This window comes from Elephas maximus, chromosome 1, assembly GCF_024166365.1.
Source record: "Elephas maximus indicus isolate mEleMax1 chromosome 1, mEleMax1 primary haplotype, whole genome shotgun sequence".
Lineage (NCBI taxonomy): Eukaryota > Metazoa > Chordata > Mammalia > Proboscidea > Elephantidae > Elephas > Elephas maximus.
Window position 1 is genome coordinate 220,925,433 of NC_064819.1, and position 217,064 is coordinate 221,142,496.

Sequence of the window (217,064 nt, forward strand, 5' to 3'; positions counted from 1 at the left end):
AATTAAATTCCTAGCATTAAATCATCCCAGTAATTTAATATTTATATAAAAGCAATTCAGGAAAAAAAAATCTTCCTTCCACAAATAATTATTGAGCAACTATTTGCCAGGGCACTGTGTTAGGCACTGAGTATTCAGTGGGGGACAAAATGCACACGGTGAACATGCAGTGAAACCTGTGAAAGCCGGAATTCAACGGGACTGCCTTGTTTTTCTAGGTCTCCCAAGTTTTCCACCTTTGAGAGGGTGTAATCTTACTACTTTTCTATCACTTGTTGGAGTGGAATATGTGTTTTCCTTCTCTGACAGGTTTCCACCTTACACAGGTTCTGGCTTTCGTAGGTTTTACTGTCACTGAATTGTACTTGTAAAAATATTCAAATGCAAATGTTTATATATATCTATATATACATACTTACCATAATTTTTTAAAAAAGAATGTTTTATGGAGCTTAAAGTCTCAAGATTATCAGTAAAGTAGAAAATAGTTTTGCTATGATATGAACTCTATTATAATGGAGCACAAGAAACTATAGAGATCACAAAACCAATTGAAGAAATAGTTACCCACCCTAATTAGGCTGAATTCAGCCTTCACCTTTTATATGAATGCCAAGATATGCTAACTTATTAAGCCAATTAATAAATTTTTCTCAAAATGACTACATATTACATGATCCCCTTTATGTGCTACAACAGGCAAAACTGATCTATATTAACAGCCTCAGGTTGGATTGATGACTTGGGAAGGGGCTGTTAACTGCAAAGAAGTATGAGGAAGTTTTCTGAGGTGAAGGAAATGTTCTATACCTTGACTGGGGTAGTGGCTTCATAGGTGTATCCATTTATTAAAACTCATTAGAGTACAAATAAAATACATGCATTTTATTGTTCATAAATTATACCTCAGTAACATTTTTTAAAGTAAAAAAAGTCTTGAGAGAATGGTTTACATTCACTACTTCCAATTCTTCACTAGCTGTATTAGTCAGAGAAGACTAAGCTATGGTGTATAATTCCTAAGTCACAGAAGGTTTAAATAGCAGGATTTTTTTTTCACTGCATTAGTTTGCTAAGGCTGCCCTAACAAGTACCACAAACTTGGTAGCTTAAAACAACAGAAATTCATTTTCTCACAGCTCTGCAGGCTAAAAGTTTGAAAACAAGTTGTCAGCAGGGCCATGCTCTCAAGTCTCTAGGGGAGGATTGTTCCTTGCCCTTTCCTGGCTTCTGGTGTTTGCCGGTAATCTTTGGCATTCTTTGGTGTCTTAATTATCTAGTACTGCTATAACAGAAATACCACAAGTGGATGGCTTTAACAAAGAAATTTATTCTCTTACGGGAGGCTAGAAGTCTGAATTCAGTGTACCAACTCCAGGAGAAAGCATTCTCTCTCTATCAGTTCTGGGGGAAGGTCCTTGTTGTCAATCTTCCCCTGGTCTAGGAGCATCTCAGTGCAGGGACTCTGAGACCAAAGGATGCACTCCGTTCCCAGCTCTGCTTTTTTGTTGGTAGGAGTTCCCCCTCTCTCTGCTTGCTTCTCTCTTTTATAGCTCAAAAGAGACTGACTCAAGATAAAACCTAATCTTGTATACAGAGTCCGCCTCATTAACATAACTGCCTCATTAACATCATAGTGGTAGGATTTACAACACATAGGAAAATCACATCAGATGACAAAATGGTGGACTTTCACAGGATACTGGGAATCATGGCCTAACCAAGTTAACACACATTTTTGAGGGACACAATTCAATCCATAACACTTGGCTTGTAGTTCCATCACTCCAATTTCAACCTCCATATTTACATGGCTGGCATTCTATCTGTACATGTCTCTGTCTCATTTCTTCTTATAAAGACACCAGTCATATTGGATTTAGGGCCCCCTCTAATCCAATATGACCTCGTCTTAACTGATTATATCTACAAAGACCTTATTTCCAAATAAGGTCACATTCCAAGGTTCTGGGTGGACATGAAGTGTTGGGGGACACTACTGAATTCTGTATTCACTCTACATGTTGCCAGCAGAGTGGATGCAGGAAATGGAACCCCTGGCAGTGGAAAAAACAAAATGAGACAAACTGCAGAGATTCTGCCTGAATATGATAATGCTACTTCTGCTCTTATTTCAATGGCCAAAGCAAGTAATATGGCCAAGCATGACTCAACAGAATGAAAAACATAACCCCACAGATCCTAGAAGCTCAATAAATCACAAACACAAGAATCATCAAGAAAACTACATCAAAACACATCATAATTAACTTGCTTGGTACCAGTGATAGAAAAACCTTAAATGCAACCAGGGGGGTAGGGGGGAAGAATACATAAGAACAAAGAAAAGAGCGACAGTAGACTTCATTGGAAATGATGCTACACAGATGATAGTGCAGCAACATCTTTAAAATCCTGAAAGAGAAAACCTTTATTACTAAAGTAAATGAAAATGTATTTCAAAAACAACATTTAACTTAAGAAAATCAACTCTAACACTACACTAGTGAAAAAAAAGGACACATGATCATCTCAGTTGATGCAGAAAAGGCATTTGACAAAACCTAACACCTTTATCATGATTCAAAAGAAAAAACTTCAGGCAGGAAATTCATCAACATGATAAAGGGCATTTATGAAAAACCCACAGTGAACATCATACTGAATGGTGAAAGTCTAAAAGCTTTCCCCGCTAAGATCAGAAACAAGACAAGGATGCTTAATGGGTTAAGAATTTAGGGGATGATCTGACAGGGTGAACGTCTTTTTTCATATGGGAAGGATATGAATTTTAGGAGGCTAAAGGGTTGAATTGTGTCCCCCCTCCAAAAAAATGTGTTAAAATCCTAATCCCTACACCTGTGGAGGAAACCGTGGTGGCGCAGTGGTTAAGAGCTATATGGCTGTTAACCAAGGGGTCCACAGTTCGAATCCACCAGGCATTCCTTGGAAACTCTATGGGGCAGTTCTACTCTGTCCTACGGGGTCGCTATGAGTTGGAATCGACTTAATGGCAACGGGTTTATACCTGTGAATATAACCCCATTTAGGAATAGGATTTCTCTGGTACGTTAATGAGACCAAATCAAGAAAGTAACCTGTGACTTTGTCCTTCTGACATTTATCCCCAGAAGAAGGGTGTAATGTTATAAATTGTCTCCTCCCCCAAAACAGTGTTGAAATCCTGACCCTTGTACCTGTAATGTGTTTGGAAATAGAGGTTTTTCTTTTGTTACGTTAAGGAGGTTGTGCCAGTATAGGGTGGATCTCAAACCTAATCACTTCTGAGTTATAAAAAGACCAGAATAGGCACAGAGACACACGCACAGGGGGAAGACAGATTTCATATGAGGACTGTCTACAAGCCAAGGAATGCCAAGGAACACCCTTGGCTACTGACAAGGAGGGAATCAACATGGCTGAGACCCTAATTTGGACTTTTAGCCTCCAGAACTGTGAGAAAATAATTGCTGTTCTAATTATAGGGATTTCTGTTATGGCAGCACTAAATAACTAAGGCAGTAAACATGTATTTGATAAGCATTTAATGTACACAATATATAAAGAGCTCCTACAATTCAACAACAAAACAACTAATGCAATTAAATAATGGGCAAAAGACTTGAATAGATATTTCTCCAAAGAAGATATACAGATGGTAAATAAGCACATGAGAAGATGCACATCATTAGTCATTAAAACCCACTGCCATCAAGTTGATTCCAACTCATAGCAACCCTACAGGACACAGTAGATCTGCCCCATAGGGTTTCCAGGGAGTGGCTGGTGGATTCAAACTGCCGACCTTTTGGTTAGCAGCCAAGCTCTTAACCACTACCCCACCAGGGCTCCTTAGGGAAATGTAAATCAAAACCACAATGAGATACCACTTCATACCCACTAGTAAGGCTATTATCCAAAAACCAGAAAATAACAAACATTGGTAAGAATGTGGATAAATTAGAAACCCTGATCCATTGCTGGTGAAAATGTAAAATACTGCAGCTACTGTGTTAAACGTTTTTGTGGTTCCTTCAAAAGTTAAACAGAGGGCGGAGCCAAGATTCCAGAATAGACAGATGCTTCCAGCGAGCCCTCTTTACAACAAAGACCAAAAAAAAAAAAACAAGTGAAACGAGTATATTTATGACAAGCTACGAGCCCTGAGCATCAACGGCAACCTTAGAAAACAAACTGAGGAGCAGCCGAAGGAAGAGACCGTTCAGAAGCAGAGAGGAGTTACCGGACCTGAGCGGGTGTGGCAGGCTGATACTAGCATTCAGCCGCAGCTTCTACAGGGAGAAGCAGCCAGCCACACAGCCTACTCACACCTCCAGAACCAGAGAAGAGGCTAAGTACATGCGAATATTTTACCGCGCCCACCCAACCCCCAAGCCAGCTTCAGCTGCTGAATTCCCTGGGCCTCAGATAGGCACTGTTACGTGCCCAGAGCCATCCTCCCAGCCTTGGAGAAGGAAAAAATTTGCATTTGGGGGAAAAGATAATTTGCCACCTACACTAACCAGGGGAGCTCAGGACAGAAGCGGCTCCTGTTCAGGCATAAAAGGTCTGTGGACTTTAAGTACCTTTCCCCTCTGCATGGACCTGTGTGGGCCTATTTCAGCAGAATAGTCCCTTGTTGGCAGACTCCAACCCTTTTCAGCTATGTGGCAGAGAGGTGGGTGTTTGATGTTTGACATTGCTTTGCCTATTAAACAGGGTCCTCACCTACCCACATCAGGGGCCTAAGGACTGGTAGCTCCACTCAGGTCACCCAGCCACCTACAACAGGGGTCCAAGGATAACTGGTACCTCCCAGTCCTTACAACCAAAAACATTAGGTACCCATGGTCCGTCTGCGGAACCCACCCACCTGCACGCTCTAGGGAACAGGGACACGCTTTCCTCAGAGACACTTGGGGGGTGGTTCTCAACCCCCTGCCTTGTTCAAAGCATGACCCCCTGCTCCAGCCAGATACTGGTACCTACACCAATCACCCCTACCCCTCTAAGACTGTAGGACAGAGCCTGTACCACATACTTGATCAGCTACCTGGACACATGAGCTGAATTCATACAAGAAAACTGAATGGACTCCTAGACTGATATACCTGATGATAGCTCTAGCCATCTGGGGAGAGTATGTCAGAGCTCCAAAGGCAAAAATAATCAAGCTAGCTCACTCAAGCAACCCATTTGGGCATATTAAAACAAAACAAAGCAAGAAGCTACGACACAGTAAGCAAACATAAACTAATACAATAACTTATAGATGGCTTGGAGACAACAGTCAATATCAAGTCACATAAAGAAACAGACCATGATCACCTCAACAAGCTCTCAAAACAAAGAATCCAGGGATCTTCTAGATGAAAGTGCATTCCTGAATTACCAGAGCCAGAATACAAAAGTTTAATATACAGAACCCTTCAAGACATCAGGAAGGAAATGAGGTGATACACAGAACAAGCCAAGGAACACACAGATAAAGCAACTGAAGAAATTAGAAAGATTATTCAGGAACATAATAAAAAATTTTAATAAACTGGAAAAATCCATAGACAGCAATCAGAAATTCAGAAGCTGAACAATAAAATTACAGAAGTAGACAACTCAATAGAAAGTCAGAGGAGAATTGAGCAAGTAGAAACCAGAATTTCTGAACTTGAAGATAAATCACTTGGCACTAATATATTTGAAGAAAAATCATATAAAAGAATTAAAAAAAATGAAGAAACCTTAAGAATCATGTGGGACTCTATCAAGAGAAATAACCTACAAGTGATTGGAGTACCAGAACACGGAGGGATAACAGAAAACACAGAATTGTTGAAGATCTCTTGGCAGAAAGCTTCCCTGATATCATGAAAGATGAGAAGGTATCTATCCAAGATGCTCGTCGAACTCCACATAAGGTAGAAGTTAAAAGAAAGTCACCAACACATATTGTAATCAAACTTGCCAAAACCAAAGATAAAAAATTTTAAGAGCAGCTAGGGATAAACAAAAAGTCACCTAAAAAGGAGAGTCAATAAGAATAAGCTTGGACTACTTGGCAGAAACCATGCAGGCAAGAAGGCAATGGGATGGCTTATTTAAAAAATTGAAGGAAAAAAATTGCCTGCCAGAAATCATATATCCAGCAAAACTGTCTCTTTAATATGAAGGTGAAATTAACATTTCCAGATAAATAGAAGTTTAGGGAATTCGTAAAAACCAAAACAGAATTACAAGAAATACTAAAGGGAGTTCTTTGCTTAGAAAATTCATAATACCAGGTATCAACCCAAGACTACAACAATGGGCAGAGCAGTCAGAAGTCAACCCAGACAGGGAAATAAAAAAAAAAAACAAAGCAAGATTTAAAAAAAAAAAAGCTCAAACAGGGTAACAACGATGTTATTATACAAAAGAAGACAACATTAAAACCATAAAGAAGGACTAAGAAATGTAATCATAGACCTTCCATATGGAGAGGAAGATACGGCCATACAAAGAAATAAAAATTAGGTTTAAATTTAGAAAAATAGGGGTAAATAGTAAGGTAACCACAAAGGAGACAAACTATCCTACTCATCAAAATAAAATACAAGAAAAAAATAGAGACTCAGCAGAAACAGAATCAACAAAAACAAATATGAGAAAAGAACAATATATAATCTACTCAGCACATAAAATTAAGTGGGGAAAAAAAAACTGTCAACATGATACAAAAAAAAGGTATCAAAATGATAGCACTAAATTCATATCTATCCGTACTTATGCTGAATATAAATGGACTAAATGCACCCATAAAGATACAGAAAGTGGCAGAATAGATTAAAAAACACGATCCGTCTATATACTGCCTACAAGAGACACAACTTAGACTTAGAGACACAAACCAAAAGGATGGAAAAACAAAATATATCAAGCAAACAACGATCAAAAAAGAGCAGAAAAAAAGGAGGAGTGGCAATATTAATTTCTGACAAAACAGACTTTAAAGTTAAATCTATCATAAAGGATAAGGAAGGACACTATATAATGATTAAAGGGACAATACACCAAGACGATATAGCCATATTAAATATTTATGCACCCAATGACAGGGCTGTAAGATACATAAAACAAACTTTATCAGCATTGAAAAGTAAGATAGACAGATCCACAATAATAGTAGGAGACTTCAACACACCATGTTTGGTGAAGGACAGCACATCCAGAAAGAAGGTCAATAAAGACAGGGAAGATCTAAATGCCACAATCAACGAACTTGACCTCATACACATATACAGAACACTCCACCCAATACTTTCTTTTCTGGTGCACATGGAACATTCTCTAGAAGAGACCACATATTAGGTCATAAAGCAAGCCTTAGCAGAATCCAAAACACTGAAATATTACAAAGCATCTTCTCTGAGCATAAGGCCGTAAAAGTGGAAATCAATAATAGAAAAATCAGGGAAAAGAAATTAAACACTTGGAAACTGAATAATACCCTACTCAAAAAAGACTGGATTATAGAAGACATTAAGGATGGAATAAAGAAATTCAGAGAATCCAATGAGAATGAAAACACTTCCTATCAGAACCTTTGGGACACAGCGAAACCAGTGCTCAGAGGTCAATTTATATCAATAAATGCACACATACAAAAAGATAAAAGGGCCAAAATCAAAGAATTATCCCTACAACTTGAACAAATAGAAAAAGAGCAACAAAAGAAACCCACAGGCACCAGAAGAAAACAAATAATAAAAATTATAGCAGAACTAAATGAAATAGGAAACGGAAAAACAATTGCAAGAATTAACAAGACCAAAAGCTGGTTCTTTGAAAAAACAACAAAATTGATAAACCATTGCCAAACTAACAAAAGAAAAACAGGAGCGGGAGCAAATAACCCAAATAAGAAATGAGATGGGTGATATTACAACAGACCCAAGACAAATTAAAAGAATCATATCAGATTATTATGAAAAATTGCACTCTAACAAATTTGAAAACCTAGAAGAAATGGATGAATTCCTAGAAACACACTACCTACCTAAACTAACACAAACAGAGGTAGAACAACTAAATAGACCCATCACAAAAGAAGAAATTGAAAAGGTAATCAAAAAAATCCCAAGAAAAAAAAAAGCCCAGGCCTGGACAGCTTCACTGCAGAGTTCTACCAAACTTTCGGAGAGGAGTCAACACCACTACTACTAAAGGTATTTCAGAGCATAGAAAAGGGCAGAATACTCCCAAACTCATTCTATAAAACCAGGATATCCCTGATACAAAACCAGGTAAAGACACCACAAAAAAGAAAATTACAGTCCTGTATCCCTCATGAACTTAGATGCAAAAATCCTCAACAAAATTGTAGCCAGTTGAATTCAACAACATATCAAAAAAATAATTCACCATGACCAAGTGGGATTCATTACCAGGTATGCAGGGATGGTTCAACATTAGAAAAACCATGTAATCCACCACATAAATAAAAGACAAGAATCACATGATTTTATCAATTGATGCAGAAAAGGCATTTGACAAAGTTCAACACCCATTCATAATAAAAACTCTCAGCAAAATAGAAATAGAAGGAAAATTCCTCAACATAATAAAGGGCATTTATACAAAGCCAACAGCCAACATCATCCTAGATGGAGAGACCCTGAAAGCATTCCCCTTGAGAACAGGAACCAGACAAGGATGCCCTTTATCACCGCTCTTATTCAACATTGTGCTGGACATCCTAGCCAGGGCAATTAGGCTAGACAAAGAAATAAAGGGCATCCAGATTGGCAAGGAAGAAGTAAAATTATCTCTGTTTCCAGACGAGATGATCTTATACACAGAAAACCCTAAGGAATCCTCAAGAAAACTACTGAAACTAATAGAAGAGTTCAGCAGAGTATTGGGATATAAAATAAACACAAAAATCAGTTGGATTCCTCTACACCAACAAAAAGAACATGGAAGAGGAAATCACCAAATCAATACCATTTACAGTAGCCCCCAAGAAGATAAAATACTTAAGAATAAATCTTTACCAGAGATGGAAAAGACTTATACAAAGAGAACTACAATACACTTCTGCAAGAGACCTACGTAAGTGGAAAAATATACCTTGCTCATGGATAGGACGACTTAACATTATAAAAATGGCTAGTCTACCGAAAGCGATCTATACCTTTAATGGAATTCTGATCCAAATCCCAACAACATTCTTTAATGAGATGGAGAAACAAATCACCAACTTCATATGGAAGGGAAAGAGGCCACGGATAAGTAAAGCATTACTGAAAAAGAAGAACAAAGTGAGAGGCCTTACTCTACCTGATTTTAGAGCTTATTATACCGCCACAGTAGTCAAAACAGCCTGGTACTGGTACAACTGATACATAGAGCAATGGAATAGAATTGAGAATGCTGACATAAATCCATCCACATATGAGCAGTTGATATTTGACAAAGGCCCCAAAACAGTTAAATGGGAAAAAGACAGTCTTTTTAACAAATGGTGCTGGCATAACTGGATATCCCTCTGCAAAAAAATGAAACAAGACCCATACCTCGCTCCATGAACAAAAACGAGCTCAAAATGGATCAAAGACCTACATATAAAATCTAAAATGAAAAAGATCATGGCAGAAAAAATAGGGAGAACGTTAGGAGCCCTAATATATGGCATAAACAGTATACAAAACATTACTAACAATGCAGAAGAAAAACTAGGTAACTGGGAGCTCCTAAAAATCAAACACGTATGCTCATCCAAAGACTTCACCAAAAGAGTAAAAGACTACCTACAGACTGGGAAAAAGTTTTTAGCTATGACATTTCCGATCAGCACCTGATCTCTAAAATCTACATGATACTGCAAAAAGACAAATAACCCAATTAAAAAATAGGCAAATGTTATGAACAGACACTTCACTAAAGAAGACATTCAGGTAGCTAACTGATACATAAGGAAATGCTCACGATCATTAGCCATTAGAGAAGTGCAAATCACAACTACAATGAGATTCCATCTCACTCCAACAAGGCTGGCATGAATCCAAAAAACAAAACAACAAATGTTGGAGAGGCTGTAGAGAGATTCGAACACTGCTGGTGGGAATGTAAAATGGTACAACCACTTTGGAAATCGATTTTTTTAAAAAGCTAGAAATAGAACTACCATACAATCCAGCAATCCCACTCCTTGGAATATATCCTAGAGAAATAAGAGCCTTTACACGAACAGATATATGCACACCCATGTTCACTGCAGCACTGTTTACAATCGCAAAAAAGATGTAAGCAACCAAGGTGCCCATCAGTGGATGAATGGATAAATAAATGGTATTTTCACACAATGGAATACAATGCATCGATAAAGAACAGTGAGGAATCTGTGAAACATTTCATAACATGGAGGGATCTGGAAGGCATTATGCTGAGTGAAATTATTTGCAAAAGGACAAATATTGTATAAGACCACTATTATAAGAACTGGAGAAACAGTTTTAACAGAGAAGTAAATATTCTTTGATGGTTATGAGAGAGGGGAGGAAAGGAGGGTGGGAGAGGGGTATTCACTAGTTAGATAGTAGATAAGAACTACTTTAGGTGACGAGAAAGACAACACACAATACAGGCGAGGTCAGCACAACTGGACTAAACGAAAAGCAAAGAAGTTTCCTGAATAAACTGAATGCTTTGAAGGCCAGAGTAGCATGGGCGGGAGTTTGGGGACCATGGTTTCAGGGGACATCTAGGTCAATTGGCGTAATAAAATCTGTTAAGAAAACCTTCTGCATCCCACCTTGGAAAGAGGCATCTGGGGTCTTGAATGCTAGCATGCGGCCATCTAAGATGCATCAATTGGTCTCAACCCACCTGAATCTTAGGTGAATGAAGAACACTAAGGACAGAAGGTAATTACGAGTCCAAGAGACAGATAGGGCCACATAAACCAGAGACTACATCAGCCTGAGACCAGAAGAGGTAGATGGTGCCCAGCTACAACCAATGACTGCCCTGACAGGGAAGACAAGAGAGAACCCCTGAGGGAGCAGGAGAGCAGTGGGCCGCAGATCCCAAATTCTCATAAAAAGACCAGACTTAATGGTCTGACTGATACTAGAAGGACCCCGGTGGTCATGGCCCCCAGATCTTCTGGTGGCCCAGGACAGGAACCATTCTCAAAGCCACCTCTTCAGACAGGGATTGGACTGGACAGTGGGTTGGGGAGGGATGCCGGTCAGGAGTGAGCTTCTTGGATCAGGTGGACACTTGAGACTATGTTGGCATCTTCTGCCTGGAGGGGAGAGGAGAGGGTAGAGTGGGTTAGAAGCTGGTGAAATGGACATGAAAAGAGAGAGTGGAGGGAGGGAGCGGGTTGTCCCATTAAGGGGAGAGCAACTGGGAATATGTAGCAGGGTGTATATAAGTTTTTGTGTGAGAGACTGACTTGATTTGTAAACTTTCACTTAAAGCACAATAAAAAAAAAGTTAAATATAGAATTACTATGTTGTTGTTGTGTACCATTGAGTTGATTCTGACTCATAGTGACATAATAGGATAGAGTAGAGCTGCTCCATAGGGTTTCTATAGGCTGTAGGACGCATCAAACTCCCAGCCTTTCAGTTAAGCAGCTCAGTCCTTAGCCATTCCATCACCAGGGCTCCTTAGAATTAACCATACCACCCAGCAATACCTCTCCTAGGTGTATACCCAAATGAACTGAAAGTGACTCAGACACATGTATACCAATGTTCATTGCAGCATTATTCACCATAGCCAAAAAGTGAAAACCACCAAAGTGACCATGAAGAGATGAATGGATAAACAAAAAAACGTGATACACCCATACAATGGAGTTACCTGCAGCTGCAAGCCAAGGAACGTTTGGGGCTACCAGAAGCTGGGAAAGACAAGAAAGGATCTTCCCTTAGAGCTTTGGAGAGAGCATGACCCTGCCGGCACCCTGAATTTGGACTTCTAGCCTCCAAGACTGTGAGACAATAAATACCTGTCGTTTTAATCCACCCACTTTGTGGTACTTTGTTACAGCTACTCTAGGAAACTAATAGTATACGTTACTGCTAGGCATTTCATGTGATAAAGGATTGTGAAAAAGAAAAAGACTGACAACTTCACATTAAAAAAATTATAAACTGGATTCAAATGACACTAATGTGGGTTTTAATAATTACAAGGGTTTAAACCTGTGTTGTTCAGAAGGAAGCCTAAGAACATATTTATAATACTTAATATATTGGACAAAACCAAACATTTTACTGAGTTACACTAAGTCTATTCATTTTGCCGTGACCTAAGTAGGGACTACAAGGAGCCCTGGTGGTGCAGTGATAAGTGCTCAGGTACGAACTGAAAGGTTGGCAGTTCAAATCCACCAGTCGCTCTGTGGGAGAAAGATGTGGCATTCCGCTTCCGTAAAGATTACAGCCTGGGAAACTCTATGGAGCAGCTCTACTCTGTCCTACAGGGTTGCTATGAGTCAGAATTGACCCGACAATTTTTTTTTTTTTTTAAACTAGTGATTATCATTCATTATATATGTTGTGGAAACCCTGGTGGCACAGTGGTTAAGAGCTACAGCTGCTAACCAAAAGGTCGGCGGTTCAAATCCATCGGGCGCTCCTTGGAAACTCTATGGGCAGTTCTACTCTGTCCTATAGGATTGCTGTGAGTTGGAATCGACTCGACAGCAACAGGTTTGGTTTTGGTATATATTATAATTCAAAAGCATCAAATTTATCATCATAAATTTTCTATGAGAATAAAGGGATTAAAAGAAACGCATTTTTAGAATTTAAAATACCAACACGCTTAAGTAGCTTAAAAGTTAGCTTTCCGCCCACAACTGAAAGATTTGAATTTTGCTTTTTTATTATCCCAGGAAATGTTACACTAGAGAAAATGATTTGGAAAATACAAATAGATTCATTAAAAACGCAGGCTGATTACTGATATCTACTACATTCATTAAGTATGCAAAACAATTTAGTTATATTGCAAAGCTGTACTTCCTTTTCCTAACCAAGCCTTATTTTATAAAACTGTAGTTTTTTTTTTTTTGTAGTGTAGTCATTGATTCAATTTTAATACAAAATACTTATATACACAATACGATATAAAAGTAAACTGGTATACTGCCTTCCACAGAGAGATATATTAAGGCGCTTTACAAATATACCAATACGTTGACCCAAATTACTTTCTGCTTTAGGTTAAAGCAAACAGGCTAAATGTTTCACTTTAAATACCAATTTTTTTTTTGTTTTTGTTTATTAAAATTTTTTTCCTAAAGGTACCTTGGGTAACAGCAGCAGCAATGTCTAAAAATCCTCCTACTGCATTCTCTAATTTCTAACATATTAAGTCAGAATAAAACGTTTCCACTCACAGTTTTGCACTTTGCAACAGCAGAAGGTAACAACTTTTTAAAAAAGTCAATCTCAAAGTGACTTCTTAGTCATACATTCTAGAGTTTCTATTACAAAGACATAAGTAGAAAAGATACAGCAACAGGGCCTGCCTTGGGATATCACTGGACAGTACATAATAGTATCTACAATTACATAATTATAGAGCACATTTTATAAATAGTTGATATGCATAAAAAGGGGTAAGTTTTATGAGAAAGACAGTACATTTTTTAAGGAGTGGGAAAATTATTTTTAAATGAAAACATGTATAACCAATGTTTTCACTATTTCAGTTCAGAGCCATCTATATTTTTGATGTTGTAGTTCTCGTTTTTTGGTCAGGAAGCACCAGATTTTATTATAGAAGAACCAGATATAATTTAGGAATAAGACAGCTAATAAGTGTATCTAAACTATTAAATTGCAGATACCAAAGACTTGTATACTGCTTCAGATAAACACAAAAAGCTTATACTGTCAGAGAAAATTTTAAGAGTAAAAATTTGTAGTGTCCATTACATTTAAGGAGTAAGGGCATACAGATGAGGGATATGGGGTAGGAAGAAGCAGACAGCACCTCAGTTTTCCTACAATGCAAGTGTAACAAAGTCAGTTTAGTACTGTTGTTGCTCCATTGTCCAGAAGTAAAACAACTAAATGGAAATTTAAATAAATCACACTGAAAAAAATCTTAAGCAAAAGTAATATCTTTAAAACGTGAGTACTGATCTCAAAATTCTTGAACTAGTTTGTCTTGCATAGGATTTTATGGGACTGATCAAGTGTGCCACCAAGACTGCCATAACATTATAGTGCATGTTTAGAATTCTCTCATTAGAAGTCCTGCAGAAACACTATAACGAATCTGTAACAAGCTAAATGTATGTATTTCAGTGCCCTCAAAACGGTGTGTTTAAAAACATCTTAGTGCTGTGCCTGCAAGAGAGAGGCATTCATAGGGCCATCTTCTCACGTGCTACACAGATCTTTTCCATCACATATTATCAGCATTTCTACAAAGATGTGCTAATCTGAGTACTGAATAAATTAAAAACGAAATTCTTAGTTTAATAAATCAAGCTTATTATAAGACAAGAGGGCCTAACCTAGAGTCTAGGTTTCAACGTGTCCAAAATGCCGAAACTGTATGCAACATTAATGTGTATGTGTTGATAAGTATTTTTCTGGGGAAGAGAGTCCACAGCTTTTATCAGATTCTCAAAAGGACCAGTGACCTCAAAAGACCCACCGTTACATGGCAGTGATTTTAAAGCTGGCCTCTGAGAATGCCACCTGAGGAAAGATGGGAAGTGTGAGCTAAATAAATGTTATTTGCCCTCTCCCTAGTTCAACTGCAACAATTTTGCCTTTAATTTTACTTAAATATACGGTTTCCATTAGCTTTTAAATGAAGCTGAGTTTCAGAATTATTAGAATTATGCCTCTATCCACAAATTGTTTTGATACAACAATTCCTTATCAGTGGAGCTTAAGAAAGGAAATAAAATATAAAATTTACTAATGTCAGAATAGAGCCCTTTTCCCCTTCCTAAAAGACAAGCTAAACGTGTTTTGTTATGAAACCACGAGTCCTTAAAACCCAAGCATATATAATAAAAAAAAAAGAAAATTTTTTATATTAATAGGGATGTTGAAAAACATTATTTAACCTTAAATAAGTTAGGAGATTTGAATTTTCTATTAAGACCACTATGTAACTTTTCCTAATTGCTACTGGCCATCTCAACTGACTTAATTATTATTTTCTTCATCAATTAATCTGCCCTCAGCTAAAACACTGCCAAAGAGCCAGATTTTCTTTGCCAATCACAATGTGAAAGAGGAAACCTCTAACATTACTAATGACACAACCAAAAGCAGCACTGTACAGAAGAGGCACTTTCCCAGTGAGCACCCACCAATAATTACTAATCCGAGTTTCATATGAAACAGAAGAAGCTCTTAGGATGGCTGAAAAAATGTTTTTAAATCTTGAAATAAAAACATCAAAGAACTTAGCTTTTAATAGACCAGAACTTTGATTTATGGCAGCTTTGTTTCCTTTTAGAATGGAAGTAGTATTAAAAATATCAATATGGAAAGAAAAATGGTAGCGCTTTGGCTTCTTTTAAAGCCAGTAATTCTTGAGAACTACATGCTAGATTACATATTACACAGGGGGGGAAAGCTGCATTATTTTTCCTTCTGATGACCGTATGACTGTTGTCTCAGCCTTGTATTTCCCAGTCCAAGGATGTGGGTTATACAGATTACCCTTAGCCCAGGAACACGTACCAACGTGATGGCTTAATTTCTCTAGCTTATTTTGTATCAAAAACAAAGTTACAGAGAGAGAGAAAAAAAAAAAAGAACTCTGTAAATATGGGGTATGTTTCATATTTGGTTAAAGCAAGATGAAACTAAAACTGTCTTTCAAAAAATTTCAAAAATTCTTTAAAAAAATTATTTAGCATATGTACAAATAGATACCAGGCTTTTCCTTTTAAACAAAGCACTATTTTTTTTTTTTTTAAGTACTTAAAGTACCAGGAACTGACTATAATATTGAGTTCATAATTTACTTATAACAATTTTTTTCTAAATTACTGATTTAAAAGGTGGGAATAAATTAACATTTTACAGAGTTCCCATAATTTAGGAAAATAAAATATTGTACACAGAGCGCACATACATAGCTCTGTAACATTTGCATATTTTTACTCTCAGAACCTCAAAAAACCCTGCATTTGAGGCCTTTCTGCAAATCTTCATTACAGAACCAGGTTCAGCCATCTCCCAGCATGTTAAACATACACCAGGTCACGGGTTTTGATCTCTGAGCCTGGGAGCCGAGCATCCTCATCTGGCTGCTGCCCTGAGCCTTGTGGGGTAAGGTACTCATATTCTATAGGCTTTGGGTAATTGTACGGGTAACCATTGTCATCGAAAAACCTCCGAAAGGTAAATTCATAGAAAGCGTGTTCAGGGTGCTTTCCATTTTTATACCATCCATTCAGAGTGTCGTTTACATTTTCTTCCTCATCACCGTCGCTCCATAACTTATCAGGATCAACTGGATCGAAATTTGATGTGTCTGTTGGGTGTGTGATTTTAGGAATGTACGAAGCCGACTGCTGTCTCAGGTCACTGGAGAAATCAACCGTTTTAAAAAACGAATGAGCTTTTATTTCATCAGCACCATTCTTGCCTAAGCGGTCTTCTGGTCCTCGACACAGTTTAATGATAAGGTCAGAGGCTTCAGGACTCAGTTTAGCTTGTGGTGGAATGTGAAGAGACGTTTGCCAGTTGATAACCTTTAACAAAGATTTGTAAAAATTAGGAGGGAAGAGATAAAAAAGAAAAATAAAAATTTCCTCTAATTTTTATACACACACAAAAAAAAACCTTACAGGTCAATCTGTGGTTTTTCTTTTTAAATGAATTGCCATGGTATTTCCCCCTCTATTCCTTTATTAATGCATCATGCCTGGAATATAACTTCTTCTCCTACACCCTCCCCTCCCAGCAATTTACACTCACCCTACAAGACTCAAAATTTTATCTTCCCTGTTAATAAGCCTTCCTACCTCTGATAGAATGACTCCTTCCACTGTGCCTCCGGCACCAGATACTTACTTCCATCACAGTACCCCTAATACCTGGTGGTATCTGATCTATGTCTGTGTCCTTCTACTGGAGTGTAAAATTCCATAAGGCGGGGGAGCATGTTTTATTTGTCCTTGTTATTTCTCAGTGCTTGCAAACTGCCTGGCATATAATAGATGCTCAATAAATCTTTGTGCCAGTTTTGAATAAATTGGAGTAAGGAAGAAAGGCAGGAATGCTGAGTGAAACCAGACTATCTAGTTTCTGTCCCTTGAACCATTGCTGGCAGGGGAAGTGGTGTAAGAATCTGAGTACAACATTAAATGCATTCTGGGTACAAGTTAATCCTGATAAATGGTAGAATGCATTGTTATTTAACCTAAATAAGACATCTTCAACTTGTCCCATGGCAGGTAGTCAATAAATATTTGTTAAATAAATCAATGAGCCCCATTTTTCCTTATTCACAGGAACTTACCAGCCACTGTAGAGGAAGAAAAATATATTCTCTCTTCTAGCATGTTTATCTTAAAGTCTTGTCCAGGTTAGAAAAAGGAGATACCTCAACTAAAAACAGAATATTTCTTTGAATTCTTTTTGGAAAAAAAATCAAGATATAGTGGCATCTATTTATGCCTGATACTTGGGTTAGTTTCCCAAGCTCCTCTCTTTCTGTGATGCCTCTGGTACTTTCCAATTCCTTGAGGCTCCTCTTTTTGGTTTTCTGACCAGAAAGTGAGGGCTTTATTTGCCCACTCTGCCACACATGTCTTGTGACTGTGCTTTTTAAACCCAGTTACTTTTGGGCAAGGTGGCAAGAGGACAGAGAAAAAAAAGGCAACATGGATTTGTCCCATCCAATTGGGATCACATGCTGTATGATTCCATTTCCAATTGGAGAGTAATGGTCCCCTCTCTCAGAGTTTTAGGTGCCTACAGGCCCTTACTGGCACCTCTGCTACTGACAAGGAACCCCTTCCCCACACCTTAATCCTAAACTAGAGGGCTTCTCCTGGAGCACTCTCTGTGCTGATGTCCACTTCTGGGTGTCGGGCTACCATTAAGTCCAGGCTGGGGATACCAGTGGGAAAAAAACGGTCAACTCACCACTAGGTTCAGTGGTACTTTGAATTCTCATATTCTTCCTCAGTCTGCCTGTTCTTACTCACTTTTCAGGGTCTTCAGACAGCTGTTTCAAGCATTTTGTCCAGGTTTTAAAGTTACATTCAGTGGAGATGTCAGGGTGGAGTGTACCTATTACAACTTAGAACTGGAACCTCTCTCTCGCTGCTTTTGAAGTTTTTTTCTCTCATTAATTTTCAGCAGTTTGACCATGATGTTGCTATATGTAGTTCTGTCTTTATACACATCCTAATTTTCATCATTTGGTAGCTACTTTAGTTATTAAATTTTCTCTACTACTATAAATAACCACACTGTCTACAATGCAGACATTTTTCTTCTTATGAATTATTTTCTTGAAGTAAGTTCCAAGAAGCTACATTATTAATTGGGCTCAAACATTAGTGAACGTTTTCATGGTTCTTGTTATACCTGCAGTTGTATTTTTGAGGGTTGAGATGGTTAAGAGTCCCACTTCCAAGTGAGGGAGTTACTGCTATACAGTCTATACCTTACCTTCACTTGTGTTTCTAATGGTGTCTGTGCCAAGAAAGGAGGTTGTCCCACCAACATTTCAAAAAGAATTACACCAACACTCCACCAATCACATAACTGTGTATATCCTAAAATAAGATAGCAAAATTACAGTTATTCATAAGCACTTTCTTAAGAATACTCAGGATTAGGAAAATCAAAATTAACGTTAAATTACCAGTTTATTCTGTAAAATTAATATTTTTATTATAAACCTGAAAAATAACATATATTCTAGTGTAAGTTTTGGCTAGTCTAAAGGTATATCAAGATTATTTATGAAACAAATTCTTTACCTGTCCGTAGCAACACTTCAGGCGCAATATAATTGGGAGTCCCAACCAAAGAATGTGCTAGACAGCGCTGGTGCTGGCGTGCAGCTCTCCGCTCTAGTGGCTTCAGTCTATCTCCACATCGACAGTTAGATGGGTCACCCCATTCATTACTGAAATCCATGCTATCCTGGCGTGGATGGTCACCTATATGGTAAAAAAAGAAATAAAAGCAACAAGGACAAGAGTAAACCTAAACTCTGTTTAATTTTAAACATCATGGTTTAGCACGGTTAGCAACATTCTCCCCTGTGACAAGCTAAGACACAGTGTACACCAAATCACTGATGGTGTTTATTACCAACTGGAGCCTGCTTTCTGAGATACCAGTAGGATAATCTTACAACTAGGAAAACTCAGCCTAAGACTCAATAATTTACTCATTGTTAAATGATGACAATGTAAGTCATGAACAGAGAGGGTTAAGAATTATTCACATTGTGCCCCATTACTACTCTGACAAAGGTTCAAACAAATTAGATCAGTGTTTCATTCAACTAATATTTAAATTAAAAAAAAAATACAATGGTAAATAAGAAAGACAAGGTTCTTCTCTCAGGCTGTTTATATTACAGGAGGGGAAAGAACACAACAAATACTTACGTAAGAAACAGTGCTTTGTCCCAAGCAGGGAATTAAAATGGGGTAATGTGATAAATATGACTAGACACCTACATCAAACTGGGTGGTTTGGGAAGAACTACTAGAAGGTGACTAAGCCAAGACGTAAAAAAGAAAACAACAACAAAAACAAGGGGGACCCAATCATTTGAAAATAAGGCAAGGCATCCCACACAGAAATGGTAGCAACAGAGAGAGGACCAGTATGGCTGGAGACTAGGTAAAAGCGAGAATGGAAAGCAGTGGAGCAGGAGCCAGTGCAAGTCGGTTTTGTATGCAGGAAGAAATGATCTGCATTTTACTCCAGGTATCAAACCAAAGAAAACCAAACCCCTTGCTGTTCAGTCGATTCCAAGTCACAGAAACCCCCTGTGGTACAGAGTAGAACTGCTCTATACAGTTTTCTTGGCTGTAATCTTTATGGAAGCAGTTCACCAAGCCTTTCTTCTGTGGATCCCCTGGGTGGGTTTGAACCACTAACCTTTATGTTAGCAGCTGATTTCAAACCACTTGTGCCACCCAGGGACTCCAAGTATAGGAGGAAGCTAGTGGAGAGTTTGAAGCAAGAGAATGACAATATCTTAAAAAAAAAACACCAGAAACTCCAGCTGCAGATTATAGAGGACACAAAGGGTGAAAACAGCAGATGGAAGACTATGTTACAGGGGAGCTTGGACTAGGAAGGCAATAGTGGAGATGGAGAGAAGTGGACTGATTTGCAATACATTTTAGAGGTAAACAGGACTTGATGTGGAAGGCATGGGGAAAAAAGAACCATGGATAATGAGGTGGGTGGTGGAGGTACAGTTACTAAAGGGGGAAAGGCTGGAGGAGGAAGAGATGAAAAGTGCGGAATTAAAGAGTTCTTTTTTGGCAACGTTAAATATGAAAGGCCTATTGAAATCCATGTGAAAAAAATAAACAAAACAAAAAAACCCATGTAAAGATCTCTAATAAGTAGCTGGATACAGATATCTGGAATTTCAGGGAGAGGTCAGATCTAAAGAGAACAATTTGGGAGTCAGTGACGTATGGGAAAAAAATCAAACCTGCTGCCGTCGAGTTGAGTGCCAACTCAGAGTGACCTTATAGGACAGTGCAGAACTAACCCCACAAGGTTTCCAAGGAGCGGCTGGTGGATTTGAACTGCCAACTTTTTGGTCAGCAGCCATAGCTCTTAACCACTGCACCACGAGTATAAAAGTATAGAGAAAAATAAGGAACTGATTACAAAGTTCTGAAATAATGGTTACGTCTGTGGCAAAAGAAGAGGAAATGATTATTTAGCATGAGTTGGAACTGACTCACCAGCAACTGGTTTGTTTTTTGGTTCTAAGGTATTAATGATCTATCTAGTTCTTAAGCTGACTGGTGGTTATGGAGTTTTATAATTATTTTAAAAATGTTTTTATGGCATGTCGAAATAACAAAATGCAAAGGGGTTAACTTAAAAATGTTAGCTATTTAGAAATAATCAAACTTTACACACTCTTTCCTTTTATAGGTCTAAGTGTTTAAAGGATTCACCCAAGTTCATCCAAGAGTCAACATGTGACCCAAGTCTTCTGGCTCCCTATCCACTGATAATACCATCTTACATTTTATTGCATTAATAGACCACATTAACATGTACAAACTAAAATAAATGTTGACTTTACTCACCACTCTGATAGTACTTAGAATCATGTGTCCATCTGAAGCCAGTGCAGAGGCCAAAGTCAGTCAATTTAATATGACCATCACGATCAATCAAAATGTTATCCGGTTTAATATCTCTATGAATAAAACCCATTTTATGAACACTTTCAACTGCACAGGTAAGTTCTGCTATGTAGAATCGTGCCAGATTTTCTGGAAAGATGCCCAATCTAATTAAGAGACTCATCATATCACCCCCAGGAATGTAGTCCATTACGAAGTATAAATTGTCCTTATCTTGAAATGAATAATACAGACGAACTACCCATTCGTTGTCTGCTTCAGCCAGGATATCTCTCTCAGCTTTAACATGAGCAACTTGATTTCGAAGCAGGACATCTTTCTTTCGAAGAGTTTTTGTTGCATACAAAGCCTTAGTATCTACTTTTCTTGCTAGACAGACTTCACCAAAGGCTCCTATTCCTAGTGTTTTTATCTTCACAAACATAGACTTGTCCATTTTAGCCCTTTTAAGACGGATGTAATTAGACTCTTTTTGGCAAAGCATCTTTCTCATTTGATCCTGGGCATCTTGAGATAATCCAACCTAGGCAAATAAACTAAATATTAAATGAGGAATTATCTTCTTTCTATATTGAATATTAAGAAATATCTTGAAAAATTCAGGCACATAGGTTAAATGTGTAATTTTTAATAAAGCAGGTTAGAAATCTAGAATATATTTCAGAGAAAACTAATTATCAAAAGTGCAGTTTAAGGAACAGTTAACAAGATATACAAGGTGAGGAGACAGACTGGGCTATTGGGAGCGAGAAAAGGATACCAATGGTCAGCTTTCTACTCCTCTCTAATGGACTCAAAGAAGTTCCCCGTGTGCAATAAGCAAATATTTGTTAACATGCATCCTCATCTATCTCTCTATGCATAAAAAAAAAAAAAAACCCGTTACCATTGACTCAATTCCTACTCATAGCGACCCTATAGGACAGAGTAGAACTGCCCCATAGGGTTTCCAAGGAGCTGGTGGATTTGAACTGCTGAACTTTTGGTCAGCAGCCAAATGCTTAACCACTGCATCACCAGGGTCTTCACGCATTCATCCCTAATTATATGATTAGATTGCCTTCGTTATATGCCTCTCTTTGTGGAATGCCTAGGCCTCAAATATTCTTCCACTCTAGGTTCATTTATTCTCAAAAATGGATACTTTTAAGAACAACAAAACCAATGCCTTCTCTACCATAATCACTGTTTCCCCATTCTTAATAAATAGACAATAGTCATTAATCATTAATACCAAACCAAAAACCCATTTCTGTCAATTCCAACTCACAGCGACCCTATGAAACAGAGTAGAACTGCCCCATAGGGTTTCCACGGAGCGGCTGGTGGATTCAAACCGCCTATCTTTTGGTTAGCAGCTAAATGCTTAACCACCACACCACCAGGGCCCCTTGTATAGTCATTAATAGTTTTACATCTTTCTCAGGGTATTAGGGTAAGAGTGGGAGTCAGAGCCTACCACTAAAGCAAAACACAAAGAGTGTCTCCTACCTTATTTAAAAAGGATAATTTGTATGGTTACTAAAGCATCTTTTAGATAGTTTGGAACATTTCAAAGAATAGTTACTGTGATTTACTAAGATTTCAGATTAAAAACAATACTAACTTTTAAGAGCTACCTGGACTTAGAAGGCAGAACAGTTTATTTTTGACTAATTAATAAAAAACCAATAAAAGGGTTTAAATAGAAAAGGAATTCAACTGGAAAAGTCAGTCTAATTCTAGAAATGCGAGACTAATCGAAATGTAGCAACCTCATGCTTCTGTTAGGATGCGCATTTGCATGCAAAAAATCTGTATGAAGGGTGGCATGCCAGTCTTAGTACAGAACTGTTTCTCTTAAAATCTTACTTGCCTACACAGTAATGGAGGCTACAGAAGTCAGCAAAGCTTCCAACACCATAAAAGTTTAAATCAGCTATTAGTGAAAGTGAAGAGGAAAAAGGAAAAATAAACTAAGAGAATACATACAGACAGACTTTAGTAAGAAATCCTAAGAGCAAAAATACGTATAAGTCATACAGATTGTCCTGGTATTTCTCATCTAATAAAATTCAATTTATAGCAGGGATAACAACACTGTGAAATCAGATTTAGAAAAATCATTTTAAAAGAATGGCTCTCTCAAATATGTGAGGAATTTCAATCACAAATTTAAGACTCTTGGATTATGAGTGATAGATACAAGATCAGGAGTCAACCTTTGAACTCTAATGATATGATAAAAACAATAATGATAGTACCATGATAATATCTCATGACAACTAGTGAAGAGATCTATGTAGAATCATAACAGATTAATCTAAAATGGGTGTTTACTTATTCTGATTTCTTTTTAAGTATGAGTTGATATTTTCAGCACATTTTTCTCTAGTACATTATGAAAAAGAAATTAGAAGGGGAAATAACCCAAGGGAGATGCCTCTGACAGACTTTCAGATAAGACCTATGTGATGAATAAATCCACAAGCCCAAAAACTTACTGCAAGGAAAAAGAATTGTTTCTTAAGTGTATCAAGAGCTGGGACCTAGAAATTTCTAGCTTATTTCTCAATGTTGTAAGATAATGTGCAAAACCTAGAAGGTAACCCCAACTTCCATATAAAGAAGTTATGTACATCTAAACTGTATACTATAAATAATATTTTTCTTAATTTACACGAGTTTATTAAAGGAAATTCTGAGAAAATCTTGAAATACTAAAATAAGATGCCATAATCAAAAGTAATGTTTACTCATTTTCTAAAAATTGACAGTATTTTTGAGCTATAACAAAAAAAAAATACTGGACCACAATATTTTAAAATAAACACCAAATAGATGATCAAGTATAAAAATGAACATTTTAAAAGGTTTTACCCGCATCATTTCATTCTCTAATTGTTTTTTACGATGTAGACGTTGCTGGTGAGATTTGAGTACATTTTCCACATGTTGCTCCATAAAGAACTTAAATGCCTGAGGAGAGTAACTTTGAATACGAGATTCCCTTCGCTCTTCATCTTTCTTGTTTTTCCTAACTGTAATAGGTGAAGTTGTAATCTGTTTCTTTTCTTTATCACCACTATCAACATTTTCATAACTTTTTTCACCTTCCTCTTCCTTGGGCAAGCCAGGCTGATCCTCTTTGCTAGATTTATGTATTGATTCATATGGAGGAACAGATGGGTTCTGGTGTAGCAGATGTTTTGGATAAGGTGGTGGTGGACCTTGATAGTTTGGAGCTTCAGCAACAGGTGGCATAACAGTCATATTTGAAGTGGTACCCTCAGAAAAAGGACAGGGCTGAACAGTTTGAATTGGCTGTGGTAGCCAAGAAGGGTGTGTTGGTGCTAAAGCAGTCTGTAGCTCTGGTTTTAATACACGAATGCTTTTCACAGGCTGCTGAATAGGAGCTGGTGTAATAGCAGTTACTGTTGTAGCTGAAGGCTGAGAATTAGTAGAGTGACTTGTTCTATTTCCTAATGGGTTATTAAAAGAATTTGACCTCACTGGTATGTTCGGTTGCCATGTAGGGATTTCATGTCCACTGTTTGGGGATGACTGAGCTGGAGCAGAAGATGACTGAGGCCAAGTTGTCTGTAGTCCAGGTACATTAATGTTATAAAGTTCCATGTTATGACTATTTCGGTTTGGCACCATCATAGACTGAGGAATATTTCCATTTGTATATGATGAAGGAGCAGCGGACCCCCCTGTTTGTAAAGTCGAGGGGCTTTGTCCATTAGTTGGGGTCAGAGGATATGGAGGGGGTGGCTGCCGATTCACGGTGCCAGCAGGGACAACAGTTTGGTGTATCATAAAGTCAGACTGACCACTACCATTCTGAATTCCAGGCCTCCCTGGTGGAAAGTTATATTTGTTAGAACTCTGCATGATGATTGGCTGTCTGCCAACAGGAACCGAACTCATGCCTCTCTGTCCCTGATTAGGCGGATTCATTGGGGAAGTGTTAAGAGGTGGTGGAGGATAGCCCTCCTGCCATGTCCCGGGTGGAACAGGAGGAGAGATTCGAGAGATTACATATTCTATGTTCCCAGAATAGCGCTTTGTTTGAGAGTTTGGTTCCCACGAAGGTGGAGGTGGAGTTGTACCTCTTGGAGGGGGAGTCTGGCCTCTTGGAGGTGGTGGTGGAGTGACACTCCTTACTTGAGGTGGTGGCGGGGGATTCACTCTCTGTCCATTGCTAGGGTGAGCCTGAGCAAATGCTGCTATGCCAGATCCTGACAAAGGTCTTCCTACATCTGTCTGCGAGTTGGGACTTTCAGAGCGATAAGCCACACTTTCTCCTAGTGGTGGGACATGTCTCTGAGGAACTAAGGATTCTTTAGAACCTTTCCAGCTTTGTTTACGGCTAATTGATTGTTGTACATTCCCTGTGGTGACAAAAGAGACAGAGAAAAGAAAAAAAACATGTTTTTAACCTCTTATTTTTGAAAACTTTAGCTTGGGATTTTGACATTTAACGATACTCAATTCCCTTTCAAGATTTATAAAAAATCAAATTTCAGCATGTGGTTTCATTTTTACCTTTTAAAAATTTTGACTTGGTAATACATTCTCACAGTTCAAAATTCAAGAACTACAAAAGGATACCCACCTCTGTCCTTCAGTCCACCAGTCTCCTTCTTTGAAGGTAACAAATATCAATAAAACATTTTAGATAAGATTAGTGTTTTAAAAAACCAGCTGCAGTGGATGAGAATGGGGATATGGGTAGATCTGATAGGCGATACAGCAGTTCATGAAGGCAATGAGGTAATATGGACTACGGAGATGACAGTGGAGAAAAGTGAATGAATTAAGAGAGATGAGAAGGTAAAACTGACAATTCCGTTACAGATTCCATATGAGAGACGATGATGGAGAGGAATGACTCTTGGGCTTTCAGCTTAGGAAAACCGGTGAACATTAATTAATACTGGGGTGGAGAAGGTCTTCCCAATGTGACAAAGGTAGAAAACATACAGTATATAAGACTGACAAACATAAATACACAAAACACTTGTCACCATGAAAAACAAAACAAAAAAGAAACCCACACAAAACTGAAAGGTCAGCATTATCATGGGAGAAAATATATTCAATCACACATACAAAAAAAGAGTAGTAAACGTACATCTTTCTCTATGCTGGGCAATATTTGGTGTCTGTGACTTCAGGGAAAAGTCATCACTCTGTGCAAAACAGACAAGTCCTCTAGCCACCAGGCTCAGCCTCACCTTCCTCGGATAGTCAGCGAGGCTAAATCCACCATATCACTCACCCAGCTCTGATCAGTAAAAACAGAAGTCTCTTCAATCCAAGAGTACACGGCCATCCCTGCTGTTTTGCACCTCCCATAAAGCTCTCCAAGTTTTGACCACCTTCCACCCTCCTATGCACTATGCCCTCTAGACCTGCTGTTCCATAACCAAAAAATGCCCCGATCACTAATCCCTTCTCCAACATTTCCCGCAATCTCTTTAAAGCTGGTTACCACCTGTTGACACTACTTTCCTTGTACCCCTTTGAAATCAAGGTTTTCTTTAAAAATAAACTGGGCCAAAAAGTGAAGTTGTATCTTCTTTGCTCTTCATTTATGCTTCCAGGCCATTATTGCTCCTTCCAAATTTTTTTTAAAAAGCCTACTCTTAGTCATTTTTGTCTTTGTTATCTTCCTTTGGTGATCTAGTTCATGCATATGACTCAAACGTGTCTCTCCAACTCATACCTACATAGCCAGATCCCTACTTGACATCACCACTTGGATAACTAAGTGACCCTAACTCACCCTTATATCTAAAACGAGGCTTAAGATCTTTCCCCACCAAATCCTGTTTTCTTTTAGCATTTCCTTTCTCAGTGTAGGCTATCACCATCCATCCATTTTTCTAAGCCAAAAGACCGAGTCATTCCTTTTCATCACCATCCCCCCTATGTAATCTATCACCAAGTCCATATCAATTTTATCCCTTCCATTCCTCTTAATTCATTCACTTTTCTCCACTGTAATCTCCCTGGTACAAATTACCTTATTAGTTCCATGAACTACTTTATCTCCTACCAAATCTTTGCCTATCTCTCCTCCCTTGCTCCTCTCCAATCCACTCTCCTCTACTGCAGCCATCTTTCTGAAACACAAATCCAAATCATGTCCTTACCCTGCTTGAAACACTTCAATAACTTTCTGCTGCTCTTAGGATAAAAACAAAATCAATGAAACGGTCTTGCACAGTCAGGCCCCTACGTACTTCTGCAGCCATAGCTCATACTCTTGTTTTCAGTGCTCCAGCCACATTGACCTTCTTGCAAGACCCTGCGCCAAAGGGGCCATACATAGGATGGGCCTCCTCATTAATCCCACCCCCAGTAACCCTTGTCTTTCTTCAGATCATCGGCTCTATTATCAGTTTTTCAGGAAGGTTTTCTCTGATCTCCTTGGTTAGGTCTAAAAATCCCTCTATTATATGAGTCCATAGTGCCATGTAACTCTCTCCTTCATCCACACTCATCCAGTTGTAATGCTACACGTATGTGTGTGATTACTGGATCTCCCTTAGTAAAATGTAAGGTCCACAAAAGGGCAAGAACTTTATATCCAAAGCAAAGCAAAGGGTCTGAAATACTGGCTGATCAATAAAAATGTACTGAATGAAAAGTAAACTAAATAAACAAATAAATAATAAAGACTTTTTATAAATCAAAAAAAGACAAACTCAAGATTAACAAAAAACATAAAATGCTACCTTAAAAATAATGAATAAAAAAATGTTCAACGTCACCAGTAATTAAAGAAATATAAATGTAAAATGAGACAGCATTTGCTCGGTCATTAAACAGGCAAAAACGGTAACACACAGGGTTTAGAAATATATGTATTTGCATATTAAAAACATAAGAATATAAATTGATACTACCTTTCTGGACAGTAATATCTATCAAAATCCTTTAAATTTTCCAAGCCTTAAAATTTACTTTTACAAAACCACCAGGAATGAGAAAGACTTGGCCACAAGGTTATTTACTACACTGCTCTATGTAACGTTAAAAAAAAAAATAGAAACACGGCAAATGTCCAAAAATAGGGGATTGGTTAAGTAAAGCATGTGGTATGTTTATTTTAACGTGGCTATTAAGAAAAAAAAAATTTTTTTTTTATTAAGAGTATTCTGTAGGATATTTATTAATATGGAAAACTATGCATGGTATACTAAGTGACTAAAGTAGATCTCAGTATGACCCCATTTTCTGCTTAAATTAACAAGAATGAAAATATACACATAGAAACCCATTCACATAGGAAACAAGACTGGGAAACAAAACATATCAAAATTGTGTGGGTATTAACACAGTGGTGTTTTCTTTTTGCTTATTTACTTTCTAAATATGATGAGCATGTTTTACTCTTCTAATAAGCAGTTACAAGAAGAAAAAAGAGAGTAGTTTGAATGATGATATTTGTGAAAAAAAAAAAAAAAAGAGATATTTCAGTTGTGGCATAACCAGTGAGGAAGTTCTCAACCTTGACTGCTGCTTATCAGAATTATCTACAGAACTTTTAAATGTGAAGACCCCATGCTCAAATTCACATTGGTATGATATCATACCAATATTAGAACTTTCACTTACTGGGAAGCTTTTAATTTCTAAGACTAAAGATTTGATATACTTAAGTATTTTAAAACTATACTATGAGACTAGGGAAAACGTTTGATTCATCACCTGGTTTCACGTTGGCATTAAGAGGTCTGGCAGCTGCTGCAGCCATCTGCTCCCGTCGAGGATCCTGGTAACTCATTTTACTAATGAATTCAATTGCTGCTTCTATGCTTCTGTTATTAGTTTTCTGAAGAGCTTGTATAACCATATCCTGATAGGAAGTTTAAAAAAGACAAAAATATATTAAATCCTATACATAGTAAGAGGAAAACAGCACTATGAGTTCCATTAGAGAAATTCTAAATTATGAACAGGCCCCAAAGCATAATATCAATGTTCTGTTTGTAACTGTTATAAAAATCCATACAATCTCAAATTACTAAGAAAACAAAATAAATCTATCTTTATGTAACTTATTACTGTTTCTTTCTAGGAAAACAACCTCTTCCTGAGACAATCATAACAATATCATTGTGATTATTTCTCATTCTTATACAGAGACTATTAGATTTTTAAAGTAGGTATCAATCAAAATACTGCAATCTAGATTTTTTGTATTGTTAAAGCATTTGATTAAGCACTTCCACCACGATGTACGCTACTAAAAGAACTATGTAGTTCCGGTTCCTGTTCTCTTAACCCAGTGCCGTCGAGTCAATTCTGACTCATAGCGACCCTACAGGACAGAGTAGAACTGCCCCATAGAGTTTCCAAGGAGCGCCTGGTGGATCTGAACTGCCGACCTTTTCAGAGAATTGTATTTACACGGACACAAATATAGGCCAAATGGTAGCACAAAAGATACTTAGACAATACACGATTATGTGGTGAAGAATTCAGGGCTCTAGTGGAGCGACAGAAAAAGCAGAGGATGTGGAGTCTGACCGATCTGGATTTGAATTTCAGCTCCTCCACTTTAACGCTGTAAGGCCTTTGACAAGTTATTTACCGTTTCAGAGCCTCAGTTTCTTGATCGGTAATAAGCTCACAGGGTTGACGTGCAGATTAAATGAGAAAACATGTAAAGCACACAAGCACAGTGTTTGGAGATCACTGCTTGTCCTGCTGTCCCACTCCCTGTCCTTTATGTCATATGGAGACATACATTATAAACTGTCATGGGGAAAGTATATTGACATGTATTTTACAAGAATATATACACTCCCATAAAGATTACAGCCTAGGAAACCCTATGGGGTAGTTCTACTCTGTCATATGGGGCCATTATGAGTCAGAATTGTATCAATGGTACACGACGACAATGACAACAGTGATTTAGCTATCATACCTAACTAGCATATATATTCATATATATAATAAAGCGCATAGGGTGCACAGTTATGGAAACTTCCTAGACATATCCAAACACCTCGTGGAACTGGTTTACTGGGTTAAAAGGCTTGGGACCGTAGTCTCGTGGGACAACTCAGTCGACTGGCATAACATCGTTCATAAAGATAATGTTCTATATCCTAGTTTGGTGAGTAGTATCTGTGGTCTTAAAAGCTTGCAAGTAGCCATCTAAGATACAACTATTTGTTTCTACTCATTTGAAACCAAAGAGAATGAAGGAAACCAAAGACTCAAAGACACTAGTCCACAGGACTAACAGCCCACACGACCCCATGGCTTCATCTAACCCGAGACCAGAACTAGATGGTGCCGGCTACCACTACAGATTGTTACGATAAGGGACACAATAGGTCCCATATAGAATGGTAGAAAAATGTAGAACAAAAATTTCTTAAAAAAGGCCAAACTTACGATAGAGGCTAGATGAACCCCTGAAACTATTGCCCTAAGATCCCCTTTGCTTAAAATTGAAGCCACTCTTGAAGGTCACCTTTCATCCAAATAATAGACTGGCTTTTTATCACCTATGAGAACCATGCTTCCTTAAGTAATCAACTAGATGAGACCAGAGAGTCAATATTTACCCTAAAGCAAAGAAGAGAAGGTAAAGGAGGGGCAAGGAAGTTAGATTAATGGAAACAGAACAAACAGAACAGAAATAATGAGAATGCTGATACATGTGAAAAATGTAATCGAAGTCACAAAACAATTGACATAGAGATTGTTAAATGAAAACCTAATTTGCTGTGTAAACTTTCATGGAAAGTACAACCAAAACCAGAGCTGGTGTCACTGAGTCAATTCTGACTCAGTGCAACCCTACAGGACAGAGTAGAATTGCCCCCACAGGGTTTCCAAGAAGCAGCTGGTAGATTCGAACTGCCAACCTTTTAGTTAGCAGCCTAAGCTCTTAACCACTGTGCTGCCAGAGCTCCAAAACACAATAAAATATTATTAAAAAAGACAGAGGCAGCTATGTACTTGCCCTAGAGGGTTTAGCATTTCAAACATTTTTTTTAAATGAGAAATAGCAAGACAAGCAACCCAATTAAAAAATGGGCAAAGGACTGGAATAGATATTTTTCCAAGAAATATATATGAACATCCAATAAGCACAAGAAAAGATGCTCATTAGACACTGTTGTCGTTGTCGTGTGCTATCAAATCAATTCCGACTCATACTGGCCCTACAGGACAGAGTAGAACTGCCCCATAGGGTTTCCTAGGGTGTAATCTTTACGGGAACAGATTGGCAGGTCTTTTCTCCCACAGAGCCACTGGTAGGTTTTAACTGCTGACCTTTGAGTTAGCAGTCAGGTCAGCAGCCAAGTGTTTAACCATTGTACCACCAAGACTTCTTCATTAGTTATTAGGGAAATGCAAATCAAAATCATGGAATACACCACTTCACCCCCACTAGGATGACTATTTTCAGAAAAATGAGTGTTGGGGATGCGAAAAAACTGGAACCCTCCTGCACTGCTGATGGGAATGTAAAATGATGCCACCCTATGGACAACAGTTTGGCAGTTCCTCAGAAAGTTAAACACAGAGTTACCATAAACCAAAAACCAAACCCGTTGCCAAAGAGTCAATTCCCACTCACAGCGACCGCAGGTGACAAGCAGAACTGCCCCATACGGTTTCCAGTGAGCAGCTGGTGGATTCGAACTGCGGAGCTTCTGGTTAGCAACCTGAGCTCTTAACCCCTGTACCACTAGAGCTCCAGAATTACCATAGGACTCAGCAGTCTCACTCCTAGGTATACATCCAAAGAACTGAAAGCAGGGATTCAAACAGATACTTGTACACCAACATTCATTACAGCAATATTCACAAGAGCCAAAAGGTGGAAACAATCCAAGTTTCCATTAACAGATGAATACATAAACAAAACATGTTATTATTCAGCCATAAAGGGAAAAGAAGTCCTGATAGATGCTACAACATGATCAGCCCAGAAAACACTATGCTGAGTGACATAAGTCTGACACACCCACACAAAGTACCTAGAACAGGCAAATACAGAGACAAAAGTTTATTACTGGTTACCAGGAGGTGGGGGAGGTGAATGGGGCTTATTGCTTAAACCAAATTGTGGTTTGGGATGACGAAAAACTCTTGAAAACACAGCAGTGATGGCTGCACAACACGGTGAACGTTAATTTACATGACTGAGTTGTACACTTAAAAATGGTTAAAATGACAAAATTTTTGTTATATCTTACCACAATAAAATAATTAGAAAAAAAAAAAAGAGAAATAGCTTTTAAGAATAATGGCTGAACAGACAGATGATTTACCTTTGTGAAATGACCATGTATGAGACCAACCAAATAAAGGTTGTGGCAGACTTGTTATCTACCTACAATTCACTGTCCCTTTCTTGGAAAAAAGTTTACTGATTTTGTTGGAAGCGGTATTCTTTATAGCTATAGCGATCACATGATAGTTCTGACTAATGAGACACAAAGCAAGGGTTCCTGAAAGAATTTTGCTATCCTTGATTTAAGTACTGCTTCTTCCTATTTCCTGTTTCCTATATAACAGATATGATACCTGTGCTACTTCACCTTGCTACCAAGAAAAATTCAAGAAAATCTTAAAGAGTCAGAGGCTCTGGCATCTTTAAGAAGCTAAACAATGCGAGCTATATAAACTGAACCACTATCTTATTTAAAGCATTATTCTTTATATTTTTGTTTAAAACAACCAAACTCAATCCCTAACTTAGACAAGTTAGTGTAGTCACATTTTATGGCAACCAAATTTTGCAAATTTAAAATAGTGAAATACAATAAAAAAGTCTTATATACAAATTTTAAAATACAAATCTCTCAAAATTAAAACTCACTGGGGAGTGCTTAATTTTAAAACTGATGCAGTTAAGTGAACTATAACTGCCTCTATGCTATTACCACATGACAGTGCCACCTCAGTTGGTGTCATGGATTAAATTGTGTCCCCCCAAAATATGCCAACTTGGTTAGGCCATGATTCCCAGTATTGTGTGGTTGTCCTCCATTTTGTGATTTTCCTATGTGTTATAAATCATAATCTCTGCCTGTGGTTTAAAAGAATTAGGGTGGAATGGAACACCTTTGCTCAGGTCACATGCCTGATCCAATGTAAAGGGAGATTCCCGGAGTGTGGCCTGCACCACTTTTTTCATACAAGAGATAAAAGGGAAGCCCGTAGAGATTGGGGGACCTCATACACCAAGAAAGCAGCACCGGGAGCAGAGGGTACCCTTTGGACCCAGGGTTCCTGTGCAGAGAAGCTCCTAGTTCAGGGGAAGATTGACAAAAAGGACCTTCCGCCAGAGCTGACGGAGAACGAAAGCAATCCCCTGGAGCTGATGTCCTGAATTGGGACTTCTAGCCTACTAGATTGTGGGAAAATAAACTTCTCTTTGTTAAAGCCATCCGCTTGTGCTATTTCTGTTATAGCAGCATCAGATGACTAACACAATAAGATAGCTGGCACTCAGGATGTATTTTTTTCATATTATGGGAACCGTTTATTCTTATTAAATGCACTAGAATTTCAACCAGTAATTTTGGTGATTCTTACACAGGTTTTTCTTTCTTAATATTCACTGCTATTATATTTTAAAATACTTTTTATATCTGTAACAATGTTACCCAAGTGTTCATTAAAGGGTGTGTTAGTGCCAGTGTGAATAAAGAGCACCCTTAAATCAGTAATTTTAGAAGTCTTACGTGATAAGAATACATTATGTCCACATTAGGCTTTTATCATGCTTATAAGCAAAAATACACTCCAGTGACTGAAATTTACGTGCCCAAAGAATGCACCAGTCCTATTTAACATTTATTTCTATGGTAAAATAATCTTGAGCTACACAAGCTTTGAATTTTAGAGTAAAAAGAAAAATTTCTCAAACAAATGACCGCCTTATACTTGAACAGGACAGGGCTGATGAAATGATAAAAAGAATAAAGTGAAACTGGATAAGAATTCTGAAGTACCAGTTTGTTGTTGCTGTTGTTAGGTGCCATCGAGTCAGCTCCGACTCATAGCGACCCTATGTACAACAGAATGGAACACTGCCCGGTCCTGAGCCATCCTTACAATCGTTGTTATGCTTGAGCTCATTGTTGCAGCCACTGTGTCAATCTACCTCATTGAGGGTCTTCCTCTTTTCCGCTGACCCTGTACTCTGCCAAGCATGATGTCCTTCTCCAGGGACTGATCCCTCCTGACAACATGTCCAAAGTATGTGAGATGCAGTCTCGCCACTCTTGCTTCTAAGGAGCATTCTGGTTGTACCAACTTAGGACCTTGAAAAATCTGCAATAAAATGGGAATCTACCAAGGAGGTAGTAGAAGCAAACTGCCATACTGTATCACCATGAGGATAAATAACTGTTGTTATTGTTAGGTGTCATCAAGTCGGCTCCAACTCACAGTGACCCTATGCACAACAGAACAACACATTGCCTGGTCCTGCACCACCTTCACAATTGTTGCTATGCTTAAGCCCGCTGTTGCAGCCACTGTGTCAATCCATCTCGAGTGTCTTCCTCTTTTTTGCTGACCCTCTACCTTACCAAGCATGATGTCCACCTCCAGGACTGGTCTCTCTGGATAACATGTCCAAAGTATGTGAGATGAAGTCTTGCCATCCTCACTTCAAGATGCATCCTGGCTGTACTTCTTCCAAGACAGACTTGATCGTTCTGGTAGTCCATCATATATTCAATATGCTTCACCAACACCATAATTCAAAGGCGTCAATTCTTCTTTGGTCTTCCTTATTCATTGAACAACTTTCCCATGCATATGAGGTGACTGAAAATATCATAGCTTGGGTCAGGCGCACCTTAGTCCTCAAAGTAACATCTTTGCTTTTCAACACTTTAGAGGTCTTTTACAGCAGATTTGCCCAATGCAATACATCGTTTGATGTCTCAACTGCTGCTTCCATATAGGTGTTGATTGTGGATCCAAGTAAAATGAAATCCTTGACAATTTCAATATTTTCTCCGTTTATTATGATGTTGCTTACTGGTCCAGTTGTGAGGATTTTTTTAAATGTAAATAATACCATTCCTTTAATATTTGTATAGATAAGAATCAATAAACGTCTAAATGCTTGTAGTAAAGCAACCTTGCTTAATCAAAAACCAAACCCACTGCCATCAAGCTTATTGTGACTCATAGTGACCCTACAGGACAGAGCAGAACTGCCCCATATGGTTTCCAAGGCTGTTGATCTTCAAGGAAGCCAACTGCCACATCTTTCTCCCATAGCACACCTGGTAGGTTCGAACCAACAGCCTTTTGATTAGCAGCTGAGCGCTTAACCACTGCACCACCAGAGCACCTGATCTTGCTTAAGGAGTTATTAAATGTTATAAAGTAAAAATTTGGAAATGTGTGACTGTAACAAAGCTGACATATTTTTGTTATGTAAAGCAATTACTGTTGTTATTGCCGAGAGACAAATAATAGGGCACTGACCAATGCCTTAGAGTTCTTAAAAATATTTATGTTAGAAATAATCTTTAAGTTCTTCAAAGGTAGGAACCATGTCTGGTATGACTCACTATCCTCCTTGATGGGTTCACTTACACTAAGAGCTCCATATCTACTAATGTACTAAGGTGACTTATGTGACATAACACGTTACCACTTTAGGGCCTTCAGAGCCATGTGGCTTTTTTTCTTTTTTATAAATTTTATTTTGTTGTTGTTGAGAATACACATAGCAAAACATACACCAATTCAACCATTTCTACACGTAGAATGCAGTGACACTGATTACATTCTCGTGCAACCACTCTCACCCCCTTTTCTGAGTTGTCCTTCCTTCATTAACATAAACTCAATGCCCCCTAAGGCTCCTAAATAATCTTTTGAGATGCTGCTGTCACTTTGATCCCATACAGTTCTTAAAAGAGTATAATGCTCAAAGCGGACATTTTTCACTAGTTATCTAAAATACTGTTTGGTATTCAGAAGACTTGAGGGTTATTTTTGGTTTAAGTTTTAAAGATTATCTCAGGGCAATAGTTTCAGGGGTTCACCCAATCCCCTTGGCTCTAGAAAGTCTGAAGACGATGAGAATTTCAAATTCTGTTCTACATTTACCCCTTTTGATCACGATTCTTCGACTGAATCTTTGATTAAAATGTTCATTAATGGAAGATGGGCACCACCCAGTTCTTCCGGTTTCATGGCAAAGGAGGAGTTTTGTTCACGGAGGCAATTAGCCATGAGCCCTGGTGGTGCTGTAGTTAAGTGATACAGCTGTTAACCAAAAGGTCAGCAGTTCAAAACCACCAACTGTTCCTTAGAAACCCTTTAGGGCAGTTCTACTCTGTCCTCTAGGGTCGCTGTAGGTCGGAATTGATGATGGCAATGGGTTTGGTTTTCATTTATCCATATCCTCATCCTATTCCTGACACTCCTTCCTCTAATGCCCCAGAGGAAGAGACCAACTGTCCTGCCTTGGATGGCCTCTTGCAAGCTTTTAACACCCCAAGAACTAGGAGGTAGAACTAAAGGCACTAAACACATTATTAGGCCAATTAACTGGGATGTCCCATGAAACCTCTAAACCAAGAAACCAAATCCCTTGAGGTGTTTGGTTGTACTTAATTAAGTAGCCTCAGCAGCTACTATCTCTATCTCTCTCTCTTTTTTTAATCACTACTGTAAACGTATCTATCAGTTTTTGCCAGTTCAACTTTTTAAAGGTGTACAACTTACTGACAGCAATTACAACAACTGGATGTGCAACACTATCCTTAATGAATGCAACTCTTCCATCACCATTAATCCCTGCTTTTCCCCCTCCCTCCCACCCGGGGTAACCAGTAATAAACTTTGGTCTCCATATATTTGCCCTTTCTTGTCATTTTATAAAAGTGAAATCATACAATATTTGTCCTTCTGTGACTGACTGATTTCACTCAGCATAATGTCTTCAAGCTCCATTCATACCGTAGCATTATCAAGACTTATATATATAAAAAAAAAAAAAAAACCCAGTGCCATCGAGTCGATTCCGATTCACAGCAACCCTGTAGGATAGAGCAGAACTGCCCCATAGAGTTTCCAAGGAGCACCTGGGGGATTCAAACTGCTGACCCTTTGGTTAGCATCCATAGCACTTAACCCCTACGCCACCAGGGTTTCCATCAAGAGTTATAGCCATGTGATTTTAATAAACTCTCTTTCCCTGGAAATATATAAAAGAGAAACAACAATGACTTAGCTATTTATTTTTTCCTTTTGGTTAAGGGGTTAGGAAGAGAGTGCTCTGGAGAAGCTCCATTGACAACCCTTCCTCCTCCCCCTGCCACTGTTATTTTCTGATGCAAATTCAGTATTTTTAGAGGATGAAAATATAAGAAAACATTTCAAGATCTATCCTGAAGTACAATTCTGTCAGTGATAGGATAATATTCATACACCTACAAGGAAGACCAGTTAATATGACCATTATTCAAATTTACAAACCAAGCACTGAGGCCAGAGATGAAGAAATTGAAGATTTTTACCAACTTCTGCAGTCTGAAATTGCTCAAACATGCAATCAAGATGCATTGATAATTACTGGTGATTGAAATGCAAAAGTTGGAAACAAATAAAAAAGATCGGTAGTTAGAAAATATGCCCTTGATGACAGAAACGATGCTGGAGATCACATGGTAGAATTTTGCAAGGCCGATGACCTGTTCATTCAAAATACCTTTTTTTAACAACATAAATGGTGACTATACACATATTTATGCCCACTTCCAAGAAAGGTGATCCAACCAAATGCAGCAAATATTGAACAATATCATTAATATCACACGCAAGTAAAATTTTGCTGAAGATCATTTAAAAGTGACTGCAGCAGTATATCAACAGGCGACTGGTGGAAATTCAAGCCAGGTTCAGAAGAGGGTGTGGAACCAAGGACATCATTGCTGATGTCAGATGGATCCTGGCTGAAAGTAGAGGATACCAGAAAGATGCTTACTTGTGTTTTACTTACTATACAAAGGCATTTGACTACATGGATCACAACAAATTACAGATAACACTGCGGAGAAAGGGAATTCCAGAACACTTAATTATGCTCGTGAGGAATCTTCTGTACATGGATCAAGAGGCAGTCGCTTGAACAGAACAAGGAGATACTGCATGGTTTAAAATCAGGAAAGGTGTCAGGGTTGTATCCTTCACCATATCTACTCAATTTGTGTGCTGCACAGATAATCCGAGAAGCTGGACTCTATGAAGACCGGGGCATTATGACTGAAGGAGAATGCATTAACAAACTGCATTAGGCAGATGACACAACCTTGCCTGCTGAAAGTGAAAAGGATTTAAAGCACTTACTGATGAAGACCAAAGACTACAGCCTTCAGTATGGATTACACTTCAACATATAGGAAACAAAAATCCTCACGAATGGACCAATAAACATCATGATAAACAGAGAAAAGACTGAAGTTGTCAAGGATTTCATTTTACTTGGATCCACAATCAACACCCATGGAAGCAGCAGTCAAGAGATCAAAAGATGCATTGTATTGGACAAATTTGCTGCAAAAGACCTCTTTAAAGTGTTGAAAAGCAAAGATGTCACCTTGAAGAGTAAGGTGCGCCTGACCCAAGCCACGGTGTTTTCAGTTGCCTAATATGCATGCAAAAGCTGGACAATGAATAAGGAAGACCAAAGAAGAACTGACACCTTTGAAATGTGGTGTTGGTGAAGAATATCGAATATACCATGGACTGAGAAAAGAACAAATAAATCTGTCTTGGAAGAAGGACAATCAGAATGCTCCTTAGAAGCAGGGATAGCGAGGCTACGTCTCACATACTTTGGACATGTTATCAAGAAGGATCAGTCCCTGGAGAAGGATGTCATGCTCGATAAAGCAGAGGGTCAGCAAAAATGAGGGAGACCCTTAACGAAATGAACTGATACGGTGGCTGCAACAATGGGCTCAAGCATAACAATGCTTGTGATGATGGCGGAGGACCGGGTAGTGTTTCGTTCTGTTGTACATAGGGTCCCTATGAGTCAGAACCAACTTGACAGTACCTAATAGCAACATACACATGGACCTTGCCAGACGGAATACAAAGGAATCAAATTAGATACAATGCTGAAAATGGAGATGACTACATCAGATCACAAAATAGAGGATGACTTCATCGTTATATAACAGCCGAATTACATCAATATGTAATTACCAAACCACTGAGAATCATGGCCTGGACAAGCTGACATAACCTTAACCATCACAGCCAGCCTTACTCTTGTTCCCACTTCACCATTCATTACTGCTGTACTATTTTGTACATTGTTAATGCACAAAGTAGTCAAAGAGCAGATTTTTTACTATTGTCCTAAGTGTGAAATGTTGGATAACGCGATAGTGAGGAGTAGGCATCACCTAGTGCTGCAGTGCTAGTCACTTAGTTACCTGGTGCTGCTGAAACAGAAATACCACGAGTGGATGGCTTTAACAAAGAGATATTTATTCTCTCACAGTCTAGTAGGCTACAAAGCCAAATTCAGGGCATCAGCTTCAGGGGAAGGCTTTCTCTCTGTCAGCTCTGAAGGGAGGTCCTTGTCATCAATCTTCCCCTGGATTAGGAGTTTCTCTGCATGGGAACCCCAGGTCTAAAGGACACGCTCTGCTCCCGACACTGTTTTCTTAGTGCTATGAGGTTCCCATGTCTCTCTACTCACTTCTCTCTTTTATATCTCAAAAGAGATTGGCTTAAGACACTATCTAATCTTGTAGATCTCATCAATATGACTGCCACCTATCCATCTCATTACATCATTGCGATAGGATTTCCAACACAAAGGGAGATCACATCAGATGACAAAATGGTAGACAAGCATACAATACTGGAAATCACGACCGAGCTAAGTTGACAGGTATATTGGGGGGACACAATTCAATCCATGACAGCGTACATCTGTGGAAAAAGACGATGGAGAAGTATCATTGATCAGAACAAGGCCAAAGGCCAACTATGGAACAGATTATCAACTGCTCATGTACAAGTTCATGTTGAAGCCAAAGAAAATTAAAACAAGTCTACGTGAACTAAAATACAACCTTGAGTATATCTCACCTGAATTTTGAGACCATCTCAAGAACAGATTTGACACACTGAACAATAATGAGAGAAGAAGACCAGACGAGTTGGGGGATGACATCAAGGACATCATAGATAAAGAAAGCAAAAGGTCATTAAAAGCAAAGGAAAGAGATGAATTCTGGCAAGACTGCAGCGTAAACAGACCATCATTTCAACCCTCCCCCACAAATACAATAAGAAATACAAGGAAATGGCACTCAGCTTTGAGGGACTCTGAACTAGGGAGCAGAGGAAAGCAGCGTGGAACTGCAGACAGGCAAGAATCGAGTCATATACAGTATGAAAATTGCTTCTCTCACCATCCCTCTCCCCCCTGCAGCCACACAGGGTACCAGTTGCTGTGAAGTGGGGCAGTGGTCCCAGAAATAGAGCCTGTTTCCCTGACCTCTACACTTCCTGCCTATATGAAGAGACAGGCCCCAAGCTTCTGCTCTAAAAATCAATAAGACAGACCTTCCTGGGGGTCCTATGAGAGTGTGCCAGCACCTTTCCCACACAAACACTTTATTGCTGCAGAAGGCCCCCAGCAGTGGAGCCTTCTCTCATAGTCAACACTCCACCTGTGTCCCTACATACCCCAAAGTCAGGCCTTTGAAACCAACAGGACAGATCTCCTGGGGCGTCAGTTTGGGGATGCCTCCTCCCTTATCCAATCAGCGGTAAGGACTGCTGACTGAGGCTGCTGTGTACTAGGAAGCAGGCATCTTGAGCAGAGACTATACCTACAGCTAACAAACTATGGCGGGGGGGGGGGGGCGCTCTGACAGCTACATGACAGACTTCCCTGGAGGTCCATTTGAAGCATACAACCCCTCCCCGACCCAGACGCTGTCACCTACAAGCCTGCAGTAAACTGCTACAGAAGGCCCCTGGAGTGTAGTCTGCTCTGACAGTCAGCACTCTAGTAGCCTCGCTGTGCACCCCATGGCCCAGGCCTCCGAAATCAAAAGGACAGACCTCCTTGGGGATCAACTTGGGTCTGTCTGCTTCTCCTTCCTGTTGGCGCTGAGGACTGCTGACTAAGCCTTCTGTGCGCTAGGACGCAGGCACCTTGAGTGGGTGGGCTCTGATAACAACAAGGCCAGCCTCAGTGGAGGTCTGTTCAGAGCGTAACTGCTTCTCCCCCAACCAGTGACTGTTAGCTGCTGGGCTGATGTGACCTTTTATAGAAGGTTCCTATCATAGATTGAATTATGGCCCTCCCAAAATGTGTGTATTAAATTGGTTAGGCCATGATTCCCAGCATTCTGCAGTTGTCCTTCATTTTGTGATTGTAATTTTAGGTTAAAGAGGATTAGGGTGGGATTGTAACACCCTTACCAGGTCATATCCCTGATCCAATGTAAAGGGAGTTTCCCTGGGGTGTGGCCTGCACCACCTTTTATCTCTTGAGAGGTAAAAGGAAAGAGAAGCTAGCAGAGAGTGGGAACCTCATACCACCAAGAAATCAGGGCAAGGAGCAGAGCGCCTCCTTTGGACCTGACGTTCCTGTACTGAGATGTACCCAAAACCAAGGGAAGCCTGATGACAAGGACCTTCCTCCAGAGCTGACAGAGAGAAAAAGCCTTCTCCTGGAGCTGACATCCTGACCTGAATTTGGACTTGTAGCCTACTAGACAGTGAGAGAATAAATTTCTCTTTGCTAAGGCCATCCACTTGTGGTGTTTCTGTTATAGCAGCACTAGATGACTAGGACAGTTCCCTACACTGGAGTCAGGAAGTGGGTAACCTAAGTGAAGATTGCTCCCCCAACCAGAATAGGGCTACTCAGAGGTCCTTCTGGGGAATGCCAGCCCCTCCTCCTCCTGAAAAGGAGGAAAGTTGGCCCGTGCTTCCCCTGAATTCCAGGTCATATATAAGCAGGCCCCACAGAGCAGGTAAGGAAATTTCGAGCAAAACAGAAGGGCAACATCCCACCCTGCAGGGGGCTTGCTGAGTAAGGATTTTCCGACTAAAAATGTGATTGCAGAAACACAAAGGGGAAGGGAGTAATATCCAGAGAGCAGGGACTGAGCCCTCTGGTGGACAGATTGATTAGTACACAATATCTCACCTGAGCAGTCATTCACGCTGGAGGACTGACCACAGTGTGTTCTCTGATGTGTCTGAGAGAGATTGGAAGCTGAAAATCAAGATCTGGAATTATCAAATTCCGATTAAACCAGGGATGGAGAAGAAGCTATCACAGAGAGGGAGAGGAAACAGTAAGCAAAGACTGAAAGGTCTGCCTACCTAAGAGTTTCTTGCAGCACGTAAAGTGGGGGAAAAAAACACAATATTGGGGAAAATTGAGAAAGTACACCCTTAAAAATCTGATATTCCAACAAAAAAATCACAAGACACACAAAAACAATGGTCCACCCAAATTAACACGACAAAGGGAATGGAAGCACACGCAGAGATGTTCAAATAATGAAAAAATATACATATAATAATACAACAACATTAAACATAATTAAAGAACTAAGAGAAAATACAAACAGCTAAAATTAAATAAGGAAAACAAAGGAAGAACAAAACGAGGATCTAAAAAAAAAACATTGTAACTGAAAGGGACAATAACTGAAATGTGAAATACAATGCAAGACTTACCAACAGATTTAATCAAGCAGAAGAAAGGATTAGCAAATTAGAGGATAAAATAGTTAAAATTACAGATGCTGAAGAGCAATGAGAATGGAGAGTCAAGAAAGCTGGGCACGTCTTAATGGAATTACGGGACAACCAAAACCAAACCAAACCCACTGCCGTCGAGTCGATTCTGACTCATAGCGACCCTATAGGACAGAGTAGAACTGCCCTATAGAGCTTCCAAGGAGCGCCTGGTGGATTCAAACTGCTGACCCTTTGGTTAGCAGCCGTAGCACTTAACCACTAAGCCACCAGGGTTTCCTATGGGACAACCCCCGCCCCCCACAAAAAAAAACCCACTGCTGTTAAGTCGATTCCAATTCATAGCGACCCTATAGGACAGAGTAGGACGTTTCCAAGGCTGTGTATCTTTACAGAAGCAAACTGCCACATCTTTTTCCTGTGCAGTTGCTGGTAGGTTTGAACTGAAGACCTTTCGTTTAGCAGCTGAGTGCTTTAACCACCATGCCACCAGAGCTCCTTTGAGACAAGAGAACTAATATACACACGGTAGGAATTCCAGAAGATGAGAGAGAGAGAGATAGGGACAGACCAGCCATACAAAAAAATACTAATGGGAGTTCTGTAGATGGAAGGGAAAAGACACTAGAAAGTAATCTGAAGCTACAGATAAAAAGAAAGATCCCTAATAAAAGGAACTGCGTGGACAAGTGTAAGGGCTAGTAATGAGGTAGTCATGCTTCATAATTCTAAATGTTTTGTCCTCCATGTTTTTTAATAATAAATATATAAAAGGCAAACAAAATTATGTTACAGGGCACATCAAATACAAAGATGTAATTAGTGACAACAACAAAAGAGGGGGAGAGGAATGGTATAGACCTAGAAATTCTTGTATGTTACTGAAGTTAAGTTGGTACCAACTTACCCTAGAATGTTATAAATACAAGCTTTAAGTGTAATATTCATGGTAACCACTAAGAAAGTATATAAACAACATACACAAAAGGAGAGGAAAAGGGAACCAAAAGGTCTCACTACCATAAACCAAGAAAAAAAAAACAAAACACAAAAGCAAGCAGTACTAAAAGACAAAGAAGGCTTAAGACACAAAAAACAAGTAACAAATGGCAGAAGTAAGTCATTTCTTTTCAGTAATTCCACGGAATATAAATGCACTAAATGCTCCAGTCAAAAGGCGGAGGGTTGCAAAATAAAAACCAAAACCAGACCCAGTGCCGTCGAGTCGATTCCGACTCATAGTGACCCTACAGGACAGAGTAGAACTGCCCCATAGAGTTTTCAAGGAGCGCCTGGCAGATTCGAACTGCCGACCCTTTGGTTAGCAGCCATAGCACTTAACCAGTACACCACCAGGATTTCCAAAATGGATTAAAAAAAAAAAAGACGATCCAACTATATGCTGTTTACAAGAGCCACACCTTAATTAAACTCAGGGAAACAAACAGGTTGAAAGTGAAAGGATGGAAAAAAATATTCCATGCAAACAACAACCAAATGAAAGCTGGGGTGACAGTCCTAATATCAGACAAAGTAGATACAAAGACAAAATCTGTCAGGAGGGATAAAGACGGACATTATATAGTGATAAAAGGGTCAATTTATCAAGAAGATTTAACGATCATAAATATATATCCACCCAACATCAGGGCACCTAATTATATAAAGAAACACGGATAACTGAAGGGAGAAATAGATAGTTGGAGAATTCAGTATGCCAATTTCAATACTGGCCAGAACATCTAGAAAGATGAGGGAGGCAGGGCCAAGATGGTGGAGTAGTCCCTCTTAAAACAAAGACCCCAAAAAACAAGTGAATTGATTATATATGACAATCCAGAAGCCCTGGACATCAAAGACAAAGTTGGGGAGTCAAACTAAGCAGTGGGGGGTGGGAGGGTGGGGAGAAACAGTTCAGAAGCAGCAAGGATTTGCCAGACCTGACCTGGCTGGCAAGCTGAAGCCTGGATCAGCTGGTGTGCAGGAGCTGAGGCAAGTAGTAGTGCTTAGGATGCATTTTCACACTGGAAGAAACCAAGCGGCAGAGAGCCTGCTCAAGACTCTGGAACTAGGGAGAAGTGGTGCTGAATATGCAACAGTTAAGTCCAAGTGTCTAACCTCTGGGAAGTACCCCTCTCCCATTTACACGCCCCCTCCACACTCTCCTCCAGTCCCCGTCCGGCTTCAGCGATTGCAGCACACCCTGGGCTGGCAGTGGGATCGATCGCTCCCTGAGCCATTCTCCCAGCTTTGGAGAGGGAACTAATTAACAAACAAGAAAAAATAATCTGCCAGCTCCCCTAAACTGGGAGCTTAGGGCAGGCACAGCCCCATTGCCTTGGCACAGGCCAAACAGGTCCACAGACTTGGAAAGTCTTTCACCCATGCCTAGACCTCTGTGGGCCCATTTCAACATCGTAGGCCCTCACTAGCACAGTACAACAGGGTATATACCTGAAGCCTATTTTCCACTGCAACAGCTAAGGGGAGTAGCAGATTCATATTTGACACTGCCCTGGCCATTAAAGCAGGGTCCTCACCTACCCATATCAGGGGCTGGAGGACTGCTGGCTCTACTCACTCCATCTAGCCACACACGACAGGGATCTGAGTGTAATGGTGCCTCTCAATTTTTACAACCAACATCGCTGGGTGCCCTAAGTCCATCTGCAAAACCCACCTACCTACATGCTCTAGGAAACAGAGATGTACCTTCCACCCAGGCACTCTGGGGCAGCTAGCAACCCCCTACCTTGCTCAGCACATGTCCCCTACTGCAGCCAGATACCTGTGCCTACTCCAATCACCCCTATGCAGCCCTGCTCATCCGGAACTGTGGGTGAGAACCTGCACTACACACTCGGTGACCAACAACCTGGACCAAACGAAAACCCAGACCCGCTGCCAATTCCAACTCATGGCAACCCTATCGGATGGAGCAGAACTACCCCATAGAACTTCCAAGGAGTGCCTGGTGGATCTGAACTGCCAATCTTTTCGTTAGCAGCCGAAGCTCTTAACCTCTAAGCCACCAGGGTTTCCACAATGTGGACACCTGAGCTGAAGCCACACAAGAAAAGTAAATAGACTCCTGGGCTCACATACCTAGTAACAGCTCTAACTACCTGCTGACAGGAAGTGAGAGCTTCAAAGGAACCAATAATCAAAGCAGCTCATGTGACCAGCCTATTTGGGCATATCAAAACAAAACAAGAAGCTAGGACACAGTAAGCAAACATAAAATAAATATAATAACTTATCGATGGCTGCAACGGTCAATATCAAATCACATAAAGAGGCAGACCATGACAGCTTCAAAAAGTGACCAAAACAAAGAAACAGGAAACCTCCCGGAGGAAGAGAAGTTCTTGGAGTTACGGGAGGAAGAATTCGAAAGATTAATATACACAGCTCTCTAAGATATCAGGAAGGAGATTGGGCAAAACATAGAACAAGCCAAGGAACACACACACAAAGCAATGGCAGAACTTAAGAAAAGTTATACAAGAGCGCAATGACAAATTTAACAGGCTACAAGAATTCATAGATAGACAGCCAACAGAAACCAAAAGATTAACTATAAAATTTCAGAATTAGACAACTCAACAGGAATTCATATGAGCAGAGCTGAGGCAATGGAAGTCAGAATTAGTGAGACTGAAGATGAAGCACTTGACACCAATTTATTTGAGGGAAAATCAGATAAAAGAATTAAAAAAAATGATGAAATCCTAAAAACTATGTGGGACTCTTATCAAGAGGAATATCCTACAAGTGACCAGACTGGGGCGGGGCGGGGGGGGGGGGTGCGGGGACAACAGAAAATACAGAGAGAATTGTTGAAGATCTGTTGGCAGAAAACCTCCTCGATATCGAGAGAGACGAGAAGGTATCTATCCAAGAAGCTAATTGAACCCCACACGGGGTGGATCCCTAAAGAAAGTCACCAAGACATATTATAATCAAACTAGCCAAAACCAGAGATAAAGAATTTCAAGAGCAGCTAAGGATAAACGAAAAGTCATATACAAACAAAAGAGTCAATAAGGATAAGTTCTGACTACTCAGCAGAAACAACGCAGGCAAGAAGGCAATGGGATGACATAAATAAATGCTTGAAAGAAAAAAACTGCCAGCCAAGAATTATATATCCAGTAAAATTGTCTCTCAAATATGATGGCGAAATTAGGGCATTTCCAGAGAAACAGAAGTTTAGGAAATTTGTAAAAACCACACCAAAATTATAAGAAATACTAAAGGGAGTCCTCCAGTTGGAAAATAAATAACACTGCATAACAACCAAAGACTAGAACACAGGACAGAGCAACCAGATATAAGCCCAGATAGGGAAGTCACAAAAATAAATCAAAGCTAAAACCCTGAAAATAGAGACATCAATATGTAAAAGATGACAACATTAAAACAAAAAAAGAGGGACTTAAAAATACAGTCATAAATATTTCATATGAAGTCAAGACGATATCAAGAAATAAAAGATTGGTTTAAACTTAGAAAAATAGGGGTAAATATGAAGGAAACCACAAAGGAAACTAACAATCCTACAAATCAAAATAAAAAACAAAGACTCAGCAAACACAAAATCAACAATGAAAAAGATGAAAAAAGCATACATAAAGAAAAACGACTCAGCACAGAAAATTAAGTAGAACAAAGAAACTGTCAACAACACACAAAAAAAGACATCAAAATGACAGCACTAAACTCATACCTATCAATAATTATGCAGAATGTAAATGAACTAAATGCACTAATAAAGAGAGAGTGGCAGAATGGATTAAAAAACATGATCCGTCTATATGCTACCTACAAGAGACACATGTTAGGCTTAAAGACACAAACTGAAACTCAAAGGATGGAAAAAAAATATCAAGCAAACAACAATCAAAAAGGAGCAGGAGTGGCAATACTAATCTCTGACTAAAGAGACTTTAATGTAAAATCTACCACAAAGAATAAGGCAGGACACTATACAGTGATTAAAGAGTCAATACACCAGAAGGACATAACCATAATAAATATTTAGGCACCCAAGGACATGACTCCAAAATACATAATACAAACCCAAACAGCACTGAAAAGAGAGACAGCGCCACAAAAATAGTAGGAAACTTTAACGCACCACTTTCAGTGAAGGACAGAATATCCAGAAAGAAACTCAACAAAGACACAGAAGATCTAAACGCCATAATCAACCAACTTGATCTCACAGACATATACAGAACCCTCCGTCCAACAGTGGCTAAGTATACTTTCCTTTCCAAGGCACATGAACATTCTCCAGAACAGACCACATATTAGGCCATAAAGCAAGCCTTAATAGAATCCAAAGCATCGAAATAATACAAAGCATGTTTTCTGACCTTAAAGCCATAGAAGTAGAAATCCGAAACAGAAAAGGCAAGGGAAAAAAAAAAAATCAAATAAATGGAACCTGAACAACACCTTGCTCAAAAACTACTGGATTATAGAAGAAATCAAGGGTGAAATAAAGAAATTCATAGAATCAAATGAGAATGAAAACACATCGTACCAGAACCTTTGGGACACAGCAAAAGCAGTGCTCAGAGGTCAAATTATAGCAATAAATGCACACATCCAAAGAAGAAAGGGCCAAAATCAAAACATTAACCCTACAACTCGAAGAAATAGAAAGAGAGCCGCAAAAGAAGCCCTCGGGCACCAGAAGAAAGCTAACAAAAAACTTTAGAACAGAATTAAATGAAAGAGAAACAGAAAAACAACTGAAAGAGTTATCAAGACCAAAAGCTGGTTCCTTGAAAAGATCAACAAAATCGATAAACCATAGCCCAAATTGACAAAAGAAAAACAGAAGAGGAGGCGAATAACCTGAGTAAGAAATGAGATGGGCGATATCACAACAGATCGAACTGAAATTTAAAAAAATCCTCACAGAATACTAAAAAAAACTGTACTCCAATGACAAATTTGAAAACCTAGAGGAAACGGACAAATTTCTAGAAACACACTACCTACCTAAACTAACAGAGAGGTAGAAAACTAAATAAACCTATAACAAAAGAAGAGATTGAAAAGGTAATTAAAAAACTTTCAACAAAAAAAAAAGCCTTGGCCCTGACAGCTTCACTGGAGAATTCTACCAAACATTCAGAGAAGAGTTAACACCACTACTCCTAAAGGTATTCCAGAGCATAGAAAAGAATGGAATACTCTCAAACTGATTCTATGAAGCCAGCATAACCCTGATACCAAAACCAGGAAAAGACACTACAAAAAAAGAAAATTACAGACCAGTATCCCAAATTGCTAAGCAAGAAGTAAACGTATCCCTATTTGCAGATGACATACGATCTTATATACAGAAAATTCCAAAAAATCCATAAGAAAACTACTGGGACTAATAGAAGATTTCAGCAAAGTATTAGGATACAAGATAAACATACACAAAATCAGTTGGATTCCTCTACACCAACAAAAAGAACATCAAATCAATTCTGTTTACTATAGCCCCCAAAAGATAAAATACTTGGGAATAAATCTAACCACGGACGTAAAAGACCTATACAAAGAAAACAAGACACTACTGCAAGAAACCAAAAGAGACCAATGTAAGTGGACAAACATACCTTGATCATGGATAGGAAGACTCAATATTGTGAAAATGTCAATTCTGGCCAAAGCAATCTACAAACACAATGCAATCCTGACCCAAATTCCAAAGACATTTTTTTAATGAGATGGAGAAACAAATCACCAACTTCATGTGAAAAGGGAAGAGGCCCCAGATAAGTAATGCAAACTAAAAAGGAGGAGCAAAGTTGGAGGCCTCACACTATTTGATTTTAGAGCCCATTACACTGCCAGGGTAATCAAACAGCCTGGTACTGGTATAACAACAGATACATACAGCAATGGAAAGGAACTGAGAATCCAGATATAAATTATTCCATGTATGAGCAGCTGATATGTGACAAGGCCTGAAGTCAGTTAAATGGGGAAAAGACAGTCTCTTTAACAAATGGTGCTGGCATAACTGGACATCCATCTGCATGAAAGATCAAACAAGACCAAGACCCATACCTGATACCATTCACAAAAACTAACTCAAGGAAGCAACCAAGGTGCCCATCAACAGATGAATGGATAAATAAATTATGGTATATTCACACAATGGAATACTACTCATCAATAAAGAACAGTGATGAATCTGTGAAACATTTCATAACATGGAGGAATCTAGAAGGCATTATGCTGAGTGAAATCAGTCAGCTGCAAAAGGACAAATATTGTATAAGACCACTATTATAAGAACTTGAGAAACAGTTTAAACAGAGAAGAAAATACTCTTTGATGGTTATGAGAGGGGGAAGGGAGGGAGGGTGGGAAAGGGGTATTCACTAATTAGATAGTAGATAAGAACTACTTTAGGTGACGAGAAAGACAACACACAATACAGGGGAGGTCAGCACAATTGGACTAAATGAAAAACAAAAAAGTTTCCTGAATTAACTGAATGCTTCGAAGGACAGCGTAGCAGGGGTGGGGGTTTGGGAGCCATGGTTTTAGGGGACACCTAAGTCAATTGGCATAATAAAATCTATTAAGAAAACATTCTGCATCCCACTTTGGAGAGTGGTGTCTGAGGTCTTAAACATTAGCAAGCAGCCATCTAACCATCTAAGATGCATCAATTGGTCTCAACCCACCTGGATCAAAGGAGAATGGAGAACACCAAGGACACAAGGTAATTACAAGCCCAACAGACAGACACTACATCATCCTGAGACCAGAAGAACTAGATGGTACCCGGCTACAACCGATGACTGCCCTGACAGGGAACACAACAGAGAACCCCTGAGGGAACAGAACAGCAGTGGGATGCAGACCCCAAATTTTCGTAAAAAGACCAGACTTAATGATCTGACTGAGACTAGAAGGACCCCGGTGGTCACGGCCCTTCTGTTGGCTGAGGACAGGAATCACTCCCAAAGCCAACTCTTCAGACAGGGATTAGACTGTACAATGGGATGGAGAGGGATGCTGGTGAGGAGTGAGCTTCTTGGATCAGGTGGACACTTGAGACTATGTTGGGATTTTCTCCAGGGAGGGGGCATGAGAGGGTAGAGGTGGTTAGAAGCTGGTGAAATGGACATGAAAAGAGAACGTGGAGGAGGGAACTGGTTGTCTCATTAGGGGGAGAGCAATTGAGAGTATGTAGCAAGGTGTATATAAGTTTTTGTGTGAGACTGACCTGATTTGTAAACTTTCACTTAAAGCACAATAAAAATTAAAAAAAAAAAAAAAAAAAAAACTAACTCAAAATGGATCAAAGACCTAAATATAAAACCAAAAATGATAAAAATCATGGAAGGAAAAATGGGGACAACACTAAGAGCCCTAACACATGCATGAACAGAATACTAAACATACCTAACAACGCACAAACATCAGAAGAGAAACTAGATAACTGGGAGTTTCTAAAAATCAAACACTTATGCTCAGCAAAAAAAAAAAAGTTTCACCAAAAGAGTAAAAAGACAACCTACAGGCTGGGAAAAATTTTTTGGCTTCAACATATCTGATCAGGGTCTAATCTCTAAAACCTACAAGATACTGGAAAACTTCAACCCCCAAAATACAAACAACCCAATTAAAAAATGGGTAAAAGATATGAACAGTCACTTCACCAAAGAAGACATTCAGGTGGCTAGCAGATACACGAGGAAATGTTCACGATCATTAGCCATTAGAGAAATGCAAAGCAAAACTACAATGAGATACAATCTCACCCCAACAACACTGGTGGTAGCCAGGGACCATCCAGTTCTTTTGGTGTTAGGCTGATGGAGTCTCTGGTTTACGTGACTCCTTTTGTCTCTTGGGCTAATATTTTCCTAGTGTCTTTGGTGTTCTTGACATTCATTCCCCAAAAGGCTAGCATTAATCCAAAAAACACAAAATAATAAATGTTGGAGAGGTTGTGGAGAGACTAGAACACTTATACACTGCTGATGGGAATGTAAATGGTACAACCACTTTGGAAATTGATTTGGTGCTTTCTTAAAAAGCTAGAAATAGAAGTACTGTATGATCCAGCAATCCTGCTCCTTGGAATATATCCTAGAGAAATAAAAGCCATCACATGAATAGATACACACACACCTATGTTCACCACAGCACTGTTCACAACTGCAAAAAGATGGAAACAACCTAGGTACCCATCAATGGATTAATGGATAAACAAATTATGGTATACTCACACAATGGAATACTATGCAACGATAAAGAACAACGATGAATTGGCAAAATATCTCATAACATGGATGAACCTGGAAGGCATTACGCTAAGTGAAATTAGTCAGTTGCAAAAAGGACAAATATTATATGAGACCACTATTTCAAGAACTCAGGAAAAGGTTTAAAGACAGAAGAAAACATTCTTTGACGGTTACGAGTATGGGGTGGGAGGGAGAGGAGAATTCACTAACTGGACAGTAAATAAGAAGTATCTTAGGTAAAGGGAAGGAGAACACACAATACAGGGGAAGTCGGCACCACTGAACTAAATCAAAAGCTAAAAGGTTTCTTGAACACAACCAAACACTTCGAAGGAGAGTGTAGCAGGGACAGGTGTCTGGGGTCCACGGTTTCAGGGGACATCTAGGTCAGCTGATGTAACGAAGTTTATTAAGAAAATGTTCTGCATCCCACTTTGGTGAGTGGCATCTGGGCTCTTAAAAGCTAATGAGCGACCAAAAAAAAAAAAAAAAAAATGAGCGACCATCTAGGATATATCAATTGGTCACAACCCACTTGGAGCAAAGGAGAATGAAGAACACTAAAGACACAGGAAAATATCAGCCCAAGAGACAAAAGGGGCAACATAAACCCGAACCTGGCTACCACCAAAGACCATCCGGACAGGGAACACAACAGAGTCCCTGAAGGAGCAGGAGAAAATTGGGGTGCAGAACTCAAATCCTAGTAAGAAGACCAGACTTAATGGTCTCACTGAGACTGGAGGAACACCAGAAGACATGGCCCCCGGGCTCTCTCTTAACCCAGAACTAAAACCATTCCCAAAGCCAACTTTTCAGACAAAGAACAGACTGGACTATATGACATAAAATGATACTTGTGAGAAGTGTGCTTCTTAGTTCAAGCAGATACATGAGACTAAATGGGCACCTCCTGTCTGGAGGCAAGATGAGAAGGCAGAAAGGGATAGGAGCTGGTTGCATGGACACTGGAAATCTGGAGTAGAAAGGAAGAATGTGTGGTCACACTAAAGGGATGGCAACTAGGGTTACATAACAACGTGTGTATAAATTTTTGTATGAAAATTTAACTTGAGATGTAAACTTTCAGCTAAAGCACAATTGAAAAAAAACAAAAAAACCTTATTTATGGAAATAGAAAAACCAATCCTCAACTTTATAAGGAATGGCAAGAGGTCCTGAAGAGCTAAAAGAATGCTGAAAGAGAAGAACAAAATAGGAGGACTCATACATCCTGATTTTAAAATACACTATACTACTACAGTAATCAAAACAACCTGGTGCTGGTATAACAACAGACACACAGACCAATGGAATAGAACTGAGAGTCCAAAAATAATCCCACACAACTATAGTCTATGGATCTTTGACAAGGATGCTAAGTCCATTTAACAGGGAAAGAAGAGTCTCTTCAATAAATAGGGCTGGCATGAGACTATGTGGGCAGCTCCTGTCTGGAGGGGAGATGAGAGGGCAGAGGAGGTCAGAAGCTGACTGAATGGACATGAAAACAGAGAGTGGAGGGAAGGAGTGTCCTGTCTCCTTAGGGGGAGAGTAACTAGGAGTATACAGCAAGGTGAATATAAATTTTTATATGAGAGACTGACTTGATTTGTAACCTTGCACTTAAAGCACAATAAAATTTTTTTTTTTGAAAAGTGAAAAAGGGTGCTGGGAGAATTGGATTTCAACATACAGAAAAACAAAACAAAATCCATGCCTCATACTATACACAGGAACAAATCCAAAATGGATGAAGGACCTAAATGTCCAAAGTAAAACCATAAAATTCCTAGAATGCTCTCAGGCCTAGCCTTCAACAATGGATTATCTAATATAATAACAAAAACACAAACAGCAAAAGACAAAATATACATGGGACATCATAAAAATTAAAATTTTTGTTCATCAAAAGGTTTTACCAAAACAAATGAAAAGGCAAGCTACTGACTGGGAAGATGTCTTCAGAAACTGTATATCCAAAGAACCTAATAACCAAAATTTATATAAAACTTCGGTAACAACAAAAAGACAACCCAATCAAAATGTGCAAAGGACCTGAACAGACACTTCACCGAAGAGGACATTCAAATGGCCACCAAACACACAAAAAGACGCTCAGCGTCATTAGCCATCAGAAAGATGCATATCAAATCCATAGTGACATACTATTTTACTCCCATAGTTAGCATGGCTAAGGGAAAAAAAAACAGAAAATAACAAATGCAGGCGAGGATATGGGGAAATTGGAACCCTTAACCACTGCTGGTGGGAATGCAAAATGGTACAGCCATTGTGGAAAACACTGTGGCAAGTCCTCAAAAAACTAAAACAGAACTACCATATGACCTAGCAATCCCACTCCTAGGTAAATACCCGAAAGATCTGAAAGCAAAGACTCAAGAAAGAGACTTGTACACCAATGTTCATTGGAGCACTATTCATAATAGGCAAAAGGTGGAAATAACCTACACGCCCATCCACAGATGAATGGATAAACAAAATGTGGTACTTACACACAATGGAATACTACTCAGCCAGCAGGACAAACGAAGTCTTGACACATGCTATAGTATGGGTGGACCTTCAAGACGTTATACTGAGTGAAATAAGCCAATTACGAAAGGACAAACTTTGTATGATCTCACTAATATAAAAAGATAAGAACAGGCAAACGTATAGAGATCAAACTGTATTAGTGGTTACGGGGTGGGGGAAGGTTATGGAGTACTACGTTTTGGTTTACAGTGATGGAAAAATTGCACTGATTAAAGGTAGGGTTGCACAGCCAATTAATGTAACTGCTGTCAGTAAGTTGTATATGTGTAAAAAAGTTGAACTGGCAATAGTGTAGCAGATATATTTACAACAAGAATAAAACAGTAGCTTGGAGCCCTGGTGGTGTAGTGGTTAAGAGCTTGGCTGCTAACCAAAAAGCTGGCATTTCAAATTCATTAGCCACTCCTTGGAAACCCTGTGGGGCAGTTCTATTCTGTCCTATAAGGTTGCTTTGAGTTGCAATCAACTAGACGGCAACAGGTTTTTTGTTTTTGGTTTAAGGCTGCTTAAGTACAACCAAACATCTCACAGGATTTGGTTCCTTGGTTTGGAGGTTTAGGGTCATGGTTTCATGGGACATCCTAGTTAATTGGCCTAATACGTCCAGTGATTCTGTTCTACCTCCTAGTTCACTGCGTAATGCCTGGGGTCTTAAAACTTTGTAAGCAGACATCCAAGGCACAACAACTGATCTCTATTCACCTAGAGTAACAGAGGATGAGGGAGAGTCAGCAATAGGAGGAGGATATGGAATGTGTGGCTAATAACCTCCAGTAACAACTGCCTCCTTTGCCATGACCAGCTACCATTACTGAACATTTTGATCAAAGATTCCATTGAAGAACCCTGATCAAAAGGGGGACAATGCAGAATAGATTTCAAATTCTCATGGACTCCAGAAATTCTGGGGCCATGAAGGGTGGATGAATCCCTGACACTATTGCCCTGATATAATCTTTAAAACTTAAACCAAAAATATCCCCGAAATCTTTTTAAAACCAAACGATAGTTTAGCTTAGTTAGTAAAAAAGGTCTGCCTTGAGCATTATGTTCTTTTAAAAACTATCTATATGGAATCAAAGTGACAACAGCAACTGGAAAGGTTACACAGGAATCTCAAGGGGCAGTGAGTTTATATTAATGAGGAAGGAACAACTCAGAAAAGGAGGGCGAAAATCGCTGCACAACTCAAAGAATGTAATCAATGTCACTAAATTGTACATGTAGAAACAGTTGCATTGGTATGTTTTGCTGGGTATATTCTCAACAACCACAAAATAAATTAAATTCAGAGGGGAAAAAACAGGAAAGAAAGAAAAAACCAAAAGAAAGAAACTCAGAAACTTGCCCTTGAACATAGAGTAGCTAAACCAAATGCAAGAAATGATAAAGTAAAAGAGGTGAAAAGAAGATTTCAAAAGGCAGCTTGGGAAGACAAAGTAAAGTCTTATAATGAAATGTGTAAAGGCTTGGAGTTAGAAACCCAAAGGGAAGAACACATTTGGCAATTGTGTTGAAAGAACTGAAGAAAAAATCCAAGCCCTGAGTTGCAGTACTGAAGGAATTTATGGGCAAAATGTTGAGCGATGAAAAGAAGCATCAAGAGAAGATGGAAGAACACACAGAGACGCTGTACCGAAAAGAACTGGTCAACTTTCGACCATTTCAGGAGGTAGTGTATGATCAAGAACTGATGGTACTGAAGGACAAAATCCAAGCTGCACTGAAGACACTGGCAAAATACAAGGCCCCAGAATTTATGTAATACCAATGGAGAAGTTTCAACAAATAGATGCAGTGCAGGAAACACTAACTCGTTTATGCTAAGAAATCTAGAAGGCAGTTACCTGGCCAACTGATTGGAAGAGATCCATATTTGTGCCCATTCCAAAGAAAGGTGATCCAAGAGAATGTGGAAACTACTGAACGATATCATTAGTATCACATGCAAGTAAAATCATGCTGAAGATCATTCAAACATGGTTACCGCATTGAATCAACAGGGAACTGCCAGAAATTAAAGCCAGATTCAGAAGAGGATGTGGAATGAGAGATATCATTACTAATGTCAGATGGATCTTGGCTGAAAGCAGAGAATACCAGAAAGATGTTTACTTGTGTTTTACTGACTATGCAAAGGCATTCAGCTGTGTGGATCATAACAAATTATGGATAACATTGCCAAAATTGGGAATTCCAGAACACTTGTGATCATGCAGAAACTGTACACAGACCAAGAGGCAGTCGTTCAAACAGAACAAGTGGACACCGTGTGGTCTAAAATCAGGAAAGATGTACGCCAAGGTTGCATCCTTTCACCATACTTATTCAATCTGTATGCTGAGCAAATAATCCAAGAAGCTGGACTGCATGAAGAAAGCAGCATCAGGACTGGAGGAAGGCTCATTAACAACCTGTGATATGCAGATGACACATCTTGCCTGCTGAAAGTGAAGGGGATTTGAACCACTTATTAATGAAGATCAAAGACTACTGATTTCGGTACGGATTAAACCTCAACATAAAGAAAACAAAAATCCTCACGAGTGGACCAATAAGCAGCATTGTGATAAACAGAGAAAAGATTGAAGTTGTCAAGGATTTCATTTTACTTGGATCCACAATTAATACTCATGGCAGCAGCAGTCAAGTGATCAAATGATCTGCACCAGGCAGATCTGCTGCAGCAGACATCTTTAGAGAGTTAAAAAACAAAGATACCACTTTGAGGACTCAGGCGCACCTGACTCAAGCCAAGGTATTTTCAATTGCCTCATATGCATGCAAAAGCTGGAAATGAATAAGGGAGACAGCAGAAGAATTGATGCATTTGAACTACAGTGCTGGTGAAGAACATCGAATATACTAGGGACTGCCAGAAGAATAAATAAATCTGTCTTCGAAGAAGTACAGCCAAAATCCTCCTTAGGAGGGAGTACAGTGAGACTTCATCTTACGTAGGCATACTTTGGACATGTTATCAGGAGGGACAAGTCCCTGGAGCAGGACATCATGCTTGGTAAAGGAGAGGGTCAGTGAAAAAGAGGAAGACCTTCAAAGAGATGGACTGACACAGTGGTTACAACAATGGGCTGAAACATAGCAATGATTGTGAGGATGGTGCAGGACAAGGCAGTGTTTTGTTCTGGTGTACACAGGGTCACTATGAGTTGAAACCAAGTCGACAGCACCTAACAACAAAGTAGAAAAATGATAGAAAATAAAACTGATCCAAGAAACAGAACGGGCCAGAAAGAATACTCTTTTTTGCCTAGTTTAGTTTTAAATGTGTCTTTTCAAACCATTTACTATAATTAATACTTGGATTATTATTATAATTAAACACAGAGATATCTAGAAATTTGGTCACCAAAATATTAACAATGATGAAGAGATTTTAAGTTATCTTTGTGTAGTGGGTTAAAGATAATTTTCAGTTTCTTTGTACTTTTTACTTTTTAACAGGGAACAAGTATTATTTTATAATCAGGAAAAAAGTTACTATAATTTTGAGAAATGATTCATATTTAATTACATTTTACATAACCAATTTTCATCTATATGTCCTATGAAAGAATTATGAGTTCCTAAGGCAAACACTAAAGACTTGACAGAGTTAACATGAACTGAAATTTCCTTAAAATAAAACTTTGCAATTCTTGGGGATTTACCAACATGGAAGTTTTTAGTTTTTGTGAATTTAAGATTTGGGCCTAAGAGTGATGCGAACGTAACTGCTTTCTTCGATGGTTAACTGAATCCATGATTACATGATTCCTCTCTCTATATTATCAAGTTAAACTTCAGACCTTTGGAGCTACCATCTCTGCAGTAGTCACTGAGCTTACCACACTTCATATTCCACACAGTCAGGTGTCCTCTCTCCTATCCTCACCTCACCTGTGGCTTTCTTCAACTAAACTTGGACTTTATCTTCATGACCTGACCTTTTAAATCCCAGAAGCTCCAGAATTTAGCGATAGGTTACTATGTAGGTGTTGTTCTTGTGTGCCATTAGTTTATCTTGACTCATAGCAATCCTGTAACACAGAGAAGAACTGCCCCATAGGGTTTCCTAGGCTGTAATCTTTACTGGAATAGATTGCCAGGTCTTTTCTCCTATGGAGCTGTTGGTGGGTTTGAACCACTAACCTTTCGATTAGCAGTCGAGTGCTTTAACCGTTGCACCACTAGGGCTCCTTAAAGGTATCATAAAAAACCAAAGACACTAATTGTTTTGATAATTAATGGCATTATAAACACAATATTCTTTGATAGAAGATACATTTGTATACACTAAAACACATTAACTATTCAATGAAGTTAAAGCTATCTTCTCTATCATGGAGTTGTTACATTCTCTAAAGCAAACAGTCAGGCATGACTTCACCTGGAAGTGTTACGTAGTACAGTATAAGAAAAATCCTTTCTTTTGTCTTTAAAAGCTCTTACCTCATCAAATCCAGCAGCCTGTAGATCCTGAAACATTTGTGGATTAACTTCTGAAGTACTCCGAGAGGAAGAACTTGTTTCATTTGCAAATGGTAGTAGAGAGTTTCGAATTTCCTGCAAGGCTTTATGATACGTCCCAAATTTAGGTGGATTTCTGACTTGTCGGGGATCTTCTGCTGACATTTTACTCATATTATGCTCAGCCTTAGCAGTGTCAGATGGCTTGGATAAATTCCTAAGAGATTCCCGAATTTCTTGCAACATTTGCCGGCTGCTGCCAGTATAGTTACTGGCAGGAAAGGTCTTAGGCCTCATTTGTCTATATCCTTCTGGCTTTTCACTCCTCTTCATGAAAACATCTATATATATAACCCGCACAAAGGGTTTCTGTTTAAGGGCTACTTCGTAGATTCAGAGCTTTCTCTGGAGCAAAAGTGAAAATGATCCTTTAGTCCCCAGGAATGTTAAAATCCTTCACAATCTAATTAACCCTAGAAAAGAAAAAATATAAATAAACAAAAGCTATAAGCCAATTAACTGATAAAAATATACCATGTTATCAGGAAAAAACAAAAATACTTACGAGTTAAGAGACCTGGTTATAGTTCCGGCTCCGCTAAGGATTACTACATGATCAGGAGAAGTTACTTAACCTCTCTGTGCCTATTTCTAAACTATAAAATCAATTTACCTTATTTACCTCAAAGAGTGGTTATGATGATTAAAAAAAAAACCTTTTTAAGAGTGCTTTAGTAAGCATATAAAGTATATATAAATGAAAGGGATTAACAATAATGCAATAGTCAACTTCTCACATTATGAACATCAGCTAGAGGCTCCAATTTTCGATTTTACAAATTAGACTTAGCTACAGATTTATTTGAGGAGTCCTGGTGGCACAGTGGTTAAAGCCCTCAGCTGCTAACCAAAAGCCAGCAGTTCAAACCCACCAGCTGCTCCATGGGAGAAAGATGTGGCAGTCTCCTTCCATAAAGACTTACAGCCTTGGAAATCCTACGGGGCTGTTCTACTACGCCCTATACAGTTGCCATGAGTGGGGTCTGGTTTGGTTTTTGGTTCCGTTGGAAGATTTAAAAGAAAGGGTACTGTTGGCTTAAAAAAAGGTTTTTAACCCATTAGTCCAGATACTTGGGTTTATTTCCCAAACTGTGGACTGGGACTGTAGAGATAGTTAAGCTAATTATTAACAAGGGGTGAGAAGACCTTTGAGGTCTAGTTATCTTATTCCTCATTTAATGCATGAATCTCTTGTACAACACACTGGATAGTCATCCAAAGTCTACTTAAATGTCTCCACTGATTGGAAAATCACTAACTCAATAAAGCCATTCCATTTGTGATCTCTAGTTAATTGTTTGAGATGTTTTCTTTATGTGGAGCATCATGAAATCTGACTTAGTGCCTACTGAAGAGCCTGCTAGATGATTGTGCAAAACCTCCCAACAGCTCTGTGAGGTAGGCTCACTAACTCTACTTTGCACATCAGAAAACTGAGTTTAGAGAGTTTGGGTAAAGTAATTTCTAAGGTACAGCTGGGACCTGAAACATGGCTAATTATCATCTACTGGGAAGTCAATTTCTATTCTACTTAACGTAATCACCATTCATGTTACATAAAGATGTCCACAGGCAGAAAGACATAGAGATCTCCTTGTCATTTAGGTCTTGGCCTTACTTTACCTTCTCAAAGAGTCTTTCCCTGGTCACCTTAATCACCTGTTTTGTTTTCTTGATAGCACTCATCACTACTTAAAATTACCTTATTTGCTTACTTGTTAATTGTCCATCTCCCCCTCAGTGAAATAAAAGCTCCATTAAAGCAGAGGATCTTGGTTGTCTTGTAACTGCCTGTCCAATGCCTAGAGCCATTACTACAGCCTGCCTAGCATAGAGTGGGTACTCAATAAATATATATATGCGTTGAACAAATAAATGAATATGTGCCTTCTAAACAGTCTCGGTTCCTTTAACTGTTTCCTAATTCTAATCATGTTCTTCTGGATACAATGTAGTTCATCAAAATCCTACAGGTTCTAGAAAAGCACAGCACTTACAGTGGAAAAACAAAAAAATAAGATTTAAATACCTGTTAATTATTAGCAAAGTGAACTTGGGAATTTAATTCTCTGAAACTGTCTCCTGAGCCATAAAATCATCGGAGTAACACCTAATTATGGATTGAACAGGACTAAAAGGAACAATGCATTGCAGCTAACAAAAATACAAGAAACATTCATACAAGCTCGGGAAGACACAGGATGTTCCTCGTAACACTGTAATAACAGCAAAAAAGGACGGTAATTTAGATGATCAGCAATGGAGAACTGTTTAAGTAACTCATAAAAAAAACCAAACTCGTTGCCATCGAGTTGATTTCAACTCATAGTGACCCTTTAGGACAGAGCAGACCTGTCCCATAGGGTTTCCAAAGAGCAGCTGGTAGATTTGAACTGCTAACCTTTCGGTTAACAGCTGAGCTCTTAACCACTGTGCCACCAGCGCTCCAAACTTCCTTGTTTTGCTTAACAATACATTATGGGTATCTGTTCCTGTCAGTACATTTCAACAGAACTGCACCATTCTTTTTAATATCTGCTTAGTCATGTATTTTACATATGTGTTTATGTGTATATATACGTGTATGTGTGTACACATACACACATACGCATACACACACACGTATATATACATATACGTATGTATGGAAACCCTGGTGGCGTAGTGGTTAAGTGCTAGGGCTGCTAACACAAAGGTTGGCAGTTCAAATCCACCAGGCGCTCCTTGGAAACCCTGTGGGGCAGTTCTACTGTCCTACAGGGTTGCTATGAGTCGGAATTGACTCTAGGGCAATGGGATGGGTTTTAAATATATGTATACACACAAAGGAAACCCTAGTGGCATAGTGGTTAAGTGCTCTGGCTGCTAACCAAAAGGTTGGCAGTTCGAATCCACCAGGCGATCCTTGGAAACTCTGTCCTATAAGGTCGCTATGAGTCAGAATCGACTTGATGGCACTGGGTTTGGTTATACGCACAAACACACAAGAGCCCTGGGGGCTCAGTGGTTAAGAGCTTGGCTGCTAACCAAAACGCTGGCAGTTCAAATCCACCAGCTGCTCCCTGGAAACCCTATGAGGCAGTTCTACACTTTCCTATAAGGTCGCTATGAGTCGGAATCGACTCAACAGCAATCGGTTTGATTTTGTTGGTATGTATACTAAAAACCACTGAACTGTACACTTTCAACGGGTAAACTTCATGGAATATATAATTATATCTTAACGGAGCTTTAAAAAAAACATTTAAAAATTATTCATATGCAAATTACACATACATATACACACATATCTATAGCAGACTTGACACAGGATGAAGCAGACTATGAGAAGCACTATTTCTTGATTAGTTCACCTCATTCATTAGTACTTTCATGGAAATATTGCTAAATTAGCTATAAAACAATCAAGCTTTATCTCACAAGCAGCCCACATTTGTTTTGTCAAAAAAAAAAAATTAGCTTTGTCATTGTCTTGCTGAAAACTACACATTCTTGTCTACAATACAACCCAGTTTACTGACAATTATTTCATAAACAAAATTAGGTAAATATGACAAACCTTGTGCTTTTTATGAAGAAAGCTGGCCCTAATGATAGTCATTTTTTTTCAAAGTCTTCCCCCAATATTAATTTAATAGCTCACCACTGAATTTTTCTAGGTTTAATGTTTGCTCACCAGTCTAAAGTTTGCAGAATTCACCTTCTTATCTTTTCTGAAAGTGAAGATATTTTCCATTTCTGGTCTTCCGGAACCTACCATTTCTCCAAGTTCAAGGTTTAACAACAGTGGTTGTGAAATCTCACATGCTAGTTCTTTCCATAGCTGGGTTAGAATTCATTTATAGCATCGAGGCCTTCTCTTAAAATCTCATGTATTTTAGGTTTCAACTCCAAGTTGGCCATCATTTTATTATTATTTTTCCATTTCTAAGAGCATCCTCCTTAACTGAGGGAAAAAAAAAACAAAATAAGCATAGTTTTGCTCTGTCAAGATTCAGCTTTTGCCTCATACCCCTAACATAGGACCTGGCCAATACAAGGCAGTTTAGAAATATGTGTTGATCGAATAAATTCAGGTGATTCAGCCCTTCTTTTCACTCTTAAAGATATATAATTTGTAATTATAAAAAGATACATTCTTACTGAAAAATTAAATATATCAAGTAGAAGTCTATCATAACTCACCTCCCTCCTCAATAGAGTTACTGTAGCAGGCTGAATAATGGTCTCCCCCAAGAAGGGATCCACCAATTAATCCCTGGAGCCTGTAAATGTTAATGCATTTGGAAAAAGGGACTTTGCAGATGTGATTAAGGCTCTTGAGACAGCAGATGAGCCTGGATTATTCAAGCAAGTCCTAAATGCAATCTTAAGTCTCCTTATAATAGACAGAGAAAAATTTGATTCATGCAGAGGAGGAGGCAATGTGACCATGAGACAGAGAGACAGGAGTGATGCGACCACAAGGCAAAGAATGCCGGCACCCACCAGAAGCTGAAAGAGGCAAAGAGCAGCTTAATAACTTTGAAGAAACTGTTTTATTAAAAAACAAAGTATGAGCAGTAAGCTAGTTGAAAAAGATCTGCGCCTTCCAAAGAGTGAATATCCTCCCCCAATGCTCACATGTAACATGTGGCCAAGGATGATAACAGAAAAAGAACACCCCAGAACGGTCTTGGAAGGCCACAGGATAACTGACCATGGGTCATAAAGAACAATGGATGAAGGAGTTCCTCCCAGGCAACTGAATCGTCCCTAACTCTAGGTCTGGCTGCTTCCATTAGATCTGCCAGGGAGACTTCAGAATTATTAAAGATCAGCAATCACTGTTTATCTCTATTCTTCCTCTTTTCTAACAGGAGTGTTTATTATGGCCCTCCTGTACTTGTCCACCATTGTATACTGTGGAGAGTGAGAGACAGAGAGAATGGATGTCTATAACGTAAGGTAGATACCATCACAGGTGTCTGGACCAGGCCTGATGGAGAGACCACTTGGCATGAAAAACACAGCACCTATGACTCTAGCTACTACCATTGGTTAGGGACCAATATGCTAAAAAAGATAAGACAGTACTATGAACATCTTCCACGACAAGATATTTCCTTTTTTGTTGAGATGCTTCCCCTTTTCCACATTTTAACACGTTTGAAATTAAGTATCTTAAAGTCAATATTAAAAGAAATTCGCCAGCACCCAAGAGAGAAGTTCTGGAAAAGCAGACACTGCACATGCCTAACTTAACCATAAGTTACTGCTGTTAGTTGCCACTGACACAACTTTGACTCACAGCAGCCCTGGTTATAACAGAATGAAACGCTGCCTGGTCCTGTGCCATCTCCATGATTGCTCGTATATTTGAGTCCACTGTTGCAGCTATGGTGTCAATTCATCTCACTGAGTTTCCCTCCCCTCAACTGGCCCTCCACTTTACCAGACATGATGTCCTTCTCCAGCAATCAGCCCCTTCTGAACGATGTGTCTAAAGTAAGCAAGTCAAAGTCTCGGATGATATTCTGTGATCCATAGGGTTTTCAAGTGCTCATTTTTGGAAGCAGATCACGAGGCCTTTCTTCCTTGTTTTAGTCTGGAAGCTCTGCTGAAACCTGAATACCATGGGTGACCCTGCTGGTTTTTGAAATACCAGTGGTAAGCTTCCGGCATCACAGGAATGTGTAAGCCACCAGGACAAACAGGCAGATGGGTGGTAGTAACCATTAGTAAGAACTATCTTCTCATCTCCTTGTTACCTGGATTGTATTCTTTCCACTGGTAGCATCACATATGGCTAAATCTGGATCCCTGATTCAAAATGTCTTCAAAAAGATTTCTGCTATGATGTAGCATTGTGTTCTCAGAACTGTCACCCAAAAGGCAAGGCAATTACAGGCATGAACAAGTGCCAAACTGAGGAGAGATCACAGAATTTTCAAGGGTAAGAGTGACTCTTAAGAAGGACAAGCACTCAGATATAAACATCTGTCAAAAACTTATCTTTGGAAGAAACTTTAATTTCAGCAACAAGTAACCCACTTAAGGTAAAAACAAAACTAATAGTTTAAGCGAAAAGGAAAGATAAAACCCCACTATTCTTCAATAAAACAAAAACTCATTGCCGTTGAGTCGATTCCGACTCACACTGACCCTATAAGAAGACAGAGAAGAACTGCCCCATAGAGTTTCCAAGCAGCACCTGGTAGATTCGAACTGCCAACCTTTTGGTTAGCAGCCGTAGCTCTTAACCACTATGCCACCAGGGTTTCCGTTCTTCAATACGCCTCAAAGTTATACACTCAATCATAAAGATAATAAAGAGGTTCAAGATAATTAACAAGGGTTTTGAAAAGGAGGATGTCACCACGATGTTATGTGTTAACTACCTGTTTATTCTCCTTGACAGAATCCCTGTGTGGAGCAAACGATTGGTGTTCAGCTGCTAACCAAAAGTTGGAGGTTTGTGTCCACCCAGAGGCACCTCGGAAAAAAAGCCTGGCAATATACTTCTGAAACTGAAAACCCTATGGAGCACAGTTCTACTGACACACATGGGGTCGCCATGAGTCATAATGAACTCAGAAACTAGTAAGAGTTCTTGGGAAAGCTCCTGCAGTATCTCCTCTGGTAGAAATTATACCCATCCTTTGAGGTCCCACTGAAATACCACTTTCTTCAAGAAGCTTTCGTTGAACTCCCAGCTGTTATCCTTCTCCTCAAAACTTCAAATGCACCTTGCATGGTTCAAACAAAACATGTTCTTGCCCTACGTATGTACTTGTCTTACTTTTCCTGCTATGTCACTGATTCAAAGAGAATAAGGTATCTTGGAGATACAAACACACACACAGACATACATGCGTGTGTGTATTTTTTTCAACAGAAAAGGAAATGGATCCACAGAGGGAAAGTGGCCTGCAGAAGGTCACACAGCCAGCTGAATCTTTCCATTACACCTACATTTTGAGTCTCCTTAACAGGTAGGGATCATCTTTGAAGGGGCACTGAAATTGGTTAGGCTAAATGGACTTAAAATCTCCATTTCTTTGAAAGTTTAGACATTTATCAAAAACACAAATATCAGTAAACTGAAACAAATATTGAGTATCTTGACAACACTTAGGGAAAGAACTAATACCATTACATAATAAGATATTCAAGTTTACCTTTGGTTAAACTAGATTTACAAAAAAGATAACCTGTTTCAATGCTTTGAATACATCAGTTGTGAGAATAGCCCACAGTAATAGGTACCGCTACTTAGCTGGAAAAATCTTCATAGTTTTAGTTGTTTAGACAAGAATATTCAAGAAAAGCCTGTGTAATGTTGATAACATTCTCTTCAATTCACTTTCTAAGAATGAACTGTCTGATCAAAAGTGAAAATAATCACTGTATTTTACTTATGTGCTGAAAAATGACTGCCATTTCTTCTTGATAAAAATGTTGTTCAGTGACTAAACAACTTCTGAAGTCTACAAAAACGCTCCACTAATCTAAACAACAATTAAGTAACCAGAGTTTGCTTTCAGACTGTATTATACAGAACAAGGACTAGACTTAAAAACAAAAATAAAAAACTTAAAGTTTAACCTACAGAATGAAGTCCAACTATCATACCCCCAAAAAATGCTGTAACGAAAATGCTGTAGTAGCTTTTTATTTGCTTTAGGAGTGGCACGGCACAGTCTATCAATATGCACGCACAGAAAGAATGTGCCTTCTCCACCATGTGCCACGATCTACTTTCTTGCAGTCACAGCCGATCAAAACACAATGCTACCTCTTTAACAGTTAGATTCCCCCACTGACTTAGGCAATCAACTAGCCCATTTTACCTGTTAACTTATTAAAGGAAAGAAATAACCTTGGTAAGGACAGCTACAAATGTCAGTACCTTAGCAAAGAATACTAATTCCAATTATAACATCCCACCTTTTCTTCCTTCTAGAGGAAAACTGATTAAAAAAAAAAAATTACTCTTCATAAATAATCCATAGTGGCCTGGCAAACTCCATGATCTCAAGTATTCAAATGTATTTCCAAAGATGAAGTGATACAATATGATTTTTTTTGTGTGAGACTATGCTTCTCACTAAATTTATGAATGAACTTCTAGACGAAGATAAATATTTTAAGCCATATTAAGATATGAAAAAGACAAACATTAAACTTGGTCCCTTAAATAATGACTTTCAATTGGAGAAGAGAGAGTATGGGGTTAAATCAAGTCACCTGAGAGTTATTCTATGAGCTACAAGCTCTCTTCGAAAATATGCAATGTTCCTTTTACTTTCTTTCCATCATCTTCTGTGTTTATATACACACTTCTTCATAAACACTCTTCCATCTCTCTCACCACTTCCAACTATGAACAGTAACCACATTACAGTGGACTGGAAATAGATAATAGAATTTCTTCAATGTATACACAGATCGGGTGCTTCTGGGATCCAAAGAACTGCACCTCTCCCACTGCTAGTTTCTCTCGGAGCCACCTTCGGCTCTCCTCCCCTGCCAGACACCGCTGACTCGCGTGTTGGGGGTGGGGTGGCGGGGAAACGGTCGGCGCAAGGCCGCCAGGGAGGCAGACTCTTCCCAGCTTAACCTGCACCTCCGAGCCCGAAAAGCTTGGGGCTCTTCCTCCAGTGCTGGGCGCGGCCAACACACGCTTCCCCAGGGCACGGCTCAGCTCAGGTCAACGCTTCCAGCCCAGATAGGCCCGGCCCCGGCCGGCTCAGCCCGCCCGTCCGCAGCAGCCCCTGGACCCCCGCCAGCGAGGATGGGCGTGGGCCCCGGTGGCCACCGCCCGCCAACCCTGGCTCCCGAAAAGAGTGGGCCCCACCCGCTACGCCCGCCGCGGACCTACCTGCAGGGGAGAGCGGGGCTCCTGGACTGCGGCCACGGGCCCGAGAGCGGGCGCCGAGGAGGCCGGAGCCCGTACCAGGGACCCCAAGTATCCCTGGCTGGGCAGGGCAGGGAGAAGCGCTGGGGGGCTGCCGCGGGCCAGCGCGGCTGGTCGCGGGGGTCGCGGGGACCTGGCTCTCCCCTTAGCACCAGGCCACCGCCGCTGCCGCCATTTTGCCTTCCACTCCGTGTCGCCGCCGCAGCGCTCCGCGGCAGGTTTCCCGGATGTGGGCATTTCCCGGCGTCGCTTGCGCGGGGGCCGAGGACTGGGGGCTTCTGCCCGCCCGGCGGCCGGGAGCGAGCGCGCTGCCTGCGGCCTCCCGCGCGCGACTTCCGCCGGCACCTCTGGGTGTTGGTGTCAGCCGCGTCGCTCCCGCGTTTCGCTGCCCAGATGACACACGCTCCGTTAGTGGAGTCGGGCTCTTCCCCACCCAAGCCCACTCCTGGATTTCATTCTCTTTCTTTCAATTGAGCTTTTGCTCTGAACGGGTATAGAATAAAGATACGCGTGTCCAGGAGCTTAATTCTCAGAAGGGAACAGCAACGAGTCGCTCTCTGGTACCTCGCGGTGGCCATCAGATACAGGATTTCTAGAGGCTTGGAAGTAAACTTTGATGCTTGCTTAATGCTCTTTCCCCGAGTAAGTCTGTGAGCGAAAGCATATATGTATTCTCCGAACAAGCCAAATAACACGTTCCTAGAGCCGGGACAGATTAATAAACATATTTTAGAGACCTTTATCTGCCACCAGTATCAGTACAAGAGGAGGTCATTATTGTCCTAATAGGAATAACAGTGACCAGTGGTGAGAAGTTTTATTTCCTGTTAAGTTGAATCGGAAGCTTGGAATGGGATCGTTGGAGGTACCCTCCATCCTTTGTAAGGAAGCACTTTGCCAGTTCTGCCTCTAGAAAATAAATAGTTAGCATTTTCAAGTACCTCCTTTCATCATTTTTCTACTAAAGGCTAACTAAAAAAAAAAAAAAAAATTTTTTTTTTAATTGAAGGCTTCTTTTTCTGATGTTATATGAATGACTGGCCAGTGTATCCGGAAGTTCAAATGAGGAAACCTTTGTTGAAAGAAAAGATTACATTCCAAGAGCCCTTCTAAACTGTAAGCTCCATGAAGGTAGGAATATCTGTTCTGCAGATTGCTCTCTTCTTAGCACCAATTACAGCCTGACAAATGGTAGATCTTCAGTAGATATTCAACTGAAATCTGAATTCAGTTTTAAATGGCGAAAAAATATTTCCACGGTTATCACAACCTAGACATCTGTATCTACATTGTTGGTCGCAATATTTATCTTTCTTTAAATACTTTTATCCCTGTTATCTTACAGTATCTTTTGTAGCTATTGTCAGTGCCTCAGTTTTTTTTGAAGTTACCTGTTCACCAAATCTTGACCTCATTGTCTTGTGTAAGTATAGCTGCCAGCTCTTGCCTGCCCTCTATATTTGGGTCTCTACCTCTCCATTCCCAAGTTCTTTGTCCGGTGCCCCCATGTCCAGTGTTCTAGATTACTACTTTTGCTGTCTGCTCTGCCTGAATAATCACCCATAAACTTCTGCATGTTGGCCTCATGCCCACTGTTGACCCCCTGACTTGCTGCTCTTTGTCTGCATGATAGTCATAGCAGCTAACCTTTATTGGTAGCTTTCTACATACTAGCCACAAAGCTCAGCACTTTCACATAGCAATTAAATGAGGAAACCCAGACATGAGTTCAGGCAGTCTGACTCCAGTGCCAACTCCAGTGCCTCCTAACCACCTTTCTGTACTGCTGCAACTTCTAATCTGAGCTTTTCTCTTTGCTTGCATGGTCCACAGTAACCTTGTTTTCCTTATTGGCTATGAACTATACCTCTTTGCCAGACCCTGCTGCTGTCCTCCCTTGATTCTCTCTCTCTCTCTCTTTTTTTTTTTTTATCTCTAGTTCCCCTTAACCTGTCTCTTCACCATCCAAGTCTTGGCTTTGACGTTTACTACTCTATCTCACTTTATTTTTAAATAGGTAATACATTCAAGTGGAACAAAGTAGCAAAAAAAAAAAAAAAAAAAAAGGAGAAACAGTGAAACCTTCAATCCCTGTCTACCCAACCTGCCTGTTCCCGTCCTTGGAGGCAGTGTTACTGCCAGTTCTTGTGCATCCTTCCAGAGATGCTATGCACATACATACAAGTACAGTTACGTTCTTTTCTTCCCTTCCTTTTCCCCCCTTATACATACTGTTCTGTGACATGCTTTATTTGTTTTATATTTGTTTAATTATATATCTTGGCAATCATTCCCCTTTGTTATATAAAGAGGTTCTTCATCTAGTTGTTGTTGTTAGGTGACCCCATGTAATAAAGTAGAACTGTCCCATAGGCTTTTCCTGATTGTGATCTTTATGGGAGCAGATCCTCAGGTCTTTCTCCCACAGAGCAGCTGGATGGGTTCAAACTGTTAACCTTTAAGTCCACAGCTGAGTGGAGTGCTTAACTATCGGGCCACCAGGGCTCCTACTTTTTTTGTCTGTATATGCTCACCTCTTGATTGTTATGGTGTCTTCTAGGTGAAATTTTATAAATCAGAGATGGCATCTGTGGTTGGTCCATATCTAAGGGCTATTTCTCTGGGTGCGAACTATCATGGTTTCCATATACAATAAGTCCCTGGGTTAGAAACATCTGACTTATGGATAGCTCATACTTGCCCTCTAATGTTATATAAATTTGTCCCCACTTTGAACAATGGAACCAACTCCTACTGGCAGCAAACTCATCACAATCACGTTCCTTTGCTGTGAGTGCAGCTTTTACATCACTGAAAAAGGTTCAAGCCTTTTCTTGCACTAACCAAAACCGAAAACCCATTGGCATCCAGTTGATTCCAACTCATACCAATCATATAGGACAGAGTAGAACTGCCCCCTAGGGTTTCCAAGGAGTGCCTGGTGGATTCAAACTGCTGACCTTTTGTTTAGCAGCCGTAGCTCTTAACCGCTACGCCACCAGGGTTTCCTTTGCACTAAAATAAGGCTAAATAAGAACCATATGCACCTATTCTGAGTTACCCACAAATTAAAGACTTAAAGACACACTTGGGAATGGATCTTGTTCATAACCTGGGGTCTGCCTCTATTGTAATTTAATCTGGAATTTAAAATTAGCTGCCAGCTCTCCAAATTTGTTTCATTCTTTATATTTGATCCAGATCACCACTTCACTATAGTAAAATAAATTAGGATCCATTTCTTTCAAAAAAAGAATACTTTTACTGTACCTGTTGGGTACACAAATCCATGATTAACACTGTGGAGAGATTAAAATGAAGACACCGTCTGTTGTGTAACAACCCAGTGGCACCTGAACCCAAGGTCAGCTGCATCTCCAGGAGACCAAAGAAAGGCTCCAGAACCAGTGATCACAACATATGGTTTATAACGGGACCATGGCTCAGGGCAGCGGCTAGACCAGTTTAGTGCTCCACAACTGCATAGCAAAGGACATAAGCTTATATACCATTCCAGCTGGGACCAAGGCTCATTGTTTTCTCCCACATCCTTGGGAAGCCAGTGTTCCCAGGGACTTCACTTCCAGGCCCAGATGTTTTCCTCCTTGTCGCTAAGGTGTTCCTTGGCCTTGGCCACCGGCCCAGTCACATCACTCCCAGCCTTGTACCTCAGCCCAAGTCTATCCAGAGTTTATCCCCAGCATGCTTCAGGGAAGAGCAAAACTGACTCCATTAGGAGGGAATGCATATAGCTGAATGGCATTACACTACACCATCTCTGTCCTTTTGAAGTATATAATACAGTTGGGGAACAATGTAAGCATTACATTGACTCTAGAAGTTGCATTTATGTAACATTTTATTCATGGCACAGTCTAGTGCAGGCATTCTCCACTGGCTGCCATTTTGGTCATTAGATGCCATCAAGGTAGGAATGAAAGCTGAGGAGATGGAATTTTGACAGATTCTTCAAGAAGTCTGGAAGTTAACAGAAGGGGGTGGATAGGATGTAGGTGGAGAATTGGAGGATGGTTTTGTTTTTTGCTTATTCTTTACATCAGGGAGACTTCAGTATGTTTTCCATAGTTTGGGAGGAAGGAGGCACAACACATACAATATTGGCAACAGGTATTGTTTTTTTCTCCCTTAATTCTTCCTGTTAGGGATGTATCAATTTTTTCAAAGAACCAACTTTAGGCTTTTCTTCTGTTTGTTTTTGGTTTCACTGATTTCTTCACTTTATTTCCTACAGCTTTGGGCTTAATTTCTCTTTTCCTAGGTTTTTAGGGTAGAAACTTAGGTAATTGATAGTAAGCCTTTTTAATTTTCTAATATAGGGATTCAAAGCTATAAGTTCCCCTCTAAGCACTGCTTTAGCTACATCTCACAAATTTTGACAGGTTTTTATTTTTAGTAAGATGTATTTTCATATTTCTCTTGGTATCTTGTTTGCACCAGACTTGCGTTATTTATCACAGCATTTTATGGAGGCAGGACTTTTGCCTCATGATGATGTGTCTTAAGACAGTCTCCATGGATACAATGTACCTAAAAATGGGAACTTTTTGGATATATGTGCTAAATGGGGTTGATAATGAGGTGTCAGGGAGCTATCTTTTCAGGCCGATTTTGAAAAAAGAGAACATGGGATTGGCAGGTGAGTGAGCAAGCTGTATGTAGAAGAAACTATGGATGAACTTGATGGGAGCAAAGAGTCCACATTTGGCATAACAAAAACGTTGATTAGGACAATGCTTGCTGTCGGTAGACAATAAATTAGGAGAAGGCTGCTTAGGAGATTTATTGCAACATCAGGAGAGCAGGTATGACTTTTTTTTTTTAATAAACTTTATTTCTTAGGACAGTTTTGAATTTACAGAAGAATTGTGTCTATAGTACAGAGTTCCCATATACTCCACCCTTAGGCTCCCCCTTGTTAATCTCTTACATGAGTATGGTTACAATTAAGGAACCAATACTGACACATTTTTATTAACCAAAGTCCATACTTCAGTTAAATTTCCTTAAGTTTTTGCTTAATGTCCTTTTTCCGATCCAGAATTCTATCCAGGATGTCACATTACACTTAGTCATTGTGTCTCCTTAGGCTCCTCTTGGCTGTGAGTTTCTCAGACCTCCCTTCTTTTTGATTATCTTGAGTTTTGAGTAGTAACTGATCAGGTATTTTGTAGAATGTCTTTAAATTGGGATTTGTTTGATGTTTTCCTCACGATTAGACTAGGGTTAGGGCTCTGGGGAGAAAGACCCCAGAGGTGCATACAAGTTATGTGCGTACCAACATAACTTACCACTGTGGATGTTGACCTTGATCACCTGGCCGAGGTGGTTAGTGTTTGTCGGGTTTCTCCACTGTAAAGTTACTCCCCCTTGTTCCCCATACTGCATTATTTGGAAAGAAATCACTATGTGCAGCCTGCACTTAAGGAACAGAGAGTTATGCTCCACCTCCTGGAGGGCAGACCAAAAAAGCCTAAGCTCGTTACCATGGAGTGCATTCAGACTTGTGGTGACCACCTAAAAACCGCTCCATAAGATTTTTCAAGGCTCTGTTCTTTTGGAAGCAGATTGCCAGGCCTTTCTTCCAAGGTTCCTTTGGGTAGGTTCAAACTGCCAGCCTTACAGTTAGCAGTTGAGCACTTAGCAATTTGCATCACCCAGGGACTCCATTGAGGGCAGAGTATCTACATAAATTATTTGGAATTCTTCTGCAGGAGAGTTTTGTCTCTTCTATTTATTTATGCATTTATATCGGCATGGACTTACAGATATTAATTTTATGCATTTAGTATCTTTATTTTACTGCTTAAATTGTTCCAGCTTTGGCCATTGGGAACATTCAGTTAGCTCCTGTGTCCCTTTGACATACCCCCATCATTGTGTATGTTTTTGGACAACTTACTTTTTGGCACTACTAGATGCTGCAAGCTATCTTGTGTATTTTCTGGCCCAGTCCAAGAATCAACCATTTTTCCAAGGAGACTTGGTTCCTTTTATTGGAAAATGGTATTAGAAACCAAGATCTAAGTGCTAGGTGTACTTGCTGCTGCTGAGGTGTTGTAGGGCCCTAGGCTTCTAGGCCCTCTCTGGCCAACAGATTTTTTTAAATCCAAGTTTATTCCGTACTTAAATAAAAATCCAGGGGTAAAAACGTCATTTTGATTTCTCATAGATGTTACTTTTACAGTCTAGTATTAATTATCATTGAGCTTCATATACTCATGGCCTGCACATTTTTGGGGGAGCCATTTCTGATGGCTGTGTGTTAGGCTGGTCTCTCAGCTACTTTCCCCAAAGGTCCAGAAATGAGTTTGGAATTGAACATTAGTTTACATTTATTTACTTATTTATCTATCTATCCATCCATCCATCCATCTATCTATCTGACAAGCCCATTTCTAGTTACTCCACTTTTATCCCCCTGGTAGTTTTCTGCCCTCATATTACACCTTTAATGTGGTGAATAATTGTTGGTAGTGGCTTCAATGCTAAGATGACTTGTAGTCTAGAGTATAGCTTTTTGTTGTCTTACATTTCCATTTAACATCATGGTATAGAATGGTAGCAATGAAATAAGTCAAATGTTGTATATTCTATTTTGGACCTCCCCAGGTTTCTTTTTTGTAGAATGTACTCCTGTCCAGTCTGTAGAACGCCTCCTTCTAATTAATCTGAGCAAGGTACCATATTGATACCATAAAAACTCTTCTCTAGAAAATGTAGTTTGCTTCTTGGACAAGGTTCTAAAGTAGATTATTAAGGGATGTTTCAACAAAATACTGTTAAAGAGAAGTGTTATTCACAAGGGCAAAGAAGTTTTTCAATTATGCCAAAGTTTTTGATAGGATGATAGCTATACCACAAATGTTTTCTCACAATGGCCTTGTGAATAAGATAAATAAATGGGGCTGAATATCAACAAGTATTTTCAATGTTTGTTTTTTTTATTAAGTGCTGTTGAGTTGGTTCTGACTTATAGTGACCCCACGCACAACAGAATAAAACACTGCCCAGTCCTGCACCATCCTCACAATCATTGCTATGTTTGAGACCATTGTTGCAAGCACTGTGTCAGTCCCTCTCGTTGAGCGTCTTTCTCTTTTTCACTGACCCTCTACTTGACCAAGCATGATGTCCTTCTCCAGGGACTGGTCCCTCCTGATAACCTGTCCAAAGTAAGCAAGATAAACTCTATTTTTTTTTTTTTATCCTTGCTTCTAAGGAGCACTCTGGCTGTACTTCTTCTAAGACAGATCCGTTAGTTCTTCTGGCAATCCCTGGTGTATTTGATATTCTTTGCCAAAACTATAATTCAAATGCATCAATTTTTGGGTGTTCTTATTCGCTGTCCAGCTTTCACATGCATATGAATTGTTGTCCTTAGGTGCCATCTAGTCACTTCCGAATCATAGTGACCCTATGCACAACAGGATGAAACACTGCCCAGTCCTGCGCCATCCTTACAATCATTGCTATGCTTGAGCCCATTGTTGCAGCAACTGTGTTAATCCACCTTGTTGAGGGTCTTCCTCTTTTCCACTGACCCTGTACTTTGCCAAGCATGATGTCCTCCTCCAAGAACTGATCCCTCCTAACAACATGTCCAAAGTATGTAAGACGCATCTCGCCCTAAGACGCAGTCTCGCCATCCTTGCTTCTAAGGAGCATTCTGGTTGTACTTCTTCCAAGACAGATTTGTTCATTCTTTTGGCAGTCCAACACCACAATTCAAAGGTGTCAATTCTTCGGTCTTTCTTATTCATTGTCCAGCTTTCACATGCATATGAGGCAACTGAAAAATACCATGGCTTGGGTCAGGCACACCTTAATCCTCAAGGTGACATTTTTGCTTTTTAATACTATGAAGAGGTCTTTTGCAGAGATTTGCCCAATGTTCAATGTCATTTGATTTCTTGACTGCAGCTTCCATGGGTGTCAATTGTGGATGCAAGTAAAATGAAATCCTTGACAACGTCAATCTTTTCTCTGTTTATCATGATGTTGCTTATTGATCCACTTGTTAGGATTTTTGTTTTCTTTCTGTTAAGGTGTAATCCATACTGAAGGCTGTAGTCTTTGATCCTCATCAGTAAGTGCTTCAAGTTCTCTTCACTTTCAGCAAGGAATGTTGTGTCATCTTCTTATCGTAAGTTGTTAATGAATCTTCCTCTAATCCTGATCCTGTGTTCTTCTTCATATAGTCTAGCTTCTCAGGTTATTTGCTCAGCAGACAGATTGAACAAGTACAGTGAAAGGATACAACCTTGACACACACCTTTCCTGATTTTAAACCACACAGTAACATCCTGTTCTGTTTGAACAGCTGCCTCTTGGTCTATATACAGGTTTTGCACGAGGACAATTAAGTGTTCTGAAATTCCCATTTTTGCAGTGTTATCTGTAACTTCTTAAAATCTACACAGTCAAATGCCTTTGCAAACTCAATAAAATACAGGTAAACATCTTTCTGGTATTCTCTGCTTTCAGCCAAGATCCATCTGATATTAGCAATGATATCCCTTGTTCCACATCCTCTTCGGAATCTGGTTTGACTTTCTGGCAGGTCCCTGTCGATGTATTACTATAACCGTTTTTGAATTCTCTTAAGCAAAATTTTACTTGTGTATGGTATTAATGATATTGTTTGATAATTTCTGCATTCCGATGGATCACCTTTCTTTGGAGTGGGCACGAATATGGATCTCTTCCAGTTGGTTAGACAAGTAGCTATCTTCCACATTCCTTGGCATAGATGAGTGAGTGCTTCCAGCATTGCATCCAGGTGTTGAAATATTTCAATTGGTATTCTGTCGATTCCTGGAGCCTTCCTTTAGTACATCAGTTCTTGATCAAATGCTACCTCCTGAAATGGCTGAATGTCAACCAGTTCTTTTTGGTACAGTACTCTGTGTGTTCCTCCCATCTTCTTGTGATGCTTCCTGCGTTATTCTGGTTTTTGCCCATAGAATCCTTCCATACTGCAACTTGAGGCCTGAATTTTTAATTTAGATCTTTCAGCTTGAGAAATGCTGAGCATGTTCTTCCCTTTTGGTTTTCTAACTCCATGACTTTGCACGTTTTATTACAATACTTTGTCCTCTGAAGCTGCCCTATAAAATCTGCTGTTCAGTTCTTTTACTTCATCATTTCTTCCTTTAGTTTTCAATACTGCATATTTAAGAGCAAGTTTCAGAGTCACTTCTGACATCTGTTTTGGTCTTTTCATTCTTTTTAATGACCTTTTGCTTTCTTCATGTATGATGTCCTTGATGTCTTTCCACAACTCTTCTGGTATTCAGTTACTAGAGTTCAATGCATCAAATCTATTCTTGAGATAGTCTTTGAATTCAGGTGGGATGTACTCAAGGTCATACTTTGGCTCTCATGGACTTATTTTAATTCTCTTCAGCTTCTACTTGAATGTGCATAGGCACAGGTGATGGTCTGTTCCATAGCAGGCCCCTGGCCTTGTTCTGACTGATGATATTGAGCATCTCCATCACCTCTTTCCACAGATGTAGTCGATTTGATACCTGTGTATTCCATCCAGCAAGGTACACATGTATAGTCGCTGCTTATGTTGTTAAAAAAAAGGTATTTGCAATGAATGAGTCGTTGGTCTTATAAAATTCCATCATGAGATCTCCCTCGTTTCTATCACCAGTCGTATTTTCCAACTATCGATCCTTCTTTGTTTCCAACTTCTGCATTCCAATCACCAGTAATTATCAATGCATCACGATTGCATGTTTGATCAATTTTAGACTGCAAAGTTGATAAAAAATCTTCAATTTCTTCATCTTGGCATTAGTGGTTTTTGCATAAATTTGAATAATAGTTGTATGAAGTGGTCTTCCTTATAGACGTATGGATATTATCCTATCACTGACAGTGTTGTACTTCAGGATAGATCTTGAAATGCTCTTTTTGACAGTGAATGCAATGCCATTCCTCTTCAATTTGTCATTCTTGGCATAGTAGCCCATATGACTGTCCGATTCAAAATAGCCAGTACCAGTCCATTTCAGCTTACACTGCCTAGAATATTTCTTTATGTGTTCCATTTAATGTTAGAGGACTTCCAATTTTCCTAGATTCATACTTCGTATATTCCATGTTTGGATTACTAATGGATGTTTGCAGCTGTTTCTTCTCATTTTAAGTTGTGCCACCTCAGCAAAAGAAGGTCCCGAAAGCTTTACTTTATCCACATCAAGGTCAACTCTACTGTGAAGTGGCAGCTCTTCCCCATTCATATTTTGAGCGCCTTCTGACCTGAGGGGCTCATATTCAGGTACTATATCAAATGACGTTCCACTGCTATATATAAAATTTTCAGTGGCCAGTTTTTTCAGAAGTAGATTGCCAGGTCCTTCTTCCCAATCTGTCTTAGTTTGGAAGCTCTGCTGAAATCTGTTCCACCGTGGGTGATCCTGCTGGTATTTGAAGATCAGTGGCATAGTTTCCAGCATCACAGCAATATGCATGCTACAGTATTACAAACTGACACACAAATGGTGGGGTATTTCAATAACTGGCTAAATGCCAAGGATTCATGTGTCACTGATCGTGGAGAGGCCTCTAACAGTGAGCCTAAACACTTCAGACCACTTTACATATCCCTGTCCAATGGGATGAAATTGCAAAGCATGCTGGGCAATTCTGAAAATAAATAGCTTCTACAGAAAAATCTAAAGGAGATTGCTAGTTCTTTACTAGAAAGTCTATGTGTTGTTTAATATCCATGATATGTTCTGTAAAATAGGACATTATGTGTTTTGGATGTTGTGTGAACACTATATTACGTGCACGCAGCCCCCAGATTATTACCAAGTTCTGTTCCTAAATCTCTCTTTCAGTTGAATTTGTACATAAGTCAGAACAGTTAAATACGGTTCATATCTAATGTCAGTTAAATGTTTATCTTAGTATATAGTGTACCTTTCTATGTATAAGAAAAACACAAACTCGTTGCCGTTGAGTCAGTTTCGACTCATAGTGACCCTATGGGACAGGGGAGAACTGCCCCATAGAGTTTCCAAGGAGCACCTGGTGGATTAGAACTGCCAACCCTTCTGTCAGCAGCCGTAGTACTTAACCACTACGCTACCAGGGTTTCCCTTTCTATGTATAAAAAACATTAAAGAAACACTTCCAGATACACTAAAACATCTTTAATAATACAGGAATAATAATAATGGTTTGATGCTTGTCACAACATAGTGCCCGTTTGTTATTACAAATCATTGTATGTACCTCAGATTTTTAACACAATGGGCTTTACAGGCTTGGTTTATGTAAGTCAGATGTTTGTAACCTGGGATGATAGAAAGTACAGTAAAGTACCTACATAAGCCAGTAACAGTGATATTTATTATGACTATCAAGATGTATTATAGGTTATATATGTATTGTACTTTTATATGCCTGGCAGTACAGTCACTTTGTATACAAGAAACATTAGATACACATGTTGCATGAGGGAAGCTCTCGTGTTTGCTATGTCTAGTTATGTCCCCTCTTCCTGTTTTCCAGTCAGGATTTCTGAACTCTTGTTATAAGCTTATGGGACCATGGACATGTATGTGATCACATGTTGCCCGAATGAAATTTGCCTTCTTAGAACAAGAAGGATGGGCTTATAGTAAGGATCAAAAACCATCTGGATTAACTCAAGAATATAGAAGTGTGGCTTAGGAGTATGTGTGAAATCTTCAGGATTTTAGTTATCTGTAATTTCAACTATAAGTAGTCAGTAGTTCAATTAAACAAATGTCAGAATAGTTAAACAGAGATAGTATACTACCAGAAACATCATACTCAGAACACGATAGTAAGGTTTCTGCCATACTCTGCGCGTGGCAGACAACACTGGAAAAGCTCGTTTTGGGAGTCATGTCTAAAGAGGGCCTTTGGTAAACTGGAGTATTTTTAAAAAGGAAAACAAAATGTGAGATTAGTCCAGTTCAATTAACACTCATCCAGTGCCTATGATAGATCAGATATTGTGTTAAGCATTCCTGATACAGCAGTATGACCTCAGCCCAGTTCTTGAGCTATTGGTCCAGTAGGGAGAGACAGGCTGTTTACCATACTGCTGTAGACACAATATAGGCTCTGCACAACGTGCTTTTGAAGCCCAAAGCAAACCAAGCCCATTGCTATCAAGTCCATTCTGACTGACCCGTAGTGACCCTATAGCATTGAGTAGAACTGCCACCATAGGGTTTCCAAGGAGTGGCTGGTGGATTTGAACTGGTGACCTTTTCGTTAGCAGCCAAGCTCTTAACTACTGCTTCATCAGGGCTCCTGGTAAAGCAGAGGGTCAGCGAAAAAGAGCAACAGCCTCAATGAGACGTACTGACATAGCGGCTGCAACAATGGGCTCAAACTTAGCAATGATTGTGAGGATGGTGCAGAGCTAGGCAGCGTTTCATTCAGTTGTACATGGGGTCAGTACAAGTTAGAGCAACTTAACGGCACCTAACAATGACAACAGGGAAGGCTTTGTGGAGAAAAATGACACCTAAATGGAGTCTAGAGGGGTGAGTAGGATTTAGCCAAGAAGGGCAAGAAGGGAACCTTACCCACAAGAAACCACTGAAGGGATTAAATATGTTTTTATGCTGGAGAACTACAGTATCTAGCCTTGAATATTTGAATATGTAATAATTTTTTGTGTGTGTGGTTCTAAAGGAAACAAATGGAAAGCAAATTTCAATTTAGTGTATGAAAATATACTTACTTAGTGAAACCCCACAATACAGCATCCCAATATAATGTAAATTCAAGGATAACATGCTTGGGAACTGGCTCTATGTCACGGAGTAGGCTTACATGATCATTTCATTAATCACACAATTCTACATTTTTACAGGGTTGCTTTTTCTGGATCCAACTCACACACTAAAACTTTGTCATAAGGCTGTAACAATTAGAGCTATCCAAGGGAGGAGAGGCTGTATTGAGGAATGGGAAATTTTACCATAATGTGTTTTCAAGCAGAGGTTGGATGATAATGTGTGGAGACACTGTAGAAGGGATGATTAAATTTAAGTTGGAGACGCCCTCCAGCATACCTTCTATCTCTGAGATCCTGTAACCCTCAAAAGTAACTGTTTAATAGTTTTATGATTAAAGGCAGTAAGTTGACAATCATAATTTATGGTTTTATTTATACTACATGAAGCTTGTGTTTCTCTTTAAAGCTGGCAGAACTTGTTCATTGATATGCAATGCAACAGTACTCAAATACACTTTCTTTTCCCTATGGTTACAAATATCCTTAAACCAAAGCAGAATTTCAAATTTCAAGGAATTACCCTCTCAGTCCAAGCTAGTATTCTAAGCCTACGTGTTTGACTCCCTCCCTCTACCAGTTTCTCACTGTAATCATCAAGGGAAATTTTTTACTTTGCTGCTGGGAACTGAGAAATGTATTGAAGCCTTCAGAATCTGCAGCAACAGGTGATTTAGATGAGGGCAGAGGGAAGAAAAAGAGAGGCAGGACAAGCTTGCCATTCACTGTACAGGGAAAACATGCTACCTGGGAGCAGGGGTGTTAGGAGTGAGAATCGAGTCCAGGCCTGCTCAGAACCAGGGTGTGAGCCTACTTAGTGGAATCGGAGGGCCCCTGTCCTGGGTAAAGAGAGGGCCACGGCCTCGCCTGGCCTTTAGGCTGCAGCAGTAGACATTAGTACAAAGGAAAATATAGTTGTTTTTATTACTGAATCATAACGAGTAGAAATCAATGAACTAAAACATTCAATTGCAGAATCTAGACAATAAAATAATAAAGGGCAGGAAAAAGGAATTAAAGATAAAAGCATAATTTAGATAATTAGAAAACGAAAATAACTTCTAGAATGGATAAAGAAAAAACACTACAAGAGGCTGTAACCACAGATACAGTGGTAAAGTATTTTGAGACATCTGGCCCCGCCCGTGATCAATCACTCACACGTCGGACAGACGCCATGCGCCCTCTGCTGTGAGGCAGTAGTAAGTGCACCGCACCAGAGCACTTCTATGAAGTACTGATGGCATAACTGAACCTGAATCTAACCAAGCTTCTCGACCTACCTACCACCTTACAGGAAACACAGGGGCAGAGGAACATGTAAAACGAAAACTCAGGGGTACAATCAGCTAAATCCGGAGTGCGGGAAAGTCTACAGATGACCTAGTTTCTTTTAATGAATATATGAGGGAGAGAAAGAGGACAACTATTAACAGATTTAAAAAAATCAACAAAATGCAATGCGCTGTCCTTTTTTAGATCCTGGTTCAAACTATTTGTGAAGACATTTTTGAGACAATTATGGAAAATTGAATGTGGACACAGTATTACATGTCATTAGGGAATCATCGTTAATTTGCTGGCTTGGATAATGGTATCATGGTTATGTTTGTTAGGTTTTTTTAAAATGTCCATCTGATAGAGATTATGTTATTTTTGGGTGAAATCATGTCTAGGTTTTGCTTTAAAAAACTCCAGAAAAAACCAACATAACAAAAAACAAAAAGAGAATGGGAGGAACAGATGAAACAAGAATAGTAGAATGTCAGCAACTGCTTAAGTTGGGTGATGGGAACACGGGGTTCTTAGGCAATTCTAATATTTTATATATTTGAAAATTTTCATAATGAAAAGTTGAAAAAATGTTAAGAGAATATTATGTTCACAAGCTCACAAATGCAGTCTAAAACCAGTCATAGCAAGAAGGATTATTTTCTAGAAAAGCATAATTGTTTCAGAAATGGGTAGAACACTGAAATAGACCAATAAATATGAGAGATGCTTTTTAAAAATACTAAAAAGTTATTCCTTCCAAAAAAGCCACCGGGCCCAGACTTGCCAGAAATATTTGCCAACCTTTCAAAGAACAAATAATTCCTATGCTATTTAAACATTTCCTGAACATACTGATTTTTAATTTCTTATGAAATTTTAATTTAAATTTTTTTGAGTTTTATGTCATAATTCCATGCCAAAACCCGGTTAAACTGAAGCCCCAATTTTAGCTGAAATATGGATGCAAAGTCCTAAGTTAATATTAGCAGTTAGAATTCAGCAGTTTAGTGTGTTAAAAGAATAATACACCATAATGATACAGAGTTTATGTCAGGTCTGTGAGAGTCATCGTCAGAAAATCTATTAATAGATTAAAAGAAAACCATGTAATATTCATAAATGCAAATAAGACATAAAATTCAACTTTCATTGCTAACAAAACTTTGTTTTAGAAACTAGAAATAGAAGAATATTTTAACATAATAAAGATTTTCAAAAACCAATGGCAAATACTGGTAAAACTAGAAATATTCTAATTAGGAGCAATATCAGGAAAATCCTACAGGTCCACAACTCCTTATGCATAATACTGAATCCCCAAGCCTCTGAATACTGTTTTTCAGAAGCTTGGTGGCAAAACTAAACCCAAATCATTTCAAGCTATTTACAGTTTTCATTTTTCCCACTTAGCATGGATATGCAAATATTTTCCTGCAGAAATATTAGTATGTTTAATTACAAGGTGCTGCTCCAGACCCAGAAACCCTGGTGACATAGTGGTTAACAGCTACGGCTGCTAACCAAAAGGTCGGCAGTTCAGATCCACCAGCCGCTCCTTGGAAACCCTATACAACACTTCTACTCTGTCCTATAGGGCTACTATGAATTGGAATTGACTTGACAGCGACGTTTTTTTTTTTTGCTCCAGACCCAGATCCATTAATCACTGCTAAAACCATTAGATGAAAAGTTGATGGGTAATTTTATAATGTATGGATCAGGCTGACACCTCCTGAACCCAGTGATCTTATTATCACAAAACAAGATAGCCAGACATTATGTGTTTCCTGACGTGATACAGGAAAGGCAGTTACCACCACCTATGAAATATTTTTGCTAAAAACCCAGTAAAACAAAACAAAAAAACCACTGTTTCTCACTTATGGTATTCCAGGATGAAATGTAAATATACAGTTCTTCAGTTTATCAGGATATATTTTTTCTCTAGCACTGAGAGAGCAGATCAAGTAACTCAGATAATTGCTATGACCCTAAATTTCAATTTGTAGACTGTTTTTCAGTTTAAACTGTTCTCCAATTCCCAAAAATAACAGCAAAACTGAACCTGATTTACCTACCAACAAGTTTACAGGCAATAAAAAACCCAAACCAAACCACAGTCAATTCTGACAGAGTGGAACTGGCCCATAGGGTCTCCAAGCCTGTAATCTTTACGGAAGCAGACTGTGCATCTTTCTCCTGCAGAGCAGCTGGTGGGTTTGAACTGCCAACCTTTTGGTTAGCAGCTGAGCACTTAACCACTGCGCCATCAGGAATACAGAAGGTAAAATACATGGGGATGCAATCAGCCAAATCCAGATTTCAGAATTCTGTGAGACAATCTGGTTTCTTTAACCAAAACAGTGCCACAGAAAAAAAAAGAGAGAGGAAACCTATGGATTGAAAGCAGTTTAAAGAGACATAATCCAAACACAATGTATGGACCTTATTTCAATGCTGATTTGAATAAACCACATATAAAGTTTATGAGACAATCTGAAAAATTTAAACACTGCCTGGATATCTGATATGAAGAAATAATCAGTAATGTTGTGTAGGCATGATAATGGTATTGTGCTTATTAAAAGAAAAAAGTCTTCATTCTTTAGAGATACATACTGATGCGTTAGGAAGGAAATATACTTGGAATTTGTTTCAAAACAATCCAGAGGCAGGGTGGGATGGTAGGGAGTGGATGGCAGCAGAGATGAAGACTGGCCATGTGTTGTTAACTGTTGAAGCTGGGTGATAAGTAAATGAAGTTCGTTAAAATACTCTCTCTGTTTGAAATTATCCACAATAGAAAGTTTAAAAAAAAAAATTCGGCTGTATTAAGTAATTAGATTTTGAATGTAATTACTGTATATAAAACATGAATCAGAAAAACAGAAGGAATTATAGATTAACATTTATATAAGTCTAGAATAGAGGCTGACTTTCTAAGCATGACACCACAGGCAGAAATTGTAAAGGAAGAAATCAATTGATTTGACTACATGCAATATGTAAAGATCTGTAAAAAGGACCATGAATAAGGTCAAAAGATGAAGTGAAAAACATGTCCATCATATGACCAAAGACAAAAATTCTTCATATTTAAAAAGCTCTCACAAACGAATAAGAAAATGCCAAAATACCATGAAAATAAAAACTGTTAAGGATATAAGCATTTAAAAAAGAAATACAAATTCAATAGACATTACAGCATTAATAACTGTGAAAATCTGGGAACATGTGAAATACCCATTAACAGCCGACCAGTTGAAATAAATTATGGTGCCCCTTGGAGTACTGAGCAGCAATATGATAGTACAGAAATGTGTTCGCTGCTAGGAAATGTTGGTTCACAAACATATTTTTGTAAATTATAAACACTGATGCATTGAAAGGGATCTGAAAAGACATTAGTTCTCTCAGACTATGTGTACTTAAATTTTTCTTTTGACTATATTTTCTGTAATAAATATCTTTTGTAATAACAAAAGTCTTTAAATGTTAACCCTAGCAATAAAACTATAAACAAATTAAAAAAATGCACACATAGTAACATTTTTTCAAATTCACTAGAATTCAAAATTACTAATTATCTTTAATCAAACATTATTGAGCCAAATATATATATTAAGAAAATACACATATATATTCTAGTTTAAAAGGGGAGAAACCTGAGGTAAGATGGCATAAAAATGTTGAAAAATCATCAAAGTATTTAATTAGGACAGAAAAGCAAAACCTTATCAAAACTACTATGAGTGGATTATGATGTAAATGAATGCATACTTCAATTGTGTATATAACAGCAGAGATTTGTCATCAAGGTTTTAACAGTTAAATAATGCATTTAATCTGATAGACTCTGGTAAGAAAATGTCATGAAATTGTCTTAAAACACTACATATGAGGTCGTCATTAACGTTTCTGGTAAGAAAGATGGCAGAATCCTTTAATCTTACCATATCACCATCACTAATCTAACATGTTATCTAACAAATTTTAGTCTGGAAGTCAGGTCACATGTCAATGTCAAACATGAGTATTATCTAGTTTATAACACAGTGTCTCGTTAAACAGTTTTCAACTGTGTTTTAAAACTAAAAATGCTTAGAAAAAAATTTTTCTTTTTTCCCTCCAAGATAAATTTGGGTCTAAAGAGTTGACAGTGTTTTGTTGAAAATTACTGTAATAAGGGAACCTGCCAAAACATGTTCACATTTTAAAAAGTTTAAACATGACTATAAACTTGTAACTTTTGCTCTAATCAATTATTTCTGGAAAAGTTTATTAAAATTATTAAGAAAATAAATGTGGATGCATTGAAGAAAAATACTTGAAATAAAGAGGATAAGTATGAACACTGGCTAATGCCATGAAGAAGGGATATTTCCCACACTTAATAAAAAGGATAGGAACCAGTTGGTGGTTTGACAGTGTTAAGTCCTGCAACATTAAAACTGAAGAGTTGGTTCCATGAGCTGTCAGTTATAGTTTGTTAGAAGGCAGTGTATTTCCTCAGCACAAGGATTCATTCCTCTGGTATTCTTCCATACATTCAAATTTTTTTGTCATCAGGCATCGATGAGATTCTGCAACCAAACGTATTACAGGAATATCTAACTAACAAGAGCGGACTCTGGGCATCAACACTAATAGTTTATTGATGCTTCTACAGTAAATTTCACATTTCCAATAATATTTTGCGTAGATGTTGGAATTAAACAGGTAAACTGTATGTTTTATCTGAAATTGTATTATTATAGTATTCTCATGAAAAAAGTTGTCTGGTAACATAGATTGCTTCTGCATCAGTTCCACAAACAAGACAAGAGCCTAAAACATCCAAACTGTTAACAGACAGAGTCCTGTTGGGAAGCAAGCTTGTGATTTCAATACGGTCTTTGGCAGAATCAGTGCTGAGCCAGGAACTTTTAAGAGGCTGGTGAACATTAGCCTGGTTACTAATGCTGTGAGACAAAAAAGTACTGTTTCTTCCTCCTGGGAGAAAAAAAGACAAAAATAAAAGCCTTTCAAGACTAATTTTATATTAGTACACACCCAAAGTTCCAAGGATACTTTAAAAAAGGTGATGGTTTAAATTTGTTAAATTCCGAGAATAACACAGATTGATACCATTATCACACACCAGTTAAAAAAAATTTAGTCATAAAATATATATATATATATATATATAATAAAAATATTGCCACTTTACCGCTCCTGTCTGGAGGGGAGATGAGAGGGCAGAGGGGGTCAGAAGTGGGCTGAATGGACATGAAAATAGAGAGTGGAGGAAAGGAATGTGCTGTGTCATAAGGGGGAGAACAACTAGGAGTATACAACAAGGTGTATGTAAATTTTTGTATGAGAGTCTGACTTGATTTGTAAACTTTCACTTAAAGCACAATAAAAAATTTAAAAAATATATTGCCATTTTAAAAAATTTTAATTGTGTTTTAGACGAAAGGTTCTAGCGCAAATTAGTTTCTCGCTCAAAAATGTATACACAAATTGTTTTGTGATATTGGTTGCAATCCCACAATGTGTCAGTGCTCTCCCCTTTCCTTTCCCACCCTGGGCTCTCTGAGTCCATTTGTCCAGTTTTCCTGTCTCTGCCTACCTTTTTGTCTTTGCTTTTGGGCAGGTGTTGCCCATTTGGTCTGCTATACTTGACTGAACTAAGAAACATGTTCCTCACATGCATTATTGTTTGTTCTATTAAAAAAAAAACCCAAAACTGTTGTCATCAATTCCAACTCATTGCAATCCTGTATGACAGAGTAGAACTGTCCCAAAGGGTTTCCAAGTAGCAGCTGGTGGATTCAAACCGCTGACCTTTTGTTTAGCAGCCTTCACTCTTCACCACTGTACCACCAGGGCTCCTGTTTGTTCTACAGGCCTGTCGAATTTTGGGCTTTAGTTATGAGTCTGGAAGCCAGAGTCTCAGGGGTTCTTCCAGTCTCTGTCAGACCAATAAGTTTGGTCTTTTTTGGGGTGAATTTGAATTTTGTTCTACATTTTTTTCCTGCTCTGTCTGGGATCCTTTATTGTGATTCCTGTGACAGCGTTTGGTGGTGGTAGCCGGATCCCAACCAGTTCTTCTGGGCTCAGGATGGTGGAGACTGGGGTTTATGTGGCCCATCAGTCCTTTGACTAGTATTTTCCTTGTGTCTTTGGTTTTCGTCACTCTCCTTTTTGATGGGACCAATAGATGTATTTTAGATGGCCGCTCACAAGCTTTTAAGACCCCAGATGCTACTCACCAAAGTTGCATGTAGAACATTTTCTTTATGAACTGTTGTGCCTGTTGAGCTAGATGTCCTCCAAGACCATAATCCTCAGCCTTAGTAACTTAGTCCCTCAAGGTGTTTGGATGCTTCTGTCACTTTGCCTTGGTCAAGTTGTGCTGACTTCCCTTATATTGTATGGTCTTTCCCTTCACTAAAGTTAACACTTTTTTTTTTTTTTTACTATCTACTTAGTGATTTCCCCTCCCCACCATCCCCCTCTCTCATAACCATCAAGTATTGTTTTTTTTTTTTGGTGTGTGTAAATCTTTTCTTGGGTTTTTATAATAGTGGTCTCATAGATATTTGTCCATTTGTGATTGACTTACTTCATCAGCATAATGTCCTGCAGATTCATCCATGCTGTGAGATGTCTCTTGGATTCATCACTGTTATCACTGTGTAGTATTCCACTGTGTGTATGTACCATAGTTTGTTTATCCATTCATCTGTTGATGGGCACTTAGGTTGTTTCCATCTTTTTGCTATTGTGAATAATTCTATAATGTACATAGGTGTGCATATGTCTATTTGTGTGACGGCTCTTATTTCTCTAGGATGTATTCCTAGGAGTGGGATTGCTAGATCTTATGGTATTTCTATTTCTAGCTTTGACATGCCATATCATTTTCCACAGTGGTTTTATTATTTTACATTCCTACCAGCAGTGCCTAGGAGCTCCAATCTCTCTGCAACGTCTCCAACAATTGTTGTTTTCTGTTTTTATTGATTAGTGCCAGTAATATCAGGGTGAGATGGTATCTTATTGTAGTTTAATTTGCATTTCCCTAATGGCTAATAATCGGGAGCATTTCCTCATGTGTGTTAGCTGCCTGAATGTCTTCTTTAGTGACGTATCTGTTGATATCCTTTGCCTATTTTTTAACTTGATATTTGTATTTTCCTTGTTGAGGTGCTGAAGTATTCTATAGATTTCAGAGATTAGACCCTTATCAGATATGTCATAGACAAAATTTTTTTCCCAGTCTGTGGGTTCTCTTTTTACTCTTTTGGTGAGGTCTTTTGATAAGCACAAGTATTTAATTTTTAAGAGCTCTCAGTTATCTATTTTATCTTCTGGTGTTTGTGCATTCTAAGTTATGGTCTGTACTGTATTTATGCCATGTATTAGGGCCCCTGGCATTTTAACCATTTTTAAGTGTATAATTCAATGACATTAATTATGTTCATCGTGCTGTGTAACCATCACTATTATCTGTTTCTTAAAGTTTTTTATCACCCCAAACAGAAACTCAGTACCCATTAAGAAATAACTTCCTATTCTCCCCTCCCCCTAGTGAGGCAGAAGCAGTATATTTCAATTTTAGCTTTTATTTACAATTTTCCTCCCTCTCAACTTTCTGCCAGATCAAATAAGGTCAGATTTCATTCATCAAACAAGCATTTGAGTACCTACTATGTGCCAGGCTCCACGCTAGGTTCTGGGAACACAAAACAAAGTCCTTAATGTCTTGGAGCTTAAAGGTTAGTGGGTTTAAGTCTACTGATTCTTGAAAGCCCAGCTCAACTTCCTTCTCTAAGAAGCCTCTGAAGTCTCCAGTTTATGGTTCTCTCTTCCTTCCTGGAATCTTCAACACCTGTATCATTAATTTGCTACCTTGTAACATACCTTATGATTTCATTTCTCATGCCCCTTCTCCATAACTAAATTATGTACTTCTTAAGACAAGGCTGCTTTATCTTTTCGCAGTGTCCAATACAGGGCCTTGTAGTAATAGACAGAATACAGTAAATGGCCTTATTTCCAGTCTAATCGAAGTACCTCAAACAACATTTCAAATGCAAGAGTAGGATGGGGAATAGAGTGGGGGAGGAAGTAAAAACCAAGTGCTTAGCTAATCCTTAAAGTTTCTCCAAAAACAAAGTCAGCATAGATGTACACGCACACTCTGTACTTCTCCAGCAGTTTTCTGGAGAAGTTTATAGTATTTTCTCTTACCTTTTACTGCTCCTATATTTTACACTGCCCTTGAATACTGTAAAAAATCAGTGTATTAGAACCACTCTGGTAAGGCTCCTATCTGGCCCCACTGGCCTCCTTGCTGTTCTCTACCTGTCTCAGCACCTTGGTACTTGATGTTTCCTCTGCTTGGAATGCTTTCATGTGACTTACACCTTGACACCTCTCAGGTCTCTGCTCAAATATCATCTCCACCAAGTAGCCTTTCCTTATACTTCCCACCAGAGCACCACCACCCTTGCCCCAGCCTTTATTCTTTATTTTCTTAATCTGCTTTATTCCTCTCAACCATCATCACTATATTTGGCCCAGTTATTTCCCTTTTTACCTTCAGTTCGCTTTCCCACTTTTCTGTGCTCTACTATGTATTGGGGCTGGGAGCCTGCAAACTCTATTTTCCAGGCTCCCTTGCCACCTGCCTTCCATATGGGCCCTACCAATGGGAGGTACCAGTGGATGAGTGGAAGGCAGAGGAGAGAGAAGCAGCCCTCCTCCTGCTCTGGATTTCTGGCATTAACCGTGTTGACGGTAGTTCCAGTCTTGGCTGAAGTGGCACCTTTTCTGCTGATCCAGAATCAACTCTCGCAGCATTTTCGACAGGGCAGCGGCAGGGGTATTAGCAATTTTTATTTCTGGGTATCACTGTTTCTTCCTATTTGCTCGTCCAGCATCTTTTGGTCTGCCAGCCCTTTTAACGTATGTGAAACCAAGTCCCTCTAAATCTAGGGTACTTTCTGTTTTCCTGATTGGACCCTTACTGCTACTTTATTTATTTATGATCTGCTAGAATATTTGCTCTTTGTGTGTAGGGACTTTCTATTCTGCTCACAGTTGTAGACCCCAACACTTAGAAGAGTGCCTAGCACATGGTGGGCATCTAATAAGCATTTGCTGAATAAATGAACTTTGGAATCACAGACAAATCTTCGAAACAGGAAGCTCAGAAAAATGCAAACCCTAAATTGTAAGTGTACTGTTTCTTGTTGATCTTTACCTACCTCTGACTTTAATCAGGAAATGGAGCATTTTAAGCTGAGGTGAAACCAGTACCCTGATACAGAAAAGTTGACTTTCTTCATGCCACACACCCTGCCTTGGCAATGCAATATAAAAGAGTTACCAATGCCTATCCCACGGCATGAGGGCCAATGCCAATGTACTCACAAATAAGAACCTTGGCTGTACTCAAAGAATGTAATCAATGTCGCTGAATGGTACGTGGAGAAACTGTTGAATCGGTGTATGTTTTGCTATGCATATTCTCAATGACAACCAAATAAATAAAATTATGTTTTTTTTTTTTAAAAAGAACCTTTGCTGTGTGAGGTTAGCCAGCTTATAGCATTTCTAATCATTAGCTCTATAGCAGTAAGTAACTGACAGTCGGACATCTCAAGCCCTATAATACTAGAGTTTACCCTAAGGCAGAATAAAAATATTTTGCTGTTCTTTAATGTTAAAAATATTAGAATTTCTACTTTCATATTTAGAAGTATACTAACATACACAACACAAGAATCTTCATTAAGACTTTACCTTGGTGAAAGAGTGATGACTTTTCAGGGACGTCTGTGGAGGAAACCCAATGCCAGAGGGATCCATCTTCAGAACAAGTAAATAAATGATCTGGGTTGGATGGGTGAAAGTGAACTTCCCACACTGAAAGACAAGAACAGTAAAGCTTTATTCCTGTGTGGATTAGCCGAACAACATTAAACCTGTCTCAGGAGCTATCTTCGATTACTTTCATGACATACCTTCATACTCCAAGTTTGTTATGAAAATCAAAGGCTTCAGAATTAAAGAAAAGACAGACTATAATCGATGACTGCCCTGACAGGGAGCACAACAGAGAACTCCTGAGGGAGCAGGAGATCAGTGGGATGCAGACCCCAAATTCTCATAAAAAGACCGTACTTAATGGTCTGACTGAGACTAGAGGAATCCCGGCAGCAATGCTCCCCAGACCTTCTGTTGGCACAGGACAGAAACCATCCCCAAAGACAACTCATCAGACATGAAAGGGACTGGTCAGCGGGGGGGAGAGAGATGCTGATGAAGAGTGAGCTAATTAAATCAGGTGGACACTTGAGAGTGTGTTGGCAACTCTTGTCTGGAGGGGGGATGGGAGGATAGAGAGAGAGGGAAGCTGGCAAAATTGTCACGAAAGGAGAGACTGAAAGGGCTGACTCAAGAGGGGGAGAGCAAGTGGGAGTAGGGAGTAAGATGTATGTAAACTTATATGTGACAGACTGATTGGATTTGTAAACGTTCACTTGAAGCTTAATAAAGGTTAATTAAAAACAAAACAAAAAAAAAGACAGACTATAACTCTCCAAAAGGCCATAACGTGTGGACAGAATAAAGAAGTCAAATAAAAACTATTTGTACATTGGACCAGAAAAAGAATGAAAGTAATTGTTAATTATTTGATCTATTAATTTTTTTCTAAACAGAAAATAACGATGGCAGAATTCTGAGGAAGATTTTTAACAAACTGGTCAATTCTCATATGCTTAATCCTGTGTCATTAATGTAATGAAAGTTATGCTGTTGGATAGAAACCTTAGGGGGCAGTGAGTTTATGTTAACGGGGGAGGAACAACTCAGAAAAGGAGGGTGAAAATGGCTGCACAATTTGAAGAATGTAATCAACGTCACTTAATTGCATGTGCAGAAACTGTTGAATTGGTGGATGTTTTGCGGTGTATATTCTCAATCACAAAATAAAAACACTTTAAAAAAAAAAGAGTTAAACATACAATTACCATGTGACCCAGCAATTCAACTGCTTGGCGTATAACCAAAAGACTTGAAAGCAGGGACTCAAACAGGTACTTGTACACCATTGTTCACGGCTGCACTATTCACATTAGCCAAAACATGGAAACAACCCAAATGTCCATCAACTGATGAACAGATAAACAAAATGTGGCATATACAGACAATGGAGTATCATTCAGCAATAAAACAAAATGGAGTCCTGACACATGCTACAACATGGATGAATGTGGAAGACATTTTGCTGACAGAAATAAGTCAGATATACAAAATGACAAATACTGTAAGATCCCACTTACGTGGAGCAGGTAAATTGCATGGAAACCGAAGTTCATCAGTGGTTATTAGCGGTTGGCAGGAGGGGGAAATGTGGAGTTACTGCTTAAGGGGTGCTGAGTTTCTTTTGCGGATGATGAAAAACTTTTGGAAACTGACAGTGGTGATGGTTGCAAAACACAGTAAATGTAATTAATATCACTAAATTGTACACTTAAAAATGGTTAAAATGGCAATTGTTTTGTTAAATGTATTTTACCGCATTAAAAAAAAAAAGACCAATGTATATCCAGCATCTCACAGAGCGCCTAGCACATAGTAGGTGCTCCATAAATATTTGTTACAAGAAAAAAAAAAAGTTATATTACTGGACAGGCTGAGAGAGAAGACCATAAAAGGAATAAGGAATATACCAATGAATTTCTAAGAGGCAGAGTTGAATTGTCACTCACACCAGGACTCTGAGTACTTCTGGCCTATATCACAGAAATAGCTACCAGCTCTTAGCAAGCCAAGCCTGGAAATGCTCCAAGAATCTGGATCCAGTTTCAGATTGACGGCTTTTAAGAAGCCGAATTGGGATCGGGGCCCCCTCAACCTCTAAAGTTTGAGGGAACTTTGTGTGCCCACAGATGTCTGGGAGCCACTGGCTAGCCAGTATAAAACAAGTAGTCAGTGAACAAGGGTGCTATGACTCTGGGCTAGGTGACCCTGAAGAATCAGCGATAGAAATTCGCCCAAGTGTGGCATAAAAATGGCACATGTTTACAGGGTAGCGATTTTCATTCTGACAGATACCGTAATTAAATACCATGTCACAAAACATAAAGGTCATCCTCCTCAGGAGAGAGTGTTCTGGGTGAGTCCCTGAGTAAAGTATACTCATACTGCTTTATCAGAAAAAAGTAAAGCAAAATAGCCTGGTAGCAAACCAAAAACCAAACCCACTGCCATCGAGTTGATTCTGACTCATTGTAACCCTATAGTGACCTACCAGCCTGGTAGAGGCAGAAGAAAATTGCCCAAATACAGATTTTTATGTATTTATTTATTTTCAAATTAGAAACCAACCCTTACAAAACAGCTCATTTTATTTCTAGCCAAAGTCGGGATGATTTCAAAGTAATACGCTACAAACCACTGTATTCTGCATGGGTTGTTTAACAGTACAGGCTGGCAATTAAAAGGGGGATGGTAAGAGATCTGAAAGCCTGTTATTCTCCTACCACTGGGGTGGCCAACATCAGAATCTATGAGGGCATGCCTTACTCTTTTTTTTTTTATTTCTTTTTCCTGGGCAGAGCTATACTGGGAAGAAACAAACAATTCCGTACCCTTTTATTTACTTCTATGAATATAAATATAATCTAAAGTCATTTATTTTTCTCAGTTAATAATGTGAAACTTACTTAAACAGAGAAGTCTCAATTTTGGGTCACTGTTTGCTTTTTTTTACTTTTACTCAAGTGGAGCTTAACACAAACCTATCTTAAATCAGAATTTGGCATGAATATTCTGGCATGGTATCAAAAAAGTGATAAAATGAAAAATCCCTATCCACTCAAAAACTTCCCACTAAAATCAGGAGGCAAAAACAACCCAAAAACCCCAGAAAATTTCAGACAACAGCCTATATATCTATTGTTCTTGTTTTTTTTTTTAAAAAAAAGTCACAATGAATTGAAGAACCCAACAGATTAACAAATATGAAAAATACTGGCTGCATCTGCATGGGCAGAGGGTACTCTCACACGCTAAGCCCGAAACCTGTTGCCATCAAGTCTATTCCAATTCATAGAGACCCGATAGGACCGAGCAGAACTGCCCCACAGGGTGTCCGAGGAGTAGCTGATGGATTCGAACTGCCAACCTTTCGCTTAGCAGCCAAATGCTTAACCACTGCGCCTATGGCAATATTATTTTTACATAGAACAATCTGACAACATGTATCACAGCTTTAAAATTACATGAACTTTTGGTCTATCCATTTTGCTTCTAAAAAATTATCCTAAGAAAACAAGTGCACAAAGGTGAATCTCTAAGGATAGTCACTGCAGTTTTGGATATAATAATGAAACACCTGAAAGAATTTAAATGGCAAATAAAAAGGAATTAATTATTGTAAATGTATATAATTCTCAGCTATAAAAGTTATGATGAAAAATGATCTATATGCATTGTAAGCACCTATGGAGAGGTGCTTACAATGTTACAATATAATATGTTACAATACAAACATTGTATCTCCACAAATACTTACTTTCAGCTTCATGAGCCTTCAGCAGAGACACTGGCATAGTACCTAGTCTAACATCCCAAATACTCAACGTTCCATCCTGGCCGCCAGTAGCTACAACATGCTGCTGGTTAGGATGTCTATCAACACAGTGGAGGGGCACTCGGTCACCAGTCCTTTTATGGGAGATAGAACAACATCAAATATGTGGTAAAGTATAACTTATTTTTCCATAACCTTAGAAACATGCTTTATCCTAGTAACTAAATGATAACTTTGTAGATGGAACTACTGACTGAACTTTAATCATGTCAAAAGTTGACTAGATTAAATATATTTCTAAGTTTCTAGAATTTCTTGGAATTTAAGGCCAACATTATTCATCCTCTCTTCAATATGGAGACATGGGAAGCAGTATAATCTGATGGTAAGATGTGCAAAACATATTCCATTTTTTGGCTTTTTTAAACATTCTATATCAACTATATAGAATATTCTTTGCTCCTGCCTTATTTAATACACAGTTTATAGAAACATTTTTCAGTATTTTTTTCCCAATCACATCTAGAGTGTATTATACCCACTAACAAGAGAATCAGTTAATAATAAGCAGAAGTAAGTTCTTGGTTAAATAATATAAACAGCAAAGAGACAAAGGCTCTGAATTAATACAACAAATAATTACTAAGGTAGCATGGTAGTATCAAGCCCATCAAGTTATATTTGGTCTGATCAAATTTATCAGAAATCATTCTCTTAAAGTACAATTAAAATTGATATGGTTAAAGTCAGTTGCTACAAATAAGCAAACAATTAATTTTGCATTACATGACTGAAATTACAAATCAAAACTTACGGTGATAGTATATGAGAGGGCTCATTTCCTGGTTGTCTGAAATCCCATATTTTTAACTGTCCAATTGAATTCGCTGTCAGAATCTCAGGAGTTCGAAGGAAGGTTACAGCATGTAGCGTACTGCTATCTGCATTGTCTACACATATATAAAGTAAAATGTATGTTAATGAGCCTCTTTTTTTCCACGAAAATCTATTCTATTACATGAATAACAAATGAATTTTAAAATAAGCCACATGTAATTCCTACAGAAAATGAACAGTAATATACATGTTAAATGAACTCTCCGTTGATAGAAAAGTATCACTCACAGGACATCTGAACTGTTTTCCAGAGGGCTGCATTTCATGTATTCCTATTTCCTTGTAACATTGTTAACCGGCATTTATGAGACAGTTGTTTAAGTTCCTCTCTACCCACCCTTATTTCCCACTAGTGCTTACTCCAGAACCTCCAGTCTATTGGGCCAAATCCCAGTACTTCCTATAGAGCTCACTCTGACCCTGTACTACTCTGGTCACTCATCCCAAATCTATTCGTCATTATCCTCACCAACCTTCTCCTGCTCCACGAAGTCCTTCCCGATTGTTATAATGGTCCTTTTTTTGCTTTCCTCAAGTGTTTAGAGCTTATGGCCAGCAAGGGTGAGGAAGACCGTTGGTGAGATGGACTGGCACAATAGCCATAATGAGGGACTTGAACATTCCAGCAATCATAAGGATGATGCTAGACTGGGCAACATTTTATTGTTGTATATAAGGGCACCCTGAGTCAGAGGCAACTCGACGGCAGCTATCTATCTATCTATCTCTTAGAACTTATACCACATAACTTAGCACTATATTTACAGATTTTTGTTTTGTGTCACCAACTGTTTCATGTACATTTGGCGTAGCTCCCTGCGGTATAATGGATTGCTTTTTGTGTGGCCTTTCTAGTCATGGTCTTGTAACTCCCACCCAGGGGATTGGGCGGGACTGTGTGATAGGGTAATTGTGGCCCACCAAAGGGATTGGTCAGTTTTGCCACCCACTGGGCTTGCAACGACTCACCCCACAGGCAGGAAAGAGATGAGCCCACCACCACCAAGGAAGGAGAGACTGCAAGAGAGACCCGCAGGAGATGGCGCAGTGAGCTTCCTGGCCCACAGAGCGAGAACAATGAGTGCCTTTAGGTAGAGACAGGGCCAGGGAGACGCCTACACCTGACCCACGAGTTTGGAACTTGCCAGCCTCCACAACTGTGTGAGCCATTTCCTTTATACAGTTCGTGAGTTCTTTGAGACATTGCAGCTAATTAGGGAACCCAAAGATGGGAGGGAGAGTACTGAGGGGAGAGGGAGTAGTTGATGTTAGAGATGATGGAGTGGTACAGCAGCTTGGAAAAGCTGGACATTTGGGACATCTTTAACCTCCATCTCATAGGAGCCAGCTTTGTGCTGATCCTTATAAAAGAAATTATTTCATTTATTCCCCAACGCGACTATAACAACGGGGCCATGACTTAAATTTCTTCTGTATCCCATCGCAGTGCTAATTAAACACATGATATACATTGTTGATGCAGGATCTGGAAAGCACTTTTTGTGGGCACCAAGACTTCTTTTTGCAACACGTAGAGACATCAAAACCATGATTACATGAGCACTTTAACGAACTGGGTCAACAGTCCTTATTATATAACCAGACAACAATAGCTTCAGCCCCTCTCCTTTAGTCAATAGCTTCAGCCCCTCTTCCATGCTCCCACTAGGCAACAGTTCTTAACAAACAAGCGTGTGCCTCAGAATTATCTGTACAGTTAAAAAACCATAATAAACAACAAAAAACTGATGCACTGGGACAACCTCTAGAGATTCTGATTCAAGAGGTCTCGGATGGTGGACTACTAAGAAACGTGAAGCATAGTTGAGAACTGTTACACTGGAATAACCCTTCTAAAGCACGACGCCGAGTTTATCACCCTTGCTCAGAAACTTCCGATAGCTCCCTAGCTGTTCGCTTAACAAAATGCAAACTCTATAGCTTTGCATTAGAGACTCTTCACAACTTGGTCTCAATATGCCTTTCTTGCTTCATTTCTCACTTCTCCTATCTATCTAAGGTCAAGTCAAACTACACTTTTTGTCATTCTCTGAATAGTCTTATTCAGCCTCCAAGTGATTCCCTCTGTCCGATGTGCCATCCTTTTAGTATTGCTTAAGATCCATAACCTACATCGTCACTTATTCCCTGATGCTTTACTGATAATCCCTTCCAGGCAAAAAAAATTAATAAAAAGACTTCTCTCTCCTCTGCAGTCATGTTATCATGTTATTCTACTCATTCATATGAGCCTTATCAAAATACTGCCTTGATAAAGAGATCCTGCCTTGTATATTTTAATATCTCTCAAACGCCTAGCATCGTGTTCACTTATGTGACGGAGAAAGAAATATAATGATTTTGCTTACCTATAGTTCTCACAGCTTCCTTGTGATCAGCTCTGAAGAGATTTATTCTGCCATCTTCACCAACAGTGACAATTTCTGGGTTGTTGCACGCTACACCTGTACATGGTGCGCTGCTATAGGAAGGACTGCCTGGACCAGTGTGGCAGTGAGCTGTTGTCCACTGATGGCTGACAGACAGAGTCTAGGTATAAGATATGAGGATACCATTAACCAAAGCAAAGTTCTTAAAAACGAACACTCTTCTCCAACCAGAGTATTTTTGGATTCTGCTTTACACCCTTCTAGAAAAAGAGTAATTCTTTCCTCTCTCCTTTGTGTTTCAGTACACTAAAGTCTAATAATTACTTTCATCAAAGCTCTGTATATACAAAATTAGATTCAAAAAGAATGTTTAATAATGTCCCACATTCATCTCACTGAAGATATAGTTTTTTGGTATTAATTATGTGTTCAAAAGCAACTCTTTAACAATTCTTAAGGGAATTAATCTATATCTAAAAAATAAATTTCTACAGCTCTTCCTAAACAACTCCATTAAAAAAAATACTTAACAATATGAGTCTCATGTTTACTAGGCACACCTATTAACAAAGTGACCTTTATTAATCCCAAAACCTACATAAGCACTCTGTTCTAGCAACTTAAAACTGTGTTACAGCAAGTGGGGCTATTTTTAAAAACTGCCCTCCCCACTGTGCTCTGAAGGTCAGCACTCTTGGGGTTAGCAAACAAGAAAGGCATTGAGAAAATGTCAAGTCTTCACACAGCATATCTTCTCTTCTAATAAAACCTGGGTTCTTTATCCACAGAAGCAAAGTAGCTGTTAGCATCCTCCTTCATGGCATCTGAGCTAGAAGGTGCTCTTTCTTTCTAGAAAAGAACTTTAAAAAGCAGAATTGCAGTAAAATCGCCTGCCAGTATTATTATTTTTACACTAAAGGAATTTATTTAACAAGGTAAGGAATATCCAATTTCAATAAAAAAATCAAACCTGTTAGCGTCAAGTCAATTCTGACCCACAACAACCCACATGTTACAGAGCAGAATTGCTCCATAGGGTTTTCTTTTGCTGTACTCTTAATGGAAGCAGATTGATAGGCCTTTTTTCCATGGTCCTACTAAACAGGTTCGAGCCGCAAACCTTTAGGTTAGCTGTGGAGTACAAATTGTTTGCGCCATCTAGGAACCTTCCCTGGTTCTAAAATTAATCCACTCAAAGTTTGGTAATATAACAGTGATATTTTCCCCCTTCATGTTTTCAAACCATAAATTTTATTATTTGTGTAATTCTAAGCACAGTCTTCCTAAACATAATTAAAATACAAATTCAATTTTCAAACAAAGCATTCTTTACCTGGTTATTCTGATGGTAAAGGAAAATTGTCACACATCCTGTTGAGGAAGCAGCTACAATTCTTTCCTGGTCCAAAAACTAAGTAGAAAAATCCTGCTTATTATACATTCAAAAATATTTGTAGGAATGATGCCCATTTGCTTAACTCAATCAAAAGTAAATCCTATTACAATTTTAAAAAAGTAAAAAGCCTGTAAATACCAAGCAAACAAAACATGATTACTGATTTGAAAAGCCAACCTACTGTAACAAAGAAAGGTATTTGCATGCAAAATAAATAACGAACAACAACCTTTTTCTAAACTCCTTAACCTGTAATTGACTGAGTTTTGGACCACTATAATAAAGCTTTAGAAAAATATCATTCCCACGGTGAAAAAGTTTTCTATAGAATAAAATGGAGGGACTTAGATGCCGTACAGACCTGAATTTGAATACTCAATTCCAGTCCCACGATTAGAATTTGAGGCAGTACCACCACTGGTTTTGAGACTTGAGCCAAATTAAGAAAGTTCTCTAATTTTTAAAATAGAACTACTAATTCCTCCGTAGGAGGTTGGATTCATAGAACAAAACCATGTAAGCTGCTTTCTATTTTGTTTGTCACAAAGCATATGCTCAACAGATCTTCTTGGTCTCAGTTTTCTCACTGGTGAAACAAAGAGAACAACACTGATTTACAGCCATGAAATTAGAATTACACTAATTTATTACGTAAATCTCCCAACACAGTGCTTGGCATCATAGTAAATGGACATTAAAAAAAAAAACAAAAAACTATGACTAAATCCACATCACTTTCCTAAATCCTGATTCTGTCACTAAGTGGCTATGTGATGTTGGGCAAATCATTTAACCCACAGAGGAACGTTTCCTGTCAAGTTTAGACAGATTTCAAGGTCCTCTGCACCTCTAAGTATATTACTCTCAGTTGTTTTAAGTTAGTTTGTGGATACTACACAGGCTTACCTGTAAATCCATTACATCACCATCGTGTCTGATATCACAGAGTAACTGATGGTCTCCTTCAAACCCTCCATCAGAGTCCAAGTTTCCAAAATCTCCAATTGACCACAATGAAACATAATTTTCCTGTAAAGCAAAAAGTTTTATCTCGAAACTAAATAAACGCCGACTTCAGAAATTAACGTTTTTACTGGCTTCATGCAACTTTGCTTCAAAACCACCTCAGACCAAAGGTATGGTAAGGTTTTCACACACAAGGCGATACGAGGCTCAGGCACACCATCGCTGGCGCTGGCTCTGAGCTACAAAGCAACTGAGGCCGGGACTGGGAGGGGGTTAAGGAAGGACGAGAAGGGCCAGTAGAAGGTTCGCGCGCCAGCGACCAGGGGCGCGGTTCCCAAGACCAGAGACGGGAGGGAGGCAGGAACTCCCTGCCCCGGGAGCGGGGGTACCTCGTTGTCGCAAGAGCCCGTAGCGAAGGTCTCCGCTGTCTGCAAACTCCCCGGAGGCACCGGTCGCCAGCGGGTTTTGCTGATTTTCTGAGACACAAACTTAGCACACATCGCCTTCATGCTGAAAGCAACCGCAGCAGACACAGGAAAAAGCACCGCGCGCGGCTCTCAGTCCCGCCCCTTCCTCTGGGGACTCTGATTGGCTGGGGCCTTAAGAGGAGACGGTGGCTGCGGAGAGCCAATTCTCTTGCGCGGATTGTGTTGCCAAGCCTGTCCCCCAGGCTGATTGAAGTGGGAATGCCCATCTTCACCGACCTCTGACAAAGACGCAGGAGTGCCTTCATCCTTGTGTTACACCTTCTCCTAACCTGCAACATCGGTATAGAGACACCGAGAGAATGTATTTGTGCAATAATTGCGCAATATAAAACAAATTTATATTGTAAAACAAAATCAATGCAGGAGACACCACCTTCTAGGGACACCTAAGCATTCAGTTGCACTTCACTGCATACAAAAAAAGATTCAAAATCCTTAAGTTCTCATAGAAGTACCTCCGCTAATATACTAACTTATTATGCTAAACCTCTTCCTCTTTTCATTTGCTTCAAAGTTGTTAATACACATTGTCAGAGCCTGTAGTTGGAATTCTGAAGACTCCAGATCTAGTTTTGATGCTCATTGCCCAGCTATGTAACTTTGGCCAGTTCATTTGTGTATATAATAAAGAATGCACTGGCGATATCTAACAACAGCCCAGGAATCAGCACTATAGGTTCTTTCTTCTATGCTTTTGGTTAATAGGAAAAGCAAAACAAACAAAAAAAGACCTGTTGCCATACGATCAATTTTGGCTTATAGTGACCCTATAGGACAGAGTAGAACTGGCCCACAGGGTTTCCCAGGCTATATGGTCGCTATGAGTTGGAATGACTCAATGGCAACAGGTTTGTCTTTTTTTTAATTATTATTTTAATCATTACAGAAGCAGATCTCCAAGTTTTTCCTCCTGTGGAATGGCTGGTGGGTTCAAATTGCCAACCTTTTGGTTAGCAGCCCAGTGCAGTGGCTTCACTAGGGGGAGTTGGTGGGGGTGCAGATGGCACTGGGTGACACTGTCAGAGGTGGGTGACACCAAAATGACTATCTATAAAGATATCCCTGTAGTTAGTTATAACAAAAACATTTCTCATAAGCTCAGCTTGCATGTATTAATATACCTACAAGGCTAAAACTCTATGTTAATTTACTTTTTGAACCTTCCAATGTGCTCTGGCCAAAGCTGTCATTATTACACATTGATGCTTCAAGTCACTTGGTTTTGTCTGCAGGAGCTATAAACATGCACTGTTGTTTTCACCGCTGTCGGTGTTTTTATAGTTGCTAATTTTGTCAAATTTTCTGGTGTTTTAGCTATAATATCGTGTTATTAGTATTTGTGAACCTATATCAATAACTTTGAGTAAGAAGTAGTAATTAAAGGAAAAGAAGGGGTGATATACAGGAATTACAATTTACAAATAACATTAGTATAAAAAACAATACTAAGGGTTCTACATGGTCTGGTGGGAGGAGGACCGTGGCGACGGGTGGGGAATGACATCATGAGTTACACCACTGGGTGACACCAACCCTAGCAGCCCCGGTGCTTAACCACAGCACCACCAGGGCTCCTTGTACTTTTGGTTTTACCTTTAATATTCCTTCCATTCCTCTTTCCTCAGAATCCAGCACATCCCTTACAGATCAGTTCCTTCGTGTATTTTTTCCTGATTACCCCAGTCATGATAAGCTAAATACATAGTGCTTGATACTAGACCACTAATGGCACTTATACTTTGACCTCTATTGATAGTTTTCTTTTGATACATCTCTCTTGGACTAGAATATAGATTCTACTGCATACAAGAGGTATGAGTTGTCCATCTTTTTATCTCCTTTGCTATAGGTATTTATAACTGTGTGTTGGTTGTTTCTCTAAAATGTTGTTACTGTTGTTACTTGTATCTGATATTGGCAGTCCTATTTCACAGTTGCAGCTTATGGTAGCATCACATACAAATGCAGTCAGTCTTGGTCGGCTTTAGAGAATTATCACGTTCCTCTTAAGAACGTCACATTTTTTTTGTTTTCCCCAACCAGAAGACCATCAGGAAGCTGCAGAAAGATGAAATGGAAAACTACTAAATTAATTGGAGTCCCAAACTAACACTTTTACTCCTAATGTTGAAGTGGAAAACACTTATGAGTGTGGTTTCATTTATGTCACTGGATCCTTAAAAATAGACAAGGTATATTGTGGATTGGAAGTGGGCGGCATGCCGCACTTGACAGTCTGTTAAAAACTAGAATTTGGAAGTTGCTGCTGCTGCAGCAGCATAGGATGTCTTGACATAGCTTTGCTTCTTTCCTTAAAAGACTACTGAACTAAATGATGCCTGAATTGTCAGACTCAGCTCTGATCAGGAGTCAGCAATTTGGATGCAACAGGCAACGTTCCCCGTCAGTCTCTTACTCATCATCTGCAGAGCTCATAGCAATAAAGCCAGCGCCCAATCTGACAGTGGAATTTGTGAGGCATCATTAGCTGAAGCGCACACTTGTATTGAGAAAATAACACATTCACCATAGGATACTGAGGTATTTTTAACCAATTGTAGATCTTCACGTTTTTATTATTTTAAGGAGCAGATCACCTCCTCCCCATTCCACTCTGAATGTGTGCTTTAGGACTGAGAACAAACCAGGGTCCCAAAGTCTCTGCTAACCAGTGATGTTTTTATCACAAAGCCAGAGGCTGGCGTCCTCGGGTTCTGCTGTGATTATTCAGGCTCCCTCGAAGGGAGCTCTTACTCTAACCGGCCTAAACGGGACGGAGGAAGCCCACCATCTAACAATCTGGGCAGCTATAGGAGCAAAGCCGCCGCTCGCAACAGCTGACCCGGAGGGGACCGCAGAGCCACCCGCAGCGGCGAAGCCAGATCCGCCAGACAAGGCGGCACAGATCAGCCCGGCCATCCCGCCTCCGCGCTGCGTAACCGCAGCCGCGGCCCGGCACGCGACCGACCGCGCCCAGGCCCAGCCGGTGTGGCCGCAGGGAGAACCCCGGGAAGGGGCAGCGCGCAGCCCGAGGTCTCAGGAAGGGGCATGCAGCCGCGGCGGCGGTGCTGACTCAGCTCGCTCTCCTTGCGGTGCCCGAGCAGCCACTGCAGCAACAAGCGCGCGGGTACGCCGCCACGCCCGCCCCCGGCCCCACCCGGCCGCACCCCGGGCCGCGCGGCGTCACAGGGCGCATGCGTGCCGCGGGGCATGCCGGGAGCGCGCAGTGGCGGCAGGAGCGGCGACGGCAGTAGCAGCGGCGGCCACAGCGGGGACGCGAGCGGGGCGGTCACCGTTTGGGAAGTGGTCTCACTCCTGGGGAAGCTGCTGGGCACCGTCGCCGCCCTGAAGGTGGTTCTGTACCTGCTCCGGGTGTGCTTAGCGATGGCCTGGAAATCCGGCGGCGCCAGCCACTCGGAGCTAATCCACAACCTCCGCAGTAAGTGCCACCCCCGCCCGGCGTGGGGCAACTAGGGCAGGCCGGGCCTGGACCAGGTCCCCTCGGGCCGAGCTGGAACCTTCTGTCTAACCTGTCTAACCCCCAGCGCTTGTCGGAGGGCTTCGGCGCAGGCTTGCACCGGTAGTCCCGAACGACGTGCGTTTGAGATCACCTCCCCCGGGACCTGTCACTCATCGGCGACGTGGAGGGGAAGGGGAGAGAAAGAGCAAAGCACCGCTGCTGGTGGGCAGGGGCAGTTGTCTCCCTGCGGGTGTGGGGAAGGGAGTGCCGCACAGGTGGTGGGGCTGTCACTCGAATCCGCAGCCTCTGGTCCGGGTCTGGCGGGCGAGGGGCGTGCCCTCGCGGTCGGGTGGTGGTGGCCAGGCCGCCTAGAGACTGGGCTAGAGCTCCGGGGCCCCACCCTCGTCTCCCGCGTTTTCTCACCTTCCTCCTTTATAATCAACCTCGCTGCAAGCTTGCTTTCTTATTTTGCCTCCCCCGCCCTCCGGTTTTTCCTCTGGAGGGAGATGCCACTGTCTGATACCGGCAGAGGGAGGGAAAGGAAGATGAGAGTATTGCCATTGCAGATGTTGGGAGAAGGCTTGTGGGGGGCGGAGGAAGAGATAACCAGGGGATGCTGTTTCTGAGAGACTTGTGGTCCTGGGACCCCAGCACACGATTGTATGTGAGGGATACCACATGCTTTAGAAAACCTTGTGTGGAAGTTCTTTATACCATTTTCTTTAGTTGTTTTATTCCTTTCTCTGGCGGTAATTTTAGGGTGGGATAAGTGCTGTGTCACTTTCTTTTTTTAAATTGAAATTTAGTATCGTCGTCTGTTCCAGAGTCCGGAAGGACCACAGTCCATAATAATGTCATTCTGGTCAGAATTCATAGCATTCTTTTTGCCACTAACTTTGCAAATAATCGTATTTGCTACGTGGTATTTTTTAATTATCATATATTATTTAGCTTTTCGTGTGTTCGTCTTATCTCTCAACTGGATTTGTAACCTCGAAGGCTGGGGTCATTAAAAAAATTTTTTTTTAATCCTCTCAAAGAGCTTACTACTCATTCCTTTTTCCACAAATGCTAATAAAGTATCCATTATAACCCTGGGCCTGTGCTCCGATACAAGGATAAGAAAATAAGTGTCACAGTCTGGCATATGGTTGTACTTAATATGCTTAATATTAGTCATATATCATTTTTTAAACAGTACTTAAAATATGGAAATTGTGTTTTTAGTGTTTAGTAATGAAGAATGTTTAGATTTCAAAATTCTGTCAAGCATTGCCATCGTCTTATTTTATGAAAGGATATTAGAAGTGGGTGTGATTTAGGTTCCCATGGATTGCACATATACTCAATATGTTGTATTTTTATAAAATTTCTTAACATGATCTATGTGCCTGCTGTTGCAGAGCACATACCTTAAACATTCTATACATGAATTGCGATTAAGTAATTTTCCACCAGTGGGTTATCCCAGTAGACACTTGACTGAGGTAGAAATTTGTAATCAGTCAGTATCTTAAGATCTTTCTCTCCTTTTTGGGCCAAATTTGTGTTAAGCCAAGACTAGACCTTATTCCAGTGGCTTTATAATCACTTTAATGTATTGCATTATTATTCTTAGCTGAGATTTCTAAGAATGTTTTTCTGTCAGATAATTTAATGAGGAATATTTAACATACATTCATATGATATTGAAGATATTTAGTTTTATATTGGCTCTATGATTCCGAAGAGGAAATTAGAGTACTTAAAGGAGCCCTGGTGGCGCAGTGGTTAAGTGTTTGGCTGCTAACTGAAAGCCCAGCAGTCTGAATCTGTCAGCCTTCTCAGGAGAGAGATGTTGCAGTCTGTTTTAGTAAAGATTTACAGCCTTGGGAATGCAGTGGGTCAGTTCTCTTCTGCCCTATAGGGTCGCTATGGGTGGGAATGATTCCAGGGCAATGGGCTCGGTTTTGGTTTGGATGTTACTTAACTTCTTTTTGGAACACTTCTGCAACTTTAGTTTCAACTTTTTGCTGAGGTAATTAAAAAAAAAACAAAACCAAAAAACCCGTTGCCTTTGAGTTGATTCAGACTCATAGTGACCCCTATAGGACAGAGTAGAACTGTCCTGTAGGGTTTCCAAGGAGCAGCTGGTGGATTCCAACTGTCTACCTTTTGGTTAGCAGCCTGAGCTTTTAACCACTGCACCACCAGGTCCCCAAAAGGTAATTTTAGCTAACAAATTTCATTTTTATTTATTAGTTTACTATAAAAATAATATTTAACCATGTAAAAATTTCATTTGGCACAAAAAATAGAAAGTCCTTCCTCCTTCATAGTAATTCCACTGTTGCGTATTCCCAACTTTAAAGGGTTCTAACTGAAGCCTTAGAAAAAGATGGACTGAAAAGGATCCTGCAAATTAGGAGTGGAAACGCATTACAGTTTTAATGATTTTTCAAAAGAAATGAAGTCCATAATGATTTAGTTTTAATATTATTTTAATAATTTTATTGAAAATATTTACTGAATTTTTCTTTTGTATTATAAAACATTATAATAGACAGTTGTGTGATGGCACAGGACTGGGCTGCAGTTTGTCCTGTTATATATAAGATGGCACTTAACAACAGCAGTATCTTTTTACAGGATATTTTAGACTGTAATGGTAGATCTCTTACTGTCTCATAGCTTATATTATGGTGAGGAGCCCTGGTGGTACAGTGGTTAAGCACTCGGCAGCTAACCGAAAGGTCAGTGGTTTGAATCCTCCAGCAGCTCTACAGGAGAAAGATGTGGCAGTCTGCTTACTTAAAGATTTACAGCCTTGGAAACTCTCTATTCTGTCCTATAGGGTCGCTATGAGTTGGAATCGACTTGACAACAATGGGTTTGGGTTTCTTTTTTGGATATTATGGTGACAGCTGCTCTTTAGTAACTTGGAACAGTGGTTGTAAATTTTGAGCATGCTTCAAAATCTCGAGAATCACCTGGAGATCTTGTTAAGCACAGATTGCTAGGGCCCAAGAGTTTGTGTTTCTAACAGATTTTTAAGTGATGCTGCCACTGGTTCAGAGATCCCACTTTAAGAACCACTGACTAAGAGAATTGAAAATTACAGAGTTAAATCTGCCAGTGTTTCAGCTGAATGTTTTATGCTTTAACAAGAAAGCTTTAGAAAATGTATACAGCAGTCTTGCCCAGTAGAACTCTCTGTGATGTTCACTATCAGTGATGTCCAGTGTAGTAGCCACTGGCTACATGTGGCATTGAACATTTGAAATGTGGTTAGTATGAACCAAGGACCTGAATTTTTCATTTTATTTAATTTTAACGAACTTCATTAAATAGCCACATGAGGCAGGTAGTTACTGTACTGGATAGTGCAGGTCTAAAGAAATGGAAAATGCAGTATTTTATAACTAATGTGCCTGTGAGACAAATTGGCTTAATTCAAAAACATATGTGAACCTGTTTAATGTAGGGTGCATGATAACCTAAATAATGTTTACATTAGAGTTTATTTTTTACTTTAATTTAGCTAATTTCAAGTTGTGGTAAAAGTTATGAAAGACGGGACAGGAGTGAATGAGGTTGAGAGAGTTAGAAAAGACATCCCCCCTCCGAGAGCAGGGGTGTCTAAAAGAGGGTTTGTGGAAGGTTACCTTCCAACTAATAGACTTCAAATGCTGCACTGGCCCCCACTTAAAACAATGCTAACAAGTGTTCTTTTACCAATTTTTTTTAATTGAAAAAATTCATTTCGGTACACTAATCAGTTATTTCTGTTTATGTTTCCTTTCTGTCCTTGATTGTGTCTTTTTGCATATATAATTTATAGGGTTCGTTGAGTCATTCAGTCAACTGATATTTTGGTACCTTCTGTGTGCCAGGCACTGGGGATACAGATTGAACAAAACAGATAAACATCTACTCCCTCCTGTAGCCTACTTCTAATAGGAGCAGACAAGTAAAATATATAGTATATCACACGATGGTAAGTGCTATGGAGACAAAGTAAAGAAGGAGAATAGGGAGTGTGGGGTGGTGGGTTTGCAGTTGTAGGGCTGACGGCCTCACTAAGGTGTCATTTGAGCAAAGATTTGATGGAAGAAAGAAGCAAGCCATGCAGATAAAGCGGGCGTGGGAGTGAACATTGTAGGCAGAGGAAATACCAAGTGTTAGGTTTGAATTTGGAATGTGGGAGAAAGTTGGAGTCAAAGATATGACACCAAGGTTTTAGGCCTGGGCAATTGGAATGATTTGCCGTTTTCTGAGTTGGAAATAATACGTGAGTGAGGAGCAGGGTTTTTTTGGGGAATGGGAGTCAGGGGTTTATTTTGGGGAATGTTGACTTCAAGATGCTTGTAAGACATTCAAACGGAGACCTTTAGTATGTATTTGAATACATAAGAATTATGATAATTTGTCATTTTTTTCTTTAAAGCATTTACTTTTGCAAATATATTGAAACTATTTTGTTTTTCTATTTAGAACATCAATTTTTAGCCACGAGCAGTGTAGCCAGTGGAAAAGAACATTTAGTCTTAATATTCTATTACTTTTGTCATGTGTATCCAAGGGCCAAATATAACCAGCTAATAAAATCCTGAGAGACTTTTTTCAGAAATCGGGGTCTCATTCAGAATCCAGAAAATACCTCCTCATTTTAACTTATTTCACTTCAGTCTTATGGGTACATACTAGCAAGTAAACTCACAGTGCGTTGAATAAGATTTAATTTATGCAGTTTCATGAAATTTTAATATCAATGTATGTCTAAGTTTAAATTAATTAAAATTAACCTAAATTCAGTTCCTTAGTCGCAGTAGCCATATTTCAAGAGGTCAGTAGCCACACGAGGCTAGTGGCTGCCCTGTTGGACAGCACAGCCAGAACATTCCACCGTTATAGAAAGTTCTGTTGAACAGCAGTAGATCTAGGTGCCACGTTGTATTACATTCTATTTACTGTGACCTTAAGCTGTAGGTAAGCGAAAGGTTCCATTGTGTTGTTCCAAATATTTTTATTAGTATAGCTTTTAGTTCTGGCCAGCTTGTTTAAGGGCAGCAGTGAAAAACCGAAAATTATCATATAGGGGTGATCAGGATGACAAGAGGGTCAACATTTTCTGTGGTTGTCATTTGAAGGAATTACAGTTGTTTGGTTTGCCAAAGAGAAGCCTTGAGGGAGCAATGATGTTTAAATATTTTAAGAAGTGTCATGTAATAGAGGGTCACACCAGGACAAATGGAAGGCAGATTTTGGCTCATTATAAGGAAGTACTCACAAAGCTATTCTAACAAAGAATTGGCTTTGAAAAAATAGTGCTTTCTGTCACTTAATATGTTGATGCAAAGAATGGTTGACCGTTTCACCATAAGAGATATTGTAGAAGAGATTATATCATCAGTTTTGAATGTACACTAGATCTCTAAGGACTCTTCTAAATCCAAAATTCTGTGCTTTTTAATAGCACTGTAAATTGCACAAAATCACTTGTGTGTGTTGTGTTTTAGGAGAGAGCCCCAGAAGTTAAAATTCAGTCTACCTGTTAGAGTTTCACATAACATTTTAGTTTGTCAGCAATATAAAGAGACCAAGGAACTTCTTATCTTTGAGAAATAGCATAAAAACAAACTGTTAATTTGATGTATCTGTTAAGAAGTACTTGTGTGACATGCTTTATTGTAACTTGCCATCACATAAAATTCTTCTTTGATGATAGTATGAGCTTAAAACTAATCCCTTTCAGACTTTCTGTACTGAGAATGTTTCATGCTCTACTTACCACCTAATACGCCTGATCATTCTGGATGGGAAGTAAAAGGTGAAATTTTGTTTCTTATTGTTTTCCACAGTATATTGACAGTTGAGAAGAAATACAGGGTAGATGATTAGCAATGTTCCAGTCATATAAACTAATATAATAAGGTAATATTTCTTTCATTGAAATCAACTTTGTAACAAGTTTGTAAAGAGTTTATTTGTGGCTTGAAATCCACCTGCTGCTTGTTTTCTTGCCTGTATTTTCAGTAGTTGATACCAACTCAGGCCCTGTCTTTTTTATTTCTGCCAGGATTTCTATAATTCCTCTTCTGTTCTCTCAGATCAAAAATCTTAAAGTAATCGTTGGTTCTTTCTTTCAGACTGTCACCAGATTAACCCAGTAGCTCTCACAAATGGCTTTCGTAGTCATCCCTTTGACTGTGTTTTCATTGATTCCATCCTAGCCTAGACCTGGTGTCTGATTGGTCAGACTTTCAATTTCCCTTCCCTTGGATCCATTTTGTTATTACACTGATTTCCTGGTGTACCGTTTCTGCTCAGGTGTCTGAAATGGCTTCCTGTTGCATACTGTACCAAGTGTAAACACTGGGTTAGCTGTCAGGCCTCTTTAGGGTCTTGTGCAACATACCAGTGATCATGAAGATGGCACAGGACTTGGCAGCATGTTGTTCTGTGATGCATCAGGTTGCTGTGAGGGGGAGCTGACTTGACAGCACTTAACAACAACGAACTACTCCCACTCTCCAACCTTGTTCTTCAGACTGACCTCGTTTTCTTCCTTATATGCCTCTGTATTAGGATACACGTTCGGCTGCTGTAACAAAAGACCAAAATAACAATGGCTTAAACAAAATAAAAGTTTCTCCTCTCACAATCCAGCTGTAAGCCATTCGCGGCTAATATGGTAGGTCCCCTCTCATTGCTCTGCCTTCCCTAAAGTTTTTCCTTCATCTGCAAGGTTGAAGATAGTTTACCTTCACCATTTCCATATTCCAGCTAGCAGGGAGGAGAATGAGGAAAGAGGAATACTCATTCCTTTCAATGTCATGAATCGGAAGCTCTGCACATGTTCCATTGACAAGAACTTAATTGTAAGGTTACACATAACTTCAGGGAGGCTAGAGAACGCACCCAATGAAATTTTATTACTGTGGAAGAAAAGGAGTCCCTTCCATATCTTGCTATTTGGATAACCAAAAACCCACTGCCATCAAGTGGATTCCAACTCATAGTGATCCTTTGGACAGAGTAGAACTGCCCCATAGCGTTCCCAAAGCAGTAAATCTTTATGGAAGCAGACTGCCACACCTTTCTCCCGAGGAGTGGTTGTGGGTTCCAACTGCCAACAGTTGGTTAGCAGACAAGCGTTTTAACCACGGAACCATCAGGGCTCCTTGCTGTTCGGATGCATATACATATATAACACATATATGTATGTATATACGTAAATACATATATAAACGTGTGTGTGTGTGTGAGATAATGATAAGGTACCAAAAAACCAAAACCAAACCCATTGCTCTTAAGTCGATTCCGACTCCGTAGGACAGAATAGAACTGCCCCACAGAGTTTCCAAGGAGCGCCTGGTGAATTCGAACTGCTGACCTTTTGGTTAGTAACCGTGGCACTTAACCACTATGCCACCAAGGTTTCCATGATAAGATAAGGAGAATTAAAAGATTATTTTTTAGTTAATATATTACATGGTTAAAAGATAAAATGGTGCAGAAAGGCTTATAAAGAAAAACACAACAGCAACCTGCCCCATTCCGCCCCACCCCTGGCCCATTGCCTAAAATGAACTACTTTTAACTATATTTCTGGTCTGTTTTTGTCTTTTTTTCTGGTGATTATTTTCCTGTCTCTAAATTATATGCTTAGCACCTATTTCTTGTTTTATCAACTTTTGATATCTTCTACTGACCTCCTGCCAAGACAGTTGAGAATTTACACACTACAAACCTACTCCCCCACCCCCTAGAGTTTATAATTTTTGGTTCCTCTTTTGTGGTTACTTTTGTAACTTTGAGTAATATACTTAAACCCGTTTCTTGTTCCGTAACCTGTAAACTGACTTCATCTGCTAACCCTTCCACTTTGTAAGAGAGGGTATTAGGGAGCTCCCTCTACGTTTCACAGCTTCTCAGCAGTTCTTTTTACTTCTTCAAGGTGGAAAACATTTACACTTTGTTCTGAGCAGTAAATAACTTCTCTACTTTATTTGTTGATTTTAAAAGTTGAAAGTCAATAACCAGCACTGATAGTTATGACTGAGTCAGCACTTCGCAGAACTTTGTAGGGTGCTATGATGTTTTTTATGATGTTACTTCCTGCTCTTTATTTCCAATATCACAGATCCGTCTGCTATTGAAGAGGAATAGTCAAATGTTTTTTTCTTTTTTACACTTCATCAGTTGCTTAAAATCATGCCGTATTTTGTCTTCTTCACATTTAAATTATGACTCTGCATAACATTTTTGTTTCCCTGGAATTTGACTTACCTGCCTCTGCACTGCCGTCTCCAATTCCCTTCAAGCTCTTTATTATTTGGCCTATAACTTGAATTCTATTGCATTTTCACTTTTGAATCCTACTACTTATTTGGATCAGTTGCTTATTTGGACCAACATTAGCCATTATTATAATTATTTAATTAGAGTCCTTGGACCATAGGGCTGCAAGACAATTCGGGATAGTGGTTATCAATCTATTTTCATTATTTTAGAAAGCCTAATGGTAATTGCATGTGTATCCATAATTAAGCTGCACAGGCCAAGTGAAACATTAAATTACTTTGCTGTTTGCTAGAAATGTTTCAGGGCACTGGCAGTTGTATATGTCATAAATTACCAAAAAATGGGAAAATAATAACTTAGTAAATGTAGCTTGGTTTAGGTATCTCAAAACATGGTGTTCTGGGCAAAAATAAATAACAACAAGAACTTTTTGGTGAAAATGTTTGAAACCACCTAATAATGGCCTAGTAAAGCTTCATCCTGAGCCTTGATGTTTTCAGCTTTTAAATAAGTGGTGGTGACATGCTATGAAAAATAATGTAGAGATAGATATTCAGTAAATTTTTAGTAAAAATTTTTACTTTACTAAAAACTTCAGTAAAGCAGCAAAACAAGTCTTTAGGGTAAGAAAGCAGTCCAAGAAATTCGCATGACTTTGTTGTTGTTGTTATTTGGTGCCATTGAGTTGGTTCAGACTCATAGTGACCCTATGTACAATACAACAAAGCACTCCGGTGCCATCCTTTCCGTCATTTGCTATATTTGAACCTAGTGTTGCTGTGTCAGTGCATTTCATTGAGGGTCTTCCCCTTTTTTACTGACCCTCTGCTTTACCAAGGATGATGTCCTTCTCCGGGGGCTGGTCCCTCCTGACAACAGTTCCAGAGTACGTGAGATGAAGTCTTACCATCCTTGCTTGTAAAGGATCATTCTGGTTGTATTTCTTCCAAGACATTTGTTCATTCTTCAGGCAGCCCATGGCGTATTCAGTATTATTTGCCAACACCGTAACTCAAAGGCGTCAATTCTTCTTCAGTCTTCATTATTCATGTCCAGCTTTCATATGCATATGAGGTGATTGAAAATACCATGGCTTGCGTCAGGTGCACTTTAGTCCTCAAAGTGACATCTTTGGTTTTTAACACTTTAAAGAGTTCTTCTGCGGCATATTTACCCAGTGCAATATGTCATTTGCTTTCTTGACTCCTGCCTTTGCATAGTCAGTAAAACACAGGTGAACATCTTCCTGATGCTCTTCTGCTTTCAGCTAGGATCCGTCTGATATCAGCAATGATATCCCTTGTTCAATGTCTTCTTCTGAATTCTGCTTGAATTTCTAGCAGTTCCTTGTTGATGTACTATTGCAACCATTTTGGAATTATCTTCAGCAAAATTTTGCTTGCCTGTGATATTGTTTGATAATTTCCACATTCTGTTGGATCACCTTTCTCGGAGTGGGTACAAATATGGATCTTTTCCAATTGGTTGGCCAGGTAGTTGTCTTCCAAATTTCTGGCATAGATAAGTGAGAACTTCCACTGCTGCATCGGTTTGTTGAAACATCTCAGTTGTTATCCCATCAATTCCTGGAGTCTTGTTTTTCGCCAATGCATTCATGAAGCTTGTACTTCTTCCTTTGACACCATTGGTTCTTGATCATATACTACCTCCTGAAGTGGTTGAATGTTGACCGGTTCTTTTTATTCCTTCCATCTTCTTTTGATGCTTCCTATGTCGTTCAATATTTTGCTCATAGAATCCTTCAGTATTGTACCTTGAGGCTTGAATTTTCTCATCAGTTCTTTCAGCTTGAAAAATCCCGAGCATGTTCTTCCCCACATGAGTTTAACAGAAGTATATATCTTAAGGGAGAGAGAATTTAAATTTTCACTCCAGATATACTGAATCAGAACCTACCTTTTACCAAGATCCCCAGGTGATTCTTATATATGGTAAATTTTTTTTAAATTGTGCTTTAAGTGAAAGTTTACAGTTCATGTCAGTTTCTCATACAAAAACTTATGCACACATTGTTATGTGACCCTAGTTGCTCTCCCTATAATATGACAGCATGTTCCTCCTCTCCACCCTGTATTTCCTCTGTCCATTTAGCCAGCTCCTGTTCCCCTCTGATTTCTCATCTGGCCTCCCAACAGAAGCTGCCCACTTAGTCTCATGTGTGTACTTGAGCTAAGAAGAACAGTCCTCACCAGTATCATTTTATGTCTTATAGTCCAATCTAATCTTTGAAGAGTTGGCTTAGGTAATGGTTTTAGTTTTGGGCTAACAGAGATTCCTGGGCCCATGTCGTCTGAGGCCCCTCTAGTCTCAGTCAGACCGTTAAGTCTGGTCTTTTTACTAGAATTTGAGTTCTGCACCCCGCTTCTCTCTTGCTCCATCAGGGACTCTCTCTTGTGTTTCCTGTCAGGGCAGTCATTGGTGGTGGCTGGGCACCATCTAGTTCTTCTGGTTTCAGGCCAATGGAGTCTCTGGTTTATGTGGCTGTTTGTGTCTCTTGGGCTCATATATTCCTTGTCTCTTTGGTGTTCTTCATTCTCCTTTGCTTCAGGTGGGTTGGGACCAAATGATGCACCTGAGATGGCTGCTTGCTAGCTTTTAAGACCCCAGATGCCACTCACCAAAGTGGGATGCAGAATGTTTTCTTAATATACTTTGTTATGCCAGTTGACCTAGATGTCCCCTGAAACCATGGTCCCCAGGCCCCCACCCCTGCATTTCTGTCCCTCGAAGTGTTTGCTTGTGTTCAGGAAACTTATTAGCTTTTGGTTTAGTCCAGTTGTGCTGACTTCTCCTGTATTGTGTGTTGTCCTTCTCTTCATCTAAAATAGTTTTGTCTACTACCTAGTTAGTGAATACACCTCTCCCTCCCTCCCCACCCTTGTAACCATCAAAGAATGTTTTCTTGTGTATTTAAACCTTTTCTTGAGTTCTTATAACAGTGGTCTCATACAATATTTGTCCTTTTGCGACTGATTTAACTCAGCATAATCCATCCAGATTCATCCATATTATGAGATGTTTCATGGATTCATCATTGTTCTTTATTGTTGCGTACTATTCCATTGTGTGAATATACCATAATTTGTTTATCCATTCATCCATTGATGGTTACCTAGGTTGTTTCCATCTTTCTGCTATTGTAAACAGTGCTGCAGTGAACATGGGTATGCACATATCTATTCATGTGACGGCCCTTATTTCTCTAGCATATATTCCAAGGAGTGGGATTACTGGATCGTATGGTAGTTCTATTTCTAGCTTTTTAAGGAGGCACCAAATCGATTCCAAAGTGGTTGTACCATTTTACAGTCCCACCAGAAGTGTCTAAGTGTTCCACGCTCTCCACAACCTCTCCAACATTTATGTTGTGTTTTTATGATAAATTTTGAGAACCACTACTCTATTAGTGTTCTCAGAATTGATCCCTAACCAGTAGCATTAGCATCTTCTGGGGATTTGTTAGAAATGCACATTCTCAGCAGGGGTCCAAACCAGAGTGAGCTGGTTCAAAGCCCTACCCAAAACCATCCTCAGGTTCAATAATTTACTGGAAGGACTCAGAGAACTCACTGAAAGCTATTATGCTCATGAGTACAGTTTGTAACAGGGAAAGGAAACATTAAAATCAGCCAAGGGAAGAAGTAGGTAGGGCAGAGTTGAATAGACATATCGAACTCAACTTCTGTTGTCCTCTCCCCATGGAATCAGGACACGTTACTCTGCTAGTATTGAAAGGTGGCAATGTGCATGGAGTATTGCAAATCAGGCAAACTCACCTGAGTCTTGGTGTTCACAGTTCTTATTGAGGCTCTATTATGGAGGCATGATTGATTACTCACATGGTTGAACTGAGTCCCCAGGTCAAGTGATACAATATGACCAGAGTCTCCACCCTAAGTAATATCTGGCTTGGCCCGAAATCCTTACCCTAAACCATATTGCTACTGATGTGGCCAAGGTGACCAGGCAAACAAAGATACTGCTATGAAGCCTGACATAGGTTACCTCCCAGAAGCCAAGGGCAAAGGCCATATCTCTCTTTGGACAAGGTAACGTTCTTCACCACACAGTTTTTAAAACTAGTGAATAAGTGGAAGTATTGAGTAAGGTTACTTAACCTGAAAACAAAAATCCTCACAAGTGGACCAATAAGCAACATCATGATAAACGGAGAAAAGATTGAAGTTGTCAAGGATTTCATTTTCCTTGGATCCAAAATCAACGCCCATGGAAGCAGCTGTCAGGAAATCAAATGATGCATTGCATTGGGCAAATCTGCGGCAAAAGACCTCTTTAAAGTGTTAAAAAGCGAAGATGTTACTTTGAGGACTAAGGTGTGCCTGACCAAAGCCATGGTGTTTTCAGTCGCCTCATGTATGTGAAAGCTGGATGGTGAGTAAGGAAGACCAAAGAAGAATTGATGCCTTTGAATTATGGTGTTGGCGAAGAATATTGAATGTATCATAGACTTCCAGAAGAAAGAACAAGTCTGTTTTGGAAGAAGTACAGCCAGAATGCTCATTAGAGGCAAGCAAGGATGGCGAGATTTCGTCTCACGTATTTGGACATGTTATCAGGAGGGACCAGCCCCTGGAGAAGGGCGTTGTCTTAGTCATCCACTTAGTGTCACTATAACCAAAATACCACACATGGATGGCTTTAACGAAGAAAAATTTATTCTCTGACAGTCTAGGAGCCTAGAAGTCTGAATTTAGGGTGTCAGCTTCAGGGGAAGGCTTTTTCTCTCTGTTGGCTCTGTGGGAACGTCCTTGTCATCAGTCTTACCTAGTCAAGGAGCTTCCCAGCACAGGGATCACGGGTCCATAGGATGTGCTATTCTCCTGGCTCTTGTTTCTTGGTGGTATGAGGTCCCCACTTCTCTCTGCTTACTTCTGTCTTTTATATCTCAGGAGAGGTTGACTCAAGATACAATCTGATCTTGTAGATTGAGTCCTTCTTCATTAACATAACTGCCTCTAATCCTGCCTCATTAACATCATAGAGGCAGTATTTACAACATAGGAAAATCACATCAGATGACAAAATGGTAGGCTCTTACACAGTACTGGGAATCATGGCCTAACCAAGTTGACACACATTTTTGGGGAGCACAATTCAGTCCATAACATCATGCTTGGTAAAGTAGAGGGTCAGTGGAAAAGAGGAAGACCTTCAACGAGATAGCGTGACCTAGTGGCTGCAACAGTGGGCTCAGCATAACGACGATTGTGAGGATGGTGCAGGACTGGGTAGTGTTTAGTTCTGTTGTACATAGGGTCGCTATGAGTCATAACAACACTTAACCTGAAAAAGAGAAGGCTTGGGGTGGTTATGGTATGTCTTTAGATGTATAAAAAAGGTTGTCTAGGTATAAAATTCAATATATTCTTTATGGCTTCAGAGAGTAATACTAATGGTTCAAGTAAGTGAGTTATAAAGAGGGAAATTTCATCATAATACAGGGAAGTTTTCTGATAATTAGAATGATCTGAATGTGGAAAAGGGTCTTTGAGCTAGTAAAAACTCAGTCAGTGGAACTCTTCAATTTATAGAGAAGTTAGACTTGATGACTCAAATCTAATTTGTGGCCTTGAGATTCTTTGAATCACCCCTGAGGAATTTAATCAATTTCAGTGCAAATGAACTACTGAGGAATTATTTTGGGGAATGAACTAGTAGTAGAAGTCACTGAGCTGTTTGACTATGTTAGCAGCAATACAATGAAGTGATTGGTAGGCGTCTTAGTACATATTTTGGTTTGAATGACGCTTTCCCATACTTGCTCTGTGATCTTGGACAACTTGGTTTCTCTTAACCTCAATTTTATCATCTGTAAAACGGAGATAATGATTAACCAAAAACAAACTAGTTGCTGGTAAGTTGATTCCAACTCATGCGACCCCATGTGTTCAGAGTAGAACTGATCTCCATAGGGTTTCCGAGACAGTGACTTTTTGGAAGCAGATGGCCAGACCTTTCTTCCCAGGCGCCTCTAGGTGGGATCACCAGCCTTGCGGCTAGTAGTCAAGCACTTAACCATTGTGCCACCCAGGTACTCCTGGAGATAATAATAGTGCCTACTTTATAGGATTCTTAGAAACAACATAAAATCGTTCCATAGAATTAAAAGAGATGGTATGTATAAAGTGGAAACCCTGGTGGCATGGTGGTGAAGTGCTACGGCTGCTAACCAAAAGGTCGGCAGTTCAAATCCACCAAGCGCTCCTTGGAAACTCTGTGGGGCAGTTCTACTCTGTCCTGTAGGGTCGCTATGAGTTGAAATCGACTTAACGGTACTGGGTTTGGTTTTTTTTTTTTTTGGTTATGTGTAAAGTGCTTAGGACTGTGTCTGGAACTTGGTAAACTTTCAGAAAATATTTCTTTTGTTATTAGTCCACTTAAAAATTTTTAAAAATGCTTTCACTGTTTTAATAACCTTCTCAGGTAGCTTGCCTAAGCTTCTTTGTGTAGAAATAATATTTTCTATTTGGGTTAATTTCCCTAAAATTTATAATCATTTTAAAATGGAAAAGTCGTGGAAGTTTGTCTTTGCCAGTCTATGACTATTGACAGTGTTTCCCTATTTGGTGTGCCAAGTTTGCTAATTTTTAAAAATAAAATAGTTTTGGTATTTGGAAGCATTATATTTATATCTTTTATAGTTCCCTTAACCTGCCTTTTTCTTAACTTTTTACTATCTACTGTGTCAGTTTTAAATGATATCCTTTGATTTCTCCTATTATGTATTATAGCAGTCAAAGATCTTATTCTACCCCCTCCCTCTTTTTCTCCTTTCTCTTCCCATTATTTTTAGCTGCATTGTTTCTTTGTCAGAACACATAACATTTAAAATTGTTTTTGTACCCATGTCCCCACAGTTATTTTAGTCTTTGCTGTGCAATAAGATATATGTTCTTTGCTTATGTATCATGGTTATCTGTTAGTTGGATGAAGTACATCCTGTGGATGAGTCCTCAGAAAGAGCTGTGTGTACAGTATCCCCAGAATTTTTGCACATTCAACCCTTTTTCTCTGTAGCCTTGATATTTGAAGGATAGCTTGGCTGGGTGTAAAATCTTTGGCTTACACTTTAAAAAAAAAAAAGCCTTATTGAGGTATAAAAAAAAAAATAATAATTTACGTTAAATAAAATTCACCAATTTTAAGCATACAGTTTGAAAATTTGGACAAACATGTGTAACCAAAGCATATATAGTTGTGTAACTGACACCCTAATCGTGATATACAACGGCAAAGTATAGCTCACAGGCCAAATTTGGCCTGTCACATGTTTTTATAAATAAAGTTGTGTTAGAACATAGCCATGTTCTTTCGTTTACATATTGTCTATAGCTGCTCTTTCACTACAGTGTCAGAGTTGAGTAGTTGGAACAGAGATGCAAAACCTCAAGTGTTTACTATTTGGCCCTTTGCGGAAGTTTGTTGATCTCTAATATAGACATTTCCTTTCTCCCAAAAGTTCCTTCATGCCCTTGTGGCAGTAAATTTTCTTCCTGTACCCCCCAGCAACCACAGATTGTCTTTCTGCCACTGTAGTTTTGACTTTTCTAGAATTCCATATACACGGAATCATGTAGTGTACAGTTCCCTGTGTCAGGCTTTTTCACTTAGAACTCTTGAGATTCATCCATGTTGTTAGGTATATGAGTAATTTGCTCCTTTTCGTTATTGGCTTGTACTTTCTTTCCTTGAATTTCTTGAAAATGCTTTTCCACTCTTGCTTTGCCGTATATGTTGGTCTTCAGAAGCCTGATGTTTGCCTTTTTTTTTTTAACCCTTTTTAGGTAATTTGATATTTTGCCTCAAGGCTCTGAGGATTTTTTTCTTTGCCTTTAAAACCTAATAGTTTTGTTAGGATATGTCTTGAACTTGATTGTTCCTGGTACTTAGTTTACTTGTTTTCTGGTAAATTTCCTCCATTAAAAAAACAAAACAAAACATGTTGCCATCAAGTCGATTCCGACTCACAACGACCCTGTAGGACAGAGTAGAACTGCCCCCATAGGGTTTCCAGGGAGCGCCTGGTGGATTTGAACTGCTGACCCTTTGGTTAGCAGCCATAGCTCTTAACCACTATGCCACCAGGGTTTCCCCTTAGAATATAGTTTTAAATATTATGTTTAGTCGGCCAAAATGTTTTGATTTGCATTTTGTTTTCTTTTTACATTAGCTTTGAAAGGAATTAGTTTGGCTTTTTTTCTTTTTCCTACTTTTAGGCATTTTGTGGCCAGGATTCTTAATTCAAGAGCACCCTCCTCTGTCACCATAGTAACTTGTGGATAATGATGTTGGTAGATATTGGTAGTTGTCACTTATGGTCAAGTGAATTCTGACTCATAGTGACCATATAGGATATAGTAGAGCTGTCCAATAGGGTTTCTTAGGCTATAATCTTTACAGAAGCTGATTGCCATGTCTTTTCTCCTGCGGAGCTGCCAGTGGGTTCAAACTGCTGACCTTTCAATTAACTGTTGCACCACCATGGCTTCTTATGTTGGTAGTAGTGGTGGGAAAACCAGAGGGGTTGGTGTACCTTGTTGCTCTTTTTTTTTTAAACCCAAACCCATTGCTGTTGCATCGAAAATTCTGACTCATAGCAACCCTACAGGAGAGTAGAACTGCCCGCATGGGATTGCCATGTCTGTAATCTTTGTGGAAGCAGGCTGCCACATCTTTCTCCTGCGGAGCGGCTGGTGGGTTTGAACCTCCAACCGTTAGGTTAGCAGTGAGTGCTTAACCCCAGTGCCACCAGGGCTCTTCCTTTTGTTTTTGCAGGATCCTTACTTTTCTCTTCTTCCTTTCTTAGTTACCATCATTGCCACATCTCTATTTATCTGATTCTCCCCTAGAAGCAATGCTACTCCAAAGACTATCTTTGGTTCCACTGATTTTTTTTTTTTTTAAGGGCTTTATTGAGATATAAAAGTTCCTGGGTGGCACAAACAGATTGAGTTAAACTACTAATCTAAAGGTTGACGATTTGAACCTACCCAACAGTGCCATGGAAGAAAGGCTTGGTGATCTGCTTCCATAAAGGTTACAGCCAAGAAAACTCTATGGAACAGTTCTACTTTGTAACACATGGGGTCCCCATGAGTCGGAATCAACTCGATTATAACAGGTTTTGTTTTTTTTAATTGAGATACAATTCCATATCATATAATCATTCATTTAAAATATAGAATTCAGTGCTTTTTCCTATATTCACAGATATGTGCAACCATTACCACAGTCAATTTAACATTTTTATCACCTCAAAAAGAGGTGCCATAACCTTTAGCTATTGCCTGCCCCCCTCCTCCACCACCCCAACCCTAAGCAACCACTAATCTACTTTCTATTTCTGTAAGGTTGCCTTTTCTGGACACTTCATATAAATGCGATCATACAATTATGTTGCTTTGTGACTAGTTTCTTTCACTTAGCATGATATATTCAAGGCTCATCCATGTTGTAGTATGTATCAGTACTTTATTCCTTTTTACGATCAAATAATATTCCGCTGTGTAAAAATACCATTCTGTTTATCCATTCATCAGGTGATGGACATTTGGGTTGTTTCCACTTGGCTACTGTGAACATTTGTGTACAAGTTTTTGTGTGGACATTCGTTTACATCATTTGACAGCAACAGGTTTGGTTTCTTTGGACTATACCAAGGAGTGGGATTTCTGGGTCATACCAGGCTGTTTTCCAAAGAGTCTGTACCTTTTTATAGTCCCAATAGCAGTATATGAGGGTTCAAATTTTTCCCCTTTTTTTAATCTAACTTTTTGATCTTGTTGTCGTTGGGTGCTATTGAGTCAGTTCTGTCTCATAACGGAATTCTGTACAGCACAATAAAACACTGCCCAGTCCTGCACCATCCTCACAATTGTTGCTATGTTTTTTGCAGCCACTGTGTCAGTCCATCTCACTGAGGATCTTCATCTTTTTCCCCGACCCTCTACCAAGCATAGTATCCTTCTCCAGGGACTGGTCCCCCTGATAACATGTCCAAAGTATGTGAGACAAAGCCTCGCTATTCCCACTTTCCTAAGGAGCATTCTGGCTGTATTTCTTCCAAGACGTATTTGTTCATTCTGCTGGCAGTCTAGTCAATATTCTACACCAATACCATAATTCAAAGACGTCAGTTCTTCTTCAGTCTTTCTTTTTATTGGCCAGCTTTTGCATGCATCTGAGGTGATTGAAAATAAAATTGCTTGGGTCAGGTGCACCTTATTCCTTAAAGTGACATCTTTGCTTTTTAACACTTTGAAGAGGTCTTTTGCAGCACATTTGCCCAATGCAATATATTTGATTTCTTCACTACTGCTTCCGTGGGTGTTGATTTTGGATCCAAGTAAAATGAAATCCTTGATAACTTTGATTTTTTCTGTTTATCATGATGTTGCTTGTTGATGCAGTCGTGAGGATTTTTGTTTTCTTTATGTTGAGGTGTAATCCATACTGAAGGCTTGATCTTTGACCTTCATCAGTAAGTGTTTCAAGTCTTCTTCACTTTCCGCAAGTAAGGTTGCATCAGCTGCATATTGCATGTGAGTCGTCCTCCAATGCTGATGCTGTGTTGTTTTGGATTATTTGCTCCTTGGATTATTTGCTCAGCATACAGATCGAGTAAGTGTGGTGAAAGGGTACAAGCCTGATGCACACCATTCCTGATCTTAAACCATGGAACATTTCTTTGTTCTGTTAGAATGACTGCCTCATGAGCACAATTAAGTGTTCTGGAATTCCCATTCTTCCCAGTATTATGCATAATTTGTTATGATCCACACCGTCGAACACCTTTGCATAGTCAGTAAAACACAAGTGAACATCTTCCTGGTACTCTGTTTTCAGCCAAGATGCGCCTGACATCAGCAATGATATTACTGGTTCCACATCCTCTTCTGAATCCAGCTTGAACTTCTGGCAGTTCCCTGTCTATGTTCTGTTGCAACCATTTTGGAATTTTCAGCAAAATTTTGCTTACCTGTGATAATGATATTGTTTGATAATTTTTGCATTCTGTTGGATCACCTTTCTTTGGAATAGGCACAAATATGAATCTCTTCCAGTTGGTTAGCCAGATAGCCGTCTTCCATCTTAATTGTTATTCTCAATTTCTTTGCCAATGCGTTTGGTGCAGCTTGTATTTCTTCCTTCAGTACTATCTGTTCTTGATCATTTACTACCTCCTGAAATGGTTGAATGTTGACCAGTTCTTTTTGGTACAGTGACTCTGTGTGTTACTTCCATCTTCTTTTGATGCTACCTGCGTTGTTAAATATTTTGCCCATAGAAACCTTCAGTATTGCAACTTGGGTTTGGATTTTTTCTTTTAGTTCTTTCAGCTTGAGAAGTGCTGAGCATGTTCTTCCCTTTTGGTTTTCTAACTCCAGGTCTTTGCACATGTCATTATAATACTTCACTTTGTCTTCTCGAGCCACCGTTTGAAATCTTTGTTCAGCTGTTTTACGTCTTCATTTCCTCCTTTTTCTTTAGCTGCCCTACATTCAGTAGCATGTTTCGTAGTCTCTTCTGACATCCATTTTGATCTTTTCTTTCTTTCCTGTCTTTTTAATGAGCTTTACTCTCTTCGTGTATGATGTTCTTGATGTTATCCCACAGCTTGTCTGGTTTTCAGTCGTTTTTGTTCAATGCATCAAATCTGTTCTTGAGATGGTTTCTAAATTCAGGTGGATATATTCAGGATCGTACTTTGGCTCTCGTGGACTTGTTCTAATTTTCTACAGTTTCAACTTGAACTTGCATGTGCATAATTGTGGTCTGATGGTCTGACTGATGGTCCATAGCTGGCCCCTGGCCTTGTTCTGACTGATCATATTGAGCTTCTGCGTTGTCCCTTTCCACAGATGTATTCTATTTGATTCATGTGTATTCCATCCAGCGAGGTCCACGCATATAGTTGCCATTTATGTTGTTGAAAAAAGGTATTTGCAGTGAATAGGTTGTTGATCTTGAAAACTCCATAACGCAATTACTAGCGTATTTTCTATCGCTAAGTCCATGTTTTCCAACTATGGATCCTTTTTTGTTTCTGACTTTCGCATTGCAATTACCGGTAATTATCAGTGCATCTTGATGGCTTGTTGCATCTATTTCAGACTGCAGAAGTTGGTACAAATCTTCAATTTCTTCATCTTTGGCCTTAGTGGTTGGTGCATAAATTTGAATAATAGTGATACTAACCGGTCTTCCTTGTAGGTGTATGGGTATTATCCTGTCACTGAGAGCATTGTACTTGAGAATAGATCTTGAAATATTCTTTTTGATGATAAATGTGATGCTGTACCACTTCAGTCTTCATTCCCAGCATAGTAGCCCATATGATTGTCTGATTCAAAATGGCCAGTCCTAGTCCATTTCACCTCACTAATGCTTAGGATATTGATCTTCAAATGTTCCATTTAATTTTTGACAACATCCAATTTTCCTAGATTCATACTTCATACATTCCATGTTCCTATTACTAATGAATGTTTGCTGCTGTTTCTTCTCATTTTGAGTCTCATCACACCTGCAAATGAAGTTCCAAAAACTCTCCTTCATCCACATCATTAAGGTTCACTTTACTTGGAGGGTGCAGCTCTTCCTTGGTTGTATTTTGAGTGCCTTCCAACCTGAGGGGCTCATCTTCTAGCACTCTATCAGACAGTGTTCTGCTGCTATTCCTAGGGTTTTCACTGGCCAACTTTTCAGAAGTACATTGCCAGGTCCTTCTTCCTAGTCTTTTTTTGTTTGGATGCTCCACTGGAACCTGTCCACCATGAGTGACCTTGCTGGCATTTGAAATTACCAGTGGTAAGCTTCCAGCATCACAGCAACACGCAAGCCACCACAGTTAGATAAGTGGTGATTTTAATTATGCCAAAAACCCACTGGAGCCAAGCAGTTTCTGACTCATGGTGACCCCACAGAATTTCCAAGGCTGTAAACCTATGGAAGCAGAGTGCCACATCTTTCTCCTTCGTGGTTTCGAACACCACCTTTTGGTTAGCAGTCAATTGCTTCAACCACTGTGCTACCAGGGCTCCTTAGTTTTAATTATAACAAAAAATTTTTTTTGTTGTAGCTGTCCTAAAAAAAAAAAAAAAAATCCCAGTTGCCGTTGAGTGGACTGACTCGTGGCATCCTTATCTGTGTCGGTAGATTTGTGCTCCATAGGATTTCTAACGGCTAGTTTTTGGCAAGTAGTTCTCTAAAGCCTTTTTTCTAAAGTGCCTCTGGGTAGACTTGAACCTCTGGCCTTACAGTTTGCAGTGAAGCGCATCTGTTTGCACCACCCAAGGACTCCATAGCAATCCTAAAACCTGTTGCCGTCAAGTCGATTCCAACTCAGAGCGACCCTGTAGGACAGAGTGGAACATCACATAGGGTTTCCAAGGAGCAGCTGGTGGATTTGAACTGCCAACCTCTTGGTTAGCAGCCAAGCTCTTGACCACTGTGCCACCAGGGCTCCATAGCAGTCCTAGTGGATGTGAAATGGTATCTCACTTGGTGGCTCCCCGCATTGTGGTTTTGATTTGCATTTCCCTGATGACTAATTGAGGCCCTAATAGCACCAAGGTTAGGAGCTAGGGCTGCTAACCCAAAAGCTTGGCACTTTGAATCCAGCAACCACTCCTTGAAAACCCCGTGGGGTAGTTCTACTCTGTTCTGTTGGGTCGCTATGAGTTAGGACTGACTCAACGGCAACGGGTTGTTTTTGGTTAGAATGACTCATTATGTTGAGCATCTTTTCATGTCCATATTGGCCATTTATAGATCTTTGGAGAAATACCTGTTCACATCCTTTGCTCAATTTTTAATTGGGTTGTCTTTTTATTTTTGAGTTGTTCTCTATATATTCTACAGATGAGTCACTTGTCAGATGTATGTTTTGTAAATATTTCCTCCCATTCTGTGGGTTGTCATTTCACTTTTTTTATAGTGCCTTTTGAAGCACAGAAGTTTTTAATTTTGATGAAATTTTGTTTCTTGTGCATTTGGTGTCATGTCTTAGAAGCCATTACCAAATCCAAGGTCATGAAGATTTACCCCAATATTTTCTTCTAAGAGTTTTATAGTTTTAACTCCTAAATTATGTTTTTGGTCCATCTTCAAATAATTTTTGTTTATGGTATGAGGTCAAACATTCTCTTGCATAAGAGTATCCAATTGTCCCAGCACTATTTGTTGAAAAAGCCAGTTCTCTCTCCTTTGAGTGGCCTTGGCACCCCTTGCTCGCTCACTGACTTTGAAGCCCCTTACAGCCAGCCAGTGCTGCAAACTTTCAGGTCCAGACCTGTGATTATTGTTGTATCACTTACTGTTCGGCTTCTTTTTTCTGGGAGTGATTTTGTCTGTACTTATTTGTGTCCCATGCTTCCTCCTCCTCTGTTTTTGGAGTCTTTTAAGTCTCATCCCACCAACTTCTGCTCTCTGTACCCGCAGGCTTCCATCAGTAGCAGGAGATTTGTTGTTTATTTTTCTACTTATAGGTAAAGTTTGAGTATTCAGACTTCTCTGGATATTCTCTGTCTCCTATAAATGTGAAGCTGTGGGTTATGTATGGTTTTATTTGTGGTCTTTTTGACCTAAGTTTAGGTGTTTTCAGAGGATATGTGGAGAAATTCAGATTCTGGTGGCCGTCATTACTCTCCAGAACCTGGAAGCTCCACAGTTGATGAATATATTAAATTAGTTTGCATAAATGAGTATCTAAAACTTCTCATGATGCTTTTACAAAAATAGTCTCATTTTTAAATGGTCATTCATAATTCAGCCAAACTAAACAAATTTAGATTGTTAAAGTCAAGTTCATACATTTAATAAACTCTTACAGATTTTAAGATCTGTGAGAGCAGGAACTATTGCTGTCTTACTTATTCTTGTAATCCTAAGCGTGTAGCACTGCGTCTGGTATGTATTAGACAGTCAATAAGCATATTGAATGAGCAGATAAGGATGTTACATAATAACTTTATGCATGGTACCAGGAGGGTTATTTTAACGTATTATACTTAGTCTCAAAAACTTGTTTGGGGAAACCAAATGTGTATTTATTTATAAATATTATATTTATTGACCTTACTTTCCTTCTTGAACATTTCTCTTCTTTCTTGGGCTTTTAGATCTTCATGGTTTTCATCCCACCTCTGTATTGCTCCTTCTCATCATCATTGAAGACTCCAATTTTCTTTGCATATCTCTTAAATGTTGGCTTTTGTTTGCCTTCTCTATGTCTTTTTCCCTGGACATATTCAGTTCATTTCCGTTGTTTCTGTTGCCATCTATGTAAATGGAAATCTATATCTCTATCCCAGATCTCTTTCCTGAGCCCCAGATCCGTATGCCTGACTAACTGTGCAATTTCTCCCCCTTTTATGTTCCATAGCCCCTAACTGAATAAATAACTTCCCATAAGTAACTTCCCTAGGATTTCTCAAATCAGTGAGTGGCATCACCATCTTGACCATTATCCTCACTCCTACCCCCATATCCAATCAGTCAGGTATACATTCCCTGCTAAATATAACTCAGATCTTTCTACTTTTCTCTATCCTTACTGTCATTATTAAAGACCAGGTTGCCATTACCTGGGCCATTGCAACAACTTCCAATGTTTCTTTCCTCTAATTCAGTCTCTACACTGCAGCCGGGATAATTATTCTAAAATACACCTGAACATGTCATTTCCCCTGCTTAAAATATTTGCCTCATTCATTTCAGAAAATGGAATCATCAAGACAGATAAAGTATTTGAAGTAATGCTGGCTACAGATCGCTCCCACTATGCAAAGTGTAATCCTTACATGGATTCCCCACAATCAATAGGTAAGATCTGGATTTCTGAAAATGTCACATTTTCCCTCAGTGACTCTGTCATTTTTATAGATAAAACTCGGCTGGGGTACAGATATTTATCTACTGTTATCTTTCTAATCTGAGTGTTATACCTTAGTAAGTTTCTTAATCACAAATATAACTCATTTTAATAATCTGATATTATGTATGACATGTCTTCTATATTCTTTCAAACAGCATATAATATGTATGTAAAAAATTTTGAAGAATTTTTTCTTAAAATATACTTCTAATGAAAACGTAAACGTTAGTTGTAGCTGAGTATTGAGTTTTCCTTAGAGATACTAATGCTGACTAAAGATTGCTTTTTGCATTAGCATTAATTTTTTCTGTCAGTTTTTAAAGGAATTAAGTGTAATGAAGGTATTACTGACTTTCTGCTTCATTTACCCTGATAATTTTGCTTGTGTTTGTTTTTAGAAAGTTCCTTATTTAACTCCTTCTCCTGAAGCAGGTTTTGCTGAACTGCTGAGCCTTGGCAGTGGGCGCCTTTGAGGCTTAGAAGTGCCTCAGGATTCTGTCGGCCAGCTGCCATGCTATCTTCTTTTGAAGCACAGTCAGCATAGAAGATCCTGGGGACCTTCTGAACCCCGAAGGCACCTGCTACCACCGCTCAGTGAAAATTGCTTCAGAGGCAGAAGCAGGTAAATAAGTTTTGAGAAAGCCGCGCTGGAAGAAAAGAAACTAAAAGCCAAAAACCAAGAAAAGATTGTATGAATCAATATTAGATAATAGTATAAAGACTAAACCGAAGTAGTTTATTTGTCTCTTAAACTAGTTCAGCTACTAGTTGCTTCAGCTTTTTTAAAGTTGCCAGAAATATGAAGCAATTTAATTTTGCAAACGGTAGGAACATACCCATTATATACAGAAACATATTTTCTTTTTTATAAATCTGAAGTAAAGAACAAGTCACAAATCTGTCAATTCTCAACTTACTGAAATTCTTCTCTTCTTAGCTAACTACACAGAAGAAGAAACTTAGAAATAGAGGGACTGTGTTACTGGAAGATGAGCACCTTAGCCTTTGGCGTGATTTTATTTTCTAATTTTAACTGCTGTATAGCAGTACTCTAAAGTACAAAATAAAAGTTTTATTTTCTTGAGATTATCAAAACCAGAATAATTATTGTGGAAAGTAACTTACGGATGTTGAAAAAGAATTGTATGGAGTATGAAGTATGTTTTTGCTGCTGCGTGTATCAGTAGTTCTCGTCTTGTTTTGCAGGTTTCCAGGCAACAATCAGTGCTCCACACATGGTAAGTTAACTTTGTTCATTTGGTTGCAAATGGATCACATTTTCCTCTAGGGTCTTTTTTTTTTTATTCTTCAGTAAAAAGAGGTCTAAAGAAGGTTTTAAACATTTAATTGGATCAATTTTATCATGTGTGAATTATAAATTAGTAATGAACATCTTATTCATAATGCATATAGGAGTAGCTTCTCTGCGTGGAAACTGTCATACTAAAGTTAGTAGTATGTAAACTACATACTTACATGTAAACTGCATGTTAAAATTGAACATGAAAGATATTTAGTGATAAAAGTCATTTGAGGGAGAGAATATTTTAAATAGTATAATGGACAGGTTATAGAAATCTCAAGTTGAATATTGTTTCACATTTGTTTGTAAAATTCATTAGGAAATGGTCAGGTATAGCAACTAGCTACATGACTTTTGAGAAAGACCTGTTTTTTTAAGTGATCTAGCACTTTTAATCTGTTGGGAATTTTCTTGGGTTTTAAATGTCAGCTATTTGAATGAGTACTCTGTTGGTTTTTCGTGTTTCAAAACAATCCCTTTTCTGATTCTCTAAAGTATTTGGACTTGGAAAAGCTGTTATGTATACTTAAAGCCTTTGTGCTAAAATGAATTTTACATAAATATTTGGAGTAAACTGATAATTATAGTACCTGAAAAAATAGAATTATTTAGAAAAATTGAATAGCAATGGCTTCTTTAAACATGACAGAAAACAAGACATTAAAACAGACACATTTTGCAATGTAAAAATTTAGGATTTCTATGGAGAAAAAAGTCATAAGCAAAATTAAAAAAAGAAAAGTTGAGGGAAATATTTGTAATATATTTGACAGTTTAGGGCAAATTAATTAGCAAAAGACCAATAAGCCAAAAGACAGTGGATTAAGGGTAAGAATAATAGTTCATAAAAAAAAGTATAAACGATAATGACATTAAAGCAAAAGATGTCATCTTCACTTATAATTAGTAAATTGCAAATTAGCACTGCAGTGAAGTACCATTTTTTCCCTGTCAAATTGTCAGAGCTCAAAAAAAGTTTGATGCTATATGTTGGCAAGGGCAAACTGGCAGTCACATCCTTTTTTTAGAGGGAGAGTAAATTGATAAAGTGTCTTTGGAAGGCAATTTAGCAAGATCTATCGAAGTCTGGAATAAATATACCTTAGACTTCCCAGTTTTATTTTATTTATCCCATAGGTATGTTTTCAAAAGTAGGAAATGACAACTAAACATGTTCACTGGCATATAGTTTATAATAGCAAAAAAAGAAAAAAAAAAAAGAAAGTAGCCACTCAGTCCCCTAATAAAACCCAGACCAAACCCATTGCCTTTGAGTCGATTCCAACTCACAGCGACCCTATAGGACAGAGTACAACTGCCCCACAGGGTTTCCTAGGCTGTAATCTTCACAGAAGCAGACTGCCACCTCCTTCTCCTGTAGAGCAGCTGGTGGGTTTGGTTAGCAGCCTAGCATTTAACCACTGTGCCACCAGGGTTGCTCAGTCCACTAATACTGGATAGTTAATAAATTATTGTATACCAATACAGTGAACTACTGTGAAGCTGTTAAATGAGGACGCTCGGTAAATATGCCTATAGCAAGATCTACAAGAAACATTGTTAGTGTTAAACTAGAGTGCAGAAGGATATGTTAAGTATTCTCTAATCTTTGAAAATCAAACATGCGTACATATATACCACACATGGCTTCCTATAGGCATGAAAACTGAAAGTGATTATTCTAAGGTAAGGAGTTAGACGATTGGGGGATAGGAGTGGAAGTGAGGTCAGCTTTTTACTGTATACCCTCTATATGTTAGCAATTTTTTTTTAAACCATGTATGTTACCTATTTGAAGAAATTAATGATAATAGACAAGTTTATAGTCTTAAAGTTCCTGCAGGCAGTTTGAACTACTACTTAAATGAAAAATTTAAGTAGAAACATTTACTTAGTCCTAAAAGTATTTGGAGAACTGATACTCAGCGTGTTGGGAAATTGACAGGGTGTTTTCAGGTATTAAAGGAAATACTGTGTCGTTTTTTTTCCCCCTTCAAATTTGATGCTGGATGTCGAGTTCACTGCTAAACAAAACCACTCCATGGCAAAGAATACATTTTTTTTTTTTGAGATGTAATTCACATACTATAAAATTCACCTGCAATTCTTTGGTTTTTAGTGTATTCACAGTTGTGCAAACATCACCACTGTCTACTTTCAGAACGTTTTTTATCACCCCAAAAAGAAACCTTGTGCCCACTCGTTATCTGTTTGTATCCCCCACTGCCCCAGGTCCTCACAGCTACTAATCTACTTCCTCTTTCTATGGATTTGCCTTTTCTGGACGTTTTATGTGATTGGAATCATACAATATGTGGCCTTTTGTGAACTGGCTTCTTTAATTTAGCGTTATGTTTTCAAGGTTTATCCATGTTTTAGTGTGCATCAGTACTTTTTACTGCTGAATAATATTCTATGGTATGAGTATACTACATTTTGTTTATTCATTTGCCAGTTGATGGACATTTGGGTTGTTTCTGCTTTTTGGCTACTAAAAATAATGCTACTGTGAACATTAGTATACAGGTTTTTGTGTGTATATGTATTGTCAGTTCTCTTGGATATGTACATTGGAGGGGAATTGCTCATGATTGGTAAAGTAAATGATCAGTGAAAAAGAAGACCCTCAATGAGATGGATTGACACAGTGGCTGCAGCAGTGGGTTCAACCATTAACAATGATTGTGAGGATGGCGCAGGACCGGGCAGAGTTTTGTTCTGTTGTACATAGAGTTGCTATGAGTCAGAACCAATTCTGTGGCACTTAACAACAGCAACATGGCAGTTCTGTGTTTAATGTTTTGAGGAACCGCTGAATTGTTTTCCAAAGTGGCTGCATTATTTTACACTCCTACCATCAGGATATGAGGGTTCCAGTTTCTCCACATCCTCATCAACCCTTGTTATTGTCTTCTTGATTTTACCCACCCTCGTGAGTGTGAAATAGTATCTCACTGTGGTTTTGATTTACATTTCTCTGAGAACTAATGTTCGGCATCTGTGCTTGTGCTTATTGGCTATTTGTATACGTTTGGAGAATGTCTGTTTGTATCCTTTGCCTGTTTCTTAATTGGGTTTTTTGTCTTTTTATTGTTGAAAAGGATGCATTTTTAATCACTGGTATTATCTGAGTAACCTGTGGCTACTAATAAGGAAACACTGCACATTTATGTGTGTGTATATAGTCACGCAGAACATCTATATGCGTGCTTACAGGCAGTAAGCATGCAGTGTTCTTTGATGTTTTCTGAATGAGGATATGGATAGGATAAAATAGTAATTATTTTATTATATGGATAAACAGGTGATCTTTTATCATATATTGCATAGATCTTAAACGTATTATAAAAACAAACGGTAAGGAAGCAGCAAAGAGAAATAACATCTTCATTAGATAAACCTTAAAATCATAGGCTTCAAAGTAACTCCAACCTTGGAATATTTTCCAAAGCCTTAAAGAAAGTGTGATGTGGGCGTTGAGGAAGAGAATAAGATCCTGTTAAAATTACATCGAAGTGCGATTCAGGAAAACACACCTAGTGTCCAGATTTTGAATTCTAAATACCATTTCTTGCTAAAAGGAACTAGAGTTCCCTGGAGAAGTGACTGATACTGAAAAATTAAGAAAGTCCCCAAAGGCTAATGTGATCATGTCAGAAGGACGTAGGAGCAGGTTTGAAGAGGCTCACAAAGGTCAAATTTGAGATGATTTGAGAATCAAAAAGAATAATGAAGACATAGTGATTTAAAAAACAGAAGTCCATGAGCCTACTGTGATAAAAAGAAAAAAAAAAAAGAGTGGGGGGTGGGGAGAGAAAAGGTATTCTCTACAAAAAAACAAAAATCATAGGAATGCCAGTTAATAAATGTGGAAGGAGTAAAAGAATTAAAAAAAAAAAATCACTCTTTAGTAATCATCAGTGTAATAATTGAATTAGACAAGGATCATCAGTGGATCTAAAACCATTAAGAAGAAGATTTTTGGGGAACAAAATACTCAAGTAGTCTCAAATTATTACTCTGCATATTTTCTTGATAATTATTGTACTTTAGGATAAAGTATACAGAGCAAATTAGTTTCTCAGTAAACAATTAATACCCAAATTGTTTTGTGACATTGGTTGGCAACCCTGGGATGTGTCAACACTTTCCCCATCTCTACCCAGTTTCCCCGTTGCCGTTTGTCCAGTTTTCCTGCCTTCTCGTCTTTGCTTTTGGGCTGATGTGCCCATTTAGTCTCGTATACATGATTGAACTGTGAAGCAGATTACTCCGTGTGTTATTGTTCGCCCTATAGACCTGTCTGATCTTTGGCTGAAGGGTGAACCTCAGGAGTGACTTCAGTACTGAGTTAAAAGGGTGCCCAGGGGCCATATTCTTGGAGTTTCGCCAGTCCTTGTCAGGCCAGCAAGTCTGGTCTTTTTTTGTGTGTGAATTTGAATTTTGTTCTCCATTTTTCTCCTGCTCTGTCTAGGACCCTCTTTTGTCATCCCTGTCAGAGCAATCGGTGGTAATTGGGCACCATCTAGTTGTTCTGGGCTCAGTCTAGTGGAGGTTGTGGTAGTTGTGGCCCGTTAGTCCTTTAAACTGATCTTTCCCTGGTGCCTTTAGTTTTCTTCATTTGCCTTTGCACCAGCCAGGATGGGACCAGTAGATGGACGTTAGATGGCCGCCAGCAGTCTTTTAAGACCGCAGATGCTACTCACCATAGTCAAGTATAGAACTTTTTTTTTTGTATGTAAGTCTGAATTTAATTTTTTTTTTGCTTTTTAACATATTTATTTATATTGTACTTTAGATTAAGGTTTACAGAACAAACTAGTTTCTCATAAAATAGTACACACATTGTTCTTTGACATTGGTTAACAACCCCACAACATGTCAACACTCTCCTTTCTCAACCCTGGGTTCCCTATTACCAGCTTTCCTGTTCCCTCCTGCCTTCCAGTCCCTGCCCCAGGGCTGGTGCACACCGTTAGTCTTGTTTTGTTCCATGGGCCTTTTCGATCTGTGGCTAAAGGGTGAACCTCAGGAGTGATCTCGTTACTGAGCTGAAAGGGTATCCAGGGGCCATACTCTCAGGGTTTCTCTAGTCTCTGTCAGGCCAGCAAGCCTGGTCTTTCTTTTTGAGTTAGAATTTTGTTCCACATTTTTCTGCAGCTCTGTCCGGGACTCTCTATTGTGATCCCTGTCAGAGCAGTCAGTGGTGGTAGCCAGGCACCATCTCGTTGTACTGGACTCAGTCTGGTGGAGGCCATGGTAGATGTGGTCCCTTAGTCCTTTGGACTAATCTTTCCCTTGTATCTTTAGTTTTCTTCATCTTCCTTGCTCCCGAAGGGGTGAGACCAGTGAAGTATCCTAGATGGCTGCTCACAGGCTTTTAAGACCCCAGACAGTACTCACCAAAGTAGAATGTACAACATTTTCTTCATAAACTCCCTTATGCCAATTGAGCTAGATGTCCCACCAGACAAGGTCCTCAGCCCTTAGCCCAGTAACTAGGTCCCTCCAGGAGTTCAGATGTGTCTGTGAAGGTTCTATGACTTTGCCTTCGTCAGGTTGTGCAGACTTCCCCAGTATTGTGTATTGTCTTGCCCTTCTTTAGAGTTACCACTTATCTACTGTCTAGTGTTTTTCCCTCCCCAGTGCTCTCTTCCCTCATAACCATCAAAGATTATTTCTTTCTGTGTGTAAACCTTTTCTTAGATTTTTATAATAGTGGTCTCATATAATATTTGTCCTTTTGTGATTGACTTATTTCACTCAGCACGATGCCCTCCAGATTTATCCATGTTGTGAGATGTTTTGCACGTTCATCATTGTTCTTTACTGTTGCGTAGTATTCTGTTCTGTGTATGTACCATAGGTTGTTTATCCATTCGTCTGTTGATGGGCATTTAGGTTGTTACCATCTTTTTGCTACTGTGAATAATGCTGCAGGTGAACATGGGTGTGCATGTGTCTATTCGTGTGATGGCTCTTCTTTCTTTAGGATATATTCCTAGCAGTGGGATTGCTGGATCATATGGTATTTCTATTTCTAGCTTTTAAGAAAACACCATATTGTTTTCCATAGTGATTGTACCATTTTGCATTCCTACCAGCAGTTCCAGTCTCCCCACAGCCTCTCCAACATTTGTTATTTTCTGTTTTTTTTTTTCAATTAGTGCCACTAATGTTGGGGTGAGATGGTATCTTGTTGTAGTTGTGATTCTTATCTCTCTAATGGCTAGTGGTAGTTGTCACTGAGTTGGTCCTGACTTAGCGACCTTATGTATAACAGAACAAAACGTTGCTCAGTCCTGTGCCATGTTCATGATTGTTGGTATGTTTGTGTCCCTTGTTGTGGCTATTGTGTCAGTCCATCTCCGTGAGGGTTTCCCCTGTTTTCATTGACCCTCTACTTTACCAAATGTGATGTCCTTTTCTAGCAGTTGATCTTTCCTGATGATGTATCCAAAGTAAGCAAGCCAAAATCTCACCGTGCTTGCTTTTAAGGAGCATTCTGGTTTTGTCTTTTCTGTATTACTTCTTACTTATGAAGAGAAAAGTATGCCTTTAAAATAGAGTCATCTGGTGGCCACCACATTTACTGAGTGATTGAGCTTGGCATGTCCAGTGGAGAGATGGCTTCACATTATGTGCTTCCTTATGCAGTGAGGTGCACAGCATGACCTACCTGTCTGATGTTCTTGCTAGAAGCCTTTGATCTGGCTCTAACCGTGAGGAAATAGACAAATCTGGAATGTGGGGTATTATGTAAGACAGCGGACTGAATTCCTCAAAGGGCTCAATGTTCTGAAGAACAGGATGAAGTGGTAGGTGGAGATGAGTTAAGGGGAGAACTGTTCTAGATTGGGGAGATAAAAAATACACAACAGCCAAATGCAGTGCCTGGACCTTGAATGGATTGTGGGAGGGGGGACAACTGTAAAGGCCATTTGGGGACAGATGAGGGAATTTGAGTGTGGCGTGTCTGTTGAATAATACTGAAATGATGATTTTCTTGAGTGTACTAACGGTGCTGTGGTGGTGAAGGAGGGGGATCCCGGCTTTTGGCAGATGCATGCTGAAGTGTTTAGGAAGGGACTGTCATGATGTCTACAGCCTATTTTCAGATGGTTTGGTGAAATAGTGTGGCACAGAGTGAACAGTTGGTGAATCTATGTGAGGAGGAAAATTCTTTCAATTTTTCTGTGGGTTTAAACATTTTCATAATTATTAAAATGAATATTAAAAAACTTAAAATGTTTAAACTTAGAGATGAGCATGGGCTATCCAGAAATATGCTAGCTATAGTGATAAAAGCGTAGAAAAAGCTTATAATTATGACTAAAGGTGTTGACATTTTAAAATCTGAATGGGACTTTAACGATAACTTAGTAGTAACCTCCCCTTAAAGAAAATTCTGTATAGACATTGTTGTTGTTAGGTGCTGTCGAGTTAATTCTGACTCATAGTGACTCTATGTACAACAGAACAAAATACTGCCCAGTCGTGCACCATCCTTAAAATCATTGCTCTTTTTGAGCCCATTGTTACAGCCACTGTTTCAGTCCATTTTGTTGAGGGTCTTCCCATTTTTCGCTGACCCTCTACTTTACCAAGTCTGATACCCTTCTCCAGGGACTGATTCTTCCTGATAACATGTCAGAAGTATGTGAGATGATGTTTTGCCATCCTTGCTTCTAAGAAGCATTCTGGCTGTACTTCTTCCAGGACAGATTTGTTTGTTCTTCTGGCAGTTTATGGTCTAGTCAATATGTATATTCAGTATTCTGTACCAACACCATAATTTAAAGACATCAGCTTTTCCCCAGTTGTACTTTGAGTGTCTTCGAGCCTGATCTAGCCAGCACTGTATCAGTGTTGCACTGCTATTCATGAGGTTTTCACTGGTCAGGTTTTTTTAGAAGTAGATCGCCAGGTCCTTCTTCCGAGTCTGTCTTAGTCTGGAAGCTCTGCTGAAACCTGTCCACTGTGGGTAACCCTGCTGGTATTTGAAATACTGGTGGCATAGCTTCCAGCATCGCAATAACATGCAAGCTGCCATAGTACAACAAACTGACAGACATAGTACTGAAAAAAAAAGAAAACAATTCCAAAGTTTCTTTTGGAAATATGTTGAAGCTGTACTGTGGGTTTGTCAATTTGTAGAGGTCCCTTCTAGTCCTAAACTCTGTGGAGCAGTTCTGCTCTGTCCTGTAGTGTCACTGTGAGTTGGAATCGACTTGACGGCAACAGGTTTGGTTTTTTGGTTTTCTTCTAGCTCTTTGATTGCTAGATTCAAGAAAGCCAGGCATTATAGGAATTATGTTGTTTCTTTTATTTCTTCCATTTTCTTATGGTATGATAGTTGTTGCTGTATTCGTAGAAATTATTAAACTTTTGGGGGATATTAATCATTTTAAGAATATGATGAAAGGTACAGATTTTCTTCTTGGAAGAAGTACACAATCTCTCCATAGAGATCTCATCCTTCAGGTTAAGTCTTTTGATAGGACTAGATAAAATGTCCCCAGCAGTTTCCTCAGTAAAAGCTGTTTAATCCAGTTTGTCTTAGTGGTTGTTGTTGTGTGCATTTGAGTTGATTTCAACTCATTGTGACTGCATGTGACAGAGTAAACCAAAACCAAACTCGTTGCTGCTGAGTCAATTCCGACTCAGAGTTACCCTGTAGGACAGAGTAGAACTTCCCCATAGTGCTTCCAGGGAGTGCCTGCTGGATTTGAACTGCCAACCTGTTGTTTAGAAGCCGTAGTTCTTAACCACTACGCAACTCCTAGGCTGTAATCTTTATGTTAGCAGATCGCCAGATCTTTCTCCTGTAGAGCCTCTGAGTGGTTTCAAACTGCCAGGCTTTCAGTTAGCAGCTGAACACTTAATTGTTGTGCCACCAGGGCTTCTTAATTTGTCTTAGAAGCCTCATTAATTAGCAGTTTCTTTTCTTACTGATTGATGTTCATAATGAGGATTTGGAGATAGTATCCCACTATACTATTTTGAAACATCAGACAGATAAGGTCAACCAGATGTTTAAAAACTTTTTTTGGGACAACCTCAAACTTAAAGAGAAGTTGTAAGTACAGCATAAAGAACTTTTCTTTCTTTACTTCATTTGAGAGTAAGTTGCTGAAATGATGCCCCATTATCTCTGAATACTTGATTATTTCGTACAGAGATATTCTCCTATATAACCATAATGTTGTTAGGTACCATCGAGTCGGTTCCAACTCACAGTGACCCTATGCATTGCAAAACGAAACACTGTGCACTCTTGCACCCTGCTCACAGTCATTATGCCTGAGTCCGTTGTTGCAGCCACTGTGTCAGTCCATCTCATTGAGGGTCTTCCTCTTTTCCACGGACTCTACTTTACCAAGCATGATGTCCTTCTCCAGGGACTGATCCCTCCTGACAACATGTCCAAAGTATGTAAGATGCAGTCTTGCCATCCTTGCTTCTAAGGAGCATTCTGGTTGTACTTCTTCTCTGCTGGTATCTGAATACCGGTGGCATAGCTTCCAGCATCACAGCAGCACACAAGCCCTCACAGTACAACAGACTGACAGACGTGTGGGGGATAACCACAATAAAAGTATTAAAATCAGGAAATTAACATTGATACATTGTTGTTTGGTGCCATCAAGTTGGTAGCTCATTGCTACTGGAATGTCGCTCTATTCATATACACACATATTTATATTTCTATCTCTTTCCCTTTATACATATTGAAAATGAAGAATTCACACTGATACCTCCAATTTCAATCTAACACCACAGGGTTCATTTTAGTTTTCTTTCTTTCCAGATTTAACTTCCTTCTCTACAGTAAGAAATATAGTCCCTACTTCCTTAATTATTTCTTTGGTCAGTCCTCTGTATGTAGCCAGCTTCCTACTATTGCTGCTGCTGCTGTCCCACTCCCCTCTCATGCCCTGACACCTGGCACTGATCTACCCTGTCACACAGAACCCCCCCCGCCCCGATCTAGCGTGGGTTCTGATTCCCTGTGTGGGTCCACTGTGAACACAGATGTACTCTTCACTCTGCGTGGGCTCTGACACTCCTGTCTAGCCACTGCAGCTACCTTCTTGCCACCTGGGTATGGACAGCTGCCTTGCTCGGCCCCACTTAAGGACTCTAATGTTCAGGAGGGGAAGGGATGGGGCAGGATAGATGGAGAAAAAGGAAAGGAAGAGGATGTTAATCACATTGATTAATGAAGTTATTTTGTTCTCTGACCAAATGAGAGAGAGAGAGGCCACTGATTGTTTGACAGTCATAGGTAAGACCCCCTAAAGGAGTTTATTTCCAAAAACTAACGCAAATGGAGAATCGATTAAGATTGTTAATTTAACCTTTCTAAGTGACTTTTAAGTGCCATAGAGAGTAGCAGCAACAGGTCGTTGTGCTTTAATAGTTGAATTTTGGTTAACATAAAGGGATTCTGTGAAACTTGAAGGGCTTTCTGCAACACAGTTTGAAAACCCTTGAATACCATGAAGCTGCATCTGTTAAAGGCCTTCTCTCCTTATATGGTTTTGTTGTTAGGTGCAATCAAGTTGGGTCCGACTCACATGGTGACTCCATGTCCAACGCCACACAGACAGTTATATAATGAGCCTTCATGTGGCCATCATCCAGCTTCTGAAATTCCCAACCATTTGCTAATCTTGTTTTATCTGTCCAACTGTCTCTCCTTTCTCTTTTTTTTCCTGAAGTCTTTAAATTGCAGACATAATGCTCTTTACATAAAAATAAGGACATTCTCTTACATAACCACAGTACAGCTATCAAAATCAGGAATTTAACGCTGCTAATACTGTTTTTAATACTGTTAGTCAATTTACAGACCTTATTTAGATGTTCCCAATTGTTCTTATGTTCTAATAATCATGAGTTTCATTTAATTGTTACGTCTTTTTAGCCTTCTTTAATCTAGAACTGCTCTTCAGGCTTTTCTTGTCTTTTGTGGCCTTGAAAATTTTGGTGAATTTGGGCCATTATTTTTTATAGAATGTCCCTCAGTTTGGGTTTGTGTGCTGTTTCCTCACGATGAGATACGGGTTATATATTTTGCCAGCAATATCCCAGAAGTGATGTATCTTACCAGAGACATGTGATGTCAGTGTGCCTCATTATTGCTGATTAAGGTAATGTCTACCAGGTTTCTGCACTGAGAAACTGTGGTTAAAGCGCTCCGCTGCTAGCCAAAAGGTCAGCGGTTTGAACCCAGTAGCTGCTTCCTGGGAGAAAGATATGGCAGTCTGCTTCCGTAAGCCTTGGAAACCCCGTGGGACAGTTCTACTCTGTCCTGTAGGGTCGGCAATGAGTCAGAATCAATTCGACGGCAGTAGGTTTATGGTACTGTAAAGTTATTATTTTTCTTTTTATATCAATAAGTACATACTTGAGTGAATACTTTGAGATTATGTAGACATCCTGTAACTTGTCAAATGTTAATCTACTAGTTTTAGCATTGATCTGTGATTTTCACCTGAATTAGTTACCACATCAACTCGACAGTAACTGGTTTGGTTTTTTGTTTTGAGATGGTTGCCAAATGACATTTTCCTAAGTTCATCATTTCTTCTGTTTTAGGTGGGATTCTACTGTAAGAAACAATTTCTCCTTATTCTTCATGTGTATTTATATATGTATGTGTGTATATATATGTATATGTAAAAACGTATGTGTTTGTTATCACTATGCATCCACGGATGTATATTTTTATGTCTTCATTGCCACTGAATCTGATGATTTTTTGCTACTGGTTCTGATAGCTTTTAAAAAATTGTGGTGTGTGATAAATATGTATAAAACTCATTGCCATTGAGTCAATTTCGACTCATAGCGACCCCATAGGACAGAGTAGGAGTAGAACTGCCCCATAGGGTTTCCAAGGAGTGGCTGGTGGATTTGAATTGCCAGCCTTTTGGTTAGCAACTGAGCTGTTTAACCACTGCACCACCAGGGCTCTAGAGACTGAACATACTGTATATACTTGAGAAAAATGAACATTTGCATCGTTTTCTTTTGGCAGCATGCATACGCGCTAGAACTTCTATTTGATCAATTGCATGAAGGAGCTAAAGCCCTTGATGTAGGATCTGGAAGTGGAATCCTTACTGCGTGTTTTGCGCGTATGGTAAGAACTTTATTTTTCATTCTAGCCCCAGCAGAAGCATATTATATGATTTGGCTCTTTTTTTTCACTAGCAGTTTTTGAGGGTTATTTTTTTTAATTCTGTTAAGATAGCAATTGGAATATGTATCACTTAGGATATTTTTTGGTTAGAGTGACAGAACACTGAACCCGAACTGGCAGAGTTAAAAGGGAATTTATCTGGCTTATGTAATAGAAAAGTCTAGGAATATGTCTGGCTTCTGGTATGACTTCAGCTGTTCATTTACCTTGATTTCTTACTGCAGAATATGACTTTAGATAATGACTTATTGCAGAATATAACTTAAGATTTAGCCCAATGAATTATTGAATTCTACTCTCTTTCCTAGGTTGGACCTAGTGGAAAAGTCATAGGAATTGATCACATTAAGGAGTTAGTGGACGACTCAATAAATAATGTCAGAAAGGATGACCCAATGCTTTTGTCTTCAGGGAGAGTACATCTGGTTGGTGAGTTTCAGAAAACTTGAAACATTTCCTCTCCAGAGAATTTTTATTTTTGGAAAATGCCATGTAAGCTAAATAATACTCAGGGCTAATTATTGCATTTTTAAAATTCACTTTCAAATACTAAGAAAAGCAATTGCTCTAAAATGTTGACTGGTTCCACCTTGACCATGGTATTTTCAAATAATACCGATGTTGAATGCATCATTGCTTTTTAAGTAATATAAAAGTAGCAAATGTCCAGTATAAAAAATTAAACTGTGTAAGGTAAAAAAATGAAAACCCTTCCTCTCCCCGTAGCTTTTTTTTTTGTAGTTACCAATATACAATGCACATACTTCCATGTAAGCACATTTCGTATTACTGAAAAATATAATAGAGATACACAAAGTGCATAAAACATAAATGTAAAGCTCAGCAAATTGTAAAACAGATGCCTGTGTGATCACTGTACTGATTAAGAAAGGGAGCGTTGTTAACACTTGAGAAGTAAGTCCCTGCTTGTTTTTTCCTGGTCATAACTCTCTCCCTTCTCCCTAGTGGTATCAAGTATCCTTACTTTTATCTATTTACTACCTAATTGCACATCCATAAAAATGTTTTGTTTTGACTTTCTGAGCTCTAGATAAATGGAAACATACAGTAGATATTCTGTGGTGAATGATTTCTTTCATTCAATAATACATTTGTAAGATTTACCCATCTTTTTTCATGTAGCTTATTTTCATTACTATAAAGCATTCCACTGAAAGAATATTGCCAGAATTTGTTTATGACTTCTACCATGGGTGAATATTTGAGTCGTTTCTGATTTGGGCACATTCACCATGCCGCTGGGAACATGTTTGTACAGAATTGCTTGCACGTGTATCCACTCAGCGTACAGACACTCACGTACCTACCGGTGTTATCGCAGGGGCACAGGGTGATCACAGACACTGCCCGACTGTGTTTCAAAGTCATGGAACCAATCTACATCCCCACAAGCAACGTATGAGCGTTCCTGTGCTCCACATCTACCCCAACCCTTGATATCGTTCAACTTTTCTTTTTGCCCACCTAGTGAGTTGGGTTTTGGTGGGTTAGTGAGTGTTTAGCAGTATCTTTTGGTAAATTTTGTATTTTCCAGTTAACCAGTGAAGCTGAATGCTTTTTCATATGTTTGGCCATTTGGATTTACTCCTCTGTGAAGTGCCTGTCCAGATATTGGTTGTCTGTGTTTTTCTTTGATTTATAGGATATTGTAAGTATCTTCCACACTGTGGCATGCCTTTTCACTCTCTTACTGGTATCCTTTTTTGATAAATAGAAATTCTTAATTTTAGTAGGAAGACTTAGCAATTTTTTTCAGTGCTTTCTGTGTTCTGTTAAGACTACCCTAACATCATGAAGAAAACCAGCTGCCATCGAGTTGACTCTTACTCAGGGTGACCTCATGTGTGCCATAGTAGAACTTTGCTTCATAGGGTTTTGAATGGCTGATTTTTTGGAAGTAGATAGCCAGCCCTTTCTTTTGAGCAGCTCTGGGTGGACTCGAGCCTCCAACCTTTCATTAGCTGCCGAGTGTGTTCATCATTTGCATCACCCAGGTGAGTCTACCCAGAGGCACCTCAGAAGAAAGACCTGGTGATCCACTTTTGAAAAATCAGCCATCAAAAACCCTATAGAGCACAGTTATACTCTGACACACAGGGTCGCCATGAGTTGTGAGTGACTCGACGGCAAGTTGTTTTTAAAGTCATGAAGATATTTCCATATATAATTTTTTGTGAATATTTATCATTTTAGTTTACACATTTAGGCCTCTGATCTTCCTGACATTGATTTTTGTGAAGGTAGGAGTCCAGTTGTATTTTTTTCCTTATCGGTGTTCAGCTGTCCCAGCATTTCTTCCTGGAAAACCTGCCCTTTCCCTTTTGCAGAGCTCCTGCAGCGTAGTTCTTCACAGTAGATAGGTCTGTCTGAACAGGTTTTTAAAGCTGACCTTTTTTTCTTTCAGTGGGGGATGGAAGAATGGGCTATGCTGAGGAAGCTCCATATGATGCCATTCACGTGGGAGCTGCAGCCCCAGTTGTGCCCCAGGCAGTGAGTGTTTTCTGTGTTTGTGTGCCTTGTTCAACCCGAACCATTAGTTTTATATAGAGATGACTTCTAGGTGATATTCAAAATACAATGAAACTTGTGTGTGGTGCATTTTGTTAGTTGGTACTTTTTTTTTTTTTTTAATATGCAACAGTTGCATAAATGAGAGGCAGATTACTAAACCCCAGCTCACAGCAGTCCTGCTTCAAGCAGTGTTTGATCTGGCTAAGAACTAGTGTACCAGTGGAACTGGGAAGATCTCTCTGGAGTTCATGAGCTGGGAATTAGTCAGTGTGGTGTTTTGTTAAGCACCAGAATATGCAAGACTGTGTTAGGTTCATGGGAAATGGCGGGAAGTATTTGCCATACATTTTACCTTTATATAGCTTATATTCTAGAAGAAATGTGTCATACGCATCAAAGGGAAATTAATGATAGCATATCATTTTGGATGTGATAGTGAATGGAAAAGAAAGTATGTACTGAAGGAGTTCAAGGGAGGGAGAGAATTTTGCACAGAGTAGTCAGAGAGACTACATACAGGAATGGACCTTGAAATGAATCTTACAGTAGTAGGATTTGTATAGCTGGCACTGATAAGGAGGGGTATTTCGATATTGTATTTTACGTATTCAAGGAAATGTTTTCAGTACAATACTGATTTTTCATCTTAGTGAGACTCCGGTAAGCTTGTATCAGCCCTTGTAATAACCTTAACTGAATTCACTAGAATCTTCGGTTCCTCTTACATATATGAGTTTTGCATAGTTCTTGACTCCATGATCATGACTGAAAGCGACACTGTTCCTGCTGCCCAGTTTCATCCATACCCAAACTGGAAGGGGCTCTTTTTTTGCACATTTGGATCCGATATGAGAACCTGAGAGTTGGGGGATTTGTTCTGGTCATCAACTTCTAACTGGCTGAATGATCTTGGGACGGTTCCTTACTCTTTCTCACCCTGTTGCCTATCTGTTTTTTTAAAAAAAAAAAAGACTAAACCAGTGGTTCTGAAACATAAAAAAAACTTTTTTTATTGTGCTTTAAGTAAAAGTTTACAAATGAAGTCAGTCTCTCATATAAAAATTTATATACACCTTGCTATATACTCCTAGTTGCTCTCCCCCCTAATGAGACAGCACACTCCTTCCCTCCACCCTGTATTCCCGTGTCCATTCAGCCAGCTTCTGTCCCCCTCTGCCTTCTCATCGCCCTTCCAGTCAGAAGCTGCCCACATAGCCTCGTGTGTCTACTTGTGCCAAGAAGCTCACACCTCACCAGTATTATTTTCTGTCTTTAGTCCAGTCTAATCCCTGTCTGAAGTGTTGGGTTTTGGCATGGTTCCAGTCTTGGGCTAACAGAAGGTCTGGGGACCATGACCACCGGGTTCCTTCTAGTCTCAGTCAGACCATTAAGTCTGGTCTTTTTACGAGAATGTGAGGTCTGCATCCTACTGCTCTCCTGCTGCATCAGGGATTCTCTGTTGTGTTCCCTGTCAGGGCAGTCATCGGTTGTAGCTGGGTACCATCTAGTTCTTCTGGTCTCAGGCTGATGTAGTCTCTGATTTATGTGGCCCATTCTGTCTCTTGGGCTCATATTTACCTTGTATCTTTGGTGTTCTTCATTCTTCTTTGCTCTAGGTGGGTTGAGACCAATTGATGTACCTTAGATGGCCACTTGCTAGCGTGTAAGACCCCAGTCACCACTCACCGAAGTGAGATACAGAATGTTTTCTTAATAGATTTTATTATGCCAACTGACCTAGATGTTCCCTGAAACCGTGGTCACCAAACCCCCACCCCTACTACTCTGGCCTTTGAAGCGTTTGGTTTGTTCAGGAAACGTCTTTGCTTTTGGTTTAGTCTAGTTGTGCTGACCTCTCCGGTATTGTGTGTTGTGTTTCCCTTCACCTAAAATAGTTTTTGTCTACTATCTAATTAGTGAATACCCCTCCCCCCCCACTTTCTTAACCCTCAAAGTATATTTTCTTTTCTTTGAAACATTTTTTTAAAGAGCTTCTCCATGTACAATTTAGTGACATTGATTGCATCCTTTGATTGTCCAACCATTCTCACCCTCCTTTTCTGAGTTGTTCTTCCCGCATTAGCATAAACTCACTGCCCCCTAATGTTCCTATCTAATCTTTAGAGTTGCTACTGTCATTTTGATCCCATATAGATAGTTCTTAAAAGAGCATAATGCTCAAGGCAGACCTTTTTTACTAGTTAAGCTAAACTGTTACTTGGTTTTAAGATGATTTCAGGGGTTATTTTTGGTTTAAGGTTTAAAGATTATCTCAGGGCAATAGGGGTTCAGGGGTTCATTTAGCACCCATGGCTTCAGAAAGTCTGGGGTCTATGAGAATTTGAAATTCTGTTGTGCATCTCCCCCTTTTTAATCAGGATTCTTCTATAGAAGCTTTGATCAAAATATTCAGTAATGGTAGCCAGATACCATCCAGTTCTTCTGGTCTCATGGCAAAGTCGGCATTTGTCTGTGGAGGCAATTAGCTACACATTCCGTTTGTTCCTGTTCCTGACTCTTCTTCCCCTGTTGCTCTAGGTGGTTTTAAAACATTTTAATTGAGGTATTAACATAATGTAGGAAAGTGTAGAAGCCATAAGTGAGCAGCTCAATGAATTTTCATGTATTAACACATGACCAGTAGCTTTTTTATTTTTTCTTTTTTTTAAATATTGGCAGTTAAAATCTGAAATAGAATTGTGTTTAAGTGAAAGGGGTTGGGATCTTCAGTTCAGAATTTCAGAATTATGGTATTGGTTGGATTGTGGGAAGGAAGCCAGATATATATATATAAAAAAAAGAGAGCCTAATCCTTATGTAGCATATTTGAAATACAAACGTAAATACTAGAAGATGTACTAAAAGGATTTAAAATGACTGGATTTAAGGAACAGGATTGGTATAGAGGAAGGTGTCTACTGTTTTACATTATAAGCCTTGAAATTTAGGCAAACAACTGAAAGAATACTTGTATTACTTTGATAAAAATTAAAATGGAAAAAACATGATAGGCTTGCTGAAAACCAAAATAACAATTGGAAGGCACTCTTGCCTGGGGTAACAGTACCCAAAGTAATGCCTGTTTCTTGTGTTTTTGATTATTGGTGATCTGAAATGCCACAGATGGTAATGTATGCCCTGAAAGTTTTCTGACTGGAGGGTCTTTCACGGAGTGGTCTTGGTTCTTCAAGGACAGGGGTGTCTTCGCTGAAATGCTCCAGAACTCCAGCCCTACTTGTTCTCCTTATGGTGCCTCATTGCAGTCATTAAACTAGGCTTCCCTTTTCTTTGCTTCAGTGATGCCATAGGCTCTACAATAATAGGATTGGGATTCTTTGCTGATTTTCTACAACTCCCATCCAACTCAAGACAGACACAACTGTGTTTGAATTTTCTGCTTTGTCTTTGATCGTCCCAAGAGGAAAGTTCAGTGCAAACATTTTGAGCACTGCAGTTGTACTTAGTTAAATTCTAGGGTTACGAAGATGAGTAAGACACAGTCCCTGTCCTCCAGGAACTTGTAGTTTAGCAGGGGAGGCTGATAGGTAATGAGTAAGTGGGTAATTGAGTTACAAGTTCAACAATCAAAGAATGTGTGTATTAAGGTGCACCTCTACTTTCCGCCCGTGGATACTGGCAGTTGCTTATAATGACGTAAAATGACTGTTAATATGAAATACATAACGTGCTGTGTATCTGGTTTTCTTTCTCTTCTAGCTAATAGACCAGCTGAAGCCTGGTGGGAGATTGATATTGCCAGTCGGTCCCGCAGGCGGAAACCAAATGTTGGAGCAGTACGACAAGCTACAAGATGGCAGCGTCAAAATGAAGCCTCTGATGGGGGTGATATACGTGCCTTTAACAGATAAAGAAAAGCAGTGGTCCAGGTGGAAGTGATTTTCTCTTCTGCTCTTTCTTCTTCCACACATGCAAGGTGAAAGGGTGTGGATTTTAAGACCTTAGACTGCAAGAGCTGCTCTTTTGGTTTTCGCCTTTATGCTACTCCATTATAACATCAGAAACATCATTACATTAAAAATGTAGAAAAATTTTGCATGGTTTGCCCTTCTCTTGGTTTAACTCATAGCTTTGGGTAACAGAGGTGGGTGAGACTTGGCCAGCACCAAAGGTGTTAGCTTTATTTCAAAGAGACTTTCAGATACAGTTCAGAACTTTCTAAGGATACTTTATTCTTCGTCAGCCACCCTGTGTTCCTATATTTAGAAATCATTTTTACAGCTGCTGTATGGTCATGGAAACAAAAGCTTTGGTTTGGAAGAGAAGTAGCCATCATTTCCTGCCCTACTCTCTGCTGTACCGTTGTTATAAGAAGAAGGGGACAGATAAAGCTGTCCCAGTTTTCTGAAGTGTCAGGTTCCCAGAGAGAATGTTCTCTCTTTCAGCTTGATTTCCTCCTTTTAGTCAGATTCACGGATGTCTGACAACCTGTGCCTCTTTGACATTCAGCTGTTGTGTCAGAGCTCTAGAAGGAATAAGCCCACCATTCTACAGAGCAGGACAGTCAGTTTTTAAGCTGCTATAGCTTTTTTTTTATAGCTAAGCTCCTGAGGAGAGCAGGGGATTCTAGAAGCTACTCAGTGAGTGCCCAGGTCTCACAAACCCACCCAAAGGGCCAGCAGCATGCAGCATGATCTTCACCCGGCATGCCTCATTACAATACAATGCCCACTTTTGTGTCTCAGCACAATCTGAATATTTTGCCTGCAGCCAAGATTTCTTTTCTTCCTTCCCGCCCCTCTCCAGTGGGAGGGGTGAGATCAATAAGTGAAAGTGACATCAGATAAGATTACCTAAAGTTAAATGTCAGAATAGGAAAGGCTTTATAGCTTCCTTGTCTTAGCGTCTATTTTTATTTGACAGTAAGATACTCATTTTTTAATCAATAAAACTGTGATTATAAATTTAATAGCTGTCTCAATTTTGTTTTCTAAAAAGAGGAAGGCTCTTTTTGAGTGAATGTTTAATTGCAAAAGTGCTAATGAATCTAACTCAATTTGTTCAAAACCAAGTTTTGAAAAATTAAATTCACATCGGTCATTGAACTCTAACCTGGAGCACAGCCACTTCTTAGAAAAATCATTTAAAAAGTTATCAGTCTTTTCCATTAGAATCAGATAGAGTTACTAACAAGTAATTATGACGTTTCTTCACTTTGCTTCTAGTATGGTTATACCCTTACAGAGTTGTATGATTGTCATTGTATAAAAGAGGCAAAGGTATCAGTGAAATTGTCGAAAGTTGGTGTTAAGAGTTCAGATTTTCATTATTAAGTTCTTTTCTTTTTATGCACAATAAATGTTCATATTGAATATACCACCTATAATTTAATGATGAAAGGATTACAAAATGGTGTTTTGTCTTATAACTAGAGGTGGATTTACAATGAAGCTAATGAAACTCAAGCTTCAGGTGCCTCACTTGCATGGAGTCCTTCCATGGCCATGAACCTGATTTTATGTGCATAGTCTTGCTTTTTTTTTTTTTCCCCATGAAGAAACCCTCAGTTATATAACCTTTGCTGTTGTTAGCTGCAGTTGAGTCAGTCCTTGACTCATGGCGACCCCATGCACAGCAGAACAAAACTCTGCCCAGTCCGACAGCATTGACAGTGATCGGTTGCGTATTGGACTGTGTGATCCATGGGGTTTCCACTGGCTGTTTGGAAATAGATTGCTAGACCTTTCTTCCTAGTCCGTGTGGAAGCTCTGCTGAGGCTTACTCATCACACCAACATGCAAGTCTTTTCTGACAGATGGGTGGTGGCTGTGCTGCCCATGAGGTGCACTGGCCAGGAGTTGAACCTGAGTCTCCTTCCTGGAAGGCAAGAATGCTTAGATCCCCCATAAAGCCTGGGTCCACCTCTGATTAAACCAAACTATTTGTGTCTAAAAAATTAGAACGATTTTTAAATTTATGGACAGTTTTTCAGTCATTTGCCAAATATTTTAATGTGTACTGTTTTCCTTTTTGGTCTTCAAATTAAAAAAGTTTTTTTGAGCAAGATTATATTTGCATCATTGAAAAATTTTTCTCTAGTTGTACTATCAGTACTTTCTAATTTTTTCTGTTACAGATTTTCTACCTATTCAAACACATTTTCCTGCATCCAAAAAAATGTGGTTCAGTTACTTGATTGTAAACCTGAAAGCACAAAGTATATTATGAAAGATAAAAGCTAAAGATTAAATTGGAAAAAAACAAACCAATTGCCACATTAAGAAAAAATTGTACTAAAAAGAAATTACTGAAAGATAGGATGCTTGTGAGGGTAAAACATGAACAGTTAAACTCTTAAGAGACCGTCACTGCTGTTTCTGTTTGTGTTTATAAACTCTGTCAGAGTCCAGGGAGGAAACAGAAGGCATACTGAGCTAGGATTTTGAAGTGATCTTAATGAAGGGGCTATTCAGGGAGATAGGGAAAAGGTTGTGGGATCCTGGAAAGGGTGTTGACACACCCAGGGATTAGCAACAGTGGGAAGCTGTTTCTACTCCTAGACTTAAAGGTGCAAGGTGAAGAAACTTAATGGAACTCACTGAGAACAGGACAGAAGAAGAGGGGTGGGCATCAGGCAGGAGCTGAAGTGATCGGGGGATGTGACTACTACCAGGTATATGAATCACCTCAGCTTCTCTCCTCCTGCCGTCTTGTCTCTTACCAGAGCATCACATGGGCCAGAGAGGAAGGGGCCCTGTGGCAGATGGAGTCTGAAACCAGCTCCCACCACCAGCTTCTTTCCTCTGCCCCAGCAGATACACCTGCTTCTTTTAAAATTTAGGTTTGGAATTGAGAAATCACCTCTGCTTTGTATGCCCTACTTCTCTCCCCTTCAGGTCTATCTGTGTTCGAATTGTTCTTGACAGAATGTGTTGAAATTGCCTTGGAAAAGCAACATCTTAAGCACTTTTCTCTGGTGATTTATTCAGTTCTCAAATCATTGTCAGTGTGAGGATCCTCTTAATCTCATTCACTCATTTAACAAATATGTGTGTACCCACTATGCCAGGCACTGTTAGGTGCCAGGAGTATACAGCTGCCAATGTGAGACTGACCGGCTCTCATGGAGCTTACAGTCATGTAGAGATACAAATAAAGACAGGCAATTACAGTGTAGTGTGTTCGGACTTGTGCTCCACGGCAAACTTATAAGTTGAGTCTACCCAGAGGTGCCTCTGAAGAAAGGCCTGGAGATCTCCTGAAAAATCAGCCATTGAAAATCCCATGGAGCACAGTTCTACTCTGACGCACACAGGGTCACTGTAAGTCAGAACTGACTCCATGGCAACTGGTTGTTTTTTTTTTTTTTTTTTTTGTCGGGGGGTGTCTGGTCTCTGCCTTGAGAGCAGTAGGAAGCAATTGAAGTGTTTAAGCCTGGTGGTGAAGTTACTGGAATTACATTTCTGAAAGATAACTCTGGTGTAAAGAGTAGATTGGAAAGAGACAAAACTAGAATTGAAAACAGGAGGTGGTTGTAGCAAATCAAGGGTGAAATGATGGTGGCCTGCATTAAGGCAGTGGTAGTGAGGACAGAGAGAAGTAGATTGGTAGCTACATCTACAAAAAAAAACATCTAGTGTGGCTAAAAAGCCTTCTCCCTCATGTGCTTCTTTGTGAAGATGGAAAGTAGTTGCTTACCATTTTTTAAGTACTTATCCATATTTGGGAATTACCAGTTCAAAAACTCTTCAGTCAACTTCTTGCCAGGCTAGGTGGTTTCTATTTTACATTTTCTTCAGGATTAATGTAACAACTCATCATAGTACTTTCGCATGAACCTTCTCTTATTTCTCACCATCCTTCATCCTTCTCTTCCCGAGGAACCCAGAGATAGGCGTAGTACTTTGGTGAAAGTGAGATCTAGTCTTTGCTGAGGAGGTGTAAGAGGACCATGAGCTCGAAACCATATGAAAAAATTAGCACCAAAGTAGGCATGCTGACTTATAGTGCCAAACAAAGCTACAAACCAGAATGTAGACGTGTGTTTCCTTATACTTGGAAAATGTCACCTGTATTTCTGGTGGATTAATAGAAGGGGGAGATTGCCAGATCTGTAGAGGGTAGACCTAGAATCTGTGGGATTACATTTGTGACTATTGACGTGTAATAGTTTTATTAGTTGCTTCAGAAACTCTTAATACTTTTAAATTTATATTTTATTTCAAATAAGTACATTTATATAGAAATCAATTTTTTTTAATCTTCTGGTAAAAGTTTTCCTTTTGTTTTTAATATCTTTTTGGTAACCAAGGGTCAATGCAGTAGGTTCATCTCTGTAGTTTGTGAAACAGGAATATTGCAGGATTATCATTCTGTAAGTACTTTATTGATATCTTTTTAAAGTGCCACTCGCACATGAAAAAGATGCTGTGAGTTGACGGGGCATTTCCAAGACTGACAGTATAGGGCCTAGGTATCCACTCGGTGCTGTGCTCTCTCTCGCCTCTCTTCTTTATGTGTGTTACAGCATTGTGACAGTATTGTGCATCCTTAAGGGCAGGAATGAATTCTGGTTTTTTGGAAACTTTTTCTCTCTCTCAAATGCTTATAAATCTCGGAAAACACATTACCATCGAGTCGATTCTCACTCATAGCGACCCTACAGGACAGAGCAGAATTGCCCCGCTGGGTTTCCAAGGAGCAGCTGATGGATTTGATCAGCCAACCTTTTGGTCAGCAGCCAGGGTCTTAGCCACTGCACCATCAGGGCTCAGCAAGTCCATTAAATTACTAGAAAACATTCATAGGTTTTGATTGTTTTATTGTTAGGCATGGAGTTACTCTAGTTATGAACATATTTAGTATATATATATAGCAATTTCAAAGAGCCTTTCAAAAAATTTAGGATATACTTTTTTTGTAAGTGATCTATGTATTAAGTCACATAAAGATATTTATGTAGAACTGTAAACATTAAGAAAAATGAGTAACGAAAGTTACTAAATGGATTTGGGAGTATTAGGCAGGTGGTGACAAGGCTGTATATGCACTGGCAGTCAACCTTTATTTCCCCCTGAAGCCTGTATTTTAAAATTCAGGTCTATAACTTAATTCCTTTTCCTTTATTAAAAAAATCTAAACTATGACAGAGAGAGTATTTGGCAAAGTTGCTGTACGATGTTTTTGATGGAGCATTAAGGTTCATGTACAGTATTCTTAATGTTTTGCAGCAGCTCAATGAAATGTGGTCGATTGTTGTAAAAAACCCAACAGTATCATCCGTTCATACTTTAAAAAACACAAGTGAATCCATTTTAGTTTATGAATAGAACAGCACACCTGCAGGTGAATTCCTCCAGATGAAATATCTGCATGCTTGCATGAATTCAAGTCAAAGCTGTTACATGAGAATCACCGTACTGCTGTGTGATAATGGGTTCCTTTAGGAGAGTCTGTTTAGGTGAAGCAGAACTGATCATTTATTGTTTAACAGATATTCTAATACTGTTATGACAAACGCAGCTTATGGGAAAAGTAATTTTTTAAATATTTTCTTGTACAATTTTTAAAATTCATTTTTTTAAAAAGCAAATTATCAGATAACCCCTTAATTCACCATTTACCTGTGAAATATAAGTTATTTCACCTTCCCTTTAAAGCTTATTTTGACGTTTCATTTTAAAATTTTTATTACAGGCAGGTTGCAAGAATAGTACAAAAAACTCCTGAGTTCCTTTATCCAGAGTTACCAATGAACATTTTTCCATATTCGGTTTGTCATTTTCTCTCTCTACACAAATATATATGAATTTTTTTTTCCCCAAATCATTTGAGATTTAGTTGGAAACATCATGACTCTTTATCCCTAAAGTACTTGAGTCTCTAATGATGTTTTTGTTCACTCAGGTTACCCTCAAATATGAGGCCTTTAGGGTTTTCTGGTTGTTTTATGTATTTTCTCCCGCTTTTAACAGCTTTGTTGAGGTGTAGCTTAGATAACATGCCATTTACTTTAGACGGCATCTTTATGATTCCTTCCTTCCTCTCACTGGCAGTTGCTGGCACAGTGCTGCATGCGGCTGAGCGAATGGTTTCGTTCGGAGCTGATAAAGCTGCCTTATGAAATCAGCTGACAGGTATATATTATACCTACAGGTGATGCCTTTTCTCCCAAAGAGTTTGGGTTGAGATTGACCAGCTGAACAATTGCTAACAGACACTCTAAGCAGAGGACTAAATTTTTGTCCAATTTTGTGACTGTAACCATACAATTTTATAAATCATTTGAACTCTCAATACTCAAGTTGTCATTTTACAATAAACAGTATTAGCATGATGATCCTAGATCTAAAACAGTTAGGATTTCCCTGAATTATTGATCTTGAAGGAAGAAAGTTATCTTTAGAATTAAGAAACAAAGAACTCAGGACTTTCAATTTCATACCTCACTCTGAAGTGGCAGAAACATGTTTGAAGTGGCTGACTTCCATTTTTGCTTTGATTTGGGATTGTTTGCTTTTTTTTTTTTTTTAAACACATTGCTTGGGATCAGTGTGTTTTTACTGATTTAGTAGTTGTATCTGTCAGAAGCTGGGGTCTGTAATTCTTACTTCTGTTTCTCTCTCTTCCCCCCCAGGGATGAACTGTAAGAGCGACATCAGCTTGACCAGTACGTAACGTTACAGTGGATTGCTCATCTCAGTCCTCAGCTTTTTGAAAACCAACAGCATCACAGCTTGTTTTGGACTTTGTTACACTATGATTTTCAGCATGAAAATGTGTGGTTGTCTAGAGTTTCTAATTCTCAAAGAGGCACATAGCCAAATTGGTAGAGGAAGGATGCAGAGTATAAATTTGTGTTTATTACTTTAACATGCCCACATTTTACTTTAAAACATTAAAAGAAGCAGTTCTACAAAATGGAAAACTTAGTTTGTGAATTCTGATTTGAGGAGTGATTTTTCTTGGACACTTAATTCTCTTCTGATATTAATTTATCAGATTGCTTTTGTGCATCAGATAACACTGTCTTTCACAAGTTAAGATTCTTGCTATTTGGATGTCTGATAGATGCTACTAAGAAAATAGAGATGAGCTTCCTTGTTAAAGCTTTGATGTGGTGTCATAGAATAGCATGTTGTAGATACAATCAGCTGCTTTGTTACCTTAAAACTAAGCATTTGTAAATATTAAAACTTAAGATGGCAGGTGATGTCCCCTAACACACTCAGCTGTTCAGATTGGACATAACTTAGTTCTTCCTTTCTCTCTTTAAAAATTGTAGGAGACTTGTAGCTCAGTATTGTTTCTGTTTCTCATTTGCTGCTGAGTATATGAATTTCACATGCTGTGTAAGCTGTGTCCTCGTTACCGAACAGTTTATGCAGTGCTGCTTTGCCAAATAAAGTCAAAAGTAAAACAGGCTTTGGTGGTGTTTGAATATGGAAGAATGAACATGTCCACCAGATACAGATCATGGAGGAAGAATTGTTTCCTTTCCTTGATGCTCCCTTTTGTGTAATCTGATGAGGTAAACAGCGTGAGTCCAGTTGTACATTTGTAGAACGTGAGTACACGCCCTGAAAACAAAGACCATACCTCTTTTGTCATTTTTCTCTGCCTGGCACAAGGCAAATCCTGTAGCAGATGTACAATAAATGCCGAATGAGTGAGTGGATAATTGACAATGTGAGGGAAGGATAGGGTTGAGGATAAACATAGCAAAACCCGTCTCTCTCCTATAAATAGATCTATTACGTAATGATTTTAACATGAGTTTCTAAGGAGGCAGTGGTGCTTTGGGATCTTGTTTAAATATTATGTTTTTTTTATACCTCTTATAATAGGATTGTAGTTTTTCTGAGGGGTCTAGAACTTGGGGAAATATAACCTCTAGAACTATGAGAATGAGCACTCCCAACCATGCCCTTCCCATGCTGTGCGTGCCTGCGTGTAATCAGGCAAGTAGGTTACTCAGTGGGACTGTGAGACACACCTCTCCTCCCACTTCTTACAAAGTATTAGACTTTAAAATCTAACTTAAAAAATCTTAAATATTACCTCTATTTTTTCTTTAAAACTGACTTTTAACTCATGCGTACATCTTTTCACAAGTGTCTCTCCTTGGGTGAGGTTTCAGACGCAGGAAACTCTTAGGTGTCAGCTAGTATTATTTGGTGCCCAGAACTCTGAGTTTAAGCTCACTGCTGGCTTCAGTTTGCTGTTGCTGTTTATTGCTTCTGGACCCAGACCATAAACCGTCACAGTTCAGGACTCGGTGTCATTTGAAGTAGTTGGAGGGCAAATATTCTTTAGGACTTAAAATTAGTTCTTAAATTTATCCATCAATCTGTATCTTTGGTAGCCATTGCCTACATTTTATTTTCCGTAAATCCCCTTGTTAGCTTTTGGAGAGGCTGTAATCTAGTTGAGGAGACAGTTTATAAATATGGTGAGACAACTCAGGGCCACTTGATTGGTAGAGACAAGTGCTTTGCCTCAAACATTGTTCTAGCATTGCTCTTGGACTTTACACTTTTGTGAATTACAACTTGAAAAAGTTGAATCGATAGGAATGGATTTTAAGGGAAGACCAGTAAATGGGTAGAGAGAGAAATAATGAATTACAACCAGGTCTAAGAGCTTTTCTTTGTAAGAGGGTTGAATTTATGTATGTGTGTAGGTCACAGACAAGAAATGTCTCTTTAATCTTCAGTAGTCATAATTTTTTTTTTTTTTTTAGTCATAATTTCCAATTACTGTTTCACGTTTTGGTAGTAGAAATTATTTCCTTACATAACACAGAGGGCAGCAATGAAAAATATTTCAGAAAGTCCTAATCTAGTGAGGTCCCATCGAAACAAGGTTTGTGCTATGGATTTGGTTTTATCAAAGCCACATTTAGCTCTCAGGATTTATAAAATAGAAACCTGAATTATTAAGAATTTCACTTTCCCTCAAAGGTTTCAACTCTTTCAGCCAGTAACAGAAAAAAATAAGACTTAAAAAATAATCCACTAACATTTTCTATGTAAATATTAAAAATTCCATTGCCCCCAAATTCTCATAAAAAGACCAGACTTAATGGTCTGACTGAGACTAGAGGAATCCCAGCGGTCATGGTCCCCAAACCTTCTGTTGGCCCAGGACAGGAACCATTCCTGAAGACAACTCATCAGACATGGAAGGGACTGGACAATGGGTAGGAGAGAGATGCTGATGAAGAGTGAGCTACTTGTATCAGGTGGACAATTGAGACTGTGTTGGCACCTGATACAAGTAGCTCACTCTGGAGGGGAGATAGGAGGGTAGAGAGGGTTAGAAACTGGCAAAATAGTCACGAAAGGAGAGACTGGAAGGGCTGACTCATTAGGGGGAGAGCAAGTGGGAGTATGGAGTAAGGTGTATATAAGCTTATATGTGACAGACTGACTTGGTTTGTAAACATTCACTTAAAGCTCAATAAAAATTATTTAAAAAAAAGTCTTGCAGCTAAGTTTAATAAAGACGAACAATTCATTCAAAAAAAAAATTCCATTGCCTTAATTAATTAAAAAAAAATGTCTTGGATGAAGTACAGCCAGAATGCTCCTTAGAAGTGAGGATGACAAAACTTCATCTCACATACTTTGGACATGTTATCAGGAGGGACCATTCACTGGAGAAGGACATCATGCTTGGTAAAGTAGAGGGTCAGCAAAAAAGTGGAAGACTCTCAATGAGATGGATTGACACAGTGGCTACAACAATGGTCTCAAACATAGCAACAATTGTGAAGATGTCACAGGACTGGGCAGTGTTTCGTTCTGTTGTACATAGGGTCGCCTTGAGTCGAAGTAGACGCTACAGCACCTAACAACAATTTAAAAAAATGCCATTGTTAAAAAAAAGTTGACTACTCTTATAGTTGGTTAAATTGTACCTATACTAAAGCATTTAAAAATTCAGTGGATTCAAAAATAACTTTTTAAATAATGCTTTTGAATTCTTTGAAACTATTGTTGGTATGTGATTGTCAGCCAAGAAATAAAGCTCCTTAGTAATTTTGTCTCATTAGAGAGGTAGGTGTTTCTGGTTTTCAGATAATGTTAAAATTTTTTTCCAATAATTTGGTTTAGTACATTCTAACAGGATGGCACTAAAAGAATACTAGTATTGCAAATGAAATAAATACAGGCAATTAAAAAAAATTCTAAGTGGGGCTCAAAAAGCCAATAACTTACTTTAGGTAAGTATTAAATTTAGGTAAGAGAAGGGTATACATCATCATTCCCTACAATTTATTGTGTTCTTAAATAACTATACACCCACTGCTGTCGAGTCAATTCCGACTCATAGCGACCCTATAGGACAGAGTAGAACTGCCCCATAGAGTTTCCAAGGAGCGCCTGGTGGATTCGAACTGCGAACCCTTTGGTTAGCAGCCGTAGCACTTAACCACTATGCCACCAGGGTTTCCTGAATAACTATACCTCAGTAAAATGACTTCTGATTAGATTTCAGTTGCATCTCTCTGTTTCTCCTGTTTCAGGAAGATTTCTGAAAGACATTGTTTTGGCTCAGATAAAGGATAGCTCAAATAGAGTGCCAATGAAAGAATCCTGCTCAAAGAAAATTGGTCCATGGGACCCCAGAAAGTTTATGTATTGTGATATAATAAAAAGGAGATCGAGTCCAGTGATTTCCTTACCTAATCCTTCAGCTACCATGGCTACAATATAATTGTTTCCCCACTTTGGGCTTCATCTTCTTAATTAACTTTGTGTCACTGAGGTCAGAACTCTGTATACAGAAGTGCTCTGTTGGTTGGTGGGAGAAAAAAAAAAAGTGACATCTGACTTTCAGTTCCCATGGAGTGCTTTGCTGGTCTGGTGAATCCCTGGGGGCCTCCAACCTTTTTGCTTTCATCATGAGAGGAAACCCTGGTGACTTAGTGGTTAAGAGTTACAGCTGCTAACCAAAAGGTCAACAGTTTGAACCCACCAGGTGCACCTTGGAAACCCTATGGGGCAGTTCTACTCTGTCCTATAGGGTCGCTATGAGTCAGAATCCACTTGACAGCAACAGGTCCCCCTCCCCCCCATTCTGAGAGGAAGTTCTAGAGCTACTGGGTCTGAGGAGCTCATCCTTACTCAGGTGAAGGGTCCCAATAGGATGGGCATCATAGAAGACTTTCTTTGTCCAAAGGGAGGTGACAACACTGAAGGCATTTTAGGTGTGAAAGGGAAGCAGTCCAGGGGCCTGCAACAGCTGGGGACGTGTATTTGAAGCCCCACATTCTGAAACCTAGGAATTACATTAGGGATCAAAACCACTGCAGAATGTCCATGTAAATACTACTGTGTCCATTTTAAATCAATTAGAAAAAGGTGTGTGGGGGGGTATATTTTCTGGGAAATAAAGGCCTGCTTTTCTTTAGGATGGAGCCCTGGTGGCACAGTGGTTAAGAGCTCCGCTACTAATCAAAAGGTCAGCAGTTCGAATCCACCAGCCCCTCACTGGAAACCCTAAGGGACAGTTTTGTCTTGCCCTGTAGGATCACTATGAGTTGGAATCGACTCCATGGCAATGGGGATTTCTTTAGGATGTTGGCTCCCTTAGGGATTAGGAGGTAGGCAACAGAGGTAAGGCAGGCCAGAAGTTTTAGGTAGGAGTTTTAAGGGTATCAGATTATTGCTGCCTCACCTACCCTCACTGGAGAAAAATACTGAAGGCATGGTGGTAGCGCTTTAGTTTAGGGCATTTATGCAGTCTCAGACCGGGCCATTGATGATTCCGATTTCTTAGTCTTCTATATACAAATCTCTAGACAATATCTTTTGATTTATTTGGACATTTGAGTTTTCAGCTAAATTTTATGAAAATGAGAAGACCAAACAAACTTTTTAAAGTCCATATAGTCAACACAATTTTTCCTTTTTGTAAAAATGGAAATTATTTTTGTATTAAAACTTGTCTAGAAAAGTTTCTGAAGTTTTGAAATTACTTTGTAAGAAGCTCTTTAAGCTGAATAATATTGTAAGTTGGTCTCTTTCCAGTTTACATGTGGTGACAGGATGAAGACATGCTTAGACCGAAATAAAGCAAATGTAATAAGAGAATGCTCAGTTCTAACCATTCAAATCCATTCCCAAAAAAAGTCAGCTTTGGACTGTCAGCCCTTAAGTTCATCCTTGGTGGTTTCGTATTTAGCCAAAGAATTTATAGGTGTTTAGCCATTAAAATAGCCATAATATCCACTTTAGAGTACTAGAACTGAATAGGGCAAAAATTCTGGGAAAGTGGGGCCAGAAACCAAAAAACAGTCAGCAACACAGTTGTTTAAAAAGCCAAGGGTATGAAAACATCTGTGAACTTCAATCTAAGCTTTTCCCTCTTTGTATTCAACTTGGGCAGTTCTTTGTTAGACATCCAATGTCATTCAGCTTTGATGCCAAGAACTGCAGAAAACCTGGAGTCCGGAGAGGAAACATATGGCTGGCGTAGCTCTGAGAGGAACAAAGTGGCACATTCCCAAAAGAGAGCAAACCAAAACATGAGAGGAATTGTTTGGGGCAAAATAACTTATCAGTGACCCCATTATAGAATCTCAGGACACTGATACTTATGTTAAGGGGACATCATCAACCTGATGTTGACTGGGACATCTGAAGGTAAGGACGGCCTGGGGCACATCACATTGTAGTATGTCTATGTAGGTGAAAGTCAGCTAAACCCACCAGCAGGGTCTGCCTTGATCAGCAAAACTGAGGACAAACAGAAACATCCATCACCGTGTTTGGGTCAAGGGAAAATTACCAAAAAGCAACATGAATGACCACCAATGACTGAAAGGAGGGTGTTAGTAAATATGAGAGGGAGCCGAGGGGCCAAACCATAAGTTTTGAAAAGTCACTGGGGGAAAGATGAAAACATTCTGGTATTTTCCTATGAAAGGGAACATATTTGGACACAGGTGAACTGAAACGTTCAAATGCTGTGAACAGATGGAGTAGCTGTTGTCTACTTGTACTGAGGATAAAAGGGAAAATTAAGTTTAAATTTTCAGGAAGATGACTTAGATGGTTTAATTCATGAGAACATGTTTGAGAGGAAAACGGTCTTCCCTTATAAAATTATTTTCGACTTGTCTTAAATGCAGTTTGGCCCATCTAATAGTATACATATTTTGTAGGCCTTAATTCTCCTTCCCTCCAATATGCTTTATATGGCGGTGGGCAAGTCTCATTTCTCTAATCCTCAGTCTCCCCCTCTGTAAAATGGGGTTGATATGATTAAATCCAGGTAATACAGTAGCAGCTCAGTAAATATTGGCTCATTATTACTATGATTATATTAAAAGGTTGTAAAAAAGGCTTAAGAATAAAATACAGTTTATTAAAGGAATATTGTTTACATAGATACTGACATCTTAAGTATTTCAATGCCACAGCAATACTAAAAGGGGTTTAACGTCCTCTATTTTTTTTTTTTACTATAAAAGATGTGCTGAATGATGCATGCCTCATCAGTTTTCACTTTATTGGTATGTCTACAGGTGGCATCCTTCTATGTAAAAACAAACTGCACAGCATCGCATAAAAAGTACAAACATCTTAAGCTCATTCACAGTTAATTTCACTCAACTGCCCTTAAGAAATCTAAATCTGCTCAATGCTAAACATTCAACAAAATGCTTGAGATTCTCAGGAAACAAAAACGATAATTTGTTTTTCCAGAAGTAACTTTCCATTTGTTAATGTTTTGATATGTTATACGCCCCCCATCCAAGTTGCTAAAAGAACAGCCTACCTTAGGTTTAATCAGAAAGTAAAATGTTCTAGACTCTAGTTTTAAAAGATTTGCACTTACGGAAAAAAAAAAATATGGAAGTGAGAACATGTCAGTGTAGAGAGGCACCGTACTGTACATTCTTCTCAGAATAATTTCTAGAATGTGTATAATCCTGGCAGGGAGTGCTCATGGCAGGAATTTGCCTTTAAAATCTGAGAGATTACGGAAGGGGGATTTAAGATAGATGCCAATTTTCTATAAAGATGAATTTAAGCAAAACTGCTATTTATGCTCTGGAAATACATAAGCCTGGCATTAGCTGATTACATGAAACGTTTTATACTGTTAAAAAAAAAAATGGGGGAAAAAAAACTGGCTCGTTCTATTGGATGAGACAATCTGCTGATAACTAAACATGGTGATATTTTTATAAAAGCTGCACCCAGAAATCTGTTCGGTGTTCAGCTTTTCTACTTGAATACATTTCTCTCGTCCATCAACAAAGAGGGATGTTGAAAACGGGCACCTATATAAGTGAGAAACTGGACCATGTGGCAGCGTTGAGGAGATAGATGAAAGCACTACTTGTCCTTCCTCGCTTTGCCCTCAGCTAATTTTCTGTTGGGACTCTTGGCCTGCCAGAGTCTCTGCTTCCACCTTGATTTCCTGTGTCGTTCCCTAGCCCTCTTAGAGCTGTCTGTAGCCCAAAGGCTGAGTTTCTTCTCCCACAGGTCTGTCTACTGAGGTAGCCACCTACTGACATGATGTCAGAGGCAGGGAAGAACCCAAATTTTCCTTCCCTGAGGCCTCACTGGCCTGTCCAGAGGTTTCTAATTTAGCTATTCCTGCAATAGGTAACATCTCATTGAAGGTGTACACTCAACTGAGATCCAGTCTAAAAAACAGATTTTGAATGGGAGAGGAGAAAGAAGAGCACTGGGAGCTTAAGGGAGGAATAACAGAAGGGCTACAGAACAAGGGGACACTGTGCATTAAGGGGCCCATCCAGGGATGCCAAGACCAATCAATAGTTGGCTTCTGAAGAGTGAAGGGTTAACACTGACATCCAAAGGCCACCTTTGCCATACTGAATCTTTTGCCTTGGCTAACTACAAATTTCTATTTTCAGGTATAACCTATTGTTGTCAAATTGATTTTGACTCATAGTGATCCTATAAGACAGAGTAGAACTGCCCCATAGGGTTTCCAAGGCCTCATTTGCATGTGAAAGCTGGACAATGAATAAGGAAGACTGAAGAAGAACTGATGCATCTGAATTATGGTGCTGGTGAAGAATACCGAATAGACCATGGACTGCCAGAAGAACAAACAAATCTGTCTTGGAAAACGTACAGCCAGAACGCCCCTTAGATGTGAGGATGGTGAGATTTTGTCTCACGTACTTTGGACCCATTATCAGGAGGGACCAGTCCCTGGGGAAGGACATCACGCTTGGTAAAGCAGACTGTCAGCAAAAGAGAGGAAGACCTTCAGCGAGATGGACTGACACAGTGGCTGCAACGATGGGCTCAAGTACAGCAACGATTGTGAAGATGGCACAGGACCAGGCAGTGTTTCGTTCAGTTGTACACAGAGTTGCTATGAGTCGGAACTGACGGCACCTAACAACAGCAATCTTTATGGAGGCAGACTGCCACATCTTTCTCTTGCAGAGCTGCGAGTGGGTTCAAACTGCTGACCTTTTGGTTAGCAGCTGAGCCCTTTAACCACTGTGCCACCAGGGCTCCTGATTTTCAGGTATAGCTTATGTAAAATCAGAATTGGATTTGTAAAAGTCTATTTAATCAGATAGACTCTTCTCTAAATTTCAGAATATTTTACATACTTCCCAAGGAAAATCTTTCTGCAATAAATAATAAAAACAAAAGTTTGGGATTTGCAGAATTTGGGTGTTTAGTCATTTTCCTAGCATAATTAAAAACAAAAGAGGTTGTAGATTTCCGGAACCTGATACATGTATAAATTATAAGTGGAACATGTCCTTACCCCAAGCTATTTAAATTAGATTTATTATAGATACATCCCATTTATGAGGTAGTCAGATTCCTCAGATGTTATGGGACGAGCTTTTTTAAGTTTCTGTTTCACCAGTCGTAGTCGGCAAACAACCATGAGAAGCAGCAAAGCAGTGATAGCTAGGCCCAGGGCCAGGGGGAGCACTGCACCTGTAAAAAGTTTAGACATAAAAAAGCTAGGTCAGTGATTAACAAGAACAGTTGCCATTTACTATGTGATAAGCCCTCTGCAGACACTGTTTAATCCAAACAACTCTATTAAGTAGGTCCTAGTTTTTTTTTTTTAGTGTTTTGCAGACAAACTGAGGTACAAAGAGGTTAAATAATTTGCCTAAAGGTATGTAACTTGTGAGTTGCAGGCTAGATGTCAAACTCAGACCTCTTTAATACCAACACTGTAGCAGGTTCCTACGAAATTCGTACACCATCAGCGGCTACAAATATTGCAGTCGGATCACCCATATATCCATCTGTAATACGTAAAAAAAAAAGGACATTCTGGCTGTATGAAATGTTTTCATTATCGCCATTGATTACATTTGTGGATTCATACATGGTCATTCTCTCTTAAAATCACTATGGACCAACTCCTGGTTTCTTGTTCTGGTTAAGGCTTAATAAAGTTATTTCCTTTTTAAACCAGGGAATCTACTCTTAGCCAGTAGGACTATTGCTGAAGACTAACTTCAATATCTATTCTGGTGTGAGTTTGACCAGGGGTATTTAAGGAAAATATCTCTCTAGTTTTCCTGCAGGGCTGGTCCTAGATGCCCAGACCAGAAGTGGCCTTTAGAGGCTTACACAAGTCTGGAAAAGACAGGGTGTACCCAGATCAGTCTTGCTTATCAAGATCAGCAGGCTCTATTCTTAGACTGGTCTACTCTGCTGTCAGGCCAGGTTTGGAGATGCGATGCTGGAACTATTTTTAGCTGCAGGGGCCTTGCCAACTGGTGGAATTAGAGGAGTGAAAACCTCCACTGGGTAAGCTGATTCCATAACAACATTTTCTTTCATTCATTTATTCATTCATTCTGCATTAATGAAGAGCTTTCCCGGTGTCAGACACTGAGCTAGGTGCTGGTAACTAAAGATAATAAGCCCATAGTAAGTAGTGTGAGCACTGTTTTAAGCACTTTATATCTTAATTAGTTCTCACAACAACAGTATGAGTTGGTCATATTACTGTCCCCATTTTACAAATGGGGGAACTGAGGCATCAAGAATTAAGTGACTTGCCTAAGATGGTGTGGCAAGTGGGGGAGCTGGGGTATGAACCCAGACAGAGCAGCTGGACAGCCCATGATTTTTTTAGCTAAAAAACAATTAAAAATATGGAATTAATGGTCCTCTTCAAAAAAAAAATTTTTTTTTTCTTCTGCTTACTAAATATTCCCTCTCCCTCCTCTGCCTTTCCTCTATTCCTCCTGGCTTCTGTTTTTGTCACTACAGAACTTGGAGAGGACTAGGTACTCTAAGACTTTTGCTCTTACTGTATAATAAATAACTCACAAAAATTGGCCATCAATTATTTACTGAGCTCAGGCCAGGAGCCAAGCAGTGTCCTAAATGGTCCCAGGCATTCTCCCTAACAACTCTGAAGCAGATAGAGTTACTATCCCCATCTTACCAACAAAGAAATAGAGATCCAGAGAGAGAGAAAACAGCCTGCCCAGGGTCATAGAGTTTAGTACTGGAGTAAGGATTTGAACCTTGACATCCGATTCTAGACCCTGTGTTCTTACCCACCATGCCATAGAATATTACAGCTGGAAGGGACCACAGTGACGGTCTGGTCCAATCGACTTATAAAGAGGAAACTGATGTTCAGAGGTATCAGCTTGCCAGTTCAAGAGCCCAAAGACGCAGCGTGACCTAGGAGACGAGAAGACACTTCCTCTGGCCCACAGGTCGTTGCTCCTGTCACGAACTCCTGCCGCGTCATCTAATGTCCTTGAAGACTACGCGGCACCTGCTTCTGCAGACTTCCATACTCCGCACTGAGTTTCAAGGTATGCTTTTACCTGTTTCTGGGGCTGGGTGTTCCCCTCCTCTTCGATCACTCTTTGACTCAAAACTAAAAGTTTCCTCTTTTTGGTTGTTCCCTGAGGAGCTACCACCTGCAGAAAAGGAACAGTATATATGGGAAGTACGTCAGGAGCTTCAGGAAAAAGGTGTGAAAAGGCAGCCTTACTTCTCTCTTTAAAGGTGAACTGTGGAGAAGACCTGCAGGGTTTATTTCTCCAATAAGCGTGGGCCTTATATCTGAGTCCCTGGGAAGTGCAAATGGCTAACTGGTTTGGCTGCTTGGAGGTTTGAGTCTCCTGAGAGCTGCCTCCAGAGAAAGGCCCGGTCAGCTACTTTTGAAAAATCAGCCCCTGAAAACCCTATGCGTACAGTTCTACTCTGACATGTACACATGGGGTCACCATAAATAGGAGTCGAACTAAGGGCAACTGGTTTTCATACTTGATACTAAAACACTAGATAACTAATGCAATCAATTTAATATAGCAGATTCTGTGACTAGTACGAAACCACTAGATGGAGAAGGGGGAGTGAGCTAACTGCTGAAACTACCACCACCCCTGGAGAAGGAAGGAAAGGCCTCGGGCGAGAAAAGTCAAGGTTAGTCTCTAGGCTTCATGCCATAAAGAGCAAACGGTAAACAGTGAAGAGAGGGGTTTATTTTAAAATGGAATGGTCAGCATCCCCCGTGTCTGTGGAACTCACCAGGATGTTTCATTTTCTCACCACATCCCTGCCTGGGTTATCAGTAGCTCTGTTTCTGTTGGCTAGGCTCAGGGAGGTCTAGTGCTTGCCCAGCTACACTCAAGAAGGATGGGGGTCACAGGGCTGGGATTTAAATTCAAATGTGTCTAACTGCTTGTTGGTGGAGATAAGCCCTCATCTCTGATATGATGATATGTTGTTAAATGTCTAACCAATGTATTCAGTGATCATATAATATTTAGAGCAAATATAAGGAAAGATAAAATCTTAGGATTTTTTCCCCGGGTTCTGATGAGTCATTACTGTGCCATTCTATCATTTCCCATCTAGTAATTTACAACTTTTGTGTATTTACTGAGGAGCCCTGGTGGTGCAGGGCTGCTAACCCAAAGGCTGGTGGCTGGAGTTTCAAATCCACCAGCTGCTCCACGGGGAGAAAGATGTGGCAGTCTGCTTCCTCAAAGATTACAGCCTTGGCATCTGGGGTCTTAAACACTTGTAAGCGGTCCTCTAAGATGTATCAATTGGTCCCAACACACTTCGAGCAAAGGAGAATGAAGAACACCAAAGACACAAGGAAAATATTAGCCCAAGAGACAAAAGGACCACATAAACCAGAGACTCCATCAGCCTGAGACCAGAAGAACTAGATGGTGTCTAGCTCCCATCAATGACCACCCTGCCAGGGGACACAACAGAGAGTCCCTGACAGAGCGGGACACAAATTCATGTAAAAAGACCAGACTTAATGGTCTGACTGAGACTGGAGGGACCCCTGAAGCCATGGCCCCTGGACGCTCTGTTAACCCAGAACTGAAACCATTCCCGAGGCTCATTCTTCAGACAAAGAATAGACTGGACTATATAAAACATAAAATAATACTCATGAAGAGTGTGCTTCTTAGTTCAACTAGATAAACAAGACCAAAGGCAGGAAGCGACAGGAACTGATTGAATGGACACAAGAAACCCAGAGTGGGAAGGGGGAATGTGCTGTCACACTATAAGGATTGGAACTAATGTCACATAACGATGTGTGTATAAATTTTTTTATGAGAAATTAACTTGAGCTGTAAACTTTCACCTAAAGCACAATAAAAAAATTAGTTAATTAAACCATTCAAAGAAAAAAAAGATTACAGCCTTGGAAACCCTATGGGGCAGCTCTACTCCGTTACATAGGGTTGCTATGAACTTGACAGCAATGGGTGGGTGTGTTTATTGACCCAAAACCAGTTGCCATTGAGTTGATTCTGACTGATGTTGACCCCGTGTGTGTGTCAGAGAAGAACTGTGCTCTATAAGGTTTCCAATGGCTGATTTTTCAAAGTAGATTGCCCGGCCTTTCTTCTATGGTGCCTCTGGGTAGACTTGAACCCCCAGCCTTGTGATTAGTGGTGAAGTGTTGGCCGAGTATTAACCATGTGGGCCACCCAGGGACTCAGTACATTGACAATACAGTAATTAATGGGGTGCCTACTCATTAGTTACAGAGTTACCCTCATGCTCTGTGATTTCAAATGGGATTCTGAGTAATATAATGCACAATGGTAATGCATTCAAAATGATTTGCTAACATGAGGAATTTTATTGAGAAACAAAAAAAAATTAAAGCTTCTTTGCTCATACAGTGAAAAAATGTTTATAATACTTGCGACTGCAGTAAGATTATTTAAAGATAGTATATAAAATTTTTTTGGTAATTTCTACTGAGCAATACATGTGAATTTAATAAGCAGCACAAAGTCAACTGGATAACGCAAAATGTAAAGGTATTACATGCTCTACTAGAGACAGAAAGCAGTCATATAAATTATCGTTGCAGTCGTGTGTTAATGCCATCGAACAGAAGATTACAAATACATTTATTTCACCAAGCCAGTTGCCATCAAGTTGATTCTGACTCATAGTAACCCTAAGTGTTTTAGAGTAGAACTATGTTCCACAGGGTTTTCAACTGCTGTCATCTTTTGGACATAGATAACCAGACCTTTCTTCCAAGGTGCCTCTGGGTGGATTTGAACCACCAGCCTTTCAGTTAGCAGTTGAGTGCTTAACCCTTTGCTCCACCCAGGGACTCCATTTCATTAGGTGTCTTTTCCCTCACTCCTTCATCCCACTAGTCACCATATCATGCAAACCATTTCTCCCACGCCCTCTGAACTATCTCCTGGCCACGTTCTTCTACCCTATCCTCTCGGGCACAGCTGTGGGTCTTCATCTCCTTTGGCTCGAGCCCCACAACAGCCTCCTCCAGCCTTTCTGTTTTGGATATTCCTGCCCACTAAGTGTGACTGTAAGGGGTATTCGTCCACACTTACTCAGCTTATCAGTACAGGGAGGTTAGCCCATGCTTGCTTCTCTCGGCCAAGACCACAGCAGGCTTGCACATTCTCCTGTGCCATGTCACTCTCCAGGCGTGCCGGCTGTCTATAGCCAATAACTTTGGCTCTCCTCCATGAACACCAAGTCACACAGAGTGACAGAGATGAGTGAGGCACAAGCAACTCCTAGCAGGCTAGAATATCCCTCTCCCGCCTGCCACGTCCTTGTACTGTGGTGGCTTGTGTGTTGCTGTGATGCTGAATGCTATGTCATCGGTATTTCAAACACCAGCTGGGTCACCCATGGTGGGTAGGTTTCTGTAGAGCTTCCAAACTAAGACAAACTAGGAAGGAAGTACTAGAAATCTAGTTTTGAAAATTAGCCAGTGAAAACCTTACGGACTACAGCAGAATGTTGTCCGATAAAGACACGTCATCAGGAAAGACCAACTGCTAGAAAAGAATATCATCTTTGGTAGATGGCCAACAAAAATGAGGCAGATCCTCAATGAGATGGTCTGACACACTGGCCACAACAATGGACTCAAACATACCAATGCTGATGAAGATGGTGCAGGACTGGGCTACATTTCGTTCCGTTCTACATAAGGCTGCCACGTGTCAATGCTGACTTGGTGACAACTAACTATGACAACAGACTATCACACTTTACTTTTCAAGTTGATTTCTGTTACTGTCCACCTCACTGTAGCGGTGGAAGCCCCACTTCCATCCAGACAGTGAGGGGAGAGGAAAGGAAGGAGAGGAACCAGGGGACACTGGTGAAGGAAGGCGGTGACCACAGTGGAACTGAAGGAGAAGGAGGCGACCAGGTAAAAGCTGTCACTGTGCTGGGCTGACAGGTGCACAGCTGCCCAGCCAGGAGGGAAATGTTCGTCAGCTGGAGCTGCAGGGACCCACGTCCCAGGAGAAGGATGGGGACAGGGAATACTGCACCTAAATTATGAGGCTGGGGTAGCACTGGGGCTACCAAGAACGTGAACTCGCCTGCACAGCAAGAGGTTTTCCAGTACAGTGATTTCAATGCCTTTGTATCTTTTGGACCAGTAACATTCCAAAATAATTCTGGAGGCCAGTTTAGGATTACCAACTTTTTATTTTGCCAAAAAAACAAACAAAAAAAAACCCACTGAACTGCTGCCATCAAGTCAACTCTGACTCCAAAGGATGGAGTAAAACTGCCTTGTAGGGTTTCCAAGGAGCAGATGGTGGGTTTGAACTGCCAGTTTTTTTTGGTTAGCAGCTGTAGCTCACCGTAGCTATTGTCAAGGAAACCTTAAAAGAAATGACCATCTATTACAACCATCGCTTTCACTTGATTATAAAGTAAGGGTATATCTAACCTTCACATGAGGAAGGAGCTAATTACGTAAAAGGGATAGCTCTTTAAATTGAAGAAAAAAAAAAAAAAAACCCCGATTGCCTTTAAGCTGACTCTGACTCATGGCGACCCCATATGTATCAGAGTAGAACTCTGCTCCCTAGAGCTTCCGTGGCTGATTTTTTGGGAAGTAGATCATCAGGCCTTTTTTCTGAGGCACCTCTGGGTGGACTCAAACTTCCAAAACTTTTGGTTAGCACCACCCAGGGATGCGGTACACGTCACGGGGTTGCTCTGAGGTCCACAGGCGTGCACAGTGACAGGCACTTGGGGAGTATTCAATGTAGGAAAATTATTATTTTTTAAATCAGAGTATATTTCACTGAACCCTTAGATGTGCAGAACTCAGCAAGGACAGTGGTCACGAAGCACTACTCCAGATGCTTGGGCTTCCTCATATTGTACTTGAGCCCCAGCAGGACAGATCTGGAGATTTTATTATGTATGTTTCTCATCTAAGTAGCTATACTAAAGAATTGTAAGTTACACCAAACTCATTCTACGAAGCCACCATATCCCTGATACCAAAACCAGGTAAAGACACCACAAGAAAAGAAAATTATAATCCTATATCCCTCATGAACGTAGATGCAAAAATCCTCAGCAAAATTCTAGCCAATAGAATTCAACAACATATCAAAAAAATAATTCACCATGACCAAGTGGGATTCATACCAGGTATGCAGGGATGGTTCAACATTAGAAAAACAATTCATGTAATCCACCACATAAATAAAACAAAAGACAAGAATCACATGATTTTATCAACTGATGCAGAAAAAGCATTTGACAAAGTTCAACACCCATTCATGATAAAAAGTCTCAGCAAAATAGGAATAGAAGAAAAACTCCTCAACATAATAAAGGGCATTTATACAAAACCAATAGCCAACATCACCCTAAATGGAGAGAGCCTGAAAACATTTCCACTGAGATCGGGAACAGACAAGGATGCCCTTTATCACTGCTCTTATTCAACATTGTGCTGGAAGTCCTAGCCAGAGTAATCAGGCTAGTTAAAGAAATAAAGGGCATCCAGATTGGCAAGGAAGAAGTAAAAGTGTCTCTATTTGCAGACGACATGATCTTACACACAGAAAACCCTAAGGTATCCTCCAGAAAGCTACTGAAACTAATAGAAGAGTTCAGCACAGTATCGGGATACAAGATAAACACAAAAATCAGTTGGATTCCTCTACACCAACAAAAAGAACATCGAAGAGGAAATCACCAAATGAATGCCATTTACAGTAGCCCCCAAGAAGATAAAATACTTAGGAATAAATCTTTCCAGAGATGTAAAAGACTTATACAAAGAAAACTACAGTACACTTCTGCAAGAAACCAAGAGACTTACATAAGTGGAAGAACATACCTTGCTCGTGGATAGGAAGACTTAACATTATAAAAATGTCTGTTCTACCAAAAGTGATCTATACATTAATACGATTCCGATCCAAATCCGAACGACATTCTTTAATGAGATGTGAGAAACAAACCACCAACTTCATGTGGAAGGAAAAGAGGCCTCGGATAAATAAGGCATTACTGGAAAAGAACAAAGTGGGAGGCCTTACTTTACCTGATTTTAGAACCTGTTATACTGTCACAGTAGTCAAAACAGCCTGGTACTCATATAACAACAGACACATAGACCAATGGAACAGAATTGAGAATCCAGACATAAATCCATCCACATATGAGCAGTGTATTTGACAAAGGCCCCAAAACAGTTAAACGGGGAAAAGACAGTCTTTTTAACAAATGGTACTGGCATAACTGGATATCTATCTGCAAAAAAATGAAACAAGAGCCATACCTCACGCCATGCACAAAAACGAGCTCAAAATGGATCAAAGACCTAAATATAAACTCTAAAACAATAAAGATCATGGAAGAAAAAATACGGACAATGTTAGGAGCCCTAATACATGGCATAAACAGTATATTAATACATTATTAAGAATGCAGAAGAAAACTAGATAACTGGGAGCTCCTAAAAATCAAACACCTATGCTCATCCAAAGACTTCACCAAAAGAGTAAAAAGATCACCTACACGCTGGGAAAAAGTTTTTAGCTGTGACATTTCCAATCAGTGCGTGATCTCTAAAATCTACATGATACTGCAAAAACTCAACTGCAAAAACACAAATGACCCAATTAAAAAATGGGCAAAAGATATGAATAGACACTTCACCAAAGAAGGCATTCAGGTAGCTAACAGACGTATGCGGAAACGTTCACAATCATTAGCCATTACAGAAATGCAGATCAAAACTACAACGAGATTTCATCTCACTCCAACAAGGCTGGCATTAATGCAAAAAACACAAAATAATAAATGTTGGAGAGGCTGTGGAGAGATTGGAACACTTCTACACTGCTGGTGGGAATGTCAAATCGTACAACCACTTTGGAAATCGATTTGGCGCTTCCTTAAAAAGCTAGAAATAGAACTACCATACGATCCAGCAATCCTACTCCTTGGAATATATCCTAGAGAAATAAGAGCCTTTACATGAACAGATATATGCACACCCATGTTTATTGCAGCACTGTTTACAATAGCAAAAAGATGGAAGCAACCAAGGTGCCCATCAATGGATGAATGGATAAATTACGGTATATTCACACAATGGAATACTACGCATCGATAAAGAACAGTGAGGAATCTGTGAAACATTTCATAACATGGAGGAACCTGGAAGCCATTATGCTGAGTGAAATTAGTCAGTTGCAAAAGCACAAATATTGTATAAGACCACTATTATAAGAACTTGAGAAATAGTTTAAACTGAGAAGAAAACATTCTTTTGTGGTTACAAAAGTGGGGAGGGAGGCAGGGTGGGAGAGGGGCATTCACTAATTAGATAGTAGATAAGAACCACTTTAGGTGAAGGGAAAGACAGCACGCAATACAGGGGAGGTCAGCACAATTGGACTAAACCAAAAGCAAAGAAGTTTCCTGAATAAACTGAATGCTTCAAAGGCCAGAGTAGCAGGGGCAGAGGTCTGGGGACCATGGTTTCAGGAGACATCTAAGTCAATTGGCATAATAAAATCTAATAAGAAAACATCCTGCATCCCACTTTGAAGAGTGGTGTCTGAGGTCTTAAACATTAGCAGACAGCCATCTCAGATGCATCAATTGTCTCAACACACCTGGATCAAAGGAGCATGAAGAACACCAAGGACACAAGGCGATTAGGAGCCCAAGAGACAGAAAGGGCCATGTGAATCAGAGACTACATCATTCTGAGACCAGAAGAGCTAGATGGTGCCTGGATACAACCGATGACTGCCCTGACAGGGAACACAACAGAGAACCCCTGAGAGAGCAGGAGATCAGTGGGATGCAGACCCCAAATTCTCATAAAAAGACCAGACTTAATGGTCTGATTGAGACTAGAAGGAACCCAGTGGTCATAGCCCCCAGACCTTCTGCTGGCCCAGGACAGGAACCATGCCTGAAGCCAACTCTTCAGTCATGGATTGGACTGGACAATGGGTTGGAGAAGGATGCTGGTGAGGAGTGAGCTTATTGGATCAGGTGGACACTTGAGACTATGTTGGCATGTCCTGCCTGGAGGGGAGATGAGAGGGTGGAGGGGGTTAGAAGCCGGCGAAATGGACACGAAAAGAGAGAGTGGAGGGAGAGAGCGGGCTGTCTCATTAGGGGGAGAGTAACTGGGAGTGTGTACTAAGGTGTATATGGGTTTTTGTGTGAGAGACTGACTTGATTTGTAAGCTTTCACTTAAAGCACATTAAAAATTACTAAAAAAAAGAATTGTAAGTTACCACCCACAGAAAGCACTGCTTAATACAGAGAAAAAATGAAGAACATGAATCTTACTTATTGTATTACTTTTTTTGTTGTTCGTAGACATATCAGAGTGCAATTTTTGAGCCCAATAAAGACTCTGAAACAATTTTCAGGAAAGTGGTACTGAGTTCATATTTAATAAATGCTTTCCATATGCAAGCATTTGTGGCGCAGTGGTTAAGTGCTACGGCTGCTAACCAAAGGGTCGGTAGTTTGAATCCGCCAGGTGCTCCTTGGAAACTCTATGGGGTAGCTCTACTCTGTCCTACAGGGTCGCTATGAGTCGGAATTGACTTGAGGGTGCTGAGTTTTCATATGCAAGTCTCATGGTGTGGATCTTCACACGGAAATGGTGAGAATTTTTCAGTAACATTTTTAGAGGCTCATTGTAAGCCTTGTTTGGGTTATTTTTTCATACACTCTCAGCTTCTGTGAACGTGCCTGAATGATACCGAAAACGTGACTGTCTTAGAGTTAACGAAGCCTGATTTTCCCAAATGCCAGATGCCCACGGATCTCCAAAAGGAACGCCGTGTCTATGCTGTGGAGATAAAAATCTCTGATACGCCTAACTTGGTCCACTCAGCAGCTGAGCACACAAAATGGAGCAGTGCTTGATGACGGGCTACAAATGAAACTACTGTTGTTGTTGTATGCCATTGAGTCGATTCCAACTCATAGCAACCCTGTGTGAGAAGGCTGAACTTCCCCACAGGGTTTTCTTTGCTGTAATCTTTACATGAGCAGATTGCCAGGCCCTTCTCTCGTGGAGCCACCGGGTGGGTTCAAATTGGCAACCTCTTGGTTAGCAGCTGAACGCTTAACCATTGTGCCACCTGGGGTCACTATGAGTCAAAAATCGACTCAATGGCACCTAACAACATGAAACTACTAAATTACCCCGAAACCAGTGCTTGAGTGCTTCCTTCCTTGCCCCATGTCTGACAGCCAGGCTAGCCTGCAGAGAAGCCTCTATACTTCTCCTATTACCTCTCTCTCCAGTAGGAAATTGGGAAGTAGAGTCACGTGGCTGGGAATTCATGTCCCACTTTAAAAAAAAAGTAATGAGCCATGAATAAAAACAAAACGCTAAAATCTACCAACCCCCCCGTTGTTTTCAGAGGGTTTGTTTCTCACCCAAAGGTGAAGGCATAAAATAACTGCATTCGCCACATCCCTCACTCTGTCTGTTTCCACTGAGATGAAGGGCTGCTCGTCTTAATTCCTAACAGGAATGCAGTACTGGGACTGCACACTGTTTCTACTTTTTTATTTAAATTAACCATCTTGTAGACCCACGGTCTTAACCCTGTTTCCCAGTGAATATCACTGAATTTGAACATTCTAGGAGAGATTTACATAGTGCTGACATTTACTTTACTTAAAATAGCTCGCGCCATCCTTACAGCAACACCATGAGAAGATACTGTCGTCCTCATCTTACAGATAAGGAAATGAAGTTCAGAGACATTACATAGTTGTTAGTGACTGCAGCGCTGGAATTAGAACCCAGTCTGATCCAAAGCAGGAGCATTTCTATTGAACCATACTGCACTCAAAGTCGCAGCTAGCTCTTGATAAGTTTTCTACTCCAAGAATTTATAGTTGATTTCATATTTACTTACTCATATCTAGGCAAATTAACATGGGGGGCAGCGGTGGTTCAGTGCTAGAATTCCTGCCTTGCATGCCGGAGACCTGAGTTCTAATCCCAGCAACGCATCTCAAATGCAGCTACCACCCGTCTGTCAGTGCAGGCTTGTGTCTTGCTATGGTGCCGAACAGGTTTCGGCAGAGCTTCCAGATTAATATACTCTAGGAAGAAAGGCCTGGCAATCTACTGCTAAAAAGCAGCCAATGAAAAGCCTACGGATCACAAGAGTTTAATGTGCAACCGATCATGGAGATGGCGCAGGACTAGGCAGCCTTTTCTTTTGTTGTGCCTGGAAGTGCCAGGAGTTGGGGGCCTATTCAATGGCAGCTAAGCCAACAGCAACACTCATATCTAGACAAAAATTACAGATTTAAATGTTTCCTTAGGGAAAATCCAGGACAAAGCTCTACTAAGGATGTGGTGGAGAAATAGATTACTTGTACTTGAAAAGGGGACCGACCCCTGGGAGCAGGTTCATTAAAAAAAACTATACAAGTTCATTCTGAAGCTTCAGTTGCTGACTTTAAAGAGAATTTAAAGGTGTTTTTAAAAAGATTTGCCATCATTCCCTTTAGAGCCGTCCACCTGGGGCCAGGAAGACAGTGATGTGGGAAGTGGGAGAGTATTAGGCAGAGGCGAGTGTGCACAGGAGAAGACACACTTAACCCGGTAACCTTGCTCTGCCCTCTTGGCATTTGAATGCGAATTTCTATTTTCTACATTTCAGGAAGTACTTCACTGCAATTTCCCTGGCTGTGCCGGTCCCTTTTCCTGGACCTCAGCCCACAGAACGCCATGGCAAAGTGCTTCACTTCCACACATCCCATCACCACCTCTAGCCAGTGTGGCAAATCAGAAAAAACCACACGTCTAATCACTTCTTTTGAAAATAATTCATTTGGCAGTGATCCTTCTAGAAAAGAGCTAATGTCTTCGGAAATTGTTTTCTCCCACTTCCATTGTTTTATGTTCACATTCACAGAGGGAGCTGGAAGCTGGGTGGGAGTTGTTTTAATTTCATTTTCAATCACCGGAGAAGAATGCAGACATGTCCTGGGAGGAAGCTGGGAAAGTACTGCCATAAGGGCCTGCCATCCAGAATGTTCTGTAGCTTCCTGACACCATCTCTACACCAGCCTAACATAGACAACAGAATTGTCCTTTGTTGCTGTTCACGGGCTGATCATACTGCGTGTCTGCAAAGTTAGGGAGAGGGAGCTCCCTGCAGGAAATGTTCTGTATCCTACTAGGAAGGGATCACAGCTAGCCAGGCGTACTTGACCTTCACATCTGCTTATACCAGAAATAGTATTTAGGCCTCACTTGGTAGAGCAGAAGATCAGCGGAAATAACAGGAGCCCTCAATGAGATGAACTGACACAAAGACGGTCATCAAGATGGCACAGGACCAGGCAGTGTCTGGTTCTTACACGTAAGGGGTGCAAGAGTTGGAACTGACTTGAGGGCAACTAACAGCAATAACAGCAACAACAACACAGCCATAAAATTCCTCGCGGGCATTCTCTGTGCTCATTTTCCCATTGTGGTACGAGCAAACTTTGAAAAAGCCTCTAGCAACATGCCCAAGATCAGTTAAAAGGAATTCTAAGTTCATTTCTTTTACTAGCATCCTTTCTCCACTGGTAAAGACAGGCTAATAAAAATTTCACTGTTTATGAAAATATCTGTATTTGGCTGCAGGGTAACTTTTTAACCCTATCAGAAGGCTGACAGCCTTATTTAGACAAGGTTCATCTCTAGACAAAATGAATCACGGTATTTTGTTTAAAACAAGTGATGCCTTGGACTGACTTACATGTGGGCTGGGTGTTACAAAATAGAATTTACTGTAGAAACCATCTATAGAGTTCAAATAATAAAACTTTGGTAACCCCATCACACTGCCAAAAACTTTCAGGCTGAAATCTTGTAGACGGTAAACAGCGCCTTTTCCATGGTCAATATTTCTCTAAGTGGCCCAGAATAATGGGGTGTTTGAAGGCCTCTCCTGATTATAGGTGATTTAATGACATTTTCCAAAAAAGTAAGGCCAATGAATAAAAATCTGATTATGCTCATTTATGACATCCCTTCAACTGGATCTCCCATCTACTGGGGAATCTAGTTGATTCCTGAGAGCATGTTGAGGCACAACAGGCTGTAATGCTGGGGTGCTTATCAGGCTTCAACAAATTCAAACTACCTTTCCAGAAATATTTTATAACATCAAAATAGTTTCTCAATAAGAAAAGAGAAAGTCCAACAGAATGACAAGATTAAATAACTATGAAAATCTAGGGCCAAAGTCTTTGAAAACTCCTTTAACTAAATGTCCTCTCTGAATAAAGTGTCCCATAATAATGGATGCTGGCAATGTTCCGTACCTGGATGGTGATTACGTGGGTGTATACAAATATAAACATTCTGTAAGTCGTGCATGAAAGACCTGCACGCGTCGCTGTGTGTCAACCTCAAAACAAAGGCTCAAGTGTAAAAGTCATCTTTTTAAGAAATTATTATAGATGAAAAGAAACTTCTTCCAAAGTCTTATTAAGCGCTTATCAGCAATATTGCTATTGCTTCTATCCATGTGTGAGAACAGCTCCGTGCCAGCCCCTGAAAGTAGCTAACACAAGTCTTGTGGGCAAGGCTTGAACCCCAGCAGATCTGAGTCCTTGCTGAAGCACAGCTGACATGAGTCTTGGCTGAACCACAACTAATCTGAGTTGAAACACAGCTAATCTGAATCTTGGTTGAACCACAGTTGACATGAGTTCTGGCTGAACCACTGCTGATCTGAGTCACAGCTAAACCACAGCTGAGCGGCATCTTCATTCCAGGTGATTCTACCAGAAAATGAGCATGTGGATGGCTTGTGAGGAGTTTCATGAGACCATTTCTCACTAGCCTATCTACAAAGGCGGCTATCATGAGACAGCTGCTGCGGCAACTGGACATCCAGTTTCTCACGTCTCCCAGGTTCTGATGAGGTAGGAGGCTCTTGGCCTTGCCCTTGGGGAATAGCTAGCTGTAGTCTAGAACAGACTCCTCAGCAACATGGTGTCCTGTCGTCTGGTTCCTGTTGCTGACATCTGGCCCCTTCTGTTTCGGTGTCTCCCCGCACCAGGATCCTGGGGAGCTGGCCCCTGTGGCCACTCTTCCTCTCGCTCTCTATGTGATAAACTGTCTAAACGTAAAAATGTTTCTTTACTGGCTTATTCTGTTAGGCCATGACCTTGTGCTTGACAGTTCTTACACACAAATTGTGGATCATTCACACTCCAGAAAAAAAGAAGAAGCTAAGAAAGGGAACAGGCATGTACTAGGTACTCACTTTGTGCTGGACAGAATGCTAAGCATTGTGCGTATAACTAAATATACTTGTCACAATATGCCTGCAACTTTTTTGGACAATGATCACTTTCTCTGTTTACTTTTTATTACTTTGTTGGCATTCTTTTTTTTTTTTTTAACAATAATAAAAACTTTCTTCAGAATGCCAAGTTAGACAAAAGGCTGAATTATCTTTGAATTCTCTACAAACAATATTACAAAATTGTCATCAATAAAGGTGACTGATGGCCTTGCACCTGAAAAACATTGAGAAAAATAATTATAAAACTTTGTCAGGCCATTGATCAATAAAAATACTGTTATTTTTCTAGATTTTGCGATGTTTGTGGCATTTGTCAACTTTCTAAAATTTGTAATTTTCTGATTCCTTTTCTCATTCTAAGTGTCACATTTGTACCTGATTTTGTATTTTTCTTTCCTTTTTGCTCCTTTTTTATTCTTGATGAAAACATGCACAGCAGAACATACGCCCATTCAACAATTTCTACATGCACAGTTGGCTGACATTGGTTACAATGTACCAGCATTCTCACTCTCTCTACCCATATCATCTCACCAGGCTTTGGCATATTCTGCAGGGATATTCGTGGACCTGGCTGGGGCAGGCGCAAGAGGACAGCCCTGTTAATGAGTGACTCGGACCACACAGAGAGCAGCCTCTGCAGCAGCAACCACATCCAACAGTTCAGCTGTTGTGGCCTTCCAGGTGGAGTGAACTCACGGCAACAGGGGAGCTCAGTACTGCTGCTGCCTGATGGCCGAGGGTGCTGGGCGCTGAGTGTCCCTTTACTTGTGTAGCCAAGTATTGTACATGTCCTCAACTGCAGCCTTCGTAATATGCTTAGGATAAATTCCCAAGAGTGCACGGGGTGAAGGGTGTACACGTTTTTAAGGCTTCAGAAACCGCCCTCTGGAAGACTATACTGACTTTATTCCCACCAGAAGTGTGTGAGACTTGTTTCTCTGTACTCTTACAAACACCAATTATTGTAATTTTTTCTTTGCCAATGCAGATGAAAAACTGCATCTCATTACCGTCTGTATTATATGACTAGTATTAATCTTAGTATTTCTTTAAGATGTCTTCAATGAGTTAAGTTTTACTTATCCTCACAACACATCTGTAAGGGAAGGAGGCGGCAGCAAGTTTAACTTGTCTCTACTTACTGAGATAGTTGACGACACTTATAAAACTCAAGCATACTGAGACCAGAAGAACCAGGAGAACCAGTAGATGGTGCCCGGCTACCACTACAGACCATTCCAACCAGGGACACAACAGAAGGTCCTGGTTAGAATGGGAGAAAGATGTAAAACAAAATTCAAATTCATAAAAAAAGACCAGACTTATTGGTCTGATAGAGATGGGAGGAACCCTTGAGACTTTATCCTTGAGACACCCTTCGAACTTGAAACTGAAAGCACTCCCAGAGATCACCTTTCAGCCACATAATAGACAGGCCTATAAAATAAAAAATAACACCCATGAGGAAAAATGCCATTACCATTGCCATTGAGTCGATTCCAACTCATTGCGACCCTATACGACAGAGTAGAACTGCCCCATATGGTTTCCAAGGAGCACCTGGTGGATTCGAACTGCCAACCTTTTGGCGAGGAGCTGTAGCTTTTAACCACTATGCCACCAGGGTTTCCCCCACAAGGAAAGTGCTCTGTAAAACAACCAACTATACGAGACCAAAAGGGCAACATCTGCCCAAAAGCAAAGATGAGAAGGCAGGAAGGAACAGGAAAACTAGACAAATGGAAAAGGGGAGCTCAGGGTGGAAATGGGGAGAATGCTGATACATTGTGGGGATTACAGTCAATGTCATGGAACAATCTGTGTATAAATTATTGAATGAGAAACTAATTTGCCTTGTCAACTTTCACCTAAAGCACAATAAAATGTTCAAACGAAAAAAACCCTCAGGCGTAGGTTATGAAAAATAATACATTTTTATCTACATATATTATGTGGGTTCTTTAACTGGCATGAAATCATAGGATGAGGATTCCACTCTGGTTGTCTTAGGCACTACAGAGGTGGAGGGAGGAGATAGCTGCTGTCTCAATAGAAATCGCACCACCATGATGACACTGTCTAACTTCTAAGTTCTGTTCTTTTCTTCCCAGTCTCTTCACCCCGGACTTTGAAAAAAATCATATTTTTGATGAGTATTTTAATATATGAAATGCTTATATGTGAGAAAAAAAAAGATATAAGAAAAGATTATCCTGGCTTTGTTAAAATAAACATGCGTTGTATGTGTACAAATAAATGTAACCAGAAGAAAACAGAACAAAATGTTAATGGTGAGTTTTGCTAGATGATTTTAATTTTCTTCTTGATATTTTTCTGTATTTTCCAAATCTTCTCCAGTAAACATGTATTTAATAATTGTTGTCGTTAGGTGCCATCAAGTCGGTTCCAACTCATAGCGACCCTATGCACAACAGAACGAAACACTGCCCGGTCCTTCACCATCCTTACAATCATTGCTATGCTTGAGCTCACTGTTGCAGCCACTGTGTCAATCCACCTCATTGAGGGTCTTCCTCTTTTCCACTGACCCTTTACTTTGCCAAGCATGATGTCCTCCAGGGACTGATCCCTCCTGACAACATGTCCAAAGTATGTAAGACACAGTCTTGCCATCCTTGCTTCTAAGGAGCATTCTGGTTGTACTTCTTCTAAGACAGATTTGTTTGTTCTTTTGGTAGTCTATGGTATATTCAATATTATTCGCCAACACCGCAATTCAAAGGCGTCAACTCTTCTTCAGTCTTCCTTATTCATTGTCCAGCTTTCTCATGTACATGATGCAATTGAAAATACCATGGCTTGGGTCAGGCACACCTTAGTCTTCAGGGTGACATCTTTGCTCTTCAATACTTTAAAGAGATAACACTGAGAAGGATGGGAACTCCAGAACACTTAATTGTGCTCATGAGGAACCTTTACATAGATCAACAGGCAGTTGTTCGGACAAAATAAGGGCATACCGACTGGTTTAAAGTCAGGAAAGGTGTGTGTCAGGGTTGTATTCTTTTACCATACCTATTCGATCTGTATGCTGAGCAAATAATAGGAAAAGCTGGACTATATGAAGAAGAATGGGGCATCAGGATTGGAGGAAGACTCATTAACAACCTGCATTATGCAGATGACACAACCTTGCTTGCTGAAGGTGAAAAGGACTTGAAGCACTTACTGATGAAGATCAAAGACCACAGCCTTCAGTATGGATTGCACCTCAACATCTAATAATTAGAATACATATATATTATAAATAATAACTGGACATCTAGTCTCTCTGAAACTGTGGAACTCCATTCCTTATATCTTCATAAAAAAAGAAAATCCACTCTTACCGAGTTGATTCTGCCTCACAGCGACCCTCTAGGACAGAGAAGAACTGCCTCCATAGGGTTTCCAATATGCCGGGAATGACAAATTGAAGAGGAATGGGGTTGCATTCATCATCAGAAACAACATTTCAAGATCTATCCTGAACTACAAGGCTGTCGGTGATTGGATAATATCCATGTGCTTATAAGGAAGACCAGTTAATACTACTATTACTCAAATTTATGCACCAACCACTAATGCCAAAGATGAGGAAACTGAAGATTTTTACCAGCTTCTGCAGTCTGAAATCGATCAAACGTGCAATCAAGATGCATTAATAATTATTAGCAATTGGAATGCAAGAGTTGGAAACTAAGAAGAAGGAACAGCAGTTGGAAAATATGGCCTTGGTGACAGAAACAATGCCAAAGATCATATGACAAAATTTTTCAAGAGCAAAGACTTCTTTATAGCAAGTACCTTTCTGTCACCAAAACAAACAGCAACTTCACATGTGGACCTTGCCAGATGGAATACACAGGAATCATATTGACTACGTCTGTGGAAAGAGACAATGGAAAAGTGCAATATTATCAATCAGAACAAGGCCAGGGACTGACTATAGAACAGATCATCAATTATCCATATGCAAGTTCAAGTTGAAGCTAAAGAAAATTAAAACAAGTCCATGAGAGCTGAAGCATGGCCTTGAGTATATTCCACCTGAATTTAGAGATCACCTCAAGAACAGATTTGACTCATTAAACACTAATGACCGAAGACCAGACAAGTTGTAGAATGACATCAACGACATTATAAATGAAGAACGCAAGAGGTCATTAAAAAGACAGGAAACAAAGACCAAAATGGATGTCAGAAGAGACTCTGAAAGTTGCTCTTGAATGTAGAGTAGCTAAAGTGAAAGGAAGAAATGGTGAAGTAAAAGAGCTGAACGAAATATTTCAAAGGGTGGCTTGAGAAGACAAAGTATTATAAAGAAATGTGCAAAGATCTAGAGTTAGAAAACCAAAGGCATTTCTCATGCTGAAAGATCTGAAGAGAAAATTCAAGTCTTGAGTTGTGATATTGAAGGATTCTATGGGGGAAATATTAAACGTCGCAGGAAGCCTCAAAAGAAAATGGAAGGAATACACAGAGTTACTGTATCAAAAAGAACTGGTTGACATTCGACCATTTCAGGAGGTAGCACACAATCAAGAACTGATGGTTCTGAAGGAAGAAGTCCAAGCTGCACCGAAGGCTTGCAAAAAAACAAGGCTCCAGGAATTGGTGGAATACCAATTGAGATGTTTCAACAAACAGATGCAGCACTGGAAGAAATCTGGAAGACAGCTACCTGGCCAACTAACTGGAAGAAATCCATACTTGTGCCCATTCCAAAGAAAAGTGATCCAACAGAATGCAGAAACTATTGAATAATATCGTTAATATCACACACAAGTAAAATTTTGCTGAAGACCATTCGAAAGCGGTTGCAGCAGTATATCAACAAGGAACTGCCAGAAATTGAAGCCAGATTCAGAAGAGGATGTGGAACGAGGCATATCATTGTTGATGTGGGACGGATCTTGGCTGAAAGCAGAGAATACAACAAAGATGTTTACCTGTGTTTTACTGACTATGCAGAGGCATTCACCTATGTGAATTATAACAAATTATAGATAATATTACAAAGAATTGGAATTCCAGAACACTTAGTTGTACTCATGCAGAACCTGTACATAGACCAAGAGGCAGTCATTCAGACAGAATAAGGGGATACTGCGTGATTTGAAGTCAGGAAAGGTGTGTGTCGGGGTTGTATCCTTTCACTATACTTATTCAATCTGTATACTGAACAAATAATCTGAGAAGCTGGACTACATGAAGAAGAACAGAGCATCAAGATTGGAGGAATACTCATTAACAACCTGCGATATGTAGATGACACAACTTTCCTTGCTGAAAGCAAAGAGGACTTCAAGATCAAAGACTACAGCCTTCAGTATGGATTACGCTTTAACAGAAAGAAAACAAAAATCCTCACAACTGAACCAATAAGCAACGTCACGATAAATAGAAAATACTGAAGTTGTCAAGGATTTCATTTTACTTGGATCCACAATCAACACCCATGGAAGCAATATTCAAGAATCAAACGATACATTACATTGGGCGAATCTGCTGTAAAAGTCCACTTAAAGTGTTAAAAAGCAAAGATGTCACTTTAAGGACTAAGGTGTGCCTGACCCAAGCCAAGGCATTTTCAATCACCTTGTATGCGAAAGCTGGACAATGAATAAAGAAGGCCAAAGAATTGACGCCTTTGAATTATGTGTTGCTGAGAAATCTGGAATATACCATGTACTGCTGGAAGAGCAAACAAATCTGTCTTGGAGGAAGTATACAGCCAGAATGCTCTCTAGAAGCAAGGATGGCAAGACTTCGTCTCACATACTTTAGACGTGTTACCAGGAGGGACCAATCCCTGGAGAAGGACATCCTGCTTGGTAAATTAGAAGGTCAGCAAAAAAGAGGAAGACCCTCAACGAGATGGATAGACACAGTCTCTGCAACATTGGGCTCAAGTATAACAACAGCTGTGAGGATGGCTGAGCAGCGTTTTGTTCTGTCATATAGAGAGTTGCCACGAGTCAGAACTGACTAGATGGCAACTAACAATAACAATAATCTTAACGGAAGCAGACTGCTGCATCTTTCTCCCATGTAGTGCCTGGTGGGGTTTGAACCACCAACCTTTTGGTTAGTGGCTGAGCACTTAACCAACATGCCATCAGGGCTCCAAGGCCAAAGGCTTATTATCATAACGGACAAGAACAGGGACCACAGATACCTTTCAAATTGTGTGCTAGTTATAATCAACAGGTGGTGGCAGCCTAGAGCATTATTTTTGCAAAGGATTCTGGGGTTGAGTCCACACTCTCCAGGAAACGGTGCTGTAATCAATTAGCAATAACTACCACCAGCTGTTTGTCAATCCACCACCTACCTGTCAATCTGTCATAGATGGTGGCTTGTGTGTTGCTTTGATGCTGGAAGCTATGCCACTGGTATTTCAAACACCAGCAGGGTCATCCATGGTGGGCAGGTTTCAGCGGAGCTTCAGACTAAGATAGACTAGGAAGAAAAGCCTGAAGATCTACTTCTGAAAATTAGTGAAAACTCTATGGATGTAACCAAACACCTCATGGGATTGGTTTACAGGGTTTAAAGGCTTAAGACCATAGTCTCGTGGGACAACTTGGTCAACTGGCATAATATAGTTCATAAAGTTTATGTCCTACATAAACTTTGCGGTGAGTAGTGTCTGGGTTCTTAAAAGCTTGTAAGTGGCTATCTAAGATACAACTATTGGTCTCTACTCATCTGGGGCAAAAGAGAAAGAAGGAAAGCAGACTCAAAAAAGAAACTAGTCTATAAGACTAATAACCTATACAAACCACAGCCTCATCGACCCTAAGACCAGGAGAGCTAGATGGTGCCCTGCTATACCACTACCGACTATTCCAATCAGGGACACGATAGATGGAACTTGATAGAATAGGAGAAAAATGTAGAACAAAACTCAAATTTTTAAAAGTCCAGACTTACTGGATTAGTTGAGACTAGAGGAGCCCCTAAGTCTATTGCCCTGAAATACCCTTTAAACTTTGAACTGAAACGACTTCCTGAGGTCCTCTTTCAGCTAAATAACAGATTGGCTCATAAAATAAACAATATCACCTGTGAGTACTGTGCTTCTTTAAAAATTTACCTATAGGAGACCAAATGGTCAAGATTTACCCTAAAGCAAAGATGGAAAGGTAAAGGGTGGGGGCAGGGAAGCTTGATTAATAACCGAACAAGAATGGAAATAACAAGAATGTTGACATACTGAAAAAATGTAACCAATGTCACTGAACAATCTGTATAGAAATTGTTAAATGGGTGTCATGGATTGAACTGTGTCCCCCCAAAATATCTGTCAACTTGGCTAGGTCACGGTCCCCTTGCATGACTGTCTACCATTTTATCTTTGATGTGATTTCCCTATGTGTTGTAAATCCTATCACTATGATGTAATAAAATGGATTAGCGGCAGTTTTACTGATGAGGTCTATACGATTAGATAGTGTCTTAAGCCAATATCTTTTGAGATATAAAAGAGAGAAGCGAGCAGAGAGACAGGGGGACCTCATACCACCAAGAAAGCAGTGCTGGGAGCAGAGCACGTCCTTTGGACCTGAGGTTCCTAGGCTGAGATGCTCCCACAGTGAAAGAAGATTGATGACATGGACCTTCCTCCAGAGCTGACACAGAGAGAAAGCCTTCCCCTGGAGCTGGCACCCTGAATTTGGACTTGTAGTCTACTGGACTGTGAGAGAATAAATTTCTCTTTGTTGAAGCCATCCACTTGTAGTGTTTCTGTTATAGCAGCACTAGATAACTAAGACAATGGGCACCTAATTTGCTTTGTAAACTTTCATTAAAAACACAATAAAATACTATTAAAAAAATAACAAAGAACAAAAAAAGATAAAGTGAATATAATAATGAAACAGAAAAACAAAACTGTACGGATCACAAGCCAATATTAATTTATATAGTGCTGGAAGATGAGCCACCTCAGTTGGAAGGCAATCAAAATACACAGTGGCTCCAATGATGGACTCAAGCACATCAATGACTGTGAAGAAGGTGCAGGACTGGGCAAAGTTTGGTTCTGTTATATATGGGGTTGCCCTGAGTCAGAGCTGACTTGACAGCAGCTAACAACAACAACCATGTGTAGGGAATGATCCAGTGTTGCACAAGTGTCAGGTTATTGATCATCCCTGAAACAGACTCTCAGTGCTGACAGGATCTTTGAGGTCATCTGGCTGAAATCCTTGTTAAAAGAGGAGGAAACTGAAGTCCAGAGATATGAAGTAATTTACTCAAGGCAAAGCCAAGACCTGAACCTAATGAAGGATGGTGACAGGAGACCTGGCTTTAGTCTCCATTCTACTTTCAGCTTACTCATTCATGCCCATATGGGCCTCTCTACCTCAATGTGGTAGCAAGAATTCATTCACCTGATCTCCAAGAACAGTCCTTTCAGCCAGTTCTTCACTCCTTCAACAGTCCTGCCAAAGACACCTGGTCTCCCATGACTGTTTCTTAGGTTATTGTTTCTCCATAAAACCAAACCAGTTGCGCTGAGTCAACCAGGACTCAAGGTGACCCTATGTGTGTCAGAGTAGAACCGTGCTCTGTAAGGTTTTCATGACTGATTTTTTGGAAGTAGACTACCAAGCCTTTCTTCTGAGGTGCCTCTAGGCGTACTCAAACCTCCAACCTTTCAGTTAGCAGCTGAGGGTGTTGACCGTACCGCCCAGGGACTCAGTTTTCTCCAAATGAACCTTGTTTACAGAGATAATGGACTGAAATCAAGCCCAAGGTTTGGATGTAGTGACGGATTTGCCCAGTAGGTGGCATTACCAACAAGGAATGGATCAAAAGCGGATGTTTGACCACTTTTAAGCCAAAACTGACAAAAGAAAAGCCATTCGTAGAACTCACATGTTCTGCAGACATGCTTGTATTAAGAAAACCAAACCCATTGCCATCGAGCTCATTTTGACTTACAGTGACCCTACAGGACAGAGTAGAACTGCCCCATCCAGTTTCCAAGGAGCTCCTGATGGATTCAAACTGCCAACCTTTTGGTTAGCAGCCATAGTACTTAACGACTATGCCACCAGGGTTTCCACATGTTTGTACAGTGGCACTTAAAATATAAAAAGTAGATGAACAAAAGGCTGGAAGAAAATATATCAAAATGTTAAAAAGTTTTCAATAAGAAGTAGTATTTTAAGTCATTTTCATTTTCCTTTTTTTATTATTTTCCATCTTCCATATCTTCTACACTGAACAAAAAATTTTCATAATAAAATTTATTAAAACAGTGACAGATGATTTTAATAAAATGTATGTAGAATCTGAGTGCTGAAAAGACATTTACGAAAGCATCTAGAAACAAGAAAATCTATATTTCTGTGTCATATGGCATATATTCGTGCAAATATAAATATGTAAAAAAAGTTTAGAATGATGTAATCCTGTAATACTTGAGCAGTGTGAATGTATTTTAAAATAAGTTCAACCTTCTTAAAAAAAGATGGATTTAGTTAAATGGGAGGCATCACACTGAATTACTAACACATGTAACCATTTCAAGATTACATAATAATGCTTTTTACATTCACTTGCTTAGAAGAGGGACAGGATGAAGAAGACTTACATAACTGTGCAAGGGTTATGCTGCTTCATCTCAAAATAACCTAAAATTTAACACTTAGGATATGAGCGCCTTCAGCAAGGTGCTAAAACTTCCTAATTCCAATTTCTTTATAAATAAATGTATTGGTACCTCTGGAGTACACGTACACGTATGTATGTATGAATGTATTTAGCAGGTGTTCCTTACTATAAATTAATCACTGCAAATGTCATGTCTTTTCTTTTTTCTAAGTCTTTATTTTAGTTATCTTCTTTCTCTTAAGATATTTCCTTAATACGCTTCAAATACAGAATCCCTGGGTAGAGCAAATGGTTAATACTTCCATTACTAATGAAAAGGTTGGTGGTTCAAGTCCACTTAGAGGCAGCTTGGAAGAAAGGCCTGGTGATCTATTTCTGAAAAATCAGCCACTGAAAACTCTATAGAGCACAGTTCTACTCTGACACTCAAGGGGTTGCCATGAGTTGCAGTTGACTTGACAGCCACTGGCTTTTCTTCAAATATAAATTTAATTTTGAGCCAGTTTAGCTACAAGCCCTGAGGCTCCTTGTGGAGAACAGCTACCCAAGTCCGAGTCCTTACCTGGCAAAACAGGACCGACTTGACTCCCTGGTCCCCGAGAGGTGGAATGATTCTTCTTCTCTGTGGTTGATAACGTAGGTGGCTGATTTTGGGTGGTGGCTTTCTGGTCCATTTCCAACAAGGCGTGTCCCCCCACGTCTTCACTCAGTCCTATGGTTCTTGGCTGGGCAGGACTTGCTGCTGTGTGAGTCACCATCTTGTGGCCAAAGTTTACTAAAGAATGGAAGAGCTACCGTTAGTTCTTGGATTCCTTTTCTGAACTTTAACTGACAACCACTAAATTTGCAATTGATTTAAAGCGACACGTATTTGGGAATAATAACTCATCTATGTAAGACACACCAGAGCCCCATAAAATACTATTCTCTAAGATTCAAATGGGTAATCTGTTCTCTCTTGTTCCAATAACTTTCCAACGTTACACATAAAGAAACTGACAAAGGTAAGACTTAAACCTAAGGTTTTGAGATTTTGGAACCCTCCTCAAACTGACGCTTCATTACACTTTCTGCAGCTTTTCCTCTTCTTTCTTACAGTTCACCTGTCTGTATATGACATTATAAGACGAATTTATAGCTCTGACTTAGCTACAGTCTAGTATATCGTAAATTTTCTCATAAATGATCACACAAAATATTAATTCACTTCAACTGAAAAAAAGCATATGTTATACAGCATTTTTAGGTTGGGGAAGAATCTTTTGGAAAATTGAAAAAGAAAACAAAAAATCATAAGCAACACCAAAACTATGACATTTACAACTGAGAAGAGAGGCTCGCTGTGTGTGCAGTTCAGTCAATTCTGACTCATAGAGACCCTGTAGGGAAGAGCAGAACTGCCTCCCAGGGCTTCCTAGGCTGAAATCTTTACAGGAGCAGATTACCAGATCTTTTCTCGTGCACAGTGGCTGCTGGGTTTGAACCGCCAACCTTTCAGTTAGCAGCCTAGCATTTAAACACTGCACCACCAGGGCTCCACAAACCCAAAACCAGGTAGAAGAAGAAAAGTAAAGAAAATATGGAGTTCCCATTTTATTATAAGAACACAGCCATCTCTACTACCTCCCCTTTACCCCCTTTGCCTGAAAATTTGAGGCAGCTCACTCACGATTTTGACAGAAGGCCTCATCAGACCCATCAGGACACTGTTCCACTCCATCGCAGGCCAGGGTGATATCAATGCAGCAGCCATCGTCACAGAAGAACTGGTAGCGCGAGCAAACCTTCGAGCATCCTGTTCATAAACAAGTCTCAAATCACAGCGGGACAAGAAAATGAAGACTTCTACTGCATCAAGATTAACAGAGGCCATGTGTAGGATCGAGTCCCTGGGTGGTGCAAACAGTCAGTCGCTTGGCTACTACCTCAAAGGGTCGCCATGACTCGGAATCAACTAGATGGCAACTGGCTTTTTTTTTTTAATGTGTGATACAATACAGAGCTCCCTGGGTGGCGCAAACAGTTTGCACTCAACTGCTAACCTAGAGGCTGGCGGTTCAAACCCACTCAGCAGTACTGCAGGAGAAAAGGCCTGGAGATCTGTTTCTGTTACGATTACAGCCAGAAAAACCCTATGGAGCAGTTCTACCCTGCAGCACACGGGGTCGCCATGAGTCAGAATCTACTCTGTGGCAACTACCAGCAGCAGCATGACACAATGCCTCTGGGTAAAGAGATGCAGCTGACAAGGAGCTGGGGTAATAGGCTCCACATAGGTCAGGGGAGCTCTTCTTGAGCCTCCTGACTCAATTCTCAGGAGCTGGTCCGTTCTCCAGCCTCCACAGCCTGAGAGATAGGAACGGAGGAGCAGCAGCTGTGTCATCACCAGCCGGGCTTCCTCCCTGTGCTCACTCTGCATTCATTCATTCACCCCACTCCTGGGCTCCTCTTCCTCTGGCCATTCACTGCTTCTCAACAGGCCACCTAACCCCGCCCCACCTCCTGGATGGCACTGGCATGACCACGTTTTAATGGCGATGCCATTTTACATATGCTTTGCATTTTGGTTTCCTAATTAATCTTTTCACTGAATTGTATATATAACGATGGTTGTAGTGGCAAACATTTTGTTATATATATATTTCATCACAATAAAATTTAAAAAAGTGATAGTGGAAGCCCTTGGAGAAGAAAGACAAAGCAAAGGGCCTGGGGTTTTGACTGAGAACTTGGGCCTAGAACAAGAGTCAGCGGCAGCCACAGGGGAGGGGTTGGGAGCAGAGGTGAAGGGCAGCTTTGTGAATGGAAGCAGGAGACAGGGACTGGTCACATGTGTTAAGAGTATGACATGAAATGAAAATCCTAAGTATCTCAAGGTTTTATTTACTTCTTGATAGTTTTTAGAGATAGACCCATATGTGTCATTTATCCATCTATTTCTGGATTTTTGTTGTTGTTAAGTGCTGTAGAGTCGATTCTGACTCTTAGTAACCCCATGTGACAGAGCAGAACTGCCCCATTGGGTTTTTTAGGCTGTAATATTTACAGGAGTAGGTCTCCCGGTCTTTATTCCACGGAGCCGCTAGTGGGTTCCAACCACCAACCTTTCAGGCAACAGCCAAGTGCTTAACCATTACACCATCAGGGTTCCTATTTTATCTATTAGTGGTCTCCAATTTTTTTAACCATGCATCCTTATCAATAATATATTGTTGAACATGCATCTCCAATATATGAGTATTTATTTATAAATGATATATATGTACTACTCCTCACAACTGGACCAACAAGCAACATCATGATAAATGGAGAAAAGATTGAAGTTGTCAAGGATTTCATTTTACTTGGATCCACAATCAACAACCATGGAAGCAGCAGTCAAGAAATCAAAAGATGCACTGCACTGGGCAAATCTGCTGCAAAGGACCTCTTCAAAGTGTTGAAGAGCAAAGATGTCACCCTGAAGACTAAGGTGTGCCTGACCCAAGCCATGGTATTTTTCAATCACATTATATGCATGTGAAAGCTGGACAATGAATAAGGAAGACCGAAGAAGAGTTGACGCCTTTGAATTGTGGTGTTGGCAAAGAATATTGAATATACCATGGACCGCCAAAAGAACGAACAAATCTGCCTTGGAAGAAGTGCGGCCAGAATGCTCCTTAGAGGCAAGGATGGCGAGACTGCGTCTTACATACTTTGGACATGTTGTCAGGAGGGATCAGTCCCTGGAGAAGGACATCATGCTTGGCAGAGTACAGGGTCAGCAGAAAAGAGGAAGACCCTCAACGAGGTGGATTGACACAGTGGCTGCAACAATGAGCTCAAGCATAACGATTGTAAGGATGGCTCAGGACCGGGCTGTGTTTCGTTCTGTTGTGCATAGGGGCACTATGAGTCAGAATCAACTTGACGGCACATAACAACAACAATATACTAATATATTGTACTTATTATAAAATACACTGAAAACTTAAAGGATCAGATCCAAAATTAATGAGAATATAAGTTCTGGCACCTTCTTCCCCACTCTGATAGATGTCTTGAATATCTGTACAGTATCTCATTTGGAAACCACTGATCCAGACCATACTGGAAGTACTTGTTTGCTTGCTATTTGAATAGATCGTTTTTTTCTAAAGCTTGAAAATATGCAGCCTCTATATCCAAAATTAAACCATGTTATTATTATATAAAAGGAACCCTTGTTGCACAAACAGTTAAGCACTCTGCTGCTAACCAAAAGGTTGGCAATCTGAACCCATCCAGCAGCTACACAGGAGAAAGACCTGGCGAGATGACAGCCAAGAAAACCCTACGGGGCAGTTCTACTCCATTGCTATGGGTCGGAATCGACTGGACAGCATCTACATACCAACAATATTACCATATAAGCAGGGCTACCTGCTTGTCTCTTTACCCTAGAAGGTGTCATCCTTGGCTACCATTACGTAGTATCGTTAATTGCAAGGTCAATATATATAATAGGGAGGAGAGAACCACCCCTCTGTCCCTACCTTTGGTTTTCAGTGTCTCTCTGTGTTATTTTATTAACTTTAGTTTATAGACTGTTATTTTACTCTAGCCAGTAAGTGATTCCACGGAGCAGTCAGTATTACACCTATTCTTTTTTATTTTCTATATAAAGGTACATATACAAGACCTAACACAAGCAGCTTTTTAGTAATCAAAAGTGATTCACATCACTCTCTGCTACTTCAAATACATTTTATTATCATCTTAGAGACGGGCTGGAAATTTATAACTGGCAATTTACCTTTGGAGCCTGGAAATACTGGCCTGAGTAAATAAACCAGGGCAAACAGCTGGCTGTGAAGGGTGAACCACCTGCTTAGCATCGGTGCAGGCCCTTTCTCCCCTCACATGGAGCCACTGGGTGATTCAAACCATCAACTTGTAGTTTAGCAGCTGATTGCAAATCACTTGCACCATCCAGGCTCCTTCTAAAATTTCTAACTCCTTGTAAAACTTCGTTTCAAATATGCATACTGAACTATGTTTTTTTTCTGCTATGTGTGTTTCATTTTTAATTTTATTGTGGTAAAACATATATAACATAGAGCTTCCCATTTTAAATGTACAATTCAGTGGCACTAATATATTCACAATGTTGTGCAATCATAACTGCTCTCTACCTCCAAAACTTTTTCAGTACCCGTTCACTCTCTCCCCCAGCCTCTGGTAACCACGAAACCACTTTCTGTCTCTCTGCATTTGCCTGTTCTCGGTATTGAATCAGACGATATCTGTCCTTTGGGTCAGACTCAGTTCGCTTAGCATAGTGTTTTCATGATGTCCAGCATGTTGCAGCTGAACTATGTTTTTGATGGAAGACTAAAACCAGTTGCTGCTGAGTCGACTCGGACTCGGGGTGACCCCATATGTGTCAGAGAACTGTGCTCCACAGGGTTTTCAATGGCTGAGTTTTTGGAAGTAGACTGCCAGGCCTTTCTTCCAAGGCACCTCTGGGTGGACCCAAACATCCAACCTTTAGTTAACAGCTGAGCACATTAGCCGCTTGCACCACCCAGGGACTCCAATGGAAGACCCGATCAGCTATGAAAAAAAAAAAACAAACAAAACTTGTTGCCGTCGAGTTGATTCCAACTCATACAGACCCTATAGGACAGAGTAGGACTGCCCCATAGGGTTTCCAAGGAGCACCTGGTGGATTCGAACTAGCCAACTTTTTGGTTAGTAGTCATAGCTCTTAACCACTACGCCACCAGGGTTAAGTAAACCAGTTATATTCCAATTGCTTTACCTATCTTTTTCAAACTGCTGGCTTAATTACCATGAATACCATGACTATAGAGTATTCAAGGATACCAGAGGCTTGCTTCACATTTACTGGAGCTATGCCAATAACTGGGCAGCTTCACCAACTCTAAGCTATGTGAGGACAGGTGCCACACCTACTGAGGGCACCCCTTCCACTCCTGTGCAAGCAGTTCCTGCAGATGGAGGACACTAAGAAAATATCTGCCAGCCAAAAGACAGGATATACAATGTCTCTGCACTTCCTCATGGTATGGATTCAATTGTGTCCCTCCAAAAGATATGCTGAAATCCTAACCCCTGTACCTGGGATTTTCTTTTGTTATGTTAGTGAGGACATACTGGAGTAGGGTGGGTCCTAAGCCTAACTCCTTCTGAGTGATGACTTCTAAAAAGAGCAGGACAGACACAGAGAGACACACAGGAGGAAGAGACCATGTGAGGAACCGTCTACAAGCCAAGGAACGCCTAGGGCTACCAATAAGGAGGGACCCTCCCCTAGAGCTGATGCCCTGATTTAGACTTCTAGCCTCTAAAACTGTGACAAGAAATTCCTTAAAGTTCTTTAAAGTCACCCACTTGTGGTCTAGGAAACCAAGGTAGCCCAGAAGTAAATGGTGTGAAGGTTTCCCTCTGCAATACCACTTTATCTTTAGTGCTTCCAAGTTCCACGTAATAGGCTGTTATTGTTGTTTTTAACTTGATGAGCTAATCTTAGAAATATCCATGTTTGGGAGAGTAAGGAACATAGATGAATGAAAATAAATCAGTTTTACATTGTGTAATAGAATATGAGAACCATCTTACATACTTTAAATGATATTATTAATGCATGTGTGCATCTGTGCAAAGTGTCTATGAAAAATTTTAAATAGTACTTTTCAATTGATACGTGCACTTCATTTATTTCAATCGCACTCCTCAACTCCAGGCTCTGAACATATATGTATGTGTATCAGTAGACCCTCTACCTTAAAACAAAACCCACTTATCTTTTATGAAGATAAGTCAAGAAAAGAGGGGGTATCTATACAGTCCAGCCTCTCACACAAGCTATTATGCATCCTCTGGGAGACTGCTCCCAGCAATGCCACTTACCCCAAAATACGATGGCGCCTGTTTTTGTTATTACATTTTTAGTAAAGACTCTCATTCAACAACAGCCAAAAATAAGATGGAAGAGCCTGTGGGAGGTGTAGTCAGGCCGCAAAATACCAACCCAACACCACCCTTCCCCACAGAGCTTATTTCTGTCAACCACTGTGGATCTCGTGAGGGAAGGACATTTCTTCTCACCTTCCGTGGAGTAGGCCATGGGGAACACAGTCACTGAGACGTTGTCGGAGCTTCTCTGACCTGCAGTGTCAGTCACGGTCAGCTGGAAGGTGTATGTTCCTTCTTGTAAGTGGGACAGCTTCAGTGTTCCCGAGTGAGGCACCTGATGCCCAAACAGGAAACATCACAGGTAGTTAGGAGACCTGCGGCACAGAGTTTAACATTATCCCAAACTGGAAATCAGTGGCATCCTTGGAGGGGTACCATGATCTGCCTTTCCACGCCTGGTCCACATATCATTTTAGCAGGTTGGCCCCACCCTGAATTCATGATTTCCACTTTTATCTGGGATGACAATACACTTAACTGACAATCCCTTTACTTGTCCTTAGCCGCTGTTCCAAACCTATACCTCTTCTCCAAGCTCCACACCCAACATGTAGTCCCTACCTTCTCAGCAGGTGACTCATCTATTACAAGGGAAAAATGAGGACCATAACTGTGGCTATAATTATAGCTTCATCACCCACCCACTCCTGGTAATGTACCCATTGTCACCTCCTTCCCTTGAGCCATCAGGGATGAAGACTCCCTCTTGTGCTGTAGGCTAACTCCTTCCTCTAGTCATTGACTCCTTTCCTCTTGTGACTTTAAAAACGCTGACTCATTAATTAATTTCTATCTCAAATGACTCTGTTATTACTATGCTCAAGTTTCTCTTAACCTAGAAAACAAAACAACAGTAAAAAAAACTCTATGAACTGCAAGGCTGTCTGTCGCTATTCTTAACCCTATTCAATCAAAGACCACAGCCTTCAGTATGGATTACACCTCAACATAAAGAAAACAGAAATCCTCACAACTGGACCAACGAGCAACATCATGATAAACGGAGAAAAGGTTGAAGTTGTCAAGGATTTCATTTTACTTGGATCCACAATCAACAGCCATGGAAGCAGCAGTCAAGAAATCAAAAGACGTATTGCATTGGGCAAATCTGCTACAAAGGACCTCTTCAAAGTATTGAAGAGCAAAGATATCACCCTGAAGACTAAGGTCTGCCTGACCCAAGCCATGGTATTTTCAATCACATCATATGCATGTGAAAGCTGGACAATGAATAAGGAAGACCGAAGAAGAGTTGACGCCTTTGAATTGTGGTGTTGGCAAAGAATATTGAATATACCATGGACTGCCAAAAGACCGAACAAATCCGTCTTGGAAGAAGTGCGGCTAGAATGCATCTTAGAGGCAAGGATGGCGAGACTGCGTCTTACATACTTTGGACATGTTGTCAGGAGGGATCAGTCCCTGGAGAAGGACATCATGCTTGGCAGAGTACAGGGTCAGCGGAAAAGAGGAAGACCCTCAATGAGGTGGATTGACACAGTGGCTGCGACAATGAGCTCAGGCATAACAACGGTTATAAAGATGGTACAGGACCAGGCAGTGTTTCGTTCTGTTGTGGATAGGGTCGCTATGAGTCAGAACCAACTCGACGGCACCTAACAACAACAACAATTCAATCTGTATGCTGAGTAAATAATCCAAGAAGCTGGACTATACAAAGAAGAACGGGGCATCAGGATTGGAGGAAGACTTATTAAAGACCTGCATTATGCAGATGACATAACCTTGCTTGCTGAAAGCTGAGGGGATTTGAAGATCAAAGACCACAGCCTTCAGTATGGATTACACCCTGATATAAAGAGAACAAAAATCCTCAAAACTGGACCAATAAGCAACATCATGATCAATGGAGAAAAGACTGAAGTTGTCAGGGACTTCATTTCACTTGGATACACAATCAATGCCCATAGAAGCAGTAGTCAAGAAATCAACCGATGCACTGCACTGGGCAAATCTGCTGCAAAAGGCCTCTTTAAAGTGTTAAAAAGCAAAGATGTCACTTTAAGGATTAAAGTGCGCCTGACCCAAGCCATGGTGGTTTCAATCGCCTCATATGCATGTGAAAGCTGGACAGTGAATAAGGAAGCTCCAAGAAGAACTGGTGCCTTTGAATTATGGTACTGGCGAAGAATACCGAATATACCAGGGACTGCCAGAAGAATGAACAAATTTGTCTTGGAAGAAGTACAGCCAGAATGCTCCTTAGAAGCAAGTATTTGAGACTTCATCTCACATACTCTGGACAAACTGTTGTCAGGAGGGATCAGTCCCTGGAGAAGGGCATCATGCTTGGTCAAGTAGAGGGTCAGAGAAAAAGAGGAAGACACTCAATGAGACGGATTGAAACAGTGGCTGCAACAATGGGCTCAAGCATAACAATGATTGTGACCATAGCGCAGGACCAGGCAGGGACTAGGCAGTGTTTCGTTCTGTTGTACTGTGGTTACTATAAGTCAGAGCTGACTCAATGGCACCTAAGAACAACAACATATGGCACTTGCTGTTTTCATTTCTCATTACTATTTTTTTAATTGTGGTAAACATATATGTAAAAAAACATTTGCCTTCCAACACTTTTTATATGTATGATTTAGTGATATTAATTATGCTCATCATGCTGTTCAACTCTCACTACTGTTTTCCCACGTACCCTTCACTCCATCCATTGACTCCTGTGATGGTTAATGTTATGTGTCAACTTGGCTAGGCTATGATTCTCAGTGGTCTGGGAGATATGGGACTGATTACTCTTTCATAATGTAATATAATCATTCTCCATTTTTTGATATGATGTGAGCAGCCAATCAGTTGAAAGTCAATCTGTTTCCTTGGCCTGAACCCAATATATTGGGATGTTGTGGCAAAGCTCTCTCTCTCTCAATCCTGCATACAACTTATCATCCTTTGATCTCCAGTTTTGGGGATATAACCGGCAGCCTGCTGTCTGTTCTGCAGATTTTGGGATTCACCAGCTTCGGCAGCCCTGTGAGCCAGGAGCCTGCCATCTGACCTGCCAGTTTTGGGTTCCTCAGCACCTGTAGCCATGTGAGTCAGGAGATGCCTCCAGCCTGACATGTGACCCATGGATTTGGGACTTGTCAGCCTCTGCAACTGTGTGAGCCATTTCATTGAAATAAATCTCTCTCTCTCTCTATATATATGCTTTGCTTGTTTTGCTCCTCTAGAGAACCCAGAGTAACACAATTCCTTTCCCCATGATTCCATGAAACTACTAGCAAAACTCACTATCTAGTAAGGGTCATGTAGTTGTCAGATTCAATTAATATCTATTAGTCTGTTTTTATTATTAATATTTTAACAGGTCCTCTTACTGCATCTAATAGTGTTGGCCACTCTGGTCCTTGTGACACTCCCGTTTCCTTGGATTCCGCTTCCTGCTGCCAGTTTCACCAACAGACAATTCCTGGCCAGTCGCCCTCATGGGCTTCACTTCTGCCCAATCCTAAACCCAGAGCTCCATCCTCATCCTTTTGCTGTCTTTTTTTTTTTTTTTCCTTCCTGTTATTCATATAAATTTTGTCTTCCCATATAAACTGTAAGATTCTTTGTGGAAAGGAACTATGGTTATATTTCTACTTCCCCCACAGTCCTGAGCACAGTACTGGGTACATTACAGGTTCTCAGTGAACACGTGCTGACTTGTTTCCCAGAAGGGCTGTTAGCAGGCTTTAATGAGAATGATTCTATGGTAAAAGAGCTAGATTTCGACAAGGCTGCTCATCCAGGTTTTCAGCTTCAAACTCCGACCTTGCTACACTACCCTGACAGACTTGAATATTGAAAGGTTACCCGGAGTGTTGTGAATGAAAGCACAAGACTAACCCCTTTTCCTTATCAGTAGGGAACATTGTTTCATACAAACTATAATCTAGATCAACCTGTAGAATATCGGAAAGAAATACCAGTGACAAGGGGTCACAAGCACAAAGGAAGAATGCGGGACTGTGTTTGTGCCCTTGGAATATAGAAGGGGGCCAAAAAGGTGAACTGGATGAAAATAGCAGGTTGGGCCAGGGGAGCAGTTGCAGGCCTAAAAGGGAGACTCAACTAAACGAAGCTGGGTTTTAGCTGTTTGCTGTGAGTCAGCACCATTTCACAGCTTGAAGAAAGACAGCATGAACACTCCAAACCAAAGCCAAACCCAACCCACTTCCACTGAGTTGATTATGACCCATAGTGATCCTATACAGAGTAGTACTGCCCCATGGGGTTTCCACGGCTATCATCTTTCCGGAAGCAGACTGCCACAACTTTCTCCCGTGGAGCATCTGGTGAGTTTGGACTGCCCACCCTTCGGTCAGCAGCTGAGTGCTTTAATCACTGTGCCACCAGGGCTCCTATGAGTACTCCAGTCGGCTGGATACCGCTCTCAGAAAAAAGGTGATTTGACTTGGGAGTTCTTATTTCCCTGTTAAGGAGCTATGGTGGTACAGTGGTTAAGCCCACGGCTGCTCCCTGAAGGGTGGGTAGTTCAAACCCACCAGCTGCTCCACAGGAGAAAGATGTGGCAGTCTGCTTCTGTAAAGATTTACAACCTTGGAAACCCTGTGGGGGTAATTCTACTCTGTTCTATAGGGTTTCCATGAGTCAGAATTTGACTCTACAGCAATGGGTTTGTTTTTGCTTGTTTGTTGTTTGTTTTGTTTTAATTTTCCTCTTAGAAATATTGGGGTGAAACTGGGCTTCCCAAATTAAAAAAGATCAGAGGAATGGCCTCTTAAAGACTGTTAATTATTGTTAAAATAAAATTTCCAAAATCCTAAAACCATGGCTCTCACACAAATATAATAGGAACATACATTAAAGGTTTTATTTAATTCATGGATTAAAGAGGGAGATAGCAGGTGTTCACTGCTTCAAAGAAGAATCAGAAGAACAGACAAATGCAAGCAACCAGGAATGCTGAAATAAAGTTGCTAACAGATGCAAAAAGGAAACAAACTTGCTAATAGGTACTGAGATAAATTTACTAATAGGTTATTATCTAAACCAAAAAACCAAGCCTGTTGTCAGTTGAGTTGATTCTGACTCATAGCAACCCTACAGGACGGAGCAGAATTGCCCATAGGCTGTAATCTTTACAGAAGCAGACTGCTGCATCTTTCTGCTGTGGAGCAGCGGGTGGGTTTGAACCACTGACTTTGGGGTTAGCAGCCAAGCGCTTAACCACTGTACCACCAGGGCTCCTAGGTTAATAGCTACAAGCAAGAAAATGTCATGGCTGAAATCATCATTCTACAAAGTGAATCAGTTGCTCCTCTAAAAGAAAGAAAAAATATTTGTATTTCCAAGGACAAGAATCACTTGCATTACCATCAGTCAACGCACCACACGCACAGCCACCGCCCGTCTGTCAGTAGGGGCTTGTGTGTCGCTAAGATGCTGAACAAATTTCAGCGGAGCTTCCAGGCTGAGATGGATTAGGAAGAAGGGCCTGGCAATCTACTGCGGGAAACCAGCCAGTGAAAGCCCTGTGGATCACAATGGTCTGATTCCAGCTGATCATAGGCATGGCACAGGACCAGGCAGTGTTTCATACTGTTGTGCACGGGGTTGTGATGAGTCGGCGCTTACTCAATGGTAGCTAACAATAACAACAATGAATCAGCTAACTCTGAAAAGATCCGACAGACAGCCCCCAGCATTCCACTGAAGGGTACTCGGCAATCTTTTGCCCATTACCAAGTCTTTCACGATTTTTCCTGACAGTCTTAATCCATTATGGGGATACGCCTACATCTGAGGTCATTCTGAGGAATTGCCTGGGCCTGAGTAAGCACTTACCCATGGTGGCAATTATCATGATAAAGTCATCATAGGATGACTGTACTTTTGGGAGAGTTCATGAATGTATACATTATGAGACAATCACAATTCGGTAGCAGATGGCTCTCCTTTTACAGGTCACTTAGATGACGGCTTTATAACTTCCGGACTGTCCACCATCGCTATTACAGGGCTGGCTGGTTTGCAGATGGAGGCCATGGCACTGCCTCCTCTTAACGGCACAACAGCCTATGAGACATACCTAATTTTGTTACTCCTTTATCAACATCTTCAATAAATTAAATACTGAATGATCAGTACTATTTTCATTGAGCACTCTTGTCGCTTACGGAATAAAGCTTTTAGCAGCAAACATGAAAAGTGAGATGATAACAGAGGCAGATCTGCAGCCGTTTAAACAAATACACCCCAGAAATGTCAACTAAGAGGCAATATGCATCTCAAGGGAGGTCCCTAGCAGTACGATAAGCAGCTTACCCAAAACTGGGTTGACCTTTCCTGATCAATCTAGTTTTCAAAGATTTCAGTAAAGACATATTAATCAATTCTGCAGCTGACACAAAGCAGAGAAGGATTATACATATGACAGATGGCACTCAAAGTTCAAAATTATTTCTGTTGTAGGTAAAACCCGAAAAGCTGAGATGTAAGAAAGAAAAATAGAAGAAGGTCCTGCACTCATGACAGCAGTGCCTGTGGAGAGATGAAGCAGGCCTGGGTGATCCTACTCCTGCAAAGCTCAGCATGAACCTGCTGTGTGATGTGGCTACTGAAACCGTTCCTGTAGACTAAGCTCCCTTGACAGAGGTAGAGACCATGACTGGGTCACGGGAGGTAGCAGTCTGCGTCACGATGACAAAGCTTAAATACGGGGCTCAGTCGGGGTGTCAGATTTTAGAAAGGACATCGATTAATCTGAGAAAATCGGAACAGGCTGAAAATCAATTCATAGGCGGAACGGCTGAAAGAATCGGGGGTTTTAGGTCTGGAGAAGAGCATATCAAGTTGTAAAGTTCATTTTTCTTTAAAGACTTAAAGGGATGTTATATAGAAGAGAAGGAGTCCTGGGGGTGCAGTGGTTAAAGTGTTCATGTGCTAACCAAAAGGTCCACGGTTCAAACCCACCAGCCACTCTGAGGGAGAAAGATGTAGCAGTCTGCTTCCGTAAAGGTTACCACCTTGGAGGCCCTACGGGCAGTTTTACTCTGTCCTACACGATTGCTATGAGTCAGAATCAACTCCACAGCAGTGGGTTTTTGGTTTTCATAGAGAATAGACGGTTTTTATACAGAGTCAACTCCACAGCAGTGCGTTTTTTGGTTTTTATACAGATTACATGGAGTCCCTGGGAGGCAAAATCAGTTGAACACTCAGTTAAGCACCAAAAGGTTGGCAGTTTGAATCCACCCAGAGCTACTTCAGGAAAGAAGCCCTGGCAATTTACTTCCAAAAGATCACAGCCACTGAAAACCTTACGGAGCAGAGTTCTACTCTGAAACACTTAGGGTTGCCATAAGTCAGAATGGATTCAATGAAAGTAGTTACACAGAATAGAAAGATGTGTTCAATGTTATTCCAAAAGAAAGTTCCAGCACCACTGCATAGAAGTAACTGCAGGCACATCCTGTTTGCCCGAGAATTAGAGCTAATTAACATCGTCACAGGACATGATGGGAGACACTGAGCTTCTGTTCCTGGAAATACCAGGCAGAAGCCAGATGACCCCAGGAAGGGATGATGCAGAAGGGGTAAGGCTGCTGAGGCAGGGTAAGGATGCTGACCAAGAGTCCAGCCCAATTCTAAAGCTACGACATTGAGAAAAATCACTGTGCTTACAGTAGTCTTGAAGGACTGGCTGATTGAAGCGGTTAAGATGTGGTTTATCTGCCTAAGGCAGGAAATGCTCTGGGCTAGATAGGGCCCTGCCAGGGTTAATAAAAAGCTGCCTGTCTCCCGACTCAAGACTCCTTATGTGCAAGCAGCCCTGTACAAGGGGCTCGTTCCCCTCCGCAGCAATTCCAACCCAGCCCTGATAAGCCTGCTGAGCAACAGTGCGGAACAGCTGAATAAGACACCTCATGCTGCCCCTGCTCACACTTAGGAACTCAGCTATCTCCAGCACAGCTCACTGCTCAGTAAGATGTTTGCTTTCTGGACCATCTGAAGAATGAATTCATTTTATTGTGATTTTCTTCTTTATACTCCTTTCTATTTTTCAAAATTTCTACCTGGATCTTGAACTAAAAGAAAGAATAAGTAAAACTTAAAAAAAGCAATCTGATAAATAAGACTAGACTTACTGGTCTGCTAGAGACTGGGGGAACCCCCAAGACTATGGCCCTTAGATACCCTTCGAACTCGGAAATGAAGTCACTCCCAAAGGTCATATTATAGCCATACAATAGACAGGCCTATAGAAGCAACAGTAACACCAGTGAGGGCTGTACACCCTAGAATAATCAACAATATGAGACCTATAGGGCAGCATTTGCCCAAAAGCAAAGTTCAGACGGACAGCAGGGGCAGGAAAGCTGGGCAAAGGGACACTGGGACCTAGGGAGGAAGGGGGGAGGGTGCTGACAAATTCAGGGGTTTGCAACTAATGTCACCAGACAAGCTGTATATAAACTGTTGACTGAAAAACTAATTTACTCTATGAACTTTCACCTAAATCACAACAAAATGTTCAACAACAAAAAAAGATAATCTGAGTCATTAAAAGAACGAAAACTGAAACCAAACCCACTGCCACTGAGTCAATTCTGACTCATAACAACCCTAAAGAACAGAGTGGAACTGCGCCATAGGGTTTCCAAGGCTGTAAATCTTTACGGAAGCAGACTGCCACATCTTTCTCCTGCGCAGTGGCTAGTGGGTTTGAACCGCTGACCTTTTGGTTCGCAGCTCAGCACTTTAACCTCTGTGCCACCAGGGCTCCTCCCATTAAAAGAAAGCATGAGCTTTTTGTTCTTTGTAGTATCTTAGCATTCCAGAGAAGTCAACTAAAACCTGCAAAAATGATGGTAAACTTCAAACCAAGTTATCAGGAACACTGTTTACTCAGTAGAAAAATGAATTTATAGAGCAAACCATTTTTTTTTTTTTTGACAACCCATTTTATACTTTCTGCGTTTTATCATCTCCTCTGCTAGCTAACAGACGTTTTTGGAAACACAAGTGGAAGGTCATTACCAAACAACACTTCACTGGAACATCAGTTTCCATGAGTAATGGCAACAGGGATTACCTTCATGTCCACCGAGGGGTCACCCCGCAGCAGTGTCCACTCATACTGGACGATGGCGTGGTCATCTGTGCTCTCACGACCATCCAACATCACCCCCTCTGTGGGCAGATACACAACCACATCCTGCCCCGCCTTGCTAAGTGGAGGCTCATCATTGTCTACAAAAGAAAATAAAATATTCATAGAAAGATGATGCCCTATTTTTTCTAACTTATTAAAAGAGATATCTTAAAAAAAAACAGTAGATGAACTATGGAAATGTATTTGCATGTAAAAAGAGCTATTTAAAAAACAGCTGTAAAAGGGGCTCCTACAAATGAATGAGATAAAGATCAACAACCCAACAGGAAGGTGGGATGGATATAGAATGAGACAGTCTAATGTGTTATAATGGAACAATCTAAAACAGGATGCAGACAGGGTGTGTATTACAGGACCATTTGTGTAAAAAGGCATAGGATGTTTCTGGAAGGATTCACTGGAAACTATAAGCAGTGGTGTCCTCTGGGGACTGAGGGATGGGGTAGAAGGGAGATACACTTTCTACTGTAAATCATTCATCCTCATTTTAAAATAATGAAAAAAAATTTTTATCTCCAAAATAATAAAACTTATGTGCAAGTTATGAGATATAATACAAAATAAACATCTATGAACCAACAACAACAAGAGATATCTTGTTTGTAAGAATAGAACTGCTACCAAACAAACCAAACCCATTGCCATTGAGTCAATCCCTACTCATAGCAACCCTATAGGACAGAGTAGAACTGCCCCATAGGGCTTCCAAGGAGCAGCAGGTGGATTCAAACTGGTGACCTTTTGGTTAGGAGCCAAACGCTTAACCACTGTGTCACCAGGTCTCCTAGAACTGCTACGAGAATAACTTGAAAGTTATTTTCTTATTGATTTTCATTGTGTTGCCTTTACCCACTAAAAAACAAATAGCAACCTATTATGAATATGGAATTTAGCTATCGTACGTGCAGAAGAAAAGTGTGAAGTGTTGGCTATTAGCAGTAGGGAGGACAAAGTTGGGTACAAAACAGTTGTACTAGGGCCCTCCACTGTGTAAATCTGGAGAAGTTTGATTCTTTAGAGTGAATTTTTAACTTCATTTATAAATGGTTTAAGTTCAAAGTTCTAATAAATGAATTATTTTTTTAAAATACACAAATAATTTTTAAAAAATTCACTCCTGATACAGATTTTCTTTTTTTTCTTGTGCTCAAATTTTAAAAATAGAAGTGATATAAAGTGTCCTCTGGGTAATAAATTAAATTTGGAAAGCTAAGGCAAGTCCCTGGATCCACACAAAATAAAGGCCACAGAGAAAGTCTCCAGAATCCAATTTTTCCTCTAGGAAAATAGATGAGGCTCACAGCTTCTCATAACTAATTTCTACAACAGAAGCCAGCACACTGAGTTTCTGTTGTGATGACCTACAGTAGCAAATCAAGTATACATTTACCTTTGATCTGGAGTGGAACTAAGTAATTTAAGGCTAATTATGTTCATTTAAATAGTAATACTTTACTGACAGCTGCCGTGATGGCCAATGGGACCAGCTGTACACAGAAACCATTTTTAAGAGCATACCTGTAAGTATTTTATTGATTTAAGCTTCTTATTAGTAAATTATTACTATCTTTTATACTAATAATTCTTATTAGTAAATTTATCCAGATGCACACATTTTAAAGAAATTTAACAATATTACTGGGAAAAAATTCGACGGGTCCTTGTAATACATCCACTATGCGCTCACTTCTTCTAGTGCCAAAGCCCTGGTCCAAATGCCAGCCTCCGACAGCTCCTCAACTAGCCAGAGTGACGCTGCTAAGTCACTGCCTTTCTTCCTCCGCAGGGGCTTTAACCACACCTGTATCTGTCACCTAGGTGAACCTCTAAGGGCCAACAGGACGTCCCAACGCCTGAACCTCAGGGCTCACTGCATGCCTACAGTTTCTTATTAGCAACAAACGTAGCCACTCTTGATACCTGGCAACTAGAATGACTCTTTCAGAAAGTTAATCTGATCGGGTCACTTCCTTAAAAAATCCTTCAACAAGTCATCATTCCCTTTGGATGTTCTGGGGCCCAGCCCTCCAGCCTCATCTTCTCAGCTGGGGACCCTCTCAATGCCCAGCAACAGCAAAGTCCCACGGGGGCACATGGCTGTGAGAGCACTGGCTTTTCTGGGTGAGAATGCCACTGCCACCATAAGGCACATTATAAAGAATAAGCACCCTTGCAGGGAGAAATGCTATTGCCAAGGAGTACGTGTCTACTGAGAAGACAAGTCCCATTTATGGTCATTTAAAACAATGGGGACTAGTAATTCTGATTTAAAGTAAGCCAAGTAAGCAATCTCCTTTTTAAGAAGAAACTTGTTCTTCTTTTTAGGCCTCTGAGCAAAGATCCAGTGCCTGATGTCTTTATTCTGCTTCTGCAGGTAAGGAGAGATGACACCTGGACTACCAATGCCCCTTCACGTGTGCTGACCTTTCCTTTGGCTCTGAAAGGCTCATCGCTTTCCACACAATGCAAGTTCCAACTCAAGTGAAGTTCCAATTACACCACTTTATAATTCTGGAAAGCATCTGACAATTGAGAAGTCAGACATCACAGTTAGCAGCTATTTAAGTTAAAATTTATTTTACAATACTACTTTTTAAGTGGGCAAACTAAAATATAAAACTAATTAACCCTGCCTCTCCTGGAAGAAAAACAAAAATAAAAAAGCCATTGTTTTAGTCACTGACTTTTCTCTGGATGAGTTTTTTTTAATATATATATAATTTTTATTGTGCTTTAAGTGAAAGCTTACAAATCAAGTCAGTCTCTCACACAAAAACCCATATACACCTTGCTACACACTCCCAATTACTCTCCCCCTAATGAGACGGCCCGCTCTCTCCCTCCACTCTCTCTCTTCGTGTCCATTTCACCAGCTTCTAACCCCCTCCACCCTCTCATCTCCCCTCCAGGCAGGAGATGCCAACATAGTCTCAAGTGTCCACCTGATCCAAGAAGCTCACTCCTCACCAGCACCCCTCTCCAACCCATTGTCCAGGCCAATCCATGTCTGAAGAGTTGGCTTCAGGAGTGGTTCCTGTCCAGGGCCAACAGAAGGTCTGGGGGTCTCTGGATGAGTTTTAAGACAAGATTCATGAGCATAGCCATATCTCATATCCTCTAAACAGACCACTGTGGGGGAAAAAAAAAAAAAACTCCTTGCAGTTGATTCTAGTTTGACTCATGGCAACCCTACAGGACAGAGTAGAACTGCCCCATAGGGTTTCCAAGGAGTGGCTGGTGGATTTGAATGCTGCACACTTAACTACTGGGCCACCAAGGCTATATGTTCCTTCCTCAGTTCAAGATCAGGTGAATTACACTGCAAAATATATTTCAAAATAAGCCAGAGCTTTCCATACCCAGAAACAGGCCTTAAAATGAAGCTAACGACAACAGGAAGAGGAAAGGAGTGTGCTACCACTGAAAAATATTTGACTTGCTGATGAAAACAAGACAAATGTAATTTTGAATTTTCATCATAAGAATGTAATAAGCCAATGATAATTACTATGAAAACATTGTTTTGAAAACTAAACACACGTGGTAAGATCTACAGAGGTGAAGTAAAACATACCAATTTTGACAGTGTATCAAGGTGGTATTTTATACAGAGAAGAATAATATTGTTAACTAACCTGATTCACAACACACTGCTGTGAACAGGGCCTTAAAGACAAGGAACAGGTTCTAGAAGCTGGGTCTGTGCCACCTGGGCACAAATGATACTGCCAAGGCTGAGAAATTAGAAGGGACCCATGAAGTCAGCCCTAGACTCAAGCAGGGTGCTATAACAACTTCATGCACACGTGTGCCGCCTCTATAATTCACAAAGCCGGTCCACCCTTGATTCTCACCATGATCTCAGAAGGCAGGCAAGGCAAGCACTGAAGTTCCAAGAGGATTGGCAAGGACTTGTGTGTGGAGGTGCTGGGTCTCAAACTCAGGTCTTAGGACTCTCTGCTCCCTGTTCATATACTACTGCAGGCAGAACAGGCATTTCAAGACACCTCTCTCAGCATCCTCCACTCATGTTTGCATTCCCTTAACGTCCTTGACATCCACCTTGACAGTCCCACCCTGCAAAATCCAACTGTCCTCACCTCAACCACCACCTCAAAACTGCCTGGTGCTGCTGCAGAAAGCACACAGAGGCTAGGCTCTGGGGTTGAACAGAGCTGCCCATAACCTGGCTCCACAACTCACCAGCTGCGTGACCTTGGGCAATTTATCAGCCAAGCCTTAGTACACAGTGGAGATTACAGTATGCAGTCAAGCCTGTATCTCTGGGCTGTTGTGAGGATAAAGTGATTTCATGTATTTAAAGAGCTTAAAACAGCACCTAGCACCAAACTCAATAAATGTCAGCAATTCATTGCACTGATGGGTTCCTTTATAAATTTATGCTATCCCATCCCAACTGGTCCCTCACCATTGCTTCACGTTCTTTTTATTTACCTCAAATAACCCCATAACAAATTTTCTGTAAGAGCTTTTCCGAATCATTTCATGGTCTGTTAGCCTCCAACTCCACATGCTCACAAGATTCAGGAGAAAAAAAAAAAAAATAGAAACAATGCAAGAAGGAAAAACTTAGCAGTCTCAGTAGCACACAAAACCTTAACAGGTTAAGTTCCTGGGCAGGGAAAGACAGGACATGGGGAAATGACCTTTGCCTCACCTCCAGAGCCAAACTGTGCCTCTGAGCCTGACTGTATCTTTCCACATTTCCATATTGCTTGGGATCTGAAGAAGCTGGGGCATGGCAAGATTCTTCCAGAAATCAGTACCAACCCCAGTGGGCACCTATTTTTACCCCTGAACATCAACAAACTGGAATTCCTAGACAAATTTCTCCTAGGGAAGGAAGAGCAAGGAAGGAAGTAGAAGGAAAAACTCAGAAACTTCTACTAGTAAACTAATTTTATCATGGGGGGTATTCCTTCCTTATTTCCCTTCTGTTTTCCCCTAGTTTGTAGCAAAGTTCCCTTTAGCAATGTCAGTTTCTCCCAGGTGTGCTAGTGAGCACATGGGAAGGGAATTTTGTTTCTTTGCTTCTGTGATTTTTTGTTCATGTCTGGGCACAGGAAGGATGTGCGAGTGTAACAGGCATGAGGCAGCGCTCAAGGATGCTGGCGAGGGTCCAAGTGAAAGTACCACTTCCCCCCAATTCAGAGAGAAAACTTCGGGGACTACTTGGTCAGCTGGTCCTTCCCTGTGTCTCCCTCAAGGCTGGGCATGTGCAGGGTGACCTTCTGAAGCCTGCTCCCCCCTGACAAGGGTTCTGAGCCTCCTCTTCCTGGAGGTGGGGGAGAGGGGCAGGGCACGATGGACGAAGACTGCCAGCCCTTTCTCATTAGACCCACAGAGTGGCAGAATCTTCCCCTGATTTCTGAAGCGGCTGAGACTACTCTCATGCCTCCCTCTAATACTGCTAACGATCTAATATGTCACTCTTGTGTTAGTAGAAATCAACAGCACCAGAGTATGATTCAAAGACACCCAGCTGGACCACAAGTGGGTCCAATCACGGTTTTATTCCTTCCGTGATGTTCATCTCTAACTGACACATGTTTTCTGCTTCCTGTATATGTACTGATTCTTGGAGCATCTGCACAAAATAAAACCACAAAACGGAAAGTATCATTTTTTAGCTCGTTTTAAAAAAGAGACGTGCCTTACTTAAACTTTCTTATTTTTAACTAAAACCAACTCTTGTTTTTTCACTCTTTATAAAACGGAACAGTAGTTCATGGCAATCAGTTGGGCTTCTTTTCAAGAATACCTGACACGTTTTCCTTCCTATTTTTGTCTGATGAAAGCAACTATGGGAGGAATTATAAGAATCCGTGCGAGTCATGTTAAGAAACAGGCGTAGGTGTTATGAACGACTCGGCATCTAATTAATTAGATTTTGCTCTTGCAATTATTTGACACAAAACATGCCTTATAAAAACCCCTGAGACCAAAACAAACTTTTTTGTTTTCTTTTTCTTTTTTTTTTTGCTCTGAGCTTTTCACCCTCTTTAACTCGAAAATCTGTGGATCTTCTCAGATCAACCTCCCTCCTCAAGCCTTGAAAAATTCCAGAAGCAGCCCACCGTTCCCGCTACTGCTAGTCTACTGGGGTTTTTCAAAAACCACCCCTAAAACTGAGAAACCGGATACTCCTCTGGAGCAACTTGCAATGAGTGTCTCGTCCCGGACATGGCTGAGGACGTCCCAGCGGTCCTGCCCAGGCAGGTCTCCAGCCACCCAGCAGGTGCACGGACAAGAGACCCCGGCGGCCCTGCAGTCGAGCGCTTACCGAGCGGAGGCGAGGCGGCGGCGGCGGCGGCGGCGGCCGGGGCGCCGGCTGTCAGGGCTCCCGGCTCGGCCTGTGCCGCGCGGCTGAGGCTGTAGCTGCTGTAGCCGCGGTGCGGCGCGAACTTGCAGACGCTGCGGCCGCGCGCGGTGCAGTTGAAGAGGTAGCAGCCGAGCGCGGCGGGCGCGGACGCGGGCCGCCGGGGCAGCTCCACCACCGCCACCGAGCAGCGCGGCTCGGCGCAGCAGGCCGCCACGCACTGGCGCCAGCCCCACACGGCCGCGGGAGCCCTCAGGAAGCTGGCGCCGGCCGCCAGCGAGTCCTTGGTGCGGATGATGGCGTCGGGCATGGCGCGGTAGCCGCCGCCGCCCGCGCCCGGGCAGCTCTCGCGGGGGCCGCTGCCGGCGCGCAGCTCCAGCTCCAGCTCCTCCTGCGCCGGCTCCTGCCGCAGCTGCCGGCGGAACTCCTGCAGCAGCTGCTCCACGCCGGAGAGCGGCGTCGCCGGCGGGCCCTCGGCGCGGCCGCTCGGCAGCCACAGGCAGAGCAGCAGCAGCCCGCGAAGCGCCCGGGGCCGCGGCGGCCGCCTGCGCCCCGAGCCCGCGCTCTCCCCGGCCGCGGAGGCCATGGCAGCGGCGGCGTGGGCGACGGCCGCTCAGGGGGCGAGGCGAGGCGGGCGGACAGTGGGAAGAGAGCGGGGCGCCGGCCGGCGGGGACGGAGGGCGCTAGGCCCCGACCGCGGTCCCGGCCCGGCGCGCTCAGGGGCTGGCGTCCCCGGGGCCCGGCTGCTCCGCCTTGGCTGTGCGCTCGCGGGCGCCGGTGGGAATCGCAGCAGCGGACGGCATAGCCGCCGCCCCGTCCTTCCAGGCGCCCCCGCGCTCTCCGCCCGGCCCCGGGGTGCGCTGGAACGGCGGCGTGGATCAGCACCGGGAGAGCGAACAGTGGCCGAGCGGGGCGGGGCGCAGCGAGGCCCTCCCGGCCCGCCCTCCGCGCCGCCCTCCGCCCCGCCCCACGTTAGCGCGTGCCGCGCTGGGGCCCGCTTCTCCAAGGCGGGAGAAAAGGCCGGGCCAGCCGGGAGAGAGGAGCTGCTCCCGGGGCTGCCAGCCGCTGAGCCCCGAGAACGGCTGTGCCCTGCTGCCCTCCCTGCCCAGCCGGCCACCATGCCAGCTCAGGGCAGGATTTATGCCCGGGCCGACCTGGCTTTATTAACCAGACAAGCCTGCTCAGTGCGACAGCTCACAGGGACTCAGGCACTTTGAGGGCTCTTGTGACCTCAGGGACTTCCCCTGAGGGGGAAGCTGTTCAACTTGGGAACTGCGAGAGGCCATCACCAGCCCTCTACCTCCAACATCTCATCTTGGGTTGTTTCCACATCATGTTCTCAGGATGTTCTTGGGCAGCACCAGGGGAGTGGCACAGTGCTGAAGGATGTTTCGTTTGTTTAAGAATAGGAAAATCAGATTCACTTAGATTTCCACAAACATAACTAGAAACCTGAACCCAGCTAACTATGGGGACCTGCCAGGTCTGTGTATTGAAGAGACCCTCAGATTATTAGATCATGTAAAAGCTAGGGGAGATGTGAGTTTTAACTGAGACAAGGTGTTTGAAAATACCTAAGCTAATGGAACCTACCAACAAAGAGGGGAAATATACATAATTGGGTAGGAAAACGGCAGCTTCTGCTGCAGATTTTTTTTTTAATTTCCAGAGCTGGCATTGACGAGCTCATTACTTGCAGGTTCAGAACAGAGAGTAGTAGTAGGTAGGGTTAGAAGGTAAAAATAAGAAAAAGAAAAATGAAAGAAAAAAATTAGTCCATTGTTTCTTGTCATTTTACGGAAGGGAGAAATTATAAATTTGCTGAGGGTGTATATTTTAGTAACTTCGAGGCTTACAGAAATGGCCTCTTATCCAAAAGACTATGTATGGATGTGCCATTGTGGGCTGGAGGTTCTTCCACCTATGAGATATTTAGCTCCGCACGGCTGTAGCTGCTTTTAAGATGCCCTTAAAGCAATTTTTGTTTTAAAGCAATATCATGATTTTTTTTTTGCCATAGGCCTCAGCTGGGGCAGGCTTTTTACGAGACACTTTCTCCTGTGATGAAAATAGGCACTAAAGGCATCAACAAATCTTCTGAAGATTAGCTATTATAATAATTATTAATATTGAATATCAACATGCCTAATAATCTGATATACTAAAAATTGTGTATTATTTCAAAACTCGAAAAGCATTTTATATGCTTGACTTCAAACGGCCTTCACAAAGATTCTGAGGCAGACAAAGGCCCTTACTGGAAAAGGCCTTCCATGGGGGAGGGCCTTTTTGAGGTAAGTGGAAATGATTTGCTGTGTTTACCATTAACGGCGCTTATTTCTGGGGTGTGAGATGGGGTAGAGAAGGAAAATGTTCTTTTTTTTTTTTATTTATAAGACTGTATATCCATGACTCTCAGACAATGAGCTTGTAAAAAAATTTTAAAATTAAGAAAAGGGCTCTGATTTCTGCTTCACAGATGGAAAGACTAGAAGAAGATTGGGGGTGACTCAAGGCCAGGGGCTTGGAATTATGTGGAGATTCCTTTACTAGCATGTCTGATGTCTGGGTTAGAACGATTTGATGCCTAGGCAGGCTGACTTTTCTAGCAGCGTGTGACTTTCCCTGTGGCTGCCTCATAGCATTGACCACAGGGTGGTCAGGGACATGGTAGCTTATGGCTCTAAGCATGAGTCTTCCTGCTAACAAGGTGGAAGCTTCATTGCCTTTATGACTCAGCCTCGGAAGTCACACAATGTCACTTTTTTACTGTTCTCTGCTGGTTGATGCAATCGCAAGCCCACCCCGAGTCAAGAGAAGACAGAGTCTCTGCCTCTTGCTCGGGTAAAACCAAAGCCCATTGCCGTTGAGTCGATTCCAACTTATAGTGACCCTATAGGACAGAGTAGAATTACCCTCTAAGGTTTCCAAGGAGCGGCTGGTGGATTTGAACTGCCAGCCTTTTGGATGGCAGCCAAACGCTTAGCCACTGTGCCACCAGGGCTCTACTCTTGATGGGAAAGGTATCAAAGAATTTGTAGCCATTTTTAAAAATCATCAGACATGTATAGTAAATTTTTTATTCCATCTATTTTATTGTTGATAATATATTGTAGAGACTCTGCGTTCTGTTACCTTCCTCTGAAGTGCGTTGATTTTTGTTAGAGCAGACAGTTCAATTACTAATTGACCACCTTGAACTCCAGAAGGCTTGGTTTTATGCTCTGTTAGGTGATTCTGTGGCAGGTTCAAGTTGGTTCCTAAGCCCTTCTAAATTGGCAGGACTCAAACTTGCCTCTCCTGCTGTTCTTGGTAGAAATTGATTTTAAGCTTGCTTTGGGTTGGTCCAGAGTAGCTTATTCTAGGATGTGATCCTTATTCCTCAGATATGGCCTTAGTATGCCCAGAGTGTTCATAAAGTAGTAATAAGATCTCTCCTCTCTGGCTCCTCTCTGTCCTGAAGTACTTCCCTTCTTCTATATCTCTCTTTCATTCTCAACCCCATGGCAGGTGCCCTCTGGAGGTTCAGGTGGTCTAACCCTGTGTGTGCACCCCTTGGCCAAGGACTCAGGGGAAACCCCTCCACAGAGTTCTGTCCTCCCCCCTCTACTCATCAATATCCTGTTCAGTGACCTGCCTTCAGATTCCAGACACTTTAGCGGTGTCAAACTTAGCAGGAACTTTCTTTACTTAGCAGGGCCACTAGGCTCCGCTTGGACTCCAGCTCACTGTACCATGGGGAATGGTCCCCAGGCAGAGAGCCTAGACAATCACAGGGCTCACACTGGGAGTTTATATTCTTTCAGGGATTACAGTCTTGCATTCTTCTTGTCCACTGCCTGAAAATAGTTACCTATTTTGTCCAATTTTATGGTGGTTTATGATAGGGTGAAAATGCTGGTGGCGTAGTGGTTAAGCGCTACGGCTGCTAACCAAAACATTGGCAGTTCGAATCCACCAGGCGCTCTTTGGAAGCTC

The 217,064-nt window shown here is 40.2% G+C and overlaps 4 protein-coding genes across 12 annotated transcripts; 1 reads left to right on the forward strand and 3 right to left on the reverse strand.

Annotated features, from left to right (window-relative positions):
* Positions 1-12,036: 12,036 nt before the first annotated feature.
* Positions 12,037-68,593, reverse strand: LATS1 (large tumor suppressor kinase 1). 3 transcript variants are annotated; one of them, XM_049903255.1, is made up of 9 exons: positions 68,343-68,593; positions 63,237-63,425; positions 59,402-59,892; positions 29,061-29,208; positions 24,216-25,732; positions 21,297-21,879; positions 18,978-19,160; positions 18,664-18,770; positions 12,037-16,733 (listed from the first exon to the last, which is right to left on the reverse strand). In XM_049903255.1, the coding sequence occupies exons 3-9, from the start codon at positions 59,750-59,752 to the stop codon at positions 16,224-16,226; spliced, it is 3,399 nt and encodes a 1,132-aa protein (XP_049759212.1). In that variant the 5' UTR covers positions 59,753-59,892; positions 63,237-63,425; positions 68,343-68,593; the 3' UTR covers positions 12,037-16,223. The 3 variants fall into 3 exon arrangements, with proteins under 3 accessions (XP_049759212.1, XP_049759193.1, XP_049759202.1); XM_049903236.1 differs by having other exon boundaries at positions 63,156-63,425; XM_049903245.1 differs by lacking the exon at positions 63,237-63,425.
* Positions 68,594-86,205: 17,612 nt separating this feature from the next.
* Positions 86,206-102,273, reverse strand: NUP43 (nucleoporin 43). 2 transcript variants are annotated; one of them, XM_049903266.1, is made up of 8 exons: positions 102,106-102,273; positions 101,657-101,779; positions 100,688-100,765; positions 99,334-99,514; positions 96,882-97,017; positions 96,050-96,201; positions 92,269-92,391; positions 86,208-87,462 (listed from the first exon to the last, which is right to left on the reverse strand). In XM_049903266.1, exons 1-8 carry the CDS (start codon positions 102,223-102,225, stop codon positions 87,233-87,235), a joined length of 1,143 nt encoding a protein of 380 aa, XP_049759223.1. In that variant the 5' UTR covers positions 102,226-102,273; the 3' UTR covers positions 86,208-87,232. The 2 variants fall into 2 exon arrangements, with proteins under 2 accessions (XP_049759232.1, XP_049759223.1); XM_049903275.1 differs by lacking the exon at positions 100,688-100,765 and having other exon boundaries at positions 86,206-87,462.
* A 3,130-nt stretch (positions 102,274-105,403) lies between these two features.
* Positions 105,404-157,297, forward strand: PCMT1 (protein-L-isoaspartate (D-aspartate) O-methyltransferase). 2 transcript variants are annotated; one of them, XM_049903428.1, is made up of 8 exons: positions 105,404-105,643; positions 129,713-129,817; positions 131,076-131,107; positions 143,219-143,323; positions 143,692-143,812; positions 145,809-145,894; positions 149,633-149,849; positions 156,510-157,297. In XM_049903428.1, exons 1-7 carry the CDS (start codon positions 105,415-105,417, stop codon positions 149,810-149,812), a joined length of 858 nt encoding a protein of 285 aa, XP_049759385.1. In that variant the 5' UTR covers positions 105,404-105,414; the 3' UTR covers positions 149,813-149,849; positions 156,510-157,297. The 2 variants fall into 2 exon arrangements, with proteins under 2 accessions (XP_049759385.1, XP_049759376.1); XM_049903419.1 differs by having other exon boundaries at positions 149,633-149,802; positions 156,510-157,296.
* Positions 157,298-159,417: 2,120 nt separating this feature from the next.
* LRP11 (LDL receptor related protein 11) lies at positions 159,418-213,751 on the reverse strand. Of its 5 annotated transcripts, XM_049903362.1 has the most exons (8): positions 213,051-213,751; positions 206,666-206,823; positions 197,722-197,863; positions 192,296-192,421; positions 191,189-191,401; positions 167,703-167,798; positions 165,653-165,831; positions 159,637-159,724 (listed from the first exon to the last, which is right to left on the reverse strand). In XM_049903362.1, exons 1-7 carry the CDS (start codon positions 213,670-213,672, stop codon positions 165,677-165,679), a joined length of 1,512 nt encoding a protein of 503 aa, XP_049759319.1. In that variant the 5' UTR covers positions 213,673-213,751; the 3' UTR covers positions 159,637-159,724; positions 165,653-165,676. The 5 variants fall into 5 exon arrangements, with proteins under 5 accessions (XP_049759345.1, XP_049759319.1, XP_049759329.1 ...); XM_049903353.1 differs by lacking the exon at positions 159,637-159,724 and having other exon boundaries at positions 161,885-165,831; XM_049903388.1 differs by lacking the exons at positions 165,653-165,831; positions 167,703-167,798 and having other exon boundaries at positions 159,418-159,724.
* Positions 213,752-217,064: the final 3,313 nt, after the last annotated feature.

What these genes read in the sequence shown, in the direction of transcription:
- NUP43 (XM_049903266.1), bottom strand. Translation starts at nt 102,225, where the DNA reads ATGAAGGCGATGTGTGCTAAGTTTGTGTCTCAGAAAATCAGCAAAACC. An exon ending in GTGATGTAATGGATTTACAG is followed by an intron (nt 100,766 to 101,656) that starts GTAAGCCTGTGT and finishes TTTTCTACTTAG; the next exon opens with TTTTTGGACCAGGAAAGAAT. An exon ending in TTTACCATCAGAATAACCAG is followed by an intron (nt 99,515 to 100,687) that starts GTAAAGAATGCT and finishes TCTTATACCTAG; the next exon opens with ACTCTGTCTGTCAGCCATCA.
- LRP11 (XM_049903362.1), bottom strand. Translation starts at nt 213,672, where the DNA reads ATGGCCTCCGCGGCCGGGGAGAGCGCGGGCTCGGGGCGCAGGCGGCCG. An exon ending in CATGGCCTACTCCACGGAAG is followed by an intron (nt 192,422 to 197,721) that starts GTGAGAAGAAAT and finishes GTTTATGAACAG; the next exon opens with GATGCTCGAAGGTTTGCTCG. An exon ending in AGTCGGTCCTGTTTTGCCAG is followed by an intron (nt 167,799 to 191,188) that starts GTAAGGACTCGG and finishes CCTTTTCTGCAG; the next exon opens with GTGGTAGCTCCTCAGGGAAC.
- LATS1 (XM_049903245.1), bottom strand. Translation starts at nt 59,752, where the DNA reads ATGAAGAGGAGTGAAAAGCCAGAAGGATATAGACAAATGAGGCCTAAG. An exon ending in TAATGCCAACGTGAAACCAG is followed by an intron (nt 25,733 to 29,060) that starts GTGATGAATCAA and finishes TTGTCACCACAG; the next exon opens with GGAATGTACAACAATCAATT. An exon ending in TTCTAAGTACTATCAGAGTG is followed by an intron (nt 19,161 to 21,296) that starts GTGAGTAAAGTC and finishes TTTACCATATAG; the next exon opens with GTGACCATCCACGCCAGGAT.
- PCMT1 (XM_049903419.1), top strand. Translation starts at nt 105,415, where the DNA reads ATGCCGGGAGCGCGCAGTGGCGGCAGGAGCGGCGACGGCAGTAGCAGC. An exon ending in AGGGAGAGTACATCTGGTTG is followed by an intron (nt 143,813 to 145,808) that starts GTGAGTTTCAGA and finishes TTTTTCTTTCAG; the next exon opens with TGGGGGATGGAAGAATGGGC. An exon ending in CCCCAGTTGTGCCCCAGGCA is followed by an intron (nt 145,895 to 149,632) that starts GTGAGTGTTTTC and finishes TTTCTCTTCTAG; the next exon opens with CTAATAGACCAGCTGAAGCC.